Here is a 288,358-nt window from a genome sequence, read left to right on the forward strand (position 1 = left end):
TAAAATAAACTAGTATGTACCTCACAGTATTGATGCCCACACTGGATTAGATAATGAAAGCAAAAGTGCTCTGTAAAGTTCAGGATGCTTTATCAATGTTAGGTGAAATCATCATAATAATGGTCATTTTATAATGTTACAAAAAAAATTAAATGAGAATATGCTGGACTTTAAGCCCTATGAGAACAGAAATTTTCATGGTTTGGTCACTGTTCTATATCTAGCACCTAGAACGATGCCTGACACATAGTAGGTACGTAACAAATACCTGTTGCATGAATTTGTGTAACAAGGAAAGTGATCCATATAGGATGACCCAAGTGGTCACTTAGATCAATTCTATGAATGAAACGAAAATTATTTTCATAGTTTTACTATCAACATCCCAATAACAATCATTTCAAAACGTTCTATTCATTGGCCTGATCGTTATATTTTCCCGCACTAGACTGTAAACTCCATGAGGACAAGGACAGTGCTGAAATGGTTCTCCACATTATTCCCAGTGCCTAGTACTAGAGATATGTGTTGAATAAAGCAAATTAATTTTAAAAGATGAAAAAGCAGGGCTTCTCATGGCAATAATAAACCAAAGAGTAGACTACCAGGCACCATGTCAGCAGCCCTGAGTTAGCAAGGATCTTGACAGGCAACAATGCATTATCTATCTGCGTGCCACAAACACTGATGAAAGACAGCAGAACATTCTTAAAGTGTTGTCTCTTATTGCAGGTGGAGTGCAGGAATTCATAGGAATCTGTGTCATCATGCACACTCTTTTCTACTGGGATGGGCTCACAGGCACATTAGAAACCAGCCATCACTGTTAGGGACAGCATCAAAATGGACTGCCCAAAAAGATTCAGCAGAAAAAAATAAGTGAAAGAGTACTAACATTCCTTTTTAAGCAGACGCTTTCATTATATTAGCAGATAATCCTTTATCTAGTTCTCCTCCTCTGCGGGGGACCAGAAAATTGGTAATAAATATTTAAAGCAATTTTTTGGAAAGGTTCTGCCCCGGCCAACTATGGAGCTACGTATTAGGCCTAGTGTCATGGAGACAAAATAGAAATGCGATCTGTGAATGCTGCATCTGCTTCGTGCTGTTTTTGCCTGCTTAGGTGCTAAAGCATGAGGAAAAGGGGCTGTCTGAGCTAAGAAAGTTTAGTACCTTGAAGCTGATGTATAAGGTATTATTTTGTCTTTTTGACAGGGTCTGGTGCTATTTTTACCCAGGTTGATGCAGGGGTTAGGTTAGGACTTGAGGAAGAAATGATGATTTATTTTAAGTGCTGTTTGTGTAATAGCGGCTCCCTCTGCGCTCATTTCTGCCAGTTATTCATTGTTCCCAACGTAAAAATGCCCCCTTCTCCCTCTTATGTTCCTTAAAAATACACACCAGCAAGTATCTCCTTGGTAATCCCCCTAACAAGCTGCTGTTTGTTTGCTGGAATTCCTTCCTCCTGCATCACTGCTTCTATTTGTCAGCCTGGGTTCCTCCCCACGCCTGCCCCCAGCCTCCCTGCGTCCTCCTTCATGCGGGTGTTGTTTCTCATTTAAATGAACAGTTGGATTCTTTTATTTCTTACAAGTGCTGGATTCGCCTTATCGCCCTCATTCCTTTGGGGGTTGCCAATTGGTTTTATCCACGGATGTATCATTTCTCATGCTTCCTTTTTTTTTCTTGCAAAGAGAAAGAACCTCTCCGTCAACAAGCCTCTCCGGAGTGAAAGATTAAAAACCTAGACATCACCTACCTTGCAGCTCTACTCCCAACTGGGTTGTGTAAAACTCAATTAAACGTGTCCCCATTGAATACCGCATTACAGTACATTAAACAGAAAATTCTTCAAGCGTGATGACAAAGCTTGAAACCTTGCCTCAAAGCTGTTCCTTGTAGTTTTCTTTAACAGTTCAGTCTTTATGGTGCAAGTCTCCCGTTGACATAAGTTTAGTCCAGCTATGAAAAAAAATTCACAGAGCCCCACAGGGATTAAAAGAGAAAAGGGGGGAAATGTGAAGCTGGCCTTGGCACTTCCCTGGGGCCTCTATTGAAACCGCGCTGCCAACAGACCACTCGAAGCTGAAAAGTCTTCCAGAGGTCTGCGGTCTAACAATTGAAAATATAATTCCCTTATTTTGGGCAGGTGAATTTTACAGATTTCTTCCTCTACCAAGAACGTTATATTCCCCTGAATACATATGAGAAAGACATGAGTCCCTAGGGCAAGGGATTTTATGCGGACATATATTCACAGAAATTTTAAAAGCCCAATGAATATGTTAGTCTCTTCAGAATTCGTCTCTTCATAGAACACAACTAAAAAAACGATTCCACACCCCTGCGAACCTCAAAACTGTTATTAACTATAAACTATGCCCTTATATTTCTGTTTCTTGTCCTCTTAAACAATTTTTATTTCTAATCTGGGTTGCCAAGAGGCAATCCTCCTCTTAATTCGTTCACCTAATTGGGTTTTCAAAGCTTGTTTATTACACAACTCCCACAGGTTTACAAAATTTAGACCAAAACATTTTTCATCAGGATTATAGATCTTACTATATTGCCAGCTTCACGGTTTTTGATATTTGAGGCATTTCTCTGCTTTCAAATTTTGGCAATTCAGAGCATAATGCCATCTTCCCTCCCAATCTTTTGTTTACAGTACCCAGCCCATTTGCTGGTGTAGCCAAAGAGGAAGATGGACTGGCTGATTTAAGGCACTGTTTTACCTTCTGTGTTAATTATGATTTATTTTATGTCCACAGTATGATGCATTCTATGATCCTATGTTTGATCTGAAATGCTATATAGTGTTATTAAGAGTTTATTAAGAGATCCTAAAAGCTTTAAGGAGACACACAATAACCATCCGATTATTCAAAACTAAAACAGTACTGTAACGTGGAGCTAGGGGGCATGGTGATACCAGAAGTTCCATTCTCACAATTAACAAATTTAGCTGTGGTTATTAAAGAAGGGCATGGTTTGTCTGCACATATGTATATATTCACATTTGTATACGTATATGTGTATGTATATGTAAGCTTAGACATACTTTCTTTCTTGTTAAGAGTCATTGTCTAACACATGTGCAATACTTAATTTTGCTCTTAGCATCTTGTTTGAATTCATTAGTGGGAGCGGGGGTTCATTCTTCTCCATCACTATTATAAACTATTGTCTGCAGTTTTTTTTAGTACAGAAAGAGGAAGTGTTGCCTATTCTGGACGTTCATTGCAAGGCTGTAAGCTCCAGTACTTAAAATGGAAATGCAGCTGAAGTGGATTTTGGCTGGGGTTCCAGAAAGGTTTTCCCTGTGGACATACTAGAGGCAAAGCTAGATGTTACTAGGGATCCAACAAATGAGAAACGAGTAAAAGGCATACCCGAAAGAGTAGAGCCTCAGCTCTCTAATCCCAAGATGACTGCTAAGTTTAATTAGCAAAGATACTTGATTAAGAGTTTCCAGGGCTTTTTTTATTCAAGGAAGTTTTCAAAGATTAGCTGATTATTCATAAGTTAATATGAAAAGCAACCTAAAGAGTTCAGGAAAGAGTTTATCTTTCTTTTCCAAACTCTTTGTTAGTATCAGGATAAAACAAAAGACATTTTTTCCATTCCAAGGCAGTTATGTTTCTGAATATGTGCTAGCAGTTATTTAACTCTTATCATGAAGAACTTTAAGAAAAAAACTTTAATGTGTAAAAAGCTTTTATCTATCCTTAATCTTTTTTTTTTTTTTAAAGAACCTAGAAGTTTGGTCAATTCCTATATTATACTTTAATTTTAAACTCATGTAAACGATTGAAGAAATTACTATCTTTATCCTCAGAATATTTAAATAGTTTATCTGAATGAAAAATATAATTCTATAGGAATGTATTTCTGCAAAGGTTGGAATCCAAATTTTGTATCTAAGTTATTTCATTCTTTAATTAGAGTTTTAAAGATGTTTTGTGATTTATTTCCATACACGTCTATATAGCCCTTTCTAAGGAAAAAAAAGAAATTTTGTTATAAATAGCTAGTAGTGATTATGTTTGTCTTATGCCATCTCTTTCACTTTTATAGTAAAATCATTTATTTATTCTTGTATTTTTAAATAAATTGCCCATCCTCTAATATCAGTGGACTTTTTGGCTGGCCAGAGAACCAATTCACTCCCTCATGTCTCATACGCTTCCGTTCCAACATTTTTGAACATTTGTTTCAACTAACAGATCAACCACATTAGTTCATCATACTTTCAGAGTTGAAGGTTAGGGCACAGCGGCCAATTGCTGTTAACTGTATGATTTCTTGTTTCTCAGGATCTTATTTTTTATTTGCTCTTTTTTTAAAAACATCTGAGCAGTTTATGTTCTGAGAAGTTTCTCAAAAAACGTATTTCTCCAGCAATGGTGCATATTCGTCAAAAAAACACAGAACAAGGCATTTCTATGATTATTCGTAATGCTTTGGCTAATTCACATAAAGAGCACCAAAGCTATCTGATATTGTCTGGTAGTGTCCATTTTCACGGTCCTCTAACTAAGTCGAAGTGTGTCACTTTCCTTTAAGATCCATCTCCTCCTGATACATGTTTTATTCCTGTTCTCAGAACCATGGTTACTATTACCATTATTTCTCCTTAAGGAATTGTTTTTCCACTTGGCCATTCATTTGTGTTTCTGGTTATTCCTTCCATAGCTTCAATTGCCTATTAACTGATATAATAATGCTGATATTTTCTATGGCTTTGGCTGTTTTCATCCAGGGATTTCAAAGTGCTTTTAAGATAGCTCGGTTGCTTTGTGAAAGGCAATTAATAAGACAAAGAGAAATAAAGACCCGAAAAAGTGAAGAAGCCCATGTATATTCACACACCAAGACCACTGGAAAATCTTTAAATTTCATTCATCTTTGAATTACTTTGGTTAGGCGGTTAAGAAATGACTGATACAATTGGAAGTATAGGAAGATCTAGTGATGTCATTTGTTTTGATTCCTAAAGACTGACTGGGGTCAATAAAACTTAAAGGTCACTGAAATACAAAAACAAAGGATCCTGACTCATGCCATTCTTTTTCTGATAGACCTCTTTTAGTTTAAATGTCCCCTGATTGGAGGCCATCACCACTATTGAGAGGTTTCCAGACTCTCTCAATAAAAATTGTGTTCCTCTTTTGAGGAATCCATTGCTGCAGACGTGTATGATTCCATTACCATCATTTGTTCAACTATTTTCCTGCTGATGGGTATTTGGGTTATTCTCTTCACCTCTGCAGCAATGGATCCTCAAAGGAGGAAAACAGTTTTTATTAAGAGAGTCTGAAAACCTCTAATAGCTATTATTCAATGGAATACTAGTCAGTAATAAAAAGAACAAACTACTGATACCCCAAATGACATGAATGAGTCTCTAAAACATTATGCTGAGCACAGAAGGCATGAAGTGTATGATTCCATTCATTTGATAACTCCATTCATATGAAATTTAAAAACAAAGAAAACGACTCTGCTAATAGAAATCAACAGTGGTTGTCTTTTGTAACACGGGAGATCTTCTGGGGTGATGGATATATTCTATATCTTGATTGTACACTTAATATTTGTACATTTCATTGTAAGCCAAAAGTAACTTTAAAAAACAGATTAAGGAAACTAGATTTTTCTTCTGAAAATGCTTTATTTATATTTGTATTTATACAGTAATTTATCTCCTGTCTTTCAGTGTTTCTCAAAATAAATTCTTTTTTGTTTAGATTCAAGCCAGTGTGGGCTGAATCATTTCATTAATTTGGCAGGTATGTCACATTTTAACATGACTTAAAAATAAATGCATGGGTAGGAATGAACACCGTTTTATTTGTAGGCAATATTGTTCTGTGGACAAACCCAAGGTCCAAATTCTGACTCTATCTGTCCAATAGCAGTAATAACCTTGACCAAAATATAGTCTCAGTTTCTTCATCTGTAATAATTATAGCAACCTTTGTGGAGTAGTGCACAATGTATACAAGGTTTGTTATAAAGTAAGTGTTCAACAAATTTTAGTTTCTCTTTTTTGCCTCTTCAAATGTTTTACCTCTGTACATAAGGCTAGATGTGGAACCAGGTATGCTTCCCATGTAGTTCTGTGTGTTTGATGTGACTAACATCTTGGTAGGATGCAAAACAAAGATGCTACTATAATGCAAAATCTCATAAGGATAGAAAGGCATTAACAGGAAGAAAGGGATCAGCGAATCTCACCCTTTAAATATAAATTGTTATCTATTTTATTGCTTCCCAACCCAATCTATTTTTTTCTACTTTAGACATAAGAAACCGGGGCAAAAAGGAAGGGAGAAAAGAGAATCCAAATATTCACTTATTTATACAACAAATATTTTCTTGAGTGCTTCCTATGAGTCAGGTATTGATTCCAAACTCTCTGTTCCTAGGACTTAGAGCTGGAATCAAAATACAAGTAAGTTTTAAGGGAGATGTGATTTATGAACTGTTAACTAGATAAAAAAAAAACTTCAAAAACTTTTCAATATTCTTTTCTCAAGTCCTGCTAGCGTCTCAATGGAAGCAAACATCATAATGGTCTCCTTCCTGCTTTTGAGAGCAGCTGAGATTCTTCTATTGACACAGTTTCTAGGATTGAACTTGAAAAACCAGAAGCAGGGAGTTCCCATTAAGAGTCGTGGCCTTGCAGACTTACCCCTCCTATCTGTCCCACAAGCCAGAATTTTCTGACCTGCAGGGCACAGTGTGGGACTCATCTGTTCTTTTCAGCATTTCCTGGATAGGGACATAATACTGTGGTCGTAGGAGGAAAGAGTGACACAGAGGAGATTTATTTACAACTGAGCTGGATGAGGTAATTAGCAAAGCATCTATTTAATCTCTGACTGCTAACGGGCAGTCTATTGGTATTACAGGACAGGACAGGACATTCATGCTCAGAAGTGTACTAGTAAGTTATGGGAAAAAAAAAATTCCACAGTTTTTTCATGGAAAAAGTCAGTAATTTTCAGAGGTCAATAAAGAAACCCCAGAGCAAATACTTTCAGAAACCAAGAGGGGTTCATCCATGCACTCTTGTGTCTCTCCTCCTGGTTGGTTCTATGTAATGGAGGTAGGGGTGTGTGTGTGTGTGTGTGTGTGTGTGTGTGTGTGTGTGTGTGTGAACAACCTAGACCTGTGAATCAGTTAAGTGGTGACTTTTGGCCCCCTAACCAAAAATGTCAGCTCACCAGTGCAAGGAATATTATGTGTTTTCTTTACTCCAGTGCCTAGAAAATTGCCTGGCACATAGTAGGCCCTCAATAAAAAGTTGCCAAATGAATGAATGAATGAATGAAAAGCAGAGATACGTTCAACTTGAGCTGTGTTAATCTGTTTGCTTTGTGACTTAGGCAAGTTATTTAATCTCTGGGAACCATTAAAAAATGAAGGATAACCCTGTTACTTCCGTTGTTTATTTGTCAGTGTTTAATGATTCAATATTCAGGACAGAGCTTTGTATGTAGAGGGTGCTGAGTGGAGGTGGACTCCCTTCTCTTGCAGACACCCCCTGACCCTGTAATGATTTAACATGTTGTTATAGTAGAGAGTTGTGTTAATTGGATGATTCTATGAGAAAGTATTCTAACGGTGACTTAAATATGTTGAAATGGGCATGTTGCACTGGTTATAACAAAGCATTGTCCATCATTCTAGATTTTTCTAACATAAATCTGTTCCAAGGTATGAAAAAAAATCTAAATTTATACAATAACTGTAAGTTGATGAAATAAACATGTAATTAACAATTTACTAGCGGTTTGAATATTACAAACAGCGTAATATACCTACTCAATAGGGAGAATTTTATGATTTTGAACAAATTCCATTTTTTATTCCAGGGATTTTATTTATCAGTACCATGTAAATAAGTTGTTTTTGACCTAAAGTTAATAGTTTATTTGGGAAATTATTTGAATAATAAAACACAGTTCTTTGGCTTAAAATGGTTGGAAGCTGAAAACTCAAATAAACCTATAGCACAGTAAAGGCTATATCAGAGGACTTTACTTAATGGGGTGAAGAAAATACTTCCTGATTTTTTTTATTACTACAGGGCATCTGACACCATTAGTTTTCTTTCCGTCATAAATACAGACGAGGAGAATTTGACAGGCATCACTATAAAATAGGTTATAGATAAGTTCAGGCATCTTTCCTTCCACACAGACCTTTTACACTCCGTTCTGATGCGGCTTCTTGAATAGAATGACCAAGGTTTGATTTTAGGCTTCTAGGTCACGGTTTCACCTTGACAACAGTTCTTTCATTTCCAGCCGTAACATTTGCTAGGATCCCTAAGGTGCTTTCATTTTTGTAAGTAGTATAAGGAAAAAAAAAAAAAGGAAGGATAGAAAAATAAAGATAAAACTTAATTCACATGCTGCAGGACTATCTCTGTGTCTCTGGCACAAAACTTCAAATCCAATCCAAGAACTGGATGTGTATTAGAAGTCTGCAGATTTAAACCTTGTCCACCATGATCAAACTGGATTTATGGAGCATCATAACTCTCCAGACACCATCCAGCAGCTTATTAATTTAATAGACTCCTGCCCATTCACTGATGTTCCTGCCCTGACAGTCTCTCAAGATAAGGCAAAAGCCTTTTGACAGGACAGAGAGCATATATATTTTCTTCTGTTTTCTCGTGGATGGGGTTGTCGACAACTTGAAATGTGTGGCTCAGCAAATTTGTTTTTTTCCTTCTCTTTTTTTCCCCTTTTGCTGTGCAGGAAGGATGACAGAGGCGAGCCTCCAGAGAGTTCCAGGGGTCAGGGGTGCCTGTGTTTCCCCTAAGTACTTATTTAGCATTTTGTTTTGCAAAATAACAATGAATTGATTTAAAGGCATACACGCGGGACAATTTCACCATGAAAAGAAACAACATTACAATTTAATGCCTAATATAAATTAAGAGGTGTTGGAGAGAAAAGGAAAAACAGCAATAAATGTTCCCATTAAACAGGGTACAGCAGCATTTTCTTTTCTTTTCTATAATCCCATTTGTGGGAATGAGGGGGAGTGCCAAAAAAGATAGCACTCAAGCTGTTGTATATTTAAAGACAAAACAGGAAGAACTTTTCAATGTTCTTATTTTCCCTTTATGATATTCTCATGCTCTACAATGGTGTTTATTTGCAAATGAATTCACAAGTCTCTGAGAGATATTACACTAGTATATTTGCAAGGTTAACTGTTTCCATCCGTCCTGGTACTCTTCAGTTAGAGACACATCAGTAATCACTAGACCTTGGCTTCTGAAACTTAAGCGTGCACACAGATGACCTGGGATCTAGTTAAAATGCATATTTGAATTCCGTAGGTCTGAATGGGGCCTAAGCTTTAGCGTTTCTAACAAGCCCATGCAGTACTGCTGGTTGGCAGACCACTTTTAAGGAGCACGACATTAGCCAAGCTTTTAAAAAAGGGCAAACTTAGATATGGACAAATGATATCCCAGTGTCATACCAACGTAAAACATAACTTGAATATATAACAAAAAGTTCACAGATTCCCTACCTGGCATATAGTGGGTACCTGACTAATATTTCAATGGATTGAAGAACTCCCAAATTTCATGTAATGGTCTGCTTTTTATCATCTCCCTTCATTTTTACATGTGTGTAAAGATGATTATCTTAATTTCCTTGGAGATAGTTAACTACAACGGTGTACGTAAAGCCAGGGATAAGATGAAAAGTAACATGCCCATTTTCTTATACACATTTTCTCCTCACTTCATTTCACTGATAGAAAGCTATCTTTCTTATCTGTATCTCTAGTCAAAATGCAAAACTATGAAGTGAGACTTCTAAACTAAACTATTGTTTGGCTTAAATGTCCTAAATAGGCCTTTTTTATTTTAGTTTAGTTTCTGGCTTCCTACACTCACTCTAACGTAGAAACCTACACTCAAAGCACAGAGAGACAGCAGAGATTATACTTATGGTATCTAAGATTTTATATTACCAAACTAGTTCTGACATTGAGAGGCTCCAAATTATTATCTAGTTAATTGATAAAGTTTGGATCTTTGGGGGGAGGAGCACAGGACTATCATATGCTACGTATTATATCAAGTTAACTAGGAAAACTTAAGTTGCTTCGTAGGAGTATTTGATAAATATTCTGAAAATGTTAAGTTTTCGTAATAAGCCTCTGAGACTTAACATTTGTTGAAAGAGTGCACAAAGTAAAGGGTACTGAACTGGAGAGCCGTCATTCTTGAAAATCTTTACTGACAACAGAGACCAGACAGTGATGATAAATACTAGATTTCTGAAGGAAAAACCGGCTTAAAGTAATTTATTCTTATTGAATTTCAATGGGCGGTAGATAGAACTACATAACTAGATAGATAGAAAAAGCTTAACTGTTCATACTTAAATGGTGTATTTTGGATCCATTCTTTTGGCTGGGATATTCTTGCTTGAAACACCACGATATACTGTCTTGGTTGACCCCACTGTTGTCTGACAGTCTTCACATACTTAAGAAAGACTAATGAGAATATAACTTTTCTGAAGTACTACTGTATGTCATGGCATATAAGGTGACCTTTTAGTTTAAAAATAGCCTTCAAAAACGGGGTTGACTTAAACACCAAGGGAAAATGAAAAGCCTCCAATTTCACGTCTCAGAGCAAAGACTTGAGGTCTGGCTGACTTCCCCCCAGTGAAGAGCAAGAACAGCAGATACAGGGCTTCCCTGGTGGCGCAGTGGCTGAGAGTCCACCTGCCGATGCAGGGGCCGCGGGTTCGTGCCCCGGTGGTCCGGGAAGATCCCACGTGCTGCGGAGAGGCTGGGCCCGTGAGCCATGGCCGCTGAGCCTGCGCGTCCGGAGCCTGTGCTCTGCAACGGGAGAGGCCACAGCAGTGAGAGGCCCACATACCGCAAAAAAAAAAAAAAAAAAAAGAACAGCAGACACAGTCACTGCTTGATGGGAGAAAGTCAAGTGGGTCCACAAAGAATTGTGTAGTAATGGTGAGCCAATGTCTTGGCATGGCTGCTGTAAAAAGATGTCAAATAAAACCCTAAGGTTTGACAACATCTTTGGCATGTATATAGATTCTAATTTTTCTAAATTCTTTTATACACCTTCATTCTAACTGATGTAGTACAATGTATGCTGTGTTTACATAAGACATTCCAAAGAAATCCTCTTGTATTAGATTCTCCAGCACTAAAAAATCTTGCTAAGACATGGAATACTTTTCTAGATGTGGAGAGAAGAGTATTTTGAGTACTGGATTTTCAAATGATGTTCATACTAGTGATTTTTGAAACTAAAGCAAGTCCCACTAGAGTTTACTATGTTGAATGATGCATCCTAATACCCATTAAAAATAATTCAAAATTCAGTGAGTATATTCTATGTATTGTCTGCGGAGGAGAAGTGAGAAATGGTGTCATTGCATCTGAGGTGTTCACGTCCAACTTGGGACAATGCACAGGCTGGGGTGGAGCTCTCTCCCTGGCATGGGGCACAGAAGGCTTTTCAGAGGCACTTATACATGCTAAGTCTTGAATGATACCTGTTGCCAAGATAAAGATGTCTAGAAGGTTATTAAGCAAAAGAAACATGATGTATAAAGACAGATATGAGCAAGTAAAGAATAGCTGAGGAATTTTAAATAACTGAGTATAGTTTGAGTACAGGGTATCTGTGGAGGATGAGTGAGCAATGAAAGTATAAGTAGTAGGATAATTAAAAAAAATTCCAGATGGGATAAGCTACCGGAAACATAGAAATGAGAAGAAACAAGACTAGAGAATGATGTTTAGTGGCTGGACAGTGATGGAGAAACCTGGCACTGGGTGTGGAAAGGGATAAATCAGATCAAGCCTCGTGGAATAAAAAGCTGTCAACAAGGAGACCTGTGACAGAGTCACTTCAATGGAATCATGAAGGCAGAAACAGCAAAAGAGAAGATGCTGGAATTCAGGAAGTTAAAGGAATGCATGCAAAAACTTTGCAGAAGCTTACCTAAGAAAAGAAGCAGAGAGGGCTTCCTGTTAAATATGATGAATTGATTGCATGCATTTATTTCTACTCCCTTTCAGTAACGTGACGGTAGAGAAGAAAAAAACAATGATAAGGGCAAAGAGATGGGGCAGAGTAGGCAAAAGAAGTCAACAACATCTTGGAAGCTAGAAAGCTGATGGAGTGATAGATGACACAGCAGAGCACAGAAAGCCAAAATCCAAGTACTTGAAGAGCAGCTGGCCAACAAGTAGCAAGCAGATTTATTCTGCAGAATCCTGGAAAAGATCAGAAAGTAAAGGCACCTGGTACCTTGAAAGGTAGGGTAAGCAGTGGAGGTAAAATTCGCAGGACTGGCCTTCTAAGTAAGAAGCTGTTAGCTATACTTGCTCAGCTATTCCCTGCAGAGCTAAGTGACATTCCTTTCCCACTCTGGAGGCTTAGTCTTTGAAGAAATGGAATAGAGGCTTTAGATCCAGAGACACAGGCTCAGCCAAGGGTAGTACTAAAGTTTCACCTGCATTAGAAGATTAAAGGAACATCTACATTCTCAGCAATGAGATGGACTTTCCCAATGTACCACCTGGTCCAGTTTGCCCACAAAGTCCTCAGATTGCTGGTTACAGGCTCATCCATCTCAGAAATGAGACTGGCGTTCTCTGGAGAAGCTAACCATGCTAAGACAAAAAATTACATACACTGTCATTTGGAGACCTCATTACCATGGCTAGGTTGTCATCCTATGACCCCACACAAAAGCTACCAGTTGACAAGCTCTGCCTTCTCAGGCTTCTCTCGCATTCACCCCTTAGTGCCCCACTCTTAAATGATGAAGTAGGTATTCATGGATCTCTAGCCACTTGAGGAAAGCTTCAACACTAAATACAGGGAAAAAAACAGGCAGGAGAAAGTAAGAAACGATGCATGGGACACACAACTTCCTAATCATTCTCTACATCCTACTTCAGGGATAAAGGAAAAATATCCATATTAAAAAGAGCAAGATGTTGAAAAAAGGAAGTCAGGGAACAAGAAAGACCCCTTGTAAATTATAAACATGAGAGTTAAAATTCAATAGTGAAGGTAAGGTTTAAAGTTTGAGGACATCTCAGAAAGTTCAACCAAGTCAGATTTCCTAATCATGGGAACATTTTTAAATCCATACTTTATATTGCTTTTCACAGTAAAGAAAAAGCTGTAACCCATTCATTTATCGATTAATTCTTTCATAAATATTTAATGAGCACCTACTATGTGTCATAGATGGCTTCAAAAATCAGACAGAATTCCTGTCCTTAAAGAACTCTCATTCTAGGGGTGGGAGGATGACACTAAATTGTTAAAATAAATGCTAAAATGCCAGATATGAAGATAAATGAGAGAGATGTTATAGACTGAATGCTTGTGTCCTCAACTCTAAATTTATATGTAGAAGCTCTAACAACCAATGTGATGGTATAAGAGGTGAAGCCTTTGGGAGGTGATTAGGTCATAAGGGTGAAGACCTGATGATGGGATTAATGCCCTTACACACACACACACACACACACACACCACCATATGAAGATACAGCAAGAAGGTAGCCATCTGTAAACCAGGAAGATGGGTCCTCACTAGATACCAAATCTGCCTGCACCTTGTTCTTGAACTTTCCGCCTTTCAGAACTGTGAGAAAGAAGTCTGGTGTTAAGCTACCAGCCTATGGTGTTTTGTTATAGCAGCCTGAATTGACTAATACGGAGGAGAACAAGGAGAGAAACAGAGACAGAGTAGTTAGGCAGACCCTCTGGGATGGCAACATTTGGAGAGCATTTTGAATGAAGCAAGAGAGGGGCCCATGTGGGGGCAGAGCAGGGCACAGTGCAAAGGCCCTGAGGCAGAGGCATTCTTTGTATTTTCAAACAAAAGCAAGGGCCTGTGACACTGGAACAGAATAGTTAGAGAGTCATAGTAAATAACCCACAGAGGTGTCCAGGGGCAGATCATGTAGGGCATTTTAGGCCAAGGTAATAACCTTGTAGGCTTAGTTCAGGCGTTGCCAAGCTTTTTCTGTAAACGGTCAAATAGTAAACACTTCAGGCTTTGCAGGCTAGGGGGTCTCTGCCACAACTACTCAACTCTGATGTTGCGGTGTGAAAGCAGCCACAAACAAATTATACAAACAAATCATGGTAGCTATATTCCAATAAAACTTTATTTACAAAAACAGGTGGTGGGTCAGATTTGGTCTCACGGGCCATACTGATCCTTGTAATCAGGCTAAAAGGAAACCGCTTGTTGGAGGGTTGTATGTGCTTCTACTTTTCCATTTTCTCTGGAAAACAAGAAGCAAGGTCATTATCTAACAGGGGATGGTATATATTTGGGGAGACAGAAGTCTGCCATAGTCACTTTGAAGGTGGATTTGGAAAAAAGATCTGTATCGCCAGGCTACTTACACTGAGGGATCACATTCACCTCATGGTCAAATGTAATATAAACTGGTCAGCATTTGTTTCTGTTGTAATTTTGTTGTTGTGAGTGGTGGTGATGGCCTCATTGTTGTATTTTGACCACACATTTATATAGCACTCACTGTGGATCAGGCACCATTCTAAGCACTTTATAAATATTACTTCCCCTAGCTTCTGCTGCTTGGATAAAGCCAGGGGAAGGTGGAAGGTTGGATTGATTAGAATGAGGGTATTCAGGCCACTAAAGGCCAGAGAAGGAGAGAAAAGTGAGAGGGTACAAGAGAGTAATTAGAAAGATGGACCCATGGAATCCAAGTCAGGTCCTCTGAAAGTAAGGACGGGAGGTTGGTGGGCAGGGCAATGATGGTGAAGACACAAGGGCATTGGAGGTACATTTGGTGTTGAAAAAATTGTTGGAGTCAGGTAATGAGTGGAGAAAAGCGGAAGATTTATATTATCTTCTAGAAAGACGTAGGTACCAACATTATTTCTTGACAGATAAAGTCTTGTTTTTATTAGTGGATGGACCTGAGCTTTACCTTTGACACAATAATCAATAATCTTAGTAAAATCCCAATGTGAATATGTGTGCCTCAGAACTTTCAGTAGCTCTCCATTACCCCCTTGATGAGGTCTTTAGACTGAGCACTCAACCGAACCCACAACATGGCCCTCAGAAACGTTTGCAGGCTTGCCCCTCCCTAGTCTTATTTGTAAATTCTCTGTTCTAAAGCGTGCCCTGACACTCTCATGAAAACGCGGTATGTATCGCAGCCTGTAAACTTTTAGGCACACACTTCAACCTCCTCAAATGCCTTCCCCCATTTCTCAAATTTATATTCAACTTTCAATATCCACCCAAAATTCCACATCTTCTGTCAACTTTGTCTTGACCATGTAAGACAGAACTCAGTGTTATGCAACCTTCATCAATTAAGCTCTTTCAACTAACTCCTTAAGTCAGGGGTGTGTTTCATATTCCTCTGTATCCCTCATGACACCTGGGCCATATCATGTGCAGAGCCTGTGCTCAGTTACTTTTATTTTATTTGGAAAATTATCTTATGAAATACAAAGTGTCAGGGCATTTACAGAGATACTAAAGAAAAATATATATCACTAGAATATAATTTAAATTCCATGGATGAGGGACTTCACGGGTAAGGCAAAGATTTTTGTTCTGTTAGTTTGGGTTGTATAAAAAGAAGAGCAGGAGTGTAGTTAAGACAAAGGGTGATTTTCGTTTGCAAATATTTTTCTTAAATTATATAAGGACAATAATCGAAGTGAAGAAAACTATAAAGGAGGAATACAGAAAGATTTTCCCAAACCTTACCACCTTTACAGAAATACTTTCATAGTTTCAATGTATTGATATTTCTTCCCCATGTGTTTTGCTGTACATATACTTTTAAAATACAATTATAATCATACTAGGTACGAAACCTCATACTCTACTTTTCAGTTGGAATTATAATACAATAATTTTTTTTCTATGTAATACACTGTTTTAAAGAAATATTCACAATATCTTACTCTGAAAACATTCACCCTAAAGAGCTGTTCCTCATTTTAGCTGATAAAGATCCTTTTGGGGGTAGCTTTCAAGATTAGCATCGCTTTGAATGACAAGCTAACATCCCTGAATGATAGTGAGTCACCTCTCAGAAGACCCCACTCTTCATTTTTCATTTTTATACTTATGAAACTGATATATTCTTAGTTCTTATCATTTGCCAACATCCTACCTGGATTTTTACCCCTAAGAGACAGAAGCTTCATTCATGCATGGATCCAGGATGGTTTAGAATATTTTTCTCCAACATATGAGAGCTCATCTAATCCACTGAAGTAATTAATAGTATTATCGTGCAGGATTATTTACCAACATTTCATTAAGGAAACTCACAGTGATGTTGATACGAAGACAAATGTATTTTTTTCCACATCAAATAGCATACATTAATAATAACTCAGGACATAAACTATTCAGTATGACCAGACCCAGACTGAAATAACATCAGTAAATCACTAACATAATTGTAAAAACAGTAAATGCACAGTAAAAAATGGAAATGGCAGAAGGCCCTATATTTGCTGAAGTTGCTGTCATTCCGCAATTTGCAACAGACAGCTCCACTGTAAATAACACATTCACTGGTGGGGTCACTTGTCTCAACCTTAAGAACCCCTCAGAAATGACAATTTGAATCAAAACGATGGTTTTCTAAAGCAGCCATTTAAAGCAATCACTGATTCCTAGAACAGGCATAATAAATTGCTCACCCCCCAAACATCTCTCATTCTTAGAGAACATAACCAGAAAAAGCCTCAGATGTTCATGAAACATATTGGGTTTTCGGCATCGCGTTATCCTGTGGTGCTCTGCAATCAATTACTGTTATAGCACCATCATTAATAATTTTCTTAATGAAAATGATTCTGTTGATCTCCGCTGTATTTTAATTATCAGAGTTAAGCATAATTACACTGCAGCTCCGAGCTGGCATGTGGACTCCTTTAGGGCGCAATTTTGTTTTAACACACTGATAATGTAATTTTACATTGTGTCAGTTTGTTTGGTTATTATCCAGTTGTACAATTCCACTGTATTCCTGATAACAGATAATAACCTTAGTACCTCCTATATCCTGAAGTCATTTAAAAAGCAATATTGGAATTCTGCGGCTAGCTAACTTAATCGCCTTATGATTTTATAATTCCTGCTGCTAAATATTCGGTTGAGGCACCCACCCTCTTTTAAGAATCCTGTAAAACTAGACAACAGTTATACATTTTCTGTGAACTACAGAATGGTTAAATAAACACTTGAGCACAAGTTTTTCTTTTTAAATTACTTTCTTATTTATATAGCATTAGGTCCTTTAAGTAAAGTTAACCATGAACTTGTAGGCTAGTTGGGAAAACTGACTGCCATGTTAGACAAGGCTGTTTCAACATTCTAGGAACACACAACAGATCCTCTATTTTAAGGTGGAAGATAGTCCAGGCTTTTGCAAGGTCCTTCTAATGAAAGATCTTTGCTTTAAACAGGTGATCAATTTAGTCAGTGTGCAGAAGTTGCTCATCCAAGTTAGGTTATACTAGAATTACAGTCATTATTTCAACAGTACCTGGTATAGGACCTTGAACGTAGTACACAGTCAGGGCTTAACTGAATTAATTGCATGATTACATTTGTCCAAACAAGCAAAATCAGAACTTTGAAGATGGTCATAGAATGATTTGGAGATTAGTTTTCTACATGACTTTAAATTGCTGTGGCCTTCGAAGCAACAGGGAAATTAGCATAAGGTACTGCTGTCACTGCTGTTTTAGTTCTGGAAAAGTTTTTCTTAAAAACCAAACCACAGAGCAAGGAAAAAAAAGTTTCATTGATAAATATGTACGTAAATTTGTGAAGAAGACCAATAACCTACAATCTAGGCCTAGTAAATGGTTATCATCAAAGCTCTGCTAAATTGTATAATTGGGAATCAAGGTCAACACGCTTAAGATTGAATGTCAATTTCATCACGTATGCGCTACATATCCTTGAACTATTTACGTACCTAAACCTGAGTTTACTCATCTGTAGAGTGGCAATAATTCTGCTTACATCATAATTTTCTTGTAGCGGTAAACCAGAAAACGTATGTAAAGTGTTTAAAACCATGCCTGGCATAGAATATGTGCTTAATAAATGGTAACTGTTATTGCTAGTTTTAATATTATCATCATTATTATCTTTATACTAGCTTTTTACATATGACTTTCATTAAAAGTATCATGTGCCCAAGGGAAAAAATATCTTTAGGCAAAAAGGCTTTTCTGGCCTCTGATTCTATAATGCAGTTCTCTGCAGATACTGTGGGTTCACAGGGACCAAATGGGATTTATGGAATTCTTGGCTCTAAAGCTGGTATCTGATGACCAGGTTTTCTCACACACTTGCTTGATACCAACATGGAGGCCTGGGTTCACTTCCTCTAAATTTGTCCTGACATATAACCAAAAGGGCAAACTGGACTGAGTATAAGATCATCAGCAATATAATATTTATAATAACATATGCAGTTATGCGTACGGGTGCATCTTCACAAAGATCCTGTGAGATGGCCACTGCTATTTCATTGGTACAGTTGAAAAAATCAGGATTTAAAGAGGAAAGGTGGTTTGCCCAAGGTTCCATCTAAGCAACAGTTTTTTACAATGATATTGTGCTTTTATATAAAAAGAAATCTTCCATGGTTAAGGTGAGATTGAGGGTTAGCTGATACTTTTCCACTCCTTTGATTGACAATGTTTATTCTCTTCATCCAGATACCTAGAGAATGTGGCTGCTCTGAAATCACACTCCACGAAAACCCAAATAATTCAATTTTTCCTCATTTGCAGTGAACTGAATGAACAAACTCACATGCAAGATGCTAAAGGTTTAATTTCGAACGTTCAAAAACGTGAAACTCGAAGTAACTTATTTACTTTTCACAAATGAGAAAGGGCACCATACTGTGCAAATGCTATAAAAAAATACGGAGGTACAGAGAAAAGAGAAGAAGTTAATTTCCAATGCTCGACAGGCATTCATGGATTTTAGGAGTAAGTGGGCAGGCCTCTGCTCATCTTCCCCTCCAGCAGCCTCCCTTTAACTTCAGCATGGTGCTTTTTAGTATTTTTCCATTGGAGATAAGTAAATTAGAATTATCTGGAGTCTGCTGAGAATAATGGCAGAAACCAGACAACCCAACAAGTCTGGTCCATCAGTGTCTGGATGAGCTAATTACTTTCTGGAATGACAGGGGGTAGTTGAGGCAGGGAAAAAAAGGTACATCAGATTATAATATTAATGCTAAATACTATACTTTTTTTTTTTTTACTTTGATAAAACAGGATGATGGCAGCCTGTCAAATAGCACTAAGTGATGTAATTTGATAATAATTATTTGATGGACACCCTGGAAATGAAAATTTTATAACTATATTTAATTTTACTGCTAGCCCACATTTAAAAATACTTCAAAAAGTAAGCATGTTTCTTAAATGGTAATAGTTCCATGCCATAAGAAAATATTATAACAAATTTCACAGTTAAGGCATTTAAAAATGCTACATATACGTATTTTACATTCTATTTGTAAATAGGTACTAATATAGTTTCAGATAGCCAGGCCCAATAAAGGTGATTTTTGGCATAGAATTCGTAAGTAGTTTAGGTTCTTAGCTAGAAAACAAAATAAGGCAATGCAATTTTGGCATTTGGAATTTACTTTTCATCTTCAGGGAGAGCTTTTTAGACATTAGGAGTAATGTGTTGCATCTGGGTACATGGATGTTAGCCCATCAAGCAACCATTCTTTTCTGTCTGGAAGTAGCACTTTGGTTTCACTTGGGGAACTACTTCTCCTTTGTCTCAGTGGTTTATGTGGGGTTAGGTCTACAGATGATTGTAGTTTGTAAGGAAGAGTCATAGTGATTAATTGGTTCAAGCATTGGTATGTGACGTACCCCAAGTAAAACTCAGAAAAGCTCTCTTTTCACTGGGATTGCTGTGCTTGTAGAATAAGTTTGGAGTTTCCCACCACTTGACAAGAACATTTCTGAGGATGAAACACACAAAGAAAGAAGAGGCAGAAGATAGAAACCGTCTGGGGACAAAGTGTAAACTGATCCTGAAGTTTAGAAGATCCCTGGATTCTCAGTTATATGAGCAGATGAACTCCCCTACCCCCAATACGCTCACACACACACACACACACACACACACGCACACACACTTACACTTTGATTATGTTTTGTATAAGCCAATTTCATTTGGATTTCTATCATTTGAAAACAAAACAGCCCCAACTGATAAATAACATACACATTATGAAAACGTCTTGCACATTACAGATGTTCAAGTCAATATGTACCTATTAAATCTAAATCACCAAACCCTTCCAACTACAAAACTCTTTTGCTTTGAGAAGGCTTATCATACCCATAGCCTGTGAAGACAGAAGGCTTCAGAGCTCATGTGGTCCTGGTAGGAGTGATTCCTGGGGTCCTATCTTCCGTGATGAGAACAATCCCTAGTATAATCCTAGAATATCGAGGTATTCACAGAACTTTGAGTGAACTACTCCCTTCCTCCAAAGGCAATCTGAATTCTAGGAATTAGCACCAGGCCTCTGAAGCCCATCTAGGAGATCAGAGTAGAGTCTACAGCAGGGTTTTCCCAAGTGTGTTAACCAGAGAACTAATTCCAATGCTCCAATGGATGTCCACTGGTTGGAGAAAAAAATATATGCATATCTTATAGTCAAACGAGTTACACAGGTTTTTATTTTGTTTTGTTTTACTACAGGACTTCTCAGAGCATTCATACCAGAAGGCCTTGTGAGTTTTCAAGAGGGGCCAAGATAGGCAATATTTGGTCCTGGGACTTTTCCTTTAATCTTAGGGTTATGTGAAGTGTACTTTGGTAAGTGCCATATTATAATAATACTCTGTGATTTCTGCACAGAAATGCTTGAGTAGTTTAAGAGAATTTATTCATCACGTAATAGTATCAAGGGGAAAGGTAAAGTCACACAGTACAGAGAGTATAGGATTTGGAATTATCAAAACCTGGATTTAAATTTGGCTTCTCTGTTAGCTCTCCTGGACCAGGGACAACCATACTACTGCTCTAAGTCACACACAATGTAGGTTGTGTAAATTAAGAAACACACTACTTATCTCATCTAGCTGCTTGAAAGCTTAATGCAGGGAGAACGTATTCTAATATGTACAACTCAGGCCCTTAATTAGACAGATGTGTGTTTGCATCCCACTTTAAACACTTAGTAGTTGAAACACTTTGCTGTACAGCAGAAATTAACACAACATTGTAAATCAACATTATACCTCAATTAAAAAGAGAAACAACACTTAGTAGCTATGTGACCATGACAAATTACTTTATCTATGCCTCAATTTCATTTTTTATAAAATTGGGTAGGATGTTAATTACCTACTAGGAGGTATTAACAGATGATTAAATGAAATTACGCATATACAGGAGTTACTGCAGTCCTTGTTATTTGAACTGCAATGCCATCTGCTCTTGTAAGTCGAACAATATCAGGTTACCTTTTGTAGGTTAAAAACTACTGAATATTAGGAATTCATATTGGTCATCATCACAGTATGTGATGTGTCTATTATAGTTTCTAGCAACCATTCATCATTTGTTTATCTGGTCAACCAATCATTATTTACTCTGTGCTCTTTTTGTACAGGCAGCATGCCAGACCAAGGATAAAAAGATGACTGAGACATAATCCTTGCCCTCAGTAAATACAGAGTAGATTGGAAAGGCAGGCAATAATACCTAACTTTTTACTACTCTTTTTTTGAAACATAAAATGATAATCATAAAACGAGGTTAAAAGAGCAATGAGAGAAGTGCATAGAATTTGGTATGGGAGTACCAAGGAGAGGATTCAGGGGTGCTTAATAAAGGGTGGCTGTTGTTATCCATGTACAAAGCTAGCACACAGTTGGGCTCAATCCATGCTTTATGAGTTAATTAATAAGCTTCTACAAATTACTCCAAAATGCTTATTGCCAAGAGGCTTAAGGTATATCTAACCATAATGCAAACACGTAAACATGTTCAAACTAACGTACTCCATTGAACATAGAATTACAATTTTGTTGTAGTGTTTTTCCTTATGTAACAATATAATAATCATCTCTTCTAAAACAATGCCCGATTTAAACATGTAATGGATTTGGATTATGACAGAATAGCTATCCTCTTGGTTCCTCCATATTACATTGCCATCATAGAGATAAGATATTGTACAACAAAAATTTAGTCCCAGTCATTGATCCTACACTCCAAGCCATCTTTTGCAGTGTTTGCGCTCGGAATGTGGACACTGGTAAGCTGGTTCACTATACTATTGCTTCCCATTTTGATAGAACATAGTGACATATCCTGGGAAAATCTTAACTTGCCTTCTAGTTAAAAGCTCCCACCAGCATACCACAGGTATTTGGTGTTTGAAAATAAGTGGGTATGAGACCAGCAGTTACAGAAGGAAAAGCAATATAATCAGATCCTGGTGTGCAGATTGTCTTTTTAGCTTGCAAATTCCCTCTTTCTGGTGTTTCAGCTTTCAAAGGCTTATGGTAGTTTAAAGGCAATCCTCTTATAAGTGTACAAATTGTAATGATTATAGGAACAAGTTGTAATTGTTTCTAGCAAGTTTTTAAGAGTCTTTGATGTTATGATTAGTGTTTTATATGTTAATATATTGATAGGGGTGCTTATTTGCTTGTTCCCTTGTATGCTTTTATGGTTTCTAGGTTCAATGTGCAAATACATCTTTGATCTCAGTAGGCCTATTTGGTTAAAAAGGAAAGCGAAAAGAAATTAAACATGAGAAGCACAAAGTTTTGCAATATTTACGAAGGAGTGAGATTAGGGATTTCACTGTAAAAGTACAGAGCTTGGGCCCAGAACTTGAATATGGAGAAAAGTGCGGCAAACCACACCACACACGTGGAGGGGCCTGAGTTTGGGGGAGTCGGTCCCATGTTGTGTGTCCCGGAGCAGCGGTTCCTTTGCAGCCAGGGCGTAGCTGTTTGACGCAGTCTAGGCTGATGCCACACTGAGCAAATCAAAGGCAATGCTCTGCAAGCCATCGCTTCCTCTCTAGCATTTGCCCCCTGCCCTTCAGAAATCACCATGGGGAGGAATTCTCAGTCTTTGCAGTGGCTTCCTTTTCAGCTATCCCCTCATCGTGTGTGATTTCAGGAAACTGGCTGGAATGCAGTGCCTTCTAGAACTCGCACCTTGACACCCTGACACGGACTGCCAAATTTCAAAAGGAATTTACTTTTTGATGGATGATGCCTAAGAGAGGAATCCGAGATTTCATCAAACCCGCTCTGAATAAAAGTAACAGCGAGGAAGGTACTAGTCAAGGCACTCCAATCCATGGTTAGGCAAATGTGTATGACGCTAAGTAATTAATGGTCTAACACATTTTGTTTTATGCTGTACAGGAAAAGAACAAAAAACAAAAAACCCAGTACGCTTGCTGAAACTACAGGTTAGGGAGATTCATAAGGGAAAAAGGAAGAGAGAGGACCCCATTTTACTTTGTACTTCCCTTTCAGCTCATTTGGTTCTACTTTGCAACACTCAGGTTTCAATACATCCAAAGCGAGAGGGAAATGATCTTGCACTTACCTTTGCTGTACACAATGCAGTTGTTTTTGTTGTCTTCCACTCCTTGCCAAGTCACATCCAGGAGCCACTTGGGACCAGCAGTCAGCACCATGGGGACCTGAGCCTTTGTCTTCTGTAGAAAGAATGATAACAAACGGATGCCATTTGCTTTCGTTGATTAAAAAGTTGAATAATAACTGTACTAATGATTTTATTTTTCCAAATAACTAAATCTCCTAAACCATAATCCAAGTCCTTATTCCCCCGTCTCATGATATCTTTTTAAGACGACAGAAGCTGTAAAGCTTGACTGCTCTCACTAATCTGAAGGGTAGAATTATTATCAAGAATATTTTTTTTTCTAAATGATACTGGATCAGATCTCCAAGATTAGACAGATCTCTTGCAGCTCTGAATTATAAAAAGAATGCAGATGACTTTCATCGCAAAGAGCAGAGTGTTTAGAAGTGAACTTTAGACACATTGTACTTTACTATCAACAGGATCTCACTATTTCCTGAAACAGACAGGAAAGAATTTAAAGAATCAGGATCCATTTCAAAGCTCTATCCTGAGCAACATTTATATTAGAGTAGAAATTTATTCTGAATGAATAATGAAATCTACCAACACCCTTTTCTAAGTATGGATATGTAGTCCCACTGAAACTGAAATAATATTAATGCTAATGACTCACCATACACTGTCTCCAAAAAGACTATAAAAGAGGAATTGGGAATAAATTCAGATGCAGAGCAACTAAAGCATGACATTCCTTGCTCTGAAAAGCATAGAAGCAGGGAGACAAGTGCTCTAGTTCTAACAAAATATTTTCAGTGTACATTTTAAATACAAGGCTCAAAAGGGTCATCATTTTAGGCCGTTTGCAACCCAAATTATTTGTCTTTAACTATGTTAAACATGGCAGGAAATAAACCAGGGAGGAAATAAGTAAGCCTTAGCAAGACTGGTGTTTCCCGATGAGTCAGAGTGAATTGGCATTCAGATGTTTATCATTCACCAGCCCAGGTTCTGTATATCAACTATCATGAAACCACAACACAGAGTACAATACAAGGGTCTCAAGGTAATTTTTGAACTGGATTTTCACCTAGATATGATCCTACCGGAGAGATCTCAGCCCGTTATGGGACATTCCCACATGTTATGTGCTATCACAAATTTCCCAAACCGGCATTAGCAAGTATCCACTTGAGGAGTTCTATGTAATCTAGCCATTTCAAATCTCTCAGGAATCCGGAAACCTCGTTTCACTGGCCAAATGACGACACTGATAGCGCATGAGACACAGATCTTCTATTGATACTGCAAAGCCATATTAAAAGCTATGCATAAAATCAATGCTAACCCTTTTTTTTTTTTTTTTTGCGGTACGCGGGCCTCTCACTGTTGTGGCCTCTCCCGTTGCGGAGCACAGGCTCCGGACGCGCAGGCTCAGCGGCCATAGCTCACTGGCCCAGCCGCTCCGCGGCATGCGAGATCTTCCCGGACCGGGGCACGAACCCGTGTCCCCTGCATCGGCAGGCGGACTCTCAACCACTGCGCCACCAGGGAAGCCCCTAACCCATTTTTGACGTATCAATTATATTGTAAGAGGTAAAAACTACCATAAAATATACTACTTAATGGAAAAAATCAACCATGACGGACAAATTAAAAATAAGTCTAAAAAAATACGTCAAATATTAAAACAGAGGCGGTAAACCAGATCAACCATAAGAAATACTAGCATACTGATTTTTCATATTCATACTTTAATTCATTTTAAAGTCTTCAATTTTTCAACTATGTATCTTAATATTTGGAAAGTAAAACCATGAAAAACAGTTATCTGAAAGCCCTGGGGGAAGAAAGTAATTTTATATTATAATTTTTTAAAACAATCTAGACAAAGTGTTATCAAGTTATCCCTCTGGTTATTAGTCTAAGTCAGGGGTCCCCAATCCCCGGGCTGCAGATAGGTACCGCCTGCTGCCTGTTAGGAACCTGGTCACACAGCGGGAGGTGAGTGGTGGGCTAGTGAGCGAAGCTTCATCTGCCACTCCCCCTCACTTGCATTACCGCTTGAACCATTCCCATCCCCGCCACCCCGGGGAAAAATTGTCTTCCACGAAACTGGTACTTGGTGCCAGAAAGGTTGGGGACCGCTGGGCTAAGTGACGATTTTGTTTTTCCATTTTCAAAATAGAATTTGAGAACAAGTAAGCTTCTTCAATCTGAAGTGATAGTGGCCCATATCCAATTAAATCATAGGTCTTAATTATGCATATTTCAGCTCCTTTTACTACTAGAGAAGCAGGTAAGTCCACAGATCAGTGTCAGCAGGTCTCCAAGCAAGCAGAACTAGTCACGGGAGAGACTCCACCGTTTCGATAAACCTGCGCATGGGGGATTTAGTGGTGTTATTTGTAACATCTGGTCTCCTCTGATCTTAACTAACAGACTTTAACAACAGGCATCTGGCTCATTCCTACTGTATTCTCTTATTTCATGAGAAAGACATGCATCTTAAATTATTTCATCTTTACACCCAAAGTTCTTAAAGCCACGTGGATTTCTACACAGTAAAGCAGCTTTTACAATTTTCCATAGATAATATGAAAAATAAACATTGATCACAAATTCTTTAGGGAATCTTTACTGTAAAGTAAAGCAATTGGTTTGCCAGTACCACAGTCTTCCATTAATTTTACAAAGGAACCTGCTGATCCAGTCTTGTGCTGGGTGCTAGGAATAGGAAGGGGTCTTTTTCGGTGAAGGATACAGATACATTAAAAAAAAGTTTACTATAAGGCAAACAGTAGCAGGTAGGGAGTGCAAAGTCATGTGTAAATTGTTTTGGGGTCAATGAAGGGCGAGAAACTCCTGTCCTGTGGCTTCTGGGACGGTATCATATCATGCAGGAAGTGACTTTCAGGCAAGATCTTGAAGGAGAGACAGGAAGCATTTGCAATTGCTAGCAATGGCCTGGGCGAAGTCTGAGCAGTGTATAAGAGTGGTATGTACAGGAAATAGTGACTAGTTCTGGGATTCTTTGGTTTCAGTTCTTATATAAAGTCTTTAGAGCTGTTCTTCATATACAGAAAGCACCAGATAACAGTCACCTGTCATCACTGGAATCACCATTGATACTATTATTATCACTACCTATAAGTGGAAGGGCCATAACAGCATATGTGTGTAGAAAAGCAGGTTAGAATCAGATCCTGAAGGACCTTTTCATATCAAGAAAACCTTTCTGTGCTTAAACCTCTAAGCAGAAGGAAGACAGTAAAGATTTTTTTAATCAGGAAGAATAAGGTTGCTACTATTGCTGCTACTTGTGCAAAATCCCTTACTTATTTATTCCTCATATATATTTTCAGACAAAGATATTGCAACTCAAAGATTAAATAATTTCTTTTAGGTCAAATAGCTGGCAGAAGACAGAGCCCATATTTACATTTAGCTCTGTTTCCAAACACTACCGCTCCTAGGGTGACCAACCGTCTGGGTTTTCCTGAGACTGAAGGGCTTCCCAGGATGCTGGATTTCAGAGCTAAAACTGGAAAATCTTGGGCAAACTCAGATGACTTGTCCACCTCTGCACCTCCTACTATAAAACAGTATTTGTGGTTTACATCTATTGAATACTTGCAAAAAGTTGGGTGTTAAGTACTTCTCCTGAATTATCGTTTTTGATTTTTACAACTCCAGGAGTTAGGCATTAACATTTTCTCCATTTTGTACATAAGCAAATTAAGATTTAGAGGATTTGACTTTGTGGCACAAATAAAACTAGTTATTTAATATCTTTCCTTAATGGTAAGTTAGGCATTATACCTTTTAAAACTTTGGCAAACATTTATTATGCCTGGGCCCCGGTAGAATCTGACTTTTCAAGAAACAGAATTGAAAGGAAAACAATTTCTTTGACTCCAAATCAATAAGGCAAAAGCAAAAATGTAGCAAAGACTTGGTGAAAGCTATACCCAAGCTGTAAAGTAGATAAAAAAATCTCAAGGGACCAGTTATTACAGTTTTGAGGAGGTAAGTCAATTTCTTTCTGAAGAAGTCAACTTTTGTAGAGATTGACTGCCTTCAAAGAAGATTACCAAGTGTGAGAAGGAAGGAGTTAGCCAGGATTATATGAAATCTACACTCCAGCAAAATCCATGAATAGAAAATAACAATAATATCCACTTTGATCATTAGGTTTACTTTCCCATGTCTCTCTCCATCATAAGGATTCAACCGAGTCTAGAATGTTAAGAGCCAGAAGCAACTTTAAAGTTCAGTGCGTTTAATTCACTAATTTGACAAATGAAGAAAGTAAGGCCAAAACGTTTATCTAGCATCCTACAGAGGAACATGCAGTTCGTACAACATGTTGGGAAAAGAGAATGGATGTAAAAGGTATGGTAGGCAGAAAAATGGTCCCCCCAAAATATCCACACCGTAACCCCTTGGAATCTGTGACTATGTTATTTTACTTGGTAAAAGGGGATTTGAAGAACATGCTTAAGGTTTAGGGCTACGACATGGTGAAAGGAGCCTAGATTATCCACATGGGCCCAATCTAAGCACGAGTTCCTAAAAGTAGAAGGGAAAGGCGAAACAGTAGGGCAAAGAAATTTGACATGAAATGGATTCCACCTGCCTTTGCTGCCTTTGAAGATGGCACACTGCAGCCATGAAGTGAGTGTGCTGGGCTCTAGAAACTGGGAATGGGCCTCAGTTACAGGAAGTGAGGAAAACAGGGATTTCAGTTCTGCAACCTCAAGGAACTAAATTCTGCCAATAACTTGAATAAACAGGAAATAGATTCTCCCCTACATCCTCTAGAAAGGAATCCTCTAGCAGGAATCCTGCTGACAAATTGATTTTAGTCTGGTGGTACCCACACTAGACTTCTGATGTATAGAGCTTTAATAGAATACATGTGTTGTTTTAAGCCACCAAGTTTTTGGCCTTGTGTTTTGGTGGCAATAGAAAACTAATACAAAAAACATTCAGATTTACTGACTTACAGTTTAAAAAATGACTTAATTTCCTTATCAAATGTGCTCAGAAGCGAAACAACTTTCCCTCATTGGAATAACACCAAATATACATTGTTATTCCACAATCATCAGATATACTTAATGTTCTTGCCTTAAAGTAGGAGAAAATACACAGCGGTGACTAACAATTCCTGCCTCTATAACTGGGTATTTAAAACATTTTATGATTCACTATTAACCTCACAGTTGAAGTGTGGCAGAAAGGACATTACTGACTCCTTGGAGCCGGATGATCTAGGCTGGAATCCCGATATGTGCTACTGGCAGGCTCTGAGACTGGAAAATCACTTAAACTTGAGGATTCTGAACTTCAGGATACACATCTGTAAAATGGGGATAATGATTTCTACCTCAAGGCTGTCTTATGAAGCGACCAGCACAGTGTTTCGTACGCCACAGATGCACTTCAAACGTTTGCTGAATACCTACATGAATAAATGAATTAAAACTGTGCAAAGAGCATTTCTGGAATCCCTATTTCTCAGGCACTGGTAACGTTTGTAGGGATTAGAAGTCAAGACAAAAACTCTTTATGACCCAGTTTAAAGATGGTGGTAGTCATTAATGCTATTGATCAATTATTTCCAACTCTCCACTTTCCTGGTGTCTTTCAAAGTTAGGTATGGGAATATGACATCACTTCACCGATGAAACTGAATAAGAAGTAACTCGCGTCACTTTTACACAGAAGCTGTAAGACCAATGGACGCACCATCTTTCCTTGTGTTTGCTGAATTGACCGTCAAGCATGGGAAGGAGGAAGACCTCCTAACTACAGTGGCCATGTAGCATGAGAAAGAAAGAGACTGTTTTAATGTAAAAAACTGTTACAATATTAGGGTTGCTTACAACCTCAGCAAAACCTAGCTCATCCTCACTTATACAAAGGTTTTCTTTGTTTTCGTTGGTTTGTTTGTTTGTTTTTCTGTATTGAAATAGCCCATGGGTTTTTACAGGTTAAAGTTTGTACTTTATATCTAGGCAGTCTCGTTCAGTCATAAATCAATTCAAGGTATATAACAGGAGCCTGAATTTCAGTTAAGTTGGAATGTTTTAAAAAGAAATAGTGTGCGCTTTTGAGGCTCCCCATTGTAAGTTTAAAAAAACCTGCACTCCTGGACACTGTTTGAACCCAGAGTTTCACGCTTAGTCTACAACCAGACAAACTTGACAAGGACAAAATGGGTCAAAAGTGTCATTTCTTAGGAATAATTAGAATCATCTAATGTGGATAAAAGAGGTCAAACTAGCATCCACTTCTCACTAACCTCTGGAGTTACTGGAGCGACAAAGGAGGGAGCCTTCAGTAAATGTTTACACTCAAGCCAAAAGGTTACCGGGGCTAAAAGCAGGCAGCCCAAAGGCAAAGAATAGAGGGTAGTTCCAACCCAAGGGGCTGGTGACATAATGCTGTCTTAGGGATTCCAAATCTTGCTGGAAATATTTGTTGAACATTTCCAAACTGAAGCTTACTTACAAAGAGCTAGAAGTCTTAGGAAAATCTGACCTATGAAAGAGCCTGACATTACAGTCTTTAAAAGAAACAAAAAAACACCCAGAAGTGGCATTTGATGGAAACATTGGCCTCCACTGACTTTACTTTGGAAACATAACAAAATTTCATGAGAGAATCTCAAGCCAGTGCCATGAGACATACTTTGACACTGCTGAAAATTCTCCTGGTGTGTTGCTTCCATAACTTGGTAATAGGTGAAACGGGTTGGGCCTGTTTGACAAAATTCATAGCTGTTTTAACAATTCATAGCTGTTTCTGTTCTCTCAGCTATAAAAACGTATCTGATATTAGGCATTGAAGAATTTCCAAATTACTGTAGACATTAGATTAATATAATTAGTACCAGAAAAACACACATGTATATATATCACTGGCCCTTAGCAATGAGATGCCACCACCACTGCCACTCTCTCCCAGCTGAATTATTCTCTACATCTAAATGGAAAAAAAAATGATACTGTATGTGATTTGACCTTGTACTACCACAGGGAAAAGTTTACACAGTAAAAGTTTCAGTTAATGTATCCACGCAGTTCTCCACACTGGAATTAAATTCAAATTCAATCTGACAATCGTGAAAACATTGCATCCTTGTCCTTTTAACTGTGTGAAGTCTCTAGTGGCAGTGAGCTTGAATTTAAAAATTCCCTTCACCAACAGCCTGTTCTATGGAGGCATAATAACTTATTATTTTGGACTACCTGGAGTGGGGAGAAATGTTAAGTGATAATTTAAGGCTCTCCATAATTGTATTTTCAGTAATTCTGGGCATGGCATATAGCCTCAACATTACTGATTTGACTAGAGCTATAAAACTTTTAGTATGATGATTTCCACCTAATAAAACTGTGCTTTTTACTAAATATCCTTTAAAAAGTTATTCAGGACACCGCATGAATGTTTGAGCTTGATGCTACCAAGGTAAAGAATTTTTTTTCTTTCAGGAAATAAGAATATCACTTTAAACTACACAAACAGAATCACTGTACTCCATGTGGTACCAAAGGGTTCAAGTTATTTGTGTGGTGATATAGAACAAGCTTCTCAGCTATAACACCTGAATATTCTTCATGACTAATTAATGCCAGACATCAGTCAATATGACTATGTATGTCATGCGTTTCCATTAAAATCATATGCTTCCATTTAAAATAGAATAAAATGGCCACTGAGCTACAATGGGATGTCCCTTGAGTGAGAAATGCAGTCTTCCTTTTTTTTTCTTTGTCTGAAAACAAGATGTGTGTGTGTGTGTGTGTGTGTGTGTGTTGTAGAAACAGATTTAAACAAGTAACTTTAAGAATTTTCAAACTCATACCAAGTATCTTAACTACAGTTACTGTTTAAGAAACAACAAAACAACTTAGTAAAGGATTATCTAACTTGCATTGCTTGAAAAAATGCTAGACACATTTTCAAACTCAAGCTCAAAGAAATTAAGAATACCTTCAATTAGAAAATATATGGAAAGTCTAAATGGGAAGGACATCAGTTCTGTGCTATTATAAGAACCACTACACTATACCATTAGGCACAGAACAGATTTATGAATGGAAATCCTAGGAAGGTTTCATTAGAATAGTGTTTTTCTTGAGCACAGTTCTACAAAATATCATTTGAGGACAGCACAAGAGTGAAATTCCAGAGAACTTCAGCTAACAAATGTCTTCAAGTTCACTGTGGTATGTGGGATCTCAAACACGATAAGAGGCTTTTCAAAAAACAAAATGAGTGTGAAATAAAATGATAGAATTCTTGGCTACTATATCCACACTCCTTATGTCAAAGCCAGTTTTATCTCTATGAACCAAAAATTTAAATAATCATTATCTCTGAGGTATATTTGCTTTTAGTTCTCAAAATGGTTGAAACACGTTATCTTAACATGAGTCACTGCTTAAATGTAGAAATCTTAGTATAAGAAATAATGATCTTTTAGGAAAGGGAACACAAATAGTTCCACATATACAGGTCATTAAAACAATCTCTTAACTTCCAAATAAAAAATTCATTTCATGATATTTAGAATAATATAAAATCATTATTTAAGAGTACTCATACTAAAGATATAGATATTTCATTTTTCAAATGGGAAAAAATCTTTAAATGAGTAATAAACATCTCAGTTATCCAGATATTTATTATACTTTCATTTTCAAAAAAAGAATAGACTCATTTCTCTTTCCCTTTTGCCAACTTCACTCCCACAGTCTCATCTGTTCTCCACATACATTTGGCTCCAAAGAGGAGCTACTCCCTCCAAGCTGGCAGCCATTAACTTCAACCTTTTATTTTATACGGCTCTGAAAGTCACAGAGTGCTTAAGGAGTGTTGTTTTGCTCCTGGCAGAATTTCTGGGCTTGCACTTAGTGCAATGTGCAGAAGAGTGTCAGCGCTGAAACCTTGGGAAGGGAAAAGTAAATTGCTCTAGAGTAGCCCTCCTCACATGAGGTTGTCACAGAAACCTGGGCAGGGTTCAGGGATCTGGAAAGCCGAGGTCCCAGCTGGGTGACCTGGGGCCAATCACTTAACCTCTCCACGTCTCATCTCCCTCTTCTGTAAGATGATCTCATACGTCCCTACAGCTTGACAATAATATCATTATAAGCCTTCCTACTACAGAATTTCTGTCAAGTCTAAACTCAAATCTCAAGTGTGGAGGAGACAATAAATATGAAAATTCAACACACTGGGTTTATACTTAACTTCAGGAAATGCTCCTCTTTTTATTGGTGAGGCAGTAAATGAAGCCATTCTAATTTATTTTATTTGGGTATTTTAATACCAAAGAAAATGGTGTGGACAGAGAAAGCGGTGTGGTCAAAATAAAAATGTTTGTATAAAGAATCTAGAGAGTATGCAATAGATATATAGACACATTCAACTATCAATGGCCTATTTACATTAAAAGGTGGTAAATTCTATTCAGTAGTCTCTTTCTGAGAATTACCAAAAGGCATTCTGTGGAAGAGAGAGAAAGCTCTATCCTGCACAAAGTCATCCTCAGATACTGAGATACGTGCGTTCGCCACACTTTAATCCACTGCAATCTTCCAGCCACCTTTTAGACTGTCTCATTATTATTGTTTTAGCCAATCTTAAGGCAAAAAAAACAAAAAAAAGGCATTCTTTATATTAAGAATATAATAAAATTAAAAATATATATATAAAGGTTTCTTTCTCCTTTAATTGCATGCTGCTTTCACGATTTGCACCCTTATTTCACTCTATGACCATAAATTATTAAGAACTCACCTATGTTTTTAACTTAAAATTATACCTGATATTCTGAGATTTGAAAGTGATGGAAAGGGTCTATGGCAAGACTGGAAGAATAAGAACAAGGAACATTTCCCCCTCCAAAGAGGAAAAGAAAAAGATGAAATTGTTGAACTATACACTAAGCGCTGTGATAAATATAGTACCCTTTGGGAAGGCAGATTTTTATGAGACAAGTTATTGAAAGTTGGGTGCAAAAAATTAAAAGCTTGGCAAACTAGCTGGCAGAAGTGTGAAGGTGCTACTGAGTCAAATCGAACAAAGCTTATCTAATCTGTGAGACTCTTTAATGACACAAATATTACAAACACTTAAATGAAGTATCTAAAGTAAGACTCTGACCATGAGAGTGGATTTCAGTATTTGTTTTTTACAAATCAACAGATGCAGAAGGACTATACTACTTCCCCTCTTTCAGAGAATAAAAGTCAAGTGCTCACCACTAGGGGTTGGCCCTCCATTCTGGAATCAGCTGCCTTGCTTTCCATGGGAGACAAACAATGAGAAGAGAACTCCAACCAATGAAACAGATTCAGCTCTATATGCTCTCAATCCAGGGGACCTTTGTTCAGTAAGAAGTCATTATGGGGCAACTAAAGGAGCATGCAATGAAGTCAGAAACAAATGAGATAGACCTTCATTAATACTGCCCCTGGACACATTTCTCAAACCATGCTCTTTATAAAAGGAGTAGAAATGTGAATAAAAGCATAAACGTGCATGCTTTGAGAACAAACACCAGGATAAATTCTGCATTTAGTTGTGTGTGAATGATATTAAAGCTTGCAACAAAGTTGGCTTACATTGTTCAGATATGTTTTTTGCCACATAAATGATATAACGTTATGTATAAACGTATTCCAATTATTAATAACTGATCAGCATTAATAAAAATCTCTCTCTGCACCATTTCTATTCTGAGAGACTTACTTAGGTTATTCTGCTTTTAAAATAATCACTTTATACTTTATTAGAAATTAAGTATATTCATTATTCATTCAATAAACAGTTAATAAATATCTATTATTTATAGAGAAAACTCTAAGAATAAAGAGATAAAACGATGAGTTTCATTTCCTCTAGATGCTCACAATGCATCAATATTAAAAATATCTAAATGATATACACACAGATTATTTAAATCAATATTAATAATCAAGCTCATTATATTTTAAGTATATTCCTCATACATGTGGAAATTGCAATGCGTATTTGATGGTCCATGACCACACAGAAGCATAGCAATAGATGAGAAGTGGTTAACAGACACATATTAAGGGATCTTCATGAGAATTTAGGATTATACCTTAATTTTAAAGTTGATAAACACTAAAGCTTTCTCCAATATGGATGGAAAGTCTATCAAGTATGGCATATGTTTTAAAAAATTACATCTAAAACCTAATCATAAAGTCTTTTACATACATATTTAGGATTAAGCCATGCACTTCCATTTCTATCAAACATCAGTTTACTATACACACATTGAATTATTATTACTGCTAAAGTATATCATGCACATATACTGAAAAGATATATTGAAAAATATTTCAAAATTTGAAATATTTGGGGGAAGGTAGCCAAGATAAATTATCTATATACTATTTTAAGTGTTTACTCATTATCTTGCTTAATACATTTGATGAGTATTAAGTAAACCATCTCTTAATGGTTTAAAAACTTGTATTTTGGTGCCAGCTGATTGAGTTCAAATTGCATCTCCAACACCTAGTAGCTGTACGATCTTGGGCAAATTACTTAACTCCTGTGTCTCAGTTTCTTCATCTCTAAAATAAGTATAATAAAAGTATTTATGTTATCGATTATTTTGGGGATGAAATGAGTTAATGTATGTAACGGGCTTAAGGAAGTACTGGTATGTTATTCTATGCAAGTGTTTGGCTAATGTTTCTAATACTGCTAAAGAAATATGTTTCCACAGAAATGCACAATTCCCAGTAAAACAAGAATTTTGGCTGGGTGGAAAAGTGACACATTGCCCTAATGTATGATTTGTAACATTTTGTTAGGCATTAACTATGTGCTCAAATTCTAGGTGTTAACATTAATTTATAAATTAATTTTTCACAACAATTTTATGAGAAAGATATCATTATGACCGTTTTGTATAAGCAAACTGAGACCCTAAAATGTTAAACCACTTTTTCAAATTCACACGGCTCAAAACTGCCTTAATCATAAACTGCCTTCCATTTTCCTCTTAGCAAATCTATAAGAAATTCAATTCTTTCCATGGTGTTAAAGCAATAAGAATCTTCTTAGGAATTGTGTTAAATATCAATTCTTCATACCCATGAAAGCTAGTTTAAATGATCTTCCATGAGTCAGCGGTTAGCAGTTTCTGTTTTACATTATGCATGATTCCTAGCTGCACTTTGTATAAACTAATTGCATGGTGCCTCGTTAATAATCTTCAGAGTTTTTTGAGCTGTGAAATTTATAGCTTTGTAGTGAATTATTTCTCACATTTGCACAGTTTGGGGTCTTGAAAGTCTAGTTGAGATACTAAATACCAGTATCAGGCATCGAGTAGGTAAAAGGGGAATAGAATTTAACATAGTGTAGTTAGGATATAAAAAAGAGTGAAAAGCAGGTAATACTTTTCAATATTCTTTTTTTTTTTTTTTTTTGTGGTACACGGGCCTCTCACTATTGTGGCCTCTCCCATTGTGGAGGCTCCGGACGCGCAGGCTCAGCGGCCATGGCTCACGGGCCCAGCCGCTCCGCGGCATGTGGGATCTTCCCGGACCGGGGCACGAACCCGTGTCCCCTGCATCGGCAGGCGGACTCTCAACCACTGCGCCACCAGGGAAGCCCCTTTTCAATATTCTTAATTTTATGACTGCAGATATTTTTATACCTGTAGAAATGGTTACAGCTTAGAATGGATAAAAATTAGCCTCTATAGGTCTTCCCTGGTGGCGCAGTGATTGAGAGCCCGCCTGCCGATGCAGGGGACACGGGTTCACGCCCCGGTCCGGGAAGATCCCACATGCTGCGGAGCGACTAGGCCCGTGAGCCATGGCCGCTGAGCCTGCGCGTCCGGAGCCAGTGCTCTGCAACAGGAGAGGCCACAACAGTGAAAGGCCCGCATACCACACACACACACACACACACAAAATTAGCCTCTATAAAAGTTTCCAATCATAAGCAGAATTCATGATGAGATACAAGATGTCGTTAGGCTAAAATTCACTCAATTCAGCACTGATTGGGCAAGAGCAAATGAACAGATGCTCTTGGTGCTCAACTGGTCAAGAGACATAGTAGGGCCTCATCACAGTGCTTTATGGTGAGGCATCAGCATGCAATCTGGGCTGCAAGGTAGTACAGCTGTCCTTCATGTCTGGTAGGTCAATTCCACTCTTTAGAACCTCTGGATGCAGCGACTTAAGGAATCTAAACTGCCTTGTGAGGTCTTGGCTCACTGATGGAGGATTCTCCACTTAAAGAAATATCTCAGTCTGGGTTTAGTTAGCACATTCCTCAGCTTAAATTGGTATTGTTCACAGGTAGAAGGGATCAAAACACAGAGCAGTTTTATAGGCCAGGAAAAGTTCAAGGTCAAATTGGGAAGTCAAAAAGAAGCCTCAGTGAAAAGCACTGGGTGGAAATATTGTAGAGGTGGAAAAACGGGTAGTTCTTTTGACCCAGTGGGTCTGATACCAAAGAGTTCAATTGTAATTCAAATATGATTTATGGCATACTCACGACAACGTTCTTCCACAATGTGATGAGCACGATGAGGAAAAGAAGCAGAAACTTCAGTTTGTATACTTATGAATTTAACAGAGAGGAAAGTTAACACAGTGTCTAAAAGCATGGACTCTAGAGTCGGATTGCTTAAATTTAAATCCAACCTTTGCTACTCATCTATGGTGTGATCTTGATCAAGTAGCTCCACTTCCCTGTGCATCAGTTTCCTTATCTGTGAAATGGGAATAATAATACCTCATGGGGCTGTTGTGAAGATGAAATAAATTAATACTTATAAATCACTTAGACTGATACTTGACAAATACTAGTGGTGTTCATTTATAATTATTATGAACATGGATTCGAGAAAATGGGGAAAATTTAAGAAATAAATATCTGTGCCTATTTAATTTGTTCTATCCAGACATCAACAGAATGATCTCTGTATCACAGATATAAATGTGTAAGAGATTTTACTACTTTGATGAATCATTTTACTTTTTATCCACCTAATAGATTGGCTAGTGGGCAGATAACTCCACTACTTCTAGCACAATGAAAAGATTTTTATGGCAACTCAATATTAGTGGAATAAAATCTTACCTCACATGATGAAAAGCTCTACTTATTGGTTAAAATCAGTAAATAAAATAATTTATTCTGTTTAAATTAGTCCAAATTTCCTACCTATAGCTTTTATTAGTATCCACGAGATCTAAAACTTTGCTTATAGGGCATTTGGGAAATGGTTTGAAAAAGTTCTGGAAATTGAGTTCCTAATTATGCCATTCCTCTGCCTTGGGCTCTAAACTGGGAATCCTGAGTTAGTCCATATGCTGGAACCAAGCCTTAAATTTAAATACCATAATCTGAAGTACTCATTTGATTTTTTAATATGTTGTCTCATTCGTCTTTTACAACCAAACCAACTGAACGCAAAGCAAAATCCCGCGTGATTACAAAGACCATGACCTTTTCCTTAGTAGTTCCTATTTCATGCTAGTTGTACATATTTTTAAAAAAATGACCTGAGAATTCACTAAACGTAAGTTTGGTTCAAAGTTTGTAACTAAGTGGTTGGATTACCTTAGTTAAAATACATCACTTTCATGAGCCCCTTTCTTCATTTGTGAAGGGAAAGACCAGGACTCCCGAACTCTAGGCCTCTGGCTCTAGAATTTCATGTACTCTAAATAGAAGAAACTCATGAAACAGACTTGTCTAGTCTTTTTTTTTTTTTTTTTTTTTTTTTTGCGGTACACGGGCCTCTCACCGTTGTGGCCTCTCCCGTTGCGGAGCACAGGCTCCGGACGCGCAGGCTCAGCGGCCATGGCTCACGGGCGCAGCCGCTCCGCGGCACGTGGGATCTTCCTGGACCGGGGCACGAACCCGTGTCCCCTGCATCGGCAGGCGGACTCTCAACCACTGCGCCACCAGGGAAGCCCCAGACTTGTCTAGTCTTGTCTAGACTTGTCAGTCTCTTAAAATCTACGCTCTCCTTTCTTGATGTTAAAAACACATTTATGGTCTCCTTTAATATTTAGACATTTAAACAAGCATGGGTCATATATAACTATGTCAAAGAAATGACACACTGGTGCCCCATCCTCTAGGAACAAAGATATAATCCCTTCAACAAAAACATACACTTTCATGTGTACTCATGATGAAGTTCCTTTCCCATTACTTTGAGAATCAAAAAACAATGTCACTAATTCACACTGAAGTAGATTTTCCCTAATTCAACTCTGCAGAAAGAAAAAGCTAAACTAGAAACTCAGATGGAGTTTTCTCTGCCCCTTGACTCATGCAGAGCAAAAATGCCTTAATTTACTTCTCTGTCTTCCCTGTCTTTGGAGGCTGTACCCCTAGATAGCACAATAGCTTGAGTATATATTTCCATGGTGCGCTATTACTGACTAAACCAAGTTCTAGTTTCTGAAGACCAAGGCAAAAGAGTTTTTTTTAACCAAATGACATTTGTTACTATCCTTCACAGTGTAAAAAGTAAAAAGCATCCTGCTACCATAGCCACTCAATGAATGCTTTACAATGTAAGATACACAGACCAGCTTCCTTTTGGCTAAAATCATACTGTTCTACCACAGACAGAAGAAAGTTTGGTAGTTTTGCACTAGACCAGTTTAAGCTACACTAAAGTAAACTCAATGATAAGGTCAGTGGATGGTAAAATCTCAAGCACCAGAAATGATATTATGTCTTTACTTATTACATATAATACTAAATGTGGATTATAAATAAATTGGAGACTTTAAAAAAATCCTTCCCATTTAATTACTGTGAATAGACTAAACATACAAAAGCAAACCAAATTATCTTGTAGTTTTCCCATCTTAAAAGCAAAGCTTTGTGGGGGGGGGAGGGGAGTGAAACTAGTGATAAAAACGAAGGGTCCAGTGGGAGTGGTGCATATAGACTCCGCGTTCCAATAAGACTCAACAAACAGCTCTGATCAGAATCTAAGTGATGGGAAACAGCCTGTAGCTTCGAGATTAGCTGCTTCACACTATTTCTGAGTTAAGCCAGCACAAGCAACATCATGAATGCATAATTATAATTATGCATTTGAGTATGCATAATGATCTTAAAATCGGTAAACAAAGAAGAGGCATCAGAATTCCTCAGTTATTTTAGGTATACTGTTACAGAAGACAAAATACGACTCAGATTTTAAAGAGGGGTGACTCTTAGTGGAACTTAGTAGGATGAAATTTGCAAACTTGGGGGAGTTACTGATGAACCAGTATTTCTTCAAAAGTCCCTTTTAGGAAATCCCACATGAACAAGTTTAGTCAAAGAAATGCAATACAGTATTTCAAACACATGAAGCAGACACTCAGGAATGCCCATATTTAACATACCAAGGCTTAGAGACAAATAATAAGGTAATATCTTGGACTTCTGATATTGTCTTATAAAATAACACGTGTCCCTGGAATTGTTTGGAAAATATAATGAACTGTGATTGGCTAATAAAACAGGTAAAAGAACTGAAAGATGCAGTGGAGAGAATTAACCACAAGTGGGGATTTTTTTTTTAAATTGTTAGATTCCCAAAATCTAACCACAAGAAGGTCTAACTGAGTGTGTCCAGTTTTGATGTAAAATCATTTCCTTTCAGCTTCCAGAAAGGAAGATGGAACCCCACTTTTAGGGTAAAATATTCCTTCAACTCTGAAAGACAGTTATGGCTTGTATTATTAGCTTCCTATTTTTCAGAAGGAATTATTTGATATTCTGGAACCCTAATCTTTTTCTCACGGTACTATTTTTACTGCTTTTCTCTGGAACTTGGCCAAGGTCTCCTCATTCCTCTTAAGAGAGCCTCAAACTGAATACTCCTATCTTAACAAGGGTGTTGATAAACCTGGAAGTTAATGGGTCCTACGAGGACCTAGTCCATGCATGGGGTTAGAGGCTAAGGATGCTTTGGGGAGTGTTTATTCTTCTTCAGTGAGATCAAAAAATGATGTCAAAAGCTATCTGGACCTCCTCTCACCTTTTACTTTCTTCTTGCCCTTCCTTCCCACCAAGATTCAGAGAAACTATTCAATATTCTTTATCAAAGTTGTCTTTTCATTGATTTTTCTGAGTATCATGTTTATCATTTTCTTCACCTAAAATTTTTGTATCCTTAAATCCATCAGCTTTTGACCCAAACCGTTTTGACATTTACTCCAATAATAATTATTCATATTGTTTATAACCGTCTTCTCCAGTGTTCTTTGGTTTCCCCACTCCTCCCCCATCTTTCCCCTTCCCTTTCCACTCCTTCCCTAACCACGTTCCCCCAATCTCTCTCTCCCCTTCCACTAGGGTTTACTTTGTCCAAATAGAAAGTTTTGTAGCATGGTAACATCATTACTCACCTCAGTCATCATTTGCCTGTGTTGACAACTGAACAATCAGTTGAAAATCTCAGCTTAAATCATATAATCTGCTATTTGGTCTGTACATTAATTTTTAGTACATATATGGTTTTGACTGCTGAAATCAACTTAATTCTACTTCAGTTAAACCAGCAGATACGTACTGATGACCTACAATGGATGGCAATCCTGTGTGTAGTGAAGATGACAAAGGAGCCATTATTTTGAAAATGCCTGCAAAGTGTTAAATTTTGAATTGTGGAGAGGAAAAGGATCAAGAATCAAGTGGGGTAGGAGGGCATAAAACCTTCCCAAGGCAATGAGGGACTTCGCTGGAGAATTAGGAGAAGACAAATAACTGCAAAAGTGACTTAGATACTGAGGAAGGAGTTTTGAGATGGAGACGGAAGACAATTCTGTCAAATACGTGGGTCATAATCCAAGCTTCACCCATGAATTTGGAAGAATGCTAGGAAAATGATCCTGTTTGAACTTTCCACTATTCACCCCGGAAAAATGAACGTTATCTTATTTTTTTTTCAGCTTATTGGAACATCTGTCTTTTTGCCTATGTCCTGGTTCACATGCTAAATTGTTACAGACACACAAACAATTTAAATATGTAGTGACCCTGGAGAGAGACAGAGAGAGAGAGAGAGAGAGAGAGAGAGAGAGAGAGCGAGCACACACATAAGAGACAGGAATGTTCACAGACTTTCTAATAAAAAGCCAAGTCTAAATATATTATTAGACATTTGAAAAATTCTTCCATACTCCAACGAAATATTTATAGTTTGTTTTCTCTCAACGATCTTGTTTTATTTTTCAGTATTGGTTGGAATGACATTACTCTGTCGGAAATGTTAGATGACTGTGCTAAAGACATTCCTTAATCAAAACGGGAAAACAATTAGTGTAAAATGATTAAACACAGGGAGTTCAAGTTATAAATGGGCTATAACAGGTCATTAGAAAATTCACCATTGGGAACTCAAAATACATTTTTCACCTTCACCGGTGTTTCTCAAACCAGAGGCTGCAGTCCCCTTGGGGTCTCACTGTTTATGGGCATTTTTTTTTTCCAATTTGATGTTTGCATTTTGATCCTAACACAACAAACATGACAACAAATACACTTTTATCTTACATAATGGCAAACCATGTCTTTGTAGTAAAAAATACATTCGAAATACAGTAAATAGGATATTTTAATTTATTTCACTTGGTGTTTTTCAAATAGCAGTCTGTAAATCCCTGGAAAACCTTGAACCTATTGAATTGTTTTTTACTTCAAAAAGAATCTGTTTCTTACTCAAACTGAGCAAAGAACTGGCATAGACCCAATACTGCAAATGGTAAAGTTTCAAGGTTAGATTACAAGAAAGTTATTTAGCTCTTGATCTAGCTATATATTAGGTATAAATTCCTGTGTCCAGGAATAAGGGTCATCTGTTAGAGGAAGGACAGAAAAGGAGGGACAATATTCCTTATCTTTCTCTGGCGACAGGAAAAATTTTAATAGGATTTGTCTTCTGCCTTCTCTCTTCTATGTTCCTATCTCCCAGGTTCTGAAATCATTCTCCCCTAATCCTTGGAGTTTTTTGAGCTGCGTCAACTCCCCTAGAACAGTTCTTCACTTGAGGTACAGATGTCCTATCTCACAAATTGTCCCATGCACCAAAATGGCCATTCTTCTCTTTCACCATGAAACAAACACTTCCACTAATTCTGTGGAGTAGCTCTCAGAAAGGGAAGCAGTCTGACTGAATTAACTGACATTAAGGTATGAATGATTGCTACGCCACTGATATAATTATCAAGCTATTTCTGTTTTTCAAGACTTTTTTCCCCCTTTTTTCCAATCTGAGTAGGTACAGTCCAAGTTTGGGATTGTTCGTTCATTTTGTTTTAAAATCTCTCCCGTGACTCTCTTGGCTAAATATTTGATACTTGCAGAATGGCAAAGGTGGAACTTGGGGGTTTTTAAGTCAATATAATCAGCAAAAGTAAGTCAGAAGCTGTCTGTAAATAATGTATAACTTCGGTGGCCACCAAAGCCTGACATACTGACTTTTGAGATGTTTTGAGTAGGCTCAGTGGTTACCAAGTTACTACCACGCACAGGAATGAACTGTGCTCCAAAGAACTGTGTTCTTCTTGTTTTAGAGAGTAATTTCTGAAACCGCCAAACTCTGGTAGCTCTTTGTATCACGGCCTCACTACATAGCGCTTGTCACTAATTGGCAGAGCTGCTCCAGACAGACTTGATCTTGGGAAACAGATTGAAAGCTTTTCTCTGCCCTTAGGAAATCTGTCTCTCCAGGTGAGGTTTGAGGCCATGTGCAAAGCCCAATGTCAAGTTTGTTTTCCTACTATTCGGCCGATGGAAGGACCTCAACATTTTAGTGTCACTAGTCCACTCTCAGATATTCTGAAAATAAGCACTTTTCAAGCAAGATTTTTTTTCAATTCCCGATTTAAGGGCCACATAGCAGTTGATCCACGATATAAACAAATGCATCTCTGAGACCTTAATGCAATTTGGCATAAAAATGAGGCTGATGTCCAATTTCTCATCATGTTGTTAGCTGGTTATTTGCTGGATTCAGATTCTCTCTTAAAAGTAGGAAATAGAGACTCATTTTCACTAAACATTTAAGCAAAATATACTGACCTTCATTATTTTTAACTTTTCAAGGAGCCCTGTCTCCACTGGAGTTCCAAGATCAGTAATTTCCCAGAATCCTAGACCACCAGTGACATCATTTTTAATGTTTTTCTCCACTTTACAATATTATAAAACTGAATCTTATTCTGTTTTTAATCACAAGCCTTATCCAGCAATCAAGGCAGGTATATAATAAGCTAAGCTACTCTGTAAATCTAAACATTCCCTACAAATGGAAAAGATACAGCCTGGGCTCCCTGATTGTTACTAAGGCAACTATCTAAAATGAAAATCTGATTAACCCTTTTGCTGCCTGGAACTACCCATGTACCACGTTAGCTGACTTCCCTGCACTTATCTCTCCCTTTTCCCCCTCAAGAAATTCATAATTGCATTGCTCCAGAGTAGTTATGCTCTGGTTATCCTATCTGGGAGGCCTGTGATGGGTGGTAGTCCCATCTGGACCGCTGAGTGGGGTGGCTGTCTCACCACGAGGAAACAGACATTAAAACAGAGGGCACATGATTTTCTGCTTACTTTAGGCATCAGTTTGATGAAATTCTTGACAACATTAAAGGATTCCCATTCAATAAACAGCAAAGTACTACCGTATTTTCCTTTCACCCAGGAAATAATTTGACAGTAAAAGCTGTATGTTTCACAAACATATTTTCCTCAACTATTTTTGAGTGACATTAGCAACTGTTAACATTTGCTAGGAAGAATAATATTTCAAAGCTTTATGCAGAATTTTAGCCAAGAACAAATATCCATCAGGCACTCTCTATTCTCCTTGTACAGTTAAACAAAAAGGGAGTTCAACAGTGAGGGAGAGGGGGATAAGAACACATATTTCCATGTAATTTTGACAATGGGAGGCTGTGCACTAGAAATTCATTAATAGTTAGATTTAGAAAACTAAGTCCTGTAACAAAATTACATTAAAATGTCTGGACCTTTCAAAGTACAGCATCCAAGCTCCTTCATAAACTCCCACTTCCCACTGCCTCCACACCACTCCCCCTCCAAACCTTTCTAGAAGGATGTCTTGCTAGTTTTCACCTAGTCTTTTGACTGGAGGCAAAATGGCCCATTTGTTATTCCCTACACATGGCTTGATTTCTCCCTTCATCTTCTGGCTAAGCCATTCGCTCCATCCTGAATTCCCTGCCTGCTCCTCTCGACCAATTCATACCCATCACTTCCTTCAGACCTTGTTCAGCTGTCACTGCCCTGAGGAAGCACTTCCCAACTAACTTCCCTCCCTCCCTCAGTTCACCCTTCTATGTCCCCTTGGAATATAACTGCATTTTGTACGTGTTGATACATTGCTTGTAATTGCCTTTTTTTCCCATTGTGTCCCTGTCATTGCATTTGCTTCTATCTCGTTTGTCTACATTTTTTTCCATGTGCCTCTGCTTGCTCTCTTCAACTAGCCTTATGATTTTTGGCATTTCAACATCAGTATCAATGTCCTCCACACTGGAGAGTTCATCAATACTTTACAACTAATTAAAATAGATAATGTTCATAAATCACTTCAGCTCTTTGTAGTTTTAGTTCTTCACACTGAATTCTGTAAAGTAACAACACCTCCATCAAATGGCTTTCAAATCTCAAATCTTCAGCTCATAGCCATATCCCCCATCTTCCTTTAAGCAGATTTCTTCCTAGGTACTACATATTCATATTTCTTCTTTCTTACTATTATGTCAAATTCAACATGTCTAAAATGAGATATAACTTCTATAAAAACCCAACTTTTTATTACATTTACATATTTCTATTAAAGTTACCAATTAAAAAAAAAACTTTTCTATTTACCTAGCATTTGTAACCTCTAAATATGTTTTAACTTTTGCATATGATATCATATAAGAAGAACTCAAAAAATGATTCATTAATAAATTACACTTTTTGGTTGGGTATTCACACAGAGTATGCAGTACATCTTCCTCTTGGGAAATAATAACTGAAGTCAACATGATCAGAAGTGTAAAAGAACATGTAACATGCAACAATAACTGATAAAAAGAGATTTTAAGAATATTTAACTATATATTTAATAGATATTAACTACACATAGCTAAAAAGATGTTAAACTCATTTAGAGGTTGAGATCAAAAGCACTAGAGCTGGCTATCAATTCAGGTGTACAAGGGAGAGTGAATATGGAGGCTTGCTTAAATTAGGAAAGGTTTTGACCAGCAGAGTGGACTTGCAGTCCTGGTGGAAACTGCTCAGCTTAGTGAGATGGTAAGATAGGCCATCTAGTACCACAAACAGGTGACTTTGTACAAATGCATTTAACTCTTTGGAGTTATACCTCCTGAATCTGTGAAAAGAAAAATGAACTAACAGTTCTCAAAGATCACTCCCTCTTGTAGCATTTTATGGATCTAAATAACTAATTAACTGGGGGATGCGAGATATTAATATCTGAGGGTGAAAGCGAACGGAGGTGCTCTTCTGAGATATCAGGGTCCTTCTCTGTTCCCTTCATGTTTTCGCAGATCCTTCATTCATATGAGACAGAATTTATTACATTTTAAAGCACTTTCTCACCCAGAGGCATCTGCATTTCATCAATCAATCAAGTCTTCAGTTTAAAGGGTAAGATATTCATCATGAAATTTCAGGTCTCAACCAATTGGAGGAAGGGAGAATTGTAAGGAAGAAAGGGGGATGGCCACTTTCCCTCTAAAATCACACTTGCAAGCCAATCCTATAAGTCTATAGAAAAAAATTCTAAGGGATGGCTGAGGAGGAGAGAAGGCCAAATAGTATGAGGAGATCTGAGGGACCTATGCAGAAATCTTAAAGACGGGAAAAGTTTGTTAGATTTATTAGAAAGTTAGCATAGTCTTATGAAAAGAGTGCTTTACTCAATCCAGGGAGAGTAGCTGGGGATAATTTGGAGGGGGTAAACGTCAAAGACAAGACTTACTTTCTCCTCTTCACCACAAACCAACCACCAAACAAAAGGTGGAAAGAACTGTGAGCGGGATATCAGAAACAGTGCTTTCTCTAACTGGGTGTGTGATCAGCTAAGTTGTTTCCCAAAGTTTCAGTTTCCTTATTTAGAAAATAAAGGTTGGTCTAGGTTTCTTCAAGCTGTCCTATCTTATTCTGTGATTTGGTAATATTAAGCCCAAATGGGAATACTACCAAAAGATGACATGTAATTTTCCAAAAGGAGAGAGAATACAGCCTGTTACAGTTTATTATTAACATAATGACAGTAATAATTAGTGTTTACTGAGTGCTTACTCTATGCCAGCCTTCGTGCTTTGTACTTCACACAATAATTCACAAAATATGTACGTATGTCATATTAATAGCTCCAGTCACAAGATCAGTCAAACAGGGCACAGACAAAGGTAAAGTAATTGGCCCAGAGCCATAAGCTCAACAGTGATAGAGTCCAGATTTATGACCAGACATTTTGACTCCAGTGCCGACCTCTCCATCACCATACTATACCAAGCCAAATTAAAATAAGATCTGAAAAATCAAAACATATATATATATAAATATATATATATAAAGAATAATGAATAAAACACATGACCAAGACTAGAAAAAATGTTTCATGGGAATTAATGTAATAAAATATGCCCTCTTTTGGGATACAGAGATATAATAATTAAAAGCAGACATGAAAAACAAAGATAGATATGTTTCATCTCTGTCTTCGCATGCACCCACACACATGTCAACCAACTTTATTTTTTGTTGTCTTCGGTTTACTTATTTAGATATAAATAACAAATATGTGAGAGGAGAAACAAGAAGCTTAATGGGAGAAAGGGACTCCCCTGGTGGCACAGTGATTAAGAATCCGCCTGCCAATGCAGGGGACATGGGTTCGAGCCCCGGTCCGGGAAGATCCCACATGCTGCGGAGCAACTAAGCCCGTGCACCACAACTACTGAAGCCCATGTGCCTAGAGCCCATGCTCCACAACAAGAGAAGCCACTGCAACGAGAAGCCCACGCACCGTAACAAAGAGTAGCCCCTGCTCGCCACAACTAGAGAAAGCCTGCATGCAGCAATGAAGACCCAACGCAGCCAAAAATAAATAAAAATAAATAAATAAATACATTTATTAAAAATTCTTAAAAAAAAGAAGCTTAATGGGAGAAAGAGAAAATGAAATTGTACTTAGAAAAATGGTTAGCGTTTAAAACTAAAGGGCCAAGTCACTTAACACACAAGGTGATTTGAGAAAATGTCATGCTTTGTTGCAGACTCTAACAATCATGATTCAGAGCAACATGAGCCTTAAGAGGACCAAGGAAGTGCTCATGTGCAAAATAAAACCGCGAATCGAAAAGCGTTCTAGGCAGCCAAAAAATATGCCTGAAAAACACTTGAGTTATACCAAGTTCATTTATATATTTTTGAAGATTGAGGGCATTAGACAAAGATAAATGTAGTGTGGCATTGGACAAGTCTCAACAAATCAATATAATTTTCTTAACCCATTTTCTCATATAAGAGTGAGAAACCGTTCCGGCTGATATGACAAATCTTTACTCTTGTCAGATTAACAAACTATTTCACATGAAATACTCAAGAAGCCTTAAGAGCTACTAAAATTATACCTTCTCCAAATCAACCCAGAAATTAATTACAAAGGATTTTCAAAGAATAGTTGCTTATGGCACAATGGCAGCATTTAGGAATACACAACTGTCCGTCCTCTGTCTGGGGTTATTTATCAGTTATATTAATGACATTATGAAACCATAGATCACTTGCTAATTTAATTTGCTGGGAGCATTAACTTGGAAGGAATTACTATCTTCAGATCCAAGTCATATTTACTAAGTACCTACTCTATTTCAAATATCACATAAGGTAAACAAGTGTATCATTTTCTCTTTATGGCAAATACCTTGAGGTAATTATTGACTACATTTCTTTGGTAATGAAATTGAGTTCAGAAATGTATTGACTCATCTATGGTTAACAACTGAAAGAGTGGTCAATCAGGCTTTGAACATGGGTCCAACTTTTTCACTATCTTAGCTGCTTTGTGGTGGCATTAATATCTTAAAAAGCCAAACAGAGACCATGACTATTGTTAATGTTTTAAGCCAAATGACTACGCAAACTACATCTTTACACAGGAATTATTTCCAAGTAATTTATACGAGAATGCGAAAGGGAATATATATGAACATTTATTTTACTCTCCAAGCACTATGCTAAAATCTATCAAAAATGTTATTTCATTCATTCATACATTCAACAATTATTTATTGGGTGTGTCCTAGATCCTGGTGAAATACCAAAGATAATCTGTTTTCATGGAACTCACGATCTTGTTAGGGACAAAAAAGAATAAACACATCAAGGGTAAATAAGTGTAATTTTAGGTATAGCCAAGGTACAGAGACAATGACAAAACTGTGTTTGCTTTGTTCTGTTTTGTTTTTTAAGTAGTTAGTCGAGAAAGGCCCTGCCTCAGAGAGGGTGTCTGAGCACGTCCCTGAATGAAATCAAGGAGTGAGTCGTGTGAAGATCTGGAGGTAGAATGTTCCAGGCAGAGGGAAGAGCAACTGCAGAGGCATCAAGGTGGGAATCTGGTATATTCTACAACAGCAAGGAGGCCAATGTGGTAGCAGTGAAGTCACCAAGGCAGAGAGTGGAAGGAGAAGGGCTAAGAAAAGGCCAGATCGTGGGAGGGATTTGCAGACAACGGTAAAAGGTTCAGATTTTACTCCAAGGTGGATGGTTTGGGGAAAACCATACTGTGGTTTACATGTTAAAATACCATTCTGGCTACCATGTGAAGAACAGTCTCTAGGGGACATGAATGAATACAAGGAAATGGGTTAGAAGGCTGTTGATGACATCTGGTGAGAGGTGATGGTGGCCTGAACCAGGATGATAACTGTGGAGGTGGTGAGAAGTGATCAGATTTTATGGGTGAATTTGGAAAGTCAGTAAAGACGTAGAAGAATCAAGGACAACTCCAAGGTTTGGGGTCTGAACAACTGAGTGAATAGTGGTGACATTTATCAAGACACGGAAGACTCAGAGGAGTTTGGAGTTCTGATCTCTACATCTTTATTGTCAAGTAGAGATGTCAAGTAGGCAATTAAAAATATGAGTTTGGAGCTCAGAGGAGAGATTGGGGTTGAGATTTAAATATGGCAATTTGCCAATCGGTTGACAGCAGTTAAAACCATGGGGTATAAAGTCGTCTAAAGAAAAGAGTAGAACACCAAGATCGAGTCCTGGTATTTACCAACATTTAGAAGTTGAATTCTCAGCCAGGGAAACTGAGAAAGTGTATCCAGTAAGGTGGGGGAAAAGAATAGAGCATCCTGTCATGGAAACCAAGTGACAAAAGTGTTTCAGGTAGGAGGGAGTGATGGGCTAAGTACATGAGGCTCACTTAAGCCTCTCAATCAAGCAGATATGAATTGGACTGGTACCCACTTTGATTTTTTCAAACAGATGAGGAAAATGAAGTTAAGAGAGGTCAATTAACTTTACAAATGCCACAGTACTAATGAGCGTTAGTTAGGACTCATACCGGTGTGTTCTGATTTGAAAAATGATAATTTCCACATTTTCAGAGTGTATGGATATTTAAACATAGAGATGAGAGCTATTACAGAATCACAATGAGTGAAAATTTGGGTAAGACTAATCATATTCATCTATTAGAGAAAGAAAACAACTAACAGTTAACAGTCATGTTTTGTGGGGAGAAACACATAAATTCCCAAAGATGCTTGTCCTTACCACTATTTCCCTGTATTGTTAATTTTGCAGAACCATTTGCCACTGTACGTTCATAACCTTGATATACATTTTATTCTGTCCTCAGACTAAATCAGTTGTTAGGTTATAAAGGTTTACACTCTTAATAACTCAGTGACAAGATAGTTGAGCATCCTGTATGCTGTAAGCAAGAACCTGTGTAATTCCAGATTTGTATGACATTACTGTAAAATGCTCTATGCCAAGACTTTTATTTTATGTGATGTAACCAAAGCTGAAGCACCTTTTGGTATGAAATCCCTTTGCTATTGCCTAACACCATAAAATTTCTGGCAGCAAAGGGCTGCCATTTGGAGAGAGGATGCATACTACTCTACAATGAAAGAATCATGAAATGAATCACAGTGATTCTCTGTGCATCCCAGGCCATTTATAAGTCTACCAAACAAAGTTTAGTTTGTTGCTTAGACTAAAATAAAATGTATTTGAAAATAATTTACCAGTAAACTTCTCAGAATAAATTCCTCACCTGGGGAGGATATAATATAAAATGTGACTTCTTTTTAAAAGTTTCTAGACTGTGAGCTTCAGGCAAACAACAACAATGGTAATGAGAAAGCTGTGGACGTCTCTATACTTGTGTGGTTCCAATATGTCACCTACCTGTCAAATAATTTTTTTTATCAAAATTTAGCCTAAGGTATGCTACATCAAATATTCATACAAATGGCATACAAGTGGCAAGTTTGTGGTCAAAATTAACAGAAGAAAGTAAAATCTGTCACAGGCAAACAAATACATAATATATACACACATATTTATGTTCAAATGCACACATATATATCATACACACGAGCCATTTAATGTACCAATTCATTATTAAGAATATACAATTGATATAAAACCGTTATCAGAATGTAGACTAGATAAAACTTAATTTTGGAATCTTGAAATTCATCTGGACCAGGTTCAGTTTAGCACAAGCTTCTCTTTAGAGTATGTCAGGTAGGAAATATAAGCAGTAGCAATGAACTGTGTTAGGCATTGTTTACCCAAAGTTGAATATTTCTAGTAATTAGACAAAGAGACAAACTCACTATTTAAAAGGCAGCACATCTCCCACTTATATTGACCAAAATCTACCTTCTTATAATTTGCATTCACAGAATAAAATCAATAATTTTTCTGCATGAGAGGCCTTCTGAAAGCAGTCTATGTTGTCTCCAATTGTAATGGACCCTTATGAAATTGCCCAGAATCTCTACTGTTTTGAAAACTACTTCTCCTCTATCTTCTGGCCCTGGTCCAGAGATGGTCACTTATGCTAGGACAATAAGTCTCTCTGTAGGGTTTTTGATGATAAACCCAAAGAGTCCAGGACAGATATCACTGGTGGGTGCAACTATGAGCTGTAACGATCAGAGGCTTCTCCCCATTGAAGGAGCAGCTGGAAGGGAGAGGAAGGAGAATGGGGCTGACCGGGAGAAACCAAAAGCCATAACAGACGTTGAAGGTGTCTTGATGGGTAGTGAACCTTTGTTACTAATATTTATATCTTGAGGCCCCGTGAATCCCTCCCCTAGGTTTCCAGAAGACATCTCACAGTTCTGATAAAAATTTTCCCCTTTTCCTTAAGCTGATTCAATAGCATTTCCATTGCTCGCACCCAAGGGTCCTTGATACATTCTTATTTACTTCAATTAATGAACATGTGAACTAGAGCAGCCCAGGTCTAAAATCCAGGTACCGCCATCAACAGTGTGACTTTCTCCAAGTTCTCTGTGCCTTTCAGGACCTATTAGTCCCAACATTTTATTTCCTACATAGAAGCATAGGCAGGGACAAAATACAGGAATGGGGATACAGCTACATCCAAACATGAGTTATGCCATTATGTTTACTTTCAGATGCATTTGCTGTAATTCAGAATTGAAGAGTAAGGAAGGGTGAGGGCATAAGACATCGGGAAAGAAGGATAAAGAGGCACAGGGAGTTAAAAAAGTAACAATTTTGTCATCATTATACCTAAGGTTGGCCATGAATAGACATGTCCAAATCCAGTTAGGTAACAAGTCCAGGGAACAGGGGATGAATTCTCTGGAGTGCCCTTACAGACTTTCCCAAGTAATCATGGAACTACTAGCTGCCATCTGAGGGCCCTACCACGCGCCAGCTACCGGGCTCAGTGCTTTCATACGCTATCTTATTAATTCCTTGGCTTAGACATCTTTTGGGTATGTTCAGAGAAATAAGAAGACTGCTGGCTATTCCCTGGAGCCTTTCAGTATGGAGCATGGCTTTAGGTGGTGATTGAGAGAAATGATACTTCGCTGGCTGCCAAGGGTAAGTTCAGGAAAATAACTGCGAGTGAGAGAGGGAAGACGGCTCACCCGTGGAACCCAGGAGAGCTTGTCACTGAACTCTGCTGGGCTGAGAGGAGAAGAGTAAAGCTGAATGCCAAATGATTATCTGGTACTTAGCGCAAAACAAAATACAAGAATATATCTAAATTTACTATCATTTTAAAATATCCATAGTGAAGGTTAAAAGGCATTATTTTCTCAGAAAATCTGACAAAATACTGCAACAATCATACTAAAGTCTGAAAGATTTAGCCACTGAAAAGGATTCCTGAGCCTATACTAGAGGTATTACTTATAAACAAGTTTCTCAACTTTTTAAGACTATTGCTATAAAACCTCAGATACACGTTATAAATAAACTGCAATAACACAACATAACATACTCCAGTTCTACAAAAATAGTTAACAAATGAGGTATAAATATGGTTTCAACATTTCAAAAAAAAAAAAAGGAAAATGAGCAGTCATCCCCTAAATCTGTTTAGCTTACATCAACTATAAAACAGCTTAAGTTAAACAAAAGAAGGAAGAATGAAATAAATGAGTGAATTCAAGAGAATAAAAACTTCGAAAAATACCATGACGGGGACATTCGGACTAATATTTGTCATTTACCAAGACGTACTAGTAAGTTGAAAAAAGTGAAATCCCCCCCTTTATTCAGTAGAACCTCAGTGTTTCAAATCATTTCTTTTGGTACATGTGCAGTTTTTCTTTACTTTGTAAAAATCTCTCTCCTCGTTGATAAACTTGAAGGAAACACGAAGTCATCTTACAAAAATTTCAGAGTATTTGAATTCCCAAATTCACCATTAACAGACAGACTGTAGTCTCAAAACACTGAACTCATCATTGTTAATAGAAAGCTTTTGCGTGTATTTTTTATTATCAAGTACAACTTTGTGTTTTAGGAACATCTGTCTTCACACTGTAGACTAAAATCACCAGGAATATACTATCTTAAATACTTGAGCAAAACTCAGTAAAAGATACAGTAGGCAAACATTGTGGTCGGCTCAGCAGTGATTACCAACTCATGCTCCAAATTCACTATAAAATGAAAATCAATATTTCCACAAGTTCCTGCAACATAAAAGATAACCTTCATTGATTTTTCTAGACTTAGGCCTCTCTGATAAAATCTAATATAAATTTTCAACCATGAGGATTTGGATCAGAGCAGGGGTGATAAGTCCTGCACATCTCTTAAGAGGTGGAGAATTTTTTTTTTTAAAGTGCACGTTCATACTATTTATAATTTGCCCTGTGCAAGTGAAAGCCTTTTCCACCAGTACTATCTGGAATCTCTTCTAATTTTTATTACTGTGAGGCTAAAGCCTGTTCCAGATAATTTGGAAATTTCAGGGGAGTTGTGATAGGGCTGATGGTGCAGCCCTGGCTGACTTGAGAAAGGAGCGAACCGGTAATAGCCTCCATGGCTGTGCTGATTAAATGTTGCCATAGATGAAAGGCCTGCCATTGCCGCAATAAATTAACCAATCACACAAATCCCAAGTCAGTGCTAATCCTTCCTTGATACTCTGATCCTCTGATCAGCTCAAGGAGGTAAAGAAACTGGCTTGTGACGCTTGGTGCTCTAACCCCTGGATTTCATGTACACAACGAGCTAATGATATCTTGCTGACCAGTTCAATGGGATGAACTTCTCTCACAACCCTTAGGGAACACCACAGCCTTCTTAAAAAAAAAAAAGAATGAAAGAAAAGAAAAGAAAAAATGAAAAGAAAAACTGACAAGCAGGAGGTCTTGTGTTTTACTAGGAAAACGGCAGGCAAACTTTCTAGCACTTGCTAACTAAAATAATCATGAAGCCAGGACCAAAGTATGGCATGTTTTGTATCATTTAGGTTTGGAAATAAATCACAGAAGGACAAGGATCAAATAGAAGTGGGAATACTAAAGAAAGCCCACTGTGGAGAGTGGCATTTCAAGAGAGTAATGTGGCCATTTTTATTTTTTATTGTGCCCTTGGTTCAGTTTTGAAGCAGCTCTCCGTGGCGTATTCTGGATATGTTTGTAGGTGCACATTTTGGATTTCTGCAAATTCTGTTAGAAATGCGATGCTCCATAGCACTCTGCTGGTGTGATTAGAATCTGATTTAGGAATAGACTCATTTAATCAATTAGCAGAAGGTCTGGCCACATGCAGTGTCTTCCTGTTAATTATGTGAATGCTGCTTCTGCGGCAGAGTTTGTGAAATTGAGTCTGTGTTGGATGCATTAGTGGACTTCATAATTGGGGAAAGTTTTTTGTATATAGTAATTGGTTGCTAGAAGTAAGAAGGCTCTAGGGTTTTTCTCCAGGGTTTCACACATAAAGAGTTTCTGAAAGGACTTCATTATCTTTCTTGGTCAGTCCCAAGAAATTAGAACCAATTCTTTTATAAGGCAGATGTAGGAAAAAGGAGGAAGGTGTAGAAAATCGGCTTTCTGGAAATAAAACTAGAGTTTATTTAATATGAGAAGCTGGAAGGTGAGGTAAGATACTTTTGTGGACATATATGGAATTATTTTATTTTTGAAGGGAGATGAAGGGAAGAATTGATAATTTTCCCAAAAGTTAATTTAAAAAAATCTACCGGGTCAGTAAAATTTAATCACACTTAAGCAACCTGATGGAGCAAAGCTCAAAGACTACAACTATAACTTGGCAAGTGCATATTCTAAAAAGTCCTTTATAGAAATAACAGCAATCATTGCAATCATTTCTCTCTCCTATAAAACTTCCCTGGATGTTAACTATCTTGTCATTCACCTTCTTTTTTATTTACATGATGCTCATGTGTGTGTAGTACAGCTTTCTCAAGTGACCTTCCCAAAGGCGGTCCTTCCCACTGCTGGACCGGGAATGAGTGAGTCTGGCTGTAAGGGGCGGATCTCATGGGAATTAATTAGTCAGAACACGAGAAGAACACAGCTTACTCCCTGCAAGGCATTCTGGGCCAACACTGCAGAAAAACACAGCCATTTCTGACCAAAAAGAAGCAAAAACAGCAAATAAAACCCACCTTTTTTCCAAGAACAACAGATGTTATAACAGTCCAGAGAGGTACTAAAGTAAGTTTTATGCAGCAGAACAACAGGGCTGGAAAGAACTTAAATAATGATCCTCTGTAGAATTTAATCCTTTGGAGTTATCTGATGTCCAACACCTGCAATATCTATTCAAATTTAATATTTATCCTCATTAACAGTCTTCTATAATGTAGTGATAGTGCAACAGTGCTAGGAGGAATTTGATTCACTACCATTCCCAAATGAAAGACACTATTCACGGGAAAAATTAAATAGGAGACCATTTAAAAGATGCTGTAGTACATAGAGATTTTCTTACTAACTTAGGATAAGGATAACTCAAATATATTACTATGCTATCCTTTTATTATTAAATTAAGATGGGTTGATATCTGTATCATTATTATTAGAATATTTATCTGTATTGAATAGAAAGAAAAACAAGAAAAGTTGGAAATGGCTTAAACGTAAAAAAACCCCACAATTTTTCTCTTTACTCTTCTATCACAGTTATTACTTCATACACAGCTGTGCTTTCATCTAGTGTCAATGAGGATAAACCTAGTATGTGTATGAGAAAATCACACAGGTGAGAAGTTTGTCTGTTCTCTTTCTCTCATTCACACACACACATACACAAAACCTTCTAAATGACAAATATTTAAAACATATCATCTCATATCCAGTTTTTAATAAGTAGAAATGTTTCAGCATCTGACACTACTTTTATCCAAATTATATGAATTTTCAAGATGATTAGAAATATACACAGAAAACAAAATAAGGTTTTTAAAACTTACGTGTCAATTTCTGCCAATCCAAAGGTTTCTTCCTGATTTTCAGAGATGCTAAACAGGGCCCAGGCATAACAGGGCCCTAACATTCAATTTAAACCAAAAATTCAGCATCTATTAATAATGTCCCTTCTATCACAGATACCAGGATGCAACTTTCATATATACTGGGTAATGCTAAGGATGCAGCCATTATACCAAAGAGCAATCTTGGGAAATGGAAGCGCAAATATATAAGCCTGAAAAATAGAAATATTTCAATGTACAATTTGAATTCCAGTTTTTATTTTATTTTTTTAAGTCTTTATTGAATTTGTTACAATATTGCTTCTGTTTTATGTTTTGGTTTTTTTGGCTGCGAGGCATGTGGGATCTTAGCTCCCTGACCAGGGATTGAACCCACACCCACTACATTGGAAGGCGAAGTCTTGACCATTGGACCACCAGAGAAGTCCCTGAGTTCTACTTTTTAAAGAACAATATCATTAACTAAACTTCTAGAGTAAGAAACAAGAAGCAAGGCAGGGAGTATGTCTGCTCCTTTCCTAGTGCTATATGCTGAAAATCACCATAGATGCTACCTTGCTTAATTGACGTTTTAGAGATAAAGCAACTGGGGAGAGAGGTACAGAGATCCTTTATCTACTTGGGAATCTCATAAATACATGCACAAAAGAAAGCAGATCAAGGTCTAATACACAGAGATCTCCTCTGTCCTGAGTTACTGTATATGATGATGAAGCAAACGCTTTTAGGAAAGAAATAATTTAACTATCCCAAGCTCTTTTCTCACCCCTGCTATGCAAGAGAAGCTTTGGATCCCAAATTAACCAAGAAACTTCTAGAAGCTTTAGGATTGATGCTAAACTTGAAAAGGTTTTCAGAGGAAAAGTAGAATACCTTCTTTCCCTACATAAGGCATACCAGAATGGTTAGGGAGCTTGCAAATCTCTCTGCAGTGGGGATAGTGCTAATAAGGAAGATGTAACCTTTATTATAAATGGGCTTCTTTTCTTTCTCTCTTTTTTTAAGAAAAATGCAGAGACTGAAAGAAAAGGAGAATGAAAGAAAACTCCTTTGCTCTTTCTCTGATTTTTATCATCTGTTTTGTTTTCTCTCTTGATGATTTCTCTTCATTTATTTCTATTCCTTTTACTCTATCTAGACTAGGCATGTAACCAACAGTAATCCAAACATGTGTTCACTCATACAATTTACAACCTGCTCTTCTGTTCTGACATCAATACCACTATTTGCCATAAGTGTTTAAAGGATACACAGAATTAGTGTCCACTAAATACCAAAATACTTCACTCCTTTTGGTCAATTTTATCACACGACTCGTCATTTTTTTGTTTTCCTTTCAGACAAAAGTAAGATACCAGCTAATTTTGCTTGCTTTGCTTCCCTTTCAGTTCAGCTTCTTTAAAAATACACATAGATTCTGGATAGTTTTGGAAACAAATTATGGGAAAGTAGTATTATACAGTTCTCCCTTGGGATTTAAGCATGAAGAATACATAGATTAAAAAGGTGTAAGAAAAAATTATGTGCCCACCCAGTGGCTAAAGCCAATAAAAGAGATGGTCTTAGCCATGAAGTTGATTTTTCAAAAGTTGGCAAAAAAGTTCACCATATTTAATATTCTCTAGCCCATTGAACAGAAAATAACGTCCAGATTTTGGGGGCTGGCGTGGCAAGTTTCACAAAACCTGGATCCTAGTCTTTTCTTTTTACCCTCGTTATTAGCCTTACTTCATCCCAAATTGCTTACATTTCCCCCAAAACCCTTGTTTGCTTCATGCCTTTGTATATGCTTTTGCTTTTCCCTGGAATTTACATTCCTAATTTATTTGCTGAGTAAATTCATCCTTCAAAAGTTTTCTGAAAATTGCCCTCTAGAAGCTTTTCTTGGGCACTTGAGACAGTTAAATGTTTCATCTTCAGACTTACCCTTAGAGGATAATTTCTATTTTATGGCTGGCCAGCATCTGGTCCAGTTCCTTTTGATAATACCTTCTTGTGTCTTTTGGGGTGATCCCTCCACTGGACACACACACTGGAGTATTAATCTAGGGGCCATTCCCTACCTAGCCAAGTGGCAGAGATGTGACCCAGGCTAGACTGATAGGGTACTCCCTTCCTAAACCTAAATCCTGAACAAAGAAAGAAAAAGGCCAAAACTTGTTGGAGCTCATTCTTGCCTACAGAAGTGCCTTGATAAGACTGCACAGGGGCTCCCACTATTAGACACCTCCCAGCCTCAAGTAGCCCTGATTCTTGTCCCTTTCTTAACCTGGTTCTTTGACCTTGTTCTATTTCTGTGAACTCCCCCATATCTTCTCCATAAATTCTGTTTCTGCCTCAGTGAGCCAGAGGCTGTTTCTGTTGTTTATTGTTTTTCGTTTTAAAGAAATAATTTCTTGTATGTGCTTCCATCAGAAATCATTTCACTATACTACAGTTTTATGTTTACATATCTGTTACTTTCATCAGACTGAGCTTCTTGAGGGGAGAGACTAAATCTAAATCATTTGTCTCTCCTCAGTCCCTTGTACAGTGCCTGACCCGTGATGTGGATTCAAAAAGTGTTTGTTGAATATAGGTAAGACTTCATGAGTGAATCATGATTAACGTTGAGTGCGGAAGAGGGCCATTATTAGAATGGGACTGTAGGAAGGCAGTACGATAATTAAAGTAGTTAAGAACTTTTAAGTCAGACCAGAGTTCAAATACAGGATTCGCACTTATTAACTGAGTGCTTTTGGAGGAGTAACTGAAACCTCAGTTTCATCTGTAAAATGGATGAACTAGATCAGCGTCAGAGAGCTGTGAATGTATAAAACAACAAGACACTTAGCTCAGTCCTTGGCACTAAAAATATCTACTATTAATATTTAGGTTGTGAATAAAATGACTTACTGGAAGTTAGAACTGTGAGCTTGTGCAATTCAGAACGAAGTGATTTATAATAATAAATCCTCAATATGGTCTTAAAATTTTTTTTAAGTCATAAAAAAATGCTACAATACTAAAGAAAACTTCATTTTTTGTTTTAAAGGGTATGATCAAGTTAAAATTTATTGCCAGACACTTCTGGAGTGAAGAATCTTCTAGAAATTAATTTTTTGAGCTACTGGTACAATTTCTTTCCTAAAGGCAAGAGGCATCGACCGAACGAAGGGTTACTGTCCTGAAATGGACAGTGGAAGTCAAAGAGCCCCATAACAGAAGAGATGGGCTGATTTAAAAGGAATAACTCAGACATTGTAGTTTAAAGATCTCACTGCATTCTTTGTCAACGAACAAGATAATCAAAATTTAAAGTTTTTACTACAATAACCCTGGGTCCCCTGGAGAATACTCAGTGAAATATGAGAGCGGTTTTAATACCTAGAATCCCAGCTGCGTTATAGTAAGGTCAGCCGAGGAGCAGTGCTGAGACTCGAGGCCACGATGACTCCATATGGAGCCTGAGACAAGCGAAGGTAATAAACTTTCCCACAATGATTTCTTTGCTCCGTGCAGTGCCTAACGTAGACTGACAGTTGCACATCTTCCTTTCCAGGGAATTTTTCATTTGAAGAACCACAATTTTTTGCCAGCAATGATTACGATCTACAAATTCAAGGAAAGCACTAGCCCAACCTAACAAAGTTGTCTGCAAATATGTATTGTGTGTGCCTGTTTAATCTTTTAATGTAACTGATAGAAAGTCTGCACCCCTCGACTTGCGCACAAAGATATTTCCCTTTTTTTTTTTTCTTGGAATGGAATACTCACTGAAGAGAAACTGGCATTAGCTTCATGGTAATAAAGATGGCTCTAAATGAGGCATCAGAGGACAGAAACATTAGAAATTGGGGACGGCTGCGGACAGCAGATTTGGGACACTGGTATCATGTATGTAACAAATCTTTATTAATAAGTACATTAAATCCCATATTTTTCATTTATAACTGCTGCATAATTTCCTGTTAACACTTCATGTAAATTCCAGATAAGGTAATAATTTTTTTTTCAGAATTCTATTTCTGTTTCATTATATGTTCTATACTCTGCCCCACAGGTCAGTCACATGATTGAAGTATTATGCCTCATTAAAATTCCACTAGTTAAAACATGGAGACAGAATTTTGGTAATTCTTTTCTACGTTACTAGAATTAACCATTCCAATACATTCTTGGGCTCCCTGAACCTCACAATTTATGTATACATATACTCTCACATCTACACTGTTAGCAAGTTCTTAAATGTACACACATATAAGGAGCATATGTAACACAGATACATGCTGGTCAAGGGGTCTCGATGTCCTAAACAGAAGGCTCTTATCTTTCATTTGCTCCAGTGGCTGAAAATCCTTGCCCCACCACCTCCCAGCTCAGTATTTCTAGCTAGCAGCTGCTATCAGAAACCTAAATAACAAAAATATGCAAACTTGCACACTAATTCCCTTTGGAGATAGATCTTGGCTGCAGCCCTGTCATAAATCAGAGAATTTCGATATGAAATGAGGCAAGCAGCTCTAATCATTTCTGCATTTCAAATTGGATCACTGGCTCAATCACTGGGCTTTTTTAAACTGCTTGCCTAAGAGCAAATGTGAGGCAGGAGATAATTCTGAAGACATCTCTTCTTTTGTGGCCGTAGAACTCTTTTAACTGTTTCAAGACTGAAGGCCACATTTCAGTGATAATAGCACAAATCTGCTGGGAGAGATATGGATCCTTCAAGACATCTTCCTCCTCTTTCAACTCACAGAATTCCATCAATATTTGCATATATTATATATATTAATATGTGTGTGTGTGTGCATATGGGTTTTGTGTGTCTAAAAAAGGAAGTGAGGGGGGAAAAAAACGAAGAGAAACATCTGACATATATCCACAGTCTATTTCTCCTTAGAATTTCCTGTTTTTGACACAAGGCAAGTTTCAATTGCACTATGAGATAGTTAACATTTTTAAACTGGGAAAATGTATTTTAAATCAAATAAAATTGTACCAAAATGTGAAAGACTTTGGGGATTCAAGAATGGCCTGTCGATTTGGCCACTCTTCAATAGCCAAATGAGAAATAGGAGAATCCTTTCACTTTCCCAGATGATTTTTGAATTCTTATTATGATTGCATTTTTATATTTTCACATCTCAGACAATCCTTTAAAAACAATGTATCAGGAGGAAAAAAAGGAGAAGAAAAAAAGCCTCCAAGGCAATTACTGAGAGTAAAGAATCCTCTTGACCTTTTGATATTTTTGCTTTGAGTCTCCCTTATTTCTTATCCAAATGATACTAACGGCTTGTTGCAGGTTTCCTGTGCTCACACAGCGCTTTGAAATGGAATTTAACTCTATTTTTCGAGGATTTTTGTAGTGCCTTGTAAGCCTAACAGCGATCTGATGAAAATTTAAAGCTAAGCTGCTTGTGTTTTGAGAACAGAATAAAAATGTTTATCAATTTTTTCTTTTACACAGTTAACAAACAAAACAATTCTGCTTTATCTGGGGTTTATTTTTCTGTTCTATTTTCACCTTTTAATGGCTGACATGGTATTATACTTCTGGGGACTCAGGATACCAAATTCACCATTTCCTTGTTATTAATTTTGTAAACGGAGAATGTTGATGTCATGCTGATACAGGTGTTGGAGGACTTTAAAAATATTACTTACATTCTTACTATGGAAACCTAATAAATGATAATATTCCTGGGTTATTTTTTTGTACAGCTTCATAAATTGCCTTTCTACTCAGCAACAGGAATATGACTATTTTTCCTGCATACTTTCAGATTCATTAAGATAATCCAATTTCTGAGCTTTATCAAATAATATAAATATAAAATGCCTTTAAGTACAATTTTTATAATGTGAAAATTTAGCATTTATTTGATTTATTTGATTTTTCTTGCATACAAATTTAAAATTGTATTAAAGACTCAACATTAACATTTTCAATGTGTTAATTAAAAGCTATATTTACAGAACTATCTTTGTAAGCACCACAGTTGTAAGAATGAAAAAGTGTTATATTTTTAAAGAACTATATTAAACCCTATGTTTAACAAACACATTTTGTGACTTAAAAAAGCTATCATGAATAAAAATGCTTAAGTAATCCAACTTATAAAGCAAAATCTTTTCTTAATATTAGGTGTCACTTGGTTTTTGCTGTTGTTGCTTTTTTTTCCCCCAAATAATTAATTCAAGGAGAATGTTACACGGTTCTAAGAAGTTTCCAAAATTTCATCTCATGAATATATAAAGTTTATTGTTTACAACCCAGTTTGCGGCCACCACAGAGAAGAAAGAACGTCAGGATCAGCCCACTGATTCATAACCTATATTTACTTTTTTCTTTATCTGAGAACATTCAGCTAAGGCTCTGAGCTTTAGTGGGGAGTTAAGTCTGAAAACTGAGGCTATTTTAAGAGAACAGGGGTGATTGTTACCCCACTAACTTATCTACCCACAACTGATAAATACTTATAATAACCTTGCATTATCCCTCTAATCCCTCCTATTTTTATTTTCCTGGATAGGTCCCAAGCTACTAATACTATGGCAGGACTATAGTCTTTCAAGACTGATATGCTTATTTCTAAAGTGCACCTCATGTCTGTGTAAAGTGATTGAGTGGGTGTTGGTAAAGGTTAGCTACGTTTCCATTGACTTTTTCTGTGTGTGCATGTGTGTGTATGTGTATATACATGTTTTTTTCTTATATTGTTACATGAATTTCTTCAAGGTACTGTTCCAACCTATCATAAAAGCTGTCCATTACAGAGGACTCTTAAAGTTTTGGATACGAACATCTCTCTACTTCAAATTAAATCTCTAACTCAAAAACATCTTTGGTCTTATCTATGGCCCCCAAAGCCATTTCTCAGTACTTGAAGTAAACTGATACAGCATCCTAAGAATGGAATACACAAAGCATTTTTTGTAGATGTGTGACTCAAAACAGAGGCATTGAAATATAAGTGATAAAATTGTATTATGAACACAGGTTGTCTGCTCTATGACACCTATGCATCTCAGCTGTGACTATTGTGATTAATATCCTTCACGGACGGGTCTCCTATCTGCAACAGAAGAAGGACACTAACTTGATATAGCTGGAACACGCTGGAGGGGGTTTCTTAGACTCGACACATCACGATGACATCACAGGAAGCTGAATTAAAATGTAGCTCATCAGAGACAAAAAATAACCGCTCACTAACAGAGCTAGGAATGGAGCATACAACCAAAGTACATGTTGGAGCATCAGGCTAGTTCAAGGAAAACCCAGGGAAAATAATAAAAGTGGGTAGAAGACAGCCACTTAGAAGCTAATTAGAAAAAGAAGGGGACAGATAACATAGTTGTAAACAAAATGAATCAGAAGTTGAGTTAAAGAGAAAGTGCCAAGAACGGGAAGAATATGAATGGCAGAGTGGAAAAAGTAAGAAAAGAAAGAATAAAGTAAATAATATGACTGTGAAGGAAAAACACAAAACGAAGCTAGTAGTAGAGATGACAAGATCAAATTTAGGTGATTTAGACAACAGAGAAGTACTATGTACATGAACCGAAACATATCACAAACATCTCCAACAGTCTGCTTGTTCTAAATTCAAATTTCTATGTTAAACAAATCCTTAGCTTTCCTTAACTTTAGGTTTTGTGAGCTTTGTTGGCAAAGGAGATGAAATTGTATGCGAAAGTTACTTTTTCTGATTATATATAAAATACTGCCATATGGCTGGTAGCTATTGCCAAGGTTGTCTCTTTGTTGAGGCTTAGGAAAATTATTGCTATATGCATTTTTAAGTCTGGATGATACGGCAAAATTTGGGACTGTCATTTTTAATGGACTGTTTCTGACAGTCATTCAAACCATGATCAAATGACAGTCTGTTGTAACTTAACGGCACCAAAAATCCTTACATAAGTACTGATGGTAAATTGTCAAGTAGGACTGAATAACAGAGGTAGAGGGCAGTTCATGGAGTTTGGATTCTAAGACCTATGAGGGTTGCTTTTCCCCCTTCACTGAGCTTTCACCTTTCAGGTGACTCTCCAGACTAACTGCTTTGTATAACCCATTTTGAGCTACTAAACGTTTTAAAACATAATGGGATTAGGCATCCTTAAATCTCATACAGCTGTGTGCACTATGGATCAGGCATTTTTCCCCGACTTCAGTCTGTGACCATGTTCTCAACAGGTCAACAAGGAGGGAGCCCCCAAGCCTACCTATCAGCAGCTGTCACCTTAACTTGCCCCCTGACTTGCCTGACATACATCCTTACTTGAAGAATTTAGTAAAGAACTATCTTAAATGGCATCCTGCCTGTGTGGAGGCAGTGTGGTTAATCTTTGACAAAAGCGCATTCACATGTCAACAAAACAAATGCCCAATGGAAGACCCTACTGCAAAAGAATAAAGTAGGCCATTCAAGTTGCCAATAAAAAAGAAATTTAGAAAAGATTGAAAGTTTGATTCCAGCATCATCACTTGCACTGAGATTGAAGTCTGACCCAACATGCAGGTCTCCTCCAGGAGCCCTAAACTGAAGTTACCCCAGGCACCAAAGGGTCAACCTGAAGAGTCTTGTGTAATGACCTGCTTGCTTTCTGTCTGGAAGAAGGCAGAAGGGAAATCAAAGCACTCTCTTTTCTTTCAACATGAATTTTTCCTATAAAATGTTCTTTCAAAATTATTTTGGAAAAGATTATTGAAAGAAGAAAAATCCTTTATGTGCCAATCAGTCTATACCCCCTACATTTACCACAGGAACCCTTTCCTTTCCATACAGAGGGAGTGTTCTTGGGTGATCATGGATTTTGCCACACCAGAAACTGAGCTGGATATCTTAAGAGAATTCATGTCTCTGCCTGATGCATGTAAGATTAATCCTTAGCTCAAATATTACCTAGTGTATTTTTATTTCAATTCTTTTCTTGCTTATATAGGTAAGAATGTAAGTGTATTTTTCAAGTTCAACCAATATGTCAATTTCCTCCAAATGCATATATTATCACCAAACATAAGCGTTTAATAGCCAGTAAAACAAACAAGCAAAAAAGATCAACAATAAGAGCTAAAAAAAAATGTGTAGATTTTCCTTAATGTTTTCTGTGGTGGTCTTGCGTTTTTGTAAACCACACTACTAATCTCTTAAAAGATTCTATTCCAGTGGTTCTCAAATGGGGGCAATTTTGCACCCCCCATCCAGGGACATTTGGCAATGTCTAGGGACATTTCTGATTGTCACAACTGGGGGCATGCTACTGGTATCTAGTAGATAGAGGCCAGGGTGCTGCTCAACATCTTACAATGCACACGACAGCCCCCATACCGAAGATCATCTGGTCCAAAATGTCAGTAGTGTCAAGGTTGGAAAACTCAGTTTCTGGTATGGCAAAATCCATGATTTCCCAAGAATACTTCCTTTTTATGGAAAGGAAAGGATTCCTTTTTAAATCCATGTTACTAATCTACACTTCCTGGTTTATAATTTTAACACTGTGGAATAGGTCCATTATTATTTGTGCTTTATAGAAATGCTCCATATGGAAACCTGAAAAGGGACTTGTCAGCAATTTCTTTTTGGATGATACTGTACCTGTAGTACTTTTACAAGGTAAGGGGCAGTCAACACAGTAACTATATGTCATTTTTTCCTTGGTTTTGTCATAGAAAAAAAGTTTTGGGCATGCATTCTCAAGTAGAAGGCATTTTGACTATTCTTATGTCAAATTTAACACAGTTAAAGGTCCACGGCTCTAAGTTTAAAATAAAGGGAAGTTCTTTGCTTATAGCTAAAGCAGTCCTTTATTTTAGTGCTGTGATGTGTCATCCTCACTTTTATTCCATATATGTGCCATTCATCTCTAAGAGTGTTAAGACTACAGCTTTCACCTCTGTACCCAATCCTCAAAATAATTTTATCTGTTCTGCTTAAGCCTTTAATTAGATTGTAAACTCCCTGAGGGCAGGGATATTTTTCTTATTTTCTATGTCTGCTCAAATGGAAAAAAAGTTATGTCCTGAAAGCCAAACGCATTATTTAATAAGGCCAGAAAATTTCAAATATGCTTTGATACTGGATCAATCACAATAAAGAGATCCAGCAACTTCCAGAGAGGCCTCTAATGATTTTAAACAACTCAGTTGCATAAATTTCTCTAAAAAATAGGAAATGGCAGAAAAAAGAAGTTGGGGGAGAATTATTTCTAGTTCTAATCTCTTTTGACAACATTTAGAAGAAGTACCATGGGTTAGTGAAAACAAAATTAAAAATCACATGGAAATAATCTGCAGTATATTTTGAAGTGAACTGGGCTGATGATTTAGTATCTCACTGAAATATTTTTAAACTGACCTAAAAGTCATTTAATCCTATTGGACAACCCAATGGTTCTTGAAGTTTACCACGTTCTTTTCTGCCTCTAGGCCTTTGCACATTAATTATGTTCGAAATCTTCTGCCACCCCCAACACACACACAGATACACACACACACACACACACACACACACATCCCAGAACCCCTCCCAACTCACAAATACTCTTAATCTAATTTGTTCCTATCTATTCTACAGGCCTCCCCCCTTAGATATCATTTCTATTTTTTATCCCCAAATATATATTAGGTATTCTTCTAGTATAATATATTTCCTCCTTTATCACTCATAATATTATTGTTAATTACCTACTATACAGTAGTTGCCCATTTATTTCTTTGTAATTCCCACCAGAATATAATCTCTGGGATAACAAGATCAGTGTCTATTTCAAGTACATTGAAATATCTTCAGTGTCTACAACCACAACTGACATCTCTTTAATAATAAGTGTTAAATTAATGAATAGATGAATGAAATAAAATACATAAATAGTTATTTTGTATGCAACTGCTCCTACTCAGAGCACATATATGATTTAACTCAGACAAGACAGCTATGTATTTAAAACAAATAATAATTCAAGGTTAAGGTGATTTGGGGATCTAGACCTTTAGAGAAGAAACTAGACAGCCCTGGGTGCTGATATCAATGGAAGGAAAAAAAAACCCTAAACCAGAGACTGTAAAGGTATATGTACTATTATTCATATAGCTGTTTTGCGCTTCCTTCTTTAAGAAACACCCTATTCTCATCGTATGCCTAGTATGGAAATCCCCCAGCTCCCAAAAAAGGAACATTAAGATATTTAAAATTTTTTCTATATAGGTCAGATAACATGGTAACAACTATCAAATAGCTGATAATTTGTAAGGATTACAGTGTGAAGCATTGTCTTGCCTAGATTAGGTCCCAGTGCTTCCCTGTCCCAAGTTACGAGTGGTATTACTTATTCCATCATACTTCCCCTTCCCCAAAAGGGTCATTTGTTTTAAGTCAAAATTCGTAAGGGGAAAGAGCACAGCCCCAATAACACAGTTTTTACAGCCATATGCTTGCCCCTTATCGTAACCAATGTCCCACCTTTAAAGACAGGAACATAGAGTCTCGAATAACAGCTCTGTTATCCAATGTGGTGTTTGCATTTAACTGATCATCCCAACTCAAGTGGTGAGATACAGGCCACTGTCAGATACCTAGTACTTTTCAGGACATTGTCCAGACTAGTCTCCCCAGCTTTATCGGAGGGTTTTATCAGGCCTCCGCATGATAAGAGTTGCTACTATTTGCCAAGTTGGAATTTTTGTAAAATTCCTTAATTTTCTGTTGTTAATCCATCAAACACAAACCCATGAAAACTTATCTTACTCTATGAGAAGAAATGATTGTTGGACTGAAAAGTACTAGGAGATAGAGGGCTGGGGGCAGGGGGGTTGTCTTTAGTTTACTTAACTCTATCAAAACCAGGCTACTTGGTGCTTTTAACACCAGAGGAGGAAAAAGGAATCTATGCACAACACTAAACTCCCTGCTTGCCTTTTTCTTGGTGTATTCAGAGCCAGAATTTAGAAGGAAGTAACTTACTTTCTCTAAAATATTTCTTTTGGTTGTTAGTATATATGTGATAAAACATACTCTGTTGAGGATATACAGGAATAATTTTTAGAAAATTTAGAAAAAAATAAAGTTTAAAATTTTAAAGAGAATGAATAACTCTATAGTTCCAGAACTAACCTTAAAAACATTTAGAGTAATCTCTATAATTAGTTCAGAGTACACTCCTAAACAGTATTATAATTTAGAATTTCTCAATATTTAAAAATAATAATTTTTCATTTGTAAAGTCATTATTTTCAGCTGCCAAAAAGGTTAAAATGTAATTCAGCCCTTTTCAAAAAATTGTAACACTAAACAGCAAAAAAGGGAGGGGTAGGATAAAAATATTTTACTTCATGAGGAATTTTAGAAATAAAACAGAAAAATGTTTGTTTAACCTGTCAGCTTCTAATAAACATTTTAGGTATTGCAAATAATCTTTTCATACAAGGTTTTATGAATAATACAGTAGTTGGCAAGAGGGCTATTCCATGATGCTTTTACTGAAATAGATGGAGAATGAGCAATGAATTGGACAGGCTGTGCAGGTTCAGAGTTCTGAGCCCTGAACTCGACTTAAGTGGAAAACTCCTCTCATTTACTTCAGTGCCTTTTCTCCAAACCAGCACTTCCGCCCACATGTTTATTCTCCAGTCCTCTGGGAAGTCACCTTTCATCAAAAGAAGTGTGCTAATCTTCCACAGTTTCACTGCCATTGGCACTTCTAGCCCCCTTTCTGCTGCTCCCATCTGAGTAGTCAGGAAAAAAGCTTTCAGGATTCTCAACAATACAAAAAGGAAAAAATTCTCTCTACTGTCCTGGCAGATGAAAGACCTTCATCTCAAACTCAGTTGCATAGACTTTAGTAATCATAAAATGCGTGAACCCAAGAAAGACATCCTCTAATTTTAAAAAAAAAATGCACTGTAAATGTGTTGCCTATTGTTTTCCTGTAAGCATTCAAAGGCTAAAAAAAATTTTGAAACAAACTTATCTAAATTTCCAACATTTATTGTGCAAAACAATCTCCCAAATACTATGAAAAATATAATACTCAATGTTGTTTTTCATGCATGAGTATGTAACCAAATAATATATACTAAATAAATAACCAAATTGTATATATAACAAAATATATAATCAGATAATAAGCAAATCTCATGAAGTTGGAGGAGTTTTGGGAAGTGATAAATATGGATATTCCATTCCATATTTCATTAATTTAAAAAAATATGAATAAGTTCCAAACATGGAGTGTAGTATCCCACAAGGTTTCAAGAGCTTGGCTTTATTAAGACCAAAGATGTTACATGGCTGATTTCTCACATTACCTTTGCTACCTGAAGTTCCATTCAGCACAAATTTGAAGGAAACCACTCAGATTTCTAGATGTGTATGCCTAAAAGAATTCCTTAATTACAAATCTATCAGATGTTGTTCCTAACCAGAAAAAGGAGGAAAACGGACAGCTGCAGCATTCGTTCCTCCCAGGCAGATAGATAACCACCTTAAAAACTGAAATCCATTGCTGCCCAACACTTCTACTTTTTGGAATATTCGTGGTATACCTTACATCACGGTTTCTCAACCTTGGCACTGTGGACCTCTTGGGTCAGCTTATTCTTCATTGTGGGAATTTAGCAACAACTCTGGCCTCCACCCACTAGAGGGCAGTAGCACTGCTATTCTCCTCCCTCCCTTCCCCGCCGCCCCCCACTCCCACCCCCCACCCCCGCCCCAGGCTTCGGCAACCAAAAATGTCTCCAGGCACTGTCAAATGTTCCTTGGGGGCAAAACTGTCACTGGTTAAGAACCAGTGAATTAACTGGGCTTCATTAATGAAGAGTTATGAAGGTAGTCTTTCATTCTTTCCAACTCATTTTTCTGACCTAAATCAGTTTAAAATTATCATATATTCTCATCAAGGTAGGATATCCAGGTAGGTTGGTCAGTAATATTATGGTTTCCCCAAGGCCTCATTCTGTGCTTTTGAGCATAAAGTCATAGAAAGAACCCTTGACAAGATAAAGTTGTACAATTTCATCCAACAAATGATCTCACTTCAACACTCACACTAACTTTACTATTAAGCGAAAACAGGCACATTTTCAAATATTGATTCCAACTAATGTCTGATCCTAACAGGCATGATCTTATCAAGGCCCCAGTATAATGCAAGGAGTGTCAGAGTTAAACAGAATAGGCTGCGATAAGATCGCAATCTTCCTCACAATGATGTGATGGTATCACAGAATGGGGATAGTATTCTAGGTAATTATCATTAATAGATCCTGGCACAGGAACGAGCAGGCCTGACTGGGGCCTAAACAAATTTGAGTGAGATAAACCAAGGTTGCTGAGAATCATAGTTTAAGGCACTAGGTGTTCTTGAAGTCATTTTTCAAAGTTTAGAATAACTAGATTTTAAGTGAACAGGAAAGTGTAGAACGATTTTAGTAAAATGAACATGTAAGGGGAAAAATGCCCCTTTATTATTGATACAGGTGCATTCATTTGTCTTTTTGCCTGTTACATCCATTCTGGTTATTTCTATGCTTTGATCTAATTAGAGTATTTATAAACAGGTTAGTTCTAGCTACTGAATGAGGTTAAATGCATTAACTATTTGCAGTCTACAGACATCAACCTGATAAATTAATCTCCATCACAAGAAATTGAAAAGGTTTGTTTATACTCCTTAAGTCTTTGGTCCAGCTCTATTATACTCTCATGATACTATGTAAGGTACCTTAATACAAAAATAGTTCAAAAGAAGCTTCTTCAACTTTTAAATTGAAGATTCTTGTACTACACTGATTCATTCGTTCTTTGGCTCCTATGCCCTAGTACAGAAAAGCTCACGATTATCACTTCATTATTTAACTTTTCATTGAAGCAGGGAAGTGCATGCAATCTACAAAAAAGTCAGGATGACTTTTTAAACTCATTAATGACAATTTAATAGCCATAAAGGCATCTAGAAGATTTTATCTCCTGGGAGGTCTATTATATAAATCTAGCGCTGCTTACCGAAATTGTTATGCTAGTTACATTGAGCTAAATAAATATTTGCATGAGAAAAGATACTAGTGATCATTAGTCTAAATAATTAATAGAACACAAATGTTTTTGCTAGAAACTTACTACTGAAGAGGTCACTACTCCCTCTTCTTTTATAAAATAGACAGTCCTTTTCTTACCACTATGATGTAACACATAAACTTAAGCAAATGATATAAGGGGATTAAATTAGAAAATGTTATCAAAAGAATTTTTCTCTCAGTGATTTTTTTCATATATATTGAAAGCACGATTATGATTATTACAAGCACTGTTGTTATTCTTAGTAGCACTCTGTCCAGACTTTCTGGGAGGGGGGAAAAGCCAAACTATATCTTAGTTTGTGTTTCTTTTCTCAAATCTGTGATTAATTACAGGTGCTGAAATATTTTGGATAATCATTGATGACGAATGCATGGCTGAAATCAGCAGTACATAGAGAACTCTAAATGCTACTAGTTGTTAACATGGTAAAGCAAAACAGAACATTCTACATTTGTATCTTGTCTAAAAATAATGCAGTCATTGACCTTAACCTTATCAAACTGGTCCCATCAACAAGGTCAAGTACAATAGTAAATAACTTTAGTGGGACATGAGCATACCATAAGTATTTATGATACAACTATATCTGTACCTTGTATTTTTCTATAAAAGGTACTCACAAATAAAAATTAATATTTTTTCAGTAAACGATTTAAATTTTGAAATAGAATAGTGAGATTTGGAAAAGACTTAAGATAAAAGTTTATCCACTGTTTAGTCTTCTTTTCAGAACCTCCATTTCTATCTCAACACCACAATATACAATACACATGGGCAGATCCCAAATATGTATCTAAAGAGACCAAGAGCTGCAGTTGTTGTCAGCATATACCCTCACATGTTTGGAGATATTCTCTCTTTTACTTTGATCAAAGAGAAAAGGACACATGGCAAGCGATTCAGAAAATCTTTGGACTCTAATGCTTTGGCAGAGATATCACTGATTAATGGATGGATACTGACGCTCTCTGGGTCCAGAGAACTATTTCACATCTATGTAGCAGATGAAGGGGTGGAAACAGCAGAGGTATGATGCTAGTTTTCCAGACTCCGAACATTTTACAAGAGTTAGCCATTGGCTTGGTTCACAGAATGGCAGGAATGTTAGGCAGCTATATTTGAGTTTCTCTTAGCAACCACCACAATGCACCCTGCTAATTGTCCTTCCAGTTTCCATTTTGCAATAATGAATTTAAACAAAGAAAGGAAATTGCTACCTGAAAAGAATCATTAGTTTGTGGAAAGATATATGGAAATACTGATTTTTGTTCCTTCACACACTAAGGGGATTTATGCAAAGAGAAAGCAAAAGTCACATAGTGAAACTAGGGGCTGACTCTGTTGCCAACAGACTCACCACTATTTTTCATCTTTGTAGCACACTCCCACAGTATGCTCTTTTTCTTCAGCCTGCTAATCAGGGCAGTGGTACCTGATAGTGGACGACTGACTAACGAAATCAAGATTGAACTTATTCCCTGGGGCACACTGTACCTCAGATCAAAGAGTGCACATGTGGCATCCTGAAAATGCAATCCCACTGCTCTCACCGCTTAACTCTCTGACACAGGAACCAAAGACAATAATCCTTACAAATCAGTGCTACTGTCTTTAAAGAGGGAGCATAGAATTAGAGGGAGAAATCTGGAGATCTGGACCGATTCAGTTAAATAAATTCTTTTTTAAAAGCTTAAGGCTAGTTTTTACTTTCTAACCCAAATATCCACATTATAATCTCAATGACAAATTAAGAACAGCCATACTGAGTACTAAATGCTTAAAACCAAGATGATCTTTTCGCAGAAGAGTGGATAGAATCTGATCCAGAAATTCTGCTGTGTCACAAATGCAATGCGGTTTATTCCAAGAATTTGACAGAAATACAGATGCTGAAACATATTTTAAAAAAAATCTGTAGCACCTTTAATTACATTGTCATTAAAAGAAACTTCTTTCCTTTAGCTATTTCAGAAGTCATCATATTTCATTCAACGTAAGGTTAATAGAAATATTATAAAAACTTACCTACCATCTCATAAATAAGAGCACATAGAATAATAATAAAGTTCATCCTGATTTAGGATCAGATTTTTAACAGCATAAAGAGCATTATAATATCAATGGAAACTATAAAAATGTAATTAATGCCTGTGGAGTTATGAAGTTACCTCTCTTTTATCAGTTTTCTAGTATATTCAATTGTATTCAGTATGCAGCATTCTTCTTAAAGCATAAAAAGAAACTCAAGTGCCAACTTAAGCAACTCTAGTGAACATTCAGTCACTTTGCTGGGGAATCTGCTTTATTCCCACATACCCCAATGAGGAAAGAACGTCCCTGTTCCCAACAGAGTATTAATATTAATGCCCAGGTGAAACGCTGATGGAATCCAACACTTTTACCATGTTAGGTTCACTAGTTAAAAAAAATTTTTAATTCTATTATTTCACAGTTAGTCAACATGGATTATGTAGAACTGAGATGAGTCACATCTGCAAAATAGAAGCAAATTACTGAGAAATTCTTAAGTTCCAGAAACGTTATGAATACTCTGTATTATTTGATGTTAAAAAATATTCAGCTCACACTACAATGCCTTTCAGGAGAAACTATGGTAAAACACAGTAAAATGAGGTAAGTGAAAGCTTGACTGTAGGAAGTGATACGCTAAAATGGACTGTACTTCCTGTTTCTACTGATTTCCCTTCCTTTCAACTTTAAGATAACTGCATATGAACTAGTAAAAGATAGTTGGAGAACTATTGAGAAGATGCAACTCAAATAGTTGGCTCCATGTTCCTCTGGATGCTGTCAAACAAGCTGAAAGGAGATGACCTGCTTCTCTTTTCAACGCCTTCAGTGGCTAAGGAGGTATGAAAACAACAAAAGATTGAGTATTCTTTTGTTCCTACAATGTGAGTGGTATATACAACTCGCAGCAAATATTACAATAATTCACAAAAATAATGTTACCAAACCACTCTATTTCTTAATTTTAAAGATAAATACTGAGAACTGAACATACAATTCAGTATCCCTAATTCACTTAAATTGTTTGAATCCTGAATAATCACAAAACACTTATATCATCTCAACGAAGGTTAGGGACAGTTCTCAATAATTCAGACGCATAGCGAATACAGAGTAAGGGGAAATGGAAACTCACAGGATATCAAATAATATGAGAGAGCACTCTGCGTTTTATGTTTGCATATTTTTTCATTTCTCACATTTCTTTTTCTTTTCTTACTATATTTGCCATTAACGAAACTGGGACTTTCTATAACTCTCCAGGTGATCAAGAATTAAAACATCTTTTTCACCCTCCAAATTTATTCACCTAAAATGCTCAATATATTTATTCCAAGTTACCTACTGGAGTACTTAAAATATCTCTATGATAATTTGTGTTTTGCCATGAGATAAAATAATAAAATTATGAGGAAAAAATGAGAAACATTGTCAACATTTATAATGTTGTCTAATGACAGGAAAAATATTAAGTTTATGTAACTTGTTCAACAACAGAGGTGTGCTTTATTTCATGAGATTGTTTTATTTAGGAAAGTTGAGTTAAACAAAATAAAATGAAAATATTAATCTTAGTTATTGGCTTAACAATCAACCATTTAGAGAGTGTGTGTGTGTGTGTGTGTGTGAAGACTTATGTGTGTGCATGGTTGAGTGTGTGTGAATGTGTTTTTTTGTGTGCTAGGTTGCTTAAAGTAATATATAAAGGCTATGGATAGAATTCAGTTATGTTTAAATACTTATCAAGAAGTAATTCTGCTTGGTGAGAATTCAGATTTTTGTACCCTCACTTCTTAGCAGAGTTCCTCACTTACAGCACGTACTTTAATAAATATTGAGTCACATTTTCCTCAAGATGTTTAGCACAATACATCTAACATTAGAGAAAGAAAGAGATTTTGGTCATTCAATTGCTAGTAGTTAATAGCAGGGGAAGACTGTTAAATTAGTTATGAAATAATAAAAATAATTATTCCACTACCCTGTCATGTAAAAAGGATAAAATAACTGTACAAAAGATAAAAATAATATACCACTTGGAAGGCACACAATTTGGTGGGGGATTAGGGTAATAAGTTAAAATGGGTCCATCTCCACTCTTTTATCCAGCCCCTTAGGTAACCAATGGACAAAAGTTTAGATTGTGCCCATTCTAGCAAGTTTATTTAGTGATTAACTTCAAATAAAAATAGATGACCAGGGGGCTTCCCTGGTGGTGCAGTGGTTGAGAATCCGCCTGCCAATGCAGGGGACATGGGTTCGAGCCCTGGTCCGGGAAGATCCCACATGCTGCGGAGCAACTAAGCCCGTGCGCCACAACTACTGAGCCTGCGCTCTAGAGCCCGTGAGCCACAACTACTGAGCCCACGTGCCACAACTACTGAAGTCTGCGTGCCCTAAAGCCCGTGCTCCACAACAAGAGAAGCCAGTGCAATGAGAAGCCTGTGCACCGCAACAAAGAGTAGCCCCCACTCGCCACAACTAGAGAAAGCCCGCGCACAGCAGCGAAGGCCCAATGCAGCCAAAAATAAATAAATAAATAAATTTAATTAAAAAAAAATAGATGACCATATAAGAAAAATCTGAAGGTGCTTCACAAATGCAAAGTATGACTATTATTATCCAAATATACCTCTCCTTCCAGAGTTTTTTAAGAAAATGTTGTGCTTTGAAATGACATTGGTAAACATGTCACTTTCCTTCTAGTTTATCTTTCCTCATATTTACATACAGACATTCTTTTAAACAGAAGTTAAGAGCCTGAGTTAAACTCAACAAAACAAAGAGATTAAAGTTGAAGAGGGAGTCTCTATCAGCCAGGCCTCAGTAGAGGGACTTCACTTCACCTCTAGGCAACTAAGCCTGCCTAACTGAGCATCGTACTATCCATGGTATGTGAGGTCACTGCCTATCATTCATCCTTCTGACAACCACTTTGTTTTCTACTCTTCATGCCTGTATGTTTATTTATAACGTGCCAGAATAACAGTGGAATGAATGAAAGAAAATCCTAGCAGCATCTGTAAGCCTAAAGATGCTTAAAGATTACAACTGGTAACAGGATGACAACTTTCCTGGCCCCCGTTTACGAACTGCTCTCTGTTTTCATTTTATTGTGTTGTTCTATACAATACTACTTCTATTTTGCTAGAACTTCAGCTGCCTTTTTTTTTTTCCTTCATGGGTAAGAATGACTTTATTTTAGCTGAGAATAGCAGATCAGTTTCTAAAGCTCACTAGAATTCTCTCAGCTATATAAATTTTTAGGAAACATTTAATGTGTGTTTGTTAATCCAGAGTGAAAATAGAACATTTAACCCCTTTCAAAAAATCCCAATAAATAACAAAGGTACATTAGGGTCCAAAACAGCTTAACTGAACCATATGTGGATCCAAAGGCCTGCCAAAATGGAATCAGCATTATAAAAGATAGTTTCATATTTCATCTAGCCATAAAATAGGAATCGACAGTATATAAAACGCATTGGCCACTTGTACAGAGCTCGTGATGACAGTGGCATGGAAGTGCATTGTCAGCAGAGTAAAAGTGACCTCCATACATACTGTGGGAGGTTTCTTGAGTTTTTTTGTTTTGTTTTTTTCTTTTCTTTTCTTGTTATTTTTTGACCTGGATTGACTAATCACAGCTTATGGAACAAACAACTGAAAACAGCATCTTGAACCTCTGACAGTCTCAGAATTTCACCATCAAAATATTTCATTAGAAAATCTTCAAGAAGCAACAGAAGGTCTGGCACTGAACCCTTAGGATCCCATTAAGGGCCTCTGCTGTATTCCATAGCTCGTCTAGTCCAAAACGGCACACACTACTCCCACAAATTCTCTCCAAAGCCATTCTGAATCCTCTTTTCCTTATCAGGATGATACAGACCTGCATCATCCTCGGAGCCTTCTGACAGGGGCGACAGCAGTTGCGCGTAGGGGGGATGCTACAACTGTTCATTGTTTCCTTTCACAAAACCCTGCCACAGGGCGCCGATTAACACCAAAAAATAGATGGCCGCAACCAAAGAGAAACATTTTTCAGAATGCTTCCACTTGATTAATGAAGTAATGGAGCGGACCACGGGTTGACTTTTGTCACGCACTCTTCTTCCCTGAACCGTCTCCGTCTGGAGTATCAGCAAAGATGAGGAACGCTTCTGCCAATGTCCAACTTTCTCAATTGTCACAAAGTTTTGAAGGAATGCAACAATTATAAAACTGCCTATGTTCCCTGCTGACAATATTCAGATAAAGGATAAACTCTTTTCACCACCTCTGAACTACTTCAGGAAAGGCAAATGCTGTCTTATTTTTTCCTGTAGATATTTTATTTGACATGTACTTGGACCCCCCTGAGGCTTATCTCAGATGCACATGAGGACGTCACCGGGCACCTTCCACCGACTAATATTCTACAGGGGCCTGAGCATCAGTGGCTTTAAGATGCAGAATGGTAATGATGCTGCACCTGCCCATGGGATAATGCTCACACATAGGGTGATGAGAAACAAACGGTCTTTGCTGGACTTCTTCATAAAAGCTAAAACTTAAGGCACGTGAACTGCCTTTGCTCTTCCGAACTCTGCCCCCATTTCTTCTTATTTTATGGTGCATCGCTGTCTGCATTATGACTGCCTTATTCACGCCGTTCTGTACTGAGCTCTAAAATGCCATAAGTAATGAAAGAATTGAGTTAACATTTTAAAATACAAACGTAACTCAAAAGTGAATCAGGGTAAATTACTTTTCCAGTTGTCTGAAATCCCCAATCACCCACCTGAGAAATGCTTTCTGAAGAATAACTCCTTACAAAAAGAAAACACAAAGAAGCCAGCATAATTCAAAAAGCAGTTTGACCACTTAACCTCTCTTTCTCTTCCTAAAAATACATGTTTTTTCTCTGCTTCTGTGGTGATTGTCTCCTTAGATGATAAATGCTCTAAGTTCATACCTTGTACTCCTCTAGGCTATGAGTTCTCAGAATACTGATGCTAGCTAATTGATGAGTGTGTGTGTGTTTGTGTGTATATAAATACATGTGTGCACACGTGTATGAAGATGCATATGTACAATGACAACCAAAAATGATTTTTAAATATGTTCAGAGAGGGGACTGAAGAGAAAAGGCTTGAAGCACTGCTTGGTGAATTAAAGGAACGAGTAATCTACTTTCTATTCACAGGCATAATAAAAAGTAATCTAGGTTTGCATAATAATCTGTATATTTTTCAAAGTGACTAAATGCATATAATTTTATATAATTTTACAACAACTCTAAGATATAGGGGTGGTATAATACCCCCCATTTTATAAATGAGGAAACTGAGAGCAGGTGTGATTACCCAAGATAGCACATCCACTTTGTGTAATAACAGTTGGGACTAGCATCAGGCTACATCGACCACATCATGGGCTCTTTCCCATGCTTTCTCCCCATTTCTGATCTTTACGATATGTTAGTGTATGTTTCTCAAAACTACTGAAGGAGAAGAAATACTCAGCAAACAATCTGCCTCTGGTTCTTATTTCCCATTAGATTTTGTATAACTTATGTTTCATATATTTTAATTCATCTTTCTCTGTCCTCACAATTTCTAAACAAATTAATCAAGAATTTATTCATGACCTTCTATGTGGAAGACCTTATTTACCTTCGAAAACGAGAATAAAATGTATCTCATTTTCACAAATGTCTTTTACTTACCAGTTAAACTTTGATTTTGGTTATGGTGCTTTATAATATATGATTTAGTCTTTTCTATTCAAATTAATTGGATTTTCTTTTGTGATTTCTCCCATTGCTACTATTATTTGAAAGTCCTTCCTTATTCAGAGGCCAGGTAACTATTTATGCAAATTACTTTTAGTGGTAAACAGCCTGTGAGAGGTCCCCAGTGATCACAGCCTTTGGTTTCAAGCCTATGTGCAATTTCCTTCCCTTCAGGGTGGGCTGGACCTAGTGAGTCAATTCCAATGAATAGAATTCAGCAAAAGTGATGGGATGCCCACTTCCGAGACTAGGTAACAAAAGGGCTGATTTCAGTCCTGGGCTCCTTGTATTGCTGTCTCATTTGCTTGCTCAGAGAGATGCCAGCTGCCATGCTGTGAGCTGCTCTATGGAGAAGCCCAGGAGGCAGGGAACTGAGTCAACAGCCATGTAGTGACCTTTCAAGCAGAACTTCTCCTAGTTGAGCCTTCAGATGACACCACAGCTCTGGCTGTCACTTTCTGAATCTAGCCTTGTATGAGACACTCTACCAAAGACACATAGACAAGCTGTGCTCATATTTCTGACCCCGAGAAAATAAAGAGTATGAGAAAACCACAAGACTAACACACGTAACCCTATGCTTGACTCTGAGCTCCTGACCTTTAAAATAGAAAGAGATATAAAACATATAGAATAGCACAAATGACATACAGGTTACTAGAATCAAGAAGCACAGTTTTGTTGAACTAGGGCAAAGGATTTTATTTAAAAAGTGATATAAAAGTAAGTGAATAATAAAGAATGACTTTAAATTCAATACTTAAATTAACAAGGAAAAGAGATGTTCATCTCCAGAAAAGAGTTTCTCAAATAATTTCTCAAGTTTACAAAAACATTTTAGAAATATTACTTTATTTTTCTTTTATAAATGTATGTAAGAATTATTGCCTCTGGACATCATACAACATCACCTTGCAGGAGTGGTTTGGACAGGATCAGACTCGCAAACCTGCCTACACCAGGAAAACCTCTTACGAGACTAAAGATTGACAATGCTAAATGAGAGCTAATGTTAAGTTATGATGCTTGATTAATGGTGTCCTGGGAATACCTGTTGATAGTTAAAAAACAGAGTCTGATATTTTATGAGTCTAATATTTTATATTTAAAGGGTTATGCCTAAGTAATATTGATTTTTAAGATCAAGCAGAAGGAATACAAAATAGCACTTATGTCCATTCTTTCACAGTTACCATCTCCAAGTTACTGAATGAATTAATTATTATGCCTAGCTGACATCACTGCTAAATTCTCGTAACATTGGAACAATATTTATTATAAACACGCAAATGACAGGTAAGTGCACATGCCAAACCAATTGTTCTAAAAAGAGTTGTGGAACAGCAAGTCTCCAAAAAAGTCAAGGAGAAAGACTTTGAAAGGCATGCCAGATATATCATAAAATAATCGATGAAACTTTGGGTCAACTTTGTAAACAACTACTCCTCATATGCTTTCTCATTTTATCTTCTCCTCCAGCCAAAAGTATTTTTCTATAATTTGTGTTATGAAAACAACAGAGTTATATTTTGCAAAATACTTCCTCACCACCCAAGAATCTGATAGACTCCCCGGAGGGAAAAGAGATTCTCTCCCCTAAGGGACCCTGAAGTGTGAAAAAAGATCTACAAACAGGAACTACTCCATAAAGAGTAACTGGATGTATAAACCAAAAGCCAGACTTCATCTTCCATACCCATACTCTGTGGAAAAGGTAGAGCTTCTCATTAGTCTCTTCAACTTTACACACATACTCTTCCTAGTAGAGCAACTTTAATCACATAAATAATGATATGGACAACTACTCCTTCCAGACATTGATTAAATTAATAGCGTATCACAGAGTCATTTTGATAAGTCCATGAGAAGATCACTTTCAATAAAATTCTCCTTGGAATTCTAGAAAAAGGGAACAAGGAATAATCTTAAACAAAAAAGATGCGTTTTGTTTATTAAAACTTGGCCTAAGTATAAGTAAAGAGGTTTAGCCAGGTATCGTAACCCAAAGGCAAAAATGTGTTTAAGTTTCAGGCACAGGCCAGTAAGTTAGACCCATAAATAAAACTGTCTATATACAGCAAGGAATTGTGTCTTTGTGTCCCTACCTTTCAAATCCAAGTCCCAACATAACGTATCTAGAAAGACTTCACCGTCAGGAGAAAAAGCAAATTAGAGGGAGATTGAGATTAGCAGACAGACTAGCTACATATAAAAGGTGTATTTTTTGGAGCCAGATACAAATTACCAGGAAATGCAAACTTTAGGTTTTCATTTCAACGGTTATTTTCCCACATTACAATATAATTCCATCCACTGCCAACCTCACTATGCCTACATTATAATACAGTAAGTCCATTCGGATCCATATGTAATTGACCTTGCTGGTTTGCTTCTAGAGATTTGAATTGTGGAGTAGTTATTTGGTGTTTGGTTTCTTTCTTTCTGACTCAAATTCTACAGGATGCTTTTACTAACTTGGGACTCCATACCAATCTCTCCTCTCCCTGAGCTCTCCCCTTTTTTACAAACAAACAAACAACAAAATTGTCCTCTAATTCTAGAAACCGGACCAACACACCATTTTCCAAGGCTCTGCTGTACTAAATGTCTTGCCTCATGTCTTCTTGGAGCAGCTTCCCTGTCCACTCAGTTTCCATTAATTCTCCACATGGCAGACAGAGTATAAGAGAAGCCAGGATCTTGGCCTCCCTAAGGGACAAATCTACAGTCTCCATCAATAACGAATTTCACCAACATTTCCCAAGAGGAACAGGGTACAATTAAAAAGGTTATAAGTCCTTGCACTACTAGAACCTAAGGGCATCCGTGAATGAAACTGGCTTAAGTCCAATTAGAGGAATCTGTACATTTGTCTTCTCTTGGAACAACCCTGCTCTTACGGTTCCCATCAATTCAGTATAAATCTGACTGATCTTATCCAAGAAGTTAATAGAAAATTGCTCACAGTGGGCGACTGCCACCTCAGTTTCCAAGCAGAGACAGATGGAATTTCCCAGATGGTTTGTCACTGGAAAGTGCGATGCTGGATGAGACTTCACAGAAAGCATGGTAGAGCAGAATACCTTCTTGGCCTTCACCCATGTCATACTGAGGGATCTAAAACGGATTCTGTTATAAACAAATCATAATTGCCTCAATGGGCTCACCACCTCGTCGTCTTTAACTGCTTCAAAGGGGCGCAAATCTTACACTGAAATTACTCAATATTTACCAAGAAGCCATCATGGGCATATCTTTTTATTGGGTAAAAACTGAAGAAATAGAGGTCATTGCCCTCCCCTATTATATATTACCCTCAAATGAGATTAAGCAAAAAATATAAACAAAACAGGCAGAAGATGGCATTAACTGTAGTATTGTATTGTTAACTTGGGCAGATGAAGTAAGATCTCAGAGGAGGCAGGAAAAATGGGTAAAAGACTCAGGGAGAATACAAGAATAAATAAAGAAAGATGTGCATCATTCACTGTTACTGGAGAAAAGTTAAAGTAAAGTATTAATTGACTCATTCTCTAAAGGTTATTTATTGAGGACTTGCTTTGAACCAGACATTGTTCTAGGTAAGAAGGATACAAATATAGAAGATAAATAAGGAGCATACAGTCTGCAGGGGAGAAAGACAAGTAAATAGACATTTGTAATTATGTTATAAATGTTCTTATCCTAGTAAACCTAAAGATCATAGAAATACTTGAGGAGTGGATATCTATTCCAGACTGGAGGCTTTAGGGAAGGTCCACTTTGGGGTAACATTGGGCTGAGTCTTGAAGTAACAATTGGAGTTAATGTGATGAAGAGGGGCCGAGGGGTAGGTCATAGGGCTTTCTAGGATGATAAAACAGCACGGCCAAATGCATAGAGATGTAAGACAAGAATGTTTTCAAAGCACTGCAGGTAGTTGAGGTGGACTGAAACTTACACTGAGAGTGGAAAAGGGATAAGAGTCGAGAAGGTGATGTCATGAAGACCCTTTCACCAAAAGTTTGGGTTCTCTTGTGCCCTTTAGGATGTCTTAAGCACACAAGTGATTAGTTTTGCTTTTAGGACACACTGTGATTTGGGTAAAGAAAAAGGAGGCAAGAAGGAAGGCAGGAAGAAAGTTAGAAGAATACTGTGATAATCAAGGAAGAAATGATGGAGGTTTCACCTACAGCAGTGGTGGCAGGAATAGAAAGAAGGGAACAGAAACGAAGAAAGCAGGAATTATGGTACTTGGTTTCTGGACATGAAAACGAGAGTTCTGGAAGATGTCTGGCTCTGAGTGGATGATAAAAACAAGGGTGTTAGTTATAACCAATAAAGGAGAGGGGTGTGTGTGTGTGTGTGTGTGTGTGTGTGTGTGTTGTGTATGACTACATATGTAAATAGGCATTTGAGATGTGAGAGAAGGAGAGGTAGAAATGGGAGGGAAACATGGGATAACTCATAGAAAGAACTTCCTGCAGAGGCAGGAAAGGAGAGGGAGAGACTTCGGATTAAAGGTGACTAAAATTTGGAAGTCAGGGAGAAGAACAGAGAGACAGTATGTGGAAACAGTAATAAACTTGCCTCCTGACTGTTTAGTTGGAGGAAGTCAATGGGAAAGGCTTGTAAAACAGTTGAAATGGGCTATTAGAGAAAGGGTAAAAAGCCAAGGTTAGAGATTTTTAAATTTAAATGTCATTTGTAAATTAGTAGCTGAAGCTTTGCAAGTGGATAAGCTCCCTGAGGCACTGGAAACAGAGGGAGAAGAGAAGAAAGGCTGGAGTGTTTTGGGAAACACTCACAGTTAAATTCAAAAGAGCCAAGACCGAGAGAGACATAAGAAGTAGGAAAGTATGGTAGTCCTGAGCCCAGATTAGAATGAATATTAAAAGGAGGATATTGTTCACAATGTCAACATCAATGAAAAGAAATATAAGACCCCACAAAAAGTCATGCCTCAGCAGCCTTATAAATTATATCATTCAGAGGGTGGAGATGGGAGGGTATGGGTAGAGTCAGTCAGACTGCTCCTGGTAAGGAAATTCAATTAGATCAGATTTTTATTTTAAAGAGAATCTATTGAGTATCTATTATTTGTCAGAGGCAGTGATCTAGAATTGAATACTAAAAATTAAAAAAAAAATCTATGTCGTCTAGAATCTCAACAATAATTTGGATATAACTTTCCAATTTACTTCATTATTGTATCCTAGAAGCTGTGTTGGTATGGCTTCCCCAGAAGGTTACCCTGAGACTGATTCAAGTGTCAGTAGTTTATTGGAGGGGTGATCTCAGAAAAATTCAGTAGAGGTGTGGAGGAGGAAGGAGGAAGGGAAAGAAAACCCATAAACGCTGTGTTATAAAGCCAGCTGGACCTCAATTTCACTGGCAGATTCCAAGAGACTGTGTAGAACACTTCTCATATCCTAATGGAGAGGTGAGGAAGCAGGGGTATTTATCCACCTACTTCTGCCCATAATTGGTTGAGGATTACTTTTGGAAGCGTTAATTCTCCAGCACTTCCAGCTTGCCGGGCTTGCAGTTAGGTTTGCTCCTGAGGCTGGAAGAAATGTTCTCAAATAGAAAGTCAGAGATGATTCCACTAAGCAGCCTTTGGCAATACAGGTGAACGCTAGAGACACATGGATAGGGATATAGTTGCTCTAGAGTGTGTACAACATGAAGCTTGAAGACCATGGCAATGAATGGGCTCAGAGACGGGTACCGGAAGAGTTAGAACTAGAAGGGGAGCAATGGAGATATCTAACAATTCTAATATTTCCCTGTGATGTGATCAGGAATCTCTAATTCTTTCCTCAACCACATTTCTATGTTAATAACTATCTTAAAAAATGTAAGGTGGAATTTAATGTGAGCATCAAGTCAATAAAATTTTGCCTATAGTATCCTTTATATGTGTATTTCCTATTTGTAGAATTCAATGTCACAATCCCATGGGAAAATAAAACAAGGCTCTATTCTGATTGAATGGCGTCAGTAAAATGAAATTTCTATGTCAAATTTCATTTGTTGAATTAAACAGATTGTGATAAGTTTACTATTATGTATTAAGTAACCTGGGACTTTCTATTTACGTTCTGTTTAATTAAGTATGCATGTTGCATGATTCCAGCATGCAGCTCGCTGAATAAGACTCGTTAGCTACTGACAGCTGATATATCAAAAGGCAGAGAGGGCAAATGTCACTAATATTAGAGACACCTAACCTTCTATATAAAGGTTGTTTGATCATTATTAAGCACTTACCTGGGCTAGCATAGCAGAGATTTTAGCATATTACAAAGATCTCTGTCCTCAGGAGAAAATGGGAAAACATCAAAGGCACAACATATAAATATAGAAATTCTAAAACACCTCCAAAACAGATATTGATCACAATTTAAAGTGATTTTAAAAATTCCTTCCTTGTCAATAGTCCTTTGATATTTTCAATGAATAAAATTATAAGACTTTCAAAAACATGAAATTTGTGTCACCATGATAGCACGTTAAGTTATTCCTTGGCACAGAGGTAGGATGTTGGAAAAAAAACTAGGCTCACTTGCTGGCTAACAATTCATTCAGGGGCATAAGGCTGCCTGAAAAAACTGAAACTTACAATATACCATAGACCTTTGGAATCTGTGATGGTTAATTTTGTGTATTAACTTGGAAGGAGTTTTGGTTGAGATTGACAATTGAATCAGAGAACTTTGGGTAAAACAGACTGCCCTCTGTAATGTGGGTGAGCCTCATCCAATCAGTTGAAAGCCTGAATAGGACAAAAAGACTGGCCTCCCCAAGTAACAAACTTCATCTACACCACTGACTCTCCAGCCTGCTGATCTAAACTACAGATTTTCACCTAGCCAGTCTCCATGATCATGTGAGCCAATTCCTTATAATAAATCTCTCTCTCTCCCCTTCGCTCTCTCTCTAGACACACACACACACACACACACACACACACACACACACACACACACCACACCCTATTCCGTTTTTCTGGAGAACCCAGACTAATACAGTGTCCTTGGAAAATAGTCAAATTTAGGCATGTAAAATACCCAAATGCCAAAAGTCTATAGTTTTACTTATTTAATTTGGAGTGTCTTTTCAGTTTTAAACTTGACAGATTTTAATGGACCCATTTTTACAGGTGACTGAGCAGTAACAGTAGTCAGTATTTCTGGATAACTCATGTATGTTACCTCATTTAGTCTTTACAAAATTCTGATAATCTAGGTAGCATTATTATTCCTATATTACAGATAAAATTTCTCAGACAGTATTTGATTGCAACATGGGTTCTCAAGTCAGATTGAGGTTACCTTGGGCTAGTCATTCAACTTCTCACAGTAGCAGTTTCCTCCTCGATAACAAAGGAGGAAAAAATGGATATTATCTTCTCATATGCTTATGTAAGAACTAAATGAGATACAAAACTTATAAAGCACTTTGACCCCTATCTGGCCCAATGAAAATATTAACTATATGTTGCTATTAAGCATGAAATATCTAACAAGATAATGAGGTGTGAGCAAAAGATTATTTATTTCTGTGTTCAGTGTGTTACATGATTCCAAGGAAAACTTTTTGTCAAATCAATTCATTTGGTGTTTCTATATACCCTATATTTCTGGAAATGTTCTACATACATCCAAATGCCTGGTCTGCAAAGGCTTCCTGCAGAAGGTGGCATATTGCTAATGCACTTCAAGATGGGAACTTGAAAGATATAAAAAGGATTTGACATCTGGCATGGTGACTCAATTAATTACTGTGTTGGATTAATTAGTGTGCTGGATCTCTTGAGACGACACCATGAGTCTGAACAGAGTAACATTACGTCGGTTGGCGAATAAGCAATTTAAAAGGGTGTGCTAATTTAAAAGAGTGTGCTAATTCCAAACTTGATTCCAGGTTGGGTAAAGAAGGTTTAGTAGGCTATACATTTTATGGTAAAGAAAATTTATCTTCATGATATAAAACACATATTAAAGTACTGTCCAAATATAAAGAGGTAATAAAATTGTGGTAGTCTTTGAATTAACTCATAACTCCTCAGTCATGATAGTTATGAAGTATAATAACAAATATTTTGTCCAAAGTAAGAAAAAAAAGAGTCTACCTCTAATCACTGCATATTTTCACCCAGAGATTTTTATAAACTTAGAATTCATGTAAAGAAATCCCTAACAATATTATCATACTCAAATCATGTTATAGATACTATTGAGGAGGAGTGTGGCCTGGTCTTTAAAAACACAGATACTGGAATCAAAAGGCCTGAGCCTTTATTTTCTTATCCATAAATATAATTTTAAACAGATCCAAATTCAAGGAGGAAGGATGGGGGGAAGGGATAGTTAGGGAGTTTGGGGTCGTCATGTACACACTGCTGTATTTAAAATGGATAACCAACAAGGACCTAGTGTATAGCACAGGGAACTCTGCTCAATGTTATGCGGCAGCCTGGATGGGAGAGAGGTCTGGGGGAAAATAGATACACGTGTATGTATGGATGAGTCCCTTTGCTGTGCACCTGAAACTATCACAGCATTGTTAATCGGCTATACTCCAATATAAAATAAAAAGTTTAAAGAAAAAAGAAAAGATGCTTAACATCACCAATTATCAGAGAAATGCAAATCAAAACTACAATGAGGTATCAACTCACACTGGTCAGAATGGCCATCATCAAAAAGTCTACAAAAAATAAATGCTGGATAAGGTGTAGAGAAAAAGGAACCCTCCTACACTTTGGTGGGAATGTAAATTGATACAGCCACTATAGAGAACAGTATGGAGATTCATTAAAAACTTAAAATAGAGCTAATGTATGATCCTGCAATCCCACTCCTGGGCATATGTCCAGACAAAACCATAATTCCAAGAGATACATGCACCCCAATGTTCAGAGCAGCACTATTTACAATAGCCAAGACCTGGAAATAACCTAAATGTCCACTGACAGGTGAATGGATAAAGAAGATATGGAATATTACTCAGCAATAAAGAAAGAACGAAAAATGCCATTTGCAGCAACATGGATGGACCTAGAGATTACCACACTAAGTGAAGTGGTCAGAAAGAGAAAGACAAATATCACATGATATTGCTTACATATGGAATTTTAAAAAATGAATGATATAAATGAACTTACATACAAAACAGAAATAGACTCACAGACATAGAAAACAAACTTGTGGTTACCAATGGGGTAAGGGGGGAGGCATAAACTGGGAGGTTGGGATTAACATATACACACTGCTATGTACAAAATAGATAACCAGCAAGGATCTACTGTATAGCACAGGAAACTATATTTAATATTTTGTAATAACCTATAAGGGAAAAGAATCTTAAAAAGAATAGACATATATATGCATAACTGAATCACTTTGCTGTATACCTGAAGCTAACACAACATTGCAAATCAACTGTACTTCAATAATAAATAAATAAATAAATAAAAACAGAACCAAATTCATAGGTTTGTTCTGGGGAGTAAGGGAGCTAATCCATTTCCAATTCTCCATATAGTGTCTAGAAAAAATAAGTACGAAGTATTACTTAGACAATTGTTCTACAGAAGTAACAATAGTATCAATATTAGTATTAGTAGTGTTTAATGACATAAAATCAAAAGTAAATTCTGGAAAAGAATGTTATTGTCAAAAAAATTTTTTAAGTATATTTTAGCAAAGCAACTACATTTAAAAATAGAGAAAATGCTATAGTTTAGGGAATTAACATGAATTAAATATTTAAATCCTAAGCAAAAAGGAGAAAATTAGGGTATTAACATTATTTTCTATTAAAAACTATTCCCCACGATTGGTTTTTGATACCCTAAAGAGCAGTCATTCACTTCAAATAGTATCAAAAACACCAAAAACTTCATAACTATAAATTGAATCCTTTAAAAGATATTATGTATGGCACAAGATAGCTTTAGAGTGGTATAGAAGCATGAAAAAAGAACCAAATGATATCATCTGTCTAAAAATATTTCACTGGAAAATTAAAGTCCCACAAATAGGTTTACTTTCCACACATCACAATTTAGCATACGTTAAAAATGTGTAAAAAGCACCAGTCTACATATATATAATGATATAAAGATTAATCAAAAGTTGCATTTTCATAGAGATATTATGTTGATGTAATAAAGGGGAAAACATGCATTTCTTATAGCAACGATAGCTGCCACTTCAATGGCAGTACACTCTTGAAGAAATATCAGAGAAATGACTAAAGTTTATGTTGGTGTCTGATATACAGTGACAAATAAGATAAATATCTTATTGCCTACAACATTTTTAAAGCAATGCTAAAGAACCAATAGAAACCCCCAGATAAAATGGGTTTTGAATAGCATTTAATTCACCCTTTGATGTTGACACAATCTTCCTCTTGTCTTTGCTTGATAAAGTAGTATAATAGCTAATATTACTCTATCAAAGGAATCAGTAGAACAGTCCACTAATACAACCCAGCCAACTAAGGTCTGCTGTGTTCGTGAAGCCACTTCGCAAACCCTTTCTGAAGTAGGTGCACTGGACCACCACAAATTAAACTGCCCAGATTATTAAATATTTAGCCTGGTCTATCAACTTGTTTGGTCCTTAAACACAGGTACAGTCTCCTGCTTCATCCTTTTATGGATTAAACACATGGATTTAGGAAGTAAAAAGCACACCCCTAGAACCTTTTATGTTGTTTGAAAGTTTGATGACACAAATGTTTCTTATTTATTCCAATCATTACTTTTAGTTAAATCAATTACCTCTGTCTCATCCACATGGCACTAAATAAGCAAAAATCCGCACATACCAGTTTCTTTCATGTAATAGCTTGAAGAAGAAATTTCTTTCACGTACTCAATTGAAAAAGGAAAGCAATGTTGCTGAGTTGAGCACACTTGTCAAACCCCCCTGGGAGTTTTTATGTCTCCCCCCGACCCCCAGTGTAGATGGAGATATTTAGCAGGCATGAAACTCTTCCTACAAAAATGGCATTTAGAGAGAAGGACTTCCATACATATAAATAATTTCTGGATCTCCTGAAGAATATAAAACGTTTTTATCCCCAAGTTTTATCACTTGTATTGTTACTTATAATAGGAGAAGTCCTAATGTCCTGATCCCTGGACTTTGTGAATGTTACAAGGCAAAAGGGAATTAAGAAAGCAGATGGAATTAAAGTTGCAAGAGTACCTTAGATTACCCAGGTGGGCCCAATGTAATCACAAGCGTTCTTGAATGTGGAAGGGGGAGACACAAGAGTCAGAATAAAGATATGAGAAAGACTATCAGCCATTGCTGGTTTTGAAGGTGGAAGGGGGTTGGAAGCCAAAGGTTGTGGATAACCTTTAGAAGATAGAAAAGCAAAGAAAACAGATTCCCCCCCTAGAAGCTCCAGGAAAAAAACTCAGCCCTGCAGACACTTTGATTTTAGCCCAGAGAGATTCCTTTCAGACTACAAGATGATGAATTTGGGTTGTTTTAAGCCACAGTTTGTGGTAATTTGCTACAGCTGCAATAGGAAGCTAACATTCAATTAAGAAATGAAGTTTAAATGTAACCAAATATTCCATCTTTCCATAACTTTTTAAAACATCTAATCAATCAGTTGTCCATACAATCTTTCCTAGAGGTAGACTTTCTGATCTCAGAATTTTTACAAAAAAGTTAACAAGAAAAATTATGATGCTGATCATTCATTCTCACTCTTAAAGGTACAAATAGTATTACCAAGCAATATCAAGGTTGTTTATTCCTTGTTCATCATGTAAACTTGTAATGTATGACAATTCATTTGTGTCATCTAAAAAATAAAAGCATTTGTATATATTATTAAATATGCACAATATTAGTCTGGCTAAGCAGATAAAGCCACAACCTTATAAATTACCTTACTAGATAACCATTTAGTATGATTAACCTGTTTCCTTCTAAATTCTACGTATAATACTGTCAGAGACAGACCACTTGGAAGACATCCCAGTTTTGTGGTCCATGAAAAAGAAAAAACAGCTATTTTTAGTGATTTCACTGGGAAGCAAGCAGAGATCATTTCTGTACTGTGACAAAGTATTAAGAGTCAACCATCTCAGAACATCTACATACCAAGGAATTATTATTCAGGTCCATCTTCCCAGCGAACGGCCCCCAGGTGGTTCCCACTGCAAGTTGCTGCCGACTCTGAATTTTTCGTTCTCCATCTTTCTGAAACACCTCCAGCTCTCCTGCAGACAATGAACACGAGGCGTTTAAATTACTTTCACTTGTGCTTTACCAACAGCCGTCTCTTTTTGTGTGCTTGCTTTACACGAACACTATTCTCAGGATTCATATAAAGAGAATTAATTATGTTCATCTGAAAAACAACTGATCTTGGTATCCTGAGAGGATAATAAAACTTGTCCTTATAATTATATTCACATTTAGTCCAATTTCTTTCTTTAGCCTTTGCACACTTATCACCTACTGAAGTCCATTCTATTTAGTAAATCCTTAAGAAGTAGAAATGATAACACGTCCTCAGAAAGCATTGATCCAATTCCAAAACAGATAGACAAGAAGCATTAGGACAATGACTTAGAGTTAAAATTCCTATATTTGATCACCAAAGTAACTAAAAAATTACAATTAAAGATATATACCTTAGGCAATAACTGTACTACAATGATTCAAGGCTCTTGGTGAACAACATGGAGTTTTTGAAAGTACTTGGCAATTTCCTGAATTTACTACTAGTTTCAGTGGATAGAACAAATACAAGTGCAAAAAATGGACATGTATGTTTTTGCAAATTAAAAAAATGTTTAGTCAAAGTCATTACTTTTTTATATTTGGTACTTTAGGTAAGATTCTATGTTACCAAAAAGGTTTGGACAAAAACCCTTAAGAAACAGCCAGTTTAGGATGGTCTTCTTCCTTTTATTTCCTCCTAGTTATTACTTTGGGATCATTAAAGAGAAACAGGAAGTAAAGACAGTATACACACTTGCATAAAGTAGGAATTCATCAAATGGTCACTCAAGAAATAAATGAATAGATTAATAAAAAAAAAGAAATGAAGCCTTCAAAAAATTTTAAATTGGTCATTAAGCCTAAACATTGTTTGGAATAAATGGAAAAAAATCTCAATCAGGAATTGGAGACCTTCTCTTTAAGTAATTAAATCTATGACATTTATGTCCTGATAGTATTACCGCCTCTCACTGTTGTGGCCTCTCCCGTTGCGGAGCAGAGGCTCCGGACGCGCAGGCTCAGCAGCCATGGCTCACGGGCCTAGCCGCTCCGCAGCATGTGGGATCTTCCCGGACCAGGGCACAAACCCGCGTCCCCTGCATCGGCAGGCGGACTCTCAACCACTGCGCCACCAGGGAAGCCCTATTCTTATACAATCTTTTTGATTAATGCATTAGAATCAGAGACTTGTATAGAAAATCCTCAAAGATAGAGCATAGCCAACAACCTGTTATGATGTCAAATACGGCTCAGTGGGAAAGATCTCTTAACGTATGTATGCATTTTCATATTGATAATGCAGTTATTTAAAAAATTGGGATAATTTTTCTATTTGAAAAGAAACTTTAATTTCTATCTGATAGTTCTTATTTTTCATTCATGCTTACATTTTAAACAATTTCTTTACAATTTACCCTCTAAAGATAAAATACATTTCAACCCTTCAGCTAAACACTAGTTTAAAATGTTCTTTTCTACATAAAAATGATGCCCAAATAATTTGCTTGTTTTTATACACTAAAAAAAAAAAAAGAACCTAGTCATGTCACATTTCAAGTGATACCAGAGGAATCATGAAAATCTTTGAAAACCCTTTAAAAATGTAATTAATCCTCTCTTTCTGCCACTGACATTTTTCATTTGAAAAGGGTTCAGACTCAGTCAAACAGTGACTTCTTATCTACACCTGTGGATTTACAAGCAGGTCTGTCTTTTTTTTTCTTTTTTTTTTTTGCGGTATGTGGGCCTCTCACTGTTGTGGCCTCTCCCGTTGCGGAGCCCAGGCTCCAGACGCACAGGCTCAGTGGTCATGGCTCACGGGCCCAGCCGCTCAGCGGCATGTGGGATCCTCCTGGACCCGGGCACGAACCCGTGTCCCCTGCTTCGGCAGGTGGACTTTCAACCACTGCGCCACCAGGGAAGCCCAGGTCTGTCTTTTAATGGATTAAGAACTACAAACTTAGGGCAGATCATGAAGTGATACCCAAATATCTCCAAAGTTTTGGAGGTGTCTTTGACTATGCATTAAAATTTTAAGCAGGCCAAAAATAGTTTTACGAGCTCTTAAAGATGGACATAACAGAAAGTCCAGTAACTGTTCAAGCTCTCAAGTCAATCTTTTCAACTTTATTAGACAAACAGGCAAACTTCAGTCTCCTTTCTTGCTTATCAAGATGTCAGATGTTATTCTGAGGTTTGGGGAAATCTTTTCTGTTGCTGAAACAATTAAATTAAAATATCCATTTATTCAGAGCAGCTTTATAGAAAACTATAAGCACATTGCAAATAGCATTTATACACTACCAAGACTACATAGTTTACTGATAGCAAGAGAAATAAGATATTGTATAAACAGAAATTATATTTCATTTAACATACATGTTGCTTAAGAGTATAATATTTTTTAATTTTTTCAAAGATTAATAAGTGTCATGAAATAGAGGAAACATTATTGCACTAAATTAAGATTAAATTTTAGTCCCTCTATCAAATAGCCAGCCGAATGGCCATGAGTAGGTGATGTCTTTTCTAAGTCTTTGGTCTGTCATTGTTAAAGGGGGGTTTGCACTCTCTTGCTACTTGATAAGGTGTCCGTGACACCATGATTTTCTTTCCCCAGATATGATATATTATGAGAGGTAGAAAGAACACTGAGATGCTGGATCAAAGACCCAGGTCCTAGAGCTAGCTTATCATAAAAAGAATGTTTGGCTGGAAAAGATCAGAGATTTCAAAATCAGAAAGCAAAGTTCCATTCTCATTTGATTTGTTTACTCATTCTTTTCTGAATCCATTCATTAGTTTATTCATTCATTTATTCTACTAATATCTATTGGGTAACTACTGAATACCAGATAGTGGGTTACATACACCCAGGCATAAAGCAACTAACAAAACAAGCTTGGGTTCTGGATAAATCTGAGGAAATGTAATCCATAAGGCTTGGTAAGTAGAAGTCATAGAACTTAGTGATTATTTAGATTTTAGGTCCAGCAATGATCTTCTTATATCTGGCTTGGGCAAATGGGCCAATGGTCATGTACCTATTGAGATAGGGTACACCGAAAAAAGAAGATTTAAGGATAAGGAGTTATAGCTTGGAGATATTGAGGTCAAAGTGGCTTTGTAAGCAAGGCAGGAGGTGATTTGGGGTGGATAGGTACGAGCCTGTGGCTCAGAAGCAAGGTCTTAGCTAGAGTGATAAATGTTGGCATTTATTTATTAATTAAAACCAGCTTGTATATGGTAAAAGTCATAGAATTTTTGATCTAGGAGAGAGTATAACATGATAAAATAAAAAGATCTAGGATAGAGTTCCAAGGATTTTCAAATAGCAGAGGGATGGAGGAGTAGGCACAGAATATTTAAGAGAAGTGTGAGAAAATAGAAAATAGAGCATAAACTGGACGTGGTACCATAGCATCCGATGGATTGATCAGGAATTTAAAGGAGGAGGGATCAATCAAGTAACCTGAACATTTACAAAAGTAAGAAAAGGACTGGGAAAATTCCTTTTGATGAGATGGAGACCATGGGTGTCTGGAGTGAATGGAAAGTTCTAGAATGGGAGGCCAGCACACAGATTCAAAATCGAATTGGAGAAAAGTAAGTGGAACAAGTCATGTGATCCTGAGCAAGTCCCTTAACCCTCTCAACTTCAGTTTCTTCAAACCAAATAGGAATTACAATATCTTCCTCATATGGCTGCTGTGAGGATTCACTCAGATAACATAAGCAAAGTACCTAATAAACATTTACTATTTCACCACAAAGACACTGAAACATTCTAAGAGCATGTCCACATACTTCCACCATCACATCTAACTATTCAGGGTCTGTGGTCACATTCCTTCTTTAACACCTCTATCCAAAATACTCTCCATACCTTGACTTTTAACGTCCTTTTAAATATCTCCTGGATTTACCTCTCTTATCAGCACTTCCCAGTTTTTACCAACTCAGATGTAGAGGACCAATCAGCCTCAACTCACTCTACAGCTCTGATTTGGGCTCCAAATTCCTGCCAGGATAAACATATTAAAAACTCCACTTTCATCTTGTCGTTCATTTGTGCAAGTCCCTTCACTAGCTTCCTTTTGACCATCCCAACTTGAACATCTATGCCTGAATCCTAATACCACCGCAGAGTTGCTCCACAGCATGTGCCTGACTGCCTGTTCTGCTCTCCAGAATTTCTTCTTCTTCTTTCCAGTCAAGAAACTCTTCCTTATGGCACCTTCCTCCTCATCTCCAGTTTAACTCCCACACCTTTCTGAGAATTGTTGCTGCTGCTACCTGGCAGACACACCATCCTCCTGGCTGCCCTGATAAACCCTATTAATGTTGCGAGATCAAACTTGAAGGTATTCTCTTTCACCAAACAACTCTGAACTCCGGAACAAACTGAGTTCTCCTTCCCTAATTCTCCCATAACATTTATAGTCCATGCAGTTTTGCATTTAATGATTCCCTAGTGGTTTCTCCTTGATAACTTCTTTCACCTCAACATCTTGAACTACAGGTGCATTTTTTTATTTCTGTTTATCCTATGGTAATTAATATAGTTTGTGACATGTGGTAAGTGCAAAATACAAATTGAACATCGTTGATTGCATAAGGATTTTCGTAAGTTCACAGACTTAACTGTAGTACAGTTAAAGTTCATTTTAAAGACAAAAAAAAGTTGTCTTAATACGTGTCTTCTCTTTGTATTACAACAATCATACATTTCATTTGTTCAACATTTTATTGCATTAACTATATTACCTCATCTGTGAAACATGGAGCAGGATGAAGAAGTTTTCTTTTCTGCCCAATTCATATTTTTAACATGCTGGGTAAGTTCACACAAAATATTTGAGACACATTGGATGGACTAATCAATTCTGGTAAAAGATAATATTGTTAGTGCTGAGGGCTGTTTCTCTTATCTTCTTGATAATGTATACTTTTAAAAGTCTGCAATTACTCAAAGACTTATGATAGCGTCACTTAAAAAAAAAGCCCTGAGTAAGAAATCACTACCAAACACACTGCAGCTTTTAAGATATCAGCCCACTTTTTTTGTCCAAATAAAAGAAATTTACTGGTGGAAACAAATACTTAAAATCAGGCAGATACCCTCAAATCTTTTTTTATTGAAGGTGCTATCAAGTCATTGTCTTGTTTCTTTTTAATAGAGTCCTTTTGATGCCTCATTAGAGAGCAAAGTATATGAAAACTGTAGCATACCAAAGGGGAACAGACAAGATGTGGGCCTTTTAGCATAATTATCAGCAATCACGCTTCAACTGAATTCAGCATTAAGTCGATGGCATAAATGTATATGGTATTTACAGAACATCCCTTAACTCCAGGCTCAGATTTCATAGAAGGACATGGTTGCAAGTAAATGAGATGAAAGAAGATCCTATTTCATTTGCTGAAAATAAACTTTGGATTGGTTTGAACGTGGTTTTAAATACATAACCAAATTTTAAAGCAGACCACATGAATTAGCTCATAATGTTTATCAGGTCTTACTACAGCAGAAGGCTATAGCATCAGAACCCATATTTATATTTTCTTCATGGTTGGAAAACATTATACATCATGGTATCAAACATGGACAGCTCCGAAGTCATGCTGAGTTCAAAAAGCACTCAAAGATTCTAAAAATCTCAAAACATTTTCAAAGTCAGCCAAGGTGGCTGAAGTATGGCAGAGCTCTTGCTATTTTATGGTTTAACCATTTGACAGCTACCTGCCAGATACATAAGAGGGTTAGATGATCATTTAACTGCTGATTATCTTTACAGCCAAACTGCAGTCTTGCCACTATGTGTGTTTCCTCAGGCATTAATAACAGCATGTTTCGTCTGCATTCTAAGACAAATAGTGCCATTTATATAACACTCTGTTGACCCATCTCAAAGCATGGTTTGGCACAGGAAATGATAGTTCTTGGTTAGTAGCTACAAATCGCCTTATAGGGATACCTTTTCTAATTTTCCTTCTCAATTTTTGAGTCATACAGTCATCACACACACTAAACTACAGTTTTGAACATAAACTTGAAATACGACATTCCCTATTCAAGTACTCCAGTCGAACCCTGATAAATCAGGCTGGCCATGCAGTGATCTTATCCCTTCTGACTCTTTAATAAATCGAACCTTGTAAGTTCTTACTGTTGGAAGTTGTCACGAAATGAAATTGTGACCTTATCCAGTGCATGAACTTATCCTGCTGACAACTACATTTATTGTGTGGATAAGAAAGGAAAAAAAGAAGAAAAAAAAAAGAATAAAGAAAAAAACGAGATATTTGATAATTCTGATCTTAGCCATATGTAACTCTAACAGATGGGATCTTTTTGATGTTCCATTAATGATTTGCCAAAGATGAGTCTCTACTTAGAGAAAAATGCTCACCTAAGGTAAGTGCTGGGGGCACTGCAGATGGTATTAAAAGTGCATGAAGAGGTACTGGGTAACAGCAGCGAAATCAGAAGCTGTTAGTGTAACACAAAGAGCGCTGAATTAGCTTGTAATTGCACTGGAAAAGATAACATAATGGTGGTGGCAAAATAGAATCATTCCCTTTTCATGCAATGCATTCAGTACCTAAAACCTAAAACAAGACACTGGAATTGTCTAAAATCTAGCAAAGTTAATTCACTGCATTTCTTAAGAATACAAAACACACCCTTCGGCTATAGTTTCTAAAAAGTCATAGAAATCAATGTGTACAGCGTTAAGAAGCAAATTGACATGCATACGCTACCAAATACTGGCATGTATTACAAACTCAGGAAACTTTTATTATTCTGGCTGACCTTAAGGATTAATTCTGAGGCTATTATATGTCTAAATATTCTTTCTATCCTAAGACCCATTGAAACCTACAAATTATCATCTTTAAATAGAGAGGGAAAATGTTGTTTTAGGTAGTAATATTATTGGTAATAAAGTAGAAAATTCAAGATGTTTTTAAAAACAAAACTATGACCTGAAATAAATACAAAACCTCTACCTGCATATTCACATACAAAATAAGTTTTACATACAGAGACCGTGTTCAAGATTGGGAGCCATATTTTGCCCTTTGTTCTATGTCCATTTATATGAACAAAAACTCAGCTCATCCCAGGTGTGGGAAACTATTCACCTGGGGTGTGACTAGCTGTTGCAAATGTTTGGAAAAGTCGCTGGAAGGGGGAGCTGTAGTTTCTGGACACTTTTCAGCTGCTGGAAGGAAGAGGGGAGCCAGCACCCTTTTGCTCAAGAAACTTGGACAATATACTTCTTTGTTGTTGTTGTTGTTGTTTTTTGCGGTACGCGGGCCTCTCACTGTTGTGGCCTCTCCCGTTGCGGAGCACAGGCTCCAGACGCGCAGGCTCAGCGGCCATGGCTCACGGGCCCAGCCGCTCCGCGGCATATGGGATCTTCCCAGACTGGGGCATGAACCCGTGTCCCCTGAATCGGCAGGCGGACTTCTCAACCACTGCGCCACCAGGGAAGCCCGACAGTATACTTCTTTGCTGCCAGAAACCCTCCCTGACCTTCCAGACACCACTCCTTGTCACAGGCTGACCCAACAGCACTTCCTGATTCAAATCTTGAGACATGGAAGGAGGATATGCTTTGGGAGGTACAGGTAGGCAGGAATACCATGGATGTGAGAGGTCTGGGTAAGCAGACACAGGAAACAGCAGCGGGGGCGCAACAGCCAAAAGTCTCTGTCGGCAGGAGGTCCATTGAAGGGTCAGGGCCTGCAGAGCCCTGGTCAGAGAAGGCTTGTTCTCTCCAGGAGGACAAACTCTAAAGGAGAAACTCTGGGTAAAAATCAACCATAAGCTCCTGTTCCATGAAAAAGAAGCAAGGAATGGCTTTTAAAGAACATTTAATACAGAACATCAATAGGCCTCGTTGATACTTAAGGTTCTAGATTTTAGGCAACATTTACTTTTGTCTGTTAAAATTGCATGCTTTCTCATAGTTACATTTATTTATTTTTTTATTGGCTATGTTGGGTCTTCGTTGCTGCGCACGGGCTTTCTCTAGTTGCAGTGAGCGGGGGCTACTCTTCATTGTGGTGTGCGGGCTTCTCATTGAGGTGGCTTCTCTTGTCGCGGAGCACGGGCTCTAGAGCGCAGGCGTCAGTAGTTTCGGCTCGTGGGCTTAGCTGTTCCGCAACACGTGGGATCTCCCCGGCTCAGGGCTTGAACCCGTGTCCCTTACACTGGCAGGCGGATTCTTAACCACTGTGCCACAAGGGAAGTCCACATTTATTAATTTAGAAGAAGATATTATATTTGGCACACAATGGAACTTTTCACAAGCCACTGTTGATATTTAAAGACCGCTGCCTTATGAGGTATTTTTTCAGCTTGACTCCTATTAACCCAGATATAGTCATGCTTTTAACATTGTGAGATGGTATAGATGGAGATGAAAGAAAATGTACTGACAAGCTTTAACAGGTAAACATTCTTAAGCATCAGTTGTGATTAGGATGAGTTTTGCCTGGAAGGAAGATCTATGTGAAGCTCCACGTGGGAGTGGGGAGTTCACTTTTTAGGTCGTGATATCAGAGAACCAAAGGATGGCAGAATGACTTGACAAATAACATGGGGACAGCTACAGCATTACTTTGAAACCCTTTAATCTAATCCAGGGAAGTAACAGTGCACTGTAGAGTACTCTCAGTCAAAGACAGAAGACTGCAGAAGACTGGTCTAAAAATGATATTCCATTACAGATTTAAAAAATTTTATCCAAAGAACAAGTATCATTTTTTAAGAGTTTTTAAAAATAAGTGGAAAACAGAACGATAAAGAGAAGAAAAATTTAATATGTTACCAATGAATATAGATCCTAAGATACTTGAGTTCACACTTAACACTATTGTCAGTGCATCACATATAATATTGAAGTGTTTTATGAAACCTTGACATGGGTCCCCAAATTGGCGAGAATAAGTCCTGCACACTAAACATTAAAGCATCGACTATATCAGCCACTTAATTCTCTAACTGTATGGATTCTTCAATAAATACAATATATGTATATATTTATCTATTTTGAAAATGTCTTTAGTCTACAGAAAGATTTAATATGTAGGCTATAATACTGGCACAAAGTTTTTGTTTCTAAAGTTTGAACTCATTGCTGAAGACATTTTTAGCTTCAGAAAATACTTCCAAAAATGTAATTCCTAAAGATCAAGCAAGCTGCAGTCATTTATTCGTAATTCTGGAGTCTTTTATTAATGCTTGTATATCTTCACAGTTGTATATATTCTTAAGTTACACATAACTGACCAGAGTAATCTTGCCAAAGCAGCCTCGTTGACACTCTGGCTTTTGGGGAGCTGTATATAGTTGATCTTTCTGTGTTGTGAAGGTGTTACCTCTCTGGTATATTACTTGAAATACCCATCATTAGTGTTATGTTTAAACCCTACCATCTTTTGAAGTCTGTCTGTCATCTCCTAAGGAACATTTCCCTGATTCATGTAGCCTCTCCTTGCCAGAAATTCAGAGGTGATCTCTCCCTTTGAACTCCTAGAGTATTTGATTTTAGCGCTAATATTTTTTTTTTTACCATTTTCTTCCTTATAATAGTGATTTGTATGTATTTATTATCTCTGTACATGGAACTTTCTAGATTACCCAACAATGCTTTTACCTGGTAGTGTTGCAGAAAATATAAACGTACGTGTGTGTGTGTGTGTTCACTGTTTTGGGTTAAACTATTGTTTCAAAGAAATGATCACTTTTGTATATTCATAATACTCTTTCACTTTATAACACACACTTTAATAAGAAGTTCTCAGACAGTGTAGGCATTATTATTATTATTATTATTTTACCATTTATCATCCTATTCATTGGGCTGGAACTAAAAGCTAAAGTATCAATAACTATTTAAGTTACAAAATTAGTAGTGAGACTAGGACTCCAAACCCAGTTTTCTGACCCTCTTGTGTTCATTTCACTTTATCAGACTGCCCCTTTTAAAAACTTTTAACAACTTAACTATGTGGAAGGATTGACCTCAAGCCCCAGTATTATATCAGCAGCCATTAGAGTGGATTCATCTGTAAGATTAGCGGCCAGTCAATTTGGAAAGCAGAATGTGAGTGCCTGAAGGATGGGGCCACAGGGCGAGTTTCGAAAGAGGCAAGGTGGTAGAAAAGATTAAGCAAACAAGACACTGGGAGAGTGTTACAGGGGGAAGAGTGGCAAAATTATTGTTTGATTATCAGAGTTCACAATAAACTTTTACATTTCTGTCCCAAAAATTTCAGAGAGAAGAAATCAAAGATACATGGTTTTAAAACAGTGGAATGCCCCCCACCCCTCCCCCATTCATGACAACCCCTGATGATCACTCTTCAGAGAAAGTGTTCAGTTACTAAATAAACTAAAATTTAAAAATTGAAAGTCTGATTAAATATATCATGTCATTACTAGCATAAGAAATAATATAAGCTTTTCTAAATATACAAAGTATAAAAGGCATTTTGAACATTCCAAACGATTTCCCACCTTTTTATTTGGTTGATAGCATTTTCTCCAAAGAGAACTTTCTCATGTGAAATTGTACACAGTGATTGCAAACTAGAAAATCTGGTGCTTTCACAGTGCCTAACTTGTAAAATATTCCTATGTCACACATTTAACAAACTCAGTGGGTTAAGTAGGTATGTGTTATATATACATGTATATGTTCTTCTTCTCTTCAATTCCTCTCTCCTTTCCCTGGATCTTTCCCTTACCAACATGAATGTGGTATATAGAAATGCCAGATCTGGAAGAAGGAAGAAAGGAAGCAAGGGAGAGAGGCAGGAAAGAAAGCAGGCAGGCAGGTAGGCTGGCTGGCTGACATTATTACTCATGAGTGTAGTTTCCATAAACTCAGAGATTGCTGTGCAGAACTAAGGTTTGATCCTTTTCTTCACATAGAAGCAACTGCCTCTGAAAACATCATGTCTGTGGCGTGACCTCTGATAGGAAGCTTTACATATGCTCATTTGGAGCATGGCCCAAGAGCTCACCAAGTATTAAACTTCTGCAATTATTCAAATCCAGGACTATTTTTCTTTTTTCTTTTTTTTTTGCGTTACGCGGGCCTCTCACTGTTGTGGCCTCTCCCCATTGCGGAGCACAGGCTCCGGACGCACAGGCTCAGCGGCCACGGCTCACGGGCCTAGCCGCTCCGCGGCATGTGGGATCTTCCCGGACCGGGGCACGAACCCGTGTCCCCTGCATCGGCAGGCGGACTCTCAACCACTGCACCACCAGGGAAGCTCCCAGGACTATTTTTATTCATAAAACCACACTCAACTGAACTTTATTTAAATAAGTATTTACTCATTCAAAATTATTTGTTGAACACATAATGTTAGGTGCAATGCTGGTTACTTGAGATATAAACATGAATCTTATGTAGATCTTTTCCTTATGTGACTTATTCTGATGATCATGAGGTAATTATCACCCAACATATGAAGTTTTTGATAAAGGAAAGAGATAAAATTTGACCAGCAAGAAGAAAAGTCTCTTAAGTCAACTCAGATCAGGAATGACATCTCAGAGGAGTGAAAGCTGGCAAAAGACAGTATAAACCATCTTTTTCTTTTAATAGGTCAGAAATAATTTATTTCAAAAATGAACACAATACAATACTAACATGAGCATTTAAACACACTTGTTATGTTACAAATAAAACTGCTTGCAAGGCAGAGGTTCAATGAACTAGAAAGTGTTGCCTTGAGTTAAAATTACTGCCAAATCGGAAGAAACAAATGACTGGAATTTGTTGTAAAAAACAGTTTTAAGACCATAGAAATCGTAACTGATGGTAAATGTTTCTGCTGTTCAATATTGCAAATGGGTTAATTTTAGACAAAATGACATTTCTTAAAATTGTTGGAATAGATCTTGTAATATGCCTTCATCTTAAACAACACTAGCCTTTTCTTATAAAATATTTTCAATATTAGAAAATTTTACTTCACTCTTTTTTGATAATTTCACATAAACTCCTGAAACTGAGATAACAATACTAGAAGCTATCACTTCAAGCACTAAAGATCAGAGAGGTGAGCTCATCTATAAGTGTATCTTCTCTATAAATGTATGTATCTACCACAGTTTACAGTGACTAAAGGTAGAAGGGACACTTTTCATCACTTGTTCCTTGACAGGTCACTTGATAGACGAGGTGAAGTAATCTACAGATGGTCACCAACTTACGATGGATCAATTTAGGATTTTTCACTTTATGATGATGCGAAAGCAAAATGCACTCAGCAGAAACCATACTTCGAATTTTGATCTTTTCCCAGGCTAGCTATGTGCGTTCCGATAATCATACTCTCTCTCTCATGATGCTGGGCAGCGAGCTATAGCTCTCAGTCAGCCACGCGATCTTGAGGGTAAGCAACCATTCTGTACCCATACAACCATTTCACTTTAGTACTGTATTCAATAAATTACATGAGATATTCAGCACTTCATTATAAAATAGTTTTGGGAAAGATGATTTTGTCCAACTGTAGGCTAATGTAAGTGTTCAGAGCACATTTAAGGTAGGCAGGGTTAAGCTATGGCATTGTGTATTAAATGCATTTTTGACTTACAAATTTTCAACTTTTGATGGGTTTATGGGGATGTAACCCCATTGTACGTAAGTCAAGGAAGATCTGTATTCTCTAACAGATGAGCACATCCAGAACTAATGGTGTGCTTCTTGATACCAGAATCAGGTGCCCGGAAATAACCACAATTATCTGAACTATATATTTGGTGCAAGAAGTCAACTGCTTTTCTTTTTTAAAAAATTCTAGATTTTACATCATTATTATTATTTGATGACTACATACCAGAATACTCACATAGTCAAAAATGTATTAAATTTAAAGGATATTTGTAAAACTCTATCACACAAATGAATAGATGTTGTCTATAAATACCAAGAGCTTTTGTAAATAAATATTAGAAGCTACAAAGTGTGTTTGGGATAATGTATATCCATCAAATATGTATAAAACGTTGGTGACATATTCAAAAAGGCTATTTTTTTTAAAAAAGATGGATATAAATGTAAAGATAATTTGCACTAAGCTATCAAATACATGTTATGTCTGATTTTCTCTCTAGTTTCTCTAATTTAATTACAACCATAGATAATAAATGGTATTCTGTAGATCCATTCTGGTTTCTTTATATTATTCATCTTAAATATTAGTTATCTGGAATAGAGTTAAAATATAATAGATATTGAACTATGGAAATAATTAAGCACATGTGTTAACTAGAGTCAAAGTAATGATTTTCCATTGCTAAGAGCATAAGCTTAAGCACTTTACTTTCAATTTGTAATAATAATCCATAATATTTTCTCCCCCACTGAATGCATGAGTGTACCACAGTTTTGATTTTTCTTATATGATGAATCTGACCAAAAACAGAAAACCATGACACTTTTATGAGCATACTGGGAAATAATTACATATATAGATAATAAGGAGATGGCCAATGGGACATTATTAAATTAGATATAACAAATTCTTACAATAACTTCATAAATCATTAGAGAATAGAGATTATATACACTCTTGGGATTCAATAATTCAGATAATATGAGAAAAAAATTTATTGATTATTTTGAGCACCAGCTTGTATTCTTGGTGTACCTACTGACTTGCTGTTATTTCCCATGGGTATCAATTTAATTTCCTAATTGTTCCTCGTAAGTTTGTTGTGAACATGAGAACAAAAAGGTGAAAGACTCAATACCATGTCTGTTACACAGAAAGTGTTCAGTAAATGTTATAAATTTTATCTTAGTATTTTTAAATTGAGAAGGAAAATGAGGTATTTGGATAAAAACTACTGGCATTCAATATGCAGACTTGCTTGATAATCTTAATTACTTCCACCCAGAACCATTTTCATTGCAGATGAAGAAAAGTGGGAGGCATAAAAGATCTAAAAGATGACAGGAGCAGCCCCTGGAGGTAATGGAGAGCTTCAGTCCACAGTAACCCCACACTGGTATTCTTTTTTATTTCGTAGCTAAGCCAGGCTGAGGTATGTAGCTGTGAAGTTTAACATCAAAGGTGAGGCACCCATTCCATTTCTAGATAACCAGGATTAAGTGCTCCACTGATATTATCCTGACAATATAGAATTCCAGACAGGAGAAAATAAGAAATATGCTTATATCTTCATGAAAAAAATTGAACAAACATATTTAAAACAATGGAAAATACTTACCCTACCTTACTGTCTGTCCATCATTAGATTTTTTCATTCCCCTCCTCAAATGTTCTCAATTACAAAATTATCAGGATACGTTTGTAATATTTATTGAGTGTTTACATTGAGTTCTTTACCTAATGGTCTCACTATGAAAACAAACTTAAGAGGAGCAACTGAGAAATAAACTGATGTCCATGGTAAACCACTTGAAAGTGAAAGTAAAAGCATTTTTATTAGTTATCATTATCTTTTTTTGAGAATATTGGTCTTTATTTTTTCTAATTATTTAGGGTAGATCTACATATTACCTTCTTTTTCTTTTTAACTCAATAGAACATTTTTACTCAAATTGTTGCAATTAAATGAGTTACAGCAGGTGGGGAGAGAAGTTGATCAAGATTAAAGAATAGCTATGGTCATCCACTACATGAGAGATGGCTACTGGGAAGAAAGAGAAGTCCCTAACAAACACTGCTATATTGAATAACAGTGATTACATGTATAATGGACAATTACATGAAAGTCAGAGCAATCCTGAAAAATGTCAGTATTCCAAATATAAACGGATACTCCCTCCAAAAGTCCTTCAAAAATATTGCATTACTATAATCCCTCACACTTACATATCTCTCTTTATCAAAATCAAAAATTTTTCCTCTGCCAGAATCTTGTGAAAATGCAGATTTATTATTATTACTACTATCATCATTATTTTTGGCCATTCTGATCAACAATTTGAGCTTCTAAACCAAGGATATTACACCTAAGTAAAGCATATTTCCAAGAAAAAACAGTATTTTTAAATACATTATTAACTTATTCTTTTGAATTTTCAAAGCCAACAAAGTACGAAAGAATCAAGGTTACTACACAATGACTGTATTTAACCATTACTTATTACTAACCCACGTAGGCCAGGAAAGATCATGGTTCCGTAAGCAAGCCATGGGACAAGCACATAGCATTTAGTCCTAACCAATTCATTTTTTGATTCATTTGCTGAACAAACATGCAATGAGCATCACTTTTGTGTATGGCCCTATAATTATCGTGCATTTTGGGTATCACTTTCCTTAAATAACTTTGCTCAACTGAAGATCATTAAATCAATACTTCAAACCCAACTTGTGTCTACAATAAAGCAAACACTTCTACCTTTATATTTAATCATGACCATATGAGTCATTATACCTCCTTTTTTCCAGAACATGAAATTAGAGCAGAACGTTTTTAGTTTCAGCTTCATTATATGGAATTATAATCAAGCTGGCAGGACCAGACCTAAAATTTGAAACAGGAGCTAGAAGCAAAAGAATAATATAAACAAGACTTGAAATGAGACCACTTAATAGAATAAATTCTAAAGCACTTAAAAGAAATTAATTTACATACAAACAACGCAATTACAGGAAAAGAAGAGGACAGCATCATTAGGGCAGGGTGAAAGAAGACTCCAATTACAAATCACGGTGATCCCCAATTGACCTCACTTAGAATATTGTTAGTCATAAATACATTCTATGTATGAAATGAAAATGACAGAACTTCATTTCTTTTATAAATACCCTAATATGCATGTTAGGACTGATTATCCTCCTTAATAGTTCAGACCCTTCAGGTTTCTCTACTTCTATAATTAAGAAATATATTTTGGAACATGCTATTTTATTTCAGAATTTTACTATTTGAGAAACCTGAAGGTCCTGGTTTTGTGACTCATGGAAATATTGTGTAGAGTACCAAAATGGACATGTACAGGCAGTCCTCCAGAACGTCTTTTGATAAGCAGCCACTTCCAGGTAGAATTATTCACACTGTCCCTTCTTCCTTTGCACCAAATCCATCAGAGTACCTACTATAGTGTATGTGTATGTCTGACTAATGTGAGGATTTAAGGATTTCATAAATATTATTTGAATACACAGAAGAAGGAAGGAAGGAAGGGAGAGAGGGATGGAAGAGAGAGTATGAAGAGACTATTTGCAAAAGTATATAGAGTCCCTTCAATTATACAGGATAAGATGAACATGAAAGTATAAATGAAGGAAAGGATGCATCCCTTAAAGATTAGAAAACAAAGATTCCTTCTTTTATACTCCGTTAATAGGTTTAATTTCTTCCAGATATATACATACAAAAATGATTTTAAAAAGAGAGAGATTGATGAATTTATTGATGAATATATAATCTGATGAGTCAGGGAGAGTCATACGATAAAGTTCCCCTTGGCTGCTGAATTTATTGTGTAACAATGTACTCTTTTAATCCATGGGGGAGGCACACTGGGGGAACTGTGTTTCCCCTCTCTTCAAAGAAAATGGAGGTAAATTCTTCAGAGGGTTTTAATGCAGGAGGTTCTTATTTAACTTCTAATCATGGAAATGCAAATTAAACTAAACAAATAATCTACTAACATCACCAAGATCTTTTATTGGCTTTAATTATGGATTTCAATAGATCACTAGCCAGTAAACATTTTTTTGGACAGTAGAAACAGCCTAATGAACTATCTGACTTTCTGAGAACACTTCTAGTTCTAAAAAATATATGTGTAGATTCAACACACATGCTCACAGACAAGTACAAGTAAAACTGAAGAAATCAGAATAAGGTAGGTGGGTTGTCAATGTCAACATCCTGGTGGTGATGATATACAAAAGTTTTGTAAATTGTTACCACTGGAGAAAACTGGGAAAATTGTACAAGAGATCTCTCTGAATTCTTTCTTACAACTACATGCGAATCTATAATTATCTCAGTAGAAATTTCAGCTAAAATATGGATTTATGACCTTGAAAGCTTTTAAAATACTAATTATTGAAAACAAAGTCAACCAAATAGATTTAACCCATCCCATTATAGAAAAAATAATCTGCAACTGAAGCAAATATAAAATCTATCTACCCAGGCTTTATACAATTGTAAGGAGAGAAATCACCTGAATATTCACATATTTTATTGATAACTGAAGAACTGAAAATGAACAATATGAAATTTCTCTTTTTAATATTTATTGATGATTTGTAGAACTTCAACTATAATATTTGTAACTCACTATCAATAAATAAAAATTGATTACAACAGCTGTCAGAAAATATTTGTCATATAAGAATTGTTTATTGTATAAATAACAAAGTATTCCTTTTTTTGTTTTCTTTGTTATTTTTATAATTAAAAAAACTTTTTTTTTATTTTTTAACATCTTTATTAGAGTGTAATTGCTTTACAACGGTGTGTCAGTTTCTGCTTTATAACAAAGTGAATCAGTTATACATATACACATGTCCCCATATCTCTTCCCTCTTGCATCTCCTTCCCTCCCACCCTCCCTATCCCACCCCAATATTCCTTTTTTTGGAATCTGGTTTTACTCCTTCTGAGTCTGGAAAAAGTAATTTTTGATTTTTTTCAAAATACTAACACATTACTAATTTCCCAACATACAGAAAGACTTATCAATAATACTCATTATTAATCTTCAAATATTGGTTTGTTTTTGGAAAAATAGTTTTACACATTTATAAAACATTAGCAATTTCTTCAAAATGCAGGTAATTTAAATGGCATTTGATGGCCATTTTCTCATCTGTTCCTTTTTGTGGGATTCAGATGCTATAGTGAGTCAGATAAAGTCATTACGATACTGCAGTAAAACAGTGAAAAATGAGAAATACACTGCCAAAATGGATTTAATCTGCTACACTGTTTTAAATGGAAATATATTGTAAGGTTATACATTTTCTAAAATGGCAACACAGATATTACTGCTCCCTGGTGAAAGATACGAAAATCTCCATTTATTTGGCTGGTGTAGGTATGGCCTTAGGTGTACACCTACAAGTGAATTAAATCTAATTGCTTATTTTCAGTTTCCTTGGAAAGTACTGCCTTTAAGCAAGATGTAAATGCATTTAAATGGGTATGTTCATCTGAAACTCTGTTCAATAAGTCGAGTGTTTCTTGCAATATAAAGATCCTTCTTTGATCCAGGATATTCATGATATTTTCACTTAAAAGTACAGGCACAGCATGGTGGAGTGGAAAGAAAATGTGTTTTGAAGTCAGATGGACATACGTTTGAATTCCAGCCTTGCTACTTAACAACTGTGTGATAGAATAGTTAAACTGAAATCCAGAGCCCTTATTTATAAAAATGAGGGAAATAATACCTATCCTATGAGATCCTTGTAATAATTAAATAGTATAATATGCAATGACAAGGCCTAACATAAAGCATGTACTTCAAAAAGAATACTATATCAGGAATAATATTAAAATGTTGTATAGGTTCCTCAGGGTAGAATTAATACAGGAGATTTCCCCCACTCCACTGCTTTACAAATAAGCACCAGATGCCTAATTTTGACACATGGGTTCATGTTTTAACTTTGGAGAAGTTTGAACTTACAGGTCAGTATGCAATAGTAAAACTACCAAAACTGGCAGCCACAGAAAACTATTTCAACGTCATGTAGTGGCACTGAGATGAAAATAATGCATAGTGTAAAAAACAAATTCGACGTTCAGAAACATATTTTCCAGTTAAGTATCTTGACAAAATATAAGCAAAGGGAAAAAAGCTTCCAGCTGTAATTTTCTGAATGTGGGACCTTGTTGCTGATTTCTTACTTCCAACCATATGTTCGTATTTCTTCTTTGTGGTGTTAGGAAATTTCATATAAAAGATCTACAAAAGGGATGAGAATGCGGTCTGTTGAAAATAATTCTTTGACATGCGGTGACTGCTTTTTACACTTAAACATTAAAATGTATGCTACATAGCTTCTTTTAAACGGAAGAAGTATTTTAAAGCAAGGTCTCCCAACTAAATTTTTAGGGGAGGATTAAATCTATTAACTTACATTTAAAAAGCTTCATTTAACTAGCTTTTAGTAACTTTAACATAGTGTATTGATTATAAAACAAAGGTTATTACTATTACAAATTTATCATATATCATAACTAACACCTTGTAGTGCCTACTATGTGCCATGCACTAAGCTACCTGCCTTTCCTGGATTATCTCATTTAACCGTTATAAAAACTATATGAAGCATATAACTTCCATTTGGTAGATGAACAGGCTGAGGCTGTGAGATTAAGTAATTTGACCATGTTCACAAAACCTTGCTCAAGTAGCAGAGCCTGCGTTGAGGTACTTGTAAAAATGAATTCTGCATGCTAAATATCTTCTTTCTCCGTCTCTCCCTCTGAATATATTTGAGTCCTCCTCAAATCTCTGGTTAAAACTGATTACTAAATTATTTTTATATAAAAAATTATACCATGTAAAACAGTTTTTCATCTTGAAATAAAATAGGGGAGCATAGAGACAGACAGACAGATGGAGAGAAACTGAGATAAAGAGAAACGGAGAAAAAGACAGAGACAGAGGGAGAGATGGAGAAAGAGAGACTGAGAAAGTGAGAGTGAAAAAGGAGCAAAGAATCTGGATACAACGATCCAAAGTGAAATTTAAAAACAATATTGAGGAAAACTAGATTTGATAAATAATATTTCTGAGAATATTAAAATAATAAGCTATGCAAATAATCTGCTTTTTAAAGTTGAATAAAGCCCAACTTCTTTGGGCAGGCAGGGAAAACATGAATGAATAATAAAATAAATAATTGGATAACCAAGAAAGGGTGAAGATCTAAATATTCTTCCAGGTACACTTCAGGGATTTAACATTTGTGAAATGATACAAATATCCCATGGTCTGCCCGGCTGATGTTAGACAACTTTGTCTTAAGGTCTTGTGATTCTCTCCTACACCAATACAATTATAGTTTTGCAATAAAAGAGGTGTATAATAAATCCAAGGCTCTTTAGCTCACAAAGGTGCATGTAAATTGTTGAAGGTCAGTTTTACGGGTTCGTTTACTATCTATCATAGTCATGACTACGCATAAAAATTGTCCTGTAGACAATAAATACTTCTCAGGCCAGGCCTTACTCTTTTCCTCAATGTGTAGTCACTGCGACGAAGCTGTGGTTCCAAATATGCAGTGTATTAAAATGTCTATAGCAGAAAACATTCAGAAAGTCACTCCTATGTTTACTCTGAACAAATTTCCATATGTGGGTGGTCCTGGTGTTTATGTGGAAGAACAGGGAGTCTCTGCCACTGATAATTCTCCAATGTGTCTGCATTTAGCAATTTCATGTGTCACCATCCCTCTTTTAGGATCAAATTAAGGCTTTTCATAAAATCAACCGAAGTATGTAAACCATAATGTGAAACCATTTATGGTGCCTCGACGAAATATAATTTAGCTGTCACTACTGAACAGAATACAAACATTTTGTGAGTAATAAATATTTGACAGTGAGCTCATAATTTTACTGAGCTATTCAGGCATCCCAAGCTATCCCTTTGGGATAGGAAAATATTCCTGGAATGGACTTATAAACAAAAGGTGCAAGCGGCAGAAGAAAATATAAACCGTCTCATTGCTTTAATTCAAAATGAAGCTATATTTTTTAACAGATAAAAAAAGAACAATGACCTTGGAATTCTAAAAATACTTGTAAAAATAATGAATAGAGTCACAGATGAAGTTTTGAACTTTTTGTTAGTGACAGTCTCCAGTATCTCCTGGCCTCTCTGAGATAGACAGCATTTATCAATTGAAATATAATATTAAACTGCTGAAAAGTGAAAAGGTCTATGAGATTCTTCCAAAGATATGATAATAGCATGTCCCAAATATAACATCTTCCTTTCAGAGTAAATAAAATCTATCATTTTGGAATAGGAATGTTTTTCCTTTCATTGAAGTAAAGGAGTCAGGAAGAGATGAAGCCAGGCTACCATTTATCAAGGGTTTTTTAGGTATCTTAGGGATATAGTTCCTTTCATCCTCAAAATAATCTTATAAGGTGAGTATTATCATACCCATTTTACAAATGGAGAAGCAAAGGCTGAAAGAGAACTTGTCCTGGGCATTGTCTGGACTTCGAATGAATGCCTGCAGATTATACCACACCACTCCCTTCCTTATTAAGGGATGTGTATTCAATATCATTCTCAAAATCATTAAGAATCTATCCTACGTCTGGTTTTTAAATTAGCAAGGGAGACCTTGTTCATTTGCAAATATTTGTTGTCAACATAGAGCCTATACCAGATATAAGATTTCAATGAAGCTATCTTGACTTTAACTTTCTACCAGGGAGATTAACAATTCATTCCTCATTTGAGAGTTGAAGTTACTAACAAAGATTACACACTTCAGTAGTCTGGTTTAGTAGTCTGCGCCTAAACAAAGGAAGAATTGGTAACAAGTATTTTGAGAGAAGTTAAAAAAAAAAATCAGAATTACCTCTGGCATCATTGGATCAACCATAATAAGAATTTAACCACAATATTCTACTATCTTAAGAAATGAGACTCTGGTAGATTTTCAACTTAAAATTTTTATGACTATAATAGAACAAGTATTGGGCCATGATTATGAGGATCCAATTTAGCAAAAGGAATAGCAACTAAAGAAGCTTTGAAAATCACTACTACCCTTATGATACCACCTAGAGGGGGGGGATAGGGAGGGTGGGAGGGAGATGCAAGAGGGAGGAGATATGGGGATATATGTATATGTGTAGCTGATTCACTTTGTTATAAAGCAGAAACTAACACACCATTGTAAAGCAATTATACTCCAGTAAAGATGTTAAAAAAAAGAATATATAGCAGTAACCCAATATCTGAATCTATGGAATACAATAATCACAAGGTAGTAAGAGAAATATCCACAAATGATACATTATAGCTCAAGGGAAGATGCTTTAACTGGAGCAGACTTTTGATTTGACGGCTTTGAAATGCCCATTTGATTGGATGCATTCCAAAGCTCTCCCACAGGTTCCAAAAGGGAGCCTTGGTCCTATCATTCTTCTTTTCTGACACCCATTCTTCCCTGACTGCCCCCATGTTTTAATATGAGTCTCCCTAGCACTAATCATACTAAAGGTATGTGATCCTCTGGCTATCTTATTCAGCGTTCAAAACTGAAAACAGCACTAGAAGCCAACAATGTGTCTTGTGTTCATAAATATGTCTTTCGAATCATCTCGAGGAATTTTCATTGTTTGTAACATGAACAAAGCCCCCATTATCTTGGTGCAAATAAAAGTAGTTCCTAACAGAAATCTGTTTTCTTTACTGAACATTATGAAAGGCCCCCTGACCTTCAACTTGAGGAGTATAGCATTAAAAAAAAAAACGCAAAAAAACCAGATAAGATTCCACAGTAAACCATGAAAAATAGAAAGGAGACAGGAGGGAGAAAAGAAACTTGGCAAAGCACATCAAGACTTATAAACAACTCTTCTCCCCTTTTAAGATAATCAGACATAGACTACCAGTAATAATACCTTGAGACTAAAGAAACTGGTGGTAGGGAGAAAGTTAACAAATATTAAAACACACCACATTCATTATTAAATAGTAAAATTTAAATGGTAATGTTCCCAATATGACCTGGTGACTTTAGAAGTTGAGTTACATTTTATTCTTTTAGAACTCAGGGCTAACTAATACATAATTTATTCAAGGTCTATTACTATGTAGAATTTTTTTTAAACCTCATACAATTTCAAACTGCATCTTTGTTTTAGCCAAATCTACAGCTCATTAAAACTTTGAAATATTCCATAACTCTCCCTAGAATTCAGAGGTTTCTGTCAAGACCTATTGTCTGAGCAGACAAGTTCTCATCTCTAATTAGAGTTTTCATAAAACTGTGCAAAGCCATGTTGAATAAAAATAACGAATAGATGAAAAGTAAAATCAAGTTCCAAATTTTGAAAACAAACAGTCATAAAGGGTTAAAAATAATGTCACAGTGTGGTCATCTGTGAAACCTGAAGTCCAGAACATAAATCTCCAGTATCCCATGTAACATGCTTATAAATGACTCTAATCAGAAAGCAGACAGAGCTAAACTCTCCCTCCAGGGCTGAACGTCTGAAGTGAGCTGAGAGGCTAAAATAATCAGGTGAATATAGACACGGTAATTTCCAGAAAACCTCAGTCTTTCTAGGCCTGAGTTTGACTTTACAATTTCTTTGAAATGCTGAAAAGAAGCCCAGAAAAATCAAAGCAAAGGATTACTTTCCAGAGAATCCAAACTGTAGACTGTAATACAAAGGTCAGTTTGTTTCCAAAGCAAACAAAATACTCCATTTGTGTGATGGAGTACATGTTGAAATCCTGTTTATTACATGCAATATAGGAGTAAGTTTTTGAAACATTTCCTTAACAGTCTTCTCTGCTGATATGCAATCCTATCTGTTTAATTGTGGTTGTCACTCTACTCATTCAAGATTAGGACTAATTTCTGAATCACTGGCTCATAAAAGATGTGCAAGAAATAGGACTACCTCAAGTGGCATACACTAATTAAAAAAAAAAAACAACCCACAACTGTGGTTTCTACATAGAAACACAAAAGTTACTTGGGAAACAGACTGTCTTTAAGAATTATGAAGCTTCTATGGACATCTGGATCATAATGTAAAGTAGTTATTTATTTAATGGGAAGGAGGCCAATGGCAAAGCCACTTGGAATTTCCAGTCTATTTATTCCCCAATGATACGCCTTCATGTTTGATTCAAGACCTTATTTGAACATAGTGGGGAAAATTATAAGTGCCAAATGCCGTGTCTTAGGAGATACGCCATGTATTAGGAGAATGCCATCTTATGATCTCAATGTTACTAATCTCTGAAAACTTGCTGTTACTATAGACACATCTTCCTTTGGTCATTTGGAAGAAGGCATACTCCTGACTCCCTTTATCCTGTGCCCCATACTATGGCCAAAGCAATCACTTTCAAACTGTAAACATTATCTTTTCCTCCAGCGCCTCTTGCTCAAAAAAATTAATGTCTTCCCACTGCTCTTAATACAAAGGCATGGAGGTTCCTTAAAAAACTACAAATAGAACTACCATACGACCCAGAAATCCTACTACTGGGCATATACCCTGAGAAAAGCAAAATTCAAAAAGAGTCATGTACCAAAATGTTCACTGCAGCTCTATTTACAATAGCCAGGACATGGAAGCAACCTAAGTGTCCATCAACAGATGAATGGATAAAGAAGATGTGGCACATGTATACAATGGAATATTACTCGGCCATAAAAAGAAATGAAATTGAGTTATTTGTAGTGAGGTGGATGGACCTAGAGTCTGTCATACAGAGTGAAGTAAGTCAGAAAGAGAAAAACAAATACTGTATGCTAACACATATATATGGAATTTTTAAAAAAATGGTCACGAAGAACCTAGGGGCAAGATGGGAATAAAGACGCAGACCTACTAGAGAATGGACCTGAGGACAGGGGGAGGGGGAAGGGTAAGCTGGGACAAAGTGAGAGTGGTATGGACATATATACACTACCAAATGTAAAATAGCTAGCTGGTGGGAAGCAGCCACATAGCACAGGGAGATCAGCTCCTTGCTTTGTGGCCAGCTAGAAGGGTGGGATAGGGAGGGTGGGAGGGAGGGAGATGCAAGAGGGAAGAGATATGGGGATATATGTATATGTATAACTGATTCACTTTGTTATAAAGCAGAAACTAACACACCATTGTAAAGCAATTATACTCCAATAAAGATGTTAAAAAAAAAAAGACAAAGGCAAAATGTTTAACATCTGTTAAATGATTAAATGGTTTGGCCATTCCCCTGTTCTCTTGTTCTCTGTGTTTCAGCCACACTTCTTCACATTGAGCCGCTTGTATGTACTAGGGACAATGCATACATAGGCTGTCACTTCTGCCTGAATATTCTTCTCTCTCTCTTTGAACAATTAACTCCTATTCATCCTCAAGTCATTCCCTCAGAGAAAACTTTCCTCCTCTTATAGAACTTACCTTCTTGTTGGGAAGGGAGGAAGGAAAGAAAGGCAAGAAAGGAAGGGAGGGAAGAAGAGAGAAAGAAAGAAAGAAAGAAAACGAAAGAAAGAAAGAGAGAGAGAGAGGGAGGGAGGGAGGGAGGGAGGAAGAATGAAAGAGGAAGGAAGTAAAAGAGAGAGGAAAAAGAGGAGGGAGAGAAGAGAGGGAAAAGGGGAAACAAATACAGGCTTAGGGAGTTTAGGGAGTAACACTTAAGAGTTGTCTACAAGATTAATATATTAGTTTCTCTGTTCTGCTGATCTTATGACAAATTATGATGGTAACTGGTGTAATACAGCTTCCAAATTCTCTGGGAATATGTTATATGTTTTCTTTATATAGACTTCCTCTAAATACACAAGAAGTCTTTTAATTTTTTTCTGAAGATTGCCTAAGAAGTCACATTCCTTATCAATCAGCAGCTGGAAAAGAAGTTTCGTATTTTATCTCTTTGGTTAGCCCTTATGAACTTTGAAGTACATCTTGACCACCTGGAGGGATGCCTGTCTACACTGTCACAGCTTTCACCAAAACATATAAACATCTTCTCTTTTAAAAGTGTCCATTTTGGGGCCAGTCTGATTAAACTATGTTTATGAGAGTTATAAAACAAATACAAATACTATTTTTATGGTCTTCTTTACTTCAGTGGTACTTACGGAAAGTAGTGTCAGGTTACCTATATTTCATACGAGAATTTTTTAAATGGTTTTGTTTGTTTCATATAAATATGATACAAAGCTCATATTATCCAAATACATATAGTTCAAATATATTCAGAGCTCATTTAGTCCTCCTACACATGAATCATATTTGTTAATTCTAAACATTCTTCAATTTTCCAGAGACTTACAAGAATTTATGATAAAAAAGTTATGGTTCTGAATACTGATGCAGTATTACAGACATTCCTCCCCTCTCAGTTCACAAACCAATCTTCCAATATTGGGATTTTAGTTACATCCTATGTCTCTTTCTGTCACAGATACTTAATGCCACTGGTGATCACTCTTATTTTCTAGTTTCTTCCATCACTCCCATAAACCTGCCATAATGAGTAAGAATTATACCCAGCAGAGTAAGCAATACAAGCCCCCAAATTACATCATTCCACAAGCACAGTTATGTAACAGAAATATAAAATGCCCAATCACTACAGTTTGTCAACAAGAACTTGTCAATGTTATTGTATCCTTTTTTTTTGGCTGTACGCGGGCCTCTCACTGTTGTGGCCTCTCCCGTTGCGGAGCACAGGCTCCGGACGCGCAGGCTCAGCGGCCATGGCTCACGGGCCCAGCCGCTCCGCGGCACGTGGGATCCTCCCGGACCGGGGTACGAACCCGTGTCCCCTGCATCGGCAGGCGGACTCTCAACCACTGCGCCACCAGGGAAGCCCTATTGTATCCTTTTTATTCCACAAGAAAGTTGAGCAAAAGAATTATGTATGCAAGTAAGCATTCTTGGCAATAACATCAGGGAAAATATTACCACATTGAAAGAAAAATTTTAATATTTCCATTAGCTTTTTAAACAATAATTTCCTTTAGAAGAATCAAGAATCATGTCCTGTCCTGAAACCATAAAACTTCTAGAAGAAAATATAGGCAGTAAGCTATTTGACATTGATCTTAGCAATATCTTTTTGGATCTGTCTCCTCAGGAAAGAGAAACAAAAGCAAAAATAAACAAATGGGACTACATTAAACTGAAAAGCTTCTGAAGAGTGAAGGAAACCATCAACAAAACAAAAAAGACAACCTAGCAAATGGGAGAAGATATTTGCAAATCATATATCCAATAAAGGGTTAATATCCAAAATACATAAAGAACTCACCAACTCAACAACAAAGAAAACAAACTACCCCATTAAAAAATGGGCAGAGGCACAGAGCGGCTGGGCCCGTGAGCCATGGCTGCTGAGCCTGCGTGTCTGGAGCCTGTGCTCCGTAACGGGAGAGGCCACAACGGTGAGAGGCCCACGTACCGCAAAAAAAAAAAAAAAAATGGGTAGAGGATCTGACTGGACATTTTTCCAAAGAAGACATACAAATTGCCAACAGGCACATGAAAAGATGTTCAACATCACTAATTATAAGAGAAATACAAATCAAAACTACAATGACATATCATTACCAAAAAGACAAGAAATAGCAGTTGTTGGGAAAATGTGAAAAAAAGGGAGCCCTCATACTCTTTTGGTGGGAATCACCATATGGAAAACGGTATGGAGATTCTGCAAAAAATTAAGAATAGAACTACCATGTGATACAGCTATACCACTTCTGGGTATTTATCTGAAGAACATGAAAACACTAATTCAAAAAGATAGATGCACCTCTATGTTCATTGTCCATTATTTACAATAGCTAAGGTACGGAAAAAAACCTAAGTACCAATCAACAAATGAATGGATAAAGATGTGATATGTATATATATATATATATATATATATATATATATATATGTACATATACACACACACACACACACACACACACACACACACAATGGAATACTACTCAGCCATATAAAATGAAATCTTGCCATTTTCAACAACAGGGATGGAACTTGAAGGCATTATGCTTAGTGAAATAAGTCAGGTGGAGAAGGACAAATACCGTATGATTTCACTCATATGTGGAAGATAAAATAAACAAAATAAATGAACAAACAAAACAAAACAAAAACAAATACACAGGTAGCAAGAACAGATCGGTGGTTACCAGAGGGGAAGGGGGGGCAGGAGGAGGGTGAAATGATTTAAAAGGGTCATTTGTGTGGTGACTGACAGATGCTAGACTTTCGTTGATGAGCATGATGCTGTAGTATACAGAAGTCAAATTATAATTATGTACACATGAAATTAACATAAGGTTATAAACCAACATTACTGCAATAAAAAGAATCATGTCTTGTGACTAGGGCAGTAAAATTCAAAAATCAATAACACTCGAATTTGTCGGGTTCACATCTGACATTCTGTATTACAACTTTATGGTGGAAACAGGTGTTTTATAAAAGTGATTCAATACTGAATCTGTGACAAGAATATCTAGAGATATTTGTAAGTTTGGCTTTTAAAAATTCATTTAACTTATGGAATATATAAAACCAGGCATTCTTTCTGTAGACAACTTTTTCTTCACAATTACATTGTATAGAATACAAATGTTATTTAGAGATTAACAACAGAAATAGTAATTTACTTGGATATTTTTGTGACCCACCATAGCAGCAGAAAAGTTCTTTGGAATTTTATTTTTATTTAAACTGTCAATATTTTGACAATTTTTACCTAGGCATCTTTAGCAAGAGTTTGGAAATTGGGTAGTTATTATATTCTGCATATTTTTGTAAAGCAAAAGATTTTCCCACTTTCAAAATTGATTCTCAAAGTATTTTCACTTTCAGAGGTGCTATAGGTTGAACTGGCCCCTCCAAAAAATAAGATATGCTGAAATACTAATGCTGGAATATGGTGTACCCCTCATCCAATATGACTGGTATTCTTATAAGAAGATGGGAAGAGAGACACACACAAGAAGAATGCCATGTGAAGATAAAGGCAAAGATTGGAGTAATGTATCTACAAGCCTAGGAACCTCAAAGATTTCTAGCGAGGCACCAGAAGCTAGGAAAAGGCAAGGAAGGATTCTCTTACAGATTTCAGAGGAAGCATGACCCCAAACACCTTGATTTCAGATGACTGGTCATCAGTACCGTGAGAAAGTAAATTTCTGTTGTTTTAAGTTACCCAATTTGTGGTACTTTGTTACAGCTCCCCTGTGAAATTAATACAAGAGGGAAATAAATGACATAAAGTATGAGTCAGCTCAAGCAATACTACTTAACCAACCTTCTTGCTGTTATCTCAGTTACTCATATCACTGGAACACAGAAGTAGCTTTTGTAGTCATCTTCTTCCTAATTCAGACCTTTACTATTGTAAGAGCTGAATTTCTTCAAAATGGTTATTTTTTAAAGGAGTTCGAGCCAAATATTAAAAAAAATAATTATACTGAACAATCATAGTGAATTTAAATAAAATTTCATATAACGTATGCAATGTCATATATAAACTTCATATAAAATTTCATATAACCATCATATTTGAATATTAGTCCAACATGTCAGGCTTGCTTGCTGCCTGGATTTGTATCTTCCATATTGTAGAGCTCAGGGCCTAGTACAGCATCTTACATTTACTAGTGTCTCAATTAATGGTTACTGGTTGCTATGGACTGAACTGTGTCCCCCTAAAATTCATATGTTTAAGCCCTACCCCCAATGCGACTGTACCTGGGGATAGAGTCTTTCAGAGATCATTAAAGTTAAATGAGGTCATAAGGGTAGGGCCCTAATCGAATAGGATTGGTGTCCTTATAAGAGGAGGAAGAAAAACCAGAGCTCACTAGCTCTCTCTCAACTCTCCCTCTCCCTCTCTCTGCACACATGCACTGAGGAGGCCATCTACAAGCCAGGAAGAGGGTTTTCACCAGAACCCCACAATGCTGGCACCCTGATAGAATTCCAGCCTCTAGAACTGCGAGAAAATAAATTTCTGCTGTTTAAGCCACCTAGTCTATGGTACTTTGCTATGGCAGCCTACGCTAACCGATGAACTAACCACAACTTATGGCAAAAGATCCAAAACAAAACTATGTGACAGAACATCAGACTGTCATAAGGCTAATCCACCAAGGATTATGAGATTTGGTAAGGATTGTGAAAATATGGTATTGCTGGTTCCCTAAGATAATAATAGCTTTGAGAAAGTTATAGAGAGTTTTCCACTGCGGGCAAACAATTACTGACATGCCTCCTTTATAGCAAGTGCCAAAGACTGCAATTATCTTGTGAATTAAAATATATTCGTTAACATGACAGCCTGACTTTTAATAATATTTAAGAATTTGGATAGGCACCATATGGTCATGAATTTCATCTTTTCAAAATTTTTATCCAAATACGTTCATAAATATAGGGGCTAAAATCAAGGTGGCAGGTTTTCTCCATAAACTGAGCTGATCTTTTTTTTTTTTTTTGCGGTACGCGGGCCTCTCACTGTTGTGGCCTCTCCTGTTGCGGAGCACAGGCTCCGGACACGCAGGCTCAGCGGCCATGGCTCACGGGCCCAGCCGCTCCGCGGCATGTGGGATCTTCCCGGACCGGGGCACGAACCCATGTACCCTGCATCGGCAGGCGGACTCTCAACCACTGCGCCACCAGGGAAGCCCCTGAGCTGATCTTCATGCTCTATTTTCATTTTATTTGATGAACTGGTTCTTCCTGAGTGGATGTGTTTACTTAGCCCTGACTGAGTGGTGAGTTCAAGGAACCCCAAAAGAAAAAATTGCTGGTGTTCTCTTGTTAAAAGTGCACATAGCAGCTGACGGTGAATTAGGATGCCTGGGTTGCATTCACTAAGAAGCAAAGTATGCAGTGTTACTTGGTATACTGGTAATTAACTTTGAAACTCAGTAATTTGATTTCAGCTTGGGAATATATAGTAATTATAATAATCATGTAAATAAATTTATAGAAATATTTGATGGCCAACTTATGCTCAAAATTTCCCTGGTGCTATGGTCTGAGTTGTTCAAATTCAATGTTCAAAATGTTGAAATTCAGATATTGAAATCCTAACCCACATTACCTCAAAATGTGACTGTAGTTAGAGATAGGGCCTTTAAGCTAATTAAGATAAAATGAGGTCATGTGGGTGGACCCTAATCCAATATGACTGGTGTCCTTATAAGAAGAGGAGTTTAGGATAAAGACACACCCAGAGGAAAGGCCATGTAAAGACACCGGAAGATGGATATCTATAAGCCAAGGAGAGAAGCCTCAAAAAAGATCAAACCTGCTGACACTGTGATCTCAGACTTCTAGCATCCAGAATTGTGAGAAAATAAACATCTGTTTAAGCCATCCAGTCTGCGGCACTTGTTATGCAAAGCTGTAGCTATAAGTTTCCTTCATAGCCCCATCAGTCTGTTAGAAATGCAGACTTTCTGGGGCCAACCCAGAGCTACTGGAAAACTCAATCATCTTTCAAAACCCAAAGTAACTGTCCCTGGGAAGGCCTCCTTGATTCTCCCATCCAGGCTCAGAGCCTTCCTCCAGGGCTCTCTGCATTTATTGTAGAAGAGCAGTCCATACACTGTGTTCCACCTACTAGTTTACATTCCATCTCCCCTCTGAAGAGACCTCCAGAGCAAGAACCATGTCCTATCTACCCTCTTAAACACAACATGGAGTTTAAAGACCTTACATATAGCAAGTACCGAACAAACATCTCCTAAAGCCATGAAACTAGAAAATAAAGGAGTTGGATTAGCTGATTTTTAAGATCCTTCAAAGCTCTAAAATAAAGACATAATTCTAATTCTGGTTTGCGGTGCCACACATTGTTCATGGTTGAACTCAGGCTGTATCTTTTTAAAGTGCAGATTCTGCTTCAGTCAGCATAGGAGTCCTAAGACTCGATTTCTGACACAAGCTCCTAGGTGATGCTGATGCTGGAACACTTTGAATAACAAGGTCTTAAAGTTCAGCATAAATCTAAGAACCACCTCTTGATCTCTACAATCCCACTCTTACAAGTCTATAACACTTTAAAAGTAATAGAGGGCATTAACAAACCCTAGGTCAGCCCCCTTTAATAAGACTCAATCACTGGTTCAGCGCTGATTTATATGTTCCACTGTACAACTTAAAAAAAAAACAAAACTCTACCCCATTCTAATATGCCCATTTTTCTACATTCAGGCAGACCCTTTCAGCAGTGTGAATGAATCCAAATTTTTATTTTATGGCCTTGTTTTTTCTTGTGTTTTAAGGTTTTAATACATGCATCAAGATTCGTTAGCATTAGATATAAGGTTTTTGATGAATTAAGTACATATATTAATTCTGAATGTTTTGAAGAGCAAAGGACATCAGGACATGGGTGAGAAGGCTTTCAAGAGAAAGGGGAAGAATTTATCCCTATAAAAAGGCAAAATGTCAATTCAGCTAACTGTTGTAAAAAGTCTGAAGTTGAAAAAACAGCACTATCATCTCGATTTTCTGTAAAAATATAATGAATTAATTTATCAGGAAATATTTGATAACTGTAAAAAATAGAGTTCACCTACACATGGATACACTTTATACCTCTGTGCGGATCATTCATTTCACATTTATTGAGCACTTATCAGGCCAAACAGGCTGATAAAAATACGTCCACATATTAAAATTTGTAAATGGACAATCATTCAAACTTTAGGCCTTGATTACTTTAGGTGTTACTTCATCTATAAGTCAACTACTGCGGCTGTAGGCTCACCCAACTGTTAGCTTTCTGAAAAGCCCTTTGTCTGGGCACTGCACTGTATCAGTTTGTCCTTCAGATAACTGGGGCATATGTTTCCTATAACAGATCTATTGTAGCTCAGGGATATTAAATTCTATATGCTATGCTTATTTTCGTAAAAATTACAAAATCAATTTAATCTCAGTAAGGACATGAGAATCATACCACCTAACCACCTAGTACTCTGTATTTGAAAACTGAGTTACACAATCATCATTCCTATTGATCTTATATTGACCAATTCACCACTTGTGGAACATGCAGCTTGGAAAGCAAAATCCTCTCCTGACAAATAACTAAACCTAAATGGACATAGGATTTTAATTAAAAATTAATATTCATGACATACTCATGAGGTGACTGGCACAGAAAGGTCCTTTCATCTTTAACATATTTCTAAATATCTTTCAAAAATACATTCATTTTCAAGGAAATTTTGTGAAGCTTGTCTTCTTCAAAGCTGACAGATCTAATAAAACTGATAGTTTAGAGGTAGCTGTGTTGAGGGCAACACAAAATATTAAAAATTTGGAACAAGAACCAAACAAAGGCCACTTGCATCCACAGTAGCAAATGTGCTCTAAAGAAATGAAGTAGGAAATTATAGCAAATTTTATGAGGATCTCTGTGTGTTTTATTTTGTGTGAGGTACATAAAAGAATAGAGGTCAAACACGGGTTTTAGTGAGACACTGCAGAGCTTTACAATTGTTAAATTCGGTGTCGGTTGCTCCAGAAGGTTGTGATTGAAAATTTTCCTGTGGAAGAAGAAATGTCACAGTATTTTGATAAGCGAGAGATGAACTTTTTTTTTCCCTTGTGCCATCAGCAAGACGAAAAGAACAAAATGTATCATTTATAACCCACAGCTCAACCATTATCTCCTGGTGAGACACTTGTTTTAAAACACACAAGGACCTTTTTTTCCCTCTCTACAAAGTCTAGAGCTCTCCGCGAGGCTCCTTCTCCCTTAGAGCCATGAAAGAAAGTTGACACTTGTGCAGCCAAAGTTTCTAGGCAACCACATAAGGGCACTCGTACACCCTCCAGGTCACAGCCAGTTCTGAAGTACAGAGGAAGCATACGAACAGCATATGTCTCTTTGATCACAGATATCATCGAAAACTGATGTGGAGAGAAAATCCTGTTCTGCACCAAAGGCTTTACAAACTCTTTTTCTGACTTTACCCACTGAGTAAAGAAAGGGTACCTTGCTCAAATTATTGGTCTGAACGTTGCTCAGTGCTAACATTTAAAAGTCAATGTGTGCGTGTGTGTGAGAGAAAGACAGACAGAGACAGAGACAGAGACACCCAAGAATGTTTCTACGATTGCCAAAGCCATGACAAATTAGATAAGGCAAAATAGGTCGAAGTGTTAAGTATAGTTTAGACACCTTTTCTTTATTCACTCACTCTGCAAATGTTTTTGAGCAATAACTTTGGGCACTGGGGGTACCACTGAGAATCAAAATCCTTCTTCTCTTAGAGATTTAAGGTCATAAATATGTAATATTATGTTGGCCTTAATCTATCAAGAAAAGGTTACATTTTATTCAGCATCTAATCCATTTTAGTATACTTTCCAGCATTTACATAATTACACCTCCCCAATACCCCTCAATTATACAGTATAAACACTTTCCTGTACATTTGGGATCTCAATAGAGTTAATACTTAAAATATAAGTGTTTAGAGGTTATGAGTAATTCTACATCATTTTTTATCTGACACAGGTGCTCTACGTAGATACAGATTTAAACTGAAGCAATGTAAAATGGTGCAGCCTCTGTGCAAAACAGTATGGCAATTCCACAAAAAATTAAATATAGAATTACCATACGACCCAGCAATCCCATGACTGGGTATGTACCTAAAAGAACGGAAAGCAGGGACTCAAACAGATATTTGTGAATCCAATGTTCATAGCATTATTCACAATAGCAAAAAGGTGAAAGCAACTCAAATGGCCATCAATGGATGAATGAATAAGCAAAATGTGTTATATACATACAATGGAATATTATTCAGCCTTAAAAGGAAGGAAATTCTGACACATGCTACAACATGGATGAAACCTGAAGACATTATTTTAAGTGAAATAAGCCAGGCACAAAAGGACAAATATTGTATGATTCCACTTATATGGTGAACCTAAAGTAGTCAAGTTGCATAGAGACAGAAAGCAGAATGGTGGTTGCCAGGAGCTGGTGGGAGGGAGGAATGGAGAGTTTTTGTTTGATGGGTACAGTTTCAGTTTGGGAAGTTGAAAAAGTTCCGGAGGTGGATGGTGGTGATGTTTGCACAGCAATGTGAATGTACCTGATGCCACTGAACTGTACACTTAAAAATGGTTAAAATAGTAGATTCTGTTATGTTTTACCACACTAAAAAAGCAATAAATGGCAAAAAGTAAAATAAATATATTGAAGTAATGAAAAAAATAAAGAGGCTTACTCAGCGAACAATTTGAAGTAGTCAGGTCTAGAACACGGACTGCTACACATGGTCCATGCATTTTGACTGCACTGTCCTGCTGCTATATTCTCCAGGGTGCTTTTGACCATAAAGGGCTTGAACATCATTACCCTGAGTTGATGTCCAGATGGGACACAATACAACTTTCACACAAAAATAATCTGCTAATGAGTCAAAGAGTCAACTGGTTGATTATCTCCTCTATATAATAAATCAACTAAACTCCTGTTATTTTAGTGTCACAGCTCCTCTAAGGTCAGTATCTGCAGAGAATTTTACTAGCATAGTAGCAGCCATCACCAGCGGCCGTCGGTAAGGAGGTGTAGTCATTGATGCAACAGAGCAGAGAAGAAATTGCTCTTTCAGAGGATTTACTTCAAAGCTCTGGATGCCACTTCTTGATGTCTAAAAAGGCATAACCTTAGCACCATTCCTGGGTAGGTCACTGCGTGCTGTCAATCCTAGCAAAGGTGATGAGACCCAAGATTGGGACAAGCAGTATAGCTACAGAATACTAGGACAATGTGGAGCACAATCAAGTGGACTGGAAACAGCTTGTCATTTTGTACACTGGATCTACCTTTTAACATCTTCCAATAGAGGTGAAGTAATATCAAGCTCATGTTCTCTGGGAGATTGGCGTAAATGTAAGGTCTTATACAATCTGGACATAGAAGACTCGTAAACTTCCTGGTCCAGGTTTGAAAAATTTACTGGATAATCCTTTTCCAGGAATAGTACCTAACGTTTGTTGAATATTCAGTATGTGCAAAGTACTGGCACTGAGTATTTTCATTTCATCATTTCAAAAAACGATCCTATGAGATAGATAATTTTATCCCCATTTTACAGAAGAAAAAACTGAGGTTAAAGCAGTTTGCTCAAAGTTAAAGCAATGGCTAAAGTGAAGAGTTAGACCTAGTATTTAATTCTCTCAGACGATTATACTATATTTCTACTCATAATATTTACCTAATGTATGAGCCACTGAGCTACACAGAGGAGCAATGCAATTTAAGGATTAAAAGAACATACTTTGCAGTGGGATCGAGTTAGGTATTTATGGGAAAACTTTTAAATTACAAATTTTCATAGCCAAGTAGAGAAGGTGAAAATTATAATTTCAAATTGAAATACAATATTTGAACTCTACATAAATAAATATATCTTCAATACCATTTCTCAACATAAGACTATACAGGCTTGAACCCTGCTGATTTATAAAGCGCAATATTTTTATTCTGATTTTCAAGGCTGTATTCTGCTCCTAGTAGGAAACAGCAAACTTTAGTTTGGTTATGAGTGATGAGTTTAAAGATGTTGCTCACTCAAACATTGTGCCTTATTTTTCCTTTTAAAGTTTTTAAGTAACGCCTGAATATGGTTTTATAAAAATCATCCAAAATATCTATTTTTGAAAAGTAGAAGTTTTTTTTTGAGCTTCTCTTATTCCAGTTATCTCATCAGAGGCCAATACTGTTAACAATTTGAGATATCATATTATTTTATTTATTTCCAAATGGCAAAACAATTGACCATTTATCAAATAGCTCATTCTAGTTCATTGTTTTCATATGCATTTATCGCAGTCCTACTGAAACTCTGACAAGTTAATTCCTGAATTAAGCCTCAATATCCTCATTTGTAAAATGGAGGCAATAATTCCTCCCTTTGAAGGTTGTTCTAAAGATTAAATGAGATCATGTATATGAAGCAAGAGTTGTTCTTAATAAATAGTAACTATTTAAAAAAAATACGCATGTGTGTATGACTCGATTCCTGGATAGATTCTGCACTACTCTTTGCTTTGCCTTTTCTTACACTAATATCATATAACATAGTGATCTAATTATTACACTTACATAATAGATTTTTATATCCATAGAGGGCAAGCTCTTCCTTTAGTTATTTGAAAGTTACACATCTTATTACGCTTCTTACCATGGTAATCCTGACATATTTTTAATTTCCATATTGTATTCTACAATTTTCTTTTTTTTTAACATCTTTATTGGAGTATAATTGTTTTACAATGGTGTGTTAATTTCTGCTTTATAACAAAGTGAATCAGTTATACATATACATATGTTCCCATATCTCTTCCCTCTTGCGTCTCCCTCCCTCCCACCCTCCCTATCCCACCCCTCTAGGTGGTCACAACCACCGAGCTGATCTCCCTGTGCTATGCAGCTGCTTCCCACTAGCTATCTATTTTATGTTTGGTAGTGTATATATGTCCATGCCACTCGCTCGCTTTGTCACAGCTTACCCTTCCCCCTCCCCATATCCTCAAGTCCATTCTCTAGTAGGCCTGTATCTTTATTCCTGTCTTACCCCTAGGTTCTTCATGACCTTTTTTTTTTTTTCTTAGATTCCATATATATGTGTTAGCATATGGTATTTGTTTTTCTCTTTCTGACTTACTTCACTCTGTATGACAGACTCTAGGTCCATCTACCTCACTACAAATATCTCAATTTCGTTTATTTTTATGGCCGAGAAATATTCCATTGTATATATGTGCCACATCTTTATCCATTCATCCGATGATGGACAGTTAGGTTGCTTCCATGTCCTGGCTATTGTAAATAGAGCTGCAATGAACATTTTGGTACATGACTCTTTTTGAATTATGGTTTTCTCAGAGTATATGCCCAGTAGTGGGATTGCTGGGTCGTATGGTAGTTCTATTTGTAGTTTTTTAAGGAACCTCCATACTGTTCTCCATAGTGGCTGCACCAATTTACATTCCCACCAACAGTGCAAGGGCGTTCCCTTTTCTCCACACCCTCTCCAGCATTTATTGTTTGTAGATTTTTTGATGATGGCCATTCTGACTGGTGTGAGATGATATCTCATTGTAGTTTTGATTTGCATTTCTCTAATGATTAATGATGTTGAGCATTCTTTTGTGTGTTTGTTGGCAATCTGTATATCTTCTTTGGAGAAATGTCTATTTAGGTCTTCTGCCCATTTTTGGACGTGGTTGTTTGTCTTTTGCCCCCTTAGGTAGGTTTATTCCTAGGTATTTTATTCTTTTTGATGTGATGGTGAATTGGATTGTTTCTTTAATTTCTCTTTCTGAACTTTAATTGTTAGTGTACAGAAATGCAGATTTCTGTGTATTAATTTTGTATCCTACAACTTTACCGAATTCATTGATGAGCTCTAGTAGTTTTCTTGTAGCATCTTTAGGATTTTCTATGTATAGTATATCATCTGTAAACAGTGACAGCTTTACTTCTTTTCCAATTTGGATTCCCTTTTTTTTTCTTCTCTGATTGCTGTGGCTTGGACTTCCAAAACTATGTTGAATAATAGTGGTGAGAGTGGGCAACCTTGTCTATCAATTCAATGACTTAAATGCAGTTTGTGTAATATCTATATAATTTCTTAAAGTCACTAATTACATACTGTGTGATTGGCTCATTACCCTCCCATCCCCCTTGAATGTATTCCTCTGAGCTGAGAGTTTCACTGAAATGTTCTCATTAATCACAGTAGTTTTTTCTTGAAAGTACCTGGAGCTGTATTTTTTTGTTTTTGTTCTTTGATTAAGTCCAGTTGTATGTATTTCTGTTTTCTAGAAATTTCTCACAGTTCCTGGGTTTACTGATGGCCCTCTCTCCTGTTTCCCAGACCACTGTTTATGTGTGTGTATATCTCCTTCTGACATCTTATGGGATTTGAGATGGCAGGGGTTGTGGGCACATATATCTCAGCCTACCATCTTGAATCCTGATCCTGTGAGCAACGTCACATTTTTTTATACATTGTAAATTGTTCATGATCATTTTCACACATAATTTCCTAACTAGTCAAGTTGGTACTTAAAGTCTTCAGCAATATTTTGCATATTTCCATTACCAACTTATCTCACTGCTTTACGGCTCCAGTCACCCCCTTATATTTCCTGCCATCTGAAATGTCCATAAATCTTTTCTCAAATTGTTATCTAAACTTAGGCACTCTCTACATATAATGAAGTATCTCCTTATCAATTACCCTTACTTGAAAGTCCACCTCAAAAACCACCTATTCCAAAATAGCTTTTCCATATCCTTCCCACCCATAAATAATCTCTGTCCACTCCCAGTACATCACTGGAACATTTTGTTTCTCTATGACAATGTTTATCTCAATAAACCATCTGCTACTATGCATGTCTCTATCTTCCTAACTATATTAATGCTGCTAGAGGAAAGGGACTATGTCACATAAATACACATATACTTGTGTGTGTGTGTGTGTGTGTGTGTATCTCCACAATGTATAATTAGGTTAAATTAAGTCATATATTTTTCTCTTAAATAATGTTACAAAGCTTATCATTGTATTCTAAAACAAAAAGCTGATTGTGTTCTATTTTTCAATGCTGTGCCTTCATAGCCCATTGATATTAATATGTAATTGACCTGTGTGATTAAGCATGTGCATAGTACTGGAGAAGCTGATACCCAATTATGATACTAAATGCTCTTGTGATCCCTTTTTTAAAATTTATTTTATTGAAGTATAGTTGATTTACAAGTTGTGCTAATTTCTGCTGCAGCAAAATGATTCACTTATACATATATATATTCTTCTTGTGATCCCTTTATACATTGCACTACCATATCAGTTTAAATGCCGTCTCTGTTTAGACACATTTTGCTACCTTTCTTACTTGTATCTTGCTATTAAAAAAGGAACTGGCCTTTATTTTGTTTTGAAGTGTTTGTCTTAAACTATGTCCTGTAAATCTGTATGAATTTAACACTTAAATGGATTTATATTTTTGATCCTTTTTCATCAATTTAATAGTTATCTTCTTTATTTTATCTCCCTTTGGAATACTCTCTTCTTTATTAACAGGTTATTTGTGTTCCTAAGAACAAAGCTTATCAAAGAATTCATGTTATAATTTTTAAAATAAATTCATTGTTTTTAAATTGTTTTAATTGAAAAGGAGAGCTAGAAACTAGAAAATTTTGGGCCAGCACAGTTATTTTTTCTGTAGGAATTCCAGTAACAAAGTTATTTTATAGCTATACATATCTAATAGTTATTGCAACATAACAGGTTATCAAAATGCACAAAATCACATCTAAACATTCCTGAGCAAATCCTGAAGAACACATGAAAGGAAACCAGAATCTAGGCCATCAACACATTTAAGATCATCAATGAGAAACCAAATCAATGAGCTCAAACCATGTCATCACATGTCCCTGTGCTGGGTATGAGAAAACGTGTTCTTTTATTACCTATGTGAGTTCCAAATCCAGTTTCTTTATAACTCAAAAATAGGTCCATAATGCCAATGCATTCCTTAATTTACTAATCATGTTATCTCCAGTCTGTGTTATGAACTCAGACTGGAGGCAAACAAGTATAGAAGAGTGCCAATTCAAAAGTACCTTAAACTCGTTAAGAATCTTCGGTCTTCTGTCCATTTTTGGATTGAGTTGTTTGGTGTTTTTGATATTGAGGTGCATGAGCTGTCTGTATATTTTGGAGGTTAATCCTTTGTCAGTTGCTTCATTTGCAAATATTTTCTCCAATTCTGAGGGCTGACTTTTCGTCTTGTTTATGGTTTCCTTTGCTGTGCAAAAGCTTGTAAGTTTACTTAGGTTCCATTTGTTTATTTTTGTTTTTATTCTCATTACTCTAGGAGGTGGGTCAAAAAAGATCTTGCTGTGATTTATGTCAAAGAGTGTTCTTCCTATGTTTTCCTCTAAGAGTTTTAGAGTGTCTGGTCTTACATTTAGGTCTTTAATCCATTTTGAGTTTATTTTTGTGTATGGTGTTAGGGAGTGTTCTAATTTCATTCTTTTACATGTAGCTGTCCAGTTTTCCCAGCACCACTGAATGAAGAGGCTGTCTTTGCTCCATCATATAACAACCCAATCAAAAAATGGGTGGAAGACCTAAATAGACATTTCTCCAAAGAAGACAGACAGATGGCCAACGAACACAGGAAAAAATGCTCAACATCACTAATTATTAGAGAAATGCAAATCTAAACTACAGTGAGATGTCTCACACCGGTCAGAATGGCCATCATCACAAAATCTACAAACCATAAATGCTGGAGAGGGTGTGGAGAAAAGGGAACCCTCTTGCACTGTTGGTGGGAATGTAAATTGATGCAGCCACTATGGAGAACACTATGGAGGTTCCTTAAAAATCTAAAAATAGAACTACCATGTGACCCAGCAATCCTACTACTGGACATATACCGAGAGAAAACCATAATTCAAAAAGACACATGTACCCCAATTTTCATTGCAGCACTATTTACAACAGCCAGGACATGGAAACAACCTAAATGTACATCAACAGAGGAATGCAATGAATAAAGAAGATGTGGTACATATATACAATGGAATATTACTCAGCCATAAAAAGGAATGAATTTGGGTCATTGTAGAGATGTGGATGGACCTAGAGACTGTCATACACAGTGAAGTAAGTCAGAAAGAGAAAAACAAATATCATATATTAATGCATATATGGTGAATCTGTAAAAATTGGTATAGATGATCTTATTTACAAAGCATAAATAGAGACACAGACATAGAGAACAAATGTATGGACACCAAGGGGGGAAGGGGCAGTGGGATGAACTAGGAGATTGGGATTGACAAATATACACTACTATGTATACAATAGATAACTAATGAGAACCTACTGTATAGCACTGGGAACTCTACTCAGTGCTCTGTGGTGACCTAAATGGGAAGGAAATCCAAAAAAGAGGGGATATATGTATACGTATAGCTGACTCCCTTTGCTGTACAGTAGAAACCAACACAACATTGTAAAGCAACTATACTCCAATAAAAATTTTAACAAAAGAAGAATCTTTAGGAGGAGGTAGGGATGCTCTAAGATTTGCTCACTTTCTCCTTTATTTTCCAGGTATTGTAAAGTATTTTATATACATTACCTTACTTCTCACAACAAAAATGTGACAAAATCCACGCATACATACTTTTTGTGCTCATCACACCAATTATACATCATAGCATAATATCTTAAGTACATTGGTCCTGGAAATGGATTTGAATCTCAGATTAGCTATTTATTAGCTATGCAACATTGGACAGGGTACTGAACCTTGTTGGGCCCCAATTTCTTCATCTATAAAATGGAGATGATAATCATACTTACCCCATGAAGTTGTTGAGAGGATTAAATAAATTATTTATATTTGCATTGTAGAATGGCGTGTGGTACACAGTAAGCACTTAATAAATATTAACTATATTTATTATTCTTGTCCCCAAATCCTAAAGCAAAGTTGCCCTTAACCAACAAATATCCAAACACTTTGCTGTCCTTTCACTATATTTCCTCACGTCTGCATAACTGTCATCAGATATATCACAAAGTAATTTATAACTTTCTTTAAAAGCGTGCTCTATTTCAATCTCAAAAATCCCAGCATTGCCCAAGTTCCAAAATGTAGAAATCAAAATGGGTTTAAGGAATACTACATCGTCTTACTAGTCTAGCACATATTTTTTAAATGTGCGCAGTGTTCAACTAGGCTTTTCCTTCATAACAATTACATTTAAAAGAACTTGTTGCCGCTGAAAACACCTCCTTTCAGGCCAGCTCCGCCTATTTTCCTTCTCTGCTTACAGCACTTATGTGGTTGTAACAACACAAAGGAATCTGCATGATTTCAGTGCATGACTCATTTCCAGCAAATCAACACACACATTCACAATTTTTCATGCATGAGAGACGTGCAAAACTATAAAAATGTTTGGACATTTGAGAAGACTAAATCAACAGAGAGCAAACGTTTTATCAAATCTACAAGTGAAATTAAACTTTAATTTAAATAAATAAATTCTACCATAGAATTTATGAAAGGAGAGTTGCTATCCATCTGAGCTAAAAAGATGAAGTATAACTGTATCTATGTTAATAGATCCAGTAAGCACAAGGAAACCGCAGTAGAGGCTCCTGTATGAACATGGTGATGATTCACAGGTGTGTAGGCATGGTTTGTAAACACAGATGGAAAGGGTGACAAATAGATAAATATATCAGTTACAATTGTGGTCTGCCCCTCTTCAAAGACGGCATTTATTTTTCCAAATTCTTGGATAGTTACAAAAGAGGTGTCTATGAGGTGACAAAGGTGTTATCAATATTCAGAGTGCCTTTGACTGAATTAACTGAGATAAAATCAACTTGTTCCCAAAATTTTCAGGGAAAATTATTTCGTCAATTATTTTGTTAGTATCTGTGTTATGGTAATAGAGTAAATATTGGCTAATTCTAAAAGAGGGACAAACAATTATCAAGGTTATAAAGAATGATTTTTTTTTTTTTATGTATTATCAAGTTGTCAAGGAGAATCACTTTTCATAGTAAGAAAGTGCATGTTGACTATATTTAACACAAATGAGTCAGGACCCCTCTTGCCAAAGAATTCATTCACTGAAACTAATGGTCTCAACCAAAACATTTTGTTACTTAAGACTCAACAATTATTATCTTTGACAATGGTGATCTAGTTAAACCTTACTATGATTTAGTGCAAATATCAAAACATGCTTAAATCCATGATGTGATTCTATTCCATATTCTTTGTTCTCAAGTAAATTACTGAAGCGTAGTGAGTGGCCCCACAAAAAACTTGTTTTATTTAATTTTATTTTTAATTTTATTGAAGTAGAGTTGACTTACGACAGTATATTAGTTTCAGGTACACAACAGTAGTGATTCAAAGTTTTTATAGATTATGCACCATATAAAGTTATTATAATATTATTGACTATATTCCCTGTGCTGTACATTACAACTCTGTGACTTATTTATTTTATAACTGGTAGTTTGTACCTCTTAAGCCCTTTCACCTATTTTGCCATCCACCCAACACTCCTCCTTGTGGCAACACTAGTTTGTTCTCTGTATCTGTAAATCTGTTTCCGTTTTGTTATATTTGTTAATTTGCTTTGTATTTTAGATTCCACATATAAGTGAAAACATAGTATTTGTCTTTCTCTGTCTGACATATTTCACTAAGCTTAATGCCTTCCAGGTTCAGCCATGTTGTTGCAAATGATAAGCTGAGTGATATTCTATTGTGTATATGTGTATTTATACACACAACATCTTCTCTATCCAGTCATCTGTTGATGGACACTTTAAAAATCAAAGGGAACAAAAGTCAACAAATAACTGAACATTATGCAAGCAATGAGCTGAAGATCTTTTTTTGCATCATTCTGGATGGAGAACAAAGCAGTGGTTAGGGCAAGCGCTCTAGAGCAGAAGGTGTGTGTGTGTGTGTGTGTGCAGTCCTACATTACCATTACTAACTGTGGGACCTCAGTTTCTTTGCCTGGAAATCGGGGGTAGTTGTGCCTATTTCGCTGGAATGTGGTGAAGATTACAGATAATACTCTGGAACAATGCTGGATACATAGCTTTCTATAAATGTTTACTATTATATCTATCAATTCAATAACAACTGCATTAGACATACAGGGTAGCAAACATTATTGTCAAAGGAGAGAAAAGAGAAACAATTAGTCAAATAGCACTATTCTATGGCTATAAAGTATCGTTTTTATCATTATAAATATTCAAATACACGGCCACCTTAAGGGCAGCCTGAGCCATCAGATACGTGTTTTCCTTAAATGCTGCACAATCTCAACTAATAACAGACCAACCTTCTCAAAGATTAAAAACACAGTTTTTTTAAACTCTCATTGTTTAGGGCTGTCTAAAAGTATATCCAGATAAGAGCATCATTTTCAAATATCAATTGTCTCCAAACATATTTATCCTACACTATTGCTTACACTCCCACTAATTAAGCACTTTTTAAGAGGAGACAAGCTAATACATAGGTTGCCCTCTAATACATGGGTTGCCCTCCCAGAATCCATTCCTTCCCTCTCTTCCTATAATTTCTATGTGGTTTAAGAAAAACTGATACCCTCCTGTCTCAGGAAGGGTACCACATGGGACATGACTAATGTCCCTATAATGCTTCTTGATAGCATCTCCTCCATAATGCTTCTTAACTGGCTCAAGAAGTTGACATGCAATTCAAGTCAGAGCGATCAAAATCAATGTCAAGGGCTTCCCTGGTGGTGCAGTGGTTGAGAGTCTGCCTGCCGATGCAGGGGACGCGGGTTCGTGCCCCGGTTTGGGAAGATCCCACATGCCGCGGAGCGGCTGGGCCCGAGAGCCATGGCCGCTGAGCCTGCGCGTCCGGAGCCTGTGCCCCGCAGAGGGAAAGTCCGCAACCGTGAGACGCCCGCGTACCGCAAAAAAAAAAAAAAAAAAATCAATGTCAAGTCTTTTGTTAAAAATGCCTAGACATAAGAGCTCCTTAGCTCTGGGCTGTGTAGTGTGTGTGTAAAGACATTTTTGCTACCACGAAGGAAACTAACCTAAGAATGCAGCTGGAACCCTAAATAGGGCAGAGCCAGGAGATTAGCAAAGAACCAGAGGCTGCACCCTAAAGGCATCATGATCCTTTGGCATTTTCAGTTATGTAAACCAGTCATTTCTCTATATTATTCATAAGACTTTGTTATTTGTTACAAATATTTTTAACATCTTTATTGGAGTATAATTTCTTTACAATGTAGTGTTAGTTTCTGCTGTATAACAAAGTGAATCAGCTACATGTATACATATGTCCCCATATCCCTCCCTCTTGCGTCTCCCTCCCACCCTCCCTATCCCACCCCTCTAGGTGGTCACAAAGCACCGAGCTGATCTCCCTGTGCTATTCGGCTGCTTCCCACTAGCTATCTATTTTACGTTTGGTAGTGTATATATGTCCATACCCCTCTCTCACTTCGTCCCAGCTTACCCTTCCCCCTCCCCGTGTCCTCAAGTCCATTCTCTATGTCTGCATCGTCAGAACTTTTTTTTTTTTAAGATTCCATATATATGTGTTAGCATATGGTATTTGTTTTTCTGTTTCTGACTTACTTCACTCTGTATGATAGACTCTAGGTCCATCCACCTCACTACAAATAACTCAATTTCGATGGCCGAGTAATATTCCATTGTATACATGTGCCACATCTTCTTTATCCATTCATCTGTCGATGGACACTTAGGTTGCTTTCATGTCCTGGCTATTGTAAATAGAGCTGCAGTGAACATTGTGGTACATGGCTCTTTTTGAATTATGGTTTTCTCAGGGTATATGCCCAGTAGTGGGATTGCTGGGTCGTATGGTAGTTCTATTTTTAGTTTTTTAAGGAACCTCCATACTGTTCTCCATAGTGGCTGTATCAATTTACATTCCCACCAACAGTGCAAGAGGGTTCCCTTTTCTCCACACCCTCTCCAGCATTTATTTACAAACATTTTCTAAACAGTATAAGAATAAAAGAGGAGGGGCTGAGGATTTTAGTGTAGGAATCTAAAACAAAACAAAACAAAAAATTAGCTAAAAAAATTAGATATGATTTTGAGTCAACGGTTGTTCCCTGGGGCTTTTGATCTTACTCCTTGCTACTCACAGGGTAGTTGTGAAGATCAAGTGGAAAATGCAAAGTATAAACAGTGCCTGACGTATAGTACACAATGCTTGATCTTCATCTTTACATCTATCAAAGCCTCCTGAAGAGAAGGTGGACAGCGCTATCAGAGTTAAGCATTTCTAATACCACAATCAAGATTTACATGAGAAAAAAACTGAATGTATATCAAAACTTTTTACCTTAACAACATATCTTCCTATTTAAAAGTAATCAAGGGACTTCCCTGGTGGTGCAGTGGTTAAGAATACGCCTGCCAGTGCAGGGGACACGGGTTCAAGCCCTGGTCCGGGAAGATCCCACATGCCGTGGAGCAACTAAACCCGTGCACCACAACTACTGAGCCTGAGCTCTAGAGCCCGTGAACCACAACTACTGAGTCCATGTGCCACAACTGCTGAAGCCTGTATGCCCAGAGCCCGTGCTCCGCAACAAGAGAAGGTACCGCAATGAGAGGCCCGCGCACCGCAACAAAGAGTATCCCCTGCTCGCGGCAACTAGAGAAAGCCCGCGTGCAGTAATGAAGACCCAATGCAGCCAAATAAATAAATAAATAAAATTTAAAAAGTAAATAAAAATAAAAGTAGTCAATAGTTAAGTATATTTGGCACTAACAGTTCAACAGTTTTAAATAGAGATACTGTTTAGTGCACATTCTCTCCTGTCTCAGCACTTACCTTCTGGGGCTCTCAAGTTTACTGAGTTACTAAAGATGCTAATGTTACCCCTTGTCCTTCAAACAACCATTCACATAATATATAAGTTTAATAAACTTAGGTATCTTTAACAGAGGGTGAGATGAAGGATTCCTTTAATGTATTTGCTCCTATCAATATTGACTAAGAGCCTACTATGTGCAGACCCTGTATTAAGCTCTGGGGATACAACCAGAAACCAACAAAGAAGAAGTAAGTCCTAGTCTGTGTCATACTAAGCTTTGAGTCTACTGAGAAAGACAAGCAATAATCAAACATCACACATGAATTGCAACTGTGACAAGCGCTGGAAAGAAGAGCACATGGTAGGATGAGAACTCTAAAGATGGAGACCCTTAGGGAGGTCAGGAGAACTTGCCTGGGGAGGCAATAGTTGAGGTGAGGCTCAGAAAAGGGGGAACAGAAGAGTGTACTTCAAGCACAGGGAACAACATGTGTGTGGCAAGGAAATGAGATGCAGTGTTCACAGTGAGACTTGCCACAACGACCAGGAGAGCCGAACAAGAGATTGGAGATTGTGAGGAATTTACGTTGTTCACAGTCACAGTGCACCCTAGGCATCTGCTTAGTGATGCCAGATACATGTAGGCTACATATGTAAATCGGAAACTGTAATTCATCAGCGTACAATCTCTGTCAGAAAGCCAATGGTGTCTCTAAGACCTCTATGTTTATCTAAGTGCTATCTACATCACAACTATCTGGCTTTCATCTATCTGTCTGTCTGTCTATCTATCTAGACCAATTCATTGCAAGTCTTTATGGGTATAATCAAGGAATCTACATTTTTCACTATTTCCCATGGTCACTCATGCACACCAAACATTGAGAGCTAGTGATTAAAGCATCATTACTCTCTGAAAGGAATTATCTGTTCTACCCTTAGAAAACAGTTCAAAGAAGTCAACCTATACCTTAATAACATGGACTATATTAGCTCTTTTAAAAATATACTAAATATTACAAACAAATTCAATGTCTTGAATTCAATGTAAAGCATATATGAAATCTTTAATAAGCGAAAATCTTTTATAACTTTAAAAATACAGTTTCATAAATAATGATTCAAATACTTGAGGAAGGATGCAGACATGAAGGAGAAAGGTAAATATAACCTCCATTTTTCGTAAGAGTGCTAATAGCACAAAGTGTACAGGGATTCTGTCTGGAATAGATGTGCTTTCTATAGAGTAATTTGGAGACTCAAACAATAGAGCAGCTCTCTAGTTTGCCTTATTCTACATTTCTACATCTAGGATACTAACTATTGGATGTGATAATGAACATGAGATCGGAGGAAAAGCGATTTTTTCCCCCATGAACTCCTTATATAGACCTTAAAAAATAGGCATTGCTTGGGATCAGATACCCATTATCAATTTGGACAGAGTGTCTGAACCACTATTATCTGCAAATGATTCATGAGTGCAGGTATTTCGCTACCTGAGGATTTTAGTGAAACCATAAATATAAGAAAAGACAGAAGCTGGAATTCATAAAGGGCTTTGACAAATATCTAGTATAGAAAATTATGTCCAATCTGAAGAAAAATGTAATTTACCAATGTGACTCCCCTGCTTCTGTCTATTACCAGTAGTGCCTCTTTCTTATTTACCAGCTATTTTGCATGTTAGTTTCTCCATTTCACAACAGAAAGCACAAAAGCTAACGAGCTTGCTGAAACTCTCTCATCGGGAGAGCAGACTTTCAATTAGGATAATAGTATCCTCATAGAGACTCACAAAGCCATGATTTAACGAGGGAAACTGAAGCTATTTCTATATTTTAAAAGTACAAAAAAGAAAACTATTATAACGTGCACACACACACACACATATGTACTTTTGGCATATGATACGTAGGCTGGTATAAAAATCTCCCAGTACTGCCTTCCCTACTAAAATTCTCATGGTAAGAGCAACCTACTGACTGCCATCTTAGAAAAAATAACATTCTCCTCTATTGGCTTTACCGCCTTACATCAAAGATATGGTTATTTGACCAATTAATTTACAGAAAACCAAACAGTATACTTCTCTGACATTTATAAAGCTAATCATGCATATTAAATCATTCACAATTTTAAAGGTGTATTTTTCTTTCTACAATTCTTTTTAAAACACACCCACCCTTTAACATAAATCAAACTTCTGAAGTTTTCATTTATCAAAAAGCACTTAAAAGCCAGAGTAAAGAAGAAATTTATAATACATGATTGACTATTGATTTTATGTGGAAATGAACAACCAGTGATATAAAATGCAAAACCTGATTTTTTAATCTTTACGACTATACCCACTATTCATAGAATATTTTCCACGTGTCAAGCATAGTACTTGAGGTTTTACAAAACAATACTGCATTCAATCTTAACAATCTGTCAGGTGCTTAGTATTATTCCCATTTTGTAGAAGAGGAAGTGAGACTGAAGGTCAACCAGGGTACAAGGGTTCAAGCTGAAATTTGAACCCATGACCATCTGATTTCAACACCCATGCTCTTCACATGTAAGATATGTAAATGCTATTCTTTTCCAAAATAGCCCAATAATTTAGCCTAATGTAGAACTCTCCATATCTTAAGGTCATTTCAAGAATATAATATTTATGGCCTTTTGTGCACAAAGTTCACTCTTGTGTGCCAATACAATTGGCTTGCTGGCTCTGGATTAGTGATTTGATCTGCCCAGTTCAAGTGATTTCTATAATGAAGAGTACGTAACAGCTGTAGCTAATGGTTCAGGTAAAATTCTGTGACCTTAAAAGAAAGGCTTTTTCCTCTAAAGAAATTACTAGCTTATGTTGGATTATTTGACCTTTCAGTACTAAACTCTTACCCACTGAAATAATTCACCCACTAAAATTCCAACAAAGTTGGTATCAGATCAACAGAGTGAATAGTTCAGAAGGCATCTAAATCGAATACTACTGTGTCCACTGAACGTAAACAGGATTCCCTAGAGCCAAAATAAAACAGAAGCTCATGACGATCACCACCACAAATTGGGTTAGCTCTGGCAATCACCTTCTAGGTAGAGAACTGAGAAATAGTTGCCCATTTCTCTACCATAGAAACATATATATATATTTGGCACTTCTTCTTGATACCTGCTATAATACAAATGGGCCTGAAAGAGATAGTAACTTATACTTCATCATTTATTTACCTCTCAGTGTGGACAGGTTTATCAGAATCGTTCTTGGGAGAAAACTTGTTTGTAAATGAGAAAGTGAACGAAAGATGGGAAGCGAGTGCGGAGCTAGAGAAAGCAGAAGCTGCGGAACGGCGAGGGGCTGTCAATGGACAGGCGGAGAACGTCAACAAGAGATGCTCCCCCACCAGGCCGAGTTGGCCGTGACCCACCAGTTCCGAAGACCATTCTTGCTCTGGGAGCAGATTCAGCTTCAGTGGTTGGTCCAGGGACTGACTGAGCATTCCTGAGTGCTACATGCAGGCTTGCAAAAAGGAGTTCTGCACTGCCTGCAGCCCCGTCTCCAACACCAGGCAACTACCAGTGAGACTTACCACAGACACCTAAGTGCTCTGAAGCCAGTGCACAAATTCCTAAGATAAGGGTAAAATTTTTTAGGCAGTGGACATATTTTGAGACCTTATAAGTCTTCCATCTTTGGAGGCCTGCTTGTGGAGTATAGAGGGTTAGACATTGTTGAGGCATCAGAGGGTCAATCCCCTCCGCACCCTCACCCCAGTGCCTGAGTCTGCAATCCTGTTCTTCCTAACTGGAAACCTGACTATTATACTGCCACTGGAAGGGGTGCTTTAGACAGACTATTGCTGACTTGAATAAGCCAATACATTCTCCTCAGAATTGTTCTGCAACCTCTCGACAAAAACTTCAGAAAGCAATTCTAAATACCTGAATCATGTCATGGCATCTAGAGGCCTTTGCTGAGAATTGGGGATGGGGGGAGATCAGAAGCAGAGAGAGAACATACCTTTTGTATATTTTTAACCACAATCAATTACTTTATTTCCTGACAGGAGTATTCGCCATCATGTCATTATAGAGAATCATCTACAAGATAAGATTCAAAAGTGAAGTGATAACTTGGAAGCTAAAAAAAGACACACAGCCCCTTGCTGGATGTGCCCAAATAGCCCAACTAACCTGTCTGCAAGAAGTGTTCCCCAACAATAAAGATGTTTTTGTTTTTATTGGATTTTTGAAAGTAAATTGATGAAAGTCATTTTATACTTATACCCCACTTAGGAGGGTGAGGTGACTTAGCTCTTCAACGGTCTCTGAGGCCACTTATTTAGATACAGAAGGCTGAAATCATAGCTTCTTCTGTGGCAAAGGAAAGAGGTGTAAGATTGCATAAAGGGTAACAACAGCTCAGTATCAAGTGGTGGGGAAAGCTATAGAAGTTGACCTAGTACTGGTTAATCTCAATTATTGCTCTGTGACTAAATGGAGGCATTTCAGATCACTCTAATATATATATATATCCCATGTCTGAATGACCACAGAATAAAAAAACATAGACTGGCCAGGGAACATATCTGCTAACTGTATGAATATGTTACTGATCAAACATGCCTACTTTATTTTAAATATGCACTACATGAAAAGTAATCCTTGCACTTTATCTTCTGCATAAGAATTTACCCCCCTCAAATTACCATTCATTTTATTATAGCAGTGGCATCTCAATATAAAGAAAATGTTTCATACCTACTACTTTCCTGCCTTAAATGACTCCTAGTTTAAAAATAAATAAAAAGAGAGAAAAGAACAGAAAAAAAGGATAATGTAAAGTTCAGCCATCAAAAATGGCTTCATTAAGATCCTTAATGAAGCACATGGGAGCCATTTATTGACTCCTCAACTATTAAGAGGGAACATTATTACTGCTTTAATAGTATTTCCATTTTCATTTAGGAAATAACTAATCAAGGGATCAATGTACCAAAGACTTTATTTTCTTTCCCTTGGGTCACTGCAAGTACATTTTTTTAAATGCAAAAAACGTAAGAGTGATTCCCCCCGGCACCATATCGCATGAACAATTTAAAGAAATAACAAGAAGGGTGAAAGGTCAACAGCTACCAATCTGAGCAGTTATAAAACAAATGCAAACTCTGGGAGTGGAGAGTCTCCCTTTCTGGGAGAAGGAAGGGATCCCTTCCTCGGCACAGAAGCTTCCCCTCCAAGGTATGCAAAATGCCTGCACCCTGACCTGCTGTCAACCCGGGAAACATTTCTATTTCTCAGACTCACTTAGAATGCAAACTACTGTTTTCCTGGTAGTTCTCACAGCTCTGCTTCCTTTGAGGTACAGATGTGTAGCCACAGAACCCAATCAGATAACGCCTATTTACATATTTATAAAGTCTCCTGTAAAATCTCCTATCAATTGTTGCAGCTATATATAGGCCTTTCAAAGTATCTTGTGGGCCCAGCGCTCTACTGCACCGCTCCCTTCAGGAATCCTGATATATCGCATAATGTGATTTCAATGTAAATGGGGCCCATCACACAATCACACCACTTCACAAACCCTTTTCTGCTGGGGTAGCTTAAATCTAAACACACTCAAGCAGCTTGCTGCACTGGAGCAAGATTTCTTCCACATTTAAAAAAAAATTTTTCAAAAAAAAAAAAATCCCAAACCCTAACACAACAATGCCAGGGAAAAAAAAATATCTGAACGTTTTCTGCAGAAAGATGGGCTGTCTCCAAATCCTTGTGCCCTATCAGACAAATTAAAGTAAATCAAGCATGAAATGAAGCCGAAGAGCCCCGAGATAAGGCTCCTTTAAGTCGTTTACAGATTAGGATAGAGAGAGGTGCATCTGGTCTCTGGTAGCGAAGGAGGCCAGTTTCTCAGCTCACAATAGCAGCCTGTGTGTAGGATTACCTTACCTTGTCACCGACAAGGGAGGAGGTGCCTGCAAAATGTCTCTAACTTCCTAATGTCCCTGGGTAAGTTCTCTTATTAAAGTATTAACTGTTACAATGAGAGAAATACATTTTGATAAAACCAAACCAAAAAAAAAAAAAAACCCAACTCCCACAGACTGATTTATGAACTGGTCCGGAGCTGATAAACTGAGGGGGGGTGGGCGTCGACTACCAGCAGATGAGCCTCTTCTCTTATCAGTCAGGATTCTGCTGCTAGAGACAGAAGCTGATAAGTTTCCAACAGGAATCAGTGACGCGGCCAGGAAACTGTGCGTTACTGGTCAGACTGGTGCTCTAGCAGCTGCCAAAAGGACCTCTCGTGTTATCAGATGTGATGTTGCTGCTGTAAACAGTGAAGTATTCTCCTAGAGAAACTGGATGCTCCCTCAAAATGCTATGTGATTAATTGTTAAACTATAGTATGAAGTGCTGTAAGACTTTCTTGGGAGCATCTGGAATCCTACAGCTTCTCAGTTGAAGACCTTTTCGTTCCTTGGCACTCCGAGCAGCCTGGAAACTCCCCCCTCTTTCCTTCCTTGACAAAGAACGTTTTCTTCTCCAATAAATTTTATTTATACCTTGTTTCAATCTAAGGAAATCCTTAATTTTCCACCACCACAAAGAGTCTGCAATCAACCCAACCTACTCTCAGTTTCAATTACTCTCAGGAATACATTCTAATTCAGTTTTATGATTAGACAGAGTGGTGGTGATGGGAGGGGGTGGGCAGGGTTACTGTTTTCTCCTCTTAATCAGAAGTCAACCGATTGAACCTGGAACCAAACAAGACGTTCATGTTGCTGGCCGGACCATCTCAGTGCTCTGTGGTCAAACCAACTGAGCATGAAATGGAGTACAGTTGTTTTAGGCCATGACGTATTTTAGTATTTTACTCCCTACTCCAGTAGAAGCTATTTTATTGTGCCGAATGGTACATAACATTTTATTGCACTTTACAGTTTACATCGTGCTGTCACTTTTCATATTTGAACTTCACATGTACCACTTTGAGATAGGCAATATTACCACAAAATTATGATGAATAAATTGAGGTTCAACTAGATTAAATGGGTTGGTTAGATGCAAAGTCTGAACTTGTAACCAATCCCCATATTCCTTCTCAATATGTGATACTGCCGAACTAATGACCTCATCTTTGGATCTAAGGACTCAAGAGGCAGTTCTCAGGTGGTTTGATGATAGACAGGTATTCACCCCCAGTCTGGGATCACTTGTAGTCAATGATTTGTGTGGACTGGAGCATTCCAGAGACACAAGATATATTTTAAAATGTGAATATGTGGTAAATGCTAATTCAGGTAGATTATGATTTTCTCTTAGGTAACTCTATTCAGGAGCTCTTAGGTTAAAAGGTATAAAATCATCTTATTAATACTACTAATAATAAAATATTTGTTTGAATGAAGTTTAAACTTGGCCTTGGTCTGACATACATGGATTCCCTCTGCTCTCATCTCTCACCTTTTCCAAAATTGTCTCTTATTAATATACCTCTTAAAGGAATCTGCTTCAACCATACTGATTTATGTGTTTTTATATTTTCTTTACTATCTATGTTGAAATATTTATGTAAAAATAATTCAATGAACCTTTTACTGATAATGTCTCTTATAAGTAATAAAATATAATGTATGCAACTTTATTTAATGATATTTCTCAAAGTTCCAGACAACAGAACAAAATAGTCCCAAGGCAAGAAATCTTTGAGAGAGGTTCAGGAGCTGGAAAGGAAAATGTTTAAAATATAAAGCAGTTTTCTTTTTTAATATTACATTTAATTTTTCTTAGAAATCTGAATTAGAAGTTTCTACCTCATCATGGAGAAAATTTAGAATCAAATGTTATAAAATACTTGGAAAATAAATCCTAATAATAAGCTCTGTGTGTCTATGTGAATACAGGTGAAAACCTGATGAAAGCTGCATGTTCAAAACACTTATGAATATGTCTGTAATTATTTTCAGTGGAGTAGGTTGAGGATAATCCTTCTCTCGGCACAGAATTGATATATTTACAAATCTGTGACCAAATGATGATATCTAACAAGTGCTCTGCTTGCTGCTCCAAAATAATAAACTATCTTAAATTATGCCAAAAAAGATAAGAGACATGCTTTATTTCCCCATTTATTAGTACTGTGAGGAGGTGACATTTATTCACGATATTTACAGTGCTTCTTTACACTTGACTTTGGGGAAGGCACTTTTTTTTTGCTTCTTCACTGTGTGTGATTTGGAAACAGATTTATTCATGTTTTTAAAAATATCATACAGTTAAAGAAGGAGTTACAATACGTTCTTCCTCGGTAAAATATTTCTGTCAAACACAGGGCAAAATATTCTTCATATATTTTATGTCATATTTTACTATTATTGGAATTTGAAACTTTAAAATTTCCTTATACAATGGACATAAAATAGATTTATGGTATCACATTGTATTGCCTTTTGTATATAAGTTGGCTATATATATATATGTCATATATATATGTCATTGATTACCACTGATTAATCATTAGTTCAGCTCTACCAATTTTCTGAAAGAAGTAGTAAGAAGATCTGAGGTGTAACACACACTGGAATCTTTCTTAATTATAGGGTTTTTAGTGAAACAAGGTAGCATTTGATTAATTCAAGAAACAGCAAAAGCCAAATATATTTTGATCTTACTGACTTCACTGGAATCTGATTAGAAAAGTATGTTTAGACATCATTTAATATGCATTTGTTGTTTGGGGCTATTTTGCTCCATAAGTTAAAGATCTCCTAAAGCAAACATGATTTTGAGTTTCTATCTATATGGTGAATGAATGTAGAAATAAACTAAATGGCCATACATTCCAGTGTGTATTAGCTGTCTATGTGTTTCACCAGACCCAAATCAATCTGACTGAAAATTACAGTTCTTAAACATTCTGTTGTTGATATTTTTTCATACTGACAAAGTGCTGCTATGAGTAGTAGCAGTGGTAGTAGTTACCAGTTACAGAGGACCTACTGGGTATGCACTGAATGAGATTTGTTTCTTCTTAAATATATTACCTCTTTTAATTCTCACTGCAGTCAACTTTACAGAGTAAATACAATTGCTTTTTATTTTGCAGCTCAAAAACCTAAGGCTCAGAAACCTCAGATAATGGTCAAGAATCAGGATCCACACCCTCCAGGTCTGTGGGATTCCAGGCCCACGCTGTGTCTGGCTGTCTAGCATTACTTCATACATACAAATTAGACCAACATTTTTACATATAGTCAACAATGTTGGTTTTAAAGCCACCATTGGTAATAATTTATTATTATAGATACTTTTTTTTCTTTTTGAAAATTTTAAAATTAATTCCCCATAAGAAAACACTAGTATTCTTATAATAATTTATGAGAAATATAATTAGATACTATATATTTGTTCTTTTTAAATTCTTCCCTTCCTTAGGAACCCAAGTAAATATAATAAAGGTAAGAATTCAATAAGGTGTGTGAAAGTAAGGACTAGAAAGATCTATTCCTAGCTAGAAATCATTATAAGATGGTGCTAGAACAAGGTTGCCATATACCAGTTCATGTGCTAAATCCATGATCCTAAAGCCATCACTAACTTTGCATTGTCACAACATCCCTATTTCTACATGTTATATCACATCTGCTTAACTTAACGGTGTTTTGACTCAGGCCAGGAACTGAAAACATATCATAAAAGTCAAATTAAAAAGCACTCTGGCCCTGCTTTGGTTAATCATATCCGATTTAAGAAGGCCCTTGAAGTTCCGATGCCATCACTTCTGTGATTTCTCTTTGAAGAGTTTCTTAAATTTAGGAAACGTAATTTTTCTACACATCACTAGGAAATTGCAAATTACATGAGGGAAATGGAGCCAAAGTTTGTCACACTTGTTAACAGTGATGGCAGTATCTGTCTGTCTCCGAACGTCTTCCATTTCTCCCCTGCTCTCGCTACTGCTTATCAACTCTCCGTCAACCATATTCACTGAGCAATCTTGTGTTCCCCTAGACTAAATAAAGACGAGATGATAATATCCTCTTCTGTCTTCCTGTATGCAATTAAGAGGGATGAAATGGGCAGTGCTCTTGGCAGGAACTCTCAGGGAGTTGTGGAAGAAAAATGTTTAAGAACCACTCCCTTGGATTTAATCCTAGGGGAGTTATCTCTAAGAAAGCCCTGCTGGTTATTTCTTGAGAATCCACAGAATACGAACGTTTTTTAAAATAACGGCAGCTCTAATCAACTGTCTGCAGGGGAATGTTATTCATAAAATCACAGGGTCCAAATGGTGCCACAAAACAGGATGAATACCCAACAGAGACTGCAATAACTGCTAAGCTTCAAAATCCATCTGCTGTGAACCAAGGAGTTAGGTTAACCACTGAAACTCTTAAAATCCATTGTTTTCTAGGTCATCATCAATGCAGGTTCTAATAAGAACACGTTTCCCTCCTCTACTACATACCTCTTCTACTCAAATAAATGAGGCACTATAAAACGCAGATAAATAATACCTTCCTTAAAGAGTGCTTGTCACTATTCAGTGGAACTGTGTGCTAATAAACATTAATTTTTATTATTTCTGCTCTACAAATAAATTTGAGAATGTTTAGTTTTCATGGCACTCTCCTGTTAATTCATTAAGAATATTATCACATAACCCTGCTCAGTTCTCTAAGTATGGCTCACTGATATTTTGGACCCAGTTCCCAGTGTGAAGAGCCAGTCTTTTTTCCTATCTTTTATCTGTTTCATTCCCATGACCTTTATCTTGTTTTTTTCCATAGACTATTTTCACAAAATATCAAAATTGTTTAGAAATTTTTTTCTTATCTACAAAGTTATTAACAATTTTTTTACTGCTCACCATCATATGATCTGTAAACTAAATGTTCTCAAATCTATGATCTAGGTCATGATAAAGGTGCTCCATTCAGCTATTTCTGGATCATTTTAATATCAACATTCCTTCTTGCTTAATATAAAAGCCCTCCTCTACTCTCTTCTAGTTGCTTCCTTTGAGTATGGTTTCTATTGAGTTTAAGAAGATAATTTATTCTCAGGGAGCCCATCAGAATACCAAAAGTTATCTGACACCACCACTCACACACCTTGCACCAATAGTTATGATTGAAATAATTAGTAAAACTGATAACTTTATTTGTATGTTATTCATTCCCTGGACTATCACCTTTGAGATGTGCCCATGAGATACAAGATGCTGATGATGTTGGGCTCTCTTTTTATTACAAAAGAGATTTGGCTTAATGTGCCTCTATGCCAGTCTAATTCCATCTTCATCAAAGGAAACATAACTGGTCTTATAAATGACACCAACCTGCTAGCATGCCAATCTATAGGGCCCCTATGGATGATGACTGATTATCAACCATGGAGTATGAATCCACAGACAACTGTGCACTCAACTAACCAAAGTAAGGTCTAGACCGTATCTACCTTGCTTGTTGATGAGAATGTCATGTGGAGAGGAATCAAAAGCGTTTCTGAAGTCCGGATAGATTACATCTATTACTTTGCCCTTATCTACATGGCCTGTCACTCTATCATAGAAGGAAATTAAATTGGCCTGGCACAATTTGCTCTTCACAAAACCGTGTTGGTTGCTACCCACTAACTTTTGCTCTTCTAGATGATTGTAAATTGATTGCTTGATGATTTGCTCTAGTATCTGCCTTGGTATCAAAGTTAAGCTGACTGGTCTATAATTACCAGGATCATTTTTTTTTTCTCCTTTTCTTCTTTAAAGATGGTCACTACTTTTTCCTGCACGTCTTATGTTCTCCCACATATTCACTAGTAATGTTTCAGTTTCAAGCCTTCTATATCTTTAGCATATATATCTTCAATTCTTACATTTTGATTGTCTATTTATTTAAAATTTATATTCTTCTCTAATCTAGTCTTATGCTTCCAAAATGGGTATAATTAACTCTATAATATTATAAATTGAACCTTTTTTGAGTAATGCAAGTACTACCTAAAGTAAGCTTGTTGTTAAAAAAGATTTTCTAAATCATCATTCTCTCTTCCCTGATATATCATTTACTATCTTTTGGGGAGCCATCTTACTTTAAAGTTGAACATTTAATTTGCATGTACTTTTACAGTCCATATCTATTTTTATCTAAGTGTTTATTTTATGTCGTCTTTTCCATTCTTAATGTAAGTAAAAATGTATATTTACTTTATACATAATAAATGTTGATGCATAATGGCATAAATTTTAAAAGTAACAGAAATATATATGCTTCTTTTGTATAAAAACAGTGTTCTTAATTTTACCTATTTAACATGGGTGAAAATGCCAAAAGGATATAGGAGAAAGGTCTTTTATAACATAGTTTATGCTGATAAAATGAAAAATTATAAACTGAAGAGAAGTCAATTAAAATATGCATTGCTAATAAAGTTATTACTCAAAAAAGAAGATGGTGGCTAGAATTAAAGTTAAGAAATAGCAAATATAAAAATAGCTATATGATCGTTCTTTCCTAAAAGGGAAACACTGAAAGTCAATAGAATTGGTGGCAAAATTCAGATTAGTGTCAGTCTATATAAAATTAAATGCAGAGTACATCTTGTTCATTCTCACTAAGTAAAACAGTAGTTTGTAACCAGTAGAATAAAAGATTAGACTGTAGGAAATACATTACATTTAAAACAAGATCAGTTAGAAGAGTTAAAGCAATCAAAAACTTTTCATAGCAAAAAAATTGTGACGCTGCATCTCACAACATCTAAAAGTCTCGGGAAATAAGCAGAACCCACAGAAATGTATACAACTAGACTCTACATATTTCAAGGACACAGGAAAGATGGACTCAAGATGAATGCATGTATATGATTACTAATATTTAGTTATATGAATCAATTTTTAAGTATAATAGTGTGCTAAGTGATTTGATTTCTTTAACTCTTGCCTCCACACTGTGTATCTTTTTACCCACTTTTTTACAAAGACCACTATTTAGATTATATACTAATAAAAGATTTTTTTTTAAACAAAGCATATATAAACCGTCTTATTGCCGAAAATTTACAGGTCAATTATCAATGCTTGGTGATAAGTAAATTCATATTGTTTGAACTCCACAACCAAATAATTGCCCTTAGGGCTTCCCTGGTGGCGCAGTGGTTGAGAGTCCGCCTGCCGATGCAGGGGATACGGGTTCGTGCCCCGGTCCGGGAAGATCCCACATGCCGCGGAGCGGCTGGGCCTGTGACCCATGGCCGCTGAGTCTGCGCGTCCGGAGCCTGTGCTCCGCAATGGGAGAGGCCACAGCAGTGAGAGGCCCGCGTACCGCAAAAAAAAAAAAAAAAAATTGCCCTTACCAGAACAACTTTGGAAGGAAATAAGAAAATTCTAAGGGCTGGACACTACAAGTCAAAACTGTTACGGTGACAATTGTCCTTACAAGTCCAGACTTGATCATCTGTATCAATGAATCACTTTCTCTTAAATTTCTATAAATTTTTTTTTTTGGAAACAACCATTCTAGAAGTAAATAGCTGCTTAACAAATTTTGATTAAATTTTTAATTTTTATTTATTTCAATTTCAGCAGCCTTCATAGTTTTAAAAAAGTACTACCTACCTCTATACTTATCTTAGCTTTTGTTTGTATCAGAATTCTCTAAATTAGAATTCTAATGAATATTTTAACTGAAGCACACTCAGGAAATATTTTTTTATTTATGCAAACACTTCAGTGGAATTTTGTAAGACAAATTATTTTTTTAAAAACCCATAGATTTATGGTTAGACAGAATGTTTTTGTGATTATAAAATTTTCTCCAATACTATAAAACTAAATATAAGTTAGCTAATAAACCATGTATTATCACTTCCTAAAACCTAAACTTCTGTCTCTTTCTTTTTATTATACCCAGGGAAAATTCAGTATAGTTGTTCAATTTCAATAGCTGTCAAAATGTTTCGCCCATCAGAAATGTTATTGTTCTTGGAAAAAAATTATAAAATACATACGATATGGATTCAGGCCAGAAATGACACCTCATTTAGTTGTAAATATAAAAATGTCATGCACTCACTTTATTTAGAAATACTCCTTAAGTGTTTGGTTTATACTGACATTCAGCCAATCTGTGTTTATTCTCAAATTTGAGCAGGATACTTCCTTATCTTATGTTTAAAAAAACTATTCTATCAATAATTTCTAAAGACATGTTCTTCTCATGAAGATATTTAGCATACTATTTTGCAGGCTAAATAATATGCAACCTAGTCCATAAAGGGTGATATAAGGGAGAAATCATTAGGTTATCAAAATCATAAACTCACAATATAATAAACGTTTTTGAATATTTCACCAATAATGTACAGAAAACAGTTTATGAAAATTAAAGTTTGGAATTGAAGAGTCTTAGACAAATCATTAAATTTATTCTTCTCTGCAGTAATGGAAAGAATAGCAGTTTCACCAAAATACAAAACAAAATGTATCCAAGATTATTTGGTGCCTTGGAATTGCACATAATTATATTGCTTTTAACCTGACTTATAACATTTCCATGTAGCAATTGCCTCACGATCACTCTAAGAAGCCTTGACTTTACTGGTACAATTGCAACCGTACATTTCTAATCACCCCCTAGGGCAAACTTCCCTCCATCCCCACCCAACTAAAAGCTCTTGTTGCTCTTTCAACTGCTATTTGTGAAACTCCTGGAACCCTTATGAACCAATTAATTTTGGCTAGAAATATGACAACAGACACAGGGTGGGAGGGGTTCAAAATAAGTATTACAGAATAAAGTTTAGGCATTTAGAATATGTGGGATATGAAAAAGAGAAAGAAGAAAGAAGTGTGAAAAGCAAGGACGGATATAGAATCTGAACTTGGAATCTGCTAGTCTTCCATTAAACCCTTAGAATCCCCCCTTTAGCTTTCAGATATATTTTACTCCAATTTATGACAATCAGTGCCTCAAATTCCACCAGTTATGGGTTCACTTTGGTTTACAAGCATCCTCTTTATAAAAGTAAATAAAGTCTTGGAGTATGACTCTCAGTCATCCCCACCTTTCCCATTTTTTCTTCCTAGTATCCAGTAGAGATCCCTTAGGCTGAAGTCACATTCTCTGAATTGTGGTAGGAAGGAAATTGTGTAGCGGCCAGGTCTTGGGGGCAGGAGCAAAGAAGGAATACAAGTAGAGAACACCTACAGGGAGAGGTGGGAAGGACAGAAGAGGAGACAGACATGCCAAAGCAAACTATGCCGATTTAAACATTTTCCTGGAATTTGCTATGAGCCCAGAAATAGAGAAGAATCTCTCTTCCTACACTTTCTATTCCACACTTCCAATCTTATTACTGACTGCATGGCCCAATGCCCGCAAGGATCCAGAAATTGAGTTGCGCTCTTATCATAATTCCGCTATCCTCCCTATGAGTTCATTAGATAATAATGGACTGGCCTCAAAGGCTTCCATCACTTGCAGGTCAAGTCTAAATCTGTTTGCATAGCATGCAAGGCACATATTAATTCCCCTGTCCATCTGACCTCTCCAGCTGCACTGCCAGCCCTCCCAATCCAACAGGACTGAACTGTTTAGAGGCTTTCAGAAGTACCCTTCTTTCTCTTAGCATCATACCTTTGCATATACTCTTCCCTCCACATCTCCCTTCTGCTCACTCTTCCTTCTCTTCCTATTGGTTGACTGGTGCTAGGAGCAGACGCTTGGTACATCAAAATGAAAAGACAGGAACTTCAAGTTCGAAGTAGAGGAGCGGCAGCTATGTAAATATACTACCAAATATTAAATGGCTAAATTGGAAATTGTACAAAGTGCACTGGGGCATAAGATGTTCCCAGTTCTTCTCCAGAAAATCTTTTCTGCTTTTCTTAGAGGAAAATGGAGCTCCTGGCACCACGCTGGCCAGCAGGTGGTCAATAAACACGCCTGATGAGGAATGTAATAAAAAAAGAATCAAGTGAAGTTTCCACAAAAACTCTCTTTGTATATAAACAACTTCATTATCACGGACCAGTCTTAAGGTAGAGACTGTATACATATTATGCTTAAATATGTAGGTAGAAAAAGAACATATAAAATTATTCTTTTATTTACATAATTTACCTTCAAATTGAAACTTTTTGTTGTTATTTCAATATTCTAATGTACAGTAGTGAAATAGGGACTCAGAATTTACACTCAATTTCCTAGCCATGGCTCCACTCCAGCAAAACTCTTCTTCATGACTGCCCTATCTACTCCTAAGCTTCTGCTTTTATAATCTTTCTTCCTTCCTTCCCTCAAGCTACCTAAAAGAAATACAAAGTGTTGTGTAATTCTGAAGTAAAAAGATTAATGTTTGGTCCATGTTTATTTTTTTTCAGTGTGAACACAGTATGGACAGGAAGCCAGTCCAACTTAAACTTCGCTATGCCTTGATAATATTGGCAGAACATTTCAATTTTTTTCAGCACCACATGTCTGAAACAATAGCTAGATGACAGCAAATTTTTATTTAGCCTTTTGTTTAATTATTTTATTTTTATCCAAAAAATCCCTTTGCTAACTGCTGACATCATACTTTATCATACATTATGTTACTCAAGATTAAGTTTGGAATTAAAATGCTTTAAGAAGCATTTCAAGTGAAGTGGGATCTTCTAATATAGTGCTCAGCCAACAGATATCACCAGAGTCAAGAGATCAAGTTCAACATCACCAGTAATAAGATGTATCAACAGTGTGAGTTGCCTGACATGATGCATGGAGAAAGGCACACCATCATTTTTCTGAGATGCTTGCCAAAAATGCATCTCTATCTAATCATGAGAAAATATTAGACAAACCCAAATTTAGAGACATTCTACAAGATAACTAAGCATTACTCTTCGAAAGTGTCATGAAAAACAAAGAAAGATGAGGAACTGACACAGATTGGAGTAAGGAGCTATGAAATCTAAATGCAATGTGGAATTGTGGAGCAGACCTTGGAAGAGCAAAAGGGTATAAGTGTTTTAAAAAAATCTATGAAGTCTTAATAAAGTCTGTAGTTTATTTAATAGCACTGCATCAGTGTTAATTCTTTGCTTTTGATAATCCTAATATGGTTATATAAGACAGTAACATTAGAATATATTTAAAAATTAGGAAGCATATCAAATAAAGTGGTGGAAGATCCATGAAAAAGCGGTATCCTCTGCTTTCTAATATGTTTGTTTTTTCCTTTATCCACTGAACAAGTGACTCCTGAGCCAGGTACAATGCTTTCTGCTGACAATATACAAATTAATGAGGTGTAATTACTGCCCACAAGGAGAAGAAGATGAGGGGTACACAAACAGATGACGAAAAAGTAAACAAGATGTTCAAGGCTATGATAGATCCAAGGGTAGTGGGAACTAGTGATGGGTGAGGGCAGGTCAGGATTTGGCAAACCACAGCCCACGGGCCTAATCTGACCCATCAATCATTTTTGTACAGTCATGAGCTAAGAATGGTTTTTACATTTTTAAATGGTTAAAAAATATAAGAATAACATTTCATGATATATGAATATCATAAGAAATTCAAATTTCTGTGTCTATAAATAAATTCGAAATTTCGCCAATAAAAATTTTGTGGACTTTTTTTTAGCTTTTAAGTACACACATAATATTCTTCATTTTCCCTCTTGGTCCTCAAACTAATTTGGACAGAAAATCTCTACCAACTCCTGGCCTAGGCCAATGGTCCTCAGATTTTGGCATGCATGAGATATCCCTGGAGGGCTTGTTAAACCATAGATTGTTTGGTTCTATGCCTAGAGTTCTGATTCAGTAGTTCTTGGGCAGGCCTTGAAAATTGGTACTTCTAACAAGTTCCCAGGTAATGCCGTCGCTGTTGGTCCAGAGACCACACTCTGAAAACCGTTGACCTAGGTATCTTGTTCAAGGGGCAATGTGAAAGGCCAAAGGTACAGAAGGAGAGAGAGGACATTCTAAGTAGAGGGCATATGGAAAGGCCTGGAAGTAAGGAAAATGGCAAAGTCCTATGTGATAGATTCAGAAGGACTGATGATAATGGCCCTTATGAAGGCAAAAGCACTGGGGACAGAGATAGATTCAAGATGTCATTCAAGGATGGCACTGTGGTCTTCTGGCTTTGGGAATGGATAGATGGTGGTGGTTTTCACTGAAAAGTATAATGCAAAAGGAGTAGCTGACTTGGAAGGAAAGTTGCAAAATTCAGTCTTAGATATGTTGAGTTTGAGATGACTGGTGGTTACTTTTTTGGCAGCAGCTTAGAAGTGGGATCCATGTTAAAGCTACAGATTTGGAAGTGACTGCCCTACTTATGCCCTAGATATGGATGAGATGACAGAAAGCATGTAGGATGAGTAGAAGTCAAAGCTGAGAAAATCTTAGGGAACACCAACGTTAAGGAGGTCTCAAGTGGATGGAAAAGAGGGCAAGTAGAACAATATACAGATAGTTGCACAAGAGATATGGTTATATGGGAGGTCAGATAAGTTAAGGAATAAGTGGCCCATGGATCTAGTAGGCAAGATAATTCAGAAAATTGAGAAGTTTGGTACTGTAGCAAGGGGGTAAATCAGAGGAAATACAGGGACATAATTTCTAGAAGGTTTGCTGTAAAGGAAAGAGAGACAAGGGACTGTACTTAGAGGTCACATAAGCTATAAATAAGAGGACAGATTAACTGCTTGTCTCTCTATTGATAGATCAATCTATTGAAGATAATATTGTAAAGGGCTTGCAGTAAAAGGTGATGGTTTGGCATATCACTTTGGGACCAAGTGGAACTGAGGCCAAGATGGGAGAGTCTGATAAGCACAGCCTACAGTCTGTAAGTGTCTGTCACAATCTTGGCATGACAACATCAGGTGATGTCACAAGTAGAGCAAAAGATGTACTTCTCTTATCACTCGCAGTGCGTGTTGTGTGATATGAGGTAAGAAGATTGTTCGAATCTCAAGGTATAAACTGTGAAAGAATGGGGCCTTCATCATCTTTTTTCAAGGGCTTAATCTAGAAATAATTGTCACTTATAAGCATTTGCTTTTCCGAAAAGAGTCCGATCCTTTCTACATCCCACCACCAGAATTTCTAGCACAGATCAGTACCTCCAAGAAACATGCAGAGTTTTCTTTGTATACAAAGTATCTGCTAAATTAAATGCTGGAATGTCGAAAAATGAGAAGCTCAGAGCTTCGTATGAGGCCAAACTACTAACTAGTAATCTTAGGATCAACCTATATTCTGTAAGAACAAACTTTTAATTTGCAATGAAAGTCATTAAGAGAAAATAATTAGACTTACAGCATTTCCAAGACAAGGTATATTTAAACACATTTAAGTCCTACCATATAACTTCTTTATAAATGCTGCTTCCACAAGAGGTAAATGATTGAGGTCTCAAGTTAACTCAGAGTCTAAGAAAACTGAGTCAGCTAAAAAACACACAAAAAAATACTATATAATATTAGGAAGCAAATCCCCTGGGCATCCCCAACTATTGCAAACGTAGGCCATTAATTACTATATATTTGTATATTATATTTTACTTTGAAGTGTCTTAAATATAGGCTGCATTTGAAAATTATAAAATCTATAAAAATTCTCATTATATCTATTTACATTAATTTCAGAACAGCAGCTTCCCACCTAATTCTAAACATTGCTAGTAAGCATTGTTAAATGAGAGTTTATCGTATGCTAAGAATTTTATGTGTACGATTATATTTACTACTCCAGAATTCTATTTAAAAAAATACAACTACTGCCTTGAGCTGAACAGAGCTATAAGCAAAAAATAAAAATCTCACAATATTTCCTTACTCTGATGGTAGTGAAATATTTCTTACCTTTGTTATACTATACAGATACTTTGTGGGCCATTTTCTCTCACGCATAATTTTTCCAAAAATAAATATATATTATTATTCTTCATTAAAAAGTGAAATAAATGTGAATACAAACACTACTTTATATAAAATAATATTTTTCCAGCTTCACGTATTTTAGAAAGATCAATACTATTTTTTGCAGTACTAGAGACAATCTGGGATTCTGGTAGCAATTACCTGTAGTGGGGTTTCAGTACAAAGTATCAAAATCTTTAAGGTTTTTACACATATGTCAATTCAACATATGTAACTGACATACAGCTAATTAGTATGTGGAAAGTTTATATTTTTAAAAAGCACAAACAATGGATGTATTTGTGGAGACTAGTGTTTTAAGATGAATTATAATTATTGTCTAATGTGGAGCTTACAAGTGTACAGTAAAATAGCAAGTATATTTGGTTTTCTTTGTTTCAACACAATTTGTTAAATTGATTTATCCCTTCCATAATGAATATTGTTGGTATATGTAGGTTTTGAAAGACTGGAGCTACGATAATTACTTACAAATGACGATTCAGAAGGAATCTGAAATAACAAGAGCTGAAGGACACTGCAACTGAGCTTGAAATACAGAAGTGTGATCGTCTGTGTTGCATCTCCAACAAACATTTTATTTTAATTAAATTCAAAGATTTAAGTTCAACACGTTTAAATATTACCATCACTATATATTCTCTTTAGAAAAACACTGGTTTTTGCATATAAACTATAACTACTAACTCATTCTACCAAACAATATTTTTTGCAAGGTAGACAGAAGGAAGCAAATTCTCTATTCAACGCTGTCCTTCTGGTACTTAGAGTTAAGGGAAAAAATGGAAAATCTTCAAAAATCATTTGGTTGTAAATAGCCTAATTCCACATATGAAGCATAACAGCTATTCTATCTTTCTTTCTTCGCCATTAATTACTAACAAATTCATCTTCCTCTTGTGAAGTCTGAAGTTTGTTGCTATTATTGTTAGATGAGTTGTATTCAAACTCCAACAAAAACAAAAAAAGATGAAGCCAACATTGAAATTCATCTCACAGTCCGGAATTTACTTAACGGCCAGCCTGTGCACTGTGATAAACGGAATGATGATCCGGCAACATGTCTTTATCCATGGTTTGCTTTAATTAACGCCGGCTTGTTTGTTGAAAAGATGATTAATATGCCAATGAAAATTGCATAATTGAATACCACAACACTGGCACAATCAGAAAGACACATGCAGTTTTTTGATTAACATTTATTATTATTATTATTGTTGTTATTACTATTATTATGATGCTTTTTAATGTACTCGTCTCACTGTGAGATGATGTAGTTCTTTGACCAAGAGGTGAAAGGAAACAGGACTGAGGGCAGGATACTCCTTGAGCAAGAATAAAATACAGTGCAGCTTAATCAGAATGAAACAGTTCTTTGGTGAAAATGCTCCTTGGAATTTCAAAATGCAGGCAACTCCAATTAAATCTACATACCAGTCAAATGTAAAAGAGTGTAAGTCTGGTTGATGACAGAAGAATAAAAAAAATTTCTGAAAACACAAGACATTTGCACATTATCCAAGAATAGTCATCTTAGGATTTATACATATTTGATATGAACAAATGACCTTTCAAATATCTCATTTTATTTCAATATTAAGATTTTGGATAAAGGTAAAAAATTGTTTTTAAATCCTAATTTTTAGTTATATATTAAGAAGTGTTTTTAGTAAGTAATCGTAAGAAATGTAAGTATTTTGTATATATCATCTTACACTAGATAGGAAATTTTCTTTTTTATTTCATTTACTCGTTTACTATTTTATGAATACATGTCTGTGGGTCTGGCTCTGTACTCAATCCTTAGGATTTAAACATAGTTAAGAAAGCACGCCTGCCTTCAAATTCCTTATTTTAGGAATATTAAAATGAAATGCTATAACAAAAATTGGATTCTATTTTCAGAATTAGCTCAACATCACCTGTTTAAATTGCATACTGATAACCAAGTACATACATATATGTGCAAAATGTATGTAAGCATGGGTACATCTTTGAAGTTTCAGGCAACTACAGCTGCAATCTGACTGCTACCCCAACAAAGAAAAAAAGATCATTATTCTGGACTACAGATTTTTAGTGGTTCTCTATTGCTGTTTATGTAGAAATAACTCCACAGAGCATTTTTAATAATAAAGGGGTAAGCTTTGCCAGAAATTTGTATATAAATGATAACATCATTTCAGTAAAAGTATAAATGAATCCAAACTGAAAAAGAAAAGAAATGTAGTAAACTTTTGAACTCACTAGAAGGTCATTTCTTTTAATATTCTACTTTTAAGAGCTACACAAAAACCAGATGAGATAACTGGTTGTTAGTCTCCTTTGTAAAAATCTTCAGATGCTTGGTTTATGCTGAGAACATAAATTTAAGAAACTGATAGAGCAATTTGAATTTCTGACGATTTTAGGTAAGCATAAGGAGACAATTCTTTAAATATAAAGTTTTCTTATAATTAATCATATAGTTATATCATCTTCTAAGTAGAGAATATTCCTCACAGAATTTTTGGCAAGGTGATTTACTACAAATATGACCGTGTTGTGACAGTTTTAACTCTGGCCCCAGGGCACCTCAATCATGATCTGGGTACCATTGTTCTATCTACTGTGGCCTTCTCTACAATGCCCTTTAGAAATTTACCATCATACTATACTTCAGTGGGTAAATTACATCAAAACCAAATGCTTCAATTTAGATAACATATGCAATATTACAGGCAGCTAAGGTAACACTAGGCTGATATTAAAACACTTAACTTGAAAAGGAAGGAAATGAAGTTTCCAATGGAGAATAAAGTTTAAAATAACAACTCATAATGGACCAGAAAAGGTCAAGTCTCCCTTAAGAGAGAGAATGGCTTCGAACACAGGAAGGCTCTTAAACTTTCCAGAGACCTGGCCTGTTTACACACAACCTGTGCTTCTCTAATTCTTTACCTAGGGCAAGCTACTTAACCTCTCTAAGCCTGTGTTTCCCTTCCGGAAAAATGGAAATAATGATGCTTCAACTATGGCAGAAACTATTCATTAACTCCCATTATTTGCCCCTCCCTATCTTCCTTATATTAGTATTTTCAATTTTAAATAAGGTGCATGGTTGCCTAAAATAAATGTGACATTATCTAACCTCTTCTGCAGGTAAATGTGGCCATGTGAGGTAGGTTCTAGCAAATAAGATGATGCAGAAAATGTATGTGCAATTTCAGGAGGTCTCTATAAAGGGAGACAGAGAACTATACTTCATTCTTTCTTCCTTTGATGGCTGGAATCAGATATGATGGCGGGGTGTGAGCAGCCATTGTGGCCCTTGAGGTGGAAATGTATGGTTGAAGATGGCAGAACAACAAAATAGAATGAATCTGAATGCCTTATAATCCTAGAGCTGTCAACGAATCATAGATTGCTTACACTAAACTCCATATACATTAAGAAGAATAACCTTCTTATATGGGCCAGTGTTATTTGGGGATAACAAATAACAAATAAGTCTGCAGCCACAACGGACAGACTTTATAGGACTGATGTAATAAATTAAATGAGAAAATGCACATGGATCACTTAGCACAGTGCTAGGTACTAAATAATACCTGGACAAATGCGGTCGATGATGATGGTGATGATAATGCTAATAGTATCTTGATTAATTCCATTTATTCCAGACATTGTGATTTTAAAAAAATTCCTACTATGTGCCAGACACTATTCTAGAGCAGGGATTGGTAAAATCCAGCCCACCATCTACTTTTTTTTTCTGTACGCAGGCCTCTCACTGCTGTGGCCTCTCCCGTTGCGGAGCACAGGCTCCGGACGCGCAGGCTCAGCGGCCATGGTTCACGGGCCCAGCCGCTCCACGGCATGTGGGATCTTCCCGGACCGGGGCACGAACCCGTGTCCCCTGCAGCAGACTCTCAACCACTGCGCCACCAGGGAAGCCCCCATCATCTACTTTTGTAATAAAGTTTTATGGGATACAGTCACACCCATTCATTTACAATGGTCTATGGCTGCTTTTGCACAACAACGGCAGAGTTTATATTTACTATTTAGCCCCACACAGAAAACATTTTCTGATCCTCTTCTAGAGAACCATGGAGCTGGCATTCTAACAATAAAGAAAACGTGTAAAAAAATTAAATGTACAATATAATATGTTGCATATAAATAAAAAATAATCCACTTAGAAAGTGAGTTAATCATCTATGGAAACACAAGAAAACAAGAGGAGCGGTACCTGACAAACCATCATGAATACTTCATCAGACAGGCACTTATATCCTAATTATGAAGATAGACAATGCAGACTTTCAAAATGTAATAAAATTAAATATTAGCATTATGTAACTAGACCCCTAAGTTTGACCACAACCTTGCCATGCATCCTTCTGACACTCTGGCTTCCCACACAGCTTGCTTGCAGAGGAAAAATATGATAGAAACTCTAACATGAATCTCTGGTCCATCTGACAGACTTTGAAGATAAATGAACTGGCACCTTGTACACATCAGTCCCTTGTGAACTTTGTTTTTATGTGTCAGTATCCTTGAATCTGAAATTTTTCTACATTGCTAGCATCCACTAGATTCAGTTCAAAAAATTATTCTTCATAGGATGTAAATTTCAATAATTTTTTTTTTCCTGTGCAGTTTGGAGTTGCTAGCAAAGGATCCTGACTTGAGTTTAAAAAAACTAACATTCCTCCCTTGCTCCGGTCTGACTGTTCATGTTTCCCAAAAATTCATATGTTGACATCCTAACCCCCAAAAGTGGTGGTATTGGGCCTATAGGAGGTGATTATGTCATGAGGGTAAAGCCCTCATGAATGGGATTAGTGCATTTATAACAGAGGTCCCACAGAGCTCCCTGGTGAGGATACAAGAAGTCTGCAATCATGAAGATGGCCCTCACCCGGAGGACCATGTTGGCACCCTGATCTCGGATTTCCAGCCTCCAGAACTGTGAGCAATAAATTCTATTGTTTATAAGCCATCCGGTCTGTGGTATTTTGTTATAGTGGCTCGAACAGATCAAGACATTCCTCTACTTCTCAAAATATAACCAAATGTCTTAGAAGGACAGCTATCAAGAACAGGTATCAGGAAGTTTTCCAAGAGCAGAAACATTTAACTCTCTTAAGTTCTGGAAGAAAAAGAAAGTACAGACTCTTTTGTTAAACCAGATTCATTAAAACACCCATACACATGACACATACAAACAAGGCAACTTCTTTTAAGAACACTTTACAAGTTAACTTCAAAGATCAGACATTTAAAATACATAAATTCAGAGAAGTCATGCATCCTGTCTCAAGGAGCAACGGTAAAATATTAGGACTAGACATCGGTAAGGTGCTTACTGAATAGTAGAGCCCATACCATACAGTTCAAGTGACTTCTTAGGAGATTAATGCTTTCTCAAAGCTGAAAGTAGGATTATGAGTCAGGCAGAGAAAAAAAGTGACAATCAGAAAGATCCATTTCTGAAAAGTTTTTTAAAAGATGCCTCCATTTTCTCATTCTGGCCTGCTTTCCATGTGAATCATCCACAGCTCAGGTGACGTATCTCTGTGTTATTGAACTTGCTCCAGCATCTAAATCAGGCCACATTTAGTCAAATAGATGGTAAGCATAAGTCATAATGTACCAGTAATGCCTTAAATTTTTATGAAATAAGCTGAAATCACTCCCTCTCCTCGTTTTCCTCCTGTCTTCCTGACAGTTCCTTCTCAGTTTCTTTGGCTGGACCCTCTTAGCCCGATCCTTCCTTAAATATAAGTGCTACACTGTTCTTTCCCTTTTGATAGTCCACAACTTTCTTACTCAATATTCTTTTTTATCTTTTTTAAAGTTTTTATTGGGGTATAGTTGTCAATATTCTTCTCTATTCCCATTGCTCTCAAAATCTTTAACAGAGTCCTGAGGCTTCTCTTCTTTAAAGCCGCTAGTTGCTCTCCTGTCTCCTCAATCTCTGTTCCCCCTGCTTTGTTTCAAGATCTCATCATTTTTTTGCTAGGATTATTGCTTTAGTCTCCTAACATATTGTTCAGGCCTACACTCCGTCACAAGGTGGCTATAATGGGAACTTCGTTAAAATGCACATCTGACTTTTTTTACTCTCAGTCTCAAAAAACAAAACAAACACATAAAAACCAGTCACCTCTGGACTGAAGCCACTACTGCCTGTAGGCAGGCTCCTGGGCTCTACATTCTGTCACCCTGGGTATTTGTGGCCACATGTGATTAACAATTAACTAAGCCCATTTCCTGAAGCCAGGTACCTCTAAGACCTAAACTTCCCAACATATCAGGTTACTAGGAAAACTTGTTTGTCTTTACCTGGGCTTTAGGTGGTAAAAATACATATATTTCTAAGGGTGTATCAGCATTGGTCTATCAGTATGCCTTCATCAGGGTTTAGGGCTAGAATTTATGCTATGTTTATTCTGAAAAGCCAACCTCTGAAAAATTGGGACCAAAAATAGCCCAAGCTGGTAATATCCCTTAGGCAGCTGACAGAAGCAAATATAAAAACTGTTCTAGAAAGATGTGTTCCCAAAACACCCAGGATTTGCACAGTCCCTTTAAAATAAGACCACAATCCAAAATTAGAAAATATACAGATAAAGACATAGGTTCATCAGACCAATAATAAAACAAGATTGGGCCCCCAGCAACTTCTGGTGATGATGATAATAATAATAGTCAATATTTACTGAGGAATTACTATGTGCCAGGCACTGTTCTAAGGACATTTCATGAATTCATTCATTTAATGCCCATAGTAACTCAATGAGTAGGTACAACTATCTCCTTTTACACTTGAGGAAACTGATTAGAAACTAGTAGATAGATGCAAAAAAAGTGTATTTAAAATAATTAATGATGTAAAAGGAGTAATAAAAAAACTCCATACCATTAAAATAAATCACTATTAAAACAACAGTCAGACTTGAAGAAAAATTTAATTTCTAGACATTTAAATTTAAAAAAATCCTCAGGGGAAAATTTAACTTCTGTATTAAAATATAAGAAGGGCAGAATTAATAGTTCCTATCTAGCAAGTTCCAGGCAAAGAGAATAGTGAGACTAGAGGAAAATAAATATTTGAAGACATAATGGCTAACATTTTTTCTGGAATTGATAAATGAAATGATTCACCATATTTGGAAAACACATATCATATAAGAAAAAAATAAAGCCACGCCTAGGCAGATCATGTGAAACTACTACAGAACCTCAAAGTCAAAAAAAGATTTATTAAAAGTAACCAAAAAGAAAAGATAGATGACCTACAAAGGAATGACAATTAATCTTTCCAATAGCAAGAAAAGAAGCCAGAAAATAATGGAATAATCTCTTTAAATTTTGTGAGAAATTAACTGTCAACATAAACTTTAATATAGCTCGTTTATTATTCAGTAGTAAAGCTCAAATAAAGATTTTTCTAGGCTTGAAGGTTCTGAGGGTTCACTGCTTGGAGAACATCACAGAGGGAAATACTAATTTTTTTCAGGAATAAGAAACTAAAAGAGTGAAATGCAAAAAGCAATAGGAACAAAGAGCCCAGGTAAATTAGCAGAGTACATCTATATAAATATTTCATGTATAACACAATAATAGTAAATTTCTAAAACACTAGAAAACAAGATCATGTAAAACAAGAAAACGTCCTGGGGATTAAATTATTCTAAAGTCTTAGCATTGTTTGTCAGAAGAATATAGATGTTGTTTAATGATAGACTTCGTTGTTGTTGAAGTATCAAGATAAACATGTAAAGGAAACCACCAAAAAATAGAAATAAAAATAGATATCTTCCAAGTTGGTAAAGAAAAAAGATAAATTTTTTAAAAGTTGACAAAAAATGTTTGTAAAAAGAGGGTAAAAAAGAATGAAAGAATGTATAATATACAAAATTGTATGGTAGAAATAAATAGAAGGAGATCCATAATCACAATGAACACAAACAGAAGAAATATCCAGTTAATGGACAAAGAATCTGAGTTTAAGTTTTTAAAAAATCTGCCTATATAGTACATTGAGGAGGCCCACCTAAAATTAAAAAAATTAAAGGTAAAGGAATAATTAAAATTAAAAATGTCTGCTCTGCAAAAGATAATGTCAAAGGAATGAAAACACAAGCCACAGACTGGGAGAAAATATTTGCAAAAGATATAACTGATGAAGAACTGTAACCCCAAATATAGAAGCTCTTCAAATTCAACAAGAAAAGAAACCACCTGATCAAAAAAACAGTCCAAAGACCTTAAAAGAAACTTCAACAAAGAAGATATACAGATGGCAAATAAGCACATGAAAAGATGCTCCACATCCTACGTCATCAGGCAAGTGCAAATTAAAATAATGAGATGCCACTACATACCCAGTAGAATGGACAAAATCTAGCACACTAACAACACCAGTTGTTGGCAAAAATATGGAGAGTTAGGAATGCTTGTTGCTAGTGGGGACATAAAGGGTGCAGCCACTTTGGAAGACACTGTGGCAGTTTCTTATAAAACTAAACGTATTCTTCCCACTGGAGAGCAATCACTCCTTGGTACTCACTCAAAGGAGGTGAAAATTTATGTCCACACAAAAATCTGTATACGAATGTTGTCTTAGTCTGTCTGAGCTGCTATAACAAAACTACCATAGCCTGGGTGGCTCATAAACAACAAACATTTATTTTTCACAGATATGGAATACAGGAAGTCCAAGATCAAGGCACTAGAAGATTTGGTGTCTGGTGAGGGCCCACTTCCTCACTGATAGCATCTTCTCATTGTAACCACACATGGCAGAAGGAGCGAGCCAGCTCTCTGGGGTCTCTTTTATAGTGGTATGAATCCCAACCATGAAAGCTCTGTCTTCAGGACCTAACCACGTCTCAAAGGCCCCACCTCCTAATACCATCACCTTGGGGGTTACCATTTCAAACAATGAATTTTGGAGGACACAAACATTCAATCTATAGTGGATGGTTATAGCAACTTTATTTATAATTGTCAAAACCTGACAGCAACCAAGATGTTCCTCAGTATGTGCATGGATAAATCAATATTGATACATCTAGAGAATGGGATATTATTCAGCACTGAAAAGAAATGCACGAGCAAGCCAAGAAAAGAAAAAGACTTGGAGGAAATGTAAATGCATATTACTAAGTGAAAGAAGTCAGTCTGAAGAGACTACTGCATGATTCCAACTGTACAGTATTCTATAAAAGGCAAAGCTATGGAGACAGTAAAAAGATCAGTGGTTACCAGGGGTTAGTAGGGAGGGATGAACGAATAGACAGAGCACAGAGGATTTTTAGGACAATGAAACTACTCTGTACGATACTATAATGGGGAATATATGCCATGATAAAATTGTCCAAACTCATAAAATGTACACCAAGTGTAAACCTAATGTAAACTATGAATTCTGGGGGATAATGACTTGTCAATGAATGTTCAAGACTTATAACAAACGTACCACTCTAGTGGGGGATGCTGATAACGGGAGAGGCTGTGCATATGTGGAGGTAGAGGGTCTATGAGAAATCACTGTACTTTCTGCTCAATTTTGCTGTGAACCGAAAACTGCTCTAAAAAATAAAGTCTATTTTAAAAACAGGTAAAGGAATAGAGAAAGATACTCATCACAGAAAAATGCACAGTAAATAGAGTTATGGCAAAAAAGTCATTATTAAGGATAAAGAGAGTAATAAAATAATTATTGAAGTAATACTTCATGAAGAAATAAAAATTGACTTGTATGCACTTAATAGCACAGCCTCAAAACACACAAAGAAAAAGTTAGTGAATTAGAGAAGCTGACAAATCCATGTCAACTTCATGGGAAGTGCAAATATACTTCTTGCCATAAGTGGGAAATCAAGCAGAAAAAACATAAGAGAATCCAAACAACCAAACGAAGATGCTTGATCTAATAGAGCCTGCACCTACTTAGAGAGGACAGATTATTTCAGAGCATATATGTAATAGTGACTGCTCATCCACTCAACCACAGAATATTAACCCTGATGCCAGATCCAGGTTGGGATTTTTCCCCCATCATTTGCACTAAAAAATTGTTGTTGTTGTTACTGTTTTACACTGAAGGTAGTTTACGCTTTTGTAACTGCACTCAAAATTGATGCTCTACTCTACCCTAAATAGATTTGAGCCCAGTAGAGGGCCTGCTATGTGGTTCTTATCTGAGCATCAGCTAGATTGCCTACTTACCTGCTTAAGACACATTCTTATTATATGGATGCCATTCTCTCAGCATATTCATTACTGGTTGCTATGGACTGAACTGTGTCTTTCCAAAATTCATATGTTTAAGTCTTAACTCCAAATGTGACAGTATTTGGATACAGTGCCTTTATGGAAGCCATTAATATTAAATGAGGTCATAAGGGTTGGGCTCTGACTCAGTAAGATGTGTCCTTATAAGAACAGGCTGAGACACCAGAGCTCCCTCTCTCTCCACTCACACTGAGAAAAGGCCATGTAAGCACACAAGGAGAAGGTGGCCGTCTGTACGCCAGGAGAAGTCCTCACCAGAACTTGACCATTTCCAGCCTGCAGAATGGCGAGAAAATAAATTTCTGTTGTTTAAGCCACCCAGTCTATGATATTTTGTTATGGCACACCAAGTAGACTAATATATTGGTAAAACAAACAATGAAAATAAAGGAAGAGGTATAGCCCAAGTGTTTAAAACTATTCTTACACTAAAAATGTGATGTAACACATTCTCCCAGCCCATACCAAACCACTCTTACTCTGACTTTGCTTCCACTTATTTTCTGAACTGTATTTTTGGGACAGGAATCCCATAGTGTCATGATCCTCTGTTAATTCAGAGAGCACGTATTGCCTGCAGTTATTATATGTGAAACTATTTCTTCACCCCGCAAAGCAACCTTTTCAACTTTGTAGAGTATAACTTTTTTTTGCATTAATTTTACATTCCAATCTATTAGATTCCATTGTAGGAGCTCAATAAATACTTATTGAAGAGGAAAATAAAGTCTAGTTGATATTAAGAGTTCAAATAAAAAACAAGAATAGAAATTGTATCGTACATAACTTACTTTCTGGCTGGTAACACATTATCTGTAATCTACAGTGATCTCGGTGCAATACCTGAGACTGTTTAGATAGGGTTATATTAGTAGGTACAGAGTTGCGTAGTATAACTGCCATGTAAGTGGAAGATACATGCGTAAATGTAGGCACAGGAAAATGAAACGATGCTGAAAGGAAGAAAGAAGTGGCAAATTAGATAAGGTATCAATGCTCCCTGGGTAAATATTGCTCTTTTCTTTCAAACACATGCAGTTCAGGGAGGTAGGAGCAAGATATACAGTTCCGCCTTGCTCCCCTGCAAACCATGAAACAGAATTTAAAATTTACCTTAGTCAAATGAAGCTATGAGCTGCTACCTAGGAGAAAAGCCACCGACAAGAAAACAATGTACTGCCATAATCATCCACTCTCAAAAGATTACACGGTAGTAACTGAGCTTGCAGCTTGTGCTGACCTACCCACTATTTGATGCTCAGTGGAGAGTTCAAGCAACTCACCAACATGGCAGTACCTTGACTTATGCGATGTAATAAAAGAAGCTTTGAAACACAATGAGAATTAAATAATCACAATATCTGATACACAGAAAGATGTACAGGACTGACAACGTACTAGCTATCGTTCCAAAAAAATCCCACCAAGCATGCAGTCATGATTTTTGTAAACATGTTTCGCTACATATCTTCAGGTTATAGAAAGGCAATGTTGTAGATTCTCTCAGACAAATAAGTTTCTAAAGGCTTTTATTTCCGGAAGTGTGAAACATTCTTTTAACAATGGAGCCAATGAACTACAAAAGGAGAAATGCAACAAGTTCTTCCAACAATTTCCTCTTTGCTTATAATGACTGATTCTAAATCACGGTGCTTCAAGGATGCTAGCAGTAACTGTTTCACTGGTGCCACAGGTCTGAACTAAGTTGCACTTATCTTAAAACAAATTATAGACATTACCATATTATTTAAATGGTTTAGAAGAGAGAACACGTTTTTGGCCATTACTTTCTATGTACAAGGCACAGAATTGGGATTCCAGAGGGAATAACGTCTACATTTTTTTCCATTAAAATTATATATATTTTCCCAATTAGGTTGTTACAGAATATTGAGTAGAGTTCTCTGTGCTATACAGTAAGTCCTTGTTGGTTATCTACAATATATTCAATATAGTAGTGTGTATATGTCAATCCCAACTCCCAATTTATCCCTCCTCCCCACCTTTCCCCTTTAGTAACCATAAGTTTGTTTTCTAAGTCTGTGACTCTGTTTCTGTTTTGTAAATAAATAAATTTGTATCATTTTTTAATGAGAAAGAATTTGAAAAATAATAGGTACATGTATACGTATAACTGAATCACTTTGCTGTACACCTGAAAATAACACAACATTGTTAATCAACTGTATTCCAATATAAAATAAAAATTAAAGGAAAAGAATGGATAAACAACAAGGTCCTACTGCATAGCACAGGGAACAATATTCAATATCCTGCGATAAACCATAATGGAAAAGTGTATGAAAAAGTATGTGTGTGTGTATATATATATACAGACACACACACATATATATAACTGATTCAGTTACACATATGTATACACACACACACATATATAACTGATTCACTTTGCTGTACAGCAGAAATTAACACAACATTGTAAATCAACTGTATTTCAATAAAATAAATTTTAAAAAATTATATATATTTTGACCATTATTTTATACCACGTCTTGAATTCTTTTATATGTTTATTTTTGAATTAAGCTATTATCACTTTTCTCTCTCTGGACACATGTGTTGGACAATCTTGGAGTGTCTGTTTTTGCTTTAATCAGGAGAGCACGGCTCACTCCAGAACCCTGCTTTCCTTTGTGCAAGTGAGGACCATGGGCTCAGGGCTCCCAAACTAATAGCCGATGGGACACGAGAACATTGAAATAGCTTCCAGCTTTGCTCCAGTGTCCCACTCTGGCCCTCTGTCTTACCCTGGATCCTACTAGCCTTTGCCCTATTAGATGATGTAAGTGGACCATCCCTGCTGCTTGGTGCGGCAGCTTCCAAGCTCCATGTGTCCATCTAGAGTTTGGTCTGTGTGGTAGGCAGAATCTCAAGATCCTCGGCCCCTGGTTACACACATCTTATCCCAGTTATTCAGTCACCATTAATCTAGGTGCTGCTGTACAGGCATCTTGCCAATTACAGGCATTACCACATTATTTAAGCAGTTTAGAAGAAAGAACACATTTGGGGCCATTTTTGGCCTTCTATGTATAAGGCACAGAATTGGGAATCCAGAGGGAGTAACATCTACATTTTTTAAAACATACGTGCCTTCAAGGATTTTATAATCTCAGAAAACCAAGACCTATTGGGAAAAATTAATACAACAACTTTTAAAAAATATAAATACCTATTTTCCCCAGTTTTAAAAGACAGTAAAAAGTAAATAATACAAAATGAAACACTTGTCTATGTTTTTTGTCTGTTCTCACAATGACACTAGCTTCCACATATCAATTTGAATTTTATCTTCAATCAGAGTGTCTTAAAATTGAGTCAATGTTAAATTAGCCCTAGAGTGAGAAATAAAATAAGAAACCTCGCCATCATTTTCATGTCAGCAAAGAACATGATACAAAATTTTATGGTCTCTGAGAACAACACTAAAATGGGAAAGTTATACTTTCTGTCAAAAAGATTTCCACAGTTTTCTAAAATATATATTGCAGGATTATGAAGATCAACCAAAAAAGGATGCATACATTATCTTTGGGTCCCTTTTTGTTCTCAGTAAAATGTTTTAGGCATCAAAACTGAGGATGAACTCTAGTTGGGTTTCAGGAAAACCTCAGTCAAAGGGAAGAGGAGGAAAATTAAACAACCTGATCGGGAATTAGAAGAAGGCCATGTCTTTTTAGGTAGTACCTCTCACACACAAGCAGGTGGTCAGCAGAATCACCTGAGCCAATATAGGGAGGAGGTGATTATTAAAAATATAGATTCCCAGGCCCCCTTCTACATCATAGAAGACCCAATATCCACAGGGATGAGGCTTGGGCATCTAGTTATCAGTATCTCTTAGGTGTCATCCAATTCTAAGATTCTTTATTTACCTCAAATCTTATGAAAGCATAGCTTGTCTGTTTCATCAAGAAGCATCAAACTACAAGAGGAGTGTCAAAATCCTGTTTCCAGCTTACCCAGGTCATTCCCATTAGGAATCAGGATCATTAGAGGTGGATGTTTTAGCTATCCTGGCTCTGGCATCTATAGGTATGGGTAGAGTGTGATCAGGTCATGGGTAGAGTATAGGATAGTAGGTTCTCTTGACACATTCCATTCTTATAAATGAATCTGGAAAGGTAGAAACTCACATTTTAAAAACATCTGCATAGTATTTTTACAGTACCATTTACATAGGCCGTTCGGCATAAATTATCATTCAATCTTCACATCAGTTTTAACAGATATTTGATGTTATAAATGAGGAAACATTATACCAGTGAAGCGAAAGCACTTATCCAACACCACACTGCTAGGCAGTAGAGAAGCTGAGTGCTGACACTTGAACTGAGGTGTGCTAACTTCGATTCCCATGTTCAACAGCATTTAAATGGAAGATGTCTAATTAGGACATGATGTATTAGAGTTATGTCGAATGACTCATTGTTGCTTTGTAAATTTGTATCAGAGTTCCATGTTCTAATTCTTGAAAGAATTCATTTCCTCTGGAGCCAAAATTAAACAATTCTTATCACTGAGGTAAGTGCATTGTGCATTAAGGAAAGAAGTGATGAATATAACCCCTATTCCTGTATGGTCTAGACGTAGAAAAACTTGAAGAGTAGTGGTGTAATGGAAAGGCTTTACAGTAAGTTGGAGACCCAATTTTTAGCCCAGATCTGCCAGTAACTAGTTATATAACCTTGAGAAAGGCATGTAAATTATTGGGACCTAAGTTTCCACTTTGGTAGAAGAGGGGAGCCATTACCTAATATAAACACATAAGCATTGCTATGTTATGATTTTCAAGATCATCACTAATAGCCATGTCATAGGAGAAAGTTTCAGAAAATCCTTGGGTGTTCTTCTTTAAAAGAATTTTACTTCTCCCACTCACACGATACTATTTAATTTGGTGATTGTATGGTGAGTTCCAATTCTTTGATTCTCTGCCCATAGGATGGTTATGAGAAAGAAATCAGCTGATCGAATTACTTCACTTTGTTTCACTATTAAATGCAAGTTAACCAGTTCTGCAAATTCTTGAAAAATATACCAAAAATCCACTACCAGCTGAACATATACCGTGTCAAAGAACATTTTTATCACTGCCACTGAATTATGTTTTTATTACAAATAAAATTTTTTGATTTTTCCATGTAGAGTAAAAATATAGCTGCAGAGCTGTAAGAATAGATAAAAACCACATGGAAATTTTGCACATATTTGCACAGTGTTTGGTTTTTAACTTACTTCTGGAATATTTCAGGACTGAATGCAAAAATGCCTGGTGCTGGGAGGGAAGCTCCTGTAGTGTTAGTAATGACGGTCTCCCTAAACTCCCAAAGTCTCCCTGACTCCACCCTCACCTCCCCCCCCCACTCTTCATCCAAATCCCTGTTTGAGCATGCTCATTTTAAAAGGCATATTTTTTAAATTAATTTTTATTGGAGTATAGTTGATTTACAATGTTGTGTTAGTTTCAGGTGTACAGCAAAGTGAATCAGCTATACGTATACATATATCCATCCTTTTAGGTTTTTTTTTCCATATAAGTCATTACAGTGTATTGAGTAGAGTTCCCTGTGCTATACAGCAGCTTCTTATTAGTTTTTATACATAGTAGTGTGTATATGTCAATCCCAATCTCCCAATTTATCCTTCCCTCTTTTCCTACTTGTTAACCATAAGTTTGTTTTCTACATCAGAGATTCTATTTCTGTTTTGTAAATAAGTTCATTTGTACCATTTTTTTTAGATTCCACATATAAGCGATATCATATGATATTTGTCTTTCTCTGTCTTACTTCACTCAGTATGACAATCTCTAGGTCCATCCATGTTGCTGCAAATTTTTAATGCATAAAAAGCAAAAAGTTAAGTTCTGCATTGACTCAATAAATATTGGTCAATTGCCTATTATGGGCCAAACCCTACCCTAATCACTAGTGATAATATGGGAAGCAAGGCAGACAAGGGTCCCATCCCACAGAGTCTCCAGTCAGGGGAAGAGAGAAAATGGCCCAAAACACTAACTTAAAGAACAAAGAACGGTAAGTGCTATCAGAGAGGGCATCCTCTAGAGGGGTATGGGAGAGTGACGGGGAGGAAATCAAATGGCTCTGAGGAGAACTATTTTAAGAGCAAGTCATATTTGTCCTGCAAAGAGTCCACATGGCGTTATCCAGAATAAATATTTGACAAATGCTTCTGACTCTTAGACACACATCAAAATCTTGTAAAGAGGTTTCAAAAAACACCAAAATCCTCAAAGCTATTTTATGAAATTCTGACTCTATAGGTCTGGCTATCTGTTTTATAAACAGATTTACAATCATATCTCATTTTCAGCACCACTTTTTTTTTTTTTCAAATTTGATTGAAACTGTAAACTCATAGAACACAAAGTTCAATGGAGGGATAAATTTGGAGTTTGGGATTAACATATACACACTATTACATATAAAATAGATAACCAACAAGAACCTACTGTAAAGCACAGGGCACTCTACTCAATATTTTGTAATAACCTGTAAGGAAAAAGAATTTGAAAAAGAATATATATATCTGAATCACTTGTGCTGTACACCTGAAACTAACACAACATTGTAAATCAACTATATGTCAGTTTTAAAAAGGTGAATGTTTATTACACGTGAATTATATCTCAAAAAAGTTGTCATTACCAAAAAAAAAAAGAAACATGAAGAAAACTACAAGGCGCATCATACCCTAATTGTTCAAAATCAGTGATAAAGAGAAATTATTGAAAGCAGCCAGAGAAAAAGCCAAGTTATATACAAAAGAATAAAGATAAGGATGACAACAGTTTTCTTATTGGAAACAATTCAAGTGAGAATATAGTGAGCACCACTTTCTTAATTTGTCCATTCAAGGCTCAGTGTTGGAAACTCCTGATTTTTACAATGAATTGCAAAATTAAATATGGAAATTGAAATATGCAAGGTAACAGACATTTCTCTAAATCAATAAGCAAAATTGGTAAAAAAAAAATTCTGCTGTTAAGGTTAACAATTGCTGAAGAATTTTGTTTCACTGCTTATTTGTGTGGAAAACTATTCACTAATGACTTACAGATATAATGTTAAAAATGTTTCTCAGATTCACACTTAAATTTTTAACTATATATCTCCAAAATCATCTTAAATCCAGGCCAGTTTCTTCCTCAGCTTAAATCTTTTGGCACTTGCAAATTTCCCTTGGCTATAGCATTGTGACTCGCACTTAATATTTTCTCAGCAAATCACAAGCACTAAGCAGTTCAAATACTTGATCTCTACTAACAATCAAAGGTTTATGTTAAATTTGTACCTTCAAGCTCTTTAAAAGTGATGGTGTTTATTTATTATGTGCACAGAGCACCAAGCAAAAGCACCCAAGTGTTTAATTTCCAGGTCAATTCTAACTTCACTAATCATTGGTTGAGAATCATAACAGTGAGAAGCAGAAAGGTTCTTTACAAGAGGTTAGGGATTTCCTTCGGAAAGGTTGCCTTTTGGTTATAAAATTAGAGAGAGGGAAGAATTAAAATGATCACGCTCTAAAAATGACTTAGTAGAAGTGACAGGGTTTTTTTTAACCTAAATATTTTTTAAGTACCAAGTTTGTCACTCTTGGAAGTTATATGTTACTAAGTGTAAAATCACTTTATTGCAGCAGTAAAAGAAATGAAGTACTTTTAGCCAATGTTTTTCAGTAAATCAGGAACTTTCTATTAAATCCACATTTTATTTGCTTATATGGACGTTCTTTTATTTTGGCTGAATTGGTACAGACTACTGAATCATGGAATGAAGTGTTTCTGAGAAGCCTCACAAGCTCAGGAGTGGGTTTACCCTGAGGGCAATAGGCCTGGGAAGCTGTGGAAAGAGAGAAAAGAAAGAAAAAAAAAGAAAAGAAAAGAAAAGAGAAAAGAAAAGAAAAAAGAAAGGAAAGGAAAGGAAAAGAAAGAGGGAGAGAGGAAAGAACGAAAGAGGGAGGGAGGGAGAAAGAAAGAGAGAAAGAAAGAAAGAAAAAGAAAGAAAGAAAGAAAGAAAGAAAAAGAAAGAGGGAGAGAGGGAGGGAGGGAGGGAGGGAGGGAGAGAGAGAGAGAAAGAAAGAAGGAAGGAACGAAGGAACGAAGGAACGAAGGATAGAAAAGAAAAAGAAAGAAAGAAAGAAAAGAAAAAAGCTAAAAGCTGTTTTGCTTGAATTGAGAAAAGAGGTATTCATCTAGGATGAATGTTTTTAAAGCCACACTCCCCCACATGATCATCTTTAACTCAACTAATCATAAGTTTTAATTGCCTTGATTTTAAATATTCACCTATTAGGTTTGCACAATATTTATGTAATTGCATATTAACTAATAGGTAATAGTTAATGATTTACTAAAAATTAGATTATAAGAAGATAAATTATGTAAATTTTCCATAGAATTCTTACTAGTTACTTTTTAATATTTAAGAGGTTATGAGGTTTCTGCTGGTTGATTCTTGGTCTTTTTTTTTTTTTAACCTATCAATGACATTATGAAGAGATGCAAAAAGAAAGGGAAAACTGAATAAAAGGAGGAAACTCACAAATCTTCTAATCTTGTTTCCCATTAGCATCTCAGTTTAAAATGTCTATACTGTTTTTTAGTGGTGGTTGATATTAAGTTACTTAGTTCACAGTGGATTTACATCCTTCCTCACCATTTTCAACATGAGTAATTGATTAGTTGTTGCTGAGTGCTTGACTGAAAACGAAGACTGTCAACGTCATAACTTTGTGCCAACTTAAAGCAAAGTAACTCAGGATATATGTCTGCTGTACAACATTTTCCCCTGGCAGATGGGTTTTAGACACAAAGAATCAAAGAGACAGAAACAAGGCTGAAACTGAAAATTAGAAACAAAAATCTTAAATTTTATACAGGAACATATCCAGTAGTCAAGAACCCAGCTTAGTCACGTTGTTAATGGACTACCAAGTATATCATCATAATCTAATACAAATCAATTATAACTAAACCGCCACAGGAAAACTGCCATATGGCCGGGTAGCCTGTCTAAGGCAGCAGAGCCCTGTAAGTGCTTTGGAACTTTTCCAATCTAAGCTGCAAAACCAAGGAATAAAGTCGACTAGATTCTCTCCTTAATATTAAAAGCTAGTGTATTTGCTTGCACATGTGTGTGTATGTGTGTATCTATAAACACATCTATATCTGTCATATACCAACACATTTGCATATGTATTCATAGGTAATAAATGTATTAATACAGAGTAATTTTTCTAAGTTTGAGGGCTTATATTTCTGAAGGCTTTAGAAGTGAGGGAGAAATGTGTCCTTTAATTCTGTTACCCTATAGGCCTTCCACCTAGACATAAAAAATTGTTACAATAGCATTCCTTAGTGGACTTTAGCCTTGTCATTAGCTGTGTTCAAACTGTGGCATAGTTGATTCTTTTCTTTCCTCCTTAACCCACTAAAAGTGATGTATCTCAAATCACTATTTACTGAGACTCTGCTGTGTTTGAGACACTGTGCTGGGTTCTGCTGGGGATATAAAGAGGTAGCCAGCTAGTTAGGGAGATAAGACAGAAACATGTAAGATGTTCAAAACAAGAGTTAAACATCATTTTGCAAGAATAAGAGAGAAAACTCCACAAAATGGTGTTTGATGCATTACTAAATATATTGTATGAACTACTGTTGCCACAGGGGTCCCCCAGGAGGGTGAAAGATCATAGAAGACCCTGAGTTAGATCTTGCAAGATGGGTCAATTTAGGGTAGGAGAGGAAAGGCATATTCCAGGTGAGTGAAATACAAAATACAAGAAGTGTTTAGAAGTCAGATGTCAGGTTTTTTTCATATTTAAGTTGTTCTCCAGTTATAGAGATTAAGTTGCATTAACTCTAATTATTAATGATTCAATGACATGCATTCTGTGATGTTGGTTGAAAATAAAATGTTTACTAAGTAAAGCATCAGGGATATTTAGTTGGACGAAGCAATGAATTTATAATTTAGTGATTTCAGACTACCTAGTAGCTTTTGTGATTTAACTTGTTAGTTCCAAGCAAATATTGAAAGATTATATATATCTGCTTATGTTTAAAACTCTATAATAAATATTGGACTGATTCTCTGAAGGCATATTGGCATACTAAGATCACTTTTTTCTCATACATTTTACCAAAGTAAATGAAAGGCCGTTAAAGCTCATTGGCTTCCAATTTATTCTGCAGGTGCCTATACAGGTTCTCAAAGATCACTGTGCATAAAAAATTTATGGATTTTATGATTCGGTTTATCTGTGGTGGCGCTCAAGTAGTCCATTGACCACATTTTGTGAAATACTGGCCTAGAAAATTGGTGTCTTCAGTAATAATCCAAATGATTCCATGAGAAGGTCAAATCCTGGCAGTTTAATCTAAATTATTTTTTATGATAAAGAGACTATGCAGGTGCATTAGAATTTAGTAATAGTTCTGACAGAGTTATAATTAAGCAGAGCTTCTGCTCTTGTCAGAACTGAAATCCCAAGCAATAAATGGAGAATAGCTGATAGGGAAGAACTTAAAAAGAGGCCTCCATAAGCAAGTTTCATTTGGAAATACTGGAAAGGGTTCTGCATACAGTCCTGCCCCTATCCCTCACCCTCATCCTGATTCTCTGGGAGAAACATAAGAGAGCTTAGCCAGCCACAACCCACGTTCTGACACTCAGACTTGACAGCCCATTAACTGAGTAAGCCAGCCACTCCTTGTCCAAAAAGATTCTGCCCAAACGTGATACCACTTTAGACTGGAAGAGACAGATTAACTTCTTCTCAGTGCTCCCTTGGGATTTTGATTATACTCCTGAAACAGTGCCAAATATACACCCAAATCAGATATGTTTCTGCTTCTCTTCCATCCAGACAGTGAGCAACTTATGCTAAAAATGGCTTATCTTCCTCTTTTTTGTGGTCCCAGGCCTAGTAAGCACTCAGTAAATGTATACAAATCATGTACACACAAAATCATCACTCTTCCCAATTCTGTCTTAAGCTGGTATTGAGCATATTCAGTTTGCCAGCGAAAATATTTTCAGAGATGGAACCCAGTAAACAAGAGAATGTGCTTAACCCATTGGAGAAAATCACAAGCAGAATGAAACTGACTGATCTAGAAAAGTTCAAGGGATGATCGGAAACTGTTTCTAATGAGAAAGAAAAAAAGAATCTGGGAGAAAGATTTTAGGTGTAGAAAAATGTGACCAAACAAAAGCCACATCTCATAGAGCAGAAGTAATAAACACTTTTTTAACGTGAGCCATTATTTTAGAGGAAATATTATTAATAATAAGGGAATTTAAAATAATTTTAGTTTAGCATTTTTTAAAAAAGAAACAATGTAAAATACTAAACATGCAAGGTGTTAAATTTAAGAACAGGGAACACAATCAATATAAGTAATTCATAGTAATCAAAGTATATATTTAAAACTTTACAGTTAAATATGTAAAAATAGTGGAAAACTAGCTTCCACTTCTAGTTTGTTTACCACACCTCGGTACAATTCTCTGTGCTTTACAAGTCATTTATGTATTATAATGTATTATACATTATATACAATACAATATATGTATTATACAATTTATTATACAAGTCATTTAATACTCTCAATAACCCTAAGAGGTAGACATATTTTTGGTCCATTCTACTGAAAAAGATACTGAGGCAAAGAAACGTGAATTCACTTGTCAAGTCACCCAGCTAGAAGAGCAGAAGTCAAGATGTAAAGTAGGTAGTCTACCTAGCTCCCGAGTCTGTGTTCTTAAGTCCTGTGCTATTCCACTTCTCTCAGAGAAGAAAGAAATAGAAGGAAGAGGAGGAAGGCGGAGGCAGCAGAGAAGGGGGAAAAAAAAGGAAATTGAAAAAAAGAGAAAATAAAAACTTTTAAAGTTCTTTGATATATTGCAAGCTTCTTGAGGATAGCCATTATATTTGACATCTTTTATACTCGGGGCCCCTAGCGTGGTGCCTTACCCATCATTATAATAACAAGAGCTAATATTAATTAAGTACTTCCTTGGTAGTAATGGAAATATTTATAATGAAAATCATAATTATAATAGTTAAATGTCTTTGAGCATTTATTCTGTACCTGGCACCTTGCTAAGCACTTTATATGAATGACTTCATTTAATCCTCAGATGAGCTAGGTGGCTTTGTGACATTGAGCAAATTATGAAAACATATAAACCCATAGATAAAATATGGGGTTCATAGGATCTACCCCACCATGCTTTATGAGTCTAAATAAGTTAATATAGGTAAAGTGTTTACAACTGGAATGTAGCAAGTTCAAAACAAAATTTAGCTATTCTTATTTATCATTGATACAAGTGATATTATTCCTGTTTTACAGATGAAGAAACTGAGGCATGGATTAAGGGATTTGCTCAAGTTCTCAGAGCATGGATGTGAAAAAGCCAATATCTGAAGTCAGGTAGTCTGACTTCAGAATCCTCCACACTCTATGTGGTCAAGAAATATTTGTTGGCTGCATGCACACATGAATGAATACATGAGTTGGGGAGATATGGCAGGTAGAAAAGAAACAAGCTAGGTAGAAATTGAAGACCAAAGGAAAATGGGATACTTGGTGATAAAAAAAAAAAAAAAAGGAGCAGGGAACTGAGAGATAGAGAGGGGAAGGATAAGAAAGGGGAAGGAGATGGGAAACAAGAAAAGAAGTTCATTACAGGAAATCCTCACATAATAGTGAGGTCATTTTCTTTTAATCACAAGCAGCAATTAATTTAAAAGTGAGCACTCTGAAATATGAGAGATCACACTGAGAAAATTAAAAGCAGCATTAAAGCAGATTCACCTTGAAGTTGGCAAAACTTATTATATAACTGGGCAAAGATAATAGAAAAAAATATGTGGTGACATGGCTCCCTGATCAAAGTGGATGTAGTACCCCTAAGCTACAATTTCTTCATTTCTGTGCTCAGAGGAAGCTTCCTCCCACATCACTTTTCCCCGCCATGGAACAAGTGAGAGTTTTGAATTTTGAAAGGTCTTTAAGAAGGAATCCCTCACATAAAAAATTACTACTCTGTATTCAGCAAAGTAGTTAAGAGGAAAGTTGATGGGGAAGAGGATGAATGGTTCTAAGACTGAAGAGTTTTAGAACAACTACCATGGGGGTTTACATACAAGGTTTTCTGGAAATAAATACAATAACCAGTAATAAATTTGCAATAATGCTAATAAAGTTATACAATTTTCTTAGGTCCTTAGATGTTGAGAGGATTGTCTGAGATGTTGGTTATTAAGTGTCTGGCACAGCTTCTCATATATAATAAATGCTCACTTAATACACCGAAGCTGGTTTTTTCCCTGATGATATAAGTAGCATGAATAGAGAATGCCTATTCTCCACCCTCGTAGTGAAGCAATGATAAGCCAGAATCACAGGGCCCAAGCCATTTAAGATGCTAATAACTATAATGATGAAAAGGCAGTTTACGGGGTTGAGACTGAGTAATACTGGAAATGAAGGAACTATGCAGGCTCCACAATGAGGTTGCCAGAAATTGCATAGACGATTATAAACAGAGAAGGGAATTTCTGAGTGTGTGGCAACAATTCTGGGCAACAGAGAAAAATAAAGTGTGCTTGTATATGAGGGTTGACACAGGTGATGGAAGACATGATCCTTCAGGCATAGGTAACTGTGGAGTTAAAGGAGGTGAAGTATATGGTGAAGTATCATATACTTTATTATGGTGACGTATAATGAAATAGCCAGGGCTAATGGAGGTGCTCTAGAAGAAACGTCAGACAATGGCAGGCGAATGGTGAGTAATGCTGGCAAGAGTCCTAAGGGAAATGTGAGATCAGCAAGTGACAATGGAGAAAAAGTGTCTGGCTGAATGGTAAAGAGAGTGGTGTAACTAGGAGGCCTAGACATTGGGGAAGTATGGTTTGTTGAACAAAAAAAGATAAAGCTGGGGTCTAGAGGGATCAGTGAGAGAAGATAAGAGAGCCCAAGAAGACAAGAGCAGTGAGATAAGGAATCTGAGTGATGGTGGAGACAGAAGTGGTGATGAGGAAATGAGAGATTCTCCTTTAAGAAGACATTCAGGGTAGTAATAAGGTGAGAAAAGTTTAAAACAGTGAGGTTGAGAAGATGTTTGCCAAATGATTTCTTTCCTTCCATGAAACCATATAGTCTTTCAAAGACTAGGTGTCTTACTTTTATAACCATTAAAATAAACACTGAAAAATGTTTTGATAATTTAATGTTGATTAAAAGGATTTTAAACAAAGTCCAGTGCAAGCTCCATGAGGCCAGCAATTGTTTCTCTCTTGTTGACCACATCCATTCTCACAGCTCAGCAGAGTTCCCATTAGATATAGAAATTCAATAAATATTTACAAACCCACTGGGCTTAACATTTTTAAAAAGCCAGTTACTACCAGTAGTCTTTGACTGAGACAACAATAAAAACAACAACTGTCAATAACTGAGTACTTCTGAGTGCAAAGCATGCGTAAATTGTGTGTCCTTTTATTCAGGACACACTTTAAGCAGCAGTTATTATTACCCCCATTTGCTTGTGGGAAAACTGAGGATCAGAGATATAAAGTAACAGCAAAAATCACTCTCTTTCCAAGATGCTTTCACTTTGGTAAAAGGCCTTGTATTAGAGATGAGAAATATATTTAGAAGTTGCCAGGCCCAAAGTCAGAGTTCACCACCCAAACTCTGCTATCATCTGTGTATAACAGTAAGGGGTGTTGGACAGTTCCCAGGACAGTCCTCCATCTATTCATACCTGCAGCCTGGCTGGGATGAAATACAGTTTCACTTGATCTTGGTTTATTCTCACATCACATGTATGAGACAGGCATCATTTCCATGAAGAAACTAAAATTCAGAGCTAGCAGGCAAAATTTCCGAGGTCATTAAACTAATAAATAATCAAACATTGAGCCAGGACTTAAACCCAGTTTTGTATGAATAAAAATACTAGGCTTTTCTTCTTCCATCCTACTATAATTTCAAAATTTTTGTTTGATGCTGAACTCATCAACAGCCGTGTGGTCTCCTGTACTCTTAGACCAAAAAGAAAAGTTCCTTAAAACAAGGCAATTTAAAAAAATTATTTCATTTGGCATTTACTCAAGTATGTAACTATATTTGGGGTAAAATTATTACTTTAAGCAACCAAAAAAATTAAAGTTACAGTCTGAAGTAACAACATTTCACTATGGGTAACTTGAGCATTTAATGAACCCCTTCTGTACTTTATAAACCTTCTGTGCTATAGAAGAAACTATGGAAATAGTAATGAAAAAAAAGTGCTTGTGTCCATGTAAATGGAAAGGCACAATGAAAAGAAATGAAAATAAAATAACCAAATTACTCAGTTGTTACATATATAAGACCAACTTTAGAACATTACTGACATCCTAAACATAAAAATGTGTAGGAAACCATAAAATTGACTAATAATTAGCTGTAGCTTGTAGAAATTGTCTTAATTTATATTTTTATTATTGTTTTAAACTGTTTTGAGAATATTCAATATATACTCATTAAGAGTTTAATCCTATAATTTCTTATCTTCTTCTCCAATACCACATGAATACGATTTTAAAATAATATTTTACAGAGGAGAAATGATATTTTCCACAGATGAGAAAAGATGTTACAGCGAACACATCTGTACCCCTATAAAAATAGAAATTAGTTTGGCAAGGAAAATGCATTCATATTAAAATATTAAAAATTAAATGTAATGTCATAAAACCTCTACCTAAGAAAAGCCATAAAGTTAGACCATTTATCACACAGATTTAATGAGGCATTATCTTTAATATTGGTTATTTCCTACAGTAGAAGGAGACATACAGCAGAAAGTCTTCATTCTTAAAATATCCTTACCCAAATGTTTAGGCAAAGGTACCTGACTTAGGAAAAATTTTATTAAATTATTCTACTAAGAAAATTCAAATTTTGTCTATCCAAAACAATTTTCCCTCAAGAAGTGATTACCAACTTGTTAACTGATACATAAATATTTATTATCAAATATTTTGATCAATATTTCATCTCCTAACATAAAGGTTTTCAAAATTTTAACTGAGGTAGCTAGCTCAGTTCCAAACATCCTAAACCTTGAAACCGTCATTGTATTAGAAATGCCATGTGCCTTACTGAAATGTCTGTTTTAATCCACCCCAAGTGGAGTTACAGACACAAGATCCAGAGTGCCATTAAAAGCATCTGCAAAAAAAAAAAAAAAAAAAGGCATTTGCAAATAGTTGGCTTTTCAACTACAAAATTCAACTCTTTATGTCAACTATGTAGTTCAACTATATGTCAACCATATATGTCAACTATATATGTTAAAGAAGGATATAAAATATGGAAGTACAATTTCTGTAAATCTAGTTTTAATACCTGCTGGCTTTGCTTTTTTAGTTGCTTAAAAATAATAAACCATTTCATTTTTTAAAAAGTAAATAAAGATGCATCTGTAAGGTATAAAAACTATGCTTCTCTCTTTCCTTTATCATATAGATATAGACAGATTAGATATAGATAGAGTTCTACATTAAATTAGTCCAAAATGCTTGTGATTAGGGTTAATTTAATTGGCTGTCTCATCTTATAACTAATCTCAATTGTTTCATAATTCTACACTTTATAATGTCTTGGGGGCATTACAAAATCAAACAAATCCACAGATGAGTGTAGTCTCATTTGTTTCCCTGTGATAGTCAAGATATTTTTGCTCCTTCTGCAGATAAATGTGTCTTCTGCAAAGACTCTTTGTTCAGGTAACCTTACCTACAGTCAATATCACTCTGTTACACGTAGCCAAAGTGAAATTTTCCTCAAAGGGAATTATCAAGAATGGTAAGTCAATTATAGAACTGACATCTGTAATATGAGTCTTTTCTCCAGCCTCCAAAAGAAAGGGTTAATCACATACATATTTTTTGAGCAATTTCAACCCAATTACAAATAGCTGTAAAAGTCAGTTTTACACTGAGCTCCAAAGGAAGAAATTCCCTCACAGGCTCCCTCCATTTTTCCTCTCCCACAACTGGTGCTTTCAATAGAGTTGAAAGTTGTTTGCCCAGTCTGACCAATCTCTGAGGCAGGGTTTTTTTTCCCTTCAAGATACTTCATGTTAACAGCTTGAGGGCGTTCAATCAGCGCCACTTTGATCTCGGCTGGAACTATAATTATTTATCATCGTTACATGGATTTCTATAATCCACCCCACCATTAAATCCCTTTTATGTCCTCATGTTCTGAGGCCTAATCTACATCTGTATACTTAGTTTGTCTTCTCTGCTGGTCTCATCGGGAGCCTGCATTCTCCAACATTCCCACTGATGGCTTTTTCTCTCTCTTTCCTCCCCTCTAATGAAATCATTTTCTTACAAATTGAAAACTGCAAAAACGTCTTAAGCATTTGGTCTGTTTTTAAGAGCTCCTTATTGAATATGGGTGTCATCCACCATTCACCGCAAACTTTATTTTTTCCAATCCTATGTAATTCATATACTCAGTGGAGTTTTTATTAAAATAATGAGAAGCATATATTTGATTTTCTAAAAAGAAATTTTTGTAAAAGCGTACACAATGAAAAGTTGCTAATGTTGTGGTTATTTGAAAACGCAGGAGGAAGGATTTGGTAACATTCTGCCCTTTTCTATGTCTTCTTCAGAAAGTGAACTGAGCAGTTCTGGGTAAAATTGAAAGAGACATATCCAATAGAGAATAGAGATCTCACGAGAACAATTCAGTAAGTTTGTCTGCGAAAGTGTGTGAAGGTAAGTCCCAAGAAGAAAAGGGGAAAAGGAAAAGAAATAGGAAGGCACTCTAAGGCCCTCAGAAAACCAAAAGGAAGAGTACAGAGGATAGAGCCCAGGAGAGAAGTGGGGCTTTTGAGCAACTATCTTGGACTCCATGGTTTAGCTATAGCCATGTAATTATATTATCCTTGCTTCTATTATTTTCCTGTCTATGTTTTCTTTCATCTACTTTAATAATTTATACTATCATTTTATAGTTCATGTTTTTCATAAGTCACCCCAAATCCTTTGTGGAATGAGACTGAGCATAAGGAACAAATGCCTAAATTATTTTTTTTAAAAATCCTAAAATACTCTAACACTTCATATTCAACTGAAAGTTTTATTCTAATCAAGGATGTTGAATCCTACAAAACACCCTTGTTTTCTGAACAAAATAGACACAAAGGGACTTGATACTGCTCTGGCCATGCAAATGCTAAAGAAATCTAATGGAGAAGAAGAAATAAGGTTGAGGCAAGATTTAAGAGAGGAAAAAAAAAACCCTGACTATAAAATAAGGAAGATGAGGATGATGAAGGTGATGATGAGGATGACGTCATGCTTACATCATTTATACAGTACTTACTCTGGGCCAGACACTCTTCTCAGCACTTCACTAATGTAATGCTCATAAAATCCTATGAAGCAGGTATAGTCATCCTTCAGTATCCACAGGGGATTGGCTCTAGGACCTCCCCCCACGAACAGCAAAATCTTTGGAGGCTCAAGTCCCTTGTATAAAAGGGTGTAGTATTTGCATGTAAACCTCACACATCCTCCCATATACTTTAAGTCATCTCTAGATTACTTATAACACCGAATACAATGTAAATGTTATGAAAATAGTTGTAAATATAGTGAAAATTCTATGTAAATAGTTGCTGGCACGGCAAATTCAAGTTCTGCTTCTTGGAGCTTTCTGGAACTTTTTTCTGAGTATTTCCCATCCATGGTTGGTTGAATTCAGTGATCTGGAACCTGAAGATAATGAGGGCTGGCTGTATACAGTACTCCCATTTTACAGATGAGAAAGTTGACAGGCAGAAAGATGACGTAATTTGTCCGAATTTACTGAGCTGTTAAGTGGAGGAGCAGAATTTGAAAGTGATTTTCATCTCAGGTTGTATCTTCCATTACTTCACTACCCCTACAAGCTTGACCTTACCATCACACTGAGACTAGGTAAGCTACTCGTCCCCTATTTGCAATGTGGGACTAGGTAAACTACCTAACTTCTCTAAGACTTAACATCTTCACTTATGAAATAGGGATCACCTGTCTGTCGAATTGCTGTGAGAATTAACAGAAGTAACCAACAACATCACTTCATGTAGTGCCTAGAAAAAGAAAATGTCCTCCAGAGGTGTGTTGCCAGCATCATTGATCACCACTCTCAATGGGAATCCTGGCTGGGTCACTTCTCAGCTATATTAGACACATACCTCGTTTTACTGCACTTTGCCTTATCGTGCTTTGCAGATACTGCGTTTTTTCCAAAGTTAAGGTTTGTGATGACCCCTGTGTTGATCAAGTCGGTCAGCACCATTTTTCCAACAGCATTTGCTCACTTAGGGTCTCTATGTCACATTTTGGTAATTCTTGCAATATTTCAAACCTTTTCATTATTATTATATTTGTTATGGTCATCTGTGACCCGTGATCTTTGATGTCACTATGACTCTGAAGGCTCAGATGATGGCTCGCATTTTTTAGCAATAAAGTATTTTTTAATTAGAGTATATACATTGTTTTTTAGACACAACGCTATTGCATACTTAATAGATCACAGTATCGTGTAAACACAGCTTTTCAATGCACTGGGAAACCAAAAATTTGTGTGACTTGCTTTATTGTGATATTTGCTTCACTGAGGAGGTCTGGAACAGAACCCACAATATTTCCGAGGTATGCCTCAAATTTAAATTTTTAAGTCTGAATTTCCTCCACTGTAAAATAAGGCCCAGTGACTGGAGCCACGATGCTCAATGAATGGTAGCTCTTAGGCTTATGCTGTTCTCCAGGGCAAAGCCAAATAAATGATAAATTAAACACGGTAACCAAAAAGTTGTGCAGTAGAAAGGAAGCCTTAGATTTCACAAAAATTTTATCAAAGGAAAAATTAAACTTAATAAAAGGCTTTAATGAACAATAAAGCATAGTTTCCTTGCTTGTATTTTAGGGAAGGAAAAAAGAATGCCAGTTAGGTGACAGGGTGTCAAAATAACAAATAATAGGTACCATAATCAAGAAGGGCTCATTGTGTGAAAACCAGAGAAAACGTAGTGGTGTTGAGCACAATCCCTGGGGTCAAGCTGTTTCATTTCAATTCCATGATTATTTGCTTTGTGATCACAGGCAAGTGACTTAATGTTCTGTGGCTCGGTCTCCTCACTGGTCAAGAGGGAGACAATATCCCTAGAGTTGTTTTGAGAGAAAACAATGAGAATTTGTCTGCTCTTATACTCCCCATGCCTAGAGCAGTGATTAGCACATAGTAAACTCTCCGTAAATATTAGGTACTAGAGATGTGGCTGGGAAAGAGAAAAGTTTAAAAGTTCATGGGAGAGGAAAATGTTGCCCAGAACGGAGTCTTAGGTCCTCAACATTAATTCTGAATGGTTTCAGAATTCTTTTGATCATTTCAAGAGAATAACACTCTGAAAAATAAATGCTTTAGGTTATCTGAGTTACTGATTTTTCCCTTTATCAGTACCTTTACTTATATGTTTTATGATTTCTGAAAATGACTGAGCCTAATGGATAAAATGTCTTGAATTATACAGATTAAATAATACTTAATAAGGCCCAAAGGGAACCAGAAGTATTATTAATCTCATGTACTTTTAAATAATGATTGAAATATTTCCTGCATTTCTCTAACAGTTACATATAATGCCATTTTCATTTTACTTTATTAAACTATCTGATAACTATTTTTTTTCATTTTATTATGTTTAACTTTAAAAGTTAAAAAAAAATGAGTAAAATCCAGAAAGCTGGGTTAACTAACAACCTCTTCTTTAATTTTAAAATGTGCTAAATTATTCTACTATATACTAATCATGAGTTATTGGCATGAAATGTTAGCCTTAAGTTATATGAGTTTGTAAAATAATTCACTTCCATATTCCAGACAGAAAAACCTATTTTATAGAAAATTAATTTTGCCACATAACTGTAATTATGATTTTTAATGAATAAATAATTTGGGCTTTTCAAAAGTATCTTACTCTTCAAAATCAATTTTTCCCATAATACACATCAATATGTCAAAACTGTGGAGAAAAGGTGTATTATATATGGTCAGTGCTTTTTAAAATCTCATATTTATTTTCAAATTTAATATAAACTATAAAGATAATCATTAAATTTAATAACTTAAAAGAGTTAAAATATTTTTTTCACAATTAATAAAGGGTGTTCTTCTTCCAGAATAAGGATAAAGGTTCATAAGAAAACTCTAGCTTTTACATTGCTCAGAAAAAGTGTGTGTGTGTGTGTGTGTGTGTGTGTGTGTGTGTGTGTGTGTGTCAGTGGTTCAGAGCAGAGACTCTGGAGCCAAGCTGTTTCTGGCCTGATCTCCAGTGCCACTTCCAGGTCACTGCTTTCCTGTGCTTGGACTCTAGGAGTGGGGGAAAAACCTTCCTTCTTCCGTCACCACTTTAAACCCGTTTTGAACACCAGTATTTACTAATGATGCTGGCAACTTTTATTACCCAAATCTCTATTGCCTTCTGACCTGAACTCGTGCAACAGGCTACATTGCCTAGTTGTCTAATGTGAGTCCCTATCTCACTCCTAACCACAATTCACCATCTATATTAATGCAGGTGTGTTATATTCCCTCCGCCTGGAGTGCTGGAATGTCTTTACTCTCTTCTCTCCTTCCATCTGTTAAATATTTCCACGCTTACAAAGTAAAGAGGCCTTAAATGGTCTCCCAGAGGAGAGACAGATGCCTCTTTCTCTGGACTTCCTTTATGTTCTCCCATGACTTATATGTCCTCATTCTTCAGCTTGGGGTAAAATTTCTATTAACAAGAAGTTAAGCCTCTCCCTCTTGAGATCTTTTTACTTCATTCCTTCCAAAGTCTCCAAGAACTCCTCAAGAGCCAGCCATACTTCCAAATTCCAAGAGATCATTTAGGCCACTGAAGCCCCTGCTTTGCTCTCTATTCCTTGGTGTCACTATTAAGCACAGGTCCCATACAGGATGGTGGATTCCCCTTCTTTGCTAAGGAAACACCCAAGTGGGCTCAGGTCTTATACAATCTGTCATGGTGTCCCCCCTTAGTCTTTAGGGTTCGGTTCACTTAATTCACATCACATCTCAGATCAGCCATCCTTCCCCAAAGCAGGACCCGAGGCCATGTTAGCTGGCCTCACAAGGAGTTCCAGGTTTAGGAACAAAGGGTAGGGAAAAATAGCCCTCTCTCTTAAAACCTAAAGCCCTACTGTTGAGTCCTGGCTTCGCCCTCCACAAATCTTCTATTTTCCAAGATGTCCTTTCCCTGCCAGCAGATTTTGGTTAAGGCCACCCCAATCGAACCTGTCATTGACAACCTGAATTATGCCTCTTCCAAGATTTACAGGTTGAAGGCCTAACTCCCAATGCCACTGTATTTGGAGACAGGACCTTTACGGAAGTAATTAAGGTTAAATGAGGGCATAAGGGTAAAGCCCTAATCCAATAGGATTGGTGTCCATATAAGAATAGGAAGAGACATCAGGAGTGTGCACATAACAGAGAAAAAACCATGTCCAGACACAGCGGGGAGGTGGCCATCTACAAGCCAGGAAGAGAGGTCTCACCAGAAACCAGCCCTGTGGGCACCTTGATCGTGGGCTTCGAGTCTCCAGAATTATGAGAAAATAAATTTCTGTTGTTTAAGCCGCTGAGTCTGTGGTATTCTGTTACAGCAGCCTGAGGAGACTAATATAAACCACAGTTTGGGGTGGAAGTGGTGGAGTTCGCGTGACTACCACACAGAAAGCCCCACAGGCTGCATGTGCAAATCAGCCCTCCATCTTCCTTCCCTCTCTCAGAGCTGTGAGATCTCCAAGACAGGTAGTATTCATCCCAAAGAGACAAAAGGCTCCCAAATCCAGTTTGAAAAATCTTGGCTCTTATATTTGCATAATTAAGAAAGGCTACTCAAATGACTTCTTTTACAATAAAACACTTTTCACACGTCATTATTTCCAGCTATAGTATTAGAAATTGCAGGCATAATATTTTAAGATGTTATATAATTTATCAGCCTATTTAACAACTATTGCATTAATCATATTACGATAATTATTATTTATATATCCAATGTCCTCCTTTTATTCAATTTTCAGAGTAATGAAAATTACTGAGGAAGATAGTAATTTTCTTGGAAAGCATCTAATTTAAAGAAAAATGGGGGCTTCCTTGGTGGCGCAGTGGTTGAGAATCTGCCTGCCAATGCAGGGGACACAGGTTCGAGCCCTGGTCTGGGAAGATCCCACATGCCGCGGAGCAACTAGGCCCGTGAGCCACAACTACTGAGCCTGCGCATCTGGAGTCTGTGCTCCGCAACAAGAGAGGCCGCGACAGTGAGAGGCACGTGCATCGCGATGAAGAGTGGCCCCCACTTGCCGCAACTAGAGAAAGCCCTCGCACAGAAACTAAGACCCAACACAGCCAAAACATAAATTAATTAATTAATTAAAGAAAAGAAAAATGGGTAGAGGGAACTGAAATAAACACTCTGATGGCAGAAAGTGTCTTCCACTCATTTCTCTTTTCTTTTGGTGAGCTTGCATTGCTTTTATATAGAAAATATAATTTTAAATACCATAAACTTAAATAACGCATTGTTTACTTAAAATACACACTAAAATAAGTGCTGTCAATCTCAGTCATTTTATATTCTTTGTCTGGTGTATAGGTTACTTAATTCTGTAAAAAAATGCCATGTTTCCATCCTTATTAGAACATACTCATGTATTTATTCTTTTCGTTTTATTTTACATTGTTAATACAATGCTCAAAGATGAAATAACCCTGATTAATTCATATGAAAAAATGAACAGGAAAAAACCCAAAGAACTTGTTAAAATTCCATTCAATTGGGAAGGCTTGTGACTGTTTTTATTCAGGGCGTCACTTAAAAAGAATGTTATACTCTTGTTAGTATCAAGAGATTCTGCCATGAAAACTCAAAATAAGACATGTGATTCTCTGTGTATTTATCCAAATATAAACTATGTTTAACATCAAATATGTTATTTTCATTACTTTCCTATATATGACAATGTATTCAATAAATTTTCTTTGAAAACACACAGCACTTTGCAATTTTCTTTCAAGGACACTTAAAATATGGCCCACAGGAATCCTGCCAAGTAGAACTCTGCTGTTAGCAAGAAGCCCACACTTTCCCCCTTGAGCCTTCCTTTCTTATTCCCCACCAAGCTCTCCAAGAGCCTCCAAGAGCTAGCCCTGCTTCCAAACACCAGGCAAGACCAGTAACGCCACTAGATACCCTGCTTTGCTGTTCAATTTCCAGGAAATGGCTAAAATTACAATTAGGTTTCTTTATTGTTTCTTAGCTGACCTTTTACCCAACTCTTTAATTGTTGTTTTTAACAGTTTACAGATGTAACTAATCTTCAGCATGGGTACTTTAGTTTCCGTTATCTTTCAGAAAACCTCTCCATTCCTCAGGCCCAAGAGTGACAGAAGGATAGTGCCTTCTAGGTAACAGTGGCACAGTCGGGCAGGTTTAACAGGAAAGTGAAAGCTTCTGTACAGGCAAAATGGCAACACGTTTACTACACTTAATATATAATATATATAATTTTGCAAAAAACTAAACATTTCCCACGTATCATTAACAATTTAGTGCGTCCAGTGTGTATTTATCACTCTGTCCTTGCGATCACTGAAGAGATTATTATTGCTTGTGTTATCTCATCAGCATTATGTCTCACCATCAGCAGCAACCCTTCCCTTCTCCCTCTGTGCAAGCTGATCCCTCAGCCATTTTCCCACCACCCCTCCCACTTGGCAGTGGATGACCTTCCTCCCCCTTTGCCACCACTGCACACTGTACATGCCTCTGCAACAGAATCCATAGTGATGTATTTTAATTATCTCATCATTTGTCTGTCTTCTTTGCTAGCTCCCTTTGCCACCTCCCTTTGCCACCACTGCACACTGTACATGCCTCTGCAACAGAATCCATAGCAATGTATTTTAATTATCTCATCATTTGTCTGTCTTCTTTGTACTACGAGATTTTTGAAGGTAGTATGAGTCCAAGTCATCGCTTTATCCTTGGAGTCTGGCACACAGTTATTCTTAACACTTATTCAATAAGTGTTTGAACTAATTAAATTAATTAATTCAATGTGGGTCTGCAAAGGTGCAGGGGAAGAAGTACAAGATCTGGCAAGGATATGCAAATTATATTTATGAGTGAATAAGTTGCTTGCTCCAAGTATCAATCTCAGAAACAGTGTAGGAATTTATTATGAAGACAAAGATAAAACAGTCCCCAAGGTCTAAGTGTGCTCCTGAGGTTAAAACGACAACAGAAATAACAATAACACCATAAGAGCTGTTATCAGTTTGAATACAGAAAGAAGGGAAAACATACTTCTAACCCACATCAAATTTATAGTAAATTTTTATGTAATATATTATTATTAAATTTGGCATTTCAATTACATTCAAAGTAATAAAACTCAAAAAAAAAATCCACACACAAACTATTTGGTAAACTAGTTACTGGGATATAAAAGTTGAAACAATAAAATGTAAAAGAAATGAGCAAAATGTATCATGTAAAGCTTGAAAATATGGTAGGGACAGGAAACAAAAATAACTTTGAAATAATTTATAAAAGTTAATGGGTAGCAGATTCAGAATGGCTTAATATGAGACATAAATTTCTTTGGAGGCATAACCCTAAAGTTTGAAAGTTTCTGAGGTAGAAATAAAATGGTAATGAACAATTTTATCAATAAACAGTTTCACAGAAACCCAGGTATGTTTATATTTATTTACCAAGAACATTCAAGAAGAGTTGTTTCCAATAGCTGACTCAATTTGCTTGTCTTTCGCTCGCACTTCAACCTACCACAGTCTGGCAGCTCTGCTACAAGAGCTCCACTGAAATAGTTCCAGTTAAAATCACTAATATCCACGTGGCACTGAATTCAAGGGAAGTCTTTAAAGCTCGGTCTTGACGTCTCAGCAGCATTTAACCCAAGCATGACTCTTTCCTCCTTAAAACTATTACATTCCCCTGGTTCTCCCTATCTTGGCTGTTCCCTCCTTATCAGACACTCTTGACACTTCTTCCTCTATCCTTCTGCTAGAGATAGGAGTTCTTCAAGCTTCATGTCCAAGACCTCATATGTATATGTGTGTATATATATATATATATATATATATATATTCCCATCTACTCCCATGAATTCCATTGCCATGTATATACATTGACGACTCTCCGATTTACATCTCTATACTAGGCTTTTCTCCAAACTCCCAGCCTATATTACCAATGTTCTACTCAACAGATCCACTTGGATGTCTCACAAAAATTGCAAATAACATACTAAAAATCCAATTCATCTTTCTCCCAAAACATGTCTTTCCTTCAGTTCTCCTTACCTCAGTGAATGGCAACAAAATACGTTGAACAAGCCACACACAATGACAACCTCAAATATATCCGGTGCTTCCTATAACCCTCTTTCACCTCTTGATGAGACTACTACTGTATTTCTATTGTCCTTCTTCTACCCATTCTTCATATTGTAATCAGAGTAGTTTATTTTTAATGCAATTCTGAGTATGTGGCTTATATGCATAACACGTCTTCACACAGACCTTGAATTTAAATGCAATGACAGTATTTACCAGTTTATTTTACCAGCCTTAGATCACTCTTTCTATTCTTTCCTATACTGAAAATTGGTATGTAGTGAGAAAAAAATCAAGCATGTGTCCACCTTTTCCTTTATGAACAGTATTCAGGGGTAACTAAATAGTAGATGAGGGAAAGATTTTCAGAAGATAATAATATCAGTTAATAATACAGAAGGAATGATAAAATGCAAAAGTCACCATTTTGCAAGCCCTAATGATGCAATGGATCCTGGCAATAACCATTAGGTGAAAAGTTGATGGGAAACTTTATAACGGATGGATCAAGTGAAAACACCCGAACCACCTGATACTTTGTAAAATCACAGGTGAGGCAGCGGCCTTGTATGTGCTTACTGATATGATGCAATAGAAAGCACCCAGCAATGTATATATAGTACTGTTGCCTACAGTATCGAATCTGAATTTCTTCAAGGATCTAGATGCAACTACCAACTTACAAGAAATGTATTTTATCTTGTGTACCCAATCAATATTACCCTTTAAATAATCTAGTAATCTAGTTCCAAATTTGTGGCCCATTAATAGCAAGTGTACATATCTCTATGTACCTGCTTTTATTTTCCATAGTTTTAAACTACTTCTACTTCTAGTGTATGTCACTGTGTTGGTCTTGACTTATCCTTCTGAATCCCATTAAGTCCCTTTCTGAATCAGACAAAAGAGAAGCAAATAATTACATGGTTTAGGTTTTCTTTCTTTCAACATCTCAGATCAGGCATATATTTAGGTATCTTTTCCAGGTATCATGCTGAGTCAAGGAAAACAACGAATGCCAAAAATTCTTGCGCCAAAATAAGTATCTAAAGCATACTTTCTTATGAAAGAGGTTACAAAGGGGATAGCAAGGGTTTTTCTTATATCCTACTGACAAGTGTCTTCCTGAAGTGTCCTGTTGAGAAGAATTCTAAGCTGAATTATGGCTCAGGAGGAAAGAGCACAGTAGAAGTCCTATTATTGGACAAAATGGGGTGAGCAGTTAATCAAAATAGCCAAACCATGGAATGATTTTTAAAATAATAATAGAAGCATTATATTTTAACTTATGCTATACAAAAGCACATTTAATAATTAAACATTTGATGTAGGGCCTGGACCTTTTATCGGCCTATGAGCCCACTGTTGGTCCTCCAATTTCCTAAACAACATTCAAATGCTTCATCTAAAATTTCTAGTTTGTTTCATTAAAGTGAGGATGTAAAAGCACTTGCAAAGCCATCTAAGGGCAGATTCTTTCAATATGTTTATGATTTTCTCCCTGATTTGCTGCAGTTATTTTGTCCATACCTACATTTTTTAGTTATTGCTCTTTATCCAGTCTTTGGAAGGTTTCAATATTGTTGCCCTAGAAACAATGTATTTTTTTTGGCAAGTATACGAGTGGTTTAGACAATATTTAAAATCAACTAAAAATTACAGTAAGATATATAGTTGGAAAGCATATAAGGGACTGCCCACATGATTCTTTTCTAGCTCCCGGCCTCTGTATTGGTTTTCTAGGACTGCTGTACCAAAGTACCATAAACTGGGTGGCTTAAATAACAGAAATGTATTGTCTCACAATTCTGGAGTCTGCAAGTCCAAGATCAGGTTCAGCAGGATTGATTCCTTCTGGGAATCAATCAAGGGAAGGATTTCTGAGAGAATCTGTTCCATACCTCTTACCTAGCTTCTGGTGGTTTCCCAGTAATCTTTGGCCTTCCTTGACTTCTAAGAGCATCATCTCAATCTCTTCCTTCATCTTCACAGTATGTTCTCCCTATGTATGCGGTCTGTCTCCAAATTTCCCCTTCTTATGAGGGTACCAGTCATGTTGGATGAAGGGCCCACCCTAATGAGTATGACCTCGTCTTAACTAGTTACATCTGCAATGACCCTATTTCCAAATAACATCACATTCTGAGGTACTGAAATTTAAGACTTCAGCATATGAGTTGTGAGGGGACCCGACTTAACCCACAACAGCCTCAATCAGTAAGTTTCAGAGAAAGGGTGCAAATTTTAGTTTAATTAAGGGAGCTTCTACTGTAAAAGGTTAATTAATGAATTTTGCCATGGGAGCAGCATGTGGGATAGGAAAGTATGTGCTGTCATATATTTTTCTGGGATCATGATGTATTTATAAAACTTGACATTGTATTTTATTTTCCAGCAATCTGTTTGAGGAAAAGGTCACTGCAAAGCAAGGTCCAAAAAAAAAAAATTAATCTCAATTCATTATCCTTTAGCTTGAATTTATCAATTAAACTTGTGCAAACAAATTAGGTATTTGCAAGTTCTACAAGCCATTATCTAAATATCCTTAATTCCCATTCTTGTACAACTGAAGAAATAATAATAATAATAAATTTGTATATTTTACACAGTTCTTATAACTCAAAGACATCTATTTCCAAACAATAATCGTAAGTCCTTTGCCTTCAATCTACCTCTTTTTTTGGGTTAGGTTTATGTGTGCCCTAATTCTATATCAGAGTGCAAACTGGAGTAAAGGAATAAGATAAAGAGAACTATTTTTTACTGTGTTTATGTGGCATCCTGTTCTACAAAGAGTAAGGCTTTCATCTTTTAATCCGATATCCACTTAACTACAGTACAGAAGATTTATTTTGACCCCCTCTTGTTTCAGAAGGGGCTCAAAAGTCTGTAGCAATTTTTGACACTTTGTTATAATGTTTTTCTGAACCCCCCCCCCCCCCCACACACACACACACTCTTCTCCCCGCCTCATTTTCATGTGGACAAAAAGCGTTGGGATAAAATGATGGTTCATTATAGTGGTACAGAGCTCTTATCTTCATCCGGCAAGAGTCATTTCCTTCCAAAGATTGAAATGCAAATGTGAAAATTAATGATAACTGCATTATCTGATAGCAGAGATAATACCAATTCACTGTCAGAGTAATACACAGTCATTCTACGATTTCCTCTGCTTCTCACAATATTCTTCTTACTGTCAGACTATATCTGTGGTTAACTATGTTTCATAGGTTTCTGTTAATTTACTTCAAATGGCATTTCCCAGATCTTATATCTACCACATTTTCCCAATCAAAAAGGAAACGAAATCAGAACTGTAATCTCCAAGCCCTTCTTTGGACTAGTAAAGGGAAAAAAACCCTGTATCATTAGTGTGTGCTTCTCTCTCACAGTGGTCTCCCAGCTGCCATTCCACTTTATATAAAACACTCCCCATCTTCTCAGTTTAATTTCAGGCACAGAGCAGAACTAGCCTGATCACCTGCGTGGATCCACAACGCTGAACAGCACCTGAATGAGGTGACTTCTTTATAGATTTCTTGAAACATTTTTAGTCCAGATGCAACAAGTACACACATCTGATTTTATGCTAGACATTTATTCTTGACAATTTATTTTCATTAAAATTTCTTTTACTGAATTATGTTTTAAATCCAGTTGAATAGAACATAGCTAATGTAGCCCTGTGATGATTTCTACATAGCGAAATCATTTTACAAAGTTGATTCACTATACAAATGTGGGCTTATCATCTGTAAGGCATTATAATGGCTTCTAAGGCACAACTGCCAAAATGATGCTAAAAGTAATATTAAGAGCCATTTATTGAGCACTTATGAAGTTTTGATCCCATGTTTTACATAAAAAATCTCACTAATGAGGTGGTTATTATAATTAGCCCCATTTTATAAATAAGGAAACTGAGCCCTTGGAGAGTTAGTAACTTACCCAAAGTCACACAGTTGATAAGTGGCAGGGCCAATATATAAACAGAAGTATTGTTGGTCTTCTCTACCCATTACCTCAAAATAATTTACCTCTGATGGTAAATCAGATTTCCATTTATCAACCTAGGAGGAAGGTGTGCTGTTCCATAGTGTATAACACAAAAATTATTCCTAATTTCATTCTATTAATTCCTCAAATCATCGATACAAGGTCTGATTTTCTACTTCATTTTTACTGAAATGGCCCAAATGCTTTACATATAAATACCAAAATCTGTTTAAATAAAAGTACATGATTATCTGGAAAAGTTCATGTCAAAGAATCTAAATGACTGCTGGCTCAAAATTTTATATCTGTGTATATTTGTATTAATATACATTATTGGGGGCTACATGTACTTATCTGCACAATTTGAGTAACATGATATGTTCCTTTCGTAGAGCTCCTAGAAATGTCAATTAAAGCTGCTATAAGGCTGTTGGTAGATTCATTCAATATTAGACCAGGGAAAACAAATTATTCATTATTCCCGTGTGCAAAAAGAAGTAACATGTTTTTAATAACATAAGCCAGAGAGTTGGCATTCCTAGAGTTGACGTTTATGAGATGTGACTTTTAAGGTACTCATTTCATAGTGGTGGATGATGAATTTATAATGATTTAACAGTATTCTCTTCCCTAAGTCTCCTTCTAAATAAATACACAAGTCAGCACTCCAGAATTTGGCGATGGATTGAGGTTCTAAAGATTTTCTTAAAGGAGGGAGACAGAGATGTAAGCATTGTTTTCAGAATAAGGACACATTCCAATTGTTGGCCAATGTGAGAGGTCCTAGGGTAAAGGGAGGCCATTAACATCTAGCAAATCCCACACTCACCCCGGCTCTGTGCTAGGTATCACATATATCATCTCTTTCAAGTTTCATCCTCATAACCATGTTTCAAAGTACTTATTATTCTTCCCATTTTGAAGATAAGGAAACTGAGGTCCTGGCTGTTTAATATGCCCAAGGCCACAAGGCCATAAGTGTAAGCATGGCTCTAAAATTTGTGCATTTTCTTCTGTAGTCTAGACCAATTCTCTACTTTCTAGGTTGACATGCTTAATTATTGCATCCTACCTAACTACACTACATGAATAATTAAAGAAGGTTAAAGGAGAGAAATGGTATCAAAAAGAGACAGTGGGGACAGCAGTCAGATTGGCCATAATTAAAATGTCTACAAATAACAAACGCTGGAGAGGGTGTGTAGAAAAGAGAACCCTCCTGCACTGTTGGTGGGAATGTAAGTTGGTGCAGCCACTGTGGAAAACAGTATGGAGTTTCCACAAAAAACTAAAAATAGGGTTGCCAAATGATCTGGCAATCCCACTCCTAGACAAAACTATAATTCAAAAAGATACATGCATCCCTATGTTCACAGCAGCACTATTTATAATAGCCAAGACACGGAAACAACCTAAATGTCCATCAACAGATGAACGGATAAAGAAGACATGGTACATATACACAATGGAATACTATTCAGCCCCCCAAAAGGACGAAAAGAATGCCATTTGCAGCATCATGGATGTAACTAGAGATTATCATACTAAGTGAAGTAAGGCAGAAAGAGAAAGACAGATACCATATGATATCACTTATATGTGGAATGTAAAATGTGACACAAATGAACTTATCTATAAAACAGAAACAGACTCACAGACATAAAGAACAGACTTATGGGTTGCCAAGGGGGAGGTGGGGTGGGAGAGGGATGAAATGGGAGGTTGCAGTTAGCAGATGCAAACTATTATATATTGAATGGATAAACAACAAGGTCCTACTGTATAGTACATGGAACTATATTCAATATCCTGTGATAAACCAGAATGGACAAGAATACGATAAAAGAATGTGTGTGTGTATATATATATACATAGAGAGAGAGAGAGATAAATAGATAGATAGATATAGATAACAGAATCACTTTGCTGCACAGCAGAAATTAACACAACATTGTAAATCAACTATACTTCAATAAAAAAAGAGAGACTGTGGCCAGCATTGTACTACATCTTTGGACTTCTCCCTAGCACTTTTCACAGTTATTAGTGTACAATGACTATTTCTTAAATAGTTAAATGTATGAGAATATTGGCAAACTGAATTACTGGAGGGTGACAAAAGAAAAAGCATTTACTTAAAAAGAAGACAGAAATGATATAAGTGAGGTATAGGCAAATACAGAGGGAAAGGAAGAACAGTGGATAACAAGTATCATATGAATTAGATTCCAAGCAAAGTATGTCAAGGTAATTTTCTTAAGAGCAAGAAAGAAGAATCAGACTTGAAAATCGATATGTGAAATACTGAAATAATGAGGTAATGACTTTTACACTGGCCTGAACTTTACTAGCTTACTGTAGCACTCCACTCAAATGGTGAAAGACTCATAAGAAATTGAAGATTCTTCAAATAAGAGTCACAAATATTTAAACATTAAAGAATTTCATCATTAGAAATGTTTAAAAATGTGAAGACAATTTTCCTAAAGATTGTTTAGGTTCCACCTAATCATAAGAGTTAACAAAGGTACGAGCAATTATTAAATGTGCCTTTTAAATGTATAACAAATAAGGAAAAAATATTGCTCTGGGGAATCTGCATTTGATAAAAATAGAACACTTCACAGAGGAGTTGATTCATTATCGAACTGAGCTATCAAGAAAAGTTGTGGAGTCGTCTCCAATCAAACTTTAAAAATAAGATAAATCCTGATCTATCTTAAACGATGTTAGCTCTATGCCTCAAATTCTTTAGATAATTTCCTTGTCCTTTGATTCTGTTCTATTTTTAGAGACAACTCTCTATCTTAGGGTGACTATCAGGACTGGGTGGGAGGACCTTAAAGTTAGGAGACCTTGAAATCACACCTGGCTCATTGCCTCATGTCTTAACCAATAATCTGTGGCTAAATTCAAAACTAGGTGCTTGGGCTTCCCTGGTGGCTCAGTGGTTGGGAGTCCGCCTGCCGATGCAGGGAACACGGGTTCGTGCCCCGGTTTCGGGAAGATCCCACATGCCGCGGAACGGCTGGGCCCGTGAGCCATGGCCGCTGAGCCTGCGCGTCCGGAGCCTGTGCTTCGCAACGGGAGAGGCCACAACAGTGAGAGGTCCACGTACCGCAAAAAAAAAACCTAGATGCTTCGTATTATAAAAGTTTACCCTTGTTGTAACAGATGTACTACTGTGCTTTAAAAAATGCAGAAAAGAATTTTTAAAGGTTCTGCTTCAAGTCGCAACAATTTCAAAGCCATAATAATGGTCATTAGCATTTTATGTTCAAGATTTAATTATCACAAAAGCCCTAAGAGGCATTAATATTACTTTCCACATTTTACAAATGAGAATAACAGCACAGAGAGATTAAGCAACTTGCAAAAATTCATCCAGCAAGTAAGCAGCAAATCCAGAATTCGAACCTAAAACTTTAGAATCCACAGTTCATTTTCTAAGATGTTTGGAAACTGTCACTAAAACCTGGGAAATTTCCTCTTCTTAATACAGTTGTAAAATACCAATACTTTTTTTGAATAACAAAAATTTGGGTAAAAATATTGATATAATCACTATTCATGCAATAGCAAAAATTCAAAAACATCCTGTATACTTTCTCTGACTGAAGGAAAGCAATGAATATTCTACCTTAAAAGATAAATATCCAACAGGTAATCTTTGGTTATGAATCAACTTCATTAATCAGGGGATGTCAAAATAATAAATCCCCCTTTATTTTGCAAAACACCTGTAGGGAAAAAATGTGTTATCGATTTTACAATATACAAAGGATGAATTTCCTCCAGGCATACCTGCTTATAGGCATACATTTTTTCCTTTAAAGTTTTTATACATTCATTTGTGCTACAGAAAGAGTATATACATTTTCACTGATACCAATTGAATAAAATGTTTATTAAATCAGATATGTTAAGTAAATTTAACTCAAAAGTGAAAAATCTTATCCTGAATGGACAGCATCATGCTTTATCCTTATGCCTCTCTCTCTCTCTCTCTCTCTCTCTCTCGCTTTCTCGCTCTCTCGCTCTCTTTTAGCTAACACATAACTTTATTTCTGGAAAAGCTTCCTGAAAAAGGAAGCACTGGGTATGCAGTATGTGTTTAGTAATTCACCACCCCCTGAATTTGCTTACTTACTCACAAGTCGCTGGGAGCACTGTGGGTCCCAGGTTTGAGCAAAGAGGAAAACCAGCCGCCTCCAAGTTTGCCCCTCTGAGTGAATCCAGAATGTACCCTTTGCAAGTAGGCATATCAAAAGGCCATCTAATCTAATTTAAATGTAAAAACTCTTCTATACAGCATATCCGTACATAATTCTATGAATAAAGAACCATACAACATAAAGTTCACCCACTTTTTTAAGTTAAATGTAATCCCCAAGAAAAAATAAATTTTTCCGAAGTTTTTTTTCTTATTCTTTTAATCAAGAGAATTCTTCCCTTCATTAAGACAGAAACATTATGCAATAAGGTGAAAATGCCAGATGTCCACATTTTCTTTCAAACTCTTAAAATGTGGTATATGGTACTTTAATTATAATATGTTTTGATCCCAAATCTTGGGTAACATTATGCTATAGTATACAGAATACAAACATCTGTGTGTATCACGAATAACATTAGAAATGACATCATAATAATCAGATATACTGTATCTTCATTTTTATTTGCGTTATATTTTCCAGCTGCTGGTTTCAGAAAATTACCACTGGAGTTCCTCTCTTCTTCACGCACAGCAGAGAGCAATTTGCAAAGTCATGCAAGGGTGAAAATGTGATTGAAATATAGGGATCTTTCTTAATGAAAAATGTTACTGCTTTGGAAATCATGGCTAAAACTATTTCAAAACTCGCTTATATCCTTAAGCCCTGTGACATAACAGTCTCCATTTATAAATATACCATCAACTGTAAATTAGTTGGCACCAAATATAAAGGTTTTTAGCCACAGAGTTCTTATGAACTGTACATATTTATATAAAATTGTGTTGGTCTTTTGGAGTATTTTAACAGTTTCTGTTTTTCTTGAAATGATTAAATATCAATGAACTTTAAAATCAAATTTAATTTTCATTCATAAAAGTAAAAATATTACCAAAACCTTGAATCAAAGTGGGGCATCTGTTAATGTTTTCTAAACTTCTAAACACATACTGGGATTCAATCTATGACTTACAACATGACTATACTAAAAGTATTTCTTTGGAGTATTTGTTACTTGTTTGAAGCCTTAAAAATATGCCCAATTTGAATGTGGATACAGCACAAAGATCTCTGTTCAAAGAAGAAACAAGTAGAATTAACTAAATTCCTACATGAGTATGAAAGAAAACAAAGATGAAAAACTTCAAGCAGTGATAACACTTTGGTTTTTATAGTTTATTTATCAAAGATAAAAATCCTCTTTAAATAATGATATTTATTCAGCCTACCATGTAACCAACATACACACAAATATTTTTATTAAATCAAAAGTGAGAGTGTAAGAGTTTTATAATTTAACTAAAATTTAAGAAAAAAAAAAGTGAATTCCTCACAGTAGCAACAGATGATTGAATTTTAAATTTTTTGTCCTACCTGGTCCATCCCAGTCGTCTATCTCAACTCCAGGTTGCCCCGGTTTCTCTGACTGTGTGTCCCCATCTGATTCTGCTGTCTCCTGGACTCCTTCATCATCACCTAGAAAATACCAGCACACAAAGAGGAAGGGACATGATTAAAGCCCTCTATTTGAAATTCAAATCCTCCTAGAGGGATGTCCATAGCATATGTCTAATTACATATTTGTTACTAATATTGTCATTATATTGACATAGGTCTACAATTAATCATTTTGATAACTACTGTGGCTTTATAATAAAGAAAATCAACATTTGTCATAAATAAACTGCTATAAACATTAAAAACATCTCCATAAAATTTTTCATTTGGAATTATTAATATTAACAGAAGAAGAAAATAAAAAGCAGTATGTAATTATTGTAGTGCTTTCAATACAGAAAACCGTAACATGCTTATTTTCAAATTACATTTTTATAAAGGCAATATGTAGCAGAAAAGAAATACCATAGGAAAAGGCATATTTATGTTTGGGTTGAATTTAGGTTATTTTGAAGAAGATTTTCTTTTTCCCCAGCATTAAGCGTGCTAAAACTTGTTTGTATTTATTTTTTAAATGGGTATAAAAAGGTCATAATTGAATTACTGTCATATAAGATGAGCCAGTGACACAAGTCTTCACAATGCAAGAAGCTATAAACCTATACTTGTTCTTGAAGAAACATAGCTAGTTTGCACAAAATCATGCCTTCATTTTCACATAAGAAAAACAATGTAATATATTTTGAGCAAAAGTATATTTATGGCAAAGAAGGAGAAATATCTTAACATGCAATCACATTTTAAAAGTTAAGAGTCTAATTTGTAGGTACCTTCATTTTAAGTGATAATGTAACAAGGTACTGCTGCTTTTTAAAGGAAAGTAATTGACTTTAATACAGTGCACACAAATATATTAATCATTCCTACTTATAAAAGATAACAGAAATCAGAAAACAGAATGACAAGAAAATGTGATGACAGAAATGAAAAGAATGTATACTAAAAACAGGGCAACTAAACCTTTAATCTAATAATGCTACATTTTTAAAGTTAAATCGCTTGCACTCTGAAGTATTTAATAACTATTTTCCACATAGTTGTTAAATCCCTAATAGTACTTAAATCTTTATATTATTATACAAAAAATACATTTAATTCTTAAAATCTTTCAAAGTAACCTAGAAAATACAAAATTTTCAGGAAACAATTACTACAATGACATTAGTGTGATGTTGATATGAGTTCTGAAGTTTAAACTTCATAAATTTTATATTCATTTCTATATATAGCTTCACAAAATGAATCACTTTAAAAAGTGGAATAAAAGTAAAGAGAGAGAATGTAGAAACCCAGTGACAGCTCTGTTGAACTTAGTTTCCTTCACGGAGGAGTACTGGCTCCTACACATACCCCACAGCACCGAACCCATGTCTGGAATTGGAGGCTCTTTGAAAATTGAGTTATCTCTTCCTTTCTGGATTATCAAAATGAACAGCAATGAAATTCTCTCCAGAAAATGTTTATTAAGCATTTACCAGGTTTAAGGGACTGTAGTAGGTATAATAGCATATATATGGAAAAATACCTTTTTGAAAGTAGTATAAAACTCATTAAAGAGAGTTCACAAATAACGAGAATGCAAGACAAGGTCCAAGAACCATAAGAAAGGTACAAAGGCTCAGTAATAAGATAAGAGTTTGAATCTTCTGTGCTCCTTTTTTGTAGGTCACATAGAACACAGACGCATGAACCAGTTATCTTCGGAGATCAGGGTTAAGAGATCTCTCACTTTTCAGATACAGATAGGGCTAGTTCTTAGCCTGCACACACGAGTGGGCTCTATGGCCTTGCAGTATATTGAAAGAATACAAGAAACTTGAAAACTTTCTCACCAACTGAGCCAATGTTACTTAATACAATATCAGTGTACCACCTAACCTTCTTGAGTGCTACCAGGGATGTCTGACCCTTTTAGAGTAATATATACTGACTTTACCAACACTTTATTTTTCATGGGGACTAGAATCCACACTAGAATCTACCACATAGATGAGTGACCTTTTGCTTGCATTTCCACAGACTGAATGAAGGTTTAACTCTAGGCACGAATGCAGGGGAGTTTACAAAGGAAAATGCATGGGGAGTTTACAAGGGAAAGAGAGTAGAAAAAAAAGAGTACAGCATGTGACCTATAATTTTTAAACAACATCCATGCCTTCCAAGCACTTTTCTTGTGTCTTGTGAGTCTTGAAACATAGGGATGTGAGCATCAGAGAGGATGCTGGAGACCATCTAACCCAAATTAGACAAAATTTACCGACCAGGAAATTGATGCACCGATAGGGTCAGTAACTTATCTAAGGTCTTATAGTTAACAACGTTTATTTCTACATAAGGCATCTCCCCCAAGCCTTCTCATGCTTCAGCAATAAATGCCTCCCAGTCATTCCAGGGGTTACAGACTGCTTTAGGCGGCTCTCCTTTCCCTAACAAACAAAAGAGTAGGCATATGAGGGAGCATGGAGAGGCACCATAGAGACTACCAAAATCAGCAGTTTGTACAAGGTTAGGAATTAAATTTGAGTCTCCTGTCAGTTAGCATTCTTTCCAAAACATCCTTTCTTGCTTCCCCTCTCTACCCCACCAGTTGAAGAGAGAACCAACCACGCACACCTGAAACAGTTGAATATTAGTCACGGAGCAATGCATAAACAAGCAAGCATGAGACAATGCTGTTAAAAAATCACACATCCAAGGGCCCAGAGAACAGAGAGTAAAATTCTGGCCAGAACTACTTGGAGAAGTTAAGTTTCATATTCAGGTATTAATTGTATCATCCTATGTCCGCACAGAGAGGTAAATCTTCCTGACCTTTACTATTACATTTTAATTTGCTGGAAATACACTGTACCATGCACAATTCAATCAATAATTAACACTTACAAGGCATATTTTTGAAGATACAATGAAATATATGAAAAAGAAAAAAATACTTTCTCTTAAGGACCGTATAATCTAGTTAAGGAGATAGGCCACATGCATAAGAGACGTAACCACTGATAAAACAATCAGGATTGTCCATGAATAATTCCGAATGAGATCACATAAGATATGGAAATTCAGAGACCAAAAGCATAAAATGACATTGACCATGGAGAACCTTATAATTATTTTTGGAGTTCTACCTTCATATTGAAGACAGGGAGAAGCATTAGAGGTAGTACAGTGGGGAACTGATGAGATCATGCGACACAAATAAAGGAATGAACATATATTTATTGAGTTTCTATGAACATACCTTGCCAGACCTCTGGTCTTTGAGTTTTCCCTCACTCAATCCATAACAACACTCTGACTCATGTCTCAGACATTCTTCACCCCAATTTTCGCGAGACTAGAATTAAGTCTACTCTAAAATATTTTCTTAGGCAAATTACACATTTGGAAGGAAAAGTATTCAGAAATACAGTGAAAAACAAGTGTGTCTGGAGGAATACACCGCAAAGTAATCAAAACACGTAGAAGTTAGAAGAATTTACTTACATCTATGAATGTCTGTCTTTATTGAATGGAAGTGATATAAAGCATCCTTTATTAACTGATTAAAATACTTTTGAGTTCCTGAGCACTAGGAATACAAAACAAAGATGGTTCCTTCTCTCATAAAACTTACAGATTAGGACAGAGACCAATCAATGGACTGCAACCCCATGTGACGAATGCTTTCATGGGAGCAGTCCATGATGTGACACGAGCATACAGGCACGACACTTAATGAAAACTTGGTGTCATGGAAGCTTTCTGGAGGAAGGAGCCAATAAAATACCTGAAATTTTGGAAGCATAATCTCAGATGAATCTGAACTCCGTAGGTTTAATGTTCTCAGGCTCCATAATTGAAAACCATTTTTCAGATTAAAAATGAGAACCATCTCCCCAAAGGAAAAGATTACAGTAATTAAGCTACTGCACAGGAAAAATGACAACTTGAAGGTGGTGAAAGTAAAGACATTTCAATGATGCAAGAACAGGATCCAGACAAAGTTTTAAGATGCCAAGAAGAAATAGTTCAAGAAATACTCCTACTGTTTGATAGTTAACTGAATGAAGTCCCTTCCTTCATTTAGTATGGGACAAATTTACCCATGATCATTTTCATCCAGTAACTACTAGGAAAAGAAAACGGCAGGATGACGACAAATCTCAGCAGATGTTTGACGCACACAGAAATTTAGTAAATTACTCAAAATGAACTAGTAATTTCATATAATAAAATACCTTCATTAAATGTCACTTAACTGCCAAACCAGAACTGTAGAGCTTAGATTTCAACTTGTGCCAACATCTGGAGCAATACTCAGTATTGATAATCCTGATTCATGGAACAATTTGCTTTAATTTGTTTGATTATGCAGCACATATAATTAGAAAACTACTGAAAATAAATATTGCAGAGTACTCAGTTAAAGGAGCACTGTAAAAATAGTTGATTGTACACAATTAACAGCTCTAAAGAAATTACATTTTGCAACTATTTTAAACCATTTATGAAACTGCGTAAATGTGCAATATATATCACATTAATAAAAATAAATCCTGAGAGAGAAGAATAAAGTCGTTGGCTGATTAAATTGTGTTTTCTTAAAGAAAGAAAGCAAAAAAGGGAAAGATGCCCAAAAGCATAAGAACGTCATATGAAATGATATACTTGGGTGTAGAAAACAAAAGGGGTCAGAATTGAATTTATATTCATCTCAGCGTCTGCTACGTGCCAAATACTGAAATCAGAAAGATGAATAAAGCAGAGAGCATGTCACAAAGCTCAGATTCTATAGTAAACCTAAACATGGCTACCATTTCTTGAGCACCACTCAGCACTAGCTAAGTGCTTCTCGAACATCACATTAACGACTCTGCCATGCATTATTATCCCTATATTTCAGAAGAGTAAACCAACAGGCAGATATGTGAGAAGATGCCTAAGCACATTGCTAGTAAGTGGCAGAGCCCAGAATTGATTCCAAGTCAGTCCAACTCCAAAGACCGTACTCCAAACCCATTAGAATATTATAGTCGAAGTCTACTGGATGTCAAACAATAAAGACAGCAGGATGTGATCAGATAGCTGCTTTTTCCTCATCTTATATAAACCTTGTTTCTTCATTATTTTTTTTAGGTGTACTATTTTACTTGGAACTTGGTAAAATCAAACTACATACAGATGCTTAATCAATAAGCATTGCTCACTGTGCAGTTAGAAAATTAGATTTTGGTTTCATTCTTTTAAACATAACCTATTGCAATATCATTACATTTACTAATTAATTGCTTTCAGAACTATTTAATAACTAAAATATGTCACGTTTCTCAACTTCCAGACCCTTCATCATCTAAGTTTATTTTAGGAGACTAGCTTTCATTTTTATGGTAATGTTTTCACCTAATTCATTTTTAATCTTTTTACTAATGAAAAATGAAATGATTAAAAAATAACTTAATCGAATATGAAATCTCCAAATTACTGTTAAGAAACAGCATTTTCCCCTTACAATAGAGACTTGCTTCTTTCCTATCAATATATTTATTCTCATGGAAAATTCATAAATAGAACTTTATTTTGATATTAACCCAACTCCAGCCTCTTCTTGATTTGAATGGAAATGACTTCATTGACCATCTTCTTTTTAAACTTCTATCCATTTTTGATTCTTATATGTTTGAAATCAGCACTCTAGAGTAGCTTATGAAAAATGGCATGAATAATTAATACCTAAGATAATAATGACAAGTTTGTTCAGATATTGCTTCAAAAGCTTTGTTGGTAGGAAGAGGAAAGGAAGAGAGAAAGGATGCTAGGTAGAGAATTACAGAAACACCTATGAATGCATTTGACATGCATTCATTTATCGGCTAAATTCTTTATTCACATACTTCACATATATAAATAGAAATTTCAGTGTATTTTTAGCAAAACACAAACACATCTAATGGGATAACCACTATATATATCCAGAGGCCAATTCATAAAATGATGAAATGGAATAAATGTCAAGTGGTAACAAAATCTATAATATTTCTAAAATTATGGCTATGGAGTTAATGGTTTTCCATTGCAAGATTAAACTCTTTTGTTGCTCTTTTAAAAGATATCATACATATTTTGTGGGCCCTTCCATTTTTCTTAGTCTAGTTTTCAGAATCAATGAAAGCCCTATAGGAGGAAACTGAAGGTGTTATTGAGCACTATAATACACAGCACAGATGACTTGGGGAAATGCACTAAAATATAGTCTTTGGAACACATGAAACAGAATCTTTTAATTCCATATTAGGTATTGTTGGCAAGGTGGTAAATGCAGTGGCTCTACTTGCAAGGCAAAAATAATTTCAAAAACACAAATCAATATCTTTTCACTGAAAGTTAGATATTCCTGTAGAAATTAAAGATTTGCCACATCCTGAGGCAGTCACTTTTCCAGCACAAAACAGCAGCAGTGTTTGAAAGCAGTCATGCAAGCAAACAGCCTTTCTCAATCCTGCTCTTTTAATCCATGTAGTTCCTATCAATATTAACCTCTTATAGAAATTCCTGTACAATATAACTATTGAACTTTCTTGACTAGGAGGGTTACTGTAGCTGTTAGCCATCCCTATAATGTATTTTGCAATCAGCTAAATCATCAAAGTATTTTTTAACAATGAACAGTTCAGAAGTGACAGATCTACTTTCTTGTTCACAGCTGCTTATCAGAGAATAGATATCACATATGTTTGCCAGGTGCTTCCTATAGTTAGGGTACCTTCACAGAAGCCGCTCATGAAAGATAAGGTCATAAAAGAGATGAAAAATGTGTGAGCTTCATACACTTATGGTTTTATCATCAGACAAGACAGCTTTGGTTAAAGGACTGTAACAGTCAAAAACAGAAAACTGCAGTTCGTATTGAAGGGTGAGGACATTTAAGTTTAAGATTCAGTTTGTGTTTGCTCTGCCTAATAGCCTCACAATATTGTTTGGCTTAAAACAATTGTTTGGTTATAGCTTATCCAAACAAAGGTGCCAGGTTAAATTAACTCTGCATTGCCAAATTACAGACACAGTTTATCTCCAGAGACAAAAGATAAAAAACATGCAATTGTTACCCTTTTTTGCTAATACCTAAAAAAAAATCTAAATATTTCGACCATTTGAAAAGAATACGTTCATTATTCTGTGGATTCCCATAATCATGTCTAACTAAAGTTTCCCTCGACTTACTATAAATGTATAAGAAAATGTAGGATTTTGCCATGTTCTGGATAGTTAATAGTCAGTACACAAACATTTCTTTAAATGCATGTGATTTCCTTGTAACTTATATAATAGCCGTTTTCATACCTCAGAGTATGAATTGAACCGATAAAAAAATAGAATCCACATTTGTTTGATTATAAACTTTCAGACCCCAGATCAGGAAACAATCCTGAAATATTTGATGACAGTGGTCCTGGGCTAAGTCTGTCATTTTGAAAAGGAAACTCAATCTGTACAGTCAATGCATAACTACTGTAATTTGTGGCATTTTATTATAGTTAATAAGGGAAAATTATTGAAAATACTAACGTTTATGGTAACTGTATCAGATAAAAGTCACATTGAAAGTCTTGACAACTTAGGAAGAACAGTGATTTATAAATTCTTTCTACAGTCCTGAACATTTATTCCTGATGTCAGTATCGGCCTCTACGTGAAAAGTATTTTTCTCAAAGTTTAAGTTCGTCTGAGATTCGGAACATAAGGGAAATTTCCACATGAGATAAAATAAGGCAAATTCTCAGCAGTGTATCTATCATTCAAGAACTTTCACTCCTCGTTATTTCTCACAATGAGCACTTGAAAGAGTCAGATATATAAGGAAAATGTTTCTAAAATACATATTTCAAAGTTTGTATTTAAATAATTTTTATTTTCTCTTCCCCAGCTACCCCTTCCCAAACCAAAACAAACAAACAAGAGAACCTCACTGCAACTAAAAAGAAAATTCACTGCAGCTGCTATATTCCACTCAGAGGAGGATTCTACAAAATTAAGGCACCTCTTGTTCCAAAGAGGAGACAAAGTAATGTCTGATGGTCTGTAAATGACAATACTCTGAACTGTAACTGACCTATTCACAGATCTGTTGTTCTGCCGTCAGGAAACCACTAGCTTTCAGTTTTCTGGACTCAGTCTTCAAGCTTCAAACCCAGCATTCCCTTTAGGAAATCACCACCACCACCATCATCATTATCAACAATAACAAAAAGTAAAGCCAAACCTTACAATCTCTGAAATTGTCTCCCCAACAAGCCAACCTCGTCTACACAGAAAGATCAAACCAATTTGAGAAAGTTATGATCTTTGAATATTGCTTTTCATATAACCTAATTGTTTATTCTTTCCTGTTTAACAATTCATTCCAGAGACCTTCTCCTTTCTCATAATCCATTTAAGAATATGAGTCATAAGCAATCACTCATTACCATAGCGCTCCATCACCACAATATAATTTACTCATTATAAATAGACTTTATTCAAGCCACACATCCAAAAAGCCAAGGCCAATGGAGAAGGCATATTGTGGGACAGCAGCTAACAAAGACTTTGGTCTATATCTGAATGCCCTTTTTCCAACACTAGTTCAAATACCCTAATGATGATAAATGACTCTCAGAGCTCACAAATAGGGGATAACATTTATTTCTTCTGATAAACCCTGTTTTTTCTACTGCTTGACCATTGGAATTACATATATCTTACTCTTTCATTTTCTCTCTCTACTGTGGTTTATGGGAAGCTCAGATTTGCCTGTAACGCTTCAGCTTTCAAAGTATTTATCTTCCTCTCTTATGCTTCCTCTCATTATTTCCTGTCCTTCACCCTATGATCATCGTCCTTCCTGATCTCTCTGGCTCATACATCTCTCTCCTGGGTCAACACCTACCACAGTCCCACCACAATCTGCATGCTCACTAGTCTCTTGCTAACCACTTGCTGTTCCCTCTGTCTGGAACCCTACTACTTCTTTCTACCTAATTAATTCAGCATTAGATACCAACTCAAGTGTCACATTCTTAAGAACGCTTTGACCTTCCTCACTCTTTCAAACTGCCCTGTACCACTTGTGTGATTATTTTATTAATGTCTGCCTCCTCACTATAAGGTAAATTCCAAAATAGCCAGGACCTTCACTGTATTTACTCACGTGGTAATCACAGCATGTCCCATAATGTCTGATATAGTAGGTGTTCAATAAATATTTATTGGATTGCAAAAACATGCATGTGGCATGGACTGACTGCCACAATGCTTTCAGTCATTCATTACCCCAATAATCAAGCAAAGATGAATAAAAACAATGCCCTTTGCAAAACTGAAAACCCTCCATAGTAACAGAACTTAGAGGTGAGCATGTGGCCACCTAATAATAAAGACCACATTTCCCAGCCTCCCTTTTCTTGAGGTGGACCACTCCTTAAGACTAAGTTCTGGACAATGGATTGTAAATCGGAGAGTCCTGGGGCAGCTTCCAGGAACCTATTCTTACAGCTGAATCTAATCCTAATGAAGTTTTTCATATCTGTGGGGGGAAGAAAAGAAGTATTGTAGGTTACGTCAGCCCTGTCCAAACTCGGATCCATACCCCCGCTTCCACCACCAGAGATAGTCCCAGAATGTTATCAAGAGACCCATTCAAACTCTTCTTACCACAAGGTCTTCCCATAGCACCTCCTCCCTCAGGGCCAGCAAGAGATCCCTGGCTGCTGGTAACACAGGAAAAACAGAGATAGCATCCACGGCATCACCTAGATTTTCAGACGTGTGGGAGAATGTTTTCCCCTCTCTGCTTTAATTTTTAACATAGTGCTTTCATGAGTATTTATACTCTCTTTAGGCTCAGGGCAGCTTATCCTAGAATGATAACAGATTTGAAATTCAGATATCTACCATAAATGCCAAAACATTTTAGGAATCTTATTCAAGGTTTTCCAAAAATTAGGAAGTTGAAACCAAACAACATTCTTGATCATTGCTGTCTCCTATGAGATCATCCATATTTAATGAAGGTACTAACAGAGGTCGATTCAGGCCTTGTGGGGCCTGAAGCTTATTCAGTTTGAGAGGCCTCTTCTTAAAAGAAGAGTGTAAAGTTATAATTACAAAATTAGGTGCAGGGCCTTGGAAGGAGTCTGTGCAAATGAGGAGTTCTGAAGCTACACTACACTACACTACATCAAACTAACTAAATAATTGATAAATTTAAAAGGTGAATGAGTAGATTTAATATTTTTGGCAATGATAAGTGTGAAGATAAGGTACGCATTTTACATAAACTTTCAAAATTCATTCCATTTACTAATTATTTGATTTTTTTAGTGCCACTTTAAAAGTTCCCCAAGATAAACTGCCAGTATTATGGAGAAAACATCCTTCTTTTCTAAATTGGGTTTTCCTTAGGATATTAGCTATTTTCCCCGTTCTTTCTTATTATCAGTGTCACTCTACATTATTGTAGAATTGCTTCTTGCTGAGTTACTGTATTGTGGTATTCCCTTTTAGTAGTCAGTCACTGGGACAGGATGTAGGAGCATAGGACACAGGCTTAAGTGAGGCAGACACATGCTGGTGAGTAGTTTCCATACTGGAATGATGCACGTTACCATAAGGAAGCTTGAGAATGAATACACTGCTTCTTTAATCAGCCCAAACTTAACATTTCCTCCACTCCATATATATATATATATATATATGTATAAACACACACATATATATATACACATATACATATATATACATATTCCCTTGCCTCACTTGTACATATGTTTTCCTCCCTTTACTAGATGACTGTATCTTTAAGAAATAAGAACATTCTTTATATATCCCCCTATCTGCCTCTGTACATGCAGGGTCATTTATAGGCACTCATACATTCCGATTCTTATACAACTAGAAACAGGTAACATAGGTTTTCAGTGTTAGTTAACTAGTCTGGACCATCATTTGCATTGAAAAAAGGAAAAGATTATCTAAGACCCAAAGTACAGTGTCTTGTGCTAATTCTACAGCAAGAACAGACGCTACATCAAATTCCATTGTTAAACAGGTAGGGGGGAGCAAAGAGTTTTATACATCTGTCCTATAGATTTCCACCTTGATAAATCTCTATCTTCAAAAATAATCCTTAAAAAGACCTTCCCTTCTCACTGTCAGAAAAATATAATCACAGCCTACTGTCTGTGCAATTCCACTTTCCATCTCTGCTATGTGGGGTAAGACTTGGTAAAGATATAGCTACTGTCAAGTTTCAGAACAGTTCCTTGTCTAATCTTTTCTACTTCTCCAGATCTTTGATATAGAACCTGTTAGAATGTATTGCTTACTTTTCCAGTTCCTATGTTTATCTCACGTCCACCCTTACCATCTGCTGCACTGCATTTCCTTCAGAAAAGTGAAAAGTTTTCACAGTGCCCAGAGCTTTCGCTGCAAACAATGCTCTCTTCTCCTCTTCCTTCCTTCCTCTCTCCGCTTTTTATTTGGCCTTATTTTGTGTTAAGGTCAAGCTGTTTTAAAGAGTTCACTTTGCAAACATTTCTACAGGGCTGAAATTCCTATCCAAACAGTTTTGATGGATTTGTAAACTTCTTGCCATTTGTTACTGGCTTCTGCCCAAGTACACACATTTTGGGTTGTCCCCAGTCTTTTGAATTACCTGAAAACAACTTCACAAGAAAACAAGCAATGAGAAATTGTGGCTTATTTCATGCCACCAAATCACGGTAACATAATCTTCCAGTTAGTATAATGAGTCTAAAGAGCTTTCAATATAGCCCTCTCATTATATCAAAATGCCAACTCTACTTACTGCACACTGGTTTATATGGACAGAGTCTTTAAAGGAGGACCAAAAGAAATCTTTTAAGCACACCCCTAATTTATTTACTTTATCCTTTAAAATGTCTTGTTTTTATGTATGCCCTTATCTTGACTGACACGTCATGTGTAATAAGTGTTAAAAATACCTTGAAAAAGTGAGTTTTATACTTCATACAGCCAGGCTTCTTCCGATGTGTCCATCTCCTTCTATAAGGATTACATAATGATGGACATCGGAAAATGAAATTAGCTCTCATTCTTCGTAAGTACAGTAACCTAGGTTTGAATTTGGTATTAACCTTTAGTAATTTTGTGACTTTGGCCAAGTTACTGAACCTTTGGAAGTCGCAGGTGGAAACAACATCCACCCTGCAGGACAGTAAGTTGATTAGAGATGATACATGTACAGCAAGATGTCTGACTTTGGGGAGCAGTCATCAAATGGAAGTTGTTATTACCATTATTATAATTGTTATAATTGGTATGTAGTCTCAGTGCCAATCTCTGGAATCTCACTGAACTACTAAAAGAAGCTGAAACAGCAATCTGCATTCGTTATCACTATTTGCTTCATTGGTGTAACACATTCAGTTATTTTTACTTGACCTTTTAAGAACAACAAAAAACTGATTGACTACATTACTATAATTAAATTCATCTTATGGCAGTTTTCCACATTTCCCTTTACACATTCTATGTTTAGCACTACCAGAGGTAAAGATTGTCCCATCAGGTAATGGAAGGGCAAATGCTTTAATACTGCCTGTTGCTTCTCAAATGATAATCAAAACATTGTGAGAAATTTTACATACTAACAAGAAACTATGAATTTTATATTAGAAGATTAAAAGCTTTGAAAATCTTATTTGATTTAAACCTAAAAAATGCTAGTGCAGAACCAAGAAAATATTTTTAAATCATTTATGATGTTTAAAAATAAGAAGCAGAAAAGGCAGGGCTACTTCCAAGAGATCAGTTTCTCTAAAATAACATTTTATCTCAAATTATTATGGGACCAAAAGTAGGATTCGAAGCTGTCAACCACATTAATTCCATATTATTAAAATAAATTAGCTTCTCAGGCTTCCCTAATGCTATTCACACTTGTAATTTTCTTTGAATAGAAAAATAAATTAAGAGTTAGTAGATGTAAATGATTGGCAAACTAGTGTAGATCTGCATGAATTGTTTTATATATTTTTTTAATTTGAGCAACATAAAATTGAAAACTGTATTTTTAATTTAGAATAACTATTTATATAATTATATAAACTATTTTTATAATTTATATAATTATTACTTGACCAAAACTACTTCCTTCAAGAAACACGGGCTCTTCATTCTACCCAAAATACCACTGAGAAAATGTAGCAATAAAAGGCTTAAAAATATATAGTTTCCCTTTATGGTATTCAGCTAAAATCAATGATTAATTAAATAACTAGATTAAAAGTGAAAAAGTCAATCAATAATTCAGAATAATTCAGAATAATTCAAAAAGTCAATCAATAATTCAGATAATATTTTGTCTCCTAGTATACAGATGCTTAGCTTTACATATATAAAATAACAGGAAATTAAATAAATTCTTACTTTTCTCCTGAATTTCAACATTGTAGGAAAAACAACAAACTTACACTAAATTTTATAGGTCAAAAAATGTTCTCTCACTCGCAGAAACCATAACCACAAAACAGAAAAGACAACTTCTCTAAATGGTAAAATATGGTTTTATATTAATTTTCAATTTTTATTATAAACAATAATAATGCTGATAAAATAAAGATATAACTAAAACAGGCAAATATCTCAACATTTTACATAGTCAGCTAGAAGCAGAATGAAATACACTGTATTACAATATGAAATTGTTTCATAAATTATAATTATGTAATTATATATTTTATCAAGTTTTACTATATCTAAAAAATGCCTTTAGCTGATTGCACAATGGAGATTTGTTAATGGTCAGCTCACAGAGAAAACAATGAATTTAGTTCATCATATGCAAAAGAGCAGTATATATTATCAAACATGATTCATATAAATGATATCATCATGACTCATTTCAACACTGCATAAAATCACTCATGTTAATTTTGTTGAAATTTTTATAATGATATATCTGGGATCAAAGATAAGGTAAACAGATAAAGCTTGATCTGACTCTTACAAATAAAATACTAAGTCATGGACAAAATTTGAACACCCTCTGGTTCAAAAGGAAAAAAAAAAAAAAAAACGAGAAAATGCTGACTCCCTGTAAGCACAAATTGCCTTCATTTTTTCAATAATTGTGGCTTAAGGAAAAAATCAAACTGACCCAAACATAAGTATGTTTGGGGGATTTTAAGATGGCCAGAAGAGTGATACCACAATGTCATAATATTTTCTTCCTTTTTCCAATCTTATGAGATAAAAATAAAAGTAGGACACCATTATAGCCTCTATTTCTATGTTCTAAAAAGAATTACTTCCATTTTGCATTGTTCGATGAGTTAGGCAAGAAAAATTTAATTATTTTTAAATAAATTAAAAAAAGAAAAGACATACTGGATCCAGGAAAACAGAGGGTTTGCCAAGGCACAATAATGTCGTGTGGAGGGAGGGGGAGGTGGCAGAGAAGGGAAGGGAGGTCTGTGCCAAGCAAAGCTGGGGGCTGTTCAATCAGCTCTATCAGGGCTCCATCAGTGTCTCCACTCCAGCCAAATCCAGAGAAAACAAGGAGTCAAAGGTTCAGGTCAATAAGCTTATAGGCGATTTGCACAAACAGCTCCTCCAGCAAGGTAAAAAAACAAAGTCATATTGGCTTTCTTTTTTATTCCTTCTCTTTGAACTCCCCGGTCCAAACAAACACACCCTGGAAATGTCAATGTTATATGCAAGAATTTAAAAAACTCAGCTTCTTAATCCCGTTAAGAAAAAGGAACAAAGTTGCCGGTACAGATCTCCTTCCTTACTGAACCCAAAGTGAGTACGGTAGAGCTGCCTTTTGCAGATTCTGATTCCAGTTGCCCAAGCATCAGAGGAAGCACAAATGTGTCATTAAAGGCATAAATGAGGAGGAAAGAAACCAGAGTGACTGAAAAGCATTTATGAAATATTTGTAAATAGACTTTCTGAACTAAAAAAATAATAAATGAAAAGAAGAAAATAGGAAACAAAATAGCATGAACGTTTGACACTGGATCAAGTGAAAAATAAGCAGTTACTACTCCCACAACCAAATCTTCATGAAGCTGTGCTTTTTCTTCTTCTTCTTCTAGTATTAAGAATCTAGATAACATTTTTGTTGCTTTACTTAACATGGAATGGTGACAAATGCCAGTGATCCAGGCTTTAATTTATTATAGTCCAATGAGAAATATGGCTTTTCCTCGGTTATTTCTTAATTTTTAATCAAAGCTACAGAATGACACAAATGATAGAAAGAAAGGAAGGAAGTAGGGGAGAGGAACATTCCAATGAGTCTGGCCACTTATTGGCAGGAATAGTTAAGCACAATGTTGAAATGATTCTGATTCTCATGCCTCCTGTTCTATCTTTCTGATTCAAGGATGTGAAAATTTATAGAGAACATCTACCCAGCTCTGGTGTTGTGGAAGGGAGCAAAGTGACTCATATCAGCCTCAAACACCCCCAAACTGTTCTTCCGTAAACTACATTAATGAGCTACAGATGGAGTCTCATCAAGCCTTTGGCTAAAGGGATAATTCTGATTGGAGTTATCTGTTATCTCCTGACAGCTTCCCCAATTCGCTTGCTTCCACTTCCTGCTTTAACTTTTACTTTCTGCAGACTTTCCTTCTCTAGGTATATACAAACTGTGTCATGACCATGCCTTTTCTCCCAGTTATACCTCAACTCTCCTCCGTGACTCACCCAGGCCTTCCACAGTGGTAAGAATCCAACAGGTTCCTAGAGCTAGAAGTTCCACAGGTATGGCCACACCTCTCTTACTTCCCCCAGCTCTCTGCTGTCCTCTTCTGGCTTCCTGCAACATTAGCCTTATAGGTACAGCCAACTTGACTCTGGAGTACCGGAAGCTCACTCCCTTCCCTCAGGTCTCCACTCAAAGTTCACCTACCCTATCATCACTCCTTATAAATTACTGATAGCATGCAGTGCACACGCACACAATGGTGTTCTATCACCCTGACTGTGGTTTTTCTTCATAATGTTCAACATCACCCGTCATATTATACAATGCGAGTTTGATTGTTTATTATCTCTCTCTCATCTCAAGAGTAGTGGTGGACGTTTGTCTACTGCTGTATCCCCAGCACCAGGAAGAGGGTCTGACACATAGCAGATGCCTAATATATGAGTTGAGTTGTATTGAATTCAGTCTACTGAACAGAACTGCAAGCTTCTGCCAACCTAATTAAATATCTGTTTGTGTTTGCTTTTGGTTTGATATTAATTACTTCTGGGCCTAGAGCTAAATCCAAGTCTGAGTAACTCAGGCTCTTTTCTACTTTCTTTAAGATGCTTTGCATTTTTCTACTTTAAAGCTGTTTTAAAAGAGAAATATGACTTTTACTTTCTGCATATTACCAGGGTCAAATCTTTTTGAATGTGGTGAGAACGCCCATTGTTACACTATATGTTTCCTTATTTTATGGCTTTCCATTATGCCCCTCTTTTTCAACCCTAATCTTTCCAGATTGAAGAGCTCTAACATTAATTCATCTCTCTAGGTAAAGCACTGCACCCAGTGACTTCTCTGACAATTCTCCATATCTAGATAGTAGGACTAGAAGTAAGGTTTGTTTTTCTTCCAAAATCAACTTTGATGACATCATTTCCCTTTCAGACTTTGTTTAGAGATGATGTCATCAGAAACCAGTTTGTAAGGATCCTTGGTAACTTTTCCAGAAAATCATTATTGATTAACTCAAAGTTCACTGACATGTAGTTTCTTTGGAGGTTTTTGTTTGTTTGTTTGTTTGCCTGTTGATAGCATTACATTCTAATAGCCTGGTGATACTGGCCTGACAATTTTCTTCCTGTTCACATATCCTGTGACATCCTCCTGGAATGTATCCCAAGACATGTTAATTTACTTTACTCATTAACAAACTCAAATATTGCAGGGAGGAAACAGTCTTCCAAATAATTAATAATAGTAAACCCGTTTTAGAGCTGCTCCAATATCAGCCCCACTACAAAACTTACTGTCTTTGAGTTTATCCAAGAATTCTAATGTATAAGAGTTCCCACCTGCCAGTAGTGACATAACTAAAAGCTCCCCAGGTTGCTTTCCAGACCACCTATATTTCAATTTACATTAGTTCGCTTAGCTCTAAACCAATATTGATGTACTTCCATGTTTACTCTATAAACCAGAATAAAGGCAGACAAAAGTCACTGAAGCAAATAATCCAGTACCACAGGAAATGTGTAGCACTCATGGACCCAGCCTTGATGTCTTCGTCATCTGCAAATTCAAGGAAATAATTCTTGCTTGTTTCCTTCCTCTCTGAGATACGGTAAGGCAAGATGCCAAATGATCTAAACTCACTGCACCAAAGGGGATGATGCAAATTGAAAGTATTGCTTTACACTTTGCTAAAATTCTTAAAATCTAAAAGTATCAAAGCAACTTTGAAATATCATCTTTTTATAAATATAATTCATTTCATTCATTTCAAAGGTGAAAAATAAAAAACATGAAATATGCAACTAACCCAAAGTAAAAAGTGAAACAGGAATCTGCAACAGAATTGTCAGATTCATATTTTAGGCCTGAGACTATAACAAGGTTTTATTAAAGTGATCTTTTCCATTTTTAATTGTGATTATCTATGCTTTAGATTTGTATGATTAAGAATTCTACACATTTAAAGATGACAAAATTCTGACCAACATTTTTTGACATTTCCGTGGAATATTACATTACGAGAGTGATTTGGGTCGCATTTAATCACACTTTATAATATAACTAGCAACTTTACTAATATTAATAGACACTTCGAGACGTGTAAAAAAAAAGCCTTCTCATCTGACAAGAGAATAGATAATATCCATGTGGAACTGAGAAAAATACCACAATAATAAGAGTCATTCTAAACACTGAAAACACCCTGTATAATGTAGAAGGCTCAATTTCAAAAGGAAGAAGTAACTTTTACCTATGATAAGCTATGTCTCTACAGAGTAGAGATTTTTCTTTTCTTCTTTTCTAAAAAGTAAAGTTACAATAGCATAGATTGCTTTTATACAAAATACAGTTGCTAAAGTATAAATGAAGATATATTGTAACTATATGTGTATCTCAGTACTCTTCTCTGACAATGTGTCAAGATACCTTGCTTGGAAAACAAGATACTCTAACCATGTTTCTGTGATCTGAGTTTTTAAATTCCTATCCTTTGTTTGATAAGAAAAAAGCATTTGATGTTCAAAAATGTTACCCCTGGAACCCAGTAAAACAACTGTGTCATTGCTAGATTTTGATCATGGCTAGATCTTTAGACAAAGAAACTTCCCAAGTAATCCAATTCATTTTCTTGTATATACTTACAATTTTTAAGTTGTCATAAGTGATTCAGAATATGTGCAAAAAGTATGTTTCATCAGTGATCCCAACTTAAAAATATTTTTCTTCAGAAGAACAATTTTTACATGCTTTTTCAATCATGACACTGGCATCATTAACCATTTAAATACTTATACGCTTTTAATGCCTAATCTATCTTTTTCCCTGCAACTGGCAAGAAAACATAATTATGTGTCACTGAGACTAATATGTAAATTTCTGCAGAAAGATTAGATTCTAATTTTCCAGAGAGGACATTTTCTCTTCCTATTATAGTTAATCAACTTAAATGAAAAATGAGGAATCCCTGGAATCCCTGTATGACCTCAAGGGGCTGCAATTCATATCAAAGAGTTGTCTCTCTTTCACACCAGTTCCTACTACTTCAGTGGGAATTCCCTGGTCTCACATTCTATGAGAATAAAATAATGAAATTCTTTTCCTATTAAATAAGGCAACAGTGGTTTGAAATAGTAATAGTAGTATTTATCCTAAAAAATATTATGTGGAAATTAGAATTCTTATTTCCACCTATCATTACTTTCTAGTTTCAAACTAAACATTAGAGAATTATTTGTACAATACATTAACTAATTATATCTTATTTAATATATTATCTATATCCTATATTAAATATTATTTTGATATATTTTTCAACTTTCCAATTATTTATCAAAGTTAAAAATATCCACTAAACAATGTTCTTAATAATTGTAGTTCAGTTCTTTTTTGTTGTTGTTCCTCAAGGCCTGTCATTATTTTTCATGAGTTAAGACTCTGTTTAATATAGATGGAGGTTATTATTCTGGGACCATAATTATGTAATCCTGTAATAAGCATCTGTCATAAGTCTATTTTCTTCCAAGAAACCACTAACTTAAAACTTGGAGTTCTATTTTCTTAAAAACAGGGCATCACCAATGATGATCCCAAAATGTAAAATACACCTAATAATAACTATTATTACTGCCTCCCTGGATTAATAAGTTGACAAAAGTGTCTGAATCCATACACTCACTCTTTTAAGGACAAGGGCAAGAAGAATAAATGATACTTACTAGCTACCGGTTCCTTCTTTAATGTAATCCCACAACATAAGGTAGGTGCTATACAATGCACTAAAGGATATATTTCCTGATAAAGATGGAAAATGGAATGTCTTCAAACAGATTTAAAAACTCTTCCTCTCCAGCCAGCTCTAATATGTATTGCTGTGGGTGTGTAGCATCAAGAAATGGTTCTAACATCCAAAACAACAAGAGAAAATGTTAATTTGGCCTGAACTCTGAGTGACTACTAACTAAGAAGGCCTGTTTGGTCCATACCATTCTTGTTTTCGACCAAAAGTCTCTGATGCGGCGGGCAAGGACCATGTTACAAAGCCATCTTGAGGTCTTCAGGAGTTAATGGTCAAAGTTTTTCTGAACTTCAATGTATCCCACTGCTGGTGCCGCCATTCCATTTCCACAGTCTTAGGGCTACTGACCACACGGATGGGAACTGGCTGGCTTCTTTTGTTTCTAACACACCAGAATCAAGAGGAAGTTATACTGAGGTTTTTTTTTTTGGTTTTGGGTTTTTTTTTTTTGCGGTACGCGGGCCTCTCACTATTGTGGCCTCTCCCGTTGCGGAGCACAGGCTCCGGATGCGCAGGCTCAGCGGCCATGGCTCACGGGCCCAGCCGCTCTGCGGCATGTGGGATCTTCCCGGACCAGGGCACGAACCCGTGTCCCCTGCATCGGCAGGCGGACTCTCAACCACTGCGCCACCAGGGAAGCCCTATACTGAGGTTTTAATAATATGTATCAAATGTATATTTGGTGACTGAGGCATGCATATTAGAAGTTTTGGGGGAAGCTATGTCAGCATTCTTGATTTCAGACTGCCAATTCACATCATCAAATTCACACAAACAGGTAAAAAATCACTCCACATAACTTCTGTCTGCCTAAAAAATAAAGACGGTACATTCAGAAACACAAACAGACATACAGACATCCAGTCATGCCCTCTGGGAAACAACCATGGTAAAATCAATAAAAGTAGCTATTCTAAACCAAGGAAGTGATCCAGACACTTGTGAAATTATACATTGGTGTGGGAGGTACAGAAGACCCATCTCACTTGCCGAGGCAAAACAATCAAATAAAGAAGTTAAAAAGAATCATAAGAAACCTTAAACTCATTTTTGAAAAAAGCAAGTTAAAAATGAGTATACGTGCCCAATGAGGACATAGTTACTGGCAAGGCCACTTGGCTCCAAGTCAAGGTTGGAAATAGGCAGAGATATAGTGTCTCAGGCTCTTCTTCTGTTATAATGTTAGTATGTAAAAAGAATATCTAGAAGAGAGAAAGAGCGTGTATTTTCTTATTTGACAATATCTAAAAAAAAGCACCATTCTCAATGTTGAAAGTCAATGTCAAACAGTTAAGGCGCTCAGTTTTCAAAAGGAATGAGCTAGAAACTTGGGTGGGGACTCTGGCCCATTCCCTTCTTACCCTCAATGGCTAATTCAGTGCCTTGCAAAAAACTGACATTCAGTAAATATTTGTTGAAAGGATAAACAATAAACATTAAATGTATTATAGTTATCTGGCCAACCAACATGAAAATGTTCACAGTTAACTGGCCAATCAATAGGAAACTATGTGTTTAAATATACAATATGATTTATGGATTATAAAATTTCTTTTATCCTTCAAAATAATATTGTATGTTTAAAAAAAACTTGCATGTATTTTCAGACAGTTGAATTATGTATTTACACTCTCAACACTCTTCCTCCACTCTATCAGTGCATTTTTCAACCATACAAAATCATCTGAGTAAACAGACGCACATATCGCATCCAGCCATTAATGATTACCTTTGTTACAAAAGTATTCCACTTCTTCACAGCTCAGATTTTCAGGCCCAAATTCTGTGGAAAAGCTTTCCTCCAATGGAAAGTCCCCTTTTGAGATGATGTCCGTTTCCTCTGATGGACATTCTTCTTCTTCCTCTTCAATGGCATCTTCTAGCGGCCCTTGAAAAAGAACAGGGACACTGTACCAAAAAACATCCAAAGAAGAGGGTGAAATAAAATCCTTAAATAGGGTCTTTTTGATTAAGGTGGTGAGGAAAATGTATTCTATAGATAGGCCATGTAGTACCAAGGGTACTCACACAAGATAATGTCACATCCATATCAACAAGTAATGTTGACCTATGATAAGAAGTGGAAGGAAACCAGGTCCTGAAGTTACTACACAGAAAGCAACCTCCATCTCCCGTCCTTCCCCACCCCCAACTCGAAGCCCAAAGCTTGTTCTTTTATTCTCTCCTAAAGAGCAAAACTGTGCACTTTATGTTCATTTGTTAGAATTAACTGCCTGGTAAAGAGTACAAGTCTCTTTTACACTGTTGTACAATTTTACCTGAGATTTTAATAAAGATTTAGAGTAATTGAATGCATTTTAATTGAACTGAGATTTTAATAAAGTCTATACTTTTAAAAATCCATCTTAAGAGTGGATTCCAAGAAAAGATTTCATTATATGTGTTTGAGGCTTGAAGAAAAATTACATATTTCTCTCCCTGATGAAAGCATAACCCTGTTCATGATTAATTGAATTTTTTCTGAAATGAAAAGTAGTTTTCTAATGAAAAAATGTAATTTGTATTTATGTGATACTTTTTCTGTAATAAAAATACAACTTCCTTAGAGTGAATGAGAGTGAGGTGCATTACATTAATGGACCTATTTCACTGAAAGGAAAGGGAGGGCTATAGTTGTTGAGATGGATCTGAAGTGGACAACGTGGGAATACCACACTGCCGATCGTGAATTTCCGACTGCCCAGAAGAATCAAAGTATCCGACTCATTTTACTAAGCAGAAGTCCACATTTGCTCCTAAAGAAGCACTGTAGCATTTCTTCCGAAGAACACAATTATGGTAATTTGTACTAATTGTCACTCATGTCAGCAGTCTCATCAGACAGGCTAAATACTTAAAAGGCTTAGGCAGTCTCTTTCTCTTACTTCTTGGAAATGTGCTAGGAAATTTTCAGGACCAAAGCAGAAATTTTATAAATAATTTAAAATAGTGAATTTATTATAATCTTCACATATGTGTGAGCAAACAGGAATAGGTACATACAGCACAGTGATATATGGGCTGTTTTCCCAAAAGCAAGTTCCCAAAGGGCTGAATTCACATGACACATTTTCACGGAGAGAATTAGTTGCTTTGGATAGAAATTAAGGGACATGCAAGAAAAAATTCTTACAGAGTTTCTTTGTGCTTTTTAAAATTTATTTTTTCTCCTTTTCTCCAAAATAACAAATGTTAAGGAAGAAAGAATGCCCTAATTCCAAACACTCTGGTAATGTGATGGGTTTGTTTTTCCACTCCAGGTGGAGCGTAAAAAAACCATAGATTCTGTTTTAACACAAACCACATTCAAAACCATGGCTCTCATATTAGGTTTTCTCCCTCATTCATTATTTCAAGTAATTTATAATCTTTCACCTTTTAAAACAATTATGTCAAGTAGCAAGACATGCAAGGAACATACAAAATAGTAATAAGGTAAAAGATTACAATCACTAAAACAGTTATCTGAATAATTCAATAATAATTGCAAGTCTAACAAGGAATAAAATAGAATATCTTCCATGTTTTTATTTTGTTCAAGCAACAATTTTAATTAAAAGTTTGGTCAAAAGAAGACACCTAGACTGTCTCATTTGTGTCTCATGTAGGACTTTCAAAGCACGTTCTTATATAATCTTTAAAATAACCCAGTGAGGTAGGTAACTGAACAATTATTTAAAATATTCTGACTTAACGAGTTGGCTCCAACGGTATAATATTAAATTAAAACTTCATTAGAAATTAAATGGAAAATCTCATGTGAAAATCTGAAAGAAAGTAAACCCACAAAGCATTGATATAGACTTAATAAAAGTGTAACCAAGCCATTCACATATACAAACACGTCAAAAAAGGCTTGTATATCACATATAACTTTTCATCAAAGATTATAAGATCTTAATTGACAGTATAGTATTCTATATTCCAGGGGCTGTTTTATTTTATGTTGGCTATCGATTTGAAATTCAAAGGATGTAATTGAAAAGAAGCACTTATTTTCAAAAACAAACTACAAAATCCCAAATAAAAGGTAAAAAAATTATTGAGCTCATTGTTCAAAATACATGAGATCTCATTGTCAATATTTAGAACAGGCTAGAGAAAGGTGATTTAATAATTTCTCCCAAAGCACGTGTCACATTGATATAATTTACTGTACTTTAAAATGTCTAACCATTTCTTTAGCCATGCTATCAAATCAGGCTCTGGCAAAAAAGATTTCTCTTAAAATGTATAGTATTTATGGTTTAAGATTAGATCTCACCCTACTCTCTATATTGCACGTTTCTTTAACTGGAAACCTTACAGATAATCGGTGGCTATAAACTAACATTTCAAAAGGTAAGAGACACTTGAAGCACAAGTACAATTAATAGCACCAATGAAGGAGGGAATGAAGGAACCTCCTGTGTATGGGTTAGTGGGCACAGAAGTCCACTTCAGAAAAATCACCGCACGTAATTTGACACAAATAATAATATCTACTCAGAAAAGTCTTACGACTGAGCTCTATGTGCCCTCATGGAGAAAATTACTTTTGATTGAGGCCACTTGGCAGGCAAGTGTAAGGAAATCTGAATTTCAGCTCTTCAATTGCCTTTGATTTACAGATATTCAAACACACTCGCGAGAATGAATAGTCAATGTTTATATATATAAATATTTACCTGATTTAAAAAATGCTAATAATTAACTGTACAGCCTAAAGCTATGAATACAATGATGCTGTACATCGGGCCCACAACGCTGTTAATCATCTCTCAGAATGTAGAGGCATCTTTTATACTGGATGAATAATACAGATTACTGGAAGATTCTGGTGGGTGCAAAGTAATACTCCTGTTTTCAGAAAGGGAGACAACTGGGTACTCAGGAACCATTTGAATTGACCACAGCTACTTCTGCCCCCCAAAGATAAACCTGAAGCTAAGAAGTGTCATGCAGATTCACAACACCTGACAGTAACGATCACGCTCCCAATGTGTAATAAAGCCTTAGTTATCCAGTACCAAAAGCGATATTGCAAAAGCTGGGCCTACGTGTGGGAGAATTTTTCATCTGGTGGTTGTTTCAGTGATCTGGAGTTGGTAAAGGACAAAAGGAAAGTTCAAGGTTAAGTAGTCCTACCCTACACAAAGGTAGCATAATCACTGAATGAAATGAAAGTCAAGAATTGGATTTGTATGGTTAAGAAGCACTTCCCAGATAAATTAATTTACCTTTGAGGAGTATCTACTCCCCAGATAAATTTATGAGAAAATTTTTGCTATGATTTCAGGGTTAAAGAAATCCCTGAAACCCATCCAAAACCACTGGAGGAAGAGCTAGATGACAAAACAAAACAAACACAAAATATATCTCCTATATTTTTTCTAGCGAAAAAATATAGGAGATATATAAGGATTAAAAGAGAATTAAAATAAGCAATACAAGGAGGCTATGCAAAAAATGATAAAGATCAACATCATAAACATTAAATCAAATATACATGTCTTTCAACGTATGTTGTCTTGATAAAAAACTTCCTACCTTGGTAGCCTACTATAAACTAGACTAATCCTCACTTAAATGTCAGACTGTCTTTGTTCATATAAATTCAAAGCACTTCAGAATGAGGCACCCAAGAAAGAAATTAGATCCTACAGAAATTAGTATACATCGCCAAGTATGAAGAAGGGAAAGAAATGCCAAATTCTATGGTTCTGATGTAATATCCCCCAAAAGGGTTTCTTTCTCTTAAGCACTCACTGGCATTAATTTATTATAAATTATTTTAGTTGGTTTTGCATGCCTTTTGATTAAAACAAGACAAACACTTTGCCACAAAGGAACTATAGAGAGCATTCAGTCTCCTCTCCATGCATTAATATTCTGAGCATTCTAGAGGCTGCACAAGACTAGCCACCTAGCAAAATGAGACTGTTTCAGAATACTGGGCAGCCTTGATTGCAACTGACAGGTGGGAAGAAAGTCGAATTAAAATATTATCATTCCCAATAATTGCAATAATCCATCACAGTGTGCTCAGAAATTCTGCTAGGTGAGTTTCCTCCAAAAATACACAAATATCACCATACCTTTTTATTCTGGTGCTTCTTAAGGTATGCCATTTCAGATCATTTTTTATATCTGATAGTATTATTAATATTAAAACTTACATCAAAAAATTGTATTAAATTATTTTACTCATGTACAGAACAAAGAATACGTGTGATGAAATAAATTTCTCAAAATATTAATGAATTAATGAAAATGAAAATGGTGTATTGTCTCCAAGTTGCCAGCTCCTGTTTTGTGCTCCTTAAAAGTTGTTTGCAAAAGAGCCACTCAGATAAAGGAATAAGAAGGTATGTAAAACCTTCTAATACATATAAAACAATAGAGATCTCCAAATCTGACAATTTAAGCAATAATATATACCATGCTTTAATTATTACATAATAATTGGGCCACATTTATCATGTAATGCTACCTTTCAAAAAGTAAATATGAAAAGATAAACTAGGAATAGATCAATTCTGGTTTACGTTTAATATGTAATACACAAATACGTCAAAACTCTATACAGGTATGCTCTATGTAAGTTGACAGGTAAGAGGGAGTTGATATAGAATTTTCCATTCTAAACTTATGTTACATTCTCTACATGTGATAGAAATGCAGCAGTAGACTAATATTTAAATTGGATGTCTCGTTACCAAATCCTCTGTATTCTAGCCTCATGTATCTTTGTTAATTTCAGGATGGTATTCATAAAACACAAAACATAAAACCCTTCTAACAGGGAAGATTATTAGTTTCATATGTTCTGTACAAATATGGCCTGTTTGTTCAATTAGAAATGGAAAATAAAAATGCAACTCTAAATTAAAAAGCAGAAACCACAAAAATGCATCCTTCCCCATCTCATTATGGAGTAGGAACATTTCTATCTTTAGAGTACTAATATCTTTTTTTTTTTTTTTTGCGGTACGCAGGCCTCTCACTGCTGTGGCCTCTCCCGTTGCAGAGCACAGGCTCCGGACGCGCAGGCTCAGCGGCCATGGCTCACGGGCCCAGCCGCTCTGCGGCATGTGGGATCTTCCCGGACCGGAGCACAAACCCGTATCCCCTGCATCGGCAGGCGGACTCTCAACCACTGCGCCACCAGGGAAGCCCATAGAGTACTAATATCTTTTTACTAACTTTATCAGGCGCATATTTTGCACCTCCCAGTAGTTCCTCTTAGAGTTTTCAGCTGCTACACTCAGATTCCTTATAAATCATAATCATCCTGTAGGCACACCTCAAAATGCTACTCACTTGGTTCCTATTACATTTGTCTCATGCATATCCCACAGAGCCATTTAATGCGAAGGGGCAGGGAAGAGGGATGCTCTTTGGACAGTGCAAATCCATACTCACTCATGTAATGGAGCTTAACAGCAAGAATAAAACCTTATTTCTGTAGTATAAAAAAGTAGTATTTTAAGTGAGCAAGTTCTTCCTGCAGTCACTCACTTTTAACAATAGTTGCATCAGGGGATCTAGTAGGAAGGAAACATTTTTATTAATTTTTCTCTTATCTGCCAGAAGAATGTTGATTTTTTTTCATTTGCGTTTGTTGCCTGCAGGTAGCAGACCAGAGAATCACATGGTAGAAATTCTTCTTTTTGATTAATTTCTTTCCATGTGTTAGGTTATTTCTTATATATAATTGATTTGGGGCTTTGCTCATAGCTGTGCATCTTTTTTATATCTGTACCAACTGCTGTCCTTCAATCTATAAAGTTGAAGGAAATTACCTGAATTTGTTAAGTTTATTAAAAATGAGATCTGTGAATATTTAAATTGAGTTTTGAAATGTTAATGCAAAAAAAAGATATTAGAGAATTTTTAATGGAGGGTTCAATTTGACCATGCTCCATTTTAAAAAGAAGAGAAGAGGGTCAGGTTTTATTCAAATTGTTTCTTTAGGGGAAACAATGAACTCTTTGATTTTATAAAAATAGAGTAATATTCTTTGCTACAAGTTTTTGGCAATTTTTATTAGATGGCAGTATTAACACTTCTTATATGTAAATCTGAGAACACTTTAAATTCTTTAATTTTTTTCCCCTGAAATGCTTTGTTTTGGGAACTTTCAAATTAAGTGAATAATGCTAACAAGAAAATAATTTTGCTTAGAATATATGCAAACCCAGCAAGCAGCAACTAATCTTACATAGTAAACACTGACATCACAGGAAAAACAAAGTCAGATGAGAAAATCCAGATAAATTTGAACCAGAATCTCTAATGACTAATTTACTCTCAGGCATTGAAAAAAATCAGTTCATTAATAACCACCTTGTGCATTGACCCAGGAAGTCAGTGACAGAGATGTCACTGAAATCCACATACTTTGTAATCAGGTCTCAGTCCAGAGCCCCATAAAGCTTACTGAAGACGGTAACTCTATCATAAAGAAACATGAAAGTATATTCATTACTAAAACTGTATATTTCTTATGATTGTGATGTATTTCAATAATAAAAAGCCCTTAACTGGTAATAAGTACAATAGATGAAAGTCTGGTATATTATTTTGCTCTCTTTATGAGACTTTCAAGTATTTATTCATTCATTTGTTATTCATCTAACCAATATTTACTGTGGGTGAAGCACGTGGCAGGCACTGTGTTGGGTGCTGGGTTAATAGCAGTATACAAACAAGGTGGATGGTCCCAGCCAGAAGTGAGTGGATAACTGGGTGAAGGAGACAAACTTTATGCATATAATGCATGCAATTTATTTTTTTTAAAAAGATACTCCGTTTTAACATGAGGAAGGCAGGAAAGGCTTCTTAGATATCTTAACTTCCAGTTATTTGTACATTTTTCTTTTTCCTCTGATATAATTCTATCTTACCTCCATCTGTGACTGGAAGGAGGAAGTATGGTACCCAGCATTTAACCATGTCATTTAATTCATAGTTATTCAAATAAGAATTTTTTAGTTGAATTTAATTGTCATAATATTGAAGACCAAATCAAGGAGGATAATACTAGGTCAATTATTTTAAAAGATCTAGATGCATAGCTGTAATTATTACTAATTATTAGGTTGGCCAAAAAGTTCATTCGGGTTTTTCCCCTATGGAAAAAACCGAACGAAGATTTTAGCCAATCCAATATATTGTTGGAGGAAGTTTATTCTGCTATCAGTCCTTTCATGGTTGTTCAAATCGGGTGCCATCTACCCACAGCCTGCCAGAAGTTTTTTGGGGGATGTGGAATCAGGCAAGCAGAAAATTTTCCCCAAAGGGAATCCTGCTGTCACAACAAAACATCAGGTATTACCCAGAATATGAATACAGTACATTAGATTTTTAAAAGCACTATGACTAAGAAAAAAAAAGGATTTGAACCTATCCACGGAACCTCTTAGATATGATATGTGGGTGATAAATATTTCTTAGGTGAATTAATCAAAACATAATTTTATAGACTTGTACAAGAAAAAACATCCATTTTCTTTAGAAACTTCAAAGCACCATCAAAATATAGCTAGTATTCCTATCTAAGAAACTAAATTCTGAAAAACTAGTTAATAATATCCTACATAGTTATAGAACAAAATTAAATTAGTATAAGTAAAAGAGATGTTATTTTTTTATAGATTATCTTATTTAAATGGAGATATGAAAAACAGGGGGAAAGGGGAGTCTGTAGCCTTCTGACTCTAGAATGGATATACATTTCTTTCTCTTTCTAGAGCAAATCAAAGACAATGTATATATTGATTTTTATAAAAGTCCACAATAACAACAAAAACACTAGCCAAACAACAGATACTAAACAAAGGACTCTGATTACTAATTTCTTAAACAATTTCACAAGGCAAAGATGAATCAATATGGTCCTTAAAAACATTCAGTATGCATTTGTCTCATAAGCAACATATCTGTGTCATATGAAAATATACAGCAAGCATATGGCTACATGCAGGAAATAAAAGAAAAATATCACCGCAAAGATTTGGGGGAATTTTTTTAATTACAAGAGAAAAATCAATAAAAATATTTGCATCAGGTTTTGGTCACTGTATATATAAATTTTTTTTTCTTCTTAATAAAATTTGAATCTGATAACCCCCACCTCATCACATAGATCAATTTCCCTCTACTTATTCCTTCAGTTTAATAACACCCTTTCTGACCCTGCTTTATTAAAATGATTCTTTACATGTGCAATTAATTACTGACTGAACCTTCTAAAAAAACATTTTATAAAATAACTGCTCTCAAAATGATGCATGATTTCACTGTCTGACTACAGTTTGACAGCAAACAGTAATTCTCTAAATGTCATCCCTGGACCAGCAACATTAAACGTCACCAGAGAACTTGGTAGAAATTCAAAATTAACTGTCAGACTCCACCCCAGATCTGATTTCAGAAACTCTGAGGGTGAGGTACATCAATCTGTGTTTTAACAAACCCTTCAGGTGATTCTGATGCATGCTCAAGTTTGAGAACAACTGTGCAGGAATATAAATACTAGAAGTTACTTTGTAACAGTACAAATTATATTTTTTGTTATCATTTAATAGAAACAGTATAATATTTTGCAATTAATACAGGCTCCATGATTCAGACTCCCCAACTTCAAACTATACCACAAAGCTACAACAATCAAGACAGTACGGTAGTGACACAAAAACAGAAACATAGAACAATGGTACAGGATAGAATGCCCAGAGACACACCCACGCACATATGGTCACCTAATTTACGATAGAGACAAGAACATACAATGGAGAAAAGACAGCTTCTTCAATAAGTGGTGCTGGGAAAACTGGACAGCTACATGTAAAAGAATGAAATTAGAACACTAGCTAACACCATACACAAAAATAAACTCAAAATGGATTAAAGTCCTAAATGTAAGATCAGACACTATAAACCTACCACTTGCTGTCCCTAGAAATGGCTGCCCCAAATCTCCGTTTCTCGTATTTGCACTACTGTGCAACTAGAAAGGCTCCAGAATTAATGAACTGTTAAAAAGAATAAATATCTTGCTTCAAGATGGCAGAGGAGTAAGACACGGAGATCACCTTCCTCCCAACAAATACATCAGAAATACATCTACATGTGGAACTACAGAACACCTACTGAATGCTGGCAGAAGACCTCAGACTTCCCAAAAGGAAAGAAACTCCCCACGTACCTGGGTAGGGCAAAAGAAAAAAGAATAAACAGAGACAAAAGAATAGGGACAGGACCTGAACCTCTGGGAGGGAGCTGTGAAGGAGGAAAAGTTTCCACACACTAGGAAGCCCCTTCACTGGCGGAGATGGGGGCAGGGGGTGGCTGGGGGGAGCTTCAGAGCCACGGAGGAGAGCGCAGCAACAGGGGTGCAGAGGGCAAAGCTAAGAGATTCCCACACAGAGGATCCTGCCGACCAGCACTCACCAGCCCGAGAGGCTAGTCTGCTCAGATGCTGGGGCAGGTGGGGGCTGGGAGCTGAGGCTCGGGCTTCGGAGGTTGGATCCCAGGAAGGGGACTGGGTTTGGCTGTGTGAACACAGCCTGAAGGGGGCTAGTGCGCCACAGCTAGCTGGGAGGGAGGCCGGGAAAAACTCTGGACCTGCCTAATTGGCAAGAGACCATTGTTTCAGGGTGCGTGAGGAGAGAGGATTCAGAGCACCGCCTAAATGAGCTCCAGAAATGGGTGTGGTCCACGGCTATCAGCACGAACCCCAGAGACAGGCATGAGATGCTAAGGCTGCTGCTGCAGCCACCAAGAAGCCTGTGTGCAAGCACAGGTCACTATCCACACCTCCCCTCCCGGGACCCTATGCAGCCCACCACTGCCAGGGTCCCATGATCCAGGGACAACTTCCCTGGGAGAACACACAGCATGCCTCAGGCTGTTGCAACATCAGGTCAGCCTCTGCTGCCTCAGGCTCCCCCCGTATCCCTCCCTCTCCCCGGCCTGAGGGAGCCAGAGCCACTTAATCAGCTGCGACTTTAACCCTGTCCTGTCTGGGTGGGGAACAGATGCCCTCAGGCGACCTACACACAGAGGCAGGTCCAAGTCCAAAGCTGAACCCCAGGAGCTGTGTGAACAAAGAAGAGAAAGGGAAATCTCTCCCAGCAGCCTCAGGAGCAGAGGATTAAATCTCCACAATCAACTTCATGTACCCTGCATCTCTGGAATACCTGAATAGACAACAACTCATCCCAAAATTAAGGCAATGGACTTTGGTAGCAACTGTAGATTTCCGGTTTGCTTTCTGCATCTAATTTGTTTCTGGTTTTATGTTTATCTTAGTTTAGTATTTACAGTTTATTATCATGGATACATTTGTTTATTGATTTGGTTGCTCTTTTTTTATATACATAGATATATAATTTTTTTTCCTTTTTCTCTTTTTTGAGTGTATGTGTATCCTTCTTTGTGTGATTTTTGTCTGTATACCTTTGTTTTACCATATGTCCTAGGGTTCTGTCTGTCCATTTTTGTTTTTTGTATAGTTTTTAGTGCTTGTTATCATTGGTGGATTTGTTTTTTGGTTTGGTTGTCCTCTTCTTTCTTTCTTTTTAATTTTTTCCTTATATTTAAAAAATTTTTATTTTAATAACTTTATTGTATTTTATTCTATTTTTTCTTTCTTTCTTTCTTTTTTTCTCCCTATTCTTCTGAGCCATGTGGCTGACAGGGTCTTTGTGCTCTGGGTGGGTGTCAGGCTTGTTCCTCTGAGATGGCAGGGCCGAGTTCAGGACATTGGTCCAGCAGGGACCTCCCAACTCCATGTAATATCAAATGGCAAAAGCTCTCTCAGAGATCTCCATCTCAACACTAAGACCTAGCTCCACTCAACGACCAGCAAGCTACAGTGCTGGACACGCTATGCCAAACAACTAGCGAGACAGGAACATAATCCCAGCCTTTAGAGAAAGGGTGTCCAAAGTAATAATAAGTGCACAGACACCCCAAAACACACCATCAGACATGGCCCCGCCCACCAGAAAGACAAGATCCAGCCTCATCCACCAAAACACAGGCAATAGTCCCCTCCACCAGGAAGTCTACACAACCCACTGAAGCAAATTTAGCCACACGAAAAGACACCAAAAGAAAACGGGAACTACAAACCTGCAGCCAGTGAAAAGGAGACCCAAAACACAGTAAGTTAAGCAAAATGAGAAGACAGAGAAACACACAGCAGATGAAGCACCAAGGTAAAAACTCATCAGACCAAACAAATGAAGAGGAAATAGGCAGTCTACCTGAAAAAGAATTCAGAGTATGATAGTAAAGATGATCCAAAATCTTGGAACTAGAATGGAGAAAATACAAGAAACATTTCACAAGGACCTAAAGAACTAAAGAGCAAACAAACAATGATGAACAACACAGTAAATGAAATTAAAATGCTCTAGAAGGAATCAATAGCAGAATAACTGAGACAGAAGAATGGATAAGTGACCTAGAAGATAAAAGAGTGGAAATAACTACCACAGAGCAGAATAAAGACAAAAGAATGAAAAGAATTGAGGACATTCTTAGAGACCTCTGGGACAACATTAAATGCACCAACATTCGAATTATAAGAGTCCCAGAAGAAGAAGAGAAAAAGAAAGGGACTGAGAAAATATTTGAAGAGATTAGAGTTGAAAACTTCCCTAATATGGGAAAGGAAATAGTCAATCGAGTCCAGGAAGCACAGAGAGTCCCATATAGGATAAATCCAAGGACAAACACGCCAAGACACATATTAATCAAGCTATCAAAAATTAAATACAAAGAAAAAATATCAAAAACAGCAAGGGAAAAACTACAAATAACATACAAGGGAATCCCCATAAGGTTCACAGCTGATCTTTCAGCACAAACTCTGCAAGCCAGAAGGGAGCGGCAGGAGATATCTAAAGTGATGAAAGGGAAATACCTACAACCAGATTACTCTACCCAGCAAGTATCTCATTCAGATTCAACAGAGAAATTAAAACATTTACAGACAAGCAAGAGCTAAGAGAATTCAGCACCACCAAACCAGCTTTACAAAAAATGCTAAAGGAACTTCTCTAGGCAGAAACACAAGAGAAGGAAAAGACCTACAATAACAAAGCCAAAACAATTAAGAAAATGGTAATAGGAACACACATATCAATAACTACCTTAAACGTAAATGGATTAAATGCTCCAACCAAAAGACATAGACTGGCGGAATGGATACAAAAACAAGACCCATATTTATGCTGTCTACAAGAGACCCACTTCAGACCTAGGGACACATACAGACTGAAAGTGAAGGGATGGAAAAACATATTCCATGTAAATGGAAATCAAAAAAACACTGGAGTAGCAATTCTCATATCAGAGAAAATAGACTTTAAAATAAAGACTATTACAAGAGACAAAGAAGGACACTACATAATGATCAAGGGATCAATTTAAGAAGACGATATAACAATTTTAAATATTTATGCACCCAACATAGGAGCACCTCAATACATAAGGCAAATGCTAACAGTCATAAAAGGGGACTCGACAGTAATACAATCATAGTAGGGGACTTTAACACCCCACTTTCACCAATGTACAGATCATCCAAAATGAAAATAAATAAGGAAACACAAGCTTTAAATGATACATTAAACAGGATGGATTTAATTGATATTTATAGGATATTCCATCCAAGAACAACAGAATACACTTTCTTCTCAAGTGCTCATGGAACATTCTCCAGGACAGATCATACCTTGGGTCACAAATCAAGCCTTGGTAAATTTAAGAAAACTGAAATCGTATCAAGTATCTTTTCCGAAAACAATGCTATGAGACTAGGTATCAATTACAGGAAAAAATCCATAAAAAACACAAACACATAGAGGCTAAACAATACACTAAATACACTACTAAACAACAAAGAGATCACTGAAGAAATCAAAGAGGAAATAAAAAAATACCTAGAAACAAGTGACAAAGAAAACACGATGACACAAAACCTATGGAATGCATCAAAAGCAGTTCTAAAAGGGAAGTTAATAGCAATATAATCCTACCTCAAGAAACAAGAAACATCTCAAATAAACAACCTAACCTTACACCTCAAGCAATTAGAGAAAGAAGAACAAAAAAATCCCAAAGTTAGCTGAAGGAAAAAAATCATAAAGATTAGATCAGAAATAAATGAAAAAGAAATGAAGGAAACAATAGCAAACATCAATAAAACTAAAAGCTGTTTCCTTGAGAAGATAAACAAAACTGATAAACCATTAGTCAGACTCATCAAGAAAAAAAGGGAGAAGACTCAAATCAATAGAATTAGAAATGAAAAAGGAGAAGTAACAACTGACACTGCAGAAATACAAAGGATCATGAGAGATTACTACAAGCAACTATATGCCAACAAAATGGCCAAAGTGGAAGAAATGGACACATTCTTAGAAAAGCACAACCTGCCAAGGCTGGACCAGGAGGAAACAGAAAATTTAAACAGACCAATCACAAGCACTGAAATTGACACTGCGATTAAAAATCTTCCAACAAACAAAAGCCCAGGACTAGATGGCTTCACAGGCAAATTCTATCAAACATTTAGAGGAGAGCTAACACCTATCCTTGTCAAACTCTTCCAAAATATAGCAGAGGGAGGAACACTCCCAAACTTATTCTACAAGGCCACCATCACCCTGGTACCAAAACCAGACAAAGATGTCACAAAGAAAGAAAACTATAGGCCAATATCACTGATGAATATACATGCAAAAATCCTCAACAAAACACTAGCAAACAGAATCCAACAGCACATTAAAAGGATCATACAACATGATCAAGTGGGGTTTATTCCAGGAATGCAAGGATTCTTCAATATATGTGAATCAATCAATGTGATAAACCATATTAACAAATTGAAGGAGAAAAACCATATGATAATCTCAATAGATGCAGAAAAAGCTTTCAACAAAATTCAACACCCATTTATGATAAAAACCCTCCAGAAAGTAGGCATAGAGGGAACTTACATCAACATAATAAAGGCCACATATGATAAATCCACAGCCAACATTGTTCTCAATGGTTAAAAACTGAAACCATTTCCTCTAAGATCAGGAACAAGACAAAGTTGTCCACTCTCACCACTATTATTCAACATAGTTTTGGAAGTTTTAGCCACAGCAATCAGAGAAGAGAAAGAAATAAAAGGAATCCAAATCAGAAAAGAAGTAAAGCTGTCACTATTTGCAGATGACATGATACTATACATAGAGAATCCTAAAGATGCTACCAGAAAACTACTAGAGCTAATCAATGAATCTTGTAACATACCAGGATACAACATTAATGCACAGAAATCTCTGCATTCCTATAAACTACTGATGAAAAATCTGAAAGTGAAATTAAGGAAACACTCCCATTTACCACAACAAAAAGAATAAAATACCTAGGAAAAAACCTACCTAAGGAGACAGAAGACCTGTATGCATAAAGTTATAAGACACTGATGAAAGAAATTAAAGATGTTACATACAGATGGAGAGATATACCATGTTCCTGGATTGGAAAAATCAACATTGTAAAAATGACTATACTACCCAAAGCAATCTTAATATTCAATGCAATCCCTATCAAACTACCAATGGCATTTTCCACAGAACTAGAACAAAAAATCTTTCAATTTATATGGAAACACAAAAGACCCCGAACAGCCAAAGCAATCTTGAGAAAGAAAAACAGAGCTGGAGGAATCAGGCTTCTGGACTTCAGACTATACTACAAAGCTACAGTAACCTAGACAGTATGCTACTGGCACAAAAACAGAAATATAGATCAATGGAACAAGATAGAAAGCCCGGAGATAAACCCATGCACAGATGGTCACCTTATTTTTGATAAAGGAGGCAAGAGTATACAAAATGGAGAAAAGACAGCCTCTTCAATAAGTGGTGCTGGGAAAACTGGACAGCTACATGTAAAAGAATGAAATTAGAACACTCCCTAACACCATACACGAAAATAAACTCAAAATGGATTAAAGACCTAACTGTCAGGCCAGACACTATAAAACACTTAGAGGATAACAGGCAGAACACTCTATGACATAAATCACAGCAAGATCCTTTTTGACTCACCTCCTAGAAAAAGGGAAATAAAAACAAAAATAAACAAATGGGACCTAATGAAACTTAAAAGCTTTTACACAGCAAAGGAAACCATAAACAAGATGAAAAGACAACCCTCAGAATGGGAGAAAATATTTGCAAACGAAGCAACTGACAAAGGATTAATCTCCAAAATATACAAGCAGCTTATGCAGCTCAATATCAAAAAAACAAACAACCAATCCAAAAATGGGCAGAAAACCTAAACAGGCATTTCTCCAAAGAAGATATACAGATTGCCAACAAACACATGAAAGGATGCTCCACATCACTAATCATTAGAGAAATGCAAATTAAAACAACAATGAGGTATCGCCTCACACCAGTCAGGATGGCCATCATCAAAAAATCTACAAAGAATAATTGCTGGAGAGGGTGTGGAGAAAAGGGACCCCTCTTGCACTGCTTGTGGGAATGTAAATTGGTGCATCCACTATGGAGAACAGTATGGAGGTTCCTTAGAAATCTAAAAATAGAATTACTACATGACCCAGCAATCCCACTACTGGGCATATACCCTGAGAAAACCATAATTCAAAATGAGACATGTCCCACAATGTTCACTGCAGCACTATTCACAATAGCCAGGACATGGAAGCAACCTAAATGTCCATTGACAGATGAATGGATAAAGAAGATGTGGCACATATATACAGTGGAATATTACTCAGCCATAAAAAGAAATGAAATTGAGTTATTTGTAGTGAGGTGGATGGACCTAGAATCTGTCATACAGAGTGCAGTAAATCAGAAAGAGAAAAACAAATACCGTATGCTAACACATATATGTATGGCATCTAAAAAAAAAAATGGTACTGATGAACCTAGTTGCAGGGCAGGAATAAAGACGTAGACGTAGAAAATGGACTTGGGGACATGGGGTGGGAGGGGGAAGCTGGGGTGAAGTGAGAGTGGCATGGACATATATACACTACCAAACGTAAAACAGATAGCTAGTGGGAAGCAGCCACATAGCACAGGGAGATCAGCTCGGTGCTTTGTGACCACCTAGAGGGGTGGGATAGGGAGGGCTGGAGGGAGGGTCAAGTGGGAGGGGATATGGGGACATACGTATGCATGTGGCTGATTCACTTTGGTTTGCAACAGAAACTAACACAGTATTGCAAAGCAATTGTACTCCAATAAAGATCTATTAAAAAAAAGATGCCCAGGTTAAGCATAGACACCTTGTTTACTGTAGCTGATTGTCTGTGACCAAAATACTTTTCACCTGGGCCACTCAGTTTAGTCACTCTCGATTACTGGCAGGTTAGGTGTGTTTATTTAGTGCTGGTTAATTGTTCTCCCAAATAATGCCAGGGTCCAGCAAGTGCTCCAATCACATCATTTCAGACAATTCTGGGATGACGTGGAATAGACTGTAGCTGCTTCAGGCTGATCCCAAATGTTACTTCTTCATACCCTCCTAGGAGTCCTGGATAACGGAAACAACTGATCAGGAAATCTGACTAAAAAGCTCCTCATGTGTGTCTGTCTACGGTATAGAAAAAAAGTCTTTCTACAAATGGGGACAGCATCTCAATTTTTAAAAAGTACTGTCTGCTGTGTGAGTCTTTTGAAGACCAAAAGCTTCAAACAGCACAGCACTCTCCTTATCCTCCTATTCTGAGGGTCTAGCGTCTCATGAGATAAAAAGGAAGGTATTTCCTTGGCAGAATAAAAGGTATTCTGCCAAGTCAGGCAGAGCAGGCCCATCAATCGGTGGCAATCAGTGTGAAGCAAGAGGTCCCAGCCAGATCACACACATCCCTCCACTCATCATCCCTCGCTCCAACCCCTGATTATAATCAGGCCGGGGCACAACCCAAGTGTGGTCTCCGGGATTTTATGGAGCAACGTCGTGGCTAACCTTCATTGTTAACCTACATTTGTGGCTCACAAAACTACACGTCCTAGCACCACCACCTTGAACGGAACAGTCAAGGTGAGGGCAACTACAGAAATCTGTTCCATTTTTCACCAATAGGTGTGGTCTCCTGCTCCTGGAATGCTGACAATTTGGCCCTCCTTTTGGGTTTGCCACAGTAAATAATGATGAATATTCTCTCTAAGCCTGTACAGTCCTGCACACATGTTCTCTGCACAGCCAGAAAAACAATTCCTCACACAAAACAAGGTATTGTTGTGGATCCTGTGCATTGGTTGGAATACTAACTTTGTAAGAATTTGCCTAATTTCACAGGTGTATGTGTAATTTTCCAAATTTCCATTCTGGCAGATTGCTTTCATCTTTGGGGGATGAAGAAAACCAGATCTATAGTTATAAAACCCTAACAAGACGATGTGGGGTGCGGGGCGTGGAGCTTGGTGAGTGAAGGTGAAAATAAAATCAACATGTTCACCGGGCTCTAACTGTACCATGCCCTGGGATATACATCAAAAGGGCACTTTATAACAAGTGTTCTATATTGTCATTAAATCACCATAAAGGTACCTCGGTTCAGTGCTTGTGACATCTCAAGAGGCCCCAGAAAGCACTTCTCCATAAAACATACGTTGAAAAAGACTTTTATTTTATACTAACACATTAAAAGAGTACCTAAAGACACAGAGGCACTCAATATAGCTATATTTTTAAGAACACTTGCTTTCTGGAGAATTAGGAGAGCAGGTAGGGTGCCAGTGATAACAAAGCGAGTTTATCCACCCTGCTCCAGCAGTGGCAATGTGGAGGAAGCATCTAAGGGCTCTCTTAAAAAGAAAATATCCTCTGTCTTTGGCAACAAAGCCTACAATGGAATAAAAGCAAGCACCTTTACAGGTAGAAGTTATAGGGTAAGCCAAAAGGCGGAGAGCTCACATAAATGAACTCCCCGTGGTGACTCGCAGCCCTCCAGTGTCTGAGTTGTAAACCCTGCACCAGCCTCCAGGAGACGTTCTCCTATGCACTTCTGGAATAAGCATCTATATGGCATATATATATACACATACACACGCATATGTGTATGTGTATATATATATATATCATATGAGGGGAAAAAACTGGTCATGGCAGCTTCTTTCCCAATTGAATAGAATTTCATTTTTTCCTTTAAGCTGTAAGAGTACAAATGAATTTACTAACTCTATTGAAGGTGGTAAGTTATAAAGTTCTTATTTCAATACTGATTATATAGCCATACTTAATAAAAACTTAGAAAGGTTCTCACCAGCAGCTATTCAACCCCAATCACCCTCTCACTTGAGCCAAAGAAATGCACATTCCTTCCTTCCAAATAGAAAATTCCAGAATATCAGAATTATCAGGACTTGCCTAATATTCAATGCATTGGCAACAAGTACAGAAGAATTTGCACTCTTAAATCCATGTTTTCTAACTCTTATAAAACAGACAAATACATCTAACTTGAATAAGCTAGAAATAAACAACTTCCTGCCTTCCAAAAAGTTCACCTTAAACATGAACTCATGTTTTTTCATTTTTTTTTAGTTTGCTTTTGGTCTAGTTTTGTTGTTCTTCTTTGCTGTTATTTTCTATTGGGCAATTACTATTTAGAACCAGTACACTATAAACAGCATGAAGCAAACTATATGGATGATTTTTATATGTTAATAATCTTTCCCTAGTTCAGATTTAATTTTTCTGTCACTGTGTAAAAACCTCATTCTATCAGCCCCCTAATTCCCTGCTTTTATATACCTAAAATATTTTACTCTTGACTTGAAAAAATATAAACAAGTCAGTCTTACCAGAAAATGCAAGAAATTAAATCAAATAATGGATGACATTCACTATTAACTATAGAGATTCAATCTGATCCCCCCCCACCTGAGCTGTTATTATTACCCTATGCTTTCTGACAGTGAAAAGGAAGTATGCACCTGTCACCCAGCACCACTCCACCCCACACCATCTTTCCCATTCCAGCCTTCTATCTTGGATCCGGCTAACACTTAGCTCAAGTATTTTTAAATTAATTAATTATATATATATTTTACTTTATGGCTACACCACGCAGCATGTGGGATCTTAGTTCCACAGACCGGGGGTCAAACCCATGCCCCCTGCCGTGGAAGCGTGGAGTCTTAACTGCTGGACCGCCAGGGAAGTTCCTAGCTTAAGTATTAAAGGAGTCTAGAAAAACATTTGTGAAAACATACTCTGATGGCCTCTGCTTCCTCAGAGGGAAACCATGGTGCCTATTGCTGGTTCTGCCATCCTCCTCTTTGTCCCAAGTCTTATACTCTAGTCTCTATTGTAATGAGCACCAACTTTAGTGTGAATTAGATTCACATGGAATGTTTGATGAAAATGCAGACTTTCAAGCCCCACTCCCAAAGATTCAGCAGCTCTGGGATAGATCCCAGGAATCAGAATTTTAATCCTGTGTCTCAACTTATTCTAATACAGACCACACATTGGAACACTAGTGATCAGTGTTCCAAGCCTGGATAAAGGGGAGAGTGAAGCAGATCTGAGATACGACATTCTTACAATAGAATGAGGGGCAAGATAAGAATGGACGATTATCTCTCAGCTGTAAACCCTTGAGATCATTTGGTGCCTCTATATTTAGTTCTGCTTTGCCCAAGAACACCTTATCCTATTTTGGAGGCTATGGTGGATGCAATGATATAAAATGAAACTCATTAACTCTGTAGCATCATTTTCTATGAGGTCCCCTTTCCACATCTGAAGAGACATACAAGATCAGTCTGGACATTTATTTTATCCATTGCTCTTGAGAAGTATTCATGTACCATATGGAGAGTTGGCTCATGCAGAAGCTGTGGGGAAATTCCATTCCATCATGCTTCCCAAAGCTTTTCAGAGATCTAACTGTGACACAAATGAGGCAGTTCTAAATTAGGTTGTGGAAACTGTTACCTTTTTCTTCGGTTTTGTTTTGTTTTTTACCATATGTGGCTGTCAGTGAAGAGTTACAGTGAAGGATAGGGTTGGGGGTGGGAGGTAGATCTGATCTTTTTCATGAGCTGTTGAGAATCTAAAATGTTCTCAAGAAATCTGCCAGGATTCTATACACAGCTACTGAAAATTTCACAAACTCCTTGAAAGAAGCAATATGTGAAACAGGGAATAAAGTGCAAAGTGTATTTTGTATGTAGGTTCGGGAGGGTTGCAAAATTGAGAGAAGAGTTCCTTCATTGAGGAAGTCAGAGATAGTCTGAAGCGTTTAACACAACTCAAAGCGAGCTGGGTTGTCCTGATTTGGTTGAATTACTTAAGACCTATACAGATCAGCAAGGAAAACGTCAACAAGGAAAAGTTCAGATTCATACTGTGTTGAGCTAAAAATTTTAAAAGCAACCTCTCTTGTTACTATATACAAGATACAGTAACATCTTGTGTAACATGCATATGACTGATTCACTTTGTTGTACAACAGAAACTAACACAGCATTGTGAAGCAATTATACTCTGATAAAGATGGATTAATAAATAAATAAATAAATAGACTGTGACAGACCACTAACTCAACCATTAAATGTAAACAAATTTAAAACAAAGAAGGAAAAAAAATATGGGTTTAAAAAAAAACTTTCTAAAATAGGTTAGATAGGGGCTTCCCTGATGGCGCAGTGGTTGAGAGTCTGCCTGCCGATGCAGGGGACACGGGTTCGTGGCCAGGTCCGGGAAGATCCCACATGCCACGGAGCGGCTGGGCCCATGAGCCATGGCCGCTGAGGCTGCGCATCCGGAGCCTGTGCTCCGCAACAGGAGAGACCACAACAGTGAGAGGCCCGCGTACCGCAAAAAAAAAAAATAATAATAAAATAAATAAATTAATTAATTAAATTAAATAGGTTAGATAATAAAATCTATTTTCTACAACAAGAAGTGTATTTCTAAGAATATGTTTGTGTGAATGAAGACACAAAGCCACTTCTTTAAAAACCTCATGAAATTGGCTGAAGCAACGATAGTGCACAAGAACAAGAGCGTATTCCCGATTGTTAGAACCTACTTATCCTCCAGCTTCCTAAATCCTTTAGAGCTCTACTCTGGGCTGTTTCATTTTCTATTATTTGTGGTAAGAACCTAGCACCTATGGCCAAATCTGCAGTGTATCAAGTTCCTTAGCATGACTAGCCTTCCACATGTATCACAAGTTTGGTCCCTCTGCAACTTCAGGGAGATCACAAAACATCATGAACTGAGTATCTATCTGCCTGGCCAGGAACCATGCAAGGCACTCTACTCTGTACCATCCTGGCTTTGCTGTCTTTACCTCTGAGAAGGAGAAAGAACTAACAACCAGGACAAAGCTGAAGGAGACGACAGAAATCCTAAAGTGTGCTGACCCTCTGCTTTACAGCCTGGCTATCTCTGTCATTTCAGTATGTTAATAAATATATATAAAATAAGGGCCGCTGGAGTTGGGGGTTAGAGATGGGGGGGCAATTTTGAAATAAGACAAACAATATGTTAATGACTAAGAAGGAAAGCCTTCCCTGTATTGCCCAGAAATATATTTACTTTGTAAAATGCAAAAATATTTTTAAAATATGCTTCATGTTTTCAGTAAGATTTTAAGGTATTCTTTCAAACCAACTAAATGTATAATAAGAAAAGACTCTCACAATAAAATCACAATAACCAAAATAAAAAGTATAATGATAAGCAATACATAGCACACCAGAAAAGTGGAATTAATGATGTTGATGACAAATGATGAGAAACCACATGAGAATGCAGAGAAAGATATAAACAGGTTAAAAAGATGAGAGGTAGGAAAGGACAACTAGAGAAAACTGGTTATATAGCTGCAACCCACTAATAATATATACGCCTAAATTTAAGTAAACTGAGGAAATGATGAATTGACAATATGTATAATATCAAGAATTTATGTATATTAAGAATTTCTAGACTGGAAGAAAGCCCCTATACTTGAGGTTAAGGAAAATAACCAAAATCAATATCAAGTTCATGCTTGTATTGTGAAAGAGCAAGAGTAAAGACAGAATCATCTTTTTACCCCCAAGTCTATCTTTCCCTCCCCAAAGCTATCGCTATGCCAACGTTAATCACCGAAAAAGAAAAAATAAATGGCATAAAGCAGAAGGAAAAACTAGCACAATCTTACAGGGAAAAGCTATAAAAGAACATAATATTCAGTTGACTCTGAAATTTATATGTGATGTTGACCAAAACACTCGCAGATCTGCTCAGATCAGGCAGTCTCAGTGTCTGCCTCAGACACTACATCATAAGACATCATTTCTGCAGAGCTTATTTAAAAGATGCTCTCCCAATTTCAGAGAGATGAATTACTAGCCATTAAGAATGGGAAGGGCTTCCCTGGTGGCGCAGTGGTTGAGAGTCCGCCTGCCGATGCAGGGGACACGGGTTCGTGCCCCGGTCTGGGAAGATCCCACATGCCATGCCGTGGAGCGGCCAGGCCCGTGAGCCATGGCCGCTGAGCCTGCGCGTCCGGAGCCTGTGCTCCACAACAGGAGAGACCACAACAGTGAGAGGTCCATGTACCGCAAAAAAAAAAAAAAAAAAAAAAGAATGGGAAAACTGTGCTTAAAAATAATTTGCAGGGAAAACTGAAACTTACTAAAAATAAAAAGATACTTTAAAAAAATGTTGAATTACAAATAAGTTTGATTCTAATGTGTCTAAATGCTTGTTTGAACTACCGTAACAAAAAAGAATATTAGACAACATATATTAAAAAGGTATTAAATATTAACAAGATTAGCAAACATAAATTTGATTAACACAGAATAGGGAAGTGGGGTTGAAAAGAAGGCAAAGCACCCAATTTTTATTCCTCTCTAAAAGGAAGCTAAATTATTTTGGTTTTGATAATTAGATAAAAATAGACTTTTAAAAACAAATTGGGTAATACTTTAAGATAACATTTAGTAGGACCTCTACTTTCCATATGTTTAAAGATATTAAAACCAAGCAGTAACAATACACTCAAAAAAACAAAGTTAGAGTATAATCATTAGGAGCACAAAAACAGAATGCAATATATAATAGGACAGATAACTGAACAAGTTTAAGGTTGGAATGAAAAACAGAAGCATATTAATTTTTTCATTGAACATTTGAAACGGTTAAAGATGTTTCCATGTGAAAACACAGACAAAAATTTATGCTGACAATACTAGTATCATGCAAGATTTAAGGATTTAGCAAATTCAAGTTATAGGGTATTGATTAAAAAAATCAATACCATTGAGTGGAAAACATTAAGCCATTAACACAATGCTATACATGCGGAACCAAAAAATAAGGATATAAAGAATTTGAACAACATAATTAACAAAATAGAACCTATATGCACAAAACTAGATGTTAGATATTCTGGTTCCTATAAACAAAGAATAAATCTTCATAAGAATTTATAAAATACTTACAAACACTGACGAAATATTAGGTATTCAAATAGTTTATTAAAGTAAATTAGCAGCCACATAGCACAGGGAGATCAGCTCGGTGCTGTGTGACCACCTAGAGGGGTGGGGTAGGGAGGGTGGGAGGGAGGCACTAGAGGGAGGGGATGTGGGAATATATGTATACATATAGCTGATTCACTTTGTTATAAAGCAGAAACTAACACACCATTGTAAAGCAATTATACTCCAATAAAGATGTTTAAAAAAAAGTAAATTACATTACAAAGCAGTACAAATAGAAATGATATAGAATGTTAAAATGACTTAGAGTTTTTCTTTAAAACTTTTAAAAAGTATAAACAATATGGTTTTGCTAGTTTTGCATTCAAATACTAGCTTCTTCTATTACTCATTTTCTGACTTCAGAGTACCTAGGAGAGGCAGCAAAATGACCAGTAAGAACTCCACAGTGAAGCAAATAAGATATCCTGAAGGTAAATGATGAAATGCATATGGAAGGTCATAGAAGGAAACCACAAAATCATCTTAAAGCATCAAAATGTCTCAAAGTAGACAGGCTCCGAGATGTTTTATGAAAAGTGAGGGGAACCTGAATAAAAATTGATAATTACTTAAAAATTTTTAAACCTTTGGGAATTTATACACACAAGTATATAAAATTTGAAGGGTAAAAGACAGTAAATCAGATTTTTTAAGTCAAGGAAATCATTATATTAATAAACTTGAAAATACACTAAAATACAAGATTTCTCCTGTAAAATCTTACTATATTTTAACAAATTAACATAGAATACTTAAATTGAAAAATGGTTGAAAGAAGAATTAAAGACATATTAAACAATTTTGAACATTAAAACCTCTTAGGATTAATCTCATACAAACAATATATGACATTGAAAGAAATTAAAAATTTAATGAGAGAAAAAAAAGAACTTATTTTACAAATGTGGCTGTATAACACACTCCTAGAAGTAGAAACCAAGTATTATAAAGATGTCATTATTCCCAAAGTAGGTTAAATATATCATGTTATTCTATTTTCTAAATCTTTGGAAAAGTTTTAGGAATTTGAAAAAAGAACTCTCTAGAGTAGCAATATCTGATAAAACTTTCTGTGATGATGGAAATGTTCTCTAATTCTGCACTGTCCCATATGGTATCCACCCACCCCACGTGGCTATTCTGAACATCTGACATAGGGCTAACGTGACCACAAAACAGAATTTCAAATTGTACAAATTAATATAAACGTATATTTAAATATCCTTATGTGGTTGGTACTAAAATAAACATTTAGCAATAGACGATCATTTGTAAGCATGCAATAAGAAAAGACTTTTTTAAGAGAAAGACATGGGTTAATTAAGTTGAAGTAATTAGTTAGCAATTTAGAAGAAAATCAGTTTAGGCCCTTATATAATTTAAAAACTAAATTTCAGGGTTTTTTTTTAAAGAAGTAAACAGAAAATTACAATTGTAAGCACATAAGAAGCAGAACTGATTATTATTCAAACTTTTGGATGGGGAATATTTTAGACACCATGAAAGAAATCACAAAGATGGGGAATGATATTTTAGACACCATGAAAGAAATCACAAAGCAATAAATAAATGGACTTAAGTCTATACTAAAAAATGCAGTATAAATCTAAATATATTTAGGGTTTTATATGTTAAAATGTCAAAAAATTTATAAAAATACAACACACAGGGCAATATTTTCAGCAAATAATTCAGGTAACGTTAATGGTGTATAATAATTATTAAATTATCCAGTAATATTTTGAGACACCTCCTCTGTGGCTTGCCAGCTCTTATGCTAGTCAGTGGGTATGCACAGTGAATAAAGGAGACAAGGTTCCTGTCCTCATGGAGGCTATATCTAGTGGGGACAACAGTAATTAAGTCATTAAACGAACACAGTTTTCGCAAGCACCAAAGTTATGAGTCGTAATTGATTTGTCTCTTTCCCTCACTCTTGCATCAAATCTATCAGCAAGTGTTCTAAGCTCTCCCTCCAAAATGTAACCCAAGCCAACTGCTTCACACCAACTCTACTTCTGTGTCCCTAGTTCAAGCCACCTTTATCTTTCACCAGGGCTGATGCAGTGACCAGCCTTCCAATCCAAACTCTCCCACAGTCTATTCCTTGTCATGGATATAAATTACATCTTGTTACTCCTCTGCTTTGATGTCTTCCATCTGTACTTAGAATGAAGTCCAAAATCTATATCATGGCCCACAAGACCCTACAAAAAGGCCAATTTGAAGTTGGCCATCAGAGTTCTTTGAGATGAACTCAAATTCCCCCATCCTTCCTTGGATCTTGGCACATCAGCCCTCTTCTAATTCTTTCAAAAACCAAAGCTCATTCCCAGTTTAGAGTCTATGCCTTTGTACTTCCCTCTGCCTGGAACACTCCATTGCTGCTGATTCAGATCATCCATCAGGTTTGCGCTCAAATGTCCCCTCCTCACAGAGGGCTTCGATGCCTCATCTGCTACCCCTTCACTCTCTGCATTCTTTTTATTGTGAAGGCTCCAGAGAAACTCATTCTCTTTCACAAAGTGGTGCCACACATTTGCAAAATAATTTGCCAGTAATGCATGTACAGACCTAAGATTATTCCTAAGCTTTGACATGGGATCTCCACGTCCAGAAATCTCTACTAATGTAATTATCCAAAACATGTTCATTTAAATGTCATTTTTAATACTGACATATTGTAAGAACCTAAATGATCCAAATGGTTGAAAAGTGGAGAGATTCAGAGTTTGGGCACTCGAGACGCATAACCCAGATAACAGTTTAAAACCTGCTTTACCAATTACTAATTACATGACTTGGGCAAGCTACCTCACCAAATTTCTAATGTTGCTTTTTTTTTATCTGTAACATTAAGAAAATAAGTGTTCATACAGCACAGAACTCTTAAGAGGGTCAAAAGATGTATTTTAAATCTCTTAAACTCGCAAGTTCAGAAAGCCTGTTTGTCTGTTACTGAATATTAGTAAATGTTAGCTATTAACCTAGAGTATTTGGATTAAAAAGCCTGCCTCCAAAATATTGCTTATTTGACCTTCAGTGAGTTGCTATTTCCTGTGCCTCATTTTTCTAATCTGTAATATAGGAACGACAATAGTCCTACTTCATATCATCATTTTTACAATGAACTATGTTAACAAGTGTAATGTTCTTATAATAGTACTTGACAATAAACACTCAAAAATATTAACTATTATTATTATTATCCTTTATTCAAAATGGAATAGTCTATATACATTAAAAGTAATGATTCGGGCTATTTGGTAATATATTTCAAAAACTTAAGTTCAAACTCAGTCATTAATTCAACTTTGGTCTTTATCCTCAGAAATAATTAGAGAAGACAAAGATTAGTGTTCAGCAAAGTTCATCATAATGTTTGTTCTAAGACAGAAGTTTTAGAAGCAATCTAAATGCCAACTCAGATTGGTTTCAAAACTCATAAATCCATATCACAGAGTGCTATACGATCTTTAAAAATCTTTTTTAGAAGAACACCGATGACACAGGGAAATGTTCACTATATATTAAATGAAAACAATTAAACAATATGATCCTTGTGTAGTTAGTTTTAATCAGCTTTAGATTAGAAAACCAAATAACTAAACTTTGTCAGAACTAAGCCTAATTATTTTGAGTGAATGAAAGCTCTAAGTAAATTTCATGAGCTCTTTTGAATGAACTTTGCATCCTACATTTTGCTGAGCTTGTCTTTTTTTTCCCTTCCTAGTTATCAATTTAAAAAATAATAAACAAATAATTTGATCAGCAAATTTTTTTGGAATTATACCTAATGTTTCCCTTATATGTTAACAAATCATATTTGTGACCCATGAGAATGTGATGTGGCTGATTAAACTTCTCTTAATGGCTCAAAGGTTACTTTAGGTAAACACAGCCACTACATTTGGTTCTTCCATAGTCTACACATATTTACATCTGTTTTTTTTCTTTCCTAGGCAGTGGGAAAAGGTAGGGGAAACCAACTCTTCTGAGAAAAGAAAAGAGAATTCCTACTCACAGTTTGCTGTGTTGATATATCACAAACCACAAGTATGAGTCTGTTATATGGCACAACACACTGCAGAAAATTTTAATAAAAATAATGGTATCAAAAAAGTCATTACCCCCATGGAACAGAACTGCAGGTGACAGAATGTTGGCTATTTCGTGTACCTTTGAGAGCAAAAGCTCCTCAGTTGATCCATTAAATACTATCACAGAGTGAAGTAAGTCAGAAAGAGAAAGACAAATACCGAATGCTAACACATATATATGGAATTTAAGAAAAAAAATGTCATGAAGAACCTAGGGGTAAGACAGGAATAAAGACACAGACCTACTAGAGAATGGACTTGAGGATATGGGGAGGGGGAAGGGTAAGCTGTGACAAAGCGAGAGAGAGGCATGGACATATATACACTACCAAACGTAAGGTAGATAGCTGGTGGGAAGCAGCTGCGTAGCACAGGGAGATCAGCTCAGTGCTTTGTGACCGCCTGGAGGGGTGGGATAGGGAGGGTGGGAGGGAGGGAGACTCAAGAGGGAAGAGATATGGGAACATATGTATATGTATAACTGATTCACTTTGTTATAAAGCAGAAACTAACACATCATTGTAAAGCAATTATACTCCAATAAAGATGTAAAAAAATATATAAAAAAACAAAAGACAGTTTTTACCATGAAAGAACAATCCATAAAAAGAAAATACAAAATACCATAATTTTATACTACAGCATTAAAGTTAATAGTGATCATGAACAAATACACTGAGAAACATAAAAAATGACTTTCAACAGTGGCCAAGAACAGCAATACAGCAAAACTGTTTTGCCTTAAGGTGATAAACATTTTTTTCCTTCTGTAGGTTCCAGAATACGTATTAGGTATTTATAGATAAGATTATGTTACTTCAGTTATATAATTATAAAATCTGGTACTTTGAATCAAATTAAAGCGGGCTCCCTTTTTATCAGTGATTTTTTAATTATTGATATATATCTTTACTATGACATCAGTCCCTGAGATTGATGATTGCTATGCTGGTAAAAGGGAGGAGCTGAGAAGATAAGATATGATAGAAGGAGATGCAACAAGAGTGTGAGAAAAATATGACTAATGAAACGGCAAAAGTAGAGCATATGATGGAATTGGTGATCTGAGTAATTGGTTAGGGTGGGGTGTTTGTTCAGAGCTCAAATCAAGACAAAATTATATTATTTGGGTTTTCATTTGTGTTATTTCTTGAGTAATATGTAATTAACACCAACATTTAGGTTTAATCAGAATTTCAATTGAAAATCAGCTTGTTATAATGTTACAGGCAACATTTAAAAGCTGCATAATTAATAATACAAATTACTTAACACAGGGTACAAGGACTTTTAAAATACGTTATGAACAAGCTCAATATTCCTACAGCCATTGAAACACAATAATTAGTTTTTATCAGCTCTATTTTCTTGACTAGCAGTATTTGTATTTTATTAGACCCCTAAAAGGCCCTTCTAATGCAAGTGAATGCTCTCCGAACCTTCTTCATTGTCCTTGAAATGCAACACAAAAAGTAAGCACAATGGATACACACTAACTGAAGATATCTATGCCCTCCTCAAATTAGTCGATGAAGAATGTCTCTTCCTGATGTCAGAACCAATGTGCATTCCTCACTTTGTTTATCTAAGAAGGGTCTTTTCCACTCTGTTTCTTGCCTTCAAAAGCCCTTAGCTTATTCTTCATTTCCACACCCACAAATATAACATGGAAATCTCACCACAGAAATATGTTAAAAATATGGATCTAACTGTTCCCCATTTCAAGGACTCAGACTGAACAGGTACAGAATGTTTACTCCCACCAGGCCAGAGATGGAGGATACTCACACTCTACCAAACATGAAGTACTAACATACTTAACAGGCATCCTAGGAAAACTCTTCAACAGGCACAATGGAAAAGCATTTATACAGTCAAAGTTTGCACATTTACCCATATCTAAGAAAAATGCTATATAAATGTTCTCTTTCCCCTCTCTCCCTCCCTCACCACACACACGCACGCGCACACACACACACACACACACACGTATCTGCATCTCTTTAATTCTTTCTTTGTTTCCTATCATGGGCTAGCTTTATCTGACACATGCTGGTTCTGAGAGATACAGGTGAGCATAAGTAAGGAAGCTATGGTAAAAATGTAGAAATACGGTATTTGGGGACACCAGAACAATAACACAAAAATATACAACAATGATGGACATGTAATAAAAAGTCACAACCTCAAACACTTGAAGGTATGGAGCTAAAAAAAATAAAGAATAAAAAATAATAGGCATTTTAAAGCATTATTTACAGAAGTCCTAACATGAGGTGTCACTTGGAAAATAATTAATTGGCTATAACCTACAGTTGAGATGAGTAGTCGGAAGACACTCTTCCGTTTAAACTTTGGCTGCAGCCCTGATGAGCTGTCTGACTTTGAGTGAGCCTCAGAAATTCTGAGTCTCCATTTCTTATCTATAAAACTGGATAACATATCATAGTAGTTGCAAGTTACATGTGTTCAATTATGTGATGAACTTATTTAGAGGATGCCTGATATAGCGTAAATGTTCAAAATTTGTCAATACATTATATTGAAATACCCTTATCAATAATCGTAACAGGACTTCCCTGGTGGCGCAGCGGTTGAGAGTCCGCCTGCCGATGCAGGGGACACGGGTTTGTGCCCCGGTCCGGGAGGATCCCACATGCCGCGGAGCGGCTGGGCCCGTGAGCCATGGCCACTAAGCCTGTGCGTCCGGAGCCTGTGCTCCGCGCAATGGGAGAGGCCACAACAGTGAGAGGCCCGCGTACCGCAAAAAAAAAATAAAATAAAATAATAATAATAATCGTAACATGCCTTTGGAAAGGTAATAACAACAGAGCCACTGCATGGGGGAAAAACTGCAGACAGATCAATATGAGAAAAGAATTCCTATTCTGATGTCTCAAAATATCATACACCTAGGAAGGGGAAGTGTCTCTGTTAGAAGCCTCCCTTTAAGAGTCAGGACCTTCAGATCTTGCTCTCGTGGTGGCTGGGTGAGGGTCCACATTTTTTTGTGGTTAAAGACAATTAGATAAAATGTGGATCCTACCATCTCTGGAGTTATCAGTGTTCAAATGCGCTAAGAATTAAATTATTCCCTCTTATTTATGAGAATATAAGAAAAGGGTTTCTAATTAGAGGGGATACTTGGTAACACTAAAGATAAACATTTTTTTCATGAAAACAAAAATAAACTTCTGTTTGAGATTATAGGAATGCTCTCCAGTCTCTTTAGGAAATAGTGAGAGAAAGTGCAAAATTGGAGGAAGCACAAACATAATGAACATAGACAGAGCAGGGCAGCTTCTGCAGAGGAAGGATTTGGTTGGGCCCTGGGGACATGCTTTGCAAAAACTCTTGCTTCTGTGTCATGGAGATATGTAGGGATTGTAATAGCCTGGACCAGACCCAGTAGAAACAAACTAAAGATGTCTTACCTTCCATAGTACTCATTTATTTGTGATTTATATTGAATTACAAAGTTCTAGTCACAGACACTACCCAGAGACCACAATGGGAAAAGGACCAGAAAAGACTGTTTGACACACACACACCATTCCAGAAAATCAAAAGGACCTGCATATTGGCACAAACAGAGTCTCTTGTTTCATGATTCCAAATGCTGTTTCATAGGATAAACTGATTTTAAAACGTTGGAGGCATGAAAAATACTACTCAAAATTCAGCTCATTTAATGCTGCACCCTTTAATTTATTTTATTGCCTCAAGGGTGGAAAAGGCATGTTCCTCACTGTCTGTGAGACAAGAAGCAGTGCCAAGCTAATGTTAATGGGAATTCTGTGGCCAGAGCCCGCACGAAGACGTCTGTGAACACTCCAGTTTGAGATTTACCTGCTTTTACAAAAGAACACAATCATATGCATCCCAGAAGAGACAGCCTTTTAGCTTAAAACTATTGTCTGAAACATCACACCTACTCAGCCCTTCGGGAATATAAAACGTCTGAATTAAGTTCTGTGTGGTACACAATATGGAACTTTTAGTAACATTTTTAAACTCTCAATTTCTAAGTACTACTAAAAAAGCAACTTCTTTTGAAACTGAGCTAAAGAGGTGCATATTCGCTAAAGAAATAAATAACACAAGAGAAAAGTGACACATTTCATCGAGTTAGCACGTCAATAAACAATAAACTAACATAGTGCAGGAAATATCTCCCCCGACCAAAAGTAGCAGAGCACCCCTGGAGATGCTGCGGTTGCTTTCGCTTTGATTCAAACTCCCCATGGGCTGGAGCATCTCAATATGCAACCAGCAGTTAGAAGCATTTTAGGTCTAATTTTCTAAAATTTCAATCTTCAAATTGGTAATTTCCCAAATTAGAGTTAGGACTGGGAAGAATTCTCGAAAAAACCTAAGATACTTTTAGTTATGGTTAAGTTTCACGTGTACCTTGGCACTTTTAATGAACAGGTTGTGAATCAACATCTGCTCAATATTCTGTAATAACCTAAATGGGAAAAGAATTTGAGAAAGAATAGATACATGTTTATGTATAACTGAATCACTTTGCTGTACACCTAAAACTAACACAACATTGTTAATCAACTATACTCCAATATAAAATAAAAAAAATTTTTTTTAACATCTTTACTGGAGAATAATTGCTTTACAATGGTCTGTTAGTTTCTGCTTTATAACAAAGTGAATCAGCTACACATATACATATGTCCCCATATCTCCTCCCTCTTGCGTCTCCCTCCCACCCTCCCTATCCCACCCCTCCAGGTGGTCACAAAGCACCGAGCTGATCTCCCTGTGCTATGAGGCTGCTTCCCACTAGCTATCTGTTTTACATTTGGTAGTGTATATATGTCCATGCCACTCTCTCACTTTGTCCCAGCTTACCCTTCCCCCTCCCCATATCCTCAAGTCCATGCTCTAGTAGGTCTGTGTCTTTATTGCCATCTTACCCCTAGGTTCTTCATGACCTTTTTTAAAATTTTTTTCTCAGATTCCATATATATGTGTTAGGCATACGGTATTTGTTTTTCTCTTTCTGCCTTACTTCACTCTGTATGACAGACTCTAGGTCCATCCACCTCACTACAAATAACTCAGTTTCATTTCTTTTTATGGCTGAGTAATATTCCATTGTATATATGTGCCCCATCTTCTTAAAAATTTTTAATAAATAAATTAAAAACATCCAAAATCTCAAGTAAATAAAAAATATCACCAAAATTTTCCTTGCACAAATTTCTTCCACCAAGGACTGTCCACAATGACTACACCACTATCAGTTTACCCCACCGTAAGAGCAAGTGGTTGATCTTTTATAATATAAAAAAGGCTCCAGCTGAAATTTTGTCTTTGTATCATCTAGGAAGATGCCTTCTAAAAATAGTTCACCTAGAGTTGTATAGATACTACATAAGCATTCATTGCTTTTTAGAGAACAAACTGCTTTTAAGTATCCTCAAAAACTGAAGGTTTACCCATTTTAGTGATATATTTCACATTTGAAACTTGAAATAATATCTCTTGATAATAGCCTATGCCTCAGTTATTTTTATTAGGCTGACTTCTATGCTAGCCTCATTTCCAACCACATAGTTGGAAAGCAGTAAACAATTCTTGAAATATTTTATAAATCAGACTTTGCACTAAATTGTCCTTACCCTTGTTATTGGTAAGTTTGTTTTACCACAGACTTTTAAACTGGAAGGCACCATAAAGTTTATAAATGAAATCTTTTCATTTTACAGTGAGAATACTGAAGGATGCTGAAGTGTTTTCACAGAACTAGTACTAGAAATCAGGTCTCCTATTTCTCAGTCCATGCCTTTCCATCACATGTTAGATGAAAAGCAGCCTTACCCATCATTGATTCCTAGTGTTAAAGGCTGAAACAGAACTTGGATTTAAGGTAATAAAACCTACTATTTGACAGTGCAAATAGTAATAAGAACTGCAAAAAACAGGACTAGAAAAGTTAGTCCAATTTTTCATGTACAGATTAAGGACCGAAGTTCAAGTAATTTGCTTGTTTGCATGTTTCAAAAAATTGTCCTACTAATCATCTTTTTAATTCCTATTATTAATAATGCAGCAGATAAAAGGGCTGATAGTATGATTATAGAAAAGCAGTTTTCAACCAAAATTACAATGAGTGAACACAAATGGCAGTGTTGTTATATAGGCAGTCTTCTCTCAGATTCCAGACTATTCATTTTTGTATGTTCCACAAAATTCAGAACAGTTTCTGGCACAGAGCAGGCACTTAACAGTTATTGTGAAATGTCGACATGTTGTATCAGGAAGCTGAAGAAAGGAATGTGATATTTTACAAATATGTGCTATAATGTGGCTTCACCTATGGTTTTTATGCTATTACATAGAAACACTGCAACTATTTGCAATTCAGTCATTTGAAAACTGTAATTACCTTAATTAATTTACTATTACTAGTTGTAATCCATTTTGTAATTAAAGAATGTTTTAAATGTATTAATAAAAGCACTCACTTCCATTTTGTTAACCTTTCTGTCTTCAAGGAAAGATAAACTTTGAAGAGTAAAGATTGGGTTAACTTCAAAATCAGACTGATTGAAGCAAAATATGTTTATTTTTATATGCTAAAAATACCAAAATTCAAAGGCTTTACACCCTCCTTTTCAAGGTACTTAATAAAAGTGCTCAAAATCCATGTAAACTTTTTATCCTAATATATTGACATATATATATCCTAATATATTGAGTATATATATATATATATATATAATATATATCCTAATATATAGAGTATATATATATATATATATCCTAATATATTGAGTACTTTGGACTTACATAAATTTGGGCAAAAATCCATTAGTATTTAGAAATAAAACTAAATGTGTATCATAATGTTAAATATTCAGGAAAAATAGCTAGAAATAAATTACAGAAAAAATGTATAAAAGCTTTGAAATGAATACTATCTTAAAGAACAAATGATTTCACATGGAAAAGACCTTGTCAAATTAATTTAATCTAAAAAATTTAGAAAATGTAGAATGTGATGAACCTATTTTTAGTTAAATTTTGTTTGTGGTTTCTATTTTCCTCCTATGACACTTGGGCTCTTGCTTTGTTCTACTACACGTTTTTCCCACAGTATATTACTTCATTTCAGAGCTGCAACAAACACTTTCATGCTGAGGAGTATGGACCTCTAGTATGTAATCCTGACAACTCTTCTAAACTCCAGATAGGAATTTCTGTCCTTCTATCCTGAATTTGATCACAATGTTCCTTCAGTATCCTCAACTCCAGGCATCCTAGTGAGTTAATTATTTATTCTCCCTCTCCCATCCCAACTGGGATTTCCTTACATACTTCCAGTCTCCCAGGATTTAAAAATTCACATTAATTTAGACCCCTCCCTGGTATAATTCCTTCTTCATCTATCTCTCTATTTCCATTATCATGACCACACTAAGGCTGTGTTTATAACAGAGTACCTTTGTTATTCAAAGGGGGCCTCTGACCTCCTGTGAGAGGATAGGGGCTGAAGATTGAGTTCACACACAGGGTCAATAATTCAATCAATCATGCCTAGGTAATAAAACCTCAATAAAAACTCTGGACACAAGGCTCAAGTGAGTTTCCTGGTTGGTGAATACATTGATGTGCCAGGAGGGTGATGCATTCTGACTCTGTGGGGAGAAGACATCGAAGCTCTATTTTCAGGACCCTCCTGGACCTTCCCTTATCTGTGTCATTTGGCTGGTATTTGTACCCTTTATAATAAAACTATAAGTATAGTGCTTTCCTGAGTTCTGTGAGTTGTCCTGGTAAATGATCAAGCCGAGTAGCTTGTGGGAACCCCCAGTTTTGGAGCCAGTTAGTCCAATGTGTGGACAGCCTTGAGGACCCTGGAACTTGCAGCTGGCATCTGAAGCAAGGGCGATCTCATTGCCCTCAACCTGTGGAGTTGAGACTAACTCCAAGTGGTTAGCATATGAATTGCACTGCAGTGTTGTAGGTTGCCAGATAAAACACAGACTATCAGTTAAATATGAATTTCAGATAAGTAACAATTCTTTACACTACAAATATGTCCCAAAATTGCAGGAGACATACTTATACCAAAAGTTCAAAAATTCATATTTAACTGGAAATCCTGGTTTTGTCTTTGTTTTCTAAATCTGACAACACTGCACCCTAAGCCAGGCTCTCGTTACTCCTCACCTAGTGGTTTCATAACTTCCACTCCTTTCCCCAGGCTCTATATCCTTCTAACACTCCATTACATACTCCACTCAGATTGTTCTCAAACACAGTTTCGTGCATGTATTGCCTTGTCCAGAACTTTGAGTGCTTTTTCACTATCTCTAGAAATATATATTAGTTAGCCTGGTACTTAAAATCATTTACAAGGCACCATGGGCTTTGGTAATTAGTCAGAACTGGGTTCAAATCCTGTCTGCACGACATACTAGTTGGGTAAAAGTGGAAAACAGACTCTATATCTCTTGTCCTTAATCTCTTCATTGTAATATGAAAATAGCAATATATAAGAATGTTATTTTGAAGAGAGAAATAAAGAAACTCCGCATCTACCCATTATTCGTGAGTGACCTTTTAGTGGTCACCTGCAATGAACCCATCCTGTTATTTTCTGAATATTAATCTACTGAAAGCCTTGGCTTTCCTGATGCACTGTTGTCACTAGTTGTCCTCTTTGCTCACTTCTTCCCTTTATATTAGGCTTCCACGAAGTTCTGTCCTTCGTCTCTTCTCATTCTATATCCCTTCCCTAATGATCTTACTTCCAAAATTTTAAATATTGCTAAATTCCTGCCATTTGCTGATAAATTTGAAATATAAAATTCAAACCCCAGATTTCTTTGTCCAACTGCTCACTAGCATGTCTGAATGTCCAATGGTCATCGTTAAGTCTCCTGCAATCCCATTAGTCCCATATTGCCTGTTTTTTAAAAACAACATCACGGGCTTCCCTGGTGGTGCAGTGGTTGAGAGTCCGCCTGCCAATGCAGGGGACACGGGTTCGTGCCCCGGTCAGGGAAGATCCCACATGCCGCGGAGCGGCTAGGCCTGTGAGCCATGGTCGCTGGGCCTGCGCATCTGGAGCCTGTGCTCCGCAACAGAAGAGGCCACAGTGGTGAGAGGCCCGCGTACCACACACACACACACAGAAACCATCACTTGTGTTAAGTAGACCAGCCAGAAAGGTCAGTATAGCTATGATTCTTCCCTCTCCCCACACCCACACACATACCTGTCACCAAATTTTGCAATTCTGTTTTCTAAATCAGCTCTCTCCTCTGCCTATGCACTGTCTCTTCTTTTGTTAGGACCCTCAACACCTCTCCCCTAGATTAGTGCTACAGAGTATCAGTCAGGATGTAACTAGGAAACAGAAACAACTGAGTACTTACAGGGAATTTATTCCAAGGAATTTAGCATAAAGGTGATGAAAGTAGACAGTGATGCAATCTAGATATTAACAACAACGAGAAGCCATGACCTTCCCTGAGCTAGAGAAAGAAATACAGGAGAAGAATCACCTGGAAGAAGCTAGAACTATAGGCAGCTTGTCAGGCTGAAGCCACAGATGTGAAACAATTCCTAATGGAGATGCTTCACCTCCACTTTCCCTTTGATAGCTGTTCTTCCTCCACCCTCACTCCCTTTCAAGCATATTCTGCACCTCTACCTTTCTAAAAGGCAAATCTGATCATGTTTACCTCAATGCTGAAAACGTTCCAATGGTTTTCTGCTGCCTGCAGGTAGTCAGAATGCACCTCCTTTTCAACTGCTATACTGTGCCCAGTCCATCGCTCTTCAGAAGTCATCTGTTCCCTTACATATAATATTTCCCAGCCTGGAATTTCCCCACCTCCCATCCAACATGCTGACACCAGCAAATGCCTTCTCATCTTTCAAGATCTATATTACAAGTCATGTCTGTAGTGCCATCTTCCGTGTTGTGTTTCCCTCTCTCTTCCCTATTCCTCCCTCCCTCTCTCTCTCACCCTCTCCCTCCTCCCTCAATCTCATTCCTTCTCTCCCTTCCTTCCTTTTTATCCTCTTTGGTTCTCACTAACCAAATCAGTTTTTCCCTATGATGCTCCATGAAATTCTCTATGTTGGTACTGATTTCACAGTACTGCAATTGTGTGTGTGCGTGTCTGTGTGTGTGTCTGTGTTGTGTATGTGTTTGCATATTTTGGCATGCGATATTCAGGTCCATGTCTATCTACATTACCAGGTTGTAATCTCCTTGAAGGCAGGGGTGTTTATCAAATATCATATCTTTTATCAGCTCAATTACTTCTGAAAAATGTTCTGAATGAATTTGATGCACTAAAATATACTTATGCGCCCATATTCTTCTAACATTGGACAAGTGAAGGCTTAACAAGTATTTTATAAGAATGTCTCATTGCATGAGAAAAAAATTATTGAAAGAGAAAATGTATTTCTCACATTAGTTTTCCCAAAGAGTATGTAAGATCTCCTTCTCTGACAGTCCTTAAATCACAGTTTGAGTGGGGTTACTAACTTAACCTGTGCTGAACAGAATTCTAATGCTTAAAAGAACATTTGAAAATTCAAGTAAAAAGTTATACTTCAGCCTTATGAAGGGTAAAAAAATAGGATACATATGATTTATGGCAAATGCAATCTCTATGTTTTTTTACATTGCTTTTTGGTGGCCCTGAATAAGTTACATCAAGAATATCCTACTGAGCTTAGCAAAGTTCAGAGGACTCTCTAATTCTCTACGCCCTCCTGCCCATTTATTGGCCATGAGCACCTATCAAAGGCAATAAATGTTCCCCTACATTAATTTAATGATCACAATAACTACATGAATGTGGGTTACTATTTTAGCCCAATTTTATAGATGAGGAAACTGAGGCACAGAGAAGTAACTTGTCCAAGGTCACCTGGCAGTGGGTAGCAAAACTTGGACAGGAATCATTTCTGATGTCAGAGCCCATATCCTTAGCCACTGCACTACACTTCCCCATGTGGCAACATTTCTTTTCACCACAGCCCTTGGGCTCAAAAATGAAGAGGAGGGAATAGAAAGCACACTGTGCCCTTCACAGCCTGCTTATCCTTTCCGTCCTCTATGGATGAAATGTGCCAATGAAGGAATGGCATTACTGCTATAAAGTAATCATTGGGGTCCTTCTGCTGACCAAGGAAGATCTAAGGGTGATGTCGTCTGAAAGCAAAGAGAAATAACATTTGCATGTATTTACAACCTGCTCTTCTCAGAAAAGATTTAAGGTGTTCCACTGAGATATGTACATTACTGACAGATAAAATAAATTAAAATAGGTAGAAAGCAAAGCAAAGGGAAAGTTAGGCTAGAAGACAACAGTGAGTGCACACCACACAGGCCATGACTTTACAGGCTTGCCAATAGCAAGCTTAACGTTTGGCTCTAAGCTACATAGCAGCCAACGAAAACAGAGAAATAATACTGAATAGTTGGTTTTTCTACAAAATACAAACAGAGTGCTCAGGAGAAGCCCAAATACTTCTCGTACTAAGGATAGGAAGAAAATCCTTCCATGGTCTCCCAGAGAGAACACTGTAATACAATAAACACCATCCTTAACAACATGCCCAGAGTACAGAGGACGCACAGAAAAGGATGACAGAGATTGCTTTTCACAAGATCCCTCCAAAATAAGCATAATGCATATGATATATAGGACACAGACTCAGTCTTGCCAGAAAGATAATTTTACTCTTTTACACCTCTTTGAGAAGTAGTTTAGTGTAGTCTGACGCAGACTGCCTGGATTTGAATCCTGGCTTTGTCACTGACTAGCTGAGTGACATTGGGCCAGACTCTAAACCTCTCTGGGCCTCAGATTTACCACTAATAAATGGAGATGATAATAATAATAACTACCTCAAATGATTATGTGTCTTTAATTAGTCACTATAATAAAATGCTTAGAATAGTGTTTGGGACACAGTAAGTAATATACTATAAGTTTTTGTTGTTATATTTATTATTTAATAACTAAATTTAGTTTTCAAATCCCAACTTCCCAGGTGATAGAAACAAGGTTAATGAACTCAGGGCTCCGTCTAACTCCCAGGGAGCGGGTTGGTGAGCAGGTATATGAGGAGGAGAAGTTGGTGTCTATCCACACTAGCATCTCTTTGCACTTCCTCTTTGTTCTGGTTCAAGGTGCTGGGTGCAAACAGGTGAATGCTTGCAACAACTTGCACCCCTCTAGGTACATGAAGATCATTATTCTTCTCTCGTAGTGTGAGGGGATGAGGAAATGGTGAAGCTACTTAGGCCCATCTGGCTCTGGGGGCTTCTCAGGCCCTACCTAGAAAAATGAACGCAGGCCCCGCCTGGTACCCTGTTAATTAACCTACCAGCGGACACTACCGAAAACCCACCTCCTAGGATTGACTGAGGGAAGGGAAAAGGGTGATTTGCTCTCTTCTTAGAGACTGTCATTTAGTCACTCATCACTTCTCTTCCGTCTGGAGAATTCTTACTTTATCTTGAGGGGCAAAGTTAAAGGAAGCTTTGCATGGGTCATCATATCTTTTTCACAAACTCATCTATGCTACAGTCCTGTGCAGTCTTGGCTTTTGCAACTCAAAAGACAAGAACTGACACCTTTGTTTTCTGTGCCTTTCTGATGTGTGACTCCACCCCTGAGACAATGAGTGTGGAAGGCTGATAGAATGGTGGAGGTAAAGGTGGGAGTGCATAGTATTGTCCACAGAGGGGGTACATGAAAGCTGGTTAACAATTCCCAATATATCCCACCACACAAAATTATAGCATCTTCCCTAAGCACACTTCAGTGAACACAATTCTGTTGTTGTCCAGTGTGCTGGGGTCCATATCTGAAGCTTTCTTTTCTTCATATTAACCCCTAGGCAGATTTTAAAGAAGACAGAAGAATTGGCAGACTAAAGAGAAGAGCAATATAATAATTATACCATTTCTAAAATTAGATAATATATTGGTACTGGTACTTAGCTTTTTCAAAATTCTAAATAGGGGGCACAACTCCTAGCGCTGGCTGATCCATCAGGAGCTCCAAATGATCTATTCCAATTTTCAACTGAAGCGCCTTCTTAAACTGTGCACAAGGTTAAAAATAGCATGCAGTAATTTTTATGAGTAAAATTCAATTTTCATACAATCAACACCACTAAGACTTGAGAGCTAGTAGGTAACTCTTTTGTGTCACATGTTGTATACTGACAAACTCACAACAAAGAACTATGCAATTACCTGAAAGGGTCCTCAAAGATCTAGCTCTTTAGTGTCTTTATTTTAGATACAAGAAAACCATGATTAAGGCTTATTTGGAGATCACATTTCATTAAACACATTAAAATCTAAAAACAAAAAATACCATATGAAGTCCTATATATCTGTTATTCCACCTAGACCACCTAGAATTCTGCTGCTTGACGGCCATGATGATCCAGTTCATGCTGTAATTCTGTATGGTGTCTACAACTTTATTAAAAAGGCCTTCTCAAGTAAATCAACAAGCACCTCATGAATTTGTAAATTCCTCATGGACAAGAAATTATTCCTGTTTCTATCCTACCTCCCAAAGTACCTAATAAAATACCTCCTAGAAAGCATATATTAAGGTGCTTGTTAATGGTGATGACTCAGAGCATCAAAATATTAACGATTATATGACCCGAATTCCCTTCCCATTTTCTCCATCTCTCAGAATCTTGCCTGTTCCTTAAGACTCAGTCCAAGCCTAACCTCAGTTAATGATGTCTCTCCTGACTACTTCAGCCTACCCTCATTCCTTTCTTTCCTAGCCACCTATTTGCCTTCCATCAAATACCCACCCATTGAAATACCTATTTCTTCCTATGTTTTAGTATAGCTTCCACACCATCTTTTAGATTCCCCCAAATCATCATCAAAGCTCATCAAAGATGAGGTATTAATATTGTCCATCAATACTTCCTTTTTTACACTCTCTAAAGTACCATTATTACTCTACTTTCTTGGGTTTTAAGGAAACTATCCATTTCCAGAACTCTAAGTTTTGCTAAATAAGTTATGTCCAACTTTTGTCTAAACTTCGTGGGTGAAATCATGTGTGTTCACAGATACTATTGTTCCAGTGTAAAATTAGAGATATTTTTAAGTCATCCCCCAAATTCAGAAGCTATCCTTTTATTGCCCTGTTCAGTAAAATTTATCTGAAATGTCGTTCATTCCCATTTCACATTTTACAGTATAGTAAACATATATGCAAACAGTAAAACGTACTGTGTTGTAAAGGTTAAAATAGCATTTTCTGTTTTGTTTTTAATACTGGTCCTGATGAAAGTAAACTTCATAACATGAGAATATGAAAATAATATTGACAAAGGTGTTTACTAAGAAACTCTTCTATATATTAATATTTTCTAAAAATCTATATTGAAAATACAATAAAATATTTCATTAGACATTTAGAATCTGCTGTGCTTTGCAATTTTAACATAAACATTTTTCACTCTCTTTCACATTATCTAACGGTTATCTGATAGTTAAAAAAAAAAAGTTTAAGTACTCTCTAGAGTGCATTATATGCATAGAGAGTTGGTACAGGGAAATTATTCTATTGACCAGAGAAAAAGGATAAAAGAGTAATATTAACTATTTACAACAGTAGGAGTAACAGATGCATCATTAAGGCTGTACTTATTCAAAATATAATCTTATAAAAACTGTAAGAGTCTCCAAATATTTTATCTTACAGAAGGTTAGGAACAGATGTTTCAGACAACTAAGTTTTAAATCTTGAATATATTCTTTGCAGTGATTCTTTCAGTGGTGGTTCCCTTAGATTTACATGTTTTAATTTATGGCAAACCCTTTAACAGAAAAGCTAGCAATCAATAGAGTGTTTGGAACTTCACCTCATAGGTTATATCATGTTGATAACTTAGTATTTCAGAAACAGTCTATGGAGATACACCATGAGGCAGTAATAGTGGCTGATCGTACACACTACAATTATGCATATATTAGAAGCTATAGTTTTCTCTAACTCAAACTTTTACTGCCTTCCAGAGACTTTCTCTGAGAAGAACATTGACATATATGTAAAAAGCAAACACAAATACAACATTTAAATTTTAACACACTCGAGAGTCTTCAGGCTCTTAATGCTGTCAGATGATCTCAGTCAAGGACCATCTGTAATATACCTGTCATTGAACAAATGTGGGTTTATTGGGTTTATTGACACACTGCCATGCAGGAACTGCAGGATGTCTCAGCAAGTGTGTGCTAGAAACACCTTATAGGATTTGGACCCACATTAGATAATTCGGGGGAAGGTCAAAAAAAAGTAGGGCTTTGCTCTAGATTGGATGTTATCAGGAAGCAGGAGTCATTCCATGACTGGGCATCTTTAAAATTCTTATCTAGAAGGTACGAACAGAGTGAGATTAAAGCTGTGATTGGTTAAAAGAATATTTAGTCATTCTCTAATCTTCAAAATGTTCATGTCTTTCTTTGCCTGAGTTCAGGTATAAGACTAGAGTGGTCTTCTTTTTGTCTAATCCATCATGATCACAGAAGGTCCTTGCCTAATGCTGATGGTCTGTAAAATGTTATGCTCAACAGGAGAGCATGAGGGCCTATCTGTGCATGCCGTACCTGCTCCCTGATATAAGTGACTGCTTTTCTCCTTCATGATATAGCAAGAATGAGCATAATAAAGTGGAAAGGGTCATCATTTCCACAATATATTTACACACAGGAACTCAATTCTATTTTACTTATAGTGTAGGCTATAAGAAGCTAGGTCTTATATACTTTTAGCATCACTCTATGTGTTAGAAACATAGCAAATATTCAATAACTTTTTCAACTAACTCACTTCTTCCTTCAACAAATAATCAATGGTTCTCAACTATAAAAAATCTCTGCCAAAATCTGTAAGTGGAGTACCAAAGATTCAATCTGATTGTTACAAAGCCAACGAGCTGAGAATGGGGACTAGGTGGAGGATGAAAGCTATTCCACAATCACATTATATCTGAATCCCTATACAACAAAACACTTTGTAATGAGTGTTTACTGTATGTGCAGGCACTGCTAGGCCTTAGGAATACAATAATGACTAAGATCAAGTCCCAGTCCTCAGTGAGTATGATGCCCTATGATACAGTTATAGTTTTATTTTTTCATCCTCCATGTTACACAGTGAAATACAATTACATCATTGTATCAAATAGTCAAAAGAGAAAATTAATTATAGCCTACATGTGTTTATGGCCAGTTTTGGTCCTTACTATAGTCAATGTAAATTTTTAATTAAATTTTGGCCACTAGTTGCTGGTTTACTGGAAAGCCTTAAATATTTTTTTAAAAGTCTATAAGCATCACACACAAACTCAAGTGTGCAGAGATTTTAACTGCATTCTCAATAATGAAGAAGTGTTTTCTTTTTTATGCTGACAGTGGGAATTTGATTTATTTTATAATTTGATGTACATATGCTGATATGTAGACAAAAATTTTTTTCATGTCACAGCAATCAAAGAAGAAAAATAAATAAAAGGAATCCAAATTGTAAAAGAAGAAATAAAATTGTCACTGTCTGAAGATGACATGATACTATACATCAACGAATTTGGTAAAGGTGCTGGATACAAAATTGATATAATGAAATCTGTTGCATTTTTATACACTAACAATAAAACATCAGAAAGAGAAATTAAAGAAACAATTCCATTTACCACTGCATCAAAAAGAATAAAATACCTAGGAATAAACTTACCTAAAGGAGACAAAAGACCTGTATGCCGAAAACTATAAGACGCTGATGAAAGAAACTGAAGACAACACAAACAGATGGAAAGATATATCGTGTTCTTGGATTGAAAGGATCAATACTGTTAAAATGACTATGCTACCCAAAGCAATCTACAGATTCAATGCAATCCTTATAAAATTATCAATGGCATTTTTCACAGAACTAAAACAAAAGAATGTTAAATTTTTATGGAAACACAAAAGACCCGTGAATAGCCAAAGCAGTCTAGAGAAAGAACAGGGTTGGAGGAATCATGTTCCCTGACCTCAGACTATACTACAAAGCTACAGTAATCAAAACAATATGGTACTGTCAGAAACAGATATATAAATCAATGCAACAGGATAAAAAGCCCAGAAATAAACCCAGGACCTTATGGTCAATTAATCTATGACAAAGGAGGCAAATATATACAATGGAGAAAAGACAGTCTCTTCGGCAAGTGGTGTTGGGAAAGCTGGACAGCTATATGTAAAAGAATGAAATTAAAACATTCTCTAACACCATATACACAAATAAACTCAAAATAGATTAAACACCTAAATGTAAGACTGGATACTATAAAACTCCTAGAGGAAAACATAGAACACTCTTTGACATAAATCACAGCAATATCTTTTTGGATCTGTCTCCTAGAGCAATGGAAATAAAAATGAAAATAAACACATGGGATGCAATTAAAAATAAAAGCTTTTACACAACAAAAGCTGTAGAAAATATTTGCAAATGATTTGACCCACAAGAGATTAATTTCCAAAATATACAAACAGCTCATACAGCTTAATATCAAAAAAAGCCAACCAAGCAAACAACCCAATCAAAAAATAGGCAGAAGACTTAAATAGACATATCTCCAAATAAGAAATACAGATGGCCAACAGGCACATGAAAAGATGTTCAATATCACTAGTTATTAGAGAAATGCAAATCAAAACTACAATGAGGTATCACCTCACACTAGTCAGAATGGTCATCATTAAAAAGTCTACAAATAATAAATGCTGGAGAGGGTGTGGAGAAAAGGAACCTTCCTACACTGTTCATGGGGATGTAAATTGGTGCAGCAACTATGGAGAACAGTATGGAGGTTCCTTAAAAAACTAAAAACAGAGTCACCATATGATCCTGTAATCATACTCCTGAGCATATATCCAGAGAAAACTCTGACTTGAAAAGATACATGCACCCCAATGTTCACAACAGCACTATTTACAATAGCCAAGATATGGATGCAACCTAAATGTCCAAGAGATGAATGGATAAAGAAGACAAATATATATATATATATATATATAACTGGAATATTACTCAGCCATAAAAAAAGAATGAAATAATGCCATTTGCAGCAACATGGATGGACATAGAGATTATCATACTAAGTGAAGTAAGTCAGACAGAGAAAGACAAATATCATATGATATCACTTATATGTGGAATCTCAAAAATGATACAAATGAAATTACTTACAAAACAGAAATAGACTCACTGACATAGAAAACAAACTTATGGTTACCAAAGACGATAGCCAGGGGCGGGGGGACTGAAGAGATAAATTAAGAGTTTGGGATTAACACATACACACTACTATGTATAAAACAGATAAACAGCAAGGACATACTGTATAGCACAGGGAACTACAGTCAATATCTTGTAATAACCTATAATGAAAAAGTCAATATCTTGTATAACCTATAACTATATTAGATAGTTATTATATACATATAACTGAATTAACTGAATCACTTTGCTGTACATCTGAAACTAACACAGCATTGTAAATTAACTATATGTCAATTTTTTTAAATGGTTAAAAAACTAAGTTTTATAAATCACATTGGAATAATAAGCAGCAATTAAATTACACCCCTAAATAAAATCCGGCCAAATGTGGAAACTAGCAAGTTATAAAAAAATTAGTACAAACGAAATTATTTGAAATTTTAACTGTTTACATTTGATTTAAAAAAAGTAAAGTAGTCCAGACTATTATTTTCATAAGGAAATAATATACTTGCCCTAATATGTCAAAGATGTTAATATCTATCTTTCTTTCTTTCTTTCTATCTATCTGGATATGATAAAATTAAACCTCTTAAATAAAATGTCTTAAAATTCCCTAGTTTTAAACCAATTGGAAGAGTACCATATTTCAGAAATACCTTTTCTTCCTTTTTATTTCATTCATCAGTATTTATAGAAGCCTCTATAATGGGCTACCATCCTCCCCAAACCTAGAAACACCAATACTAAATAAAACCTCACCAACAGTTTTTGTTTCTATATTGATGATGCTCTTGCAGTTTGATTTTTAAAATGTACATACTCATGCATTGTCTGCTACTTCATTTACTTTCAGGTAAATATTTACTGAGTGTCCTCCAACTATTTGTAAGAAATTACTCGAAACAGAGCAATTAAAACACAGGGCCTCGTCTTAAGGAGTTTGCACTCTAGGAGAAGAGATTTGGCCATGTACGCAAACACTAAAATAACACAGTAGATACTAGTTATCATTAGAGATAGGGGCAAAATCTTCTGGGAGTTCAGACTGGAGAGAGATGGCTCCAGGCTGGAAATATCATGGCAGTTCTCACAAAAAAGGACATATCTTAACTATGCATGAAAGTGTAGGATTACAGATAGAAATTAGGGACATTTGCTTTGTTCCTTGGGAACCCATGCCTCCCTAATTCTCAGTTCACCCAGTTCTTCTTCACATTCATTACTATTAAGTTCTCACTGACCTAGGCTTGTGCAGCTCAGCTTTCAACTCTAAATGCAAAGCTATTCCATCTAATATCCCAGACTGAGCAATACTTTAAATTTAAAAGTATATTAACATATAATATGCATTGTTATAATAATTTTGAATCCTAATTTTCTTTTTTTTTTTTCAGTACGCGGGCCTCTCACTGTTGTGGCCTCTCCCGTTGCGGAGCACAGGCTCCGGACGCGCAGGCTCAGTGGCCATGGCTCACTGGCCCAGCCGCTCCGCGGCATGTGGGATCTTCCCGGACCGGGGCACGAACCCATGTCCCCTGCATCGGCAGGCGGACTCTCAACCACTGCACCACCAGGGAAGCCCCTAATTTTCTTTTTTTTACATCCATCCTAGCAGTTATCTTTCCCTGGTTTCCCACTATTGCAAATGTGGTCAGCACACCTTTTATGCGCTAGTCCAAGGGAAACAAACAGACATTAAACACTCTTCAAGGTGTGCAAACTTCAAGGAGCTCACACTGTGGTTAAGATGGGATAGGGGTGGGGGGCATGCACAGTCTACAGTGTACCTAAGAACTGATTTCAAAGTTATCTATATATCTATTCATCCATTCATTCATTTTTCTATTCAACAGATGTCTCTAGCGTACCTATTATGTATCAGGTACTGTTTTTAGGACTCTTTTAGGACTGACAAAGTCCCTTCTTTCCTTTGGTTTATACTCTAGTAGGAGGTGAAATTGAGCAGAGAAAATAAACCAAGCAACAAATGAATAAACTACATAAACAAACAAATGAAATTATACTGATAAACAATAATGTTATAAGTGTTAGGAAGATAACCAAAATTGGGCAATGGGCAAATGTGACAGGGTGTTTATTGATCTGGGAAATCAGGGAAGCCCTCTTTGAAGGGGTGACATTTCAGATGGGATCTAAACGACAAGAAGGAACAACCATACAATGATCTGAGGGGAAGAGTGTTCAAGGCAGAGAGCATAGCCCTACCATGGGCATGAATGTGGCATGCTGGAGAAATAGCAGCACTGCTGGATGCAGAAATGAGGAGAGAGTGGTTCAGGATGAGGCCTTCAAAACCCACGGCCAAGTGTGTAGATTTTATTCTAATTGCAATGGGAAGCAATTGGCAAATTTTAAACAGGTTGAGTGATATGACATGAATTATGTTTTAAAAGATTACTCTAGCTGCTATACATAGAATGGATTTTTAAGGAAGTAAAAGTGAAATTCAGAGAGATCCTGTTAGGCACCAATAACCTAGGCAAGAGAGGATGATGACTTGGACTAAGGTGGAGAGAAATGGATATACTCAGAAAGTATTTTAGAGGCACGGTTTGCAGAACTTATTATGGATTAGTGGATTGGATATAAGAGGATGTGGGAAGAGAAACAATAAATGCTAACTCCTAGCTTTATTACTTAAACCAATGAGTGTGTTGGTGAAATCAATTAAGATGGAACAATCGGGTAGGTACAGATTTTGGTGGCAAATGATAAAGAGCTGCTCTTAGGACACATTAAATCTGAGATATTGATTAGATATCCATGAGAAGCTTTTAAGTAGGGAGTTGGAAATATGAGTGAGTTTCCAGGAAGAAGTCAGATCTGGGAATAAAGGCTTAAGAAACTTTCATATAAAAATGATATTTAAAGCTATAGGACTAAAAGGTCATCGCCTGGAGAGAGAGCATAGCCTTCCAAGAGAAGATGGTACAGGAGAGAGTCTTTGACAAGCCCAATGCTTAGATATTGAACAGAGGAGAAATTAATCAAGGAAGTAAGAAGAAGCAGCCAAATCACATAGGTTCTTAAGAAAACCAGAAGAGTATGGTGTTCCCAAAGTCAAGGGCAGAAAGTGCTTCAAGGCAGAGGGAGTAGTCCATGTTGTTGAATGATGCTAAGAGTTAAACGAAGATGTGAAGGGACTTCCCTGGTGGTCCAGCGGTTAAGAATCCACCTTCCAATGCAGGGGATGCAGGTTCGATCCCTGGTCGGGGAACTAAGATCCCACGTGCTGCGGGGCAACTAAAACCATTTGTGGCAACTACTGAGCCCACGCGCCACAACTAGAGAGGAGCCCGCACGCCACAACGAAATATCCCGCGTGCTACAACTAAGACCTGATGCAGCCATAACTAACTAACTAAATAAATAAATAAAAAGATGTGAAGATTAGATTGGATTTCATGGAAGTCACTGGTAATTTTAACAGCAGGGAGTTAAATGCTGGGGAAAGGGATCCTAAGTGGGATGAAGTCGAGTAGCAAAAAGGAGATGCAAGAATGGGAACAAGACTACAGACAATTTCAAGACATTTTGCTGTAAACAGGCTATAGAGAAGTGGAGTGGTATACGGAGTCAAGGAAAGATTTTGTGATAGATGGTGATAAAACTTATTTTTATTCATACTGGAATAAATTTTTATCTATAGAAAAATGTTATAGAGGAAAGAACAGAAAAACTACAGGAGCAAAGTCTTGGACAAGATGGAGCAGACTCCAGAAAAGAATAGAATAGTTGACCCTCAAAAGTTATCTGGGCCTATGATTATGGGCCAACTTTCTTCCGGTTTCTAATTTTGTTCACGTTAAAGAGACTAGTAAGTGTTATAATAAAAAATACTTAAGCTTATAATATCTAATCAGCATATCAAGGCTTTATTTGTCCCTTTACAAACTTCAATCTTTACTACTGAACAAATCTGCTTGGCTATATTTCAGGACACTGATTCTGCTATATTTACTGAACAAATCTGCTTGGCTCTATTTCAGGACACTGATTCTGCTATATTTACCAATGGGTAGAATCACTGGTTATTCGAAGGTCACATGGAGAAGTGTGATTCTCTCTTTGGCTTCTTCCTTCTTTGCCTCTGCACTGGTAAAAGACCAGAGGCTGTACCTACAGTAGCCCCCACCTCCTTCTGCCATTCCCCTCCCTTTTTCTATCTTTCCCTTCGCTTATGAATCTCTTTCCTGCAGGTAGGAGGCTCCAGGCTACTCTTTTTTTTTTTTTTTTTTTTTTTTGTGGTACGCGGGTCTCTCACTGCTGTGGCCTCTCCCGTTGTGGAGCACAGGGTCCGGACGCGCAGGCCCAGCGGCCATGTCTCATGGGCCCAGCTGCTCCGCGGCATGTGGGATCTTCCCGGACTGGGGCACGAACCCGCGTCCCCTGCATCGGCAGGCAGACTCTCAACCACTGCGCCACCAGGGAAACCCCCAGGCTACTCTTTACTCCTCTTGACTCTCTTCTCTTCTCTTACCAACTCACCCTACAGAACTAGTCAGTATTACCCAGGCTTTCTCCATTAATGAGGCCCTGTTAGATTTCTCTCTAGCAAATTCTTTTCCTTTCTGAAGTGTGATAAATCCTAAAATTCAGATGTAGGTCAAGTTTTCCTATCCAGGTTGCCATGGAATGGAGAAAAATGCAAGAATTTTAGGTCCTTTGGAAAAATATCAAATAATAATAACAAAATATTATGGTATCTCAAAATTCATTGCTACAAAATACTAACAAAGATATCATGGGACACTTTATCTGAATACTTAAAATCAAATTGTGCTACATACACCAGGAACAAAATCACAAAAGATTCATAGCCTGGGTTCTGGCACAAAGCCCCTGGATAGTAGACTAGGGACAGAGCCCTCATTCTACCTAAGAAAGAAGTTCTAAAGCAAATAAGATGCTGACTTTAGTCCCATGAACTTGAACTACTCTATAAGGAATAATATTGGCAAATCCAGGTGGGCATTTTGGACTCTGATTCAGTCATTAACTAGTCACCACTCTGGGTGGTTTCCCACTTCATGCCACTACTTCCTGGACTGTGCCTGTCCACTTGACCAAACCTTTTTTGTCTCCCCATGACATCATCATCTTACTCTTTCATTAAAAAAAAAAATCCCAGTTTAAAACTTAAGTAACTTGATAAAATGTCCCAAGGCTGCTTAAAACCCATTGATATGCATCTTAACTCATGAAGACTTTATTTAGCAAGAAGTGCATCTTTCATGAATAATTTTATAAATAAATCACATTATACCATTTTCTCTATTAGAAAGTCTCACCAAGACTAGATTATTGTGTGTGGATTTCTTGAGAGTTGGGGCCATGTCATATTCCATGTCTGATTTCCTAGGCTCTGCACATATAAAACTATTTGTTGTTTAATAGCTGTTTGTTATTTAACTGAAAGAGATTATATGTATCATACGAACTGAAAGCCCCAATAAAGGAAAAGAATACCCCTTTTATATATTAAAGTTTGCCAACCCCAGCATTTGAACGACCTTTTTTTTTTTACACAATCTCTAGTTCATTCCTTCTTTTATTATGACTTTAAGCCCTCCCAGCCCAGGTGTTGGCTATTTGAATGATTCAATCAAAGATGACCTTTTTGTATGAAGACAGAGGGAAAGAAAATGCTTATTAAAAGTCTCTGCCTTTTGTATGTCATCAGTTAGGAGCTTTCCTTTCCCATCTTATAAAGGGACAATGTTCTCCTTTATCATTTTCGTGGTTTGAATGTATTCAAAAGAAAAAACATATATAGTTTTCATTTTTCTTTATTCTTTCTTTATCTCATTTGTTTTGTTTTGCTGTAGTTGTTGCTTTCCTCTGACTTGAGCACATAATTAGGTACTAACTCTTAGGCAATTTTTTGTCAAATAACCTACCTTCTGTTTCTTATCACTCTTTATTTATATTCTTAAATCACTATATTCATCCATTTGAGATTTCTTTTTCTCTGCCTAACTAGCATGTAATAACAAATATGGCACCGGCAGAAAGCCACTGCCCTAGGAAAACCAGACTACTCTTTGTCAGATCCCTTTAAGAGATATCATGAGATTGAAGGGGAAAAATGTCTTGGTATTTAAATGGAGGTTTAGGAACAGAGAGAAAGGAAAATAAAACTGAAGAAAGGTAATAATAAATGGGCTTAGACTACAAGGTCAGCAAAATAAAACCTCAAAATGATTTCTCTTGATGAGAAAGAATCTTGTGAAAATATAAATGACTATTCACATGAATGAATGACTGGCTTAATTGAGGAAGTAAAAATGGAAATACGGGTTCTTTTGACCCTTTGAAGATCTTTTTTTTTTTTTTTTTCGGTATGCGGGCCTCTCACTGTTGCGGCCTCTCCCGCTGCGGAGCACAGGCTCCGGACACACAGGCTCAGCGGCCATGGCTCAGGGGCCCAGCCGCTCCGAGGCATGCGGGATCCTCCCGGACCGGGGCACGAACCCACGTCCCCGGCATCGGCAGGCGGACTCTCAACCACTGCGCCACCAGGGAAGCCCTCTTTGAAGATCTTTTGCTTTCATCTTGAGCAAGTAAGAAAAAGACCCACAAGAAGCATATAGTGAGCAAAGAAGACCAAGGCAATCTGCCAACAAGAGTAGTTCTGGCCAACAAGAATAGTAATGGACTTCTTGCTTCCCAAAGGCTTAAAGGTAAGGAATATGAGATCTAAAACCACGTTGGTCAGAGCATGCAGTGGCTTTATGCACATGAAGTGCCAGATGATCTATGGATTTTGAATATTATTCCTAGAACTTAGAAATAGGTTACCTAGAACATTTTTCTCCCATTTTCTCTACATTCTCTTCTTTATTTACAAAATGTTTTAAATTACACTCTACTCTGATCATCATCAACCTTTCCTTCCTTCCAGTTATAATTCTTAATACGTCACACTCCTAATGGATACAATTTAGAAGAGCTTTCCTTTCCTACTTAATTTCCCTTCTTTCTACATCACAATATTATCTCTAACATAGCTCAGGAATATGTTTGGTAATTTGCAAAGTTCACTATCCTTCAAGAAAATGTTTGGGAAAAGCCTTCTGCCACTATTAGGCATATACGAATACAGACATATTTAATTAATCTTAGAACACTATAGTGAACATTCTATTCTAGTGTATCCATCACAGTTATTCTGACCTTTGGGTACTTTTGCATGTCATACTTTTATCTACCTAGAAAGCTCAGTACACGTTTATTGCTACTACTACTACCACCACTGTTATTATATTTATCAGTCAGAACCATCTATTTTTCTACTTTTTATTTGGTATATTTTAAATCTTCAAAAGTTACAATATTACCAGAGTAAACACGTATCTATCTTTCACCTAGAATTACAAATTGCTAACATTTTGCCACATTTGCTTTATGTCTCTTTCTAGGTATTAATAATATCACTATTATCATTTTGTTGAAACATTTGAAGGTAAGTTGTAAGCATTATGGCCCTTTATCCTAAGTATTCAGTATGTATGATCTAAAAACAAGGACATTCGTATGTAGTGATCGGACATCTCACTAATTAGGGATAATTAATGTTGATAGACACAACTACGTAATGTACAGTCTATATTCAAAAATTTGCCAATTATCCTAATAGTGTCCTTTATAGCACTTTTTTTCTCCAGTTAACAATCTAATCCAGCTATCATATTCTATTCTTATGTAAGACAGCATCACCTTTCTTTCTCTCACAACGTATGCAAATAATCTATATGTTAGTTTCATACCTCTAGCCATAACCCAATAATTTAACACTCCTGCTCATTTACAGATTTCCTGAATTTGAATTTGTATAACTATCTGAGGAGTCTAAATCTTGGTCTCTTTTCCTTCATGACCTTTGGATTACTCTGAAGAATCTATGCTCTTAGATGACTTCTGTAACCCGTACTTATCCACATAACTTTTGATCTGGTTGCCTTCCTGTAAGATTTACAAACTCTTCCTAAAATCCCTTTCAGATCTTGGATGTGAGCTGTATAATTATCTCCATCCTTCATTACTACTGGAAAAGCACATTACAACCCAGGAAAGCTAAGTATGTGGGTGTATATCATTTAGCCATCTAGATGTCCATTATCAGAATGTACCAATCCCTAAAAAATTCATCTCTCTTGGACATACATGACAGAGAGAACACTACTTGATTTCCTATCTCCTTTTCCTTGCTATAAGTCTTATTTGACTAGCTCCACATATATCTTAGCAACATTATCGTTTGTGGACATGGACTCGCACACAGACACACACACACACACACACACACACAGAAGCAATGGTATTAAATAGAGGTGTAACGTTTCTGGAGTTTCAGGAATCTCTACGTAATATCTTGAATTCCCGGGATTCAAGACCTACAAAACACATGTCTAATTTAGCATCACAGCGTCAGTAGTACCCAATACATTAAAGGCCCACAAGAGTTAGGGCATCCTCAAAAATCCATCATAAAGATGCATCAAGACAACTGCTCTTGTGTGTACACATAATGCAATACATGTAATGAAATGTAATGAAGAGCTCCAGCTTTAGTGTTAGACAACTTGGGCTCAAATCCCAGATCTGTACTTCCACCAGCTTTGTGACCTTGAGTAAATCACTTTACCTTTCTCTGCCTTAGTTTTCTCATCTGTAAAATGGAGATCATACTCTATATGTTAAAACAATTCACATAAAAACCTTGCAATGTGCCTGGCACAGAGCCAACCCTCAATAAGTGTTATGATCAAAAGAGTGAATGTGGTAAACTTGCTCTTGGTTTAGTGTTATTAATTCCACCAATCAGAGTCTGCTGAAGACCCTCCTGCTGGAATAGCTCCTTCCTTTCTCAGGTTTCCACAGAGCTGTGTTGTATACAGTATAACACAAATCACCAAGATGGAGTCCCTGCACTTGGAACATAATATCTAAAAAAATGATGCAAAAGGGTCATGTAGCCCAACCTCCCATTCAATGCTTTTCCCTTTATAATATCGCTGAAGGATGATTAAACACTGCTTGACCTCTTCCAAGATGGAAATTCATCAAGTCACAATTTGGAAATAAAAGAATTATTATAAACAATCCATCCATATTCTTAACTGATATTTACTCCCCTATAAAAATGTCTATCCACTAGAAAGAAAAACGAGCATTTCATTTATTAAGTAGTATGTGTCATGAAATTGACATGCACTCTCCCTTGTTATCCTCTTATGTTGTTTAATATTATGAAACAAGTTCTTTTACTCCCCCCATTATGCTATGCCAGTTTTGCACTTAATTTACTTTGCACTCTCATTTCAGTGAGTAGTTTTTCAGTAGTTTACTGGTGCTTCATCTGAACAGTGGACCAAGACTTTGAATCATTACCTGGATTTCCTCTCATCGTTACCAGACACTTTAACATATTACTCTAAAATATTTCTCCAAAATTTTCAACGTAATTGAATAAAACTCCCAAAGCAAATATTCACTATTACAATCATAAATGCCCATATACATACTATGCTAAATGAGTATTTATTAATGTCTGTTCATGCCTTTCAGAGAAGTTTTCTACCATAGTCCTGTCACATCACTCTCCTTATAGCCACATACTGAGGTAGTTTAGACAAACTATATAGCACAGGTCCTTTCGGAAAGAAAAATGAAACTCTTGGCTTATTGGATAGAAATGTTACAAATTATCCATCCAAAGCATAGATCATAAACTTGACCCTCTTTTTAGCTTTTTATTAGGACTGAAAGAATTGATACTGACAGAAGAAAGATTCTTACAACCATAAAAATCACTTTGCTGCTACCAATATAACTGAATCCTACCTCTAATGGATTATGTGGCCAGGCCAGCCTCATAATAACATCTAGTAACTAACTCTGTCCATACGCTGGTGTTCAATAGCCAAAGACCCTGTTTAATTAAGAAGATGGATTTGTATGTGCTAATAATTCAGGTTAAAGCTCTGAGGCCATAATATTACTCAAGCTAAAGAAAAAGAATCTTTTTAGACCACCACTTTTTTTCTTACTGAGTACAACCTCCCATTTCTGTAAGATACTCAATCAAAAGTATACTTAGAATATCAGTTATGTTTTAAATATATGAAAGCATAATATTATTTAGCACATGTTTATATAATTCATGTCAGGATAATTGTCTTCAATTTTTAAAACAGATCCTCTTTACAAAGAGGGATTATTAATCTTGTGAAAACCTGATGTTGAGATAAATCTGCTTATCAGGCATAGACATGGAAAAACATAGCCAGTTTAACTTAGGAGCAAAGTTATCTAGAAATAACTTAATGGGCCCCATCATGTGTGGTTTTATATATTTCATTATTTGCTCCAGTCATAAATCATGACATGTATACCCCTGGCTAAAACATCTTCTGGGAATAAAGCTCCTTCATTACAAAGTTAATGTTGAAAAGTACTTTGTAAATCAAATGAAACAGAACCACTGGGACTCAGACATGAACCTCAAAAACTTCCTAGGTCAAAGCTACACATTGTCTCAGGCTAAACAAAGATAACAGAAGTGACCAGTCCTAGACAATGCTGAGATATATTTTTGTCGAGCAGCTATTATACACCAGACACTTTGATGGGCTATGCCCATCCAGCGGTGCACCAGACACTTGTATTCAGCTTCCTTTCACTGGGGTGATCACTCTCTTCACTTTAAGGGCCCCTGGGATCTCCAGTTCAGTCATTGATATCCTCTTGACTGACCTACTAATGATACTTGAATTAGACACACTGAAATTAGACATGATATGTTCATCCGTCATGTGTATTCTAAGTTTTTCATCTCTATTGATGGAGAGGGCCCATCCAGCTAAGGCTAAAGGAAGCCCATTCCCAGAACTGTGGGCAATGAGAGTTACCTGTTGCCAATTCTTCTTCCGGAATCCAAAGCTGTGACCCACGTTCCCCCAGTGCACTTCCTTTCTACAGAAATGTTTTCTTTCTTCACCAGAGCTCAAATCAAGCCTTGCCCCCACTAGTTCTAATTTCAGCCAAACCTACTCTTCTCTTTCCCATCTTGAAATTTATCAACAGTAGTAGTGAAAACTAGAACAAGGGAAAGAGGAGTTATACATTCCACATTCTTCTAGATAGGGCAAAATACAGTCATTTTAATAATGGAAGTTGAGAGAAAAGGAATTGGGGAGGAAGAGAGTTGCCGTATTCTTAATGGAGCATGCAGTTTCATAATGAAAAAACTCAGGAATAAAATAAAGAAAAAAACAGTGCTCTTCCCATTTGCTTTGTATAAATATCCAGTACTTAGAGTCAAGCATGAATATTTCAGTTGAACTTTTCAATTCCTATGACACCTACGTTACTCTAATCAGGCTCAAAGTGATAAGAGTATATGACCAGCAGGTAAAAATCACAAGGCCTTAGATTAATTTAGATAGCATTAATTATAAGTACCACAGCAATTATCTCTCATCTCCTTAAAAAATTCGTATTGTATGTTTATCCAACTTTCCTAACTTACAGAAATTGAATATAAAAATATCCTCAGTATGATACATCTATCCAACTTATTTTCCATGTAGAGGTTTAATATCTCTTCATAATATCTCTTTAATAAAGAATTAACACCATTTGTGGGAACTAAACAAATGCTTATGTTAAAAGATGCCTCTCCAGTGAGTCTAGTAAGTATCTAGAAATCTTTACTCCTAGATCTCTCACTGCCTAACAAGAAAACTACCCTCGATTAGGGATGCAGAGTCTGAGGGGGAATTCAATATTGCAGAGCATGCCTGCGGACTGAATTATGTAATGTGCCACAACTTCCACACACAATTAAAAGGCAACTGACATCAATTCAGTGTTTTCACAAGTCATTACGTCATTCTGCAGCGTTACCATGATCATCTGTTTTGAGACGTTCCAGTATCAAACAGGCTATCAAACAAGACACTTGGTTTTAGCCACTAATCCATCGGCAGGAGTGAGTTAACTAAACAACAAATATATAAAGACGGGGCCAGTCTTACACCAGAGCTTTAACAGAAGCTGAAATGATCACTGGGGTATTAGAAATCATCAATCTTTACCAAAAAAACTCTGAAGATTCTGAACAGCATGGAAAACTAAATGGAGGGAGGAATTAAATTAAGTTGTTCCCTGGAAAAGTGCCTACATTTACAAGTTCCCAAATGAAACTGAGGAGTCTCCAACTTGCTATACACCGAGGGGCCGGAACCCATGCAGCTGAGTCAGGTGTTTCATGCTGAGTTCATCAGTCTTTCTCCTCAGGAGGCCATTCTGAACAGGCTAAAAGAGAAATCATTTTTATCCTCTTTTAACCAGTATGGTTTGATTTGGAGACCTACACCATTACATTTTGTTAAATAAACAAAAAACCTGAAGCTAACGGCTGCTTGTTGATCATACTGGATGAATAGCTGAAAATGCTTTTTATGGCAAAGAGAATCCTTTGTAACCCCAAATTCCATTACCTATACTGGTCACTTCTACAGACGTCATCAACTTTAAACATTGAAAAGAAATATCTGATCGTGGAATTTGCTCCATTTCTTATACAGGTGCTACCCTAAGAGAGGTTCATCATCTACTGGAAGGAGTTTTAACTGGTTCTAGCAAACATGTTCTGAGCAATTTAAGTCTAGGATTTCTAGTCCTCAGATCTGAAACTCTGCTTTTATACTGTCATTCCAAAATTCAAATGAGATTTTTAATATTAGCCATGAGAAGAATAGACTTGCAAATTGCAAGGTCAATGATATCCTACTTATCTATCACTGAATCTAAGATTATCGTATATTTGGGACTTCCCTGGTGGCTCAGTGGTTAAGAATCCACCTGCCAATGCAGGGGACATGGGTTTGATCCCTGGTCCGGGAAGATCCCACATGCCGTGGAACAACTAAGCCTGTGAGCCACAACTACTGAGCCCTTGTGCTGCAACTACTGAAGCCCGCGTGCCTAGAGCCCGTGCTCTGCAACAAGAGAAGCCACCACGATGAGAAGCCTGTGCACAACAACAAAGACCCAACGCAGCCAATAAATAAATAAATAAATAAAATAAAATTCTCATATATTAGCTTTGTCCCATGAGTTTACCAAAGCTCACACTGAAAACACGCCAAATGCCCTGATACCTAACAAATCGGAAGGGACAGGCCAAGGCCTTCCTTATACCAGCACTCATGAACTAGGCTGGGCTCATCTGGGTGAGTCCTAAATATGTTTGGAAAGCTGAGAGCAAGTTGAGATAGGAGGGCCCAGGCCTGAAAAGTTTAATGGGGGAGTGAGGGGAAAGAAGAGTGAGCCAAAGAATAAAAAGGGAAAAAATAAATGGGAGTTCAGAAGGACAGTAATGATCAGAGCCATAGAAGGCCAAAGACCACGGCTGTGAAACTTCGGAGCTTTAGAGTTAAAAGCTAGCTTCTAAGGATGTACTATGCATACATTAAGTGGACTGCCCAGCTGGAGACAGTTGCTGTCTAAATGTCATAGAAGAATTTCTTTTTTATAATTTAGAGATTTGAGGATTTTATAAGAGCTCTCCCATTTGTTTTGGCCAACAGAATACATCTTTGTCAGCCCTGTAAAATCAAGCATCCACCTCTTTTATATCTTGCATCATGGATATATACGTAGATTTATCAAAACAGACACAATCTCTATATTACAATTATATATATCACAATTACATATAAGTTTGGAGGTTAAAATTTCAGGCAGTTTGGACACAATGAAGTAGGGTTTTCCAATCTCTTTGATGGACTCTGACACATTAGTTGAATCTAAGATCTTTACTAATTTGTGCTCAAGACGAGTACATATAAAATTTCCCTGAACCTCCCTTTTCCCTGAACTTTTCTTCCTGATTATAATTTAAATAAAGTCCCATAATCAATTTTCAGAATATAAATGTCTCACTCCTACTTGCCATGAATCATTTTTAATTGCCCTATTTCTTGACCTAGTAATTATTGCTTGTCTGAATTACATTTGTTTTCCCCTCCCCCAATCAACCAATCTAGACAATATGTCATAACATTATAAAAATTTACAAGTATATGTTACAAACCAAAATGGAAAGCTATTTTTTTATAAATACACTCAATTATTATTTTATGGATGCCTTTATCTAGCAACCATCTATTCAACCCTCTAGTAAGAAAGCTTCAAATGAGTCTTAAATATGGGGACTACTGCTTGTATACTACTAATACCGTAAAGATTGTCTTAGTAAAATGGAGCTCATATATGAGCTCCATATATGAGCTCATATATATATATAGGGAAAAAATGCATTTTAAGTGTCCCCAAATTTTGAAAAAAACGGCATACAAATAAAAATCTCCATCTAGAGTCAGAATTCTGGATTGAAGCTAAAACCAGTGTATAGAATTGGTGCTGACTATGCCTATCTCTTGCCCACTATGTACCCTCCTCTTTTTTTTTTTTTCTGAAAAAGAAAATATTTTAACTCAGTTTTCAAGAAAAATGCAAGCGGACAAGATAAGCTGTAAACCACACACCGAGCAATACCTATTCATCCGTTATTTAAAACAATTCTGAGAAAATTAGAGGGAGGAGGGAAAAATTGACCTTAGATAATGGGTCTTCTTCCTTCCTACACACTCAGAGCACACGGCCCACACAGCTCCTTAGGATTCCACGTCTTGTTTTTACTAAAGCTACCTGTCTCTCCCACCCCTTTGTTAGTGTCTCAGAAGCAGGAACTAGATGTCATTGATTATTGCACCTTCCACAACATGTTAGCCCATGGCCTCATGCAAGAGGCCACATGTTGTGGTAGAAACACTGTTGCTTTGGGAGTTAGGCAGTGCTCGGTTTGAATCTCACACATGTTCTTAATTTCTCAGAGCTTAACTTGAAGTGTCATTATAAGGACAATATGAGATAATCTGAATTAAAGCATATAGCATAATACTCGGTACAGAAAGAGCACCCAATAAATATTCATTTTCTTCATTCCTTCCTTCATTGAAAAAATAAAAGTAAAGTTCAAAGAAGACATGTTACACAAATATTTTTATACCATATAATTTGGCAATGTTTCCACCTTAGAGCCACTGTATCAAATGATCTTTTAAGATGCACATTTGATTGTATGGCCACCCATACCAGGCAAATTAAAATGTTCTCTATATAGTTAGTAAGCCAAAGAGATAAAGAAAAAAATACTTAAGGCACCACTAGTGTCACAGATGAAATAAACACAACATAATTTAAAATTTCATCAAGGACCTAAAACCCTAAAAGACATATTAAGAAGTATTTTAGTAAACATGAAA

The sequence above is a fragment of the Delphinapterus leucas genome, chromosome 17 (assembly GCF_059928025.1).
Source record: "Delphinapterus leucas isolate spDelLeu-1000000601 "Yukka" chromosome 17, BTC_Dleu_Yukka2, whole genome shotgun sequence".
Classification (NCBI taxonomy): domain Eukaryota; kingdom Metazoa; phylum Chordata; class Mammalia; order Artiodactyla; family Monodontidae; genus Delphinapterus; species Delphinapterus leucas.